We start from the raw sequence: 234,778 nt of genomic DNA, 5'->3' as shown, positions 1-234,778 counted from the left end.
GCCAGGGAAGTGGGCGGAGGTTCGACGCAGTAGCCTCCATGCCCCAGCCTCAGAACAATCATCACACCAAGCACCTCAAAAACTCCCCCAAGCTAAGTGTTATATTACTCAAATTCTTTATTTTGATGATTGAATAACAATTCTTTTTATTTCAGCTAACAAAAAGTGTTAGGAGGGCGTCAAAGGAGAAAAAATGGGTGAAATTCTTGGGGCGGCGGCACCAATAAACCTTTTTTACATGTACTGTATTTTAATGTCACACAAATAACTTTTTCGCTAATAACGGCATTTTTCAGGCACCTATTAGACGTTATTGGCGAGATATAATAACCTTCTAAATTTATTTTTACTCATTTACATGCACACACCATCCTAAATACATATTGTGAAGAAGGTAAAAGAAGTCCATGACGACTCAAACAACGTTGTACCGAGTCACAAGGACGTCAAAAGAATTTTGGGTCTCTAAAGTTTAGCAACGTAGTACCGAAACAAAGTTAAGCAGCCTGACGTTAAGCGAGAACTTACTGTATTGCCAAAGCAATAAATAAAAGCCAAATGAAAATTTAACACAATCGCTATTTGCATACACTTCCTGCTTCACCACAGCAATGCAGACCAGCAGGGACACTACCTCCGTTGACTCCCTAGCAATGCACCTACCCCCCCACACTCAGCTACCTTCTCCCGCTCCGAGCCAGCTAACTCGTGTGCAAAGAAATGTATATTTCCTTTGTGTGTTTCCCCTTATGACAAGTGTTTTTTTTAACCTTTTTCACATTTTGTATGTAGGATGGTGTGTCCATGTAACTGAGTAAAAATAAATGAAGAAAGTTATGTATGTCTACCCAAAAATATGAATTGAAAAACAACCATAAGACCTCACAGCTTGGCCTAATAGCCTGGTGGTGACAGTGACGAGTCTAACTTGGCTACAATGCCGCCAGCAATGTTAACAGACACAAATATGAAAAGAAAGTTATCTGTAAGCCTTTATTTCTGTATTTGGTTTTTGAAGATTTAAAAATAAAGTTGCAGGTATGACATTAACACTGCAGATACCTTGTAGTAATGCTTGTAAAAGTTCAGAAATGGTTACTGCTTAGCTACCTCTGAAGAGTTGGGTGTCTGCCATTTGGATATTAATCATCTCAGGTTATTATCATCAGTACAGTAGCTTTAAATCCAGGTTTTACATTAATAATAATTATTTTTTTAATTAATTAAAAAATAATTGTGTGTTTAAGTAAGCAATAACATATTTTTAATTCTGGAGTTGGGTTAGGTAGAATTTAGCCTATTGGAGACTGCTACTGGGGGGATTCACTAGCCTACGGAAGACCGCAACTTCACATATAGGATGCAGACCGATTTTTAAAGCCATTTTCCAGAATAAAAGAAGTGAGTCTTATATGCCACAAAATATGGTAATATGCTAAATTCTTACAATGTTAATTGTAAGAACAGAAAAAAAGCTGAGTAGCAGACAATTAACACTTCCAAAGAATGAAGACAACTATTAATAAATTAAGGTAATTCAAAAGAGAAAAAAGTCTTAAACTGTTTCTTTTCTTGAGAACATCCAATAATGGTGGGCACACTTGCCAATAACATCAATTGCATTTGACCACACTTTGAAAAATTATATGCAATGGATGTTATTGGCAAGTGTGCTCACCATTATTGCATATTGTCAAGAAATAGTTATGAATTTTTCCTCTTTTGAATTACCCATATGTTCTGTGTAGTATTCTTTGTGTTCCAGCAAAGAGGTAGGTTAACAGTGGTCTCGTTAAAATCATGTTGTGTACCACTTGTAACCTGGGAATCTGATCCTTCCACCTTCACTTGAGACATGGTTGGGTCCAAAGGTATGCAATCTCTTTATTGAGCCATGCTGATGGCAAATGTAAATTTTAACAATCTAAACTTTGGGAATATCTTTGGTAAAATTCATAACTACTTCACCAGTTGTAAAACAACAGTAAATCTCAAGTTTGTTTTCAGGGCACTTTGACAGACAACAGGTTCAATATACAAGTACTTGAAAAAAGAAGTGTTGGGGGTTTTCTTTATATGATCCTTATATCAAATGACTGGTGAAACTGGCTGATGCTCCCTGAAGGAAAGACTTGTTGATACCTGAACCCTATTTTTGAGCTTCACCATCTAGAATTTACTGTGTACTGCCTTGTCTCATGAATATGTATTCCTGAAAAGAAAAACTTTAAAACATAACAACACTAAACAAATAAATTTTCCCATTATCCGAATAAGGGGGTGATAATGACTGGTTGTATGGTGCCTTAGCTCATGTCACAGCCAGACTAAGGGGTATACTACTGTACACTGGTTCTGGTCATCCATCCAGACTGAGTAGATTTTACATATTCTTCATTAATTGATGTTGGGACCTTTTAATATTCTTGGTACTAATGGCTGTAACACATGGAAAACTGATGCTAATCTTCTCAGCATTACCTTGAATAGCTCTTATCTTGGTGTGTGGTAAACCTGGAATGACACCAATGTGAACAACTCTCAACAGCATCAAGCTGCCTAACCCCTTTGCTTAGAGGGGCTGATATGGTCATCAAACACTATATCAGAGGGGGTGAATGCTCCCATCCCTCAGCCTACCATATGGCGGTTAATCTCTTATCAAACAAGTAAAGAGAACAGGCTGGCCACTCAGAAAAGGATACAAGAAAACAGATAAATACAGTAAACTCAATACTCACCCCCAACACAAGAGGAGGAGGAAAGGATATCAGAGAGTCTTAAAATAAGACAAGAGCCTTATCAGAGCAATTTCGCCCTCCCTGCTTTTCCTACCGTCCCTCTGATGAGATGCTTGGTGTAAAGAGACATACCAGCTAAGTCCCTCTGACTGAAGAGATTAAAACCTCAAATTTGGTGGCAAAGGTTATTGTTTTCCAGGATTTATTTGTGCTAGTCACTGTTGGGGTAGACTGACCATAATGCAAAATATCCTGCATATTCTTATGAAGCACAAATGTACATAATATTGCAGCCAAGCTGAAACAGGAATGTTCCTTTGGTCCTTTGCAACATAATGTATTTATGCGGTAGCATGTGACAGCCAACGGCGCTATAACGAAACAAAACGACACCAAATAGATACCTTCTCTAATCCAATGGTGACTTAATAACATAACAATGATAAATTGGGACCCTTGTATTTGTGTTATTTCACTTCAATTGCTTCACAGGTCTGACATTTAATACTGGAAAAACAAATGGGTGAATCAAAGCAGTGACCATGTGCTCCCCTAATTTGGGGGATTTATGAAGAAAGAAAAAATTCATGGATTGGTTTTCACACACACAGTTTATGCTTCTAACATTTATATAACATTTGACTATTTTCTAACCCCTAAAAGAAAGTACAGTATATATGTAAATAAAAAAATAGCACTTACACCATGAAATATCTTGTATCATAAAAGCTTAACCCTTAAACTTTAAAAGCTATTTAACATGAAGTGGTTTAGCCCTTTAGAGGACAAAGTATCCCTTAGGTAATTTATTCTGGCTAATGCCAGACAATTTTATTCAGCTAAGGGAAGCCCCTGCCTGTTTAAGGGTTAAAGTGCTTTGAGATAGCTGTAAGTTCTTAAATACAATATCTGCAAATTTTGAGTCTAATGATCATATTGGTCGAGCTCTCACCACTGTACTGTACAAGTGTTAACCATATCCCGTTAAGGAACAAACTCACAGAATACATTTGTACTTGTAACATTTCCTCTATTTCCAATGGCTATCACTTACCACTAAATTAAGTCCTTTGTGATAACCAAAAGACTATATGAAGAGCACTCCTAAATTTAACTAAAAATACACAGTGACACTTTGGTGAATGGGTTTTGCAACCAAACTAAACACTACCTCCCACAAGAAACACTTGTGGAAAAAAAAAAATCTATCAAGAAATTGCTGATCCAGAAGTACCTAATCCCAACTGTTTTATGTACATATACCCTAAGAAGGATATGTTTCATAATTTCCAATTTGATACCTAATAATTAGTACATATCTGTACTTGCTAAGCTTTTACATATATCTGTCTTGGGGTCTAAATGGCAGACTGCCAGACACAGTAGTAGGAGGCATCATTCCCAAGGGATTAAAAAGGTTCTGTAGTGCTGGTGGAAGGGAGTAAGGATTTGGGTTAAGTCCAGCAGCAGCAACAGCAGCAGCAGCAGCTGCAGCTGCAGCTGAAGAGGTAGGCTGTATATTGAATGTTGGTGAGGTGGCTAATGGGTCTTGTGGATTGGGAGTGAGGAAGTTAGAAGCATTGGTACTGGAAGAGGATATAGTTCCTGCAGTACTTGAGGATGAAGATAGTGCTGATATACTGGTATGTGGGATCGGACTGCTGCTATTAGTACTGATGCTGCTGACTGTGATTGGAGGAGTGCTTCTGGATGTGACATTGATGACTTGCCGTAGTTCAGTGGAACCTGAGGGAAAGGTAGGGGAAGAGGTTGACACTACAGGAGTAAGTGAGATTCCTGCAGGTAAAGGAGATGGCCCCTGATTAGGTCTACGTGGAGGTGGTGATGGGGATGATGCAGGGCTGTCCAAGCAGATCACCTGGGGACTCACTGACCCAGAAGATGGAGGTGAAAAAGCTGCTCCACCACTGCTGCCCCCTGCTGGTGTAAGTAGTCCACCAGTGCCATTAGATGAGGCTGCACATGAGTAAGAAAAATAGTTGTCTAGAGCATACAAATTCAAGTGGACGAGACAACTTAAAAGTTTCTAATTCGTTAATTATAAAAACATGACAAACTGATTTCAGTAGTTTCAAATAGTAAAATACACCATTGCATTTATCTGGAGAAAACTGGCATATATAAAATATTTCCTTATTTATACTGTATTTCATGCACCATAATATCAAATGTAAATACTGTGCAAGCTTCAAAACACTGACACTATAAAAGATTTACCAGTTTAAAAATACAGTACAGTTATTAGTTGAACTTATAATATCTGATAACCATCTAGATAGAATATTAATAATAACTTGAACTACAGACTGAAACCATGCTCCTGTAGTTAATGGTCATGCGAAAAATAAAGAAATTAAATGAAGAATGTACGGGGAGTAAATTCGGAAATCAGATAACAACCAGTTGAGAAAAAGCACTGACATGCAGCAATGCTAGTCTGCAGCTGCCCAATCTCTCATTAATATAATGCATAAAGGTTGATGCTTTTCAAAGTCACACTAATATTTCCTGTGTATATGGTGGACTGAAAAGATACAGTATACACTTAGGATTTTAGCTTTCCTAAAATGTGCATGAGATTGACTGTGAAGGAGAAAGAGATCCATCTATTATGATTCCAATTCCATCACAGGTATAATGGTTTGACGACTGTCTAAAAATATTTATCAGTACTATAAATATGAAACCTGTCTTACAACACCAAACTCTACAACATTTCTTCAATAAATGGCAGCTAATAAAAGCTACAGAAATTACCCTCACTATCCTACTGCCATCTGTTAAAACTCTCTCCCCCATGTCTCAATGCATTACAGTTCCTCTTATCTATCTCTTCATTCTTAAATTTTAACTCCTGGCTAAAATATTAATACAGTATTAATATAATTAAAATAGCTTCTCTAAATGTGAAAATTTAAGGTTTTCTCCCAAATATCAAAAAGGCCACAAAACTTATAGTATATGAATGCCCTTTGAAATGTGTGATCCATTCAATACAGCATTCTAAAAAAAAAAAAAAAACTGATACTAGTATAATTACTTTTCTTATCAATAATTTTACCTATTGTCACTGCATAAAGGGAAACTAAAAACTGCTTGATCGTTTTTACAAAACAGGAAAAGCAATTTATTTCTCTACCACGCTATTCTCTTTATTACTATTATTTTTCATATTCCTATCTGTATCCACATTCAAATCTCCACACACATTTATATATATTTCAAATGAAATACGTAATTTCAATATTTAAAATTTTCAGTGACCTCTTTTTAAAGTTTGAAAAGTAAACAAAAGATCAGTGAAGGATGTATTTCAAGACCTCTCATTGCAAAGCTGCAGAATATGAAACAGAATTTATAAACTGATTTTGTGCTATAGAGAATAAGAAGGAAGCCAATACCTGTATGAGATACCAATGTAACTCAAAGTTTGTGTTTTATGTATTATACAGTATCACCATGCCCCAAATTGTAAAAATTCCTTATTAATAGTTAACTGATCCTGAAATCCTATTTTCTGGCAGAGCTCATATCCAGTTGGCTCTCTATAATACAGACTACTTAATAGGGGTACTAGGCCTCTTGAACACTCCCCATTATGTAAGAACGGGCTGAGCTCTTAACCCATTCTGGGTATCACCGTACTTTCCCTATCACCTTCATCAGCTCCAAAGGGAGAGATCAGGCACAAAGGTTGTCCTCTTAAGGCAGGCCTTCCGAATAGTTCTCATCATGACAACGTTTCTTTATGACCTGAACTAAACAGGAAAAGTAAGAGAACATAGAAAACTGTACCAAATAAAACCAGCCCATGATGAAATTACCCATGTCATGCGCACCATCCTGTGGGACAAGCTAAATAAAACTTGTAGTTTCTTATTCATCCATAATAAATAAGTCACCCAATCAATCTACACCCAGAAGCAAATCCCAAAATTAAAAATCTACATGAATTATCACTGTTTTGCCAATGTGGTAAAGCATAAAAATAGCTGCAGCATAAAACGCAACTGTGGAAATTTCCTAAACGGTAGGATATTTTGATGACCACTTCACTAATACCCCTATACTGTACATGTAACTGCAGACAAGTTGTCTGCAAACAAGTGCAAAAAGATTCACCCACACCCTGGAGGAAGAAAGAAGGAACCCCCCAAAAATTTCAAGTTAATGTGGATATTTTAAAAGGTATAGGACCACTCCCATTGATGGAATGATACTCACAGCCAAGGTCAGATGCATTGATTCACACCAATAATTTACATTATAAAGGCAACCAAGGAACACTGGAAGACAACAGGTCAACATTCCTACACTGCAGAACAAAAACTCAGTGGGGAAAAGGAGAACATTGTCCTTATGTAACTTCCACAAATTGGTTATGCTGAAACACTACCAGTTTCCAAATGAGAAAAATCCAGCTTCACAAATAGAACAAGGACCAGTTTACCAACTGTCCATGATAAACACCTCTCAGAAAGGAGTGAAGTTCACCATGCAAGGTATAACGGTATAACATTTCTCATATGGAAGGCCTACCAACCCTTCACTAGTATCCCTTAGTAAAATTAACCACATCATGTACAGACAGAGTAGTCAGTACATAAGGTCCTTTTCATACAAATTAGATCCACAGTAACTCCTAGTGATTTTGTGAAATTCTCAATGGTTACTTTCTGTTATACAAAAGAACTCTAAGGACCAACCACACCTTCTGATTATAAATAGATTTGTTCAACTACTCAGAAAAATAATTACTTTGAGTCGTCAATGCCTTATGAAACAGCAATGTCCAACTTACAATCTTTCTGAAGTAGCTTAGAAGACCAAGGAAATGTGAAAGTCTACCCTGGGTGGGCAGACCACTACTTAAGTGGTTGTGGGACCAATCGAGGGGGAAATAAGAAGCAAGGTCTACTCTAATTCTCTTCATTGGATAGGATATAGTGTTATGCCAAATGGTAAAGAGAAGTCCTGGAGACCAGCTAAAGGCAGGTAAAGTGTGAGAAAAGTTACAAGCCTGTCCTATGAGGCTCAGGAATTCTACAATGCAAACCCTAACATTAAAGTAAAGTAAACAAATTAATCACACTAAACATAACACATAAAAAGATATACTACCTCAAGAAAATCAACTCCGTTATTCTCACTCACTGTTGGCATTGTCCTTACTGTTACCAAAGGATCTCAGTACTGCTAAACATTCACCAAAACATACAATGCCTCTTTTTAAGAATACTGGATTGTCTGAAACCATTCAGCACCAACAGAATAGAACAAGACTAACCTGCACCAAGTACCACACACTTCATCTCCAATAAATCACTTAATTAGAATTCTAGTTAAAAACAAGAACAATAAGACTTTACATTAGAAAAATAATAAGGTCAATGTTGAAGGTGTACTGAATTGGATAAAAAATTTCAAATCATAAGGTTTATGAGCCACCCGTTAAACCCAATGACAGCAGTTTCTAATAAGGGTGAACAGACGTTGCTACCATTTGTAACATGGTTCCACAGACACAAGACAGTTGCATTGGGTAACTCAGACAACCAACTACAGAAGTTAAAAAATTCACCAACTGAAAATGCACATCACTGACCAATCCAACATACTTCATCTAGCTGCAGACCCTCTGAAGAATTCAGAAATGATTACACAATGAAAATGAAAGTAAAGCATACTCATTTTCCCAATAAAATAAATTGGGAGATTTGACAAATATATTCACTTCCAAACCAGAGCTTGGTTGTCCAATAAGCACCTCAAACTAGTAGTGGACTCATAACTATCCTGCATCCATGAGCTCCTTCATGTCAGAAATGACTATCACTGGGGCAAGACTCATTCTTTGCAAGGCAAAAAACAAACATTATGTGGAGTGACACACAGCAAGATATGAAATTCTATATCACAAGGCATGGGTCCAAAAAGGTTAGCCACCCTACTGTATATGCTATCCTAGACACTGGATGAACAGTAAGGAACACCAAGAAACCTTAAGGAAAATACACAAGACATAATATTGGTCTCACTTTCATGATTATCGTAACATTAAGAACTGTGGTAGTTACTGCCAACAATTCCTAATGTATTGTAATCAGGCAAAACACTCGGCTTTTTGTCATAAAATAAGAATGACAGCGTAAAATCAGCCTGAAGCTAGTACCCTTTTCTATGACATTCAACTAGGAAATAAAACCTGAAATCATAACGATGGACTGTAGCTTTGTAGGAAGAGTGCTGATAATAAAGACACCACTCTAAAAGCCCTCCTGCCTCATGAGGACAACCTTTGCACGTGATCTCCTTCAGTTAGTGCCACTAGATGTGAACATATAAACCCAAGCTAACATATTGGGAGTGATAATGAAAACACTCTGCATCCCCTGTAAGTAGCCTGCATTATAAGTGTTGTCTGACTGAAAGGTTTTGCCTGAATCTGCAGTAAAGTCATTCAGCATCAGTGAATGGTTTTTAACTACATAAATAAAGAAAAAATAAGAAAAAGAAAAGAGCAACATGACTTATAAAATCTTAAAATTTTTACCCCTTGTCCTTATTACACAAAATATTATTTACTTCTTCCTTTATTCTCAATTATACCTCTCTGATACTTGTGTTATGATTCCAAATCTGATCAGTGAATTACCTTTACATATTAGGCAGTCATAGGTACCATTTCATATACTTTACAACTAAAATTCAGTTTCACTCTTGGTTATCTTCACCAAAAGAATATCTGCTACTCATAAGTCAAACATCTGCTACATCAATTTGATTGAATACCATACCCTGTATGGCCACATAAAAAAAAGAAGCTAAAATTCATGTTTTTAAAACCATTTTATATATCACAGATTAGGGCCCTGTACACAATAACATTAAAGACCTTCACAAGACAAGCTACATGAGGAAAAATTGGACACAAAAGTTGTCCCTGTACCAGAAAATCACATTCACCTCTGTAGCACAAACTAGCCCACCAGGTGGTACAAACACCTTGCACTGTGCACTAATGTATGGAGGTTCCTAAACCAGGAGGAATATGTACAACACACTCCACACCACTGTACAGGGTACTTACAAGAGAGGGATTTCCTAAAGACGAGTCGTTTCCCGGGGTCAACTTCCCCTACGCACCAAGAATCGTTTGACTTAGTGCCCTCTGCAAGCGCAAAAGTTTTTTTGTAATTTTACTAACTCCACCAAATCTTGCGTAGTTTGCTAGAGCAGACAGATAAATGAATTTCCATACCATCAACATGCCTTATGTACCTTCAACATTTTTCTCTCTCTCTCTCTTTATAGGGTCAGACAAAGAATGAAAAGCTTAGAATACAGGTACTTGATTTAATCATACATTTATGAGTGAAAAATAATAATTTAAAAGATTGGATATTAATTAACCCAGTTTATGACCCAATCCTCATGTCAAGTCAATAATCATAAAGGAAGGATTGAACCATGAAATTCCATTGGAGGAGACGTGTGACCTCTAAGACACTTCCACTCTAACAAAACCTGCCACAGTCAAGGAGCTCCATATATTCTAGCCAATGGCTACACTTGCCAAGACAGATCACCATGTATAGTTCTTTACCCAATGAACCAGGATTGAAGCAATGTTCTGAACTTACAGCCCTATGGTTGCTTTGAGAGCTAATGAGGCTTTTAATTCAGTGGGTTGTATCCCGAGAAAAATTCACTCTTATCCTGAATCACTATGACTATAAAGAGGGTTGCATGCTTTAAATCCTAAAAATTCCTGCCAGGAAGGTCACTCATCTCATCCTCTCAGCTGAAAAGGGGATTCCATGCTTCAAAAATACCATTTCTTATATCTTGCTTACAGTTCATCATTTTATATACTGTATGTATGTACATGTATGTATGTATGTACCGGTATGTATGTATGTATGCATGTATGTATGTACTGTATGTACACACACACTTGTGAGATCCTATCAGAATAATAAAATACATGTACCATAATAAACAACTGAGGACTTTGTTGTAAGTTGGTTAAAAACCTCACCCATCACAATGCATTAAAGTTAGCTGTGCTTGTGGCTAACCCCACTACTAAGTACTTTATAATGCCACTTCATTAGTTTTCAACTCATAACAAATTATTAATGATATGAAAGAAAGTTTTTGCCCCTTGTCTACAGTATGATGGATGTTACACTTAATAGGGCTATCAAGGAATCTAAACCCTCAAATTGACGTACTTAAACAGTGTGAGGCTAAATCTCCTCAGGCAGCTCCAACAAAATATCATTCCATTTAAAATGATAAAACCAACTGCATAAGTGGACTGACTTTCCTCTGTGATCTGTAGCTGGTGAAGGCAATGGTGACATGTCATGGCCATGAAGCCTGTAGCCTGTCTGAAATTTTCCAGGTGGTGCCAGATCTGAGTACCGTATTTTATCAAATGCCTCCAGCCTCCTAAACGACATTAAGGTAAATTTTTTCTCAACCTAAAACCTCACTCATGTCCAGGCAATGACTGGAAAAACATATCTCTGCAATTCTGTAATTAAATACCCTGATACATGCATTATATTCATGCAGATCAGTGTGTGCCAGTATTATTAAACATTGATCTTCTCACTGAAGATTTTGATACATCTTAATTAGAAATGAAGGTGATGAAATAAATTATGAAAAAATGATCCAGCATGTTTTCCAATACTTAATGTGATAACAGGGAATTTGCATATGAATTTCTTCAAGATGGAACTCACATCATGATTTTTAAGAAGCTTACAGTACTAATGGATTACACGTGCTGTATATCCAAACTGAATATTATTTATGGCCATATTACCCAGAAAGTTAAATACAAGTAGACACTACAGTACTTGAAGCCAAAAAAATGTAGCTAATAATAATAAGTATCTCTGCCATAGCAAACATCAAGATATCCCAATCCACATCTCATATGAACTTCAGAATCCTTGAATTAAAGCATTATTTTTTAATTAGGTTATATTAAGTGCTTAGAGAGATTTATCATGTACAGTATTTTTTATTTTTTTTTTAAACACACACATTACCTATTGCCAAAAAAAGAAGGATGACTATTTTACTATAGTCATTACAAGAGGAATTCCTAAGGAGATTTATACCATGGCCACACCAATGACTCCTCTCATGGTGATATTTCTGCAAGAGCTGGAGCTTGCACTTTCATTGATGTCCAACTAGTATTGCAAATTCTTAGTGCATTGTTAAGTGATGTCTCCATTGGGCCACAAAATGTAAAAATTTGGTTATGATTATGTGTTGGAGGCAACTGGCACAAGACCTGGATATGAAAAACAATTTGAGTAATACAGAAATGTACAATACAGTATATCTGAAAATTTTAATTTTGTTATACATACAGTAATCTCCCCATTAGCTGAAACAATTAATGCAGTGTGTTTTCAGGTTTGAGAGATTTGTGGGTGTTCAGGCAAATTTCCTTATCCCCAGAAAAAATTGCACATCTATGGAATTCTTCAGTGCACTAGTTGCACTAGTGAATGTTTCCACATCTAAACAATAAATCTCACATGAAGCACCACTGCTACAGAGGCTTAACTGCAGTCAGACAGACACAGAGCTGTATTTATTTATGCACACTACTGTACATGTAAAATACATTGTAAAAAAAAAAAAACATTAAAACAGTATATACAGTGCACTGTATTCACCAGCAGATACTGTGATCATAAGCTTGTGATGCAGGCAGGCCAAATGGTGGTACAGTATACAGTAATGATAAAGTATGACCTGCCTTTGTCTTGGACCATCTACTGTAGCAGGTGTTAAGGTCACTCTCCTTTCCCTCCATGACGAAGGGGTTGTACATGCACTGTATACTGTACAGTATATACACCCTCTATATGCCAGCCTACAGTAGGAATACACTGTCCACTCTGCTATGTACAGTACAGTATATAAGGTACTTTCATACTTAATAAATGTACAGTACAGTACAGCATACATACAGTAAACCCTCGATAAACTCAGCATTTGATAACTCGGCATAGATATGGTCTCAGAAAGTATTAGTATAGCTTGGGAAATGCCTAGATATATAAAATTATCTGGTAAAATCTCAGCATATCTGGCCACCTGCATCACCTCCCAAACCTGTGTCACCTACCATACCTCTGTGTCGCCTACCATACCTCTTATGTCATCTACCATACCTCTGTCACCTACCATACCTCTTATGTCATCTACCATGTCTCTGTGTCACCTACCATGCATCTGTCACCTACAGTACAGTACTATGATGCTTCATTCTTTGCCTGTAGTGCTAGTAAGTGTTACTTTTTTACATTTAGAAATTACATGTACACATGTAGGGGTCGATAATTTTTTATTGCTGTATTTTTGTAGGAGGGGGGGAAGTGCCTTGATATGTCGGAATTTGGGATAACTCAGCAAGGCCAGAGCCCCATATGTGCCAAGTTTTTGAGGGTTTACTGTAACTGTAATAACTTTGTATGTCTTAACACTGCTTTAACAGAATTCTTGGCTGATTACAGTAGAGTATATGCTAATGCAGTACAGTAATGTACAACACAGATTGTGAAAACAGCAGTGAGCATGTGAACAAGCTTGTATAATGGCAGCAGACAATGAAATAAGTACTATCATGATGCTAAAGTTTGAGGAGATAGGTTGCAAGATACATCAGCCAGCCATAGGCATCCCATGCAGTCACATGCCAGTAGTGGCCAATCGTAGCTCACGAGCAATCTGACCCTACGAAGCCTGGCATTCGTCCACGTGTTAGAAACATATACAGTCTCTCGGAAATTCATTTGAAAATGTGCATGATGCAATCCTCGAAAATTCGGTTGGAATACCCAGAATGGAGAAATTTGTCAGATTCCGGCTAACAGAGAGATTACCTGTCTGTCTCGATGTTGTGTTGGTGTAACCCACAAAATTATGAGAAGAGAAGGAGCTGTTTATATAATATAGAACTACTTTCTGTACATCATCTATGCGTTACTGTATTTTTTACATATAAATATGGCACAGTAAGGGAGGATGATATGTTGGAAGTTGGTGTGATGTTCTCACTCAAAGCCTATGTGCCATCTTTGCTTAGGATTCTTCTACTCACTAAAGCCAACTTTCATAGACAGGTATCCCCCGCGTTACGGAAGGGTTCCGTTCCCGGAAAATTGACCGTATCGCGAAACCAATTTTCCCATTGACTTCCATTACAAAACTGGAGATGCGTTCCTAAGGAATTTTTTCGGCTCCAAAAAAGTAATTCAAGCACTTTTATTAATGAAAATAAACATTTATAAACACATACAATACAGTACATTAAATAATTTATGATATACCTTCTTAAAACACCAATTTAGGGGTTAATATTGCATAATATTGCATTATACAGCTATGTGTATGTTTATTTGAGTGCCCCGTCATAGGAGACCGTTTTCTCTCACTTCAGGACGCCTGAGTCGTCCGTTTTCTCTTAATCTTAAGAGTGCACCAGAGACTAATATTTTTTAGTAGTGACACAGAATTTGATATTGCAATTGGGGTTGAAATTGTTGAGGCAACTTAGGTATGTCTGATTACAGTTGGAATATTCAAGATCCATTGTGAGTGATGTTTAAAGCTTCAACTGTCTTTATGGTTGGTAAAACTTGTCAAGTCTGTCAGTCTGAATGGCATGTGTGAGGCCTTGTGTTTGTTAAAATTTACCCCAATTTCCGTAAGGGCAGATTTAAGGGCCGTAACGCGAAATTATTGGTCATAATTTACAAATTCCGTAAGAGCAAAATTCCGTAAAGCGGGGGATGCCTGTACTGTACTGTATACCACACTCATCATAAAACACATCAGTTACAAGATGTAATTTCTCATACTAGCAGCTCTGAAATACTTTTTATAACTTTTATAGCATTGTTTAACCAAGTCATCATAACACATCTTTCAGGAAGCACCACAAAGGGTTTAAGAATGTGGGCCTGCCATGCATTACCTGTACCGTACAGGACTTGATTTTCACCCCTATGTGCTTTGATTTTTAATGACGCATTTCAAAATTCTTAACATCCGTACAGTAAAATGCTATACAGGTACTACTTATTAATTTTGAAGTTTAGTGGTAAAAGCAAATGATAATAACACCTAACTGGTATGGTTATCAAGTAAAGATAATGCAATTGATTGTATACCATATATATACTCAACTACAGATTAAGTTTTATGAAAAAAATTTTATGCAAAAAGTAAGGGGTAGAATCCATCTATTAACCTCTTCCCCCAACCTCTTATTACTTTACAAACTTTAACTGACCAAAGCAGATTCACCCAAACCTTTTCAAGTGTCCAACTACAATCTTTATAACTCTTTCTGTTCTAAGGGAGGTATATGCACCTACTGCAAAACACGTACACCTAAAGCTCGACTCACGGATCTTGAATCTTCCCTTTATGATGTCATCTGGCTCAAAATATCCCAACCAACTATGACTAGTTTTCTTTGTTTCCTGTACTGTTCTGCCAACTATTTGGAACTCTTTGACTATCTCACTTCTTGCCATGAGTCGTTGCTATCCACACACCCCAACACCAAGACCCTCTACCTAGGGGATTTCAATGTAGTGTACATCACAGAAAGTGGCTTGGCTCTGCAAGGAATGACCCAGGTGGAGCTGAGGCACTCTCTTCTTCCTTACTTAATGGTCTGGAACAAATAATTAAACACCCTCCACACGTTCCTCATCAACACGATCAACTTGCTAATATTCTTGATCTTTGTTTTACTTCTAACCCCTCACACTATTCATACTAAATTTATGCCACCTTAGGGTCTTCTGATCACAATCTTATTTCTATTAAATCAAACTAGGCAAGACCACCTCCCACACCCCCCTCTAAACCTCAACTATGGCATTATCAGAGGGCAAACTGACAATCCTTGCGAGAATTCTTCACTGACTTTCCTTGGGATGAATGTTGCCTTTCCACTAAAATAAGACAAATAAGCATGTTCCATGATAGATACAAACAAAATGTTTAGTTTTCCTTCCCATGTAATATTCACTCATTTGGTTTTGTTTTATTCTGTTTTAATTGCATCAGATCATATTTTTCAGGGAGAGTAAATGCTTCTGTTTTTGTTGCTGGAAGGCCTCACTGCTCTTCCTTGATTTTTGAGCCACTTCCTCACACTGTTTTCTTCGATTCCTTCTTTAGCAAAAATTTCCTAATACTTTCTTCCTGCTGCAACCTTTTCTGCTTTACCATGCTTCTATACCTACTGCTGGAGTTTCATGTTTCTACACATCATAGGGTCCACTGGGCTGTACTATAATGTCTTCCCTTGAAAAATACTGAACTGCAGATTTATTCAAGTGATACTTAACAACCTGGTATGATTCATGTGTGCCAGTACTTGCATTGGCAGACAAAAACAATACCTCATGAACTACACTGTATTTCCTGGTTTCCCTTGAATCTAGCTAACTCCAGACGATTTTTGTTCCCGCAGTCAGATGTTTATAATAAAAAATCTAAATACTATCAAACCTGACCATAGTGTAAAGTTAGGTATATGATGAAAGAAAATCACTAAATAGGCAAGGTTAATCCATGCAACTATCTAAGGCAAGCATAGGTATTGCCAGTGATAAACAACGAATTTGTGTCCTCACTTCCCCCTCACTAAAAAGAGATTAGTACGGTTGTGGTAATACAGAGTCCAAACGGGTTGTCACGAGATACAAGAACCGTTCGTGTATGGTGTGCTGTCCCTTAAATGAGTTGCAAGTAATTTCCAGTTATGAGTGGTATTATTTTGTAGTAATAATTCAGATTAATATTAAATATTATGATGAACCTAAAAATGCCAAAAATACTTGTACCTATATTTTCATAAATAAAACTTGATCCGAAGGATTAGGCCAAAATACCAAGAAATGTTGGTGAACCCTTTGAATATTTTAAAACATTCGATTAATCTGCCCCCAGAGTCGACACTTCTTTAATGAAAACGAGTTTAATTCCTCCAACCTCTCTTCATAGGATTTGTTACATAATGAGGGTATCATCTTTGTTGCTCTACACTGGACGGTTTCTAATTTCACAATACCCTTGACAATGTGATATTGTGAAATTAGAGGCCATCCAGCTATGATATACATTGATAGCTGCTTAGTTGAGTTATTGAAAGAAATAGTAAACAAATACTGAGTTGCCTATATAACTATGAAATATGGCATGGGTTATAGAATAAATTGTGATCAGCAGAAAGTGTAAAATGATTATAATAACTGAGTTATACTGAAAATGCTTAGCCTCTGGCAGGGGAGGGTGGATCAAGTGGATAGGGGGAGGGGTATATTATAATGCTTAAAATAGTGGCGCTGTAAAAGTCATTGATCTTTGGTCAATGAAATAATAAAGAGTCGAGGAATGGAATGCAAAACAAGCTATACTCAGCCAATGAGAAATAGAGTATGATGTAATGCATGAACATGTAGAGTGCATCCACAATACTCAATATACTGGCTCATCGTCCTCGCGCGGCAGACCCATCGACCCTAGAGTCAATTATTATTATTTATTGTCAAACGATTTATGTGATTAATGTGGGTCGCCTAAAACGATGGAAAAAAACGAAAAACCAGAAAAAAAGGAGAAATCACATCCAAATTGTTAATATGTGAAACAATTTTGGAGAAAATTCAACGTCAAGAAAGCTGTGGACTTCTTGGTGGAGGCATGGGATCAGCTGTCTGTCGCAACGGTTCGTCACGCATGGAGACATGTGTTGCAAGGTATTCCAGGTGGGAGGCAGAGTAAATCTGTGACTGGTGAGGTTCAGACTGTTGCAGTAACAGTGGACCTTGCCAGAGAAGCTTCGCAGAGTGTTACAGCTGCAGGCTTCTCCGATACCACCAACGACGACATCCTGGAGGTGATAAGGGATCCTGATGTGACTGCTGACGAGATGCTAGATGATGACATCAGTGAAGAGGCAGGTGGTGCGTCATCCCAAGAAGAACGCAAGTTATCGCATAGTAATGTAAGGGGTGCCATCGAGTGTGTTGAGAAACTCAAGCTCCTCCTTTCCGACGACCCTGACGATAACCGGTATGAAGTCTTCACTACCCAGCTGTTGCAGACTATGGAGCCCTACATCAAGGTGTATCACGACAACATCAACACCAGCCGTCAGCAAAGCATTACTGAGTTCTTCGCCCGCAACCCACCACAGCCAGCCCAAGCCAGTGATAGTGACAGAGACAGTGATGGTGACTGAGGGATTTGTCAGGGAGGCACTAATAAGTGTGGATGACAGTGATGAAGACTCACCTGGGGGCCAGTAGCCTGCCCTCTGCCACGGAACCAGCCTCCATTCCCGTACGCCGACCCATCTCTTCTACTAACGTAAGTGTTAACCCTAACTTTGTTTTTTCTAACCTAACCTACAGTATATTAGTCTCTTATTGATTGTTCCCTTCTATATTATGTGTGTGTGAATACCATCATAAAGTTAAGATGTTATTTTTACTAAAACGTACGTATTGTGTCAGGAAAAAGTGGAGTTTGGGGATCCCGGTCTCTATTTCAATTAATTCCATATGTTTCTGTACACATACAGGTAAGTGCTTATGAGGTCATTTCATATTACAGTACACTGTACTGGGTAAATGAAAAAAAATGCTTTGAAAAGACCTTATTTCTCTTAAAATATCATATTTTCAAGGGGAACCGACACATTTTTGAGGCACATATAATAGTCCATTAGCTTGTGTTGCAAAAAATGGCTTTAACTGTATTGCCAGGTATACTCTCTGAAACTTTCAAGAAATATTCTTTTAGCATCACTGAGTATGAAACCACTTGTTCCCAAATTTTCTTCAGCCCCTAAGGGCGGCCATCTTGAATTTCAAAATGACCGCCCTCTACTCTGTACTTGTGTATACTGTATACTTTGAAGCAAAGATACACATTTTTAAACCTCATAAGGTATTGTACGGTAATATTGTAATATACTGTATGTCTTTCAGAATTTGATTTCAGAATTGCTAACTGCAGTACTAATTTCATTTTATTAATTTTATCAGAACCATGATGGACACTGAAGAAATAAATGACGAAGAACGAGTGCCACAAGCCTCATGCATTGCTGTGGAACATGATTTCAACATTTGTATGGAAAAAAGGCCAGCTAAATTGAAATCAACTGACTTTAGTATATGTATATGATGTCAGGAGTCAAGGAAAAAAGACAGACTGACAAAATCTCATGATGTCTCTAATGAAAAGTTTCTACAAAGTGTCAATAGGCAAGCAGAACTTGGGAATACAAAATTCATTAGTGTCTCACAGACTGGAAGGACTGACAGGGGCAGATCTGCTGGCAAATGAGGCACAATGGCTAAGAGCAAAATTGAAAGAGATGAACAGCGGTATGAAAACACTTTCAAAAGAGCTGGCCGTCCTTCTGCTGCAACCCGATCAGAAGGTAAAATGTTGATGAGGTCTGGCTGTCGAGTGTTTGATCGCCAACTATGTTTCTTTTGTCAACAAGAGATTAACGAAACCACTTGCGCATGTCAAAGTGAAAATAGTGCAATGTCAATTCAAGATATTGTTGAAAAAAGTACCAACGTTGCATGAAAAGTTCAATTGGCTGATATCACAGCAGAGGGGGATTTTCTTGCCAGAGACATTGTCGATTGCAAAAGTTGCAAAACCAAATATTGGGAAAAGTATGTACAAGAACCCCAAAAAGCAGTACCAGTAGATCGAGTAAAGAAGATCCAGCTTTGATATTAGCTGAGCTCGAGTTCTATGATGAATTGCTAGAGAGGTTTGATGATGGTCAATATCTTACCACAGTTGAAGTTGAAACCTTGTACAAGAATATGATACGAGATCATGATGTTAACAACAAAATGGTAGAACGTAGAACACTGATGAAAAAGACCATGGAAAAAATCCCGAACATTGTTATATCTACAAGCAAGGGTAGATCACCTGGAGTCCTGCATTCCAAGAAAGTAGGCCATGAAGCAGTTGACACAGCTAAGTTACAACAGGATATTGAAGGTGATCTCACTGCAATCTTAAAGTGTGCAAAAATAATCAGGCGAGTGATTGTCAATACTAAAAAAGAAAAGCAGTGGTTCTTTACAGAGACTTTTGATAAGTGTTAGTGAATTCCCAGTGGCATTAGAGCTGAAGACGATGACCATATGGATCTTGCAGGGATCAAAAGCAACTACAACTGGCACACGTGATCAGGACTTGCACAAATCTTGCCTTATAATCTCACAAACAATAATGCAAGAATTGAAAACCACCAGACAAGTGACATAGTATACGGTACACCAAAATCTCAGTCAGCAGCATCAGAGTTTTGGCAACAGTATGAAAGTCCATTTTCAGTGGGCTTGTCTCTGTGAATGTATCATAATCTGCATAGTCAGAGAACCATATCTGTCTTGACTAACATCAGAGGGAAATCAAAGAAGTCTATATAAGAAGAATTCTTGAGGGTGGACGACAGTATTACAAGTTCCAAATCTGCTCTGGGAATTGGAGGTGGACCTTCTGAGGATTGCATGAAGGGATGTGTATTATTTCTCTGTCCTCTCACAAATAATCAGAAACAAATTTATTAAAAAGATGACAGTCTACCCTCAAGTCCGTGCTCTATTACTTTATTAATAGAACACAGACTTAAGGATAGACTCACATTTTTAATCAATTTGTTTGATTATTTGTGAGAGGATTTTCCAATTATTATTTATGTGTGTGTGTGTGTGTGGTGACACACACACACACATACAATACTACAGGTAAAAGAAATAATTGTCCTAAGGGCAAAAACATCAAAAGAAAATACATTTCTTTGTACACATGTAAAAAATTTAAATCTTGTTAACTGCAAAGGTTCCATTTCTAAAAACCCTTGCAATATATAAAAATAATTTTCCCATAAGAACCAGTTTCAAAGAAAGATGTCCAGTACAGTATTCCCAACTGGGAATTTTGGGGTACTCAGACATAAACACTTGTTAATCAATAATAATAATAATAATAATAATAATAATAATAAAAGAATTGAAATGCAAAAATAGTCCATGGAATAAAAAAAAATGGGTAGCGTGTCCATGTGCATCCTCTCCAGACTGCACCGACTCCACCCTGCAACACCACCATCACCACCCAATTACACTTTATTACTTTTTTGAGCATTAATAAATGTAAGAATGCATAAAATATTTAAAGTTGTGGTTATGAGTGATTTAATGAGGCATGTACAATGAAAGACAAAAGTCGTGTCGTGAAATTTGGTGAAAACATATGCCAAACGGCTAAACTTTTGGTGCGCTCTGCCTTGTGGTAAGGGGCTCTCATAATGTTTCATGAGTTATATTTAATCTTCAGATAAAACCGCGACACGACTTTTGTCTTTGATTGTACGTATTTTCCCTTCAATGGCAGTGTGTCAACTGACAAGTTTCCATGCACCTGGAAGGGTCTTGCACATGGTTGGAATTTTTTTTCTAATGATAGGATTGGGAGTATTAAATATGTTGCAATTATATTTTTGGGGATCATAAAAATTTAATTGCAATAAATCAAAACTACGATATGTGAATTTGTGATAAATAAGAACTACAGTGCCCGTAAAAATGTAACTAACTGATGAAGGTTTTGTATACCCCTGTATTAATAATGATTCTACTGTTGCTCAAAATGTTTCTTCTTATTTATGTACAGGATTGGTCTGAGGACTTCAGAAATGCTACATGCAATCCTGATGTCCCGGAATGGTTAGTATGAGCTGCTCTTTGGCATACTGATCTAACTACATTTGGTAACCGAACATCATATTAATTATACCGAAATAAATACACATTACATTATTTATTTTAAACTATATACCAAAAAAATGCATGTTCCAATATCTGTTAAAAGTGGTCTCATAATTTTCAGACAGTGTGTGGACAGATACATTTTTGAGATACTGTACAGTAATATTTTACTGTATGTAAATACTACAGAAAAATAAGGCACTTAATGACTTTCAAATAGATTACATAAAACTCCAATACTATACTGTACTCTCATTTGATATACTGAACGAGTTAAAAAACAGCAATAAATATAAATAAAAGCTCTTAATAATGCTTTAAATAACTGACTTCTTACCTGGAAGGGCGGGGTATCAGCTTCCATTTCAAATAAGTTTGTAAGACAAAGCCATTTCTTCCTTTATGACAATACACCATTCATTACATATTTCTGTTAGCAGCTAGCCATCACCATTGTCAATTATTTATACCAAGCACATATTTTTCAGCAATGTTATCATTAATCAGCTGCATTAATATACAATGTAAAGTTACAAAATGGTAAAGAAAAAAGTGCAATACAAGCTCTCAATTACAAAAAGGAATAAAAAGAAAAGAAAAGGAAAACAGCATGCAAAGCTGAATCCTAAACTAAGGGAGGTGTGGAAGTCTGGGTGGAGTAAGACTTATGGTTAGCTGGATATACTGGAAGGATAGAGACTAATTGCTGCTATTGCTACTACACAAATTTGAGTGAGCATCACAGTGGCTCAACACGTATCTAGAGTAAGCTCATAGCTAGAGAAATCTGCACGTCAAAACAATTAAGACTCAAGCTCGATTTATCGGTGAACATTTTTCATATCACAGGTACTGTACAGTGAAGAAACGAAGGGATCAAATATAATGTCAATGATTTGTTATAAATAACTGTTATACTGTATAGTGTATTGTTAATGCACTTATCCAGTATTTTAATTTATGTAAAATTCATGTCAACTAAATTCTATACAGATAATTCCTGAATGTGTGCAATTCTGTAGCTCAAAATTCATAAATATTCACTAATTAATTTACACCTTTATTTCCAATAATGTTTGGATTCTCTAAATGTTTGTATATAAGGAGGAAAAATTGAGTAGAGTCTACTCCTAGTCATTTTAAATGTGCCCACCTGTCATGTTGCTTGTTAGATAAGAACAGCATCTCTTGCAATGTATGACACATGGCTGAACACTGCCAACCCACTATGCCTCCACAACCACCATCACGAACTCCAAACTTTTACACAATGTATTTAGGTGTTTGTAGTGCAAGTTAATTTATCTAATATTCAATGTACAAGGTCTGTCCAAAAAGAAACCAAACTTTTTAAATAGCGCGCCAACGAGCCGGCGCAGCGTGCTCACAATGGGAGCACTGTGTAGCGGTGACCTTGACCTTTAGTCTAACACTAGCCGCATCACGCCACATCAATTAGTCATCGAGCTACACGTGCTAGAGTGAATGTGTGTTTAGTGCAATTGGCGATTTGTTGCAAGTTGAACAATGAAGGATCTTGAAGAGCAACGTGTTTGCGTGAAATTCTGTTTCAAATTGGGAAAAACTTTTAAGGAGACTTTTCAAATGTTGCAACAGGCTTATGGGGAGGATTGTTTGAGCCGTACGCAATGTCACGTGTGGTACCAGCGTTTCAAAAGGGGAAAAACATCCAACAAAGACGATCCCAAATCTGGATGTCAGAGTCGCTCAAATGTGGAGGTGATGTTGATCGTCTTTTTTGACTGGAAGGGCGTCGTTCATCATGAGTTTGTTCCACGTGGTCAGACAGTCAATAAAGAGTTTTACTTGGAGGTCCTGAAGCATTTGAGGGAGGCAGTGCAAAGGACAAACAAGACCTGGATGCTGCACCATGACAATGCACCTGCTCACGCGTCGCTCCTTATCCGTGACTTTTTGGCGAAGCACGAGACGACTATCGTTCCCCAGCCACCCTGCTCTCCGGATTTGGCCCCTGCGGACTTTTTTTTTTTTCAAAAAGTTGAAATCCACCCTGAAAGGTTGCCAATTTCAAACGATAGAAGGGATAGAAGAAAATTCGCTACGAGACCTGCACACCATCCCTCAAAACGCGTTCCAGGGCGTGTTCCAAAACTGGAAAAAAGCGTTGGGAGCGGTGTATCAACATTGGAGGGGAGTACAGTACTTTGAAGGAGACAAGTCTGATTAAATTGTAAGCAATAAATTAGTTTTTTAAAAAGTTCGGTTTCTTTTTGGACAGACCTCGTACAGCATGCACTTCAAATTCGCTGGGGTAAAGTTCTCAAAACAGCGCGAATCGCCAAAACCGCGAATAACATTTGCTGACCGGGGTGGGGGGGTTACTTTTACCTGTATTGTATATACAGGGTGATTCAACAAAGAGTACATTAAATTGGAGGATGAAATCCTTGGACAATTCTAAACCACAATGTCTCTAAAGTAAAATGTCAGATTCTGCATAGTTTCCATGTTACAAAACATTTAAGATGTTGTATTAATGAGAGTGAATTTGAAGTAAAAACCTTGTAGGTTTTTGTAATCATTTATTCACAGATCTCTACAGTGTGATCCCTCTTTGTTACAACCTAAAGGAAATGTTCAAAGTTGCCCCCTTCTGCCTCAAAGCAGGCCTGTACACGTCGTACCATTGATTGTCCGACAAGTTCCAGAATACCTGGACTATATTTCATCTACTCGCACCTGTCACGAACACATGGGCACATGCAGAATCTGAAATTTTGCCATAGAGACATTGTGGTCTAGAATTATCCAAGTATTTCATCTTATTATTAATTTATATTTTCGTCCACCAGGCCTTGATGTAGATCATAAAATGACCTGTGGCCGGGTGTTTTGTTTTGTTTTCATATTACGCTCAATAGCCCACAAAACATGTAGCTATGTCTTCTTTACTGAGTCTCCCATCTGAGGCGTCCGTTTTCTCATCGCTCCTAAACCAGGGTGCTGTCCATTTTCTCTGACTTCCTGAAATCAACCTCTTTATAAAATGAAATTGAATATGAGCGAGGACACCATTGTTTTGAGTCAACTTAGAGATGTCTGATTACAGTTAAAGCATACAAGATCCTTTGTGAGTGATGTTGAAAGCTTTAACTGTCTTTATTATGAGTAACATTTGTTAAGTGAGCGTCGAGTCTGCCAGTACGAATGGCATCCCATGATATTGTCCCTGGGGATCGACATGAATTTCCAATTGCTACTGAAGTTAGATTATTTTGATGCCCAAACATCAGAGAATCTGATATTTGTAGTTTAGTTAGTGTCAGTTGTCTATTTAAGAAAGTCGATAATCTCCTGAACTATTCTGTCGACCTGTATAATCTCCAACATCTAACGTATCCCCTTGAATAGTTCCTTGTTTGTAGTTTCGCTGACTTTGTAAAACTAATGTTAACAACGAGCGTAATTCCACTTTTTCCTGGCAAGCTCAATCTCTGATTAGATTATATGAATAGACATAGGAAATTCGCCTGACTCGTGGCATTAAGCGTCATAGTTAAATGTACAGCAACTGAGTTGAATGTAATTTCTATCATTGCATGATTAGCCTTTCTAGCATGTGTTCCGCACAGGCCTGAGTTGCCAGTTAGCCCTATATAAACTCGTACGGAAGGAGTAGAGTCACATCTCTGACGCTGCTCCATCATTATCTCGGGTATGTGTACGATTTTCCGCCCGCCATATTAAGTCAGTTTAACTCAGTGAATTTTGTGAATATCAGTGTTCATGTTGTAACAGTGAAAGAATTAATGTAACGTAAATATCGTCTGTCGTTGCTAGACGAAAGATTGTTTGTGATTGAGTTATTATTCACATCTCTGATGCTACTCCATCATTATCTCAGGCACTGTCTATGTTACCACCACTACCAAGGTTCGGTAGCTGCCTATGGGAAAGATGGTCATGGAAAGATGTCTTAAATATGGCAATACTAGAATCTGAGGACAGGAACAACCAGGGAAGACCGTGCTACGATACTACAGCGAGTCTACCATGGGCGTTACTAGCGAGCGAGCATCGGCTCGGCTGTGTGTAGTCAACTACCCGCATCCAGTGGGCTCAGTATTGTCTGGTTCATTGAACCGAGCAGTATTGGTATCTATGATTGGGGATAATTAGCAGAAATATAGTTATCCCATGTTGAGTAGGGAACACATAAATATTGACAATATCCGTAAATATGTTATGTGAGTTGAGTAGATCAACTGAAGGAAAAGTGCCATGTTGTTCATTCCAAAATAACATGCTGTTATAGATAATATCTTAATTTGGGATATTGTCAAGTGTGTTATATAACCATCTGTATTGACAATGAAATAATATAATGCTTGTTTATTGTTGTAACCAAGAATTGAAGATTTAATTTGTTACTTGTAAAAGTAAGTCCAATCTGAGAGTGTCAAATAACCATCTTATTTGTCAAAGAAATAATACAACAGGTGTTTAATGGTGTAATAAGTAAGACTTAAGTGGGCCAGTCTTGTCTGAGTGAACTTAATTAACATCTTATTCACTCCTTATGTTAATAAATATTAAATTAGTAAACTACAAGTATCACCGCTCTATTCCTTCTACCCATTGGTTCCCAGAAAATAACTATTGTAACTCACATGCCTAGAAGCTCGCTAGCACACTAACTAACAGTTCACTAAGATATGTTATATTCTAATAAAAGTCTGGATAGTGGCAGGCTACCGTTGTAAGTATAATAAGTGTTATAAAAAGAATGACATGGTTTCCGAGACTAATCCATGGTTTAGAATATAACTAAAACAGGATATAAGTGAGAGAAAGTAAGGACATGAAATTCGGAAAATACAATAATATATATGAAAAAAGAAATGAAGTAAAGAAAAGAATATTGACTTAGAAAATATAAGCAAAGAAATATAAGATATATACTTATAGAAAGACATAGAATATGAAATTATTAAACTATGTACACCAGAAAAGATTAATATAAAAGATAGATATGAGCAAGAATATAAGTATATGAAATAGTATAAAGAGGAAAAACGGACCCTTACAACATAACAACATCATGTGAAGCCCACAAAGTCCTCACACCTCACCAAGTGCATTGGCAAGTTATTTCCCCAGAACACAATCTGCTAATCAAGTTACATCTTGGTCTTCAATTACTGCTGGGTAAACAGAACTAAAAGCATAAAGTAACATGCCTATAGTTTCACCCTGCACAGGATATGATTCCAACTCCACTTCCGAGATGAGCACACTCAAAATGATATCAACGGCTTCGGCAATATTAGACTCCCTTATGTTGGTGAATATAAGATTTAATAGCATGCTTATCATAATTTGACCCTTAAAAATACTGTATATTAATTCTTCTTATAACAAAGAATGCTGTCTCACAGGTAGCAGTAGACAGTGTAAATACAGGAATCATTTCAATTATAAGTATAAAATTGAGGATTAATCTCTTGCAGTCAATGTCAACTAGAAAGACAATCTAGTATAATATCTGTTAGCTGGAACAATTGGTACAGAGCAATTCCAAAAATGAGAGATTTCCGGGTAACGAGACGACTCTCTCAAAGCTGGAAAAAAATCCCTCATCCGGAAATTTTATGGGTATTGGGAAAAATTTCTTGGAAGTTCCAGGAATTGCTCATTATATCATCTACCAAACCCAGAAATAAATCCCCCATCCCTGGGAATTTTCTCAGAATTTTCCAAAGTAGTGCATTATTTCATCTCTCAAAGGCGGAAAAAATCCCCTATCCTCGGAATTTTCCTGAATTTTGGTGATACTGGAAAATTGTTCTCGGAATTTTCAGAAATGCACCTGATTTTCATCTCTCAAACCTGGAAAAAAAATCCCCCATCCCCTGAATTTTCTGGGTACTGGGAAAATTTTCTATGAATTTTCCAAAAAATATGCCTCTCGGAAATCGTTCCCAAAGCCGTAATTTTCAGAAATTCCAGCTTTGGGAATGATTTTCCGAGAATATTTAAATTCTGGGTATCGAAAAGTTCCAGTTAAGAGGATTCCCGCTCACGAAGATATTACTGTACATATGAGAAGCTCACACTTATAATAACACCATCATCATGAGCATTGTTGGAGGCACTACAGGTTAGAGATTGAGATTAAGCAACCCTATGACATCATGATTTCTGCTTAAAAATTATTTATCCCAGTGGGCAAGTAACAAAATATGTTGGCCTACCCAGCAGCATCTTTCCTCTGCCAAAGGCAGATGTTTCCAGTCCACACCAATTCTTATATAAAAAATATATATCAGCACCTATCCCACTACAAACTACAGTATGCTTTAGTTGCAATGAATTCTCTCTCTCTCTCTCTCTCTCTAACTCCAGGGACAATTATTCATATGCAACATAATGTTTCCTATCTATACAAGCCTCCCCTTGTAAAATTTGGCAAAATTCATTAAAAGATAATGCAAATCTGGGGGGGGGAAATAACACTGCTTATCTGAACTGTTTAAAGAAAATCAGTTGTTATAATATTACCACTGTACTACAATAACTAAGGTATTTAAGTGCATAGGAAGGTTAATAAAACACTATTACATCAACAACAGTAAAAAAAAAAAAAAACCAGACAGAACTCCCTGGGCTGAAAATCAGATATAATTGGTTGTCGACAATTGTTTTCACCAAGTCGATTGTTATAGAATGTAAAGTGTTATGTGTAAGTAAGCACAGAATTTGCCTTATGAAGAGAGAAAACTGTATCCTAGACACTACAAGATAAAAATAAGAATGTAAGAGTATACTGTATTGTGTGTGGAAGATGCGAGTGTATCTGGGAGCAACAGGCGGAGGAGGGGGGCTCCCTTCCTTAAGATTCCTTTAATACGTCATTAAGCAATTTCATTATAATTCTCATATCATTTAAGTTCATTTGGTGTCAGGTTGATAAAATAGTTTAGTAAAATTATAAATTTTTCAGAAAAAAGGATCCCACACTCAACACCATGAGTTGTATGATTACAAAGGGTTAACAGCTGATCAACCTAGCTCCTTCACCATTCATGCTTACCACAACATGTCTTCAGTAAATGAGTACTGAAGTTTCTTCACTTAAATACTATTGTTGTTTACTTATCAGGACTTGGTAAATAATATTGTAGTTTATTAAGCACCTGCATATTCCCTGGTTTATTCATTAATCAGTTGTTCAAGTAGCCTAATTCAGCCATCATGTATCACTCAAAGGTAATAAATAAAGTTGTTAGGAAGTTAACCCCATGTCAAATATGATACAGCATTTTAATGACACTGTTGTAAGTTAATTTGCTGAAAGCTCTCACACAAATGCACCCTGAGTGAATAACTTCCGATACAGCTTATTCTTTTATTTTCAAGTCAAATTACAAATGACATATTTTCTATTTTTTCTATTATTGATAATGTTAAATTAATCATGATGAATCAAACACCATAATAGGCTGATCACACGAGAATATAATACTGAATCAATAACTAAACCTGACAAATGTGGCAACACCTGATCCCCCACCCTCCCCCTCTCCCACAAACCACAGCTGCTTATACAGCGTCTTTGCTCTTGTTTTGGTTAAGCCCACAGCAAATCTTATTAGGACACTGTACAGTATTCAGTGAGCAAGTGTTGTTCATTTCATAAGATTATACGGTATATATATATATATATTTTTTTATTTTACCCATTTCTTAAAATACATACAGTACAGGGGTACTTTACATTATTTTAACCCATTTCTTAAAACCCTGAAGTATCCCCGTTAAAGATACTACATACTCTACATAAAAAGTTCACATAAACGAGTGTAAGTAGTGAGGTGCAGCACACTGATACGATACATATGAAAATAGGACTTGGAATGAGACACATACAGTGCAACACCCACGAACAGACGTTCAACCACATGTATGAACACACAATCCATCTAATCTTATGCTGGATTTCCCAGATTTTAAAACATATTTAAGGCAAATAAAGGGGAAGTCCAGAGCACCTCAAGGAGTGCAAAAAACACCCCCCCCCCCAAAAAACGAGTTCCGGTGAATAGAGGTTCTACTGTACAATATCTACATATATTCCTACTAAAGTAGACTGTGGTTATTTCATGGTTCAATACTTTGCTTTCTTTAATTCACAGCACCTTAAATTACTCACATTTTTCTTTATTGCAGTCAGTTCCCTTATTACACAGTGTAAGCCCAGAAATTTTTTTGGTACTTTCAAATGGACCCATTGCATTCATCAGCTGACAATAAGCAAATGTTTCCCCCACATCTCACTAAGTGGCAACAAGGGCCTTTCACCCAAGGACAGCCATTTTTGCTCGCTTTTCTATGCTTAAATGCCGTGCTGTGTGAACACTTGTTCTGCCTCTCCAAAACTTTCAACTACGTGCAACAGTCGCAAGTTCCTATCACACCTTAAGATGCCTAAGTGTCCCTCAAAAGCTTCTTCTACTACTCCAAGCACTATGAAATTTTGTAAGACTTTCTCCAATGAGAAAAAAATCAAGACACTGGAAGAACTTATGCATTGAGGTGGTCTGGTTAGGCAAAATACCTGTGCAGTAAATGTCATAAAGGAATTTTCTGATGTACTTTTGGGGGTTTCAGTCCATCCCCTATGCTTCCTCCTGAAATACATAGACTGATATGTCGCAATTCACTATTCCATGGCAATTCTTGGTTCCACTCATGGTATAACAAGGGTCTTCTGTATTACCTTACTCTTAACTTCATTTAATTCTTTCTCCAAATCTCTTCACTTTTTTAAATCAATGTACAATAATAAGTTTATTCTCATTCAATTACTGTACATACAAAATGGTCACAAGCCAACTCGGCACTTATAGCAAGCATAATCTGTTTTAATACTATACACACCAAACCAAAACACATGTATTGCAGCAGTTGCAAAGAAATATTAACAGCAAATGAAGGGACAGTCTATGTACTCATCTCCAGAAACCATGCACCATTTAATACAGGATATGAAGTGAAAAAATATATATAAAATATCTGTCTCTTAGCAATGTGGCCCCACACTCACAAAATGTCTACAAATTCGGGTATTGAAAATATAACAGTGATATTCCGTATAGCCACTAGTGTCTACAGTACTTGTCAGTATGGCCACTAAATAACAAAATTTTATTAGTTCCTCAATGGCATTCTTAAAATTCAAATAGTAATACAGGCGTACTAAAGATATTTATATTCATCTGAATAACATATAAATAAGGCTACAGTAAACCCTGAAAGATCCTGACCTGGTAAATCCGGATTTTGGAAGATCCGGACAAAAAATTTGGGGGTTCTGGGCTAAGAAGCCTCCTAGAAGTTTCCCTAAGAAGCATTCCCAAAACAGAGCAAAGAACAATTTAGGCCCGTGGGCGCTGCTTGACCCGTCAGTTGCTTGGACACAGGTGCTCGAGGAGGTGGGAAACATAAACAGAGTTGACCATTGTTGTTTGTGAGAATATTATTTCATTCACTCTAGTAATGATACAATGCTTCTTATTATGTTATCATAGGTAAATGCATGGTATATATACGGTAATTTATTTATCACTACATTAGTACAATACTGTAATTTTGGCGTGTCTTATATCAATTATTATTCACCGGAATATCCGGACAATCGGTTTTTCCGGACAGGTGGTTCCCCCTTTTAGTCCGGATCTTCGAGGGTTCACTGTACACCCACCTCTCGTTTTACGTGGGGGTTACATTCTTGAAAACCACCCCTTAATTAAAAAATGCATAAATTAAACATAATTTTCCCATAGGAATACATGTAAATGGTGCAGGTTAGGGGAACCATCATATACCGTACAGGGTACGAACAGTGCTCTCACTTAAACCAAGCACGCGGCCAACCTCCGACACACGCTCTCCTCTCTGAGGGCAGGTGATCACATTTAATTTCGCATCCATTGCGATTGTTTTTCGTGCCTTTTTAGCTTTAGGCGCCCCAGAGGAGGCAGATGGACGTTTTCCAGACATGCTCAATGGAGAAAACGGCGTTTTATCACTAAAAAGGTACGTGATGCACACACAGTGCAAATGAGAGCACAGAGAAAAAGTAGTGCTGGTGTGAACTGAGAAAGCGATACGCGGGAAGCTTGCTGGACGTTGTCACAGTTGATGTACAGAATACTGTACTTCATTATCATCATTATCTTCTTCATCATTAGTAGTAATAATCGTTATTATTACATTATTATAATTATTATTATTATAAATAAAAATATTAAAATCGTTTATGTTGATATGACTGCAACTTTATAGAAATAACTTACAAGCACCTCACCATGCATCACACGAGACTCCACTGCCAAGTGACCAGGCGAATATGCGCAGCAAATTTGAACTGTCTTGAGCGCGTTATTTCAAAAATAGGTACGCGTAAATTAGCTTTTGGTATTAATTGAACAATCGCATTATTCCAAAAACGCTTATATCAAACGCACGTAAAAAGCGAGTTACCTGTACTATACTTACAAATAAGACTATTATCCAAGCAGTGTCAATGTTATTAAGTACAGTAATCGAATTTTTCATCATAATTGAACAGATTTTGCAGTTTCTGTCCAATATGATTGCTAAATTTCAAAGTACTAGTGATATTCCTGTTAGCAGGAATAATTGGTATAGAGCACTTCCGAGTAATGAGACAACTCTCTCAATCCCGGAAAGATCCCTCATCTCTGTAATTTTTGCTGGTACTGGGAAAAGTTTCTCAGAATTTTCTGCATATTGCACATTATTTCATCCTAAGAATATGCTCCCAACCAACCAACCAACACCCCCCAAAAAAAATCCTGAAATTTCAGAAACTTCGCCTCATTTTCAACCTTGGAAAATTATTCACATACCTAATATTGAGAGAAATTTTCTGGAAAATTCTGAGGATATTTCAATTTCGGGTATTGGAGAGTTCTGGCTAAGAGGGATTGCGGCTAACGGAGATATTACTGTACAGTGGTCCTTCGGTTAACGAATTAGCTCCCATAAGAATCTTCAATTCGGTTAACGATCAAAACTTCGAATAACGAAATCCTTCCGACAAACACGTTTTGTTGTGAGCATCAGCTGATCGGCTAGTCCGCCAATACAGTAATTGATTCTATGTTTACATTCGTTTCCAGTGGAGTAAATATCAAGAAGGCTGTGCTCTTTAATATTTTTGCATTTTTTATATTAAAATTATTATTCATTTTAAAATTTAGATAACATATTGATAGTATATGAGTACAGGGAACTAGTTTTTGTGTGCCCATCAGCCACTTGACTCATCCGCCAAAGCGTCAGTTTAACTTTGTTTACAGTGGAGGAAACATCGTGTTTGTCGCTCTCTTGAATACAGAGTATTTTTACGTTTTTACATTAAAATTATTGGTCATTCTGAAATTTAGTTAGCATACTGATAATATATAGCGCAGTGCAGTGTTAATTTAAATAAAATAATCTGTAATTACAGCTAGTGAACTTAAAATTTTATTTGTGAAATTATCGCATCAAGCATGGGTCCAAAGAAAGGCGATTTCTCCTCCATCCCCACTTCCTTCTCTTCTCCCTTCTCCTCCTCCACCCCCACTTCTAATTCCCAATATCATCATCAACCAGCAACATTCTACATACACACCTCAAAGTAAGTGTACTTCACTGCATTTTTTTTATACTTTGTATGTACTTCTCTGTGAGCTGGAACCAATTACCAAATATCCCATTGAAATAATGGATTCGGTTAAAAAAAATTTCGGTTAACGAACGACTCTGTAGAACGAATTGTGTTCGTTAACCGAGGGACCATTGCATAGTATTATTGGCCTATAAAACTAGGGTCACAGAGTACTTGTATCCATAATATGCATGTCTGACCCTCTGAACCACCCATACGCTTGGGTCTTGTTCTCGCATGAGCCAACCCACTCAGTAACTCTAACTAGCTCAGCTTATTTATCATTTGTTCATGATTGTTTGAGAAAAAATAATTCATTAAAATACTCTAATGTGGCTTAGAAATAAAGAAAATATAATATAAAATTATAAAATAAGAAAAACATTAAGAGCACGAGTGTGTATGTGAGAAGTGAATGTTGTAGAGGCATTGAGGCATTAAGCTGTAACTACGTTGCCAACTCGCCACCCACCCAGCCACTCTCCATCTCTCTATGTGACATCACGACATACACATAGGGCAGAGCAGCAGCAGCTACACATGTCTCTGAGTCAGATTTGTGACTGCCTGGCTGAATTGTGTTGCATCAGCCAGAGGATGGTTTGAGCATTTGCTTGTACATTTATAGTGTTCGTATGGTATACACGTAGGTGTAATATTTGTGTTTGTTTGTATATTGAAGGTGTTTGTATGGTACCGTAGGTTAAATTATTGTCAAAGTATCCTCTCTTTTGCATACTGTGAGAATTTTCAAAGAAAAAGTTAACCCTTAGGCCTGGGTGACATTCCAGAATGTCCGTCCAGTCCAGAGCGCCCCAGGTGACGTTCCTGAACACGCGCCTATTCCCGCCACTGTTTAAATACCTAGCGTGGGTTATCAGGTTCCAGTGTGACTATTTGCCTCTCACATCACACGCTTGACCACAGGGAAGCTTCCTAACTTTGGTTGTTTCATTTTCATTATTTGTCCATTTTATCATGTTGTATCAAAGTAATATTGCTAAAAGTGTAGTTGTATTGTAGGGTAGTATTACTGTAAAACAATGCTATGACTATGTTATAATGTATTTATTTGTGGAATTATTATTATTTTATGCATTACTTGCTTTACCAAACACAAAAACAGCCAGGCAGACTAGTGACCCACTGGTGAGTGTTGCCAAGCACTTTTTTATGAAAAATTATGCAAATAAAATATTCTAAATGAATTATTTATCGCAAATAAGTATTAAGATCAGTAAATACATACATTATTGGCCACCTCTGACACAAAGGCGGGCTAAAAATAGCTGCTAAGTGTGGAGGGACCACGAACGTCAGCTGTCAAAACATCACTGTCTCCTTATCTCCCCCGCCTCCTCCCTCCCTCTGCTCAGTCAGGAAAGTTTCTAGAGGGTCAATATATAGTTCTTCTTACTTAACTTTTATTGTTTTATCATTTTAAAAGGTTAAAAATTATTTTTGGAAAAGTTTATTTTTCTCGAATTACCCCCGGGTAGGGGGGGTACTGCCACCAGCACCCAAACCCAGGGCTTAAGGGTTAAGATAGTGGGTTTACTAAGGTGTGGCATATCAAACTCTGAAGTTGTGCTTCTGTTACCTTAATATAAAATAGGGGTTACACATAATATATACTGTATACAGGGGGACCCAAATACTGTATATGCGAATTCGCGCTTACACGGAGATCCCAGGAATGTTGCCCTTGTGTACTCTGAGACCCTACTGTACTTCATGCCTGCTTGCAATGGTGGAATACATCATTTTTTTAACTCTTTTAAGCCTATTCCCAATTATTGAAGTAGCTGAAATTATGAGCAAAAACATGCAACCACTTTCTCTTCAATTATTTTCATGTATTCTTAGTACTGTAAGAGATATGCTCAGGTATGGTACTCCCTTTCACAACAAGGCTCCATATCTGGTTTATCCGTTGTTTCACACAAGTCAACATCAATCATTACAAGTACAACCTTCGGTAAAAATCACTTGACCCCCATGCTCTCCACTCATTAGAGCATTGTCGCCCATGGACCCGAGGACACCACCCTAGGCTCCCCGTCCCCCACCGGCACCTGGGGCCCATCCACTCCAGTTCTCCACATCAATTGACCACCATGCGGACATGCTAGTGGAGTACGTATCTACGCCAAGAAGGACCTGCCCTACCAACCTCTCGACGTCCCCTTGAAGCCGACACTACCAACATACACGCCATCACAATCACACTAAAAGGTATGTCCCTCAATATTGTCAATGCCTATGGCTTGGCATTTGACATTATAAGGGACCTGCCACGCTTTGCCATAAACAGATAAATTGTTCCGGGAAATTTCCCCCCACACACATCATTCTGTCACTTTATGTAACTTGCTGACAAAACCCATGACCCTTCAGGCTTTTATGCCCTTAATGCATGAGTCATAAAGGCAAGCATGAACTCCACATGCTTCCCAGATGGACACTGTAAACGCTTCTGCGCTTTACCTTGTACAGGATTTAAGGGGGTGCCCAATAAACTAGCCCCCTCCGGGGCAATTTAAATCTAAAATCTTGCTTCCTTCATGTCCATCCCCCCTCCCTTCTAGTGCTTTCTTTACCCTACCCTTCCATCTCCTTCCTAGTTTTTCTCTCTCTCTCTCTCTCTCTTACTATCCACCTTTGGCTCATATTTTTTTTTATTTATTTATTTATTTAATTTTTTTTTTTAACTATTCTTTCACTTTCCATTCTCTCTGTATGTCCATACCATCTGAGCTGACCCCAAACCTGTTTTCTGCTTGACACTTTTCTCACTTCCATAAATCATCACTTTACTTGTACATTTTTCCAATTCATGAGAGATCTGACAGTATGCTAGCAATGTAATAGTTTATGAAGACCCTTCTAATATATGTGCTAATAATGGGGAAGAAAACCTTGATGGATGTCATTTCATGAATTATCTTCAAATATTCAAAGAGTAAGAAATGTTAGAAGGATTTCACTTTTCAATATGCCTCCCACTCTAATTTTATAATACAGACCAACATTTCTGATGCCAATTACAATGCAAGCAAAAATTGTAATGTGAAAATCATATACAGTACTGTTACTGCATGTTCAACCCAATAGGTGTACAGTATAATGTTTCATATCCAAATTCAACTACAACATACTAAAATTAAAAATAATAAACAAAATTAAGAAAATGGAATAACAAGACACAATTGCCTAAATAATCATTTTGATGTGGATGATTCTTCATCTGAATGTCCAATACAACAAATTAATGAGTGGACTGTGTTTTTAAAAGAGTTTACCACAGAGAAAAAAAAAAAAAAAAAAAAGAGCAGCAACAAACAAGCATATTGCAGGGTTCAGCATCAACACTCTGATATTACTTATAACAATAAATAATAAAATCCACAAGAAAACACCTGCAACAATAGAGTGTAAACTGTTTTCTAACACAACTAAACACCTTCACCACAACAACCACTACTGTACAATACATAAACACTTCATCATCACCTACCTGAACCATGTGGAGTACTATTGCCAGCTGACCCAGAAGCAGATGCTGAAGAAACCGGGACAGTAGTTTGGCCATTATTAGGACGTTTGGCAGGAGGTGGTGCCGAGTCATCGTCTTCTTCACTATCAGTAAGTGTAATGATCTCTGGCTCAGCAGATTTTTTCTTATTGTTTACCTCTTCTACAATGGGTGCTGTCAAAATAGGCACAGGTAAATTTTCCCAAATTCCTAAGTCTTATAATGCATCCATCAACCTTACATCACTTCCATTTACACTATGTGGGACATTATTAACCTTTCCACTGTGTATGGGACCCCCCACATCCTTGGGGCTCGCACTTCGAGCAGTACATGGAGATATATGTGTGCGTGCATGTGTGTATGCATGTGTATGCGTGTGCATACCCGGTATGTTACAATTTGAAGGAATACAGTGCTAATCATCTGGGGTGATCCACATGAAGCAACAGTTAGCATTATGGACTCACTAAGTCCAGAAGTAATGCTTGTTAGCTCAACAAAATTGCAGGAGCTGAGGGGGTTAGAATATGAACTTCCTTTTATGATTAACGAGAATTGTTTGTGTTAAGTTTAAAAGTTTTGACACCTAACGTTAGGTAAACCTCACTGCTCCTTAAGTGAACCACCAAATCAAAATTGAATTAAACCTCTGTCCTAGTTTGAGTAGGGGAAAATTTTCATGTTTTACATACAATAAATATTTGTATTTTTTATTTTTTCGGAAGCATCCTTTTCGTAAATTGAGGAATGATTGTAGTCAACCCTAAACAAGGAAAGGATTTAGCTGAATAATTCTCAGAGGTCACACATTGACGTTTGATAACCTATAGGTTATTGAAATCAAACTGTACTTTACGTATTGTAAAATGTACAGGTACTATCAAAATGAAAGAGAACATTAAAATCAGAGGGAATAAAGTGAGGAATGAATACAATATAAAGAAGGGAGTAGCTAAAGATAATAAAAGATGGAGTGCTACAGGCATGTGTAAAGATTTGATGAATAAGGGATAACAAAGAAAATGTAAATGAATGCCTAGAAAGGAGAGTAGGGGAAAAATACCAATAACAGGATAAAGAGGTAGAGAGGAGTACATGGAAAACTGTTCCCCTTGTACTTCCATAAACGGGTATGTTCTGCAAGAACAAAAGGAGGAATGTGGGAGCTGGTGTACTAGGTAGTAGGTAACGACTTTTTGAAGTACATGTATCATATTATGCATCACAATGTATTCACACAAAATTTGGCAGAATTTACATATGGTAGCATTTACACAATTTTTTTTTTTTTTTTTTTTTTAGGTTAAGGTGGGGAAAGGATAGAAGGCATGCTGGGGCTCAAGGCACAGCCAGACATGAGGGATGGAGAAGTCACAACATATAGTCGTGGGGGGAAAGGTTGGAAAAGAAGTTTAATGAGCTAAACAGAGGGGGACGACACCCCTTGTATTACATATTACAGAGTTTGTTGGCTAACTAAGCTAACCTAGGATTTAGAATGAGGTTGCACAATGGTTATTTTAGTAGACAATGACAAGATTGATTTTACAATTACAAGTTTATTAACATCTTATACTGTATTACGTTATGGACTCGATTGTGACTTATTAAATGTGAATTTATATCATCTAAGTTTTAATCTAAGGTGGATCACTGTGGCGGACATAGATGGGTCGTGGGTTGGGTTGTTGTAGTGCGGGCAGACTCCGGAGCCACCAGGCGTGGGGTCTCCCTCCGTTGATGTCTTCCCCGCTTAGGTGGTCTGGGCTGTGAGGGTCGTCCAGGAGCTTGTCCCAAACCTTCTTCCCTAGGCGATGGAACCTGAAGTTGAGGGCCCCTGTTTTATTTCTTAGGTGGAAGGTTTCCACTGTCTCCTGGTAGGGTGGCGCTTGGCCACTGGCTGACCTCAAACACTTGTTTTGGAAGCTCTGTAGTTGTTGTAGTCTAGTCTTCCCGAGTGTGACGAGAGGTATAGATGGGTACTCCAACACACGCCTCACCAGTGCCTTGTACAGGTGAACTTGTATCTTCTCAGGCATCAATTTAAAACATTTTAATTTGGCTGCGGCGACTTTGGCTTTATTTAGTCTGTCCTTCACGTGGGGAATGATGCTCGTCCGAGAAATAATGAGGCCGAGCAACCTGCCTTGTTTAGAGTACTCAATCTCTTCGTCGTCGATCATCAATGGGGCCGGTTTGAATTTGGCTATGGGTATGACCTCAAATTTCGTTTTGTTTGTTTTTATTTTCCATTTATTTTCATACTCCGAGATCTCCTCTATTGCCCGAGCAGTGAGTCGCGTCATCCTTGCTGTGGACCTTCCTGGGCAGGTGACGATCTGTGTTACATCGTCGGCATACATGACGTACTCGTTGCCGACAATTGGGGGTGGCAGGTCAGCCGTGTAGTGTGTGTAAAGGGTTGGTGAGAGACAAGAGCCCTGAGGCACGCCGCTCGATCGTGAGAATTCTTCTCCAAAATGTTCTTGCATCTTGATTTTGGCTCTGCGGTCCATAATGAAGTTACACAGCAGGCGCGTCAGATTTTCGGGTAGCCCCAGTTGTATGATCTTATACTGCAGCCCCGCGTGCCCAACTTTGTCAAACGCTTTGCTGACGTCCCTCAGTACTATATTGCACTGCAGGCGGCCAGTCATGGCATTGGCGATCTGCTCGTAGGCCTGAGCTATGGCGGTGGATGTGCCTTTGTACTGGCGGGGATTATGCACGTCTTCATCCTCCAGATACATCCGCAATCGCTTGTTGACTATTTTTTCGAAGATTTTGGCAGGTACCTCTAGCAGCGATATTGGTCGAAAGTTTTCGACTTTGTTTGGAGGCTTCCCTGCTTTTGGTATGAGGCGAATAACGGCAATTTTGAGCATCTTAGGGAAGTATCCAGAGGCGAAGCAGGCATTGCATATATGAGCAAGCCTCTCTATCATATTGTCGGGGAGTTGAGCCAGGATCTTCTTGTTAATGTGAATTTGACCAGGTGATTTGTTTTTAAACCCCTTTATGACGGCTGACACATCTGCAGGAACTATGCGCTCCGTCAGGTAGCTTCCGTCAACCAGTCTCGTGAAGTCAGCCTGTGGGAGCGGCTGGAGCAGGTGCTGATGGTCCTGCAACTGACCTAAAATGTCCTCCTCAAACTCCCTGTCGAAGCCCTCGTTCTCCTGTTCACTAATGGTAAAGATCTTTCGTAAATATCGTCGATGTAGTTGTTCTTGGTTTTCTTCCTCGAATATTTTTATGTTGTTTTGGTCGAGCAGGTAAGGGACCGTGCAAGAGGTGGAACCCATCAGTCGCTTGATCCCTTTCCAGAATGCAGCAGAATCGCGGTAATTGTTGGCTGCCTCCCACACCAAGGCGGCCCACTTTTGTTCATGTAGACGTTTGCTCTCGTGCTGGATGTCCGTCTGTAGCTCTCGGTACCGGTCTCTCAGCTCCTGCGTCCACCTGCGGATACTGGCTAGCTGTCTCACGTGAGCGTACTGGACACTGAGCTGCCTCAGCTGGTGACTAGTGTGAGGATGGGGAATGGTCCTGTAACTGGTGGTCGGGATGTTGTTGTCCATCTCCGTCTTCACATCCTTATACCATTGTTCGACCGCGTCGTCGATGTCATTGGGGCTGGCTGGCTTCCAGGTTTCTCCCCTGCTTGAGACTGAGAGACTCCTTGAAGGAGGCCCAGTCTGCCCGTTTGAGGTTTGACCTGATGTTGGCGGGGATCATAATGGGATTGGATGAGAGCGTCACGACGACTGGCAGGTGATCGCTGGTACTGATGGGTCCAGCGGTAACGTGCCTGTTCAGGACGGCCTCGTTGTTAGAGAGGATTATGTCGGGTGTTGTGGCACTGGCACGTCTGATCAATGTCGGGAAATCTGGCCCGAGGTGTTGCAGTTTTCCCCTTCTGATGTTGTCATACAGCGCCACACCGACGTTGTTCTCATTACCATGTCCTAGTATGGCGTGGCGCACATTTAAGTCCCCTATGATGTATGTTGGTTTTCTGTGGCGTAAGTAAGGACGTCTGGGAGGTAGGTACATTGTGCCTATGATAACAGGTCCCCTAGTTGTCTCCACCTGCACTCCCAGAACTGAATCCTCGAAGTCTGGCAACACTCTGTGACTCAGCCGTGACCTGATGGCCACAGCAACACCATCGTTCAGCTCACCCGTCATGTTCCTCTGGTATACAGTGTAGCCAAAAATTTTCAGCTTACTTTCGTCCTTTATGCCAGTGCTGTTTAACAGAATGATGTCTGGGTCTAATTGATAGTATAAGTTAGACAGTTCGTTACATCTATTAAGGGACCAGTGTAGGACATTATGTTGGACAATTTTCATCCTGCTAACGACTGCCATTTCGGAGACTGTAGCTTGGGGCGTCGCTTGGAGTGTTTGCTCGGCTTCTGCCATTTCTAGGGGGACGGAACTTCTTAGCAGAACCTTCGGACATCTGCTTGTCAGTCAATGGCGGGCCCTCGAACTTCTCGTCACCCGTGTACAGGAAGGTGTTCAGGTCCTGGGCCTGCGTGTCGTAGTAATCAACTGACGCTGCAGCTCGAGGGTCTTGTTCCTCTGTGGGGTGAGTCGTCATCATCTGGTCGCAGCCATTGACTGTGGTTGCAGTCCGATGGTCACCGTCGCCGCTGGGAGTGCATGTAATGAGATCCCAGGCATTTACGGTGTCTTTGGAGCTGTGATCCCAGGGGGACTGACTGGCCACGTCGGGATTGCGGTTATACTGACTTTTGCCTAAGTCAAGGAGGTCATGGTCTATTTCTGGCGTGGGTTGAGGTCGTCGATAAGTCGTTGAGTGGGTTACTGCCTTAAGGATTTCTTTTGAAGGGACTTTGTCGCTTATTTCAACAGGTGCAATGTTGTTCCTGGTTAGTGTCTCGTTGAGGTGTTTCGAGAATGAACCTGGATGAACCATGTTCATGTGATGGGCATGCAGGTAAGACAAGTATATAGTGGTGGCTTTGGACTCGTCCAGCTGTGGAGAGGAGACACTCCTGATGCTCTCGGCCACTGCGTCCCTCATGGCGCCCAGTGACTCAGTAACTGCCTGTTTTATTGAGTCCTTGATGGTTCTTATCTCTGATTGCAGGACTTCCATGGTCTCGCTGACATTGTTGAGCTTTTGGGAGTCTGCTTGAGTTTCTTTTAGAGCGTCTTTTAGGGTTTGGCTGTAAGCCATGATTGTCGACTGAGTGGTCCTTTCTATGATGTTAGAAATTTCCCTGGTTTCTTTTTGTTTGGTTATTTCGGTCAGTCTCTTCTCTGTTTCTGGAAGTACCTGTTTCCTGACCAGGCAGGTGGCAGGGAAGGTCCTGTGGTCACCCTCGCAGACAACACACTTTTTTATGGTGCTACGGCAGTCTTTGTAGAAGTGCTGATCAGATGAACACTCAGAGCATATGACCCCTTGCATGGGGCAGTTCTTGGTCATGTGGTCATTGTATTTATAGCACTTCATACATTGTTGGATGGGCTTATACTTTTCATATTCTATTTGGTGGGATGAGATGGAAGTGCCATATGCATAGAGCCCCTTCTCCTTCATTCTTTTTGCATCTGTTGTGTCTGCAAAGCAAACCTTGATTATATTATGGGCATACATAGGATACACCTCCACAACCTTGACATTGTTTTGCTTTTGTATTTCATCTCTTATTTCTTCTGCGTTATTTTCCACTACATCTTTGTCTAACTTCTTACATACAAGGGTGAGTTTGGCGCCGTATTCCCGTGGGACAATGACCTCGTAACCGTTGGTTTTCATTTTGTCCATGGCACTAGACTTAAGTAGTTTATCAGCATCTTCATCTGTTTCTGTGAGGATGATGTAACCATCTGTCAGATCCACAAGTCTATTTATCCTCACCCTTAGGTCGCTCAATAGCCTTTTTAACCCTATCCGAGACCCCCTGGGTCGGGGTTCCGGAGATCTTCACTCTCACTTTGGCCATGGTCAGTAACATATATGAATGAATGAATGAAAATTCTACCTAATCTGTCCACCTCAGCTAAACCCCATGGATGCCGCTCCTTCTGTCCGCTTGCTGGGCAAGTAAAGACGGGTCTAGGGGTAGGGTGAACAGACAATCCCCTGGCGGGGGCCTAGCCAAGCCCTAACACCTAGCAGTGACAGGTTATGAAGCACTGTCGAATCCCTAACAGAAAATGTTGCCACCCTTACTGTCTCGACTCAGCAGCCCTCTGAGGGCCCACCTTGAGGCTCTGCCCGCAGGGTTCGCGTCGTTACCAAACAGCAGGGACTCTAGGCGAAAGGATAGGATAGGGAAGAAGCGCAGTGTACAAGAATAATGATATCCATGTACAACTACATGATAAAGCAGTCAGAACGGACCCAACGCGAAAAACAAGGCAGACAGTCGTAACGGTCAGCGATTTGAACTGAGCAGGGAGCGACGCGTAGCACGTCCACTCACTATGAAGGTTGGGTGCGCTCTGATTTACACAATGATAGGTAGTGCTGTTCACACATGGTTCACCCCAAGCATAAGCCTACTTTTTAAACTGATGTCATGGCATCCTGAGATAATATGAAAAAAATTTAATAGCCTTATGTTTCATAAAATTAATTCCATATTGTTAGTACAGTACACACAAATGACTCATTGAAAAATAAATAAATAAATGCACTGATTACAAATTTGTTTTGCTCTTATACCTATGGAAGTTTTCAAATAATTTGGTCTAATATAAATTCTTAATACAATGCTGTTTGCCACCCACCATCATCTTGGTCTCGAGTATCATCATCATCATCACTGTCATCACTTAATGTTTCTACAGCTACTTCAGATTTCCGCTTCTCAACCTCAGGCTCTTTTTGTTCCTTCTTGGGCATGAGAGGTGTCCAACCCCCATCTTTGTGTAATGTCACTTCATTACAGCTAGAATTCTGTTGAAGGACCTCTTGGAAGTACCTGTAGCAGAAATAGATATATAAAAAATATAAATTATTCGTTAAGCATCTATTACAGGAGTAAAAGGAAGATTGATGATTATGTAAAGCAAGCCTGAACTGAAGCTGAGCTAAATGCAAAAACTTTTATCAAAGGAAATAACAAACTAAACATTCACACAAAACAAAAGCAGGAGAGGAAGAGACAGAGTAAGTGATAGAGAGACAATCAGGAAGATAGACAGACACACACTGGTGAGACTGCATCAACTGACACAGCTTTGGCAGAAAAAGTGAAGAGCATTCTTGGCCTACCCCTGACTCCAATCCCCTCCACATTAAGGTTCATGGGTCTCTTGACCATTTGGTCTCATTCATTCTCTCTACATGCCCAAATCATCTCAGCCTGCCTCTATGAAGAGCTTCACTAATCTTCTCAATACCCAGCTGATCATGTCACTCGGGTAACAAAACTCATCGACACAGTCCAGGGATATTTCCTCAACATTGAATTTCTCCAGCCTTACTGTGGGCACATGGTTACTTGCACATATAGAACACTCAGCAACATCCCACAGTCTGCCATATATTCACCTGCAACTCTTGTGTACCCACCTTCTATTCATCATACAATATTGTGTTGTTGCCAACACCCTTCTTACAAACAACACATGGCCAATTCCCACTTTCCACCATAGGTCCCTCACCCAAACCACTGATCAATACTTTTGTTTTATTAACATTCACAATCAGGTCCTTTGACCCTATTCCATCTTTTCATTTCCTAAATATCTCCACTGCCTCTTCTATACTATCTGCACTAAGTCATCAGCATACAACAACTCACAAGGCAGGCCAATCCTAGAGTGCCATGATAATGCCTCCAGCACCATGATAAATAAAAGGGGGTTCTAGACAGACCCATGATGGACCCCTACTCTTACCTGATGACTTTGTGCTGATAGCAGATATAAGTCTGGTTGTCAACAACTGTTTTCACCAAGTTTATTGTTATTTACTGTAAAGTTGTATACGTACTGTATATAAGTAACCACAGAATTTGAATTATGATTGAATATAGGGAAACTATATTCTGTATCAACTGTACAGTACTATCCTCTTCCCACTCCCCCACTGAGCCAGTTACCTCATGTGCAAATAAATGTATATTCCCTTCAGGTGTTTGAACTTAAAACAATTATTTCCTTAACCTTTCCTCACAATATGTATGTAGGTTGGTGTGTGCATGTAACCGAGTAAAAATAAATGAAGAAAGCGTATACTGTATATCTACCCAAAAATACATGTTGAAAAACAATCACATCACCTCGCAGATTGGCTCAGTAGCCTGGTGGTTACAGTGACAAGTCTAACTTGGCTACGATGCTGCAAGTGATGTTAACAGATGCAAATGTGAAATGAAAGTTATCTGTAAATCTTCATTTGTATCAGGTATGCGTAGATTTAAAAATAAATGTTACAGATATTACATTAATAGATACTATATAGGAATGCTTGTGAGAGTTCAGAAATGGTTACTGCTTAGCTACCTCTGATGAGTTGGGTGTCTGCCATACGGAAGGTAATCGTCTCAGGTTATCATCATCAGTACAGAAGTTATAAATCGAGCTTTAATATTGACATTAATTATTTTTTAATAAATAAAAATAATGATAATGTGTTTAAGTAAGCAATAACATATTTTTAATTCTGGAGTTGGGTTAAGTAGAATTTAGCCTACTGGAGACAGCAACAGGGGGATTCATTAACTTACGAAAGACAGCAGCTTCACACATAGGACATAAACCAATTTTTTAGCCATTTTTCAAGCAAAAAAGTGTGCCTTATATGCCGTAAAATCCAGTGGGTTCATTTGGTACCAGGTTGATAAAATATTATTATGAAAGAGTCATCTCTCCTGAAAAAAGAATCCCATACTCAACATCATGAATCGTTTGTTTACAAGGACAAACAGTTGATAGATCTAGCTCCTTCACCACCCATGTTTACCACAATGTCTGTCTTCAGCACTTAGTAAATTAGTATAGTACAGTAAAGCCTCGAATAATAACGTTAATGTATCCTACAATATTGCAGTGTAAGGTGAATTATCGTATCGCGAATCATTAATTCCCATTAAAATAAAGCAATAATAATGAGATGCATTCCCAAGTGTGACCTTTTCATATCTTTTGTGTGGCTTTTTACCCTCATTTCCCCCCAAAACAATACAATTAATGAAAAATGCAAACTATATTCTTTAAATAATGTTTCTGAATGCACCTTATACAATATAAATGAATAATAATATGGTCACACAAGAGGAGATGGGACGCCATTGTTTTCGTTTGTGTTTACAGTCGGGAGTCCGGGAGATAGTTCTACACGAGAAAATTACGAAAATAGGACCCTGGTTGTAGCTGTAGTAAATTTAATGTAAAAAAAATAATATATATGTTTTAAGTCATTTTATTTAATGTTAATGAATGGTACAATAGAAGTAGCTAAACACTAAAGGCAAAGAAAAAAAAAAAGAGATGGATTGGAAATGCCAACATATACGTGCACATTTAAGGATATTCGCGGGGGTTTCAGGAACGTAATTCCCGCGAAAAACACGGGATTACTGTACCCTGGTTTGTTCATTAATCAGTTGTCTCAGTGTACAAGTAGCCAAATTGAGCCATCATGTACCACTCAAAGGTAATAAATAATGTTGTTAGGAAGGTATCTTCATAACAAACACTATACAGTATGTTATAGTAACCTTGTTGTAATCTGGTCTGCTGAAAGCTCTCACAGCTTATCCTTTTATTTTCAAGTTATTTTACAAATTACATATTGCATTTTTTCTCTACTATTGAAGATGTTATATTAATCATGATGAACCATAAGCTATAAGAGGCCGAGCATACAAGAATATACGAAATACAGTACCTGTACTGAATAAAATAAATAAATAAATAAATAAAAAATAAACCTGACGAATGTGGCTTATCGGGGGTTGACGCATTCATCAAGTTCATTGATTCAGTATTTTATTCTCATATGATCGGCCTCTTATGGTTTATGGTACATCATGATTAATATAAAATCCTTAAGTTGCTAGTTAATGTGCTGATTACCGCTGATTCTGTAGGTCAATGGGTCGATCAGAGGCTGTCATATATTGTGCTATTTTCTTTTATTGTTTTTATGTAATTTTCTTCATTTTATACAGTTCTCTTAATTTTATATGGGATATCAAAATACTGTACATTTCTAGGTTGGTTTTAATAAGTTATTAATCTTTTCAAGTATCGTTTGGTGAATATTTTAGGCCTCCAGCCCCTAATCCCTTATTTTGTAATGATTTTCCTTTCCAGAAATGCTCTCAGTCCCGATCTCTTGAAATAACCCTAGGCTACTGTATATCTCATAAAGAGAAAGGAAGATACTGTAACAGTAAACATAATAGCACTAACCCATCAATCACTAAACAATCGTAGACAGCACTCTTGTCACAAACAGGGCACGTCCAGGTGGGTTTTCGTTCATTCATTTGTAAATAAAGTGATGCATCAAAACACTGGAGGTGATCACAGGTACTCGCTCGACATGGTAACATCATTCGCATCTTCCCAAGAGGACACATAAGAGAGCATCGCAAAGATGTTGTGGCTATTTCACAATCTGCATCTTCTTGTAGTTTCTGTTTTACTGCAAGAAAAATAAGAATGAATTCACTTTAAAATATTTTCATTTTACTGTAGTATGATAATTTATGTACTGGTGTGATCTATCAAATGCGAAACAGCATAAAATCATATCCATTTGGTTAATCAGCTATTAGTTACTATAACGCTATGTAATAAACAGAAAAGCATCAACACTTACTGAGTGATCTTGTGAAGTCTGCAATTTTGGCCCCTCTATTTTTTAATCTCTGTAGTAGGTCATCTGAGGATAACTTCTGCACCAAGTAAACAGATATGACATAGCACCGCCCATATTCTGAGGCCCAGGACACCTGCAAACATTCCACATTATTTATTAAATAAATTCAAAATATACTGAAGTACAGAACCCAAAATTCAAGTGTTTATATGCGTAATACAGTATAAAAGCACCTATGGCATCTTTATATAGGTAACAAGAGGTACTTGGGAATCACATTACAAAACTATAGCTCCATTAAGAATCATGGACAAGAGAAACAATACAATACCTGTGAGACCCGGAAATTAAATGACAACCAATATCATTTTCACTTTACTTCAGCACTCAGGGGGTGGATACTTATTAAAAATTTCCCTAAATAATTCAGCCACTGTCTATATTTTACAACAATACTCTAAACTTTAGTATAAAAACACCACATGGTGCTTAAGGGATCACATGAACGACGCTGTCACTAATTTCTTGCAATTAGAAACAAAATGTGACAAAATTACTTTAGTGGGCATACACAATCAGAAAAGTAGAAGGAAGGAAATAAGAAAACAAAGACAAAAGAAAAAGAAAAATACAATCAGGAAAGGGAAATTAAATAAATAAGAAAAAATTTGAAATGACAAAATATGATATACCGTGGGGGTATGCTATAACGAATCTAATTGGTTCTAGAACCTCGTTCTTTATAGCATTCGTTCGTTATAGGATTAATCCGCTCCAGGCCCCCAAATACAACCACTTATCACTGAAAAAATTCTGTGGAAATTGTAAAAAAATACAGGACAGGAGGCAGAGGAGGAGGGGGGGGGAGGAGAGAATTATGGAGAAGAGGTGGAAGGAGAGGAGTCATCCTTCCTAGCCCTCTTTGGTGACTGTTTTACAGGCACTTTATTTATAATTTCTTTCTTAGTTTCAAGGGTTATTAGCTTTCTCACTCGCTTTTGACGATTCATTGTTACAATTGTACACTTGTATAACAAAATAGTTATAAAAATAACACGAATTTCCACATCAAAAGACGAAATTTCAACAAGTTCAGTGGTGCACTGACTACACAATGAACCAATATGGCACCTGACGCTCTTGTTGTGAGCCGCGGTACAACAATATTCATGCGCCAGACGAAATAGTCCTGTATTCATCCGCGTTCGTTGTAGGGGTTGCGTTCGTTATAGCATTCTCAATTTTATAGGTAAAACCGTTCGTTATAGGAATATTCGTAGTAGAATCCGTTCGTTATAGCTTACCCCACTGTACTTTGGGGTGTAATATTTTATACAATCCACTAATTCAAAGCTGGGCCATGCCATAATCCCTGTAAATTTCTTGATTTACAAGAGCAACAAGTAATTTGTACAGTACATTATATTATTGTTACACTTGTGTTTTTAAACACATACACTCCTACTGATGCAGAAATCCACCAGACTAAAAATCTAACAAATTTATGAAAATGAGTATAAAGAAGCCTCTAACACTGCACTGCTCTTTGCATGGGGAAAATTTGCAAAATTCCAGTGAGAAAACAAGGACTGAACAAAAAGAGGCATGGATGGACAAGTGCATACCAATGTTCCTCACATACACTGTGAGGGCATAGAAGTATTGTTCAACTCACCTGTATTCTGTTGGTTACTGTGGGAGATATACGACAGAGTGCAGTTACATTGACTGGGCGAGATGGTCGCTTTGGTTCTACTCCAGGTTTGTTGGTAGGGATTGGGGTCTAGTGGAGAGTAAAACAATCCCGATAAATATATCACAAATAACAGTTGTACAGTATGAACAAAAGTTCACTCCTTCCAAACTGAAACAATACTGATCCCAAATAAAATAAAACAGCACACCCGCACCAAACGACAGTCAGGGTATATCAGTTCGGAGACTCATTCTAGTGACTCAGTCTCATTAAGAGGGATGAAGTTTTGTTTGTTACTATACAATTTACTGTATACAAATACCTTAACCAGAAATATCAATACAGTACACCAGAGCCTCAACATACGCAAATTTAACCATTATGAATTTGATTATGCAAAGGAGCCTCAGAGGTTAATATCTATTGAAATAACATAATAAAGTATACAGTAGTGCTTAATTTAAAAACCTTGGGTGTTCGCCATGATGTGATGGCATGGCACCTTGCCACTTTCAGCGCTGTTGTTGTTATAATGTTATTACTGCGCTTCAAGATAACCAATATTCTTGGAGACAACAAATAACCTAGCCCTACTTTAATCTTCCTGTATCATTTTCCCCATGGAGAATTCCTGTGTCATAAAATAAATTTATCTAAATTTCAGCATACAAGGCCAACTGTAGTCTACCCACTGAGGGAAAATTAAGTGAGTTTATCCTCCATACTGCTATACAGTACTATACTGATGAATGAATTTAAGAAAAGTAAGTCGGGTTTTCACACACCAACTATCTTATATCCTTGTTCTATTCGAAGTAAAGGCTCCTATAAACATAACCTGACCTTACCCAAATTTTTACTTATGTATCTTCTCTGCTTTGATTCTGCCTTTTTCTCTCTGTCCACAAAGGCTACTCACAGGCAGAGTATCCAATATGGTGTATTCTGTAGTACAGTAGAAATGACTGCTAGCTGACATGGCTCATCCAATGTTCTGCCCTTCTCAAAAGAGGCTCAAAATGTCATAGTTTTGTCCTTGTTTTTCTCCATTTTTTTAGGTACTCTATAATTTTTAGTTGAGATATGAATAGATTGGATGTAGCCACATCATAGAAAAGGAAAAAAAAAGGGATCACATTCTTGTTGATACTCTTTCAGTAATTCCTACTTTGGTGAACAATGTAAATAATGCTTTTAGAACAATACACTAATCATCCTTGAGCTGATGAAGGCAACATACTTACTGGCAATGGGCACATTTTTTCATTGATTTTGACAGCAATATTCGGTGGGAAGTTATCTTCTTGTTCACAAGTCGTCTCTAGTAAGCAAAACCTCATCTGTACCTGAAAATAATAATAATTGTATCTGTCTTCATTACCTCTCTATACTGTACTAACCTTTCTTCTTCCTGGATACTGTACATTACAAGATAATGTATGTATTAGTAAAGAGGTGTATTCCACATTAATGTACAGTATATAAAACTCAAATGACTAAATAATACTGTTTTTCATCATTCAACTGGGTGGCCTGGAGGCTTGTGTGTCATGGATTCCCTCAGGGAATAAGGCACCTCAGATATACAGTATACTGAAAGAAGTAGCTACTATTTTTCTTCACCTTTGTAAGCCACTTTCAGCTATATTGCAAGGTGGTTAGATACATTCCCATTTATACTGTAATAATAATAATAATAATAATAATAATAATAATAATAATTAACGGCTTATTGAAACAGTTCTGCAGCCCGAAGGCTGAAAATATCCATTAGACAAAATTGACTTATTACAAAGACATGGGGTGGGTGGGTCGTTTAACAAAAGCTTTCATTACTGAAAGGAGAAGGAACATGAATTGAACAAACAAATTATTATATTTTACAGCTGATGGGTAGGGTGTGACAGTTGCCCCAACTTTGTCTTACAATGCTGTTCAAAATTTTGGTAATGCATATTGACATAAAAAATACTCACGTGCAATTTTTTGAAGATTCATGCATATTTGAGTGAGCACCAGCAATATGAAAAATAGCGATTTTGCTCATACGGCATACGCGCCTATATATGAGATTACACAACCATCATAAGGGATATTAACACAAATCATTTGCCTGTCTTAATTAAAAGCTGTTATCACTAACACAAAAATGTTAATCATTCTTATTCTTTCATGGTACATTAAGGGGTTTTATCATATAGTCACAAGGTATTATTTCTCTAGAGCAAGAAACCATGATTTCTGTTCGGAAACAGATGATCGTTTGCGCTGATTAGGAACGCGGAGTCTGTCATTTTCAACTACTTGAAGGACTTCTTGAAAGCGCTCCTCATCCCTGGCAACATTAAGAAAGTCATGGCAAAGTTTTACACCACACTCTGCAGCCTCATTCACGACCTGAAGCTTGTCCACAACCCGTTTCATGTTCAAGTAGTCGTCATGATCCGCCCATTCACTGGCTTGACTGTGGAGAAACTGATAAGGCATGCCTAAAATGGTGAAGAACCGGCTTGAGTCAGGCCCACTTTCTGGGACAGGGGGAAGATATGGCTTTCCATAGCCCCCATGATTGAGCCCCACTCTCTTAGAAACTTCAGTGCCTTCATGGCAAAGAAGGGCCTTCCTCATCTCCTCTTTTGTCCTTTCTTGTACTTCGGACGAGAACAAAGCCAGTGGGGCCAACTCCTCAGTTAGGTACCAAGTGTGTCTACCGAGTGCCACACGTGCTTTGTCAACTATTGTGGCGTCATATGGGGCAAATTCAGCCAAAGTTTCGACCAAATTCAAGTCATTCAGTGGCGCACTTGCTGGAACGGGGCAAACAATCCACCATGGGACATAAACAGCGACTGTGAATACAGCAAACCGTTCTAACTTGCTGATTTGACCTTTAGTCACAACCTCGGCTTTGGGAAACTGCTCTTTAATCTGACCTGACAAAAGAACAATCTTGAGGGTATAGAGCAGCTTAGCCATCCACCTTGCTTTGTGAAGTGCGCCGGGGTAGACCATTGTGAAGTTCACTGGCTCGGGTCCTTTAGTTACAAGCAGCAGACAAAGCTCTACCAGCTCCTTGTAGTCGCCACGTGTAAATGGTTGGGCTAGAGATTCACGGAAGAAGTCAGCCATCTCCTGCTGGAGCTCCTCAAACACTCCAGGTATTGCGGGGTAGTAGTATTTCTTTTCTTTTTCATTGTACACCAGTTGAGAGAAATGGGTCTTGAACCTAGAAATGCAATTATTGTATTTCGTACTAATCTATAATATTGTTTTAGGGGTAATAAGAATGATATGATCGATCATTTGCTTGGTGTTAGAATATCTTATAAGTCTAATAAAAGAAATTCCACTAAATTTGTTCATTAGATAATAATATTCCTTTTTATTTTGTAAAGCCGACGGTGCTAGCTCAAACATGCACCGATCTCCAAGAAAATTTACAAGGGTGTTTCCTAGATAAATACACAACACTTAAACTTTGAACAGCATTGTAGGACCAGTTTTTTATTGTGAGTGAGTGAGTGAGTGAGTGAGTGAGTGAGTGAGTGAGTGAGTGAGTGAGTGAGTGAGTGAGTGAGTGAGTGTGTGTGTGTGTGTGTGTGTGTGTGTGTGTGTGTGTGTGTGTGTGTGTGAATAATAATTAACGGTTTATTAAAAGAGCATGTCAGCCAGAAGGCTGAAAATATAGTTACATAATTAGGGAATGGGTCACTTGATTGACATAGAATATTACAAGTAACATAAGTGATACAAACATGATATAAAATAACAAGGGCATTTCAACACGGTGATATGCAGAAAAGTAGGATTGACTGGGAGTGAATACACTGGTTGATTACAAGATGTTGATAATTTTTACAATGGGGGAGATTGGGCTGTTCTTATAACGATCAGTTCGTGCTCGTATGGGCTGGATGTGGTTGTGGTGTCGAACAGCAATTCACGGACAAAGGATCTTGGGTGGAAGTAAGACCCGGTGTCGAGGATGGTGCAGAAGCTTCTCACCAAATTTGCAGATGAGGTCGTGGTGATGATCAAAGAGAGCCAAGAGGGTCAGTGTGTTGAGCGCTTCTAGATATGTGGAGTAGGAGAGGGAGAGAATAATCTTGCTTGCTCTCTTTTGCACTTTTTATAGGTGTTTCCATTGTGTGGCATTTAGGGAGGAAGACAAGGCATGGGAGGCATAGGTGAGCTTGGGAAGTATGAATGTTGAGCAAACACTGAGGAGCTCAGGCGCAGGAACTCCGAGGGACTTGAGTTGGCGGAGGAGGTGGAGATGAAAACGGGATGATTTGACTACTGTACCGACGTGTTTTCCAATTTACAGTAAAACTTCAATCAACCGACTTTCGGATTAACCGTCAATCCCGAACTCCTAAAAAAAAAAAAAAAAAAAAAAAAAAAAAAAAATTTTTTTTTTACAGGGATTAGCCCACCCGGGCACAGGTCACTGACCCACATCGGGGCCTGGGGGGGGGGGTAATGTAATAATATTGATAATGATAATAATAATAATAGTAGTAATAAAGAACCATAAATAAATGCAAAAATGAAAAAAATCAAGAGTGAGAAACAATATATGTATGTTGTGTTGTTAATAGTAAGAGAAGCAATTGAGACCCTGCAATTTTGTGTAAATGAGGTAGAAAGTCAGACCAGCAACCTGGGACATGGTCACAATTTTTGTGATGACATGTTCTTTGACCTTTCCATTTTTTATTCATGGTTTCTGTGCTGGTTCATATTTATTTACTAAAGTGGTTAATGTTTTAAAGCAAATTCTATTGAAATATGAATGGCAAATGTACAAAAATAAATAGAGGGAATTAAATGAGGTAGGTTAGGGAAAGGTACTTTGAAAATGTATGTTTTATTTCCGTAGACTTTATGTACTACAGTTGTACCCCGCTTAACGCGGTTTCACTTAACGCGATTTCTCATATACGCGGTGCCTCGCCAGAACCGAACTTTCACTTAACGCGGTTCATCTACTTATATACGCGGGAAGCGGCACGGGCACGATGCGCACAAGGTTGCCCAGTCATCAAAACATTACCGAGTTCTTCACCCACCACAGCCGGCCCAAGTCAGTGATAGTGATAATTATAGTGAGGATATGGACTTATATGGACTTTGAGGGGTTTGACAAAGAGGCCCTGCAAGCCTCTGTGGTGGATAGTGATACAATTGATACAGGTGAGGGCCAATAATCTGCCCTCTGCCTCGGAACCAACCCCCCATCCCCGTGTGCCCAGTCATCTTTTCTACTAATGTAAGTGTTAAAAAACCTAATATTATTGATATTTCTCTTAATTATTAATTGTGTGTGCATACCATCATAAAGTTAAGATAATATTTTTACTACAACATAGTTGTGTGTCGTCAAAAAGTGGAGTTTGGGGGTCGGGCCAGTCTCTATTGGAATTAATCCCATATGTTCTGTTGTTCACTTAACGCGGTTTTCACTTAACATGGTACCCTGTGGGTTCAATTGACCGCATTAAGCGGGGTACAACTGTATTAACTGACCTTTCGGATTATCCATCGGCCCCTTCCCCCCATATGTGGTCGGTTAATCGAGGTTTTACTGTAGTTTGTTATCTATAGTGAAGACGAGGAGTTTAGTGGAGTCCACAACCTGGGGTGTGTTGGGGCCCAAAGTAATGGAGGGAGGTGGGACAAGGTTGGAGGAGAAGTTGATGGACATAAGCATGGTCTTGGTATGGTTGATGGTGATGTGGTTGTTGGTGGCCCAATTTTGTAGACTGTTCAATAAATCCTGCAGGTCGGTGTAGCCGGAAGCGGATTGTTGACACCGATTCCAATGGTGAAGTCGTCAACATATTTCCAACGAGCAGAGGTTTCTCTTAGGGCACCACTGATAAGCATAAGGAAGCAGAGCAGATCAATCTTGGTGCCTTGGGGAATGCCACAAAAGAGCGATTGAATAGTGGAGACAGCCCCTCGGAAGTGTACGGCTTGGCGTCAGTCACGAAGGAAGTTTGTAAGCCATGGCATAAGACTTCTCCGAAACCCGAGGTCAATAGCTTTGTTGATAATTAAATTGTGGATGACTAGGTCAAATGCTTTGGTGAAGTCAATGAAGGTGACAGCCACAGAAGTCTTTCGTTTTTCCAGATGGCAGTATATGTAGTCGAGAAAGCTGACAAGACAGTGAGTGGTGGAGGAAGTTTTCATATTTCCAAATTGTTGAGGATCTATGGAGCCTGCAATATCAGCAAAAGTCCAGTCAAACACAAAACTTTTGCAGATTAAGCTGGGTATTGGGATGATGGCAATGGGTTGTAGCTCATTTAAGGATTGTGGGCTGGTTCACTTGGACACTGGTGACACTTATGTGGTCTTCCAGTCAGCTAGGCATCTTGCTTGGCTGAGGGAAGCATTGATGATGGAGCAAAGGGGTTTAGCTAGTTCCAGGGAGAACTCCTTGTAGAGTTTCATTGGTAAGTTAATGGGGGTGGTGTAGCGCTTTAACTTCAGTTTGTCCCGACGTTTTGCTACTTCAAATTCTTCCACTAAGTCAGTGGGAAAGGGGGCTGGTAGGTAAGCAGGGAGACTGGTTGTGTCAAGCCGTGAGAGCATCTGGCATAGAGTTGTGAAATGGTTGTTTGATTGCTCAGCTGCATCACCATTAGTGAGACGACTAAGGAAGGGGAGGGTGTATCTTACTGTTTAGTCCACAGAGTTCTTTAAGCTTACCATACCACTGAATGATGCTAAACTGCTTCAGGTGTTGCAGCTTGATTAGGTAGTGTGACTTCTTTGCAGTGCGTGCATGCGCGTGTGTGTGTACAACCTCTTTCAATCAAAATTTCATAATTTTGAATATTAATTTTAATAGAATGGTCATTGGGACTTTTAACTCCTCCAGTACATCAGCTCCCCACCTGGTCCACTCCCTAAATAACCCTAACTTTTTAGTGGCAATGAACAACATCCTGAGTGATACAGTTTTCTAATTCCACAAGTAAACAGGGGATTTAAAAGGAGACCTCCCACTTTATAGTTATACCATATTTCATGATAGTGTCATTCCTGAAAACTCTATTATTAACTGAATTGTATTTCTCCACTGATAATAATCAGGGTTGGCACTACCCACTAGGCAAACTTGGTAATTGCCTGGGGCACCAACATATGGGGGTGTCACATATATTGGACAAAAATAGAATTACCTGATCTAAGAAAAATTAAAAAACTTAATAATGAAGTAGGGAATGGATATGACTGATGAAAGTTATGTTATAAAATACCTTTGTTGAGGAAGTGTTTTATTAAAATTATAACATTTTGCTCTAACGATTAAACTCAACGCTTTACTGTGGGGTGGAAGGTCGGAGCAAGATGGGGAAGGGCGAGGTCAACCACAAGACAGCGAGGAATGGAGGACGTAAGGTGGGGAGAGGGTCGCATGGTATTATGACGTGTCATGTGTAAGAGAAAAAACCCTAAAGCCAATTATTTTACAAATGCAATGAATTTAAGAAGTGTAGGATAGTGGAATCAGTTTGTATTAAAAAATAAAAAAATTTTAACTTGAGTGAGAGCATGTTCAAGCTAGATTCTGTGACACCAAGTGTATTGAATATCTGAAGTTTTTGTAGTGTTGAACATGCCAGTCCTTACCTATAACTACAGTGAGGAGGGCAACCAATGTCGCTGAATTTGATTGGATTAAATATGAACCATTCAGACTCCAAAGCAAAGTTCAAAGTAAACATTTATTTTGCAATCTTGGATGTAGCAATACAATTAGTTGAACAAAGATTCACACATACGAGGTGTGATCCAAAAGTTCCTGGACTGGCTTCATAAAATCTTTATTTTTCAAGATTTTACAGTGAAACTTTAGTCACCCTTGAAATATTCTTCAGAGGCCTCATTGCAGTGCTGAATCCCCTCCTTCTACTTCTGAAAGCAGATCTGGAAGTTCTTGTTGGTGAGGCTGGAGAACACCTTCTGCGATGTGTCTTGGATCTCCATTCTGTCCATGATCTTCTTCCCCTTGAGGTTCAACTTGAACTTCTGAAACAGCATGGCATCCCAGTGGCCCCCCACCCTCCATACTCTCCAGATCTGGTCCACTGTGACTTCTGGCTGTTTCCGAAGTTCAAGTTGAACCTCAAGGGGAAGAAGATCATGGACAGAATGGAGATCCAAGACACATCGCAGAAGGTGTTCTCCAGCCTCACCAACAAGAACTTCCAGATCTGCTTTCAGAAGTAGAAGGAGGGGATTCAGCACTGCAATGAGGCCTCTGAAGAATATTTCAAGGGTGACTAAAGTTTCACTGTAAAATCTTGAAAAATAAAGATTTTATGAAGCCAGTCCAGGAACTTTTGGATCACACCTCAAATGTATCAAGTAAGTTCTCTGTTTGGTTTCCTGTATGACATCCACAATATGCAGTCAATGAAATTAAAGGAAGTATTATCATGGAACACTGATTAAAACTAGAAAAATATTTACAACATGGTGATGACAAAGATCTTGATACCGCAGGTTTGTGCAGTAAATTACAATTGCAAGACGGGTTGAGAAGCGTGCATCATCACAAGCCATTTTGAAATTTATATGTACTGTATAAAATATAATAATAATAAAAAAAAAAAAAAAAAAGGCTGATAGTGCCCCAAATGTAATTACTGCTTTACGTATTCTCTTGACATTCCCAGTGTCTATGGTCAGTGGTGAGCGAGGTTTTCCAAACTAAAATTTATAAAAAAGCATTTATGCTCAACATGACACAAGAAAGATTTGTTGGGTTTCCCACTGTGTCCATAGAACATGAAATTGCTGAGAAACTTGGCTTGAGACAACTTGTTTGCACATTTGCTAAATCAAAAGCACAAAATCAGAGATGGAGGTTCAGGAAAACATCCCAATTTTTCTCAATTGACATTATTTTAATAAGAAAAGTTTTACTTGAGAACAATAACCTATGGAACCAAACATCATTCTTAATCAGCAAATAAATTCCACGAGGAGACCAACCGAATATAGAAAAAAGATGTTAACAGCTTAACCTCTATGCCTCGGTTGATGTTCCAGAACGTCCAACTAGGGTGTCCCAGTAGATGTTCCTGAACGCAAGCCTTTTCACGGCATTGTTTAAATGCCCAGCACGGGTTATCAGGTACCAGCGTGACTATTTGCCTGTCACGCCACACGCTCGGCCACAGGAAAGCTTCATGAATGTAAGTAACTACTTTTGTTTGTTTCATTTTCATTGTTTGCCTATTTTATCATGTTGTATCAAAGTAATATTGCTAAAAGTAGTGTACAGTAGTTGTATTGTAGTGTACATGCAGTATTACTGGAAAATAATGCTATGATTATGTTATAAATGTATTTATTTGTGGAGTTATTATTCCGATAATTATTTATATGTATTATTTGCTTTACCAAACACAAAGACAGCCAGACAGCCTGACGACAGACTGTGTGTGTGTGTCGCCGAGCACTTTTTATGAAAAATAATGCAAATAAAATATTCTAAATTAATTATTATTATCAGCAAATACATGCATTATTGGCCATCCCGGACACAAGGCAAGCAGAAAATGGCCGCTAAGTGCGTATTGACCACGAGCGCTCGCCGTCAAAACAACACTGTTTTTTTATCTCCCTCACCACTGCTGCCCCAGGAAAGTTTCTAGAGGGTCAATATATAGTTTCTCTTACTTCTTTTTTATTGTTTTTGGAAAAGTTGATTTTTCTTGAATTACCCCGCATGTGGGGGATACGGCCAGTGGCACTCTAGCCCGGGGCGTAGGGGTTAAAGGCAGGAATGAGCTTCAGAGACCTAAGTCGGAGTCAAGTACAATACTCTGAAAAGGGATTCGTTACAGTGACTATTTAATTTGCATGCTTTTTGAAGCACACTTGGACTGTGTTTGAGGAATTACATTACCTTGGGGTGATCTGAGGGAATCTCATTAGTTACTTTTTGATGAAAGACTCGTACACTCAAAAAAAAATTATTTATAAATAAGTTCATCAATGAAATAAAATCTTTCCCTGGCTTTTAACTCTAAGCAACCATTTAAATCACATTTGCTTCTGATAAGTACTATTCCACAGTATCTGTGCATTCTATATCATCATGGAATTTCTTGACTTAACAAGGCATATAAAAATATCCCAATGAGGCATTACTGTACTCATATACTGCTCCTCTTATTTCTATTGATAACTCTAGATTACAAGAGCAGTATTCTGTACTTGCATGCAATAAAGATTAGTGATAAATTCACTTCTCACCTGAACCGAGTAATCCTGTTTGCCTGGTCGTAGATCTCTTGAATTTGCAATTTTGTTGGCTTGTTGTGGAGTGAGGGAAAATGTGAATGTGGATTCCTGATAGCGCCCTGACCCTTGGGGTGCTGAGGATACAAACAAACACAAATAGTATCTCACAAATAACTACTGTACATCATTATACATAACTTTTAAATGTTCCAACAATATTAAATTCAATGTATATCTTATCTCTCCAGCTAGATAATTAATTAGGATTTCATGATTCATATCATTTGAAGTGACTATAAAGAAAGCTGTAAATAAACATGCAAATAGCCTTTAAAAAAATTACTAAATTAATATAGTATTGCAAAATAATTATGGCCCTTTAAGCCGCTGTATACTCTGAAACTATTTAAACATTAAAAAATGGCAGACGTTGGGGAAAGTGGTTGGTGAAGTGCATAAATGTTGGGTCCTCATCCTTCACCCTGGAAACACATGTGACGGTCAAATAATGATTGAATTTGCAGTCTGACAGTGTGGTTAAAACTCGTTAATCTATGATTTGCCAATATTGCTCTTATTCTCAATAAATTTACACAGATTACAGTGATAAACTTTAAACCAAACAACCACAACGATTAGTGATAATTAGACTTTAAAACAAACAACCGCAACTGCAACTGTGCGGTTGCGATTTCCTGGTAACAACCACCACAGCGCTATGAAATCTGACAATCATGACAGCCTTACTACATAGGTGTTTTAGGGTCAATATGACCTTGACCTCTAATTATCATGTGATGGTGACCTTGAATCATTCCAAAACATACATACATAGTTAGATTAATCAGCCACCCTCAAAACTATAAGAAACAAGCCCAAGATCATATAAATCAGCCCAGTATAGTTCCTGAGATATGGCATTTTATGGTTATGGCTGTGGAACTGAAGCAGCCATTTTGAAATTGCTCAAGATGACTGCCAAAGTGAGGTTACAGTGTGTCCCCACCCAGGAAATGTTTCTATGTGGCAAAAGGTAACTTCATGCCAAATTTCATAATTTCTGCCAGCTCTGAGAGATTTATACATTAATCCACTCCAATTTTCCACAGTAAACCTTTTAAACACTACCTTGAAGACCCATAGGGGGTGCACAATAAAGTAGCCGCTGTAAGCGGCAAAATAAAAAATCAATCCACTTCCCTATGGGAAATTCCCAGTCACCAAAACCTTCTCCCTTTTCTTTCCAAAGGCAAAGGGGCCTGATCAATCCCAAGGTTTGAATTAAAGTTACTGGCAGACTCATCATAAAAAATGTGCCTGAATATTATCCCACAGATCTCCAATAAACATTTTAAGAACCTCCAGCTTGACAGAACAACAAAATGTGGGGGGGGGACAACTCTCATTCAAACTGTGTGCCTAAAGCACCAGATAAGACAATAGTTCCATTTGAACACCACACAGCTAAATTGTCATTTCACTGTTACATACATGAAAGTGAAAGTACTGTAGATCCCATAGGCCTGATAATCCATTAAGGTTTGTGCCTAGATAGCACCTCATGAGGTGGCAGCATGGTCATCATTGCATTTGACTGCCTTCACTTCCCCACAGGTAAAGTTAGGTACACTTTCTCAGTTGGGTAGCCTGGGAGTATCTCAGGCACAAACAAGTGACCATTAGGACACGAGGCAAGTGCTGGTGCAACCATTACATACATAAGAGTTCACAAGGGATGCAAGATATGTAAAGTGAGAGAATGAAGTATATTCCCAAGGTTGTGACAAATACAGCGCAGAACCGTTTAGCCATTTGACACACACGTGTGGAGCCCACAAACAGTTGGCAAGCCTGTGGAACCTTGGAAAGGGCTTGCTAATGGCACTTTCACTGGGACGGGTACTCAGGTTTCATTACAGTATAATTCAGCCAAAGCAGAGAAGATACTTCATTCTTTCACTGTACATCATCCACCTTTACCATACACAATACTGTAGCACAAATTATACTGCCAAGTCCAGCCTAAGTACCATGGAGGTATATACTTAGCTTAAACAAAAACTCTGAACTCAAAAGGAGTTGGTCAACCATATCTTTTCTACATGAGGTAGGCAACAGAAGTGAAGAGTGTTGTTACTATGAACCTTTTTTATGACAATGTCAAATGTAGGGCAATTTGTGCAGTGGAAAATATAAGCTATGCAGTATCATAAGGATGTGAGAGATCTTTAGATTACCTCCAGTCAGCTTGGCCTTGGGGATTTACTGGGATGTGAATATTCATGGGTCACTCTGAACTGGTTATAAATGCAAGACCAACACAGGAATACCACGCAATTTGAAACTCCAATATTTGCAACCCAGCTTATCCAATTGATATTTTAACTCCCCTATTCAATATTTGCAAAGTACAGTCTGCGCGGAATGTTAAGTCGCGATAGGGCCGACGAACTAAGTTCTCGCAAAAATAAGATCATATGTTGTGAAGCCTGTCCTGGGATGCGAGATGTCAAAACGCTTGGTTTGTTGGCAAGTGCTGACATTTGGCATCACGGCTTGTACTCAGTGCGCCTCTGGCAGCTGTGAGGGTAAGATATTTTGTGTGGGTTCCCCCGTCATGTGGCCATGTTTTGTCTAGTTTAAGGTGCATTAACCCGACATAGTGGCCATCAGAGATGTCCAGGAGGGTTACTACAAGAGACGATATTGCAGCAGTGATTGCATTGTACAAAGCGAACCATGTACTGAGAGAAATATCGGCTCAGACTGGCGTGGCATTACGAGTTGTTCAAAATCTTGTCAAACGTTTCCGTGACCTTGGAGAGGACGAGTTACCAGCTCCATTACCTAAGTCTGGTAGGCCTAAATTATTGTCTCCACGGACACTTAAGGTTATTTCTCGACAAGTTCGGTCCAGTCCCTCACTCACAGCACGTGAAGTGAAAGAGAGAAACCCCTGTCTTTTGAGTCACGTCTCCTTACGTTGTGTTCAACAAGCCCTGCATGATGACCTGGAATTTAAGAGCTTTCGTGCCCGCCGTAAACCTCTGTTGACAAAGAGACAGAAGGAAAATAGAGTGAAATTTTGCAAGAAATATGAAGTGTGGGATTTAGAGACATGGAGGAGTGTATTATGGTCGGATGAGGCTACGTTTTCTGTGACTGGGAGTATTGGAGGGAGGGTGTACCGCCTGCCCCACTCAGACGCGCACCTCCCACAGTACACAGTGAAGACTGTTAAGCACCCTGCCTCGCTTATGGTTTGGGCTTCCTTTACGTATTATGGTGTTGGTGAACTAGTAATCCTCCCTAAGAACCAGATGATGAATCAGTACAACTATCTTGAACTGCTCAGTGATTTCTTACCTGAATCATTTGATAAAGCTAAGGCAAGCCTTTTCATGCAGGACGGTGCCCCATGCCACACTGCTAAAAGTGTCATACAGTGGCTCAAAGACTGTGAGGTACCTTTCCTTAATGACTGGCCTGGCAGTAGCCCAGATCTTAACCCAATAGAAAATTTGTGGTCCATTGTTAAGCGTCGTCTGCGCGACGCTGACACATCATCAATCCCGAAGCTAGAGGCAGTCATCAAGGATACCTGGGCTAACTTGCCACCTGACCTCTTGCAAAACCTTGCTGACAATGTTCCTCGAAGGATAAAAGACTGTCTGAAGCGCAGAGGAAACACTACAAAGTATTAATTGAAGTGGTAAGAGTTACTTGACTTTATTTATATAACATAATCGTAAATATCAATATTTTTTCAGCACACGAACTAACATTCCGCGCAGACTGTATACCCTACTTAACTGCAAATGAAAAATTATGATATCCTACAGTAATATTTCAAACTGGGTGTGCTAGCCACAGCTCTCATATTCCGATGTAAGACACCCTTCACCCGAGCATTTTTTTTTTAACCTCGCGTATGAACCTGCATGGTTTAGAAATTAATGAAGTTCATTGGGACCATTCACACGGAGCACGCACATCAAAATTCATGTACAGGAGATACTCACCCCATGCTTGTACCTGTACAGTACTTCCAAACTGTGTGAAAAAATACACCGAACATTCTAGAATTCTTCATATGGCAATGATAAATGCAAGTTTAAATGTTTACACTCATTTACAAATGTCATACACACACTCTCACAGACTCTTTTGTTTTGTTTTTATGTTATTGTAGTTATTTTATTGCATTATATGGTATACCTGTATATTGAAAAATGTGTTGCTATAAAATAAGAAATATGAAGAGTATAAGAGCGTATGTCTGTGGACTTGGCAGGTCGCCAAGTTAAATTGTCCCTGTAGCTACATCCCCCTTAACTCTTGTCCTACCAGGTGGATCTGTGTTATTTTTAAATACACACAATTGTTCATACAGAATGTGCAAAAATTACAAAATAAATCATAAAAGAAATGATTATCATTCGGTCAAAAACCTAAAGAGAATAAAAAAATTTATGTCCACTGGAGTAAGTGTGCAGACTGTGGGAGAGGCAGAGACGGAGCGGGAGGAAGGTGCGGTGTCAGGATCTCGGCCTTCCCCTACTGGGCCCTAATTTTATTTTTCAGCTAGCCAGCCATGACATTAACACCACCATTCCATACCCATGACAGATGGACATTTATTGAGTTATATACTTGAAAGGTATTAGTAAGCCACTAAGCAAGCAGGAATAGAATAATAGCGGTGTTGATACACAACCCTTGCATATATAGTACAGTAGTTGTGTTAGAAGCTCGTTATCTCAATTTTTTCTCTTGGGGGGACCCCGCCCGTGCTTATGGCTTAACTGTGCAAGTGAACCGCCTCTCAAGCATGGTAAAATGATCATCTACTATACCTGTAAATAATAATACTGTAGTAATTGTATACAGAAAGTAATGAGTTTTCTATATGCTTTTGATGATGATAATGAATTACGACATTGTGCATGTAAGACTGATAAATACATTCAATTTGTATTTTGAGAAATTGTACATTAAGGCAAGGCTGGATTTAGGTGGGGGCAGAGTGGGCATTTGTCCACTCCGCCCCCACCACTTAAGTTAAAAATTATTAACAATTATATAAGATAAGCATGCAGTGTTCCTAAAATGTACAGTGTCCATTCTAATATGTCCAATTGTGCAGTGCTCATGGTGATTTTGTGCAGTTAAAAATGTCTAGTCAATAATATTACTCAGATTATTTCAGGATGACTTGTTAAAAAACAAGACACAAAAAAAAGTTACTGTACTGTACATTGAAAATAGTGACTTTCAGGATTAGAACAGAACTAGTTGGCAACACTGGCCACCAGTGTAGTTCGTTCAGTCATTGACAGGTCCGTTACGGTATGGGCAGGTGTCTCACTTCTAAGGTAATTACCTAAAATTGCATTACTGTATTTGAATATTTTGATCAACTCATTGGCGACTTTGCTAGTAAGAAGGTATGGAAAGTGTCTAGCTTTAAGAAACCAACTTGAAGTGTTCTGTTTATGACTGATGTGATTACTGTTTGATACGAACAATTTAGTTTATAAAGTAATTTTATATTTATAAGTGATATCTTCGTTAGCCTGAACAATTGGTACCGAGTATTTCCGGGTAACGAGGCGACTCTCTAAAAACTGGAAAAAATCCCTCATCCCCGGAATTTTCCGGATACAGTAGAACGTCGATTTAACGGTAGATACGTTTCCAGAGAAGTCGCTTTAAATCGAAGTGTTGTTTCAGTGGAATAATTTAGTTTGGTACTTGAGAGAAACACAAAATACTAAAAAACTTTTAACTAATAAATATGAGAAAAATATATGGCAAAATGATATATATGCAGCAAGCACTCCCTGCAGTTGAGTTGAGAGTTGGACAGTACTGTTACTGCACCACTTCCACGCTGCAGTGCTTCCAGCACCTTGTTTTTCTGCTCCAGTGTATTGTCTTGCCTTGATTTCTTGGTCTTTGGGGTAGTTAATGATGTAGTGGCTGGCCTCTTGGACATAGTGGCAATGGTTGATGCACGTGGTAGAAGGAGATAGTGTCACACAATATGTCCGTTCACTAAAGCGTCAGCGCAAGAACTGAGGATGTGGGAGGAGGGCGGGCAGCCTTGTAGTGTGCCCAGAGAGGCGTCTGGTGGAAAACATTAGGCGCAAAACTTAAAATAGTGTTTATTTCCATTAAACGTGCCAGATTTAACTCGCGTAAAATAGGAAAGATTCGCTTTAAATTGATACGTTGTCCTTAATTGTGGGTGTTGCATTAAATCAATAATTTTAAATCGATTCGCATTAAGTTGGCGTTCTACTGTAACAGAAAAATTTTCTTGGAAGCTTCAGAAATTGCACATTACATCACCTTTCAAAGCCAGAAAAAATGCCTCATCCTCAGAATTTACCGGGTAAAGGAAAAAGTTTCTCTAAAGTTCCAGAAATTGCACATCACATCATCTCTGGAACCTGGAAAAATATCCCCCATTTCTGGAATTTTCCGGGTACCGGAAAAAATTTTCTCAGAATTACGCAAAGATACTCCAGATTTTCATCTCTCAAACCTGGAAAAACTCCCCCCATCCCTGGAATTTTCCGGGTACTGGAAAAATTTTCTTAGAATTTTCCAGAAAATTTGCCCCTCAGAAAATCATTCTGGCTATCAGAGTTCCAGTTAAGAGGGACTCTGGCTAATGGAGATATTACTGTACTACTGTACTGTATATACAGTAACCATATGCAAGCTTAAGGGACGCGTCTGGCTGAAAATACAATAAAATGGAAAATTATGAACATACTGTGTTCAGAAAAATTCCTGAGGAAAGCTGTTGCCTATGGCTATCTGCTGACGTATTTTGATTGCATAATTCGTAATACTCATGTAGCTATGCATGATTGCTCTACCCTCCCCCCCCTTCATTTAGAGGGCCCTTCTGTTTACATAGCATAAGCTGTAGAAAAGTATTTATAATAATATTTTGGTGTAAAGTAATACCATTCACTTTGTAAAAATCAGTATCTGGCACTTTTTTCAGCTAGCTAGTCGCAGGAAGAGAGTCTGAGGCTGCTTGTACTCTTCAGTTACCCATGAAAGAAGCGAAAGTGAGGTTCAACCGTATGTTGCTCTCACGCCACCCTCATCAGCCTGTTATCTCAAAACAAGTTTTTCTAACCTTCAAATCCTTAAGGTTAGGCCATTTATGGGCCAATTCTAATAAAACGAAAACTAAGTAGGAGAATAACATATTGTACAAGGCTGAACATATAGATTTTCTTTATATTTGTTTTGTATATTATTTGCCGATTTATTTTTTTAAATATTTGGAGGGAAAAGATTTCATGCACCAAAAACGAAAGTGATAATCAGAAATACCTATATGGCAAGTTCAAGAGGAGTAAATTACCTATACTCCACATGAATTTCAACATAATCTAGCAAGAAGTTATGGAGAAATAGGATTTTGAAAATCGATAAGAATATACGAATTTTTAAATTTATAAGAATATTAGGGAAAAATCAGGTATCAGGGATTAAGCAGAACTGAATTGGGGGCATAGCAACAATGTATCTGGTGTCATTAATTGCTGACAGGATATTGATTGATCAATTATTAATAAATTTCATGCTTCAGCCGGACGCTCTCCTTAACATTTAATACCAAGAAGTGTCCTATTAGCTATGTCAATAAAAGTTGGTATGGAAAGACATTTTGATTGCTGTGAGCCTGTGCAAATATACTTGTAACTGTTGTACTCTATTTTGGTTGTATTCTTGTTGCTGATCTCACATTTACAGGTAGTAGGTAGTAGGCAGCTACCAAACAGGGAGGTACTACCACCTGGGAAGATATTGGGAGCATAATGTGTTGTCTAATGGTAGACCCTGCTACCATATGTCATCACGAAAATTGTGACCAAGTCCCAGGTTGCTGATCTATCTTTCTGCCTCACTTACACACAATTGCAGGGTCTCAACTGTCTCTCTTACTATTGACAACACCACAACTAAAACCTTACTCATTCTTGATCTGTTTTATTCATTCTATTTTATTCTCCTATGTCAGTTGATATTAATACTGAAGCGGGGCCTTCTCGGATGGGTCCCACTGGTCGGGAAGGTTGTGGACCCCAGGGCCGACCTGATCATCATCAAGCTACTGGGGCCTCAACTGACGCCACTACGGTTGCTGGAGGATCGGCTTTTTTCACGCTTCATTTCTCCAACATTCGCGGACTGAGATCCAATTTTTTTTCTGTGGAGCACCATCTATTAACCTCTTCCCCCGATCTCTTACTACTCTCCGAACTTCTACTGACCAAAGCAGCTTCACCCAAACCTTTTCAAGTCTCTAACTACAACCTTTATACCTACTTCCGTTCTAAGGGAGGTGTATGCACCTACTGCAATACACGTACACCTATAGCCCGACTCACGGATCTTGAATCTCCCCTTTATGATGTCATCTGGCTCAAAATATCTCTACCTACTGTGACTATTTTTCTTTGTTTCCTATACTGTTCTCCCAACTCTACCAACTATTTCGAACTCTTTGACTATCTCACTTGTTGCCATGAGTCGTTGCTATCCACACACCCCAACACCGAGATCCTCTACCTAGGGGATTTCAATGTACATCACAGAGAGCAGCTTGGCTCTGCAAGGGATGACCCAGGTGGAGCTGAGGCACTCTCTTTTTCCTTACTTAATGATTTGGAACAAATAATCAAACACCCTACACACGTTCCTGATCGACATGATCAACTTGCTAACATTCTTGATCTTTGTTTTACCTCTAACCCCTCACACTATTCATACTCAATTTTTGCCCCCTTAGGGTCTTCTGATCACAACCTTATTTCTATTAAATCAAACTGGGCACGACCACCTCCCCCACCCCCCTCTAAACGTCAACTATGGCACTATCGGAGGGCAAGCTGGCAATCCTTGCGAGAATTCTTCACCGACTTTCCTTGGGATGAATGTTGCTTTTCCACTCGGGATGCCTCAATATGTGCTGACAGCATTGCTGGGGTTATACAGGGCAGTATGAGTGCATTTATCCCATCTTCTACCAAAACTTTCACATTACAACCATGGTTTGATCGCTCCTGCTCTCTTGCTTGCAGGGTGAGAGATAGGGCATATCGAGCTTTGAAACTATCTCCTTCTCCTATTACCCACACCTCTTTCATTACTTCTAGGAATCGTTGTAAGGCTATTCTTCGTAGGGCCAAGCGGAATTTTATTAAAAGAAAGACTGCTGTCCTGACTAATTCTTCCTCTAGTAAATCTTTCTGGTCCTTAGCTAAAAACATCTGTAACAACTTCTGCACGCCTTCTTTTCCTCCCCTCTTCCGTCCCAATAACTCTATAGCCAACTCTCCCCACAAGAATAACCCGTTATAGTACCTCCTTCTTTCCTCACACAGCCAAACTGTGGAGTGCTTTGCCTTCTTCTGTGTTTCCATGCTCTTACAATCTGTCTCACTTTAAAAAGCTGGTTATTGCAGATTTAATAGCCTACTGTACTGGCAAAGCCAAGCCACTGGCTATATGGTATCATGTTTCTCACTACCACAACTAACAGTGACTTTATAGTCCTATTATCATACAACTGTTGGTATTATCAATAAAATTTACCTAATTTAATACAAAAGGATAAAATTATACATATAGGTGCCTACGGTATAAACATTACAAATACTTATCGGTACTGGGTATGTTCACTAGGAACTGTCCAGTACAGGGATTGTTTACATCCTGTGCACCAGATAAGCTGACATTTCAGAGGTATTGTCTTTGCATTGTCATTACCACAACTATCACTGTGTGGACCTAATGTCCATACAGTGTTATTTCATGTTTATGTTTATTTATTTATGTTATTTCATATTTATTATATTGTCTAATGCATACATAATGTTGTTATACATGTGCATATAACTATATATATATGTATTTTGCACGCTACTGGGACTGGCATGAAAAACTCGAGGATTTTACTTTCTCACGGAGTCCATTTTACCTAACCCCAGCGAGCTTTAAGAGAATACTACTGTATCTACCTCAAATTACAAGTTGAAAAATAACCATAACAACCCCACAACTTGGCCTGGTAGTGAGAAGGCATGAATTTTAACCCCACAAAAATATATTGCTTATATAGTTTGACCCCTACTTTTTGTACAGACGCCTCCAGTATGTCAGTGATCTTACCATCTACAAGAAGTAACTAGCACCCTACAGCATGTGACCCAGGATCTCCAGGTCTGGGCCTCAAAATGCACATATTTACCAGTAAGAAGCCCCGAATCAACCCGGATCTAATGATAGCCAATAGCAACATCCCGGTAGTGAAATGATATAAATTGCCGAGAGTCACCATCACCAACAACCTCTAATGGAAAGACCACATCAATAGTAACCCCACAGGAGCACCCAAGCTTCCTTACATCCTCTTCACCTTTGGAAAATTTAATGTGCCGCCGACCCATCCCGAAATACTGCTGCCCGCTCTTCCATGCTGGGCCCACCCACTACAGCAGGTGAAGCAAATAAAAGGGATTCAATGTCAGGTAATGAAAATAGCAGTGGGTTGGGACACTAGATGCCAAAATGCCTTTGACATATTCAAGTTTACTACATCGAGACAGAGGAGCAAGGGCCTGTGACTGAAGTTTGATTGTGGTCTACTGGAAGCACCATGACATCGTGACCTGCTGCCACTGAAGCAGAAGGTCATGCCAGGGTCATGCAGGGCTCAGATCGCTTTCAAAACTTCTGCTGCAGCCAGAGATGGGGTCAATTCATTTTTGTCAATTCAATTCAATTCCAATTCAGAAGAAAATTTGAATTAATCAATTCCAATTCAATTCAATTCATTCGTAAAAAAGAAGTCTTCAATTCCAATTTAATTCACAAGCTTTTAAATTCCAATTCAATTCAATTCGTTATGGTCGATACAGTCGACACTCATTAATCCGGACCCCTTTAATCCGGATTTCGGATAAATCGGACGAAATCTGAACTGTCCGTATCAAATTTCTGGTTCTGGGATTGTCCCAGTTGCAATTGGGGTTGCAATTTCAAATTCTGTGTCACTACTAAGGAATAACAAAGTCTCTGGTGCACTGCACTCTAAGATTAAGAGAAAACGGACTCAGGCGTCCTGAAGTGAGAGAAAACGGACTCCTATGACAGGGCACTCAAATAAACATACACAAAGCTACATGTTTTGTGGACTACCCACTGTACAGTATCCTTTTCATCACTTTGTAATAAGCCTCGTCATGCCTAGGTGTGTTTCTGATAATTACCATAACATTATATACCCTATATACCCGTGTATAGCACGAGTTCTAAAGACCAAATTTTTGGGCAAAAAGTTGGGGGTCGACCTCTATACGGGTAATAGTTTCGTTAGGTTGAAAAATATTTACCAGTAACTACCAATAAACAATGGAAACGACGCACCAACTCACCACCCGCTGTGAGTGTCGGTACAGTTGCCAGGGCAGATCTCTTGCGTCATCATAGCAAGCCCAAAGTAGCCAAATGCATGGTATGGTATGGTATGCACAGGAGTATGTAAAACATAAAGTATTCATTTTTAAAAGTTTATTTATGGATACATAAATTTTTTTTAATTAAATTTGAAACATCAATCTTTGTTAATTAAATTTGAAACAAAAGAAAAATACGATACCTTATTTATAAATATTTTCATTAAAATATTACATCACAAGTATATTTTACCTTAACTGTGCTTGAATGAATATATTCTCAGAAATAAATATGGAAATGTAATATTTTTGCTGAAATGACGTACGTATTACAGTGGAAAGTGGGATAAAATTGTGACGAAAACAATGACTTTCACTTTCTTTCGTCGTTCAAAAGATTTTACCGTAATCGCTTTTCGAATGGTTTTCAGTTAAAAACTGTTGTATTACAATATTATTCTATCCTAATTGACTTGAATAAATACTACGATACCATATTTCTGAATATTTTAATTAAAATCCATCAAAATCATTTTCCTTGTCATCATCTGCAGCACCAAACAGCTCCTCCCAGTCCTCTCCTTGAACAGCATCGTCATATGGATCAACACCATCATCAGCCATAGGATCATCAATATCTTCATCCTCATTCACGCTCTCATTAGCCTCATAATCCCACAACAAGTCGTCTTCTGTTCCATCAAGAGCATTCGAAATCCCACATTTCTTAAAAGATTTCACCACAATTTCTGGTCTGATTGCATCCCAGGCCTCTACAATCCATTCACATAATGTTGCTAGTGATGGAGCTTGGATGTTGCCTCCCTTTGTGTATGTCTTATCGCCTTCTATCATCCAGTTGTTCCACTTCACTCTTACCGCATCTTTAAATGGTTTGTTTATGGAAACATCCAGTGGTTGGACAAGACTTGTTAATCCACCAGGAATCACAGCTGTATCAGTGTTTTCCTTCCTAATCCCAGCAGTAACACTGTCAACAAGATGTGACCGAAACATATCCCACACAAGAAGACTTTTTTCTTTGCGCAGTCCCCCTGGTCTAAAGTTCAGACTTTTTTAAGCCATATTTGTATGCCGCCTTCATCCATCCATCCTTTCTCGTGCACATGGATGATTAAAAAATGCTGTCTGACTTGCAACACTGTTGGTAGGGTCAGGTGGTTCTAACGGCACCTGCCAGGACCCGGTAATCAAATTTATAACAGTGTCTAACCTCAATTACTGTAGTTTATCTGATGTAGGCAATATGAAGTAAAAAATACCAGTTAAAGTGAGAAATTGGAAGAGAATAAACAAGAAAGATGTCGTTGGGCTATTTTTGGTAGGGCTGAGGGAGAGAGTACCAGCAGTTTGGTCTTTTTTGGCGGGAGAGTCACGCAAATAACCGTAGTACTGGTATTTGTTTGGTGTCTTCTGTATTTTTAAAAATGAATACTTGTAAATTAAAAGTACAGTAACATTGTATTATATACAAACTTGTCATATTTCTGGAAAATAAGAAGCAAGAAAATAAGAATATACCGGTAAACACAATTTCAACGTACGCTAAAATTAAAAGCTGCTTAAGGAGGGCCGATGCAAACACAAAGCCTCCGCGACCAGGGCTCTGCCGTATCAGCCAGACGGTACACGTGTTTTTCGAATCGTTTTCAGTTAAAAAACTGTTACATCACAAGTGAATTAGGATAGAATATTATTGTAATACAACAGTTTTTAACTGAAAACCATTCGAAAGGCGATTACGGTAACATCTTTTCAACGAAAGAAAGCGAAAGTCATTGTTTTTGTCACGATTTTATCCCACTTTCCACTATAATAAGTACATCATTTCAGCAAAAATATTACATTTCCATATTCTCAGAAATAAATAGTAGTTTTGCTGAAACGTGATGTATTTCAATGTAAATTAGGATAAACTACATGAAAACAAAAGACTTTACCAAACCTTCCGATGTTCAAGATATGTTACTAGTTTTTTTATTAGTTTTCGGTTAAAATACTGTTATATTAGTGATATTCTATTCATACTGTGCTTGATATAATACATTCACGGAAATGTAATATTTTTCCTGAAATGACGTACGTATTACAGTGGAAAGTGGGATAAAATTGTGACGAAAACAATGACTTTTGCTTTCTTTCGTTCAAAATATGTTACCGTAATCGCTTTTCGAATGGTTTTCAGTTAAAAAACTATTGTATTACAATAATATTCCCTCCTAATTGACTTGAATAAATACTTGAAAGGAAATATACAATATTTTTGTTGAAACTACCCGCGTTTCAGTGTAAAGTGTCGTAATAATAAATGGTAAACAAGTTTATAGGATGTAGTGTTTCTCTGAAGGTTTTGTTGTTCCTTTACCCTCAAAAATTTGGGTCGACCTATAAACGAGGAATATCATAAATTAACAATTTCTTGGTCAAAAAATCGGGGTCGACCTATATACGAAGGGGGGGTTATAAACGAGTATATACGGTATTTATATATTTAGCGGTTGTACAAACACAAGGCCTCACACATGCCACTCAGACTGACAGACTTGACAAGTTTTACCAACCATAAAGACAGTTGAAGCTTTAAACATCACTCACAATGGATCTTGAATATTCCAACTGTAATCAGACATACCTCAGTTGCCTCAACAATTGCAACCCCAGTTGCAATATCAAATTCTGTGTCATTGCTAAGGAATAACGAAGTCTCTGGTGCAGTGCACTCCAAGATTAAGAAAAAACGGAGGACTCAGGCGTCATGAAATGAGAGAAAACGGACTCCAATGACGGGGCACTCAAATAGACATACACATAGCTGTATAATGCAATATTATGCAATATTAACCCCTAAATCGGTTAATTCGGACAATCGGCTAAAACGGACACCCTTCCCCCCCCTATTAGTCCGTTTTAATGAGGGTCGACTGTACAGTATTTCATTCAATTCAATTCAAATGCTTTTCAATTCAAAATCAATTCTAATCTAATGGAAAGAAATAAAAATTTGAGGTTTCAAATTATCTTCTTTTTTTTTCAAAAATGCTCTACCACACAAACCAATCACATTCTTTACCAACCAAAAGTGCAAATGGTTTAATTCCTTGAATTAGTAAACAAAATATGAATGAGTCCAAGTTACTGAGGATTGCATCTGATCGTCATGAATTGCTCAAATCTGTTATCGCTTAAATTGCACCTCTCTGGCCTGAAGAGCTTGCCAGCAATGGAGAACAGTCGTTCCACAGGAGCCGATGTAGCAGGAATGGCCAGGTACTTTGCTGCAAGTCTGGTGAGGACAGGAAACTCAGGTTGCTTGGCCTTCCGTTAGCTAAGGGGATCACCATCTTCCTATAGACATGGCTGGTTGAGGTAGAGTGAGACCTCAGTTTCTGATGGAGTTGGTCTTGGTGTGAAAGACCGGTTGGCCACAGCAAAGAACTTGTTCCTCTTCATCGGTGGTGGTTCAGCAGGGGAAGTGTCTGTTGTTGTAGAATCAACACTGCGTGCCATATTGTATTTCTCAATCAGAAGGTCACGAATGTCTTGCACTTCATTATCATAGTCATGACACCAGTCCAGCTTGTAACGTGGGTCTAAGGTGGCAGCTAGCTGGAAAGCCTCCATAGACTCAAACTTATTCAGACGAGTCTCTGTTGAGGACTGAAGTACAGAACAAGCTTTCTTTAAACACTTCATGAAAACTAGCTAAAGCAGCCCGAAGACCACGAACACAGTTAACTACCAGACTAGATGTCACCATGTTTTGTACCTAAATCTGATTAGTCACATACTCAAATGGCTCGAGTATATCACAGAACTCCTTGATGGTGTTCAACTCATACTGCTTCAGCTTGCTGGGAGTATCAAGTTTGTCCCACACTTCAGGTGAAACTCGAAGTACTGACCTCATCGCCAACTGGCTATTCCAGCGTGTACATGTGTTAAGCTTATACTGCCAATCACAGACCAACAGGGCAGGGCAGGGCAGGGCAGGCCAGGACGTGTACTAAACACGTATGTTTTACCCACACCATCTCAGTCAAGCCCACTGACAGGAACTGAACTTGTGAATCTTAAATATATCTGAAATATATTTATTAGAAACACATGAAATATACAGGAAATAGTTTCTCAGTTCAATGAAAATTAATACATCACTTGATATATTATTAATATATTTTTTGTGCTAGCTAACTGTATATTTTAGTTTTTATTTGAATATAAGTTAATTATTGCAAAATAAGGAAGACGCATATTACAGTTTACAGGTTGACAACCCTTTATCCGAAATTCCGAAAACCGAAAAGCTCTGAAAACCGAAAGTTTTTTTTTTAACAGGGATTAGCACACCCAGGCATAGATCACTGACCCACATCGGGGCCTTGGGGGCAAAAATGTAAAAGTAATAATAATTATAATAATAATTATTCATAGTAAATAAAAAAATTTAATAAAAATACACCAAAATAAAATAATAATGATAACAATAATAATAATAATAATAATAATAATAATAAAATATATTAATAAAATTAATAATAATAATAATAATAATAATAACAATAATACTGTAATAATACAATAATAATAATAAAGAAATACAAGAATGAAAAAAAAGATCAAAAGTGAGAAACACGACCTAGACCTATGGATTATTATGATTTTAATAATTCTTATTATATTTTAGCCCCCCCCCTCCCCCAGGTCCCAATGTGGGTCAGTGATCTATGCCCGGGTGGGCTAATACACATTTATAAAAAAAAAAAAAAACCCTAACCATTCTGAAAGCCGAAAAATTCCTGTACCTGTAATATATTATTTTATCAATTCACATCAATTCATATCAATTCCAATTCAATTCATAATTGACCCCATGTCTGACCCTCCTGCAGCACCACTCAAGAAATCATGTCCAGTATAGTCTGCATTTACGCGGTCAATTGAATCCGTGGAGGTCCACGTAAAACGAGAAACGTGTAAACGAAATAACAGAACATATGGGATTAATTGAAATAGAGACTGGGCCGACTCCCAAACTCCACTTTTTCCAACACAATACTTACCTTGTAGTAAAAATAACATCATAATTTTATGATGGTATTGATACACACATAATATCTAAATAAAAAACTACAATTCTAAAGGTGTTTAACACTTACATTAGTAGAAGAGATGGGTCGGCACACGTGGATGGCAGCTGGTTCCGAGGAAGAGGGCAGATTAGTTGACCTCTGGTGAATCACTTTCACTACTCGCAGAGGTTTGCAGGGCCTCCCAGACAAACCCCTCAAAGTCCATATCCTCACTGTCACTATCACTGACTTGGGCTGGCTGTGGTTGTGGTGGATTGCAGGCGAAGAAGTCCTTAATACTACATTGACGACTAGCATTGATGTTGTCGAGATAGATCTGGATATACGGCTCCATAACTTTCGACAGATGGTTATTTAGACGCTTCATACCGATGCTTGTCTGGGTCGTTGTCAAGGATGAGCTTAAGTTTCTCCTCCAACTCGATGATTTCCTTCACATTATCATGGCTTGGTCCAGGTAATTCAAGGTTTTTCTGGGGTGGTGGAGGTCCAGCGGAAGCCATTGTGGGGGGAATAGCGGGCACAAGAGAGAACAGTATACGCAGACTGAGAACAATGAGACTGGCCCGGCTAGGTCAGCAACTTCTGGTGGCAGGGCACGTCATGTTACATTAGACCAATCACAGCTAGCGGCGGAGGGAATGAGTGGGTGGCAAGGATGCGTGGCCCAATCACAGTCCGATACGTCATATAACGTCAGCGATAATGTAAGAGCGACCTAATGCGCACCCCTCACCGCGCCGCTTCCCGCATATGGTCAAGAATGGACCACGTGAGTAAAAAATGGCGCGGCGTGTCTGGACCTCTCCAGCCGCTCGCCGCGTAAATGATGAAACTTACTGCGTAATTAAAACATTTCATTCTGGCAAGGCACTGCGTAAATGACCAAATGCGTAAACAAAAACTGCGCAAATCCAGACTATACTGTATTCCATATACAGGGTACACCAATTCCCACATTAATGTCATTTCAGTCAATGTCGTTTCATTATAACGTTGTTGAAAAGAAATTTAAAATATGTATGAAAATGGTTAATGTACGACATATTTTAAAATTTGGAAGGAAGGCGCTCAGCGCCTGATTGTGATAACAGCCAACTGTGTAAGCGATCAGCGTGGGCACCTTATTTGTTTGTTATTGTTTGGTGGTTGGTTGCTGCTCTTTCAACATTCACTTAAAATCTAATAACTGTATAAATTTATTTGAGCCCAAAAACAATGAGTCATGAACATGCATTATGCACGACTACTGGTTGCGGTGACAGAAAGAAGAGAAAAATTTTTACATGAGAAGTTAAATTAGAGGTGATAAAGAGATTTGACAAAGGACAGTGAGCTGTGGACATAGCAAGAGTTGTCGGTTTGCAGTCTACAGCTGTATGAATAATGTGTGGAAATGCAGAAAATATTAAATCGTGTGCCTAAAGTGTTACTCCATTATCTACTACAAAGTTAACTCGAAACAGAAGTGGCATTATGGAAAATAAGGAAAGAATGCTGGACATGTGGATTGAGGATCAACATCAACAAAAATTTCCATGTTCGTTGCACTCCATACAGGCGAAAGCTCTAGGTTTATTTGAAATTCTAAAACAAAACAAAGATGATAGTACTGAAAGTGAAACATTTGTGGCAAGTTATGAGAAAATTTTGACCAGAAATGTACCCAAGGAACAATCCCTACAAGGGATCCCCAGGTTACGAATGGGTTCCGTTCCTGAAGACATTTGTCAGTCGGATTTGTAACGTAGGTCGGAACACATGCTATGTGCTTAGCGTACTTACAAAGCAATGATTAAAATCCCACTATATCATAGCCTAAGTCCTCATATACATCTAAAATCACTTAATTTAAGACAGGTTGCTAATCTGACTTTCTGCTTCATTTACACACAATTGCAGGATTTCATTTGTTTCTCTTACTTCGACAACACAAAATACATATATCGTTTCTCACTATTGATATACAGTGATCCCTCGGTTAACGAGCGCCTCGGTTAGCGAAATTTCGGTTAACGAATTACCTTCCATAAGATTCTTAACTTCGGTTAACGAGCATTCCCTCAATTAACAAATTCCTTACGAGCGCCCCTCAACATGTTTTCGCTTGCACACAGGTGTTTTATAGCAGTAATAAGAAAGCATGGATGACCCTAGCAATGTTTGAGGATTGGTTCCCGAGTTGTTTGATGCCACAAGACAAGGAGTATTGTCTGCAACAAGGGGTTGCCTTCAAGATTCTATTAATTTTAGATAATGCTCCGGGACACCCACCACACCTGGACGACCTGCACCCTGATGTTAAGGTAGTCTACCTTCCACCTAACGCTACGTTCTATCATCCAACCCATGGATCAAGGTGCTATTGCAGCTTTTAAAGCATATTATTAAAGTACAGTATGACCTTCGCTCAGGCTGTTGCCGCCACTGAAGGTGAGAAAACGCTCAGAGAGTTTTGGAAGGACTACATTTTGCAACATACAAATAACATAGCTGCAGCATGGGATGAGGTTACAGGTCAGTGCATGAATGGAATATATAAGAAGGCCCTGAAAAGATATGTGAACAGTTTCAAAGGATTTAATGAAGATGAAGCAATTTCTGAAATAGTGACAAGACAGTGCAGATGGTTAAACAGTGGAGTTAGAAATTGATAATGAAGATGTTGAGCAGTTGGTGGAAAGTGTAGCAGAAAAGCTAAGTAACGAGGATCTTATTGAACTGGGGGCACATAAATTTGCAGAGGAAGAGAGACAAAATGTAAAAGAAGAACCTGCACCCCCCAAAAACTTTTCAGTGAAACAAATGGCAGAGGCATTTGCTACTGTTAATAAGGGGATGCAAATGTTTGAAGAAATGGATCAAAATGTTGAGCATTTTGCAAAAGTTAACAGACTGATCCAAGATGCACTTGCTTGCTACAGGGAGATTTACAATGAAAAGAAAAGGCAAACTGTGCAGTCTAAATTGGACATATTTTTTAAGAAGTCCCCCACTGCTGTCTCCTCACGCCCCACCAGTGTTGCCTCTTCACTCCCTAAAGATGATCCAACACCTTCAACAAGCAAATATGTTAGCCTGTCTGAAGAAAGCAAACTTGATGACTCACCCAGCCCTGTCTCCTCCTCTGCTTCATCCAATTAATGCTTAAATAAAAAGTTATTGAGGCCCCATGTGCATTCAGCTGACTACATTGGAGGTAAGAGCACAGTAACACTTTATTAATTTTTCATTATTGATTACTTTTACTGTACTGTAATTCATTTTAGAATTTCTATGTATTAATTTCGCCTTTTCGACTTTCGACCTGGTCATTGGGACGGAACCCCGTCGTAAGTTGAGGAGAGACTGTATATCATAAAACCATATATTTTTCTCATATTTAGTAGTTAATTAAAGTCTTTTAAGTATTTTATGTTTCTCTCAAGTAACCAACTAATTTATTCCATTGAAGCAACTCTTCGATTTAGTGTGGAATCGATTTAAAGCGACGCCTCCTGGAACGTATCTCGCGTTATATCAACGTTCTACAGTATTTCTAAATTAGTTTATTCATAATGACCGTCTTTGACGATAAAGATATTTAGCTAAATTATATAAAGATACATACATTCATTATTTCAAACAGGAGTACGTAGGAAGTTTATCAGAAATTTTATACACGAATTAACTGTTAAACTCTGGTAGCAAATTCACGCTTTCGGAGGATGCATTTAATATATACAGGTACTTATTTTTATTCACAATAAGGCATACTAAGACAAATTACATATCAGTAAAGCTACATTATACAAAAACTAACATTTTGAAAATCAGAATCACACTGAAATATTACATGGCCCCTGAAAATTGATGGATGAGTGTGACAGACTTGGCCGCTCGAGTGAACAGCCGTCCGCAGAGGCGGGAAATATAACTGTGAACAACTTCATATTTTGGTGTGATTCTGATCTTTTAAAATGTTAATTGTTTTCTGTAGATTTTATAAATGTAGGAATTTTTTGCTCAGTGATACATGTGTTTGGGTACCGGCTGGGAACATATCCCAATGAATCCCATGTTATAATGCTACTTATCTATGTAACTTCACTTAGTGTTGCTGCAAGCAGTAATGAGTAGGATGACCCATAAACAAATATTATGTTAGGCTGTAAGTCATGTCATGTTCATTGGGCGTGCCTGCCTGTATATAGAGCAATGAGTTGGTGAAGATGGAGAGACACGGATGAGGTAGGCGTGTTGGGTGGTAATAAGGGGAGCTTGTTTGTGTATAAACGCCTGACGCAGCAAAGTTGGCCAGCCAGGGCTGGGCATGTGAGGCCGGGCAGGGCACTGCCACTGTAGCTATCCCCATCAGTCAACACCTAACCTGCTTCTCTTGAGACTTTCAACACATAAGTTTAACCTGCACTTAAGTTTATAAAGGTAGACTGTGTACATTGCATCAGTTATCATTGTGACAACATGGAAATATGGCAAATTAATTACTCATTATAAGTGCTAAAATTAGACTAATTATATAGCTATGATTGTTATGTGAATATAGTGTACCAAGAATGAATTGTATTCAACAAATTTGACCGAATTATAACGTTCGAGTTCAATGTGAAGTCTGATTATCCCTTTAACGCTCAGAAGGCGTTTAGAGTCAAATGTGGATGGTCTACAGCGTAGCAGGGAGTTAAGTTTGGTTAGGTTAGCCAGCAGGGAGAAGGCGCTGCCAAGGTAAAACTCAGTGCAGCTCTCCAACACACCCCACTCCCTCGAGGGACACACATACGTGCGTGTGTGTGTGTGTGTGTGTGTGTGCGCCCAGTGTCACGGAGTACAGTGCATCGCCCGTATACTTCTCGTGGCGATAATATTCAAACCATGATAGTGAAGACAATAATCTTGTCTGAGTCAGCTCAATCAATCTCAGTGTAGTGCATATGAGAATGAAAACAAATGTCATTACTGTTGTCTGACGTAAGTGCAGCACACAATTAACAATCATATTTGACTTTAGTAATATCGCTTAGCAAATCACCCAATATCATAGTACGGTTTGTAATGATATCAGGTGCGAGTGCAGAATGGGCTAAGTGATTGCCAGGACGACTGTAACAAAAGCAATAATACAAGGCACACGAATGTGCCTTGATATATGAGTGAGACACTAAGCACACGAACATGCCCTGATAAATGAGTGAGATACAAGGCACACAAACGTGCCCTGATAAATGAGTGAGATACAAGGCACACGAACGTACCCTGATAAATGAGTGAGATACAAGGCACACAAACGTGCCCTGATAAATGAGTGAGATACAAGGCACACTAACGTGCCCTGATAAATGAGTGAGATACAAGGCACACGAACGTACCCTGATAAATGAGTGAGATATAAGGCACACTAAAACGTGCCCTGATAAATGAGTGAGATACAAGGCATATGAATGTGCCCCAGTAAATGAATGAAAGACGAGGCACAAGCATGTGCCCATCAGATGAACCCAAGCCTAGACATAGGGTCAAAGTATTGAGGGCATAAGTAAGTGCCCAATAATCAAACACACTTGGCCAAAAAAACATACAGTGACCCCTCGTTTAACGAACGCCTCGGTTAACGAAATTTCGGTTAACGAACTGCCTTCCATAAGGATCTTCAATTCGGTTAACGAACAAAAATTCGGTTAACGAATTTCTTACGAACCGACTTCAACACGTTTTCGCTTGCACTGACCGGGCAACCAGTTTTAGTATCAGTCCGCCAATACATTAATCGGTTCTAGGGCTTAAATTCCTTACTATTTTAGTAAATATCAAGAAGTTTATACTATTCAATAATTTTTAAAGTTTAATATTCAATTTTTTATTCATTTTAACAATTATTGAACATAATTGAAGGTAAAGTGACAAGTTTAATGTGCGGCATCCAGCCTCTTAACACAGCAAACAGGCGTTAGTCTCTCTCTGTTTTCACTGGAGGTAACATCTTGCTTGAGACTCTCTTCAACTAAACGCTTTCTTTCTGTGTTTCCAAGCAAATTATTGGTCATTTTGAAATATATTTTACATATTGACAATATATAATGCAGTGCAGTGTTGATTTAAAGAAAATAATCTTGAATTACACCAAGAGAGCTAAAATTTTATGGGTGAAATGGCGCCATGGGGTGACTTCTCTTCCACCCCAATGCCTTTCTTCTTCCTTCTCCTCCACCCCCATTCTAAATCCCATCATCATCATCATCCAGGAGCCTTCTACATACACACCTCAAAGTAAGTGAACTTTTCTACCATTTTTGTTGAATTTAGGAAATTTTCGGTGAGCTGGAACCAATTACCCAAAAACCCATTGAAACAATGGTTTCGGTTAACGAACTTTTCGGTTAACGAACGGATTGAGTTCGTTAACCGAGGGGTCACTGTACTCAGATTGGCAACGGCAAACGAGGTGCTACCAAGTGACAGAATGAATGCAATTCAAATTATTTGACTAAGCAAGATGTCGGAGATTGGGTATATCAACGACATGGAAGGAGAGTTGGACCTAGATGAAAGTAAACATTTTGACCTAATGACAATGGATCCGTCCACTGAGGTACAATATCAGGATATCCACGGGAAAGTTACAGTCGGGAATTGGATTATCAACAAGCAGTGGCCAGAGCTGAGGCAAGGTCGAACGAAGTAAACCGAGCCTTGCGAGAGCTTAAGGCTGAGTGGATGAAGATGAAACACACTGGAATAGTGGCAAGTCGAGAGGCATCAGCACTAATGCGAAGTGATAGCTCACAGCCTTCGACAGAGAACTCCAGCAATTGTGAGAAGCAAATAGTACAGGAAGAAACAAGACAGACCTTCAGAATGTTGGTGGTTAAGCTTCACCCAAAATTGAGGAAACGCTGTGTGGATGATGTACAGATACAGTACATCAGAAGTCGACAGGACACAGAAAAGGCTGGTGAAGTGATAAGCGCTATGCTTGGAGGACAAAGCGGTGACGATGGATGACATGGTTCTGCTATGAAGCGAGGACAGTCAAGAAGGAAATAAGAAAAGACCAGAAGGATCATCATCAACCAGACGGCCTGAGGGCAGTGTGGTCATAAGAGCGTGACAAAGTTAAGCATCAAACGGCCCGAGGGCAGTGTAGTCACAAGGGCGTGACAAGGTTAAGCATCAAATGGCCTGAAGGCAGTGTAGTCATAAGAGCATGACAAAGTTAAGTACCACCAGCCTGGGGGCAGCATTGTCACAAGAAAGTGACAAAGTTAAGTATAAAAGGCCTGATCTGGTTTTGAGAGTGAACGCTCAACAGAAGGGGTGTTACCGAAAGCAGTAATGAGAAAGTTGACCCATAATCAAATATTATGTTAGGCTGTAAGTCATGTCATGTTCATTGGGCGTGCCTGCCCGTATATAGAGTAATGAGATGGTGAAGATGGAGAGACACGGAGGAGGTTGGTGTGTTAGGTGGTAATAAGGGGAGCTTGTTTGTGTATAAACGCCTGACGCAGCAAAGTCAGACAGCCAGGGCTGGGCATGTGAGGCCGGGCAGGGCACTGCCACTGTAGCTATCCCCATCAGTCAACACCTAACCTGCTTCTCTTGAGACTTTCAACACATAAGTTTAACCTGTACTTAAGTTTATACAGGTAGACTGTGTACATTGCATCGGTTATCATTGTGACAATATGGAAATATGGCAAATTAATTACTCATTATAAGTGTTAAAATTAGACTAATTACATAGCTATGATTGTTATGTGAATATAGTGTACTAAGAATGAATTGCATTCAACAGGTTTGACCGAATTATAACGTTCGAGTTCAACATTTCCCATCGTTTCCCATCGCTAAATTATGCATCTACCAGCTGAGCAGGAGGGGTTGCACCAACACAGGAATGCTTTGCAATGCAATTTGCGTCGAAAACCCACGAGAAGGTTAACAGTCCATGACACAAACCATCCAAATTTAATTAAAAATGAATAAGCTCAATTTCATGTGAAGTTTGGTCTGCTGTCAAAAATAGCCAAGTGCGAAAATATCAATACAAAACATAAGATTTGTGAGCTATTATCTATCTTTTCTATATCCATACTCTTACAATTTTATTACAGACATATAAGATTCTTGTTGTGTATCACAGCAGTGTTTAGGTCAGTTGAGTTGGTTCACATTTGTAATTCAGTTATACCCCCTGGGCAGTTACATCATCATCAGTAGTGCTAAACCCCTTTAGTGGCACAAATACACAAGATACACATGAAATATGGTATGCAATCAATTATAAAATAGGGAAGGCCTGCTCCTTACCCGTCAAGAATTATGGGACCTGTAAAGAAATAACCACCACCTCTTCATATCTTTTAATGTTATCTTCACATCTCATTTACAAATCCTTCTTTTGCTTTGCAGGGGTCACTGCGCATGGATTCAACTTTGTATGGTTTATTTAAAAATTTAAATAAAATTTGGTTTTCTTTTCAAGTTTTTGTTTAGGGGAGAAGGATTATATACCTGGTGCATGGTCTCTCCTTTATCATTTACTAGAGATATGAGGGGCACTGTATGCTAATACATGTCTTCTTTTTTTTTAACAAATTGCATGATTTGTATATAACAAGAAATTAAAAAGTCTTTATGAATTAATCAATTTCTCTTTTTTTCTTTTACTTGACTGACTTATCTCAATAAAAAACCCTTTTTTTTCAAATTTTTGAGGGGAGACGTTTCCCCACTTGCCCTCTCCCTCTCTATGGTGCAAGAGAGAAATAGAAAAGGAAGAGATATGTATGATGTGCTCCTGCACTTTCCCAGTACCCTTATGTTATTTACAGCATCAAGTAGTCTCTTGCTCACTCATACATTTGCTCATGTGAGGGTTAATATTCCTCCTAAATGAGATGCCCCTTATAAGAAACCCTAGTGATGTAATTCAAGTTTGAATTAATTTAACAACTTGAGAGGAGGGAATTTGATCCTTACTTGCTGTATTATAATATTAACTAGTCACACAGAATGCAACCTAAAGGAATACTAAAAATATTACAAATGTGATGGTCCAGTCAACTCCAGCACCCCCAAGTGCAACTTACTGTAACCTCAAATGTGAGGAACACACTGATTAAGAAAATGGGAGGTACTGACTGTACAGAACTCTGTTCCAGCTACAGCATATCTCAGTGAAGTGCATTATGAGTACTGTACTGGTGAATACAGTACGTACACAAAAGTCTACTTCTGTTCTGAACACAGTGCAAAGCGAGGGAAGGGTATACCACTGTACTGACTTGGCCTATCTAACTTTAATCATAAATGTTCCTCTCAATAAAATAGCTGAAGCAAATAATCTGGTTCCTGCACCAATAACAAAATCAATCTCAATTTTTCCTTTTGGGCTGGGATCTGTTGTCTAAGGGTTGGAGTATTTTGCACATGCCCACTGACGTTTAAAACACATATCACAAATTATTAGTTGATCCAAATACATCAGCTATATATTAAATGGTCAGTTTTTCAAGACAGGAATTCTGAGATCAACTTCAATTACAGTACTGTACTTGTTTTCAGTATCTTTGTATTTTTTGTCCTTTCCATTAATATGGGAAAACAGGCATAAAACCCATATAAATAAAGCTAGCAATAATAATATCCGGGTACTCCTGACTCAGGCATCACATTATCAGACTGAATCCTCATAAACTTATATCAAGAATATGTTGCCCCAACACTTGTTATTGATGAGTTTAATCCAAAATTTGAGACTACAACTCCTCCCCGACTTACGACCACCCGCACTTACGACCTGCCTCAGTCGTACCAAAATTTTGTCAAATAACGTATTTTCGAGTCCCAACGTCAGTACACAAAGAAAATTTTCGTTTGTAATTCACTTTAAAATGGCTGGCAAGCTTAAAAGTGAGAGTTTTGTGGTGCTGAGAAGAAAAAGAGACACCCATTTTAGATTTTCTATGTATTATTTAAGCATTTTCGACTTACGACCTGGATTTGGGTCCCCAACCCCGTCATAAGTCGGGGAGGAGCTGTATAGCATGTTTACATTCAAATTAATCACTCTCTTATAAGAATTCCAGCAATGTAAATTATATTCTCCCAGGGCACTTCTATTACATTTTATAAGCAAAAAACAAAAACTCAATCTAAAGAATATAAATAAACAAATAAATACTTCACTAGACCTTCGGTGCCAACTGCCAAACATGTCATTGTCATCCCCCCTCCCCGATCCTTCCAGCCAGGGTTTGGTGGTTATACAGTAGGCTTTAAGTTTTTATCTTATACAGTGTAGTCTGGATTTACGCAGATTTTGTTTACGCGTTTGGTCATTTATGCGGGAAGCGGAGCGGGCAGGGTGCGTACAAGGTCGCCCAGTCATCAAAACATTTCCGAGTTCTTCACCCGCCACCCACCACAGCCGGCCCAAGTCAGTGATAGTGAGGATATGGACTTTGAGGGGTTTGACAAAGAGGCCCTGCAAGCCTCTGTGGTGGTTAGTGATACAATTGATACAAGTGATACAGGTGAGGGCCAATAATCTGCCCTCTGCCTCGGAACCAACCCCCCATCCCCGTGTGCTCAGCCATCTTTTCTACTAAAGTAAGTGTTAAAAAACTTAATACATGTATTATTGATATTTCTCTTAAATATTAATTGTGTGTGCATACCATCATAAAATTAAGATGTTATTTTTACTACAACGTACGTATTGTGTCGGAAAAAGTGGAGTTTGGGGGTCGGCCCGGTCTTTGTTTCAATTAATCCCATATGTTCTGTTATTTCATTTACGCGTTTCTCATTTTACGTGGTGTATATATTCAGAGGAGGGTGAGATCAGGTATTACCCCACTTTACACTTTTTTTTTTTACGCGTTCCTACGTTTGCGCGGTACCCCGCCAGACCCGGAATGTTCACTTTATGCGGTGCAGCTACTCTTTTACGCGGAGAGCAGCTGGCGGTCATCTCGCGCTGCGCCATTTTTGGATTCAAACCTCCCGCCATGTTGGGTAAGAGGCGCGAGTAGGTTACGCAGTGTATGTCTTTGTTGCGTTATCGGTGACGTCATATGACGCATTGGACTGTGATTGGGCCAAGCATCCTTACCTCCCTCCCCCGCTAGCTGTGATTGGTTTAATGTAATATGACGTGCCCCGCCGCGGGAGCGATGAAGCCCGTTGACCTACCCACGTCAGTTACACCCCTCCCGGCTAAACCGTGTATATCGGTATCTATTGTTCCATAAGAATGGCTGCCACCGGAGCACCACCACCACAAAGAAACCTTGCATTACCTGGACCCAGCCGCCCTAAGCCAAAGAAGATACGACGTGCCCTAAGATACGAAATTAAATACAAGATCATCCAAGAGTTGGAGAAAGGAACAAGACAGGTTGAATTGGCGCGCCAGCATGGTGTGAGCGAATCTACGATCCGGACAATCAAGAAGGATTCAGCCAAAATAAAAGAACACATGAACATCACAAAGTCTACAGGTGCTTCTATGATCAAGTATTGCCACAACAAGGTGCTTCTCAAGACGGAGAAATTACTTGTGAGCTACTTGATTCGTCAGGAAAGACGGAACATGGCAGTCAACACGCGCTCAGTTCAGGAGTACGCACGTGAACTATACGCAGCAGTGTCACGTAAGATGGGAATTGCAGAGCCCAAACCCTTCAATGCTTCCTCTAGGTCAGGGGTCACCAAACTTTTTTCACAGTGGGCCGGATAACTGAAAGAATGACGAGAGCGGGCCGCATAATCATTCTGTTCAATACTTGCAAGCCAGAACGAAAGCCATGGAAACCATGGTAACGCCAGAGCGTAGGCGGAGCTACCACGGCGGGCCTGATGAACTGACGTAGCGTGCCGGATCCGGCCCGCGGGCCGTAGTTTGGTGACCCCTGCTCAAGGTGGTTGCAGAGGTTTAAGAAGAAGAACAAGATTACCAACATTAACATTGGTGGTGAAGAAGCTAGTGCTGACCGTGTTGCGGCTAGGGATTTTCCTCCGTTTTTACGTGAGATTATGGAGGAAGGACAGTACACCGACGACCAGGTGTTCAACATGGACGAATCCGGTCTCTTTTGGAAAAAGCTACCTTCCAAGACCTTTGTTGTCAAGACTGCCAGCAAGTGTCGGGGCCGGAAGTTGCAGAAGGAGCGCATCATCATCCTGTTTACCACCAATGCCTCCGGTACCTGTAAGCTCAAGTTATCGGTGATCCACACAGCCCGCAAGCCGCACGCCTACAAGAACATGGACATGACCAAGCTAAATGTCCACTGGCTGACCGCACGTAAGGCATGGATGTTCTCTACTCTGTCCCTCTCCTTGTTTGATGACTGTTTCATTCCCGAAGTGAAGAAATTCTGTGAGCAACAGAATGTTCCATTCAAGATTTTGTTGCTGCTTGACAAAGCACCAGGACACTCTCCCCTACTGTTGGATCGTCACCCCAAAGTAAAAGTGGTCTTCGTTCCTCCCAACACTACGTCATTAATCCAGCCCATGGACCATGTGAAAGCTGCATTCTCTGCAAAGAAGTTTAAGCTCCTGAACGACTATACCAACACCAAGGACGAGTTGCATAACCTGCGTGACACCGATAGCAAGAGCGAAGAGGACGAGGAACAACAGTTGGCAGAGCAAGAAGTACTTGTGAAACACTTTTGGAGGAAATTCAATGTCAAGAAAGCTGTGGACTTCTTGGTGAAAGCATGGGATCAGCTGTCTGTAGCAACGGTTCGTCACGCATGGAGACATGTGTTGCAAGGTATCCCAGGTGGGAGGCAGAGGCAATCTGTGACTGGTGAGGTTCAGACTGTTGCAGTAGCAGTGGACCTTGCCAGAGAAGCTGCGCAGAGTGTTACAGCTAAAGGCTTGCAGTCACCCTGAATCTGAGTGCTTTGAAATTCTGTATTCAGAGCACATTTGTGAGGGGACAGCATGTACTGTAGTTTTCTAGCTTTTCAATCACCTTTAACTCTTTGTTCACTGATAAGGTTTTAGACTTAACCTTCTCACCACCCTTACGAACACCAGACACTTTCTTAGGGGGCCATGAGTATTGTCTAATTTTTCAGTAATAATGCAAAAATATGTATGCTACATCAGCCTACAACTTAATCACATTACTGGCAATGTCAAATAAGTTTCAAAATAAGGTTCAGCACGTCTAAATGGCAATAAAGCACAATCGACGGAACGATAGAGTAGAAGTGATACTATCACAGGTGACGCTAATTTATGGCCGCGTCCATGACGCGTGTCCCTTTGTTTACCAGCGTGGGTGGATCATGAGGTCTGTCCACCTTCCTCTCTTGAAAATTTGACGCATGGCCGACATGTCATCTAACGACAAATTATGTCCTATTTTATTTTATTATTATTATTATTATTACAGTGACCCCTCGTTTAACGAACGCCTCGGTTAACGAAATTTCGGTTAACGAACTGCCTTCCATAAGGATCTTCAATTCGGTTAACGAACAAAAATTCGGTTAACGAATTTCTTACGAACCGACCTCAACATGTTTTCGCTTGCACTGACCGGGCAACCAGCTTTAGTATCAGTCCGCCAATACATTAATCGGTTCTAGGGCTTAAATTCCTTACTATTTTAGTAAATATCAAGAAGTTTATATTATTCAATAATTTTAAAAGCTTAATATTCAATTTTTTAGTCATTTTAACAATTATTGAACATAATTGAAGGTAAAGAAACTAGTTTCTGGCACGCCATCCAGCCTGTTAACACACCATACAGGCGTCAGTCTTTGTGTCTTTTCAGTGGAGGCAACATATTGCTTGAGACTCTCTTCAACTAAATGCTTTTTTCTGTTTCCAAGCAAATTATTGGTCATTTTGAAATTTATTTTGCATATTGACAATATATAATGCAGTGCAGTGTTGATTTAAAGAAAATAATCTTGAATTACACCAAGAGAACTAAAATTTTATGGGTGAAATGGCGCCATGGGGTGACTTCTCTTCCACCCCAATGCCTTCTCTTCTCCCTTCTCCTCCACCTCCCACTTCAAATGCACATCATCATCATCATCCAGGAACCTTCTACATACACACCTCAAAGTAAGTGAACTTTTCTACCATTTTTGTTGAATTTCGGAAATTTTCGGTGAGCTGGAACCAATTACCCAAAAACCCATTGAAACAATGGTTTCGGTTAACGAACTTTTCAGTTAACGAACGGCCTTCTGGAACGGATTGAGTTCGTTAACCGAGGGGTCACTGTATTTTTTTTTTTTTTAATAATTTTGTCCGGCTTAAGCGGGGTTCGCCTTCGCAGAGTACGCCTTATCGAGGTTTTAATGTATGTGTGTGTGTTACCTTCCACGAGAAGGAAGCGGTGGCCCAACGCAAACTTTGCAATCTACGGAACAAATGGTGGAAAAACAAAGCGTGTGAAATGCAAAAATTTGCAGATCAACACAAGATGCATGAATTTTTCAATTCCACTTATACATTGTATGGCCCAATTACTCATCGCTAGGGTGTGACATAAAAAATACCCACGTGCAATTTTTTGAAGATTCATGCATATTTGAGTGAGCACCAGCAATTTGAAAAATAGAGATTTTGCTCATACGGCATACGCGCCTATATATGAGATTACACAACCATCATAAGGGATATTAACACAAATCATTTGCCTGTCTTAATTAAAAGCTGTTGTCACTAACACAAAAAAGTTAATCATTCTTATTCTCTCATGGTACATTAAGGGGTTTTATCATATATTCACAAGGTATTATTTCTCTAGAGCAAGAAACCATGATTTCTGTTCGGAAACAGATGATCGTTTGCGCTGATTAGGAACGCGGAGTCTGTCATTTTCAACTACTTGAAGGACTTCTTGAAAGCGCTCCTCATCCCTGGCAACATTAATTAAGTCATGGCAAAGTTTTACACCACGCTCTGCAGCCTCATTCACGACCTGAAGCTTGTCCACAACCCATTTCATGTTCAGGTAGTCTTCATGATCCGCCCATTCACTGGCTGGACTGTGGAGAAACTGATAGGGCATACCTAAAATGGTGAAGAACCGGCTTGAGTCAGGCCCAATTAGGTCCACCAGGGCAGTGCCACTTTCTGGGACAGGGGGAAGATATGGCTTTCCATAGCCCCCATGATTGAGCCCCACTCTCTTAGTAACTTCAGTGCCTTCATGGCAAAGAAGGGCCTTCCTCATCTCCTCTTTTGTCCTTTCTTGTACTTCGGACGAGAACAAAGCCAGTGGGGCCAACTCCTCAGTTAGGTACCAAGTGTGTCTACCGAGTGCTACACGTGCTTTGTCAACTATTGTGGCGTCATATGGGGCAAATTCAGCCAAGGTTTCGACCAAATTCAAGTCATTCAGTGGTGCACTTGCTGGAACATAAACAGCGACTGTGAACACAGCAAACCATTCTAACTTGCTGATTTGACTTTTAGTCACAACCTCGGCTTTGGGAAACTGCTCTTTGATCTGGCCTGACAAAAGAACAATCTTGAGGGTATCGAGCAGTTTAGCCATCCACCTTGCTTTGTGAAGTGCGCCGGGGTAGACCATCGTGAAGTTCACTGCCTCAGATCCTTTAGTTACAAGCAGCAGACAAAGCTCTACCAGCTCCTTGTAGTCGCCACATGTAAATGGTTGGGCTAGAGATTCACGGAAGAAGTCAGCCATCTCCTACTGGCGCTCCTCAAACACTCCAGGTATTGCGGAGTAGTAGTATTTCTTTTTTTCATTGTACGCCAGTTGAGAGAAATGGGTCTTGAACCTAGAAATGCAATTACGGGTATTGGAATTATTGTATTTCGTACTAATCTATAATATTGTTTTAGGGGTATTAAGAATGATATGATCGATCATTTGCTTGGTGTTAGAATATCTTATAAGTCTAATAAAAGAAATTCCACTAAATTTGTTCATTAGATAATAATATTCCTTTTTATTTTGTAAAGCCGACGGTGCTAGCTCAAACATGCACCGATCTCCAAGAAAATTTACAAGGGTGTTTCCTAGATAAATACACAACACTGAAACTTTGAACAGCATTGTAGGACCATTTTTTTTTATTTTTGGAGGGCAACGGTCACACCCTACTCATCGTGCAGCCCCCTTTGCTCATCAGACGGTAACTCCCTAATTAAAAATGAAAAAGGCATCTGTCAACGTTGGAAAGAGCACTACCACTGGATGTCCTGACTACCCAGCAGGTCCCTCAACACCCAGAGCTGATCCATCACAGGTATCCTCCATCCTGGGATGAAACAGCTACTGTCATCAAGTAGATGAAAAATTACAAAGCCACAGGGCCTGATGGAATCCCAGCTGAGGTACATAAAGCAGGTGGACCTCTACTTACCAGCCATCTCCACTCTCTCCTGGACAATATATGGGAGAAGGAGGAAATCCCTCAAGATCTTTAAGATACCTCCATCGTCAATATTTATAAGAAAGACCGGTCAGATTGCAGCAACTACCGTTGGATCATGCTACTGTCCGTAGCTAGCAAGAGTTACCAAATCCTCCTAAACAGACTTCTTCCTGGGGCAGAAAACTTCCTCCCAGAATCTCAAAGTGGTTTTAAACTATCAAGTGGCACCACTGAGATGATCTTTTCTGCCCGCCAGATACAAGAAAAGTGCAGACAACAGCGTCATCACTTGTACATGGTCTTCATCAACCTTATTCAGGCCTTCGACTCGGTCAACAGGGAATCCCTCAGGCGGACTCTTAATTCATTTTGGTTGCCCACCAAAATTCATCGCCATTGTGAGGCAACTCCACAATGGCTAGAAGGCAGTGTTCTGGCCAATGAGACCCAGTCTGAGTTCTTCCCCTGTGTACTGACACCAACTCTCTTTTCCATTTTCTTGGCTGCCTTCCTTACTCCTGCCAGTGCCAATTTAACCGGCGGGATGGACATCCAGTACTGGATGAAGGGACTTTTCAACATACAACAACTCCAGGCAGGAACAAAGGTGTCAGCCGCTTTCATCACTGAACTTCAGCATGCGGACGACCTTACCCTCATCACTCACACTGAATGCAACCTACAGGTGATCCTGAAAGCCTACGCAGATGTATATGAACATTTCAACCTTGAGGTGAATGTCCGTATGTTTCTCTTCCTCTCTTCCTGGTTCAGCCACACCTCCACCATCCATCCACATTAACAGTACTACCATCTCAGGTGTGCATCTCAAGCTTTGGGCAGACTCCATACCTGTGTCTTCAGCTGTAGGGAGCTGAAATTAACTACAAAGCTGCATGTATATCGAGCAGTGGTCCTCCCCACCCTGCTGTATGGCAGCGAGACATGAGTCATATACAGGAGGTACCTCAAGGCATTTGAAAACTTTCACCAATGTAGTCTACATTCCATCCTCCGAGTTCGCTGGGAAAACAAGAGAACAAATGTCAGTATTCTTGCTGACACCAACTGTAGGAGCATCGAGGCTACCATTATCCATGAACAACTACATTGGACGACGGTAGACTACCAAAGCAGCTAGTACTTTACAGGCGTCTAACGAATAGTAAACGTAACGCTGGCGGGTAACAGAAAAGGTATAAGGTTAAGACAAACCTGAAAAAGTGCCAAATCAACCCCTCACCTGGGAGACGGTCACTCCACACCATAATGCTTGGAGAAATACCACACGAGGTGTCAATACAGTACTTTCAAGTTAGCTCGAGTGCATACTGAGGCAGACACACACCAGCAGCAGAGACGCTTCCACCGCTCCTCTCACACTAGAAGTAACCCTCCACATGTGCAACATCAGTGGTCGCCCAGCCGGTTCCGCACACACACACACACACGTTATAGTTATTAGTACTCACCACTGGATAACAACAAATAATTGAGTTGCTTTGGAGGGAAGAAAGGGAATTACACCCAATACTACTGCACTGAATGGTCCTAAGACATTACTGTTTGTGGCCTAACTCACGACACACAACAACCATCACTATCTTCACTTTCAGAGGTATCTAATCCCTTACCACTCTTACTATCACTATGACTGTGAGCTAAAGCAGACTCAATTTCTCTGTTGCTCTTCAGCACTTGATATGGACAATGAGGCATGATGAGTCGTGATAACAGGTTTTACCAATATTTAAAATTTGAATCACAAAATTCACTAAACTGAAGGAAATATCACCAAATATTTCCAACAATTAAACATACTACAGCATGCCCTTAAAATTCGCGGATTTTTAATTTGCGGATGACACCCTGGATGTAACCAAGAATGTCTACGGGTAGTTTTAAAGTTGCTGGCATTTTCGCGGCCGGGAAAGGGAGCCAATCGTTCTAGAGATAGTAATTTCTTTTACCTACACTGTATATGAGTGTGGGTGTGTATACACACATGTAAAACACATACAGTGGGGTATGCTATAACGAATCTAATTGGTTCTAGAAGAACCTTGTTCGTTATAGCATTCGTTCGTTATAGGATTAATCCGTTCCAGGCCCCCAAATACAACCACTTAACACTGAAAAATATAATATAAAATTGTAAAAATTGTAAAAAAATGCATAAATATGCATCTAAACCCCTGAAATAAAGAATATCATTAATATTTGTAATAAAAAAACAATAAATTAGAAAAAAAAATTTAAATAATGTTCGTTGTAGGAGTTTCGTTCGTTATAGCATTCTCAAATTTATAGGTAAAACCGTTCGTTATAGGAATATTCGCAGTAGGATCCGTTCGTTATAGCATACCCCACTGTACAAATAAATAATAAAGGAAAAATCCTCCCATAAATAATCAGAAACAAGACAACAAAAATGTATTAACAATGTGAGTCTACCCTCAAAGTCACCTCCGTGTTTTATTTTTTCGGGTCTATTTTCTCCAGTTTCTTATGTAGAACCATCGTCATGGATGTAAACACTAACGAAAACAATGCCGTCTCCTCTTCTCTTGTGTGTTTTAATATTCTACGTATTATTAATGAATTGTATCATTCATTTCGCATATATAAAGATAAATTCAATCAAATACATATTGAGTAATAAACAATAATGAATCTTTTGTACATATTCTTAACAAGATAAATGACTTTGTTTCCTTGAACGCACAGGTATACATTGGCGTTCCACTATCAGTCTCACTTTTTTCTTTAACATCAGTGGTTACTTCTACTGTACATTAAATAACATTAATTAAAACATACACATTTTTTTTACATTAATTTTACTACAGCAACAACCAGGATCTTATTATGGGTGTAAACACTGACAACAGCAATGGCGTCCCATCTCCTCTTGTGTGACCCTATTATCACTGATTTATATTGTATAAGGTGCATTCATAACATTATTAAAAGACGATAGTTTGCATTATTCATTAATTTTATTGTTTTGGGGGGAAAAAAGGGTAAAAGGCCACACAAAAGATATGAAAAGGTCAGACTTTGGAAAGCATCTCATTATTTTGCTTTATTTTAGTCATAATTAATGATTCACGATACAGTGACCCCTCGGTTAACGAACTCAATCCGTTCCAGAAGGTCGTTCGTTAACCGAAACCATTGTTTCAATGGGTTTTTGGGTAATTGGTTCCAGCTCACCGAAAATTTCCTAAATTCAACAAAAATGGTAGAAAAGGTGTGTATGTAGAAGGCTCCTGGATGATGATGATGATGATGATGATGATGATGATGGGAATTAGAATGGGGGTGGAGGAGAAGGAAGAAGAGAAGGCATTGGGGTGGAAGAGAAGTCACCCCATGGCACCATTTCACCCATAAAATTTTAGTTCTCTTGGTGTATTTCAAGATTATTTTCTTTAAATCAACACTGCACTGCATTATATATTGTCAATATGTAAAATATATTTCAAAATGACCACTAATTTGCTTGGAAACACAGAAAAAAGCATTTAGTTGAAGAGAGTCTCAAGCAAGATGTTACCTCCACTGAAAAGAGAGAGAGACTAACGCCTGTTTGTATGTTAACAGGCTGGGTGGCACGCCAGAAACTAGTTTCTTTACCTTCAATTATGTTCAATAATTGTTAAAATGACTAAAAAAGTTAATATTAAACTTTTAAAATTATTGAATAGTATAAACTTCTTGATATTTACTAAAATAGTAAGGAATTTAAGCCCTAGAACCGATTAATGTATTGGCGGACTGATACTAAAGCTGGTTGCCCGGCCAGTGCAAGCGAAAACATGTTGAGGTCGGTTCGTAAGAAATTCGTTAACCGAATTTTTGTTCGTTAACCGAATTGAAGATCCTTATGGAAGGCAGTTCGTTAACCGAAATTTCGTTAACCAAGGCGTTCGTTAAATGAGGGGTCACTGTACGATGATTCACCTAACACTGCAATATTGGAGGACACATTACCATCGTTCTTCAAGGCTTTACTGTACACATTTCCTTGCACACGAGTAAAAATGTACCCCCCCCCCCAGTCAGCAAATGTTATTTGCGAACTTGGCTATTCGCAGCCATTTTGAGAACCTAATCCTCATGAATTTTAAGGGCATGCTGTATGCACAGCCAACAATATTCACACAAACATGCAAACTAAGGGATGGTTGTGTGACAGGATTTAAATGTCTGCACACTGATAACTTTCCTCAATCAAGGTAAAAGACCAGACTGAATGTGAATAAAATCATCCTGCAGGATGGTTGCATCATGGAAAAGTACTATATGGTATTGTTCTCAGTCGGCTCTGATGGTTACCATGTTACTATTTGTTAAAATCCCAATGATTTCTAAAATTTGGTAGATACTGGCTACACTGGAATGATACATCACTAGAAATGATGTGGAGTTAACATTAACAAAAAGAAAGACTAAGATTTGCATTGATAAAAGTACTGTCCTAGGTATACAAAAAGTAGGACTAAATTATGCAAATTGGTACCATAGTAAGCCCACACAAAGAGAAACTGCATGTTCCAACATGCTGACCACTTGGATTGTGTGGGTTGATTTCATACAAATTTCAAATAATTCGTATAATTTGCCAAAAAGTGTTTGAAATTTTCATATCTTTTACCCACTCGAAAAATGTTGAAGTTAGCCGATACTGTACAAGGGGTACTTGAAATTAGCGAGGCTTTAATGTACAGTACTGTACTGACATACAGTATTGGTTTCTGGGTTAAAGCTGGATAGCCTTTGTACAATATAGTATAATAATTTTTACTTATCAACAACAAACATAATCACTTGATTTTTTAAAAACTCACCAAGTGATGATGGTTTCAGCAATTCTCCCTGGATGTCGTAGAATGGCAACTTCTTTAATTTGACATCTGGATTAATCGGGTATGATGAGTTGTGACTATTACTGGTTAATGTGGAATAGCCCACAGCTGTAGATATTCCTGTAGGTGCCACCTGTGATGAACTTGTGGAATATCTGGAACTGTTGTGTGTTGAATTTACCCCACCAATGCTTCCCACACCTCCAGATTGAGTGTAACTTGCAATGGTGTTGAGGCCCATAGGAACTTTCTGGGCTGGATGGATTCCTGTTGGTCCACTGGCTGCTGCTTGTGACCTGTCACCAAACGACATCATCTCTAGTCTAAATAAAGAAAAACACAAGAGACTAAACATTAGCTTGTGTTATTTTCCCAAAGCCAAAGAAATAAAAAAAATATGTCTGAGTCTCCAAACTGGAAAAGGATTGCAACCTGCTAAATATGACAGAAGTTCAAAAATTACTGCTACAATCTGAAAGGACAACTTTCCGATATGCAAGTAACCAACTACATACGTACTGTATCCACTAGTACTCTGTGCACTTATCCTTGTAACTGAATTCATACTCATTCATCATTCATATTACAGCTACTCAAACTAGATGTACAATCTATGGATTACATGTAGGATTGAAGAGTTAATATCCATTTTATGGCCAGGGGGTCAAGATAAGTGACCTGCAAGACATACCACCACTAAACACCTCATTGTAAAGCCTGCCACTGCCAGTGGTCATGTATTTTTTGGTAGAACACATTAACCATGCTGACAACATTCTTGCTGCAAACAGTTCCTCGACAATTTAAATTATGTTTCTAAAACTCTGACATGGTAACTGTTTCAAATGGCCAGTTAGGCATCAATGACAGGAGCCAAAACTCTCAATCAGGTGTACATATTCTGAATCACTTGAATATAAAATGGGTTCACAACAAGACCAACTCAGTTATGCTGACTCATAACATTGCATTAAGGGAAGAGGGAGGGAATCCAGGAGGCTCACCTAATCTCTTAACGATAAAAAAGTGATTTTTCACTTGAATCATTCATTTATGAGGAACCCACAAAAATTTTAATTGTCTTAGAAATCAGAGCAGAACATCTATACGTATATACAAGAGGGCCCTACTTAACTAGTAACTAATTAGCAATAATATGAATTAACAATCTCAGTGTTTCAATATATGAAAATTCAAGTGATAAACTTTTATTCGGTTTAGCAGGAAAATTTAACTGAAAACTGCTCAGGTGTCTGCTTGGACACTCAGCAAGATATTGCCTCCCCGTCAAAAATATCAAGTTGGTATTTCAGTAAACCCAACGAAGAAGTGGCAGAGGAAGAATTTCATTCTGAGGTATTCAGAAAGGTGGCAATGTTGGATTATATTGCCAAGACCAACAATACAAACATGTGCAATGCCTAGTACAGTACTCTAAATTACTAAGTTATGTAAGGAGCATGAAAAAAATTATGCCAAAATACAGAAGTCCTGCACACATTATTTTTAATCTGTAGTGCTGTTACATAAAATATTTGTACATCTGTAGTTGTTTTCTATCAATCGTTAATACTTTCATATCTTGAATAGCATTTATTTTTGTGTAACCCCTTTTATGGTTAAAATGGTTTGTGACATGTGAGAAAGTTTTGACCTGAATGCCTCTCTGGTCACAAAAACTAAAACCAGATCAGAGATTCAGAACTCAGATTTCACACAGTGAGGTACTGGATGCAGCAAGAACATCGTTCATGTGGGAAAGGCACCCTACCACTTTAATACAAGCCCACTGGCAATGGCAGGCTTTAGTGAGAGATGTGTAGTTGTAGTAAATCTCACAGGTCACTCATGTGGACCCATAAGCCATAAAAGTGCATACAGTAGTGTATACTGTTCTCAAAATTTTCATGTCACTCAAAATGTAACTACCTGTATATGAAATTATTGTACTGACCAATAAAGAGGTAGTGTCTGGTGTCATACTCCAAAAATGAATTTACATAGCCAGAATACATATTCTTTTTCTCTCCCACTTTTAATCAAGTTGTCCAAAGGTTAATGTCACAAGGGATCCATGGACTTCTCCAAGTTTTGCATGCACTGAGGTTAAAATTGTTACACACAGCAAAGAAAATTGGGGCACCCAGCAACCACTAAACAAAATTATTAATGGGCCTTATAGTTATGCATCCAGTCAGCCTACAAGTCCCCAGGCTACAGCCATGCCAACAATAATGTAAATAATGCACTGATACAGACAGGTGAAAAGAAAGAAAGAAAGAAAGAAAGAAAGTGAGCAAGTGTTATAAAAGAATCCTCTGAGGCTGCTCCCACCATGTTCTGCATCATTCGATCTAGTACAGTACTGTACTGTACAGCACTCTTAAATTTTTTTGTTCACTAAATATATACATAGAGCTGGACTAAATTGACATACTGTACTGTAATCACACCTTAAGAAAATTATTCAAAGTTATATTGAAGTTAACAGGGATAAAATTTAATCTTAACACTCGCTGTCCCATAACCCAAGTGTGGGCTAAATTAGCTTGCCCAATTAAATTGGATTTTTTACATGATATTTTACAAAATAATGACAGTTGACACTTATAGAAATTTGTTCAGTCATACAAAGTTTTGTATCTTTCTTTTGGTCATAAAATTTGAATTATTCTGAAATTATTTTTACCTTGATTAAATAATTAGATATACAGGGGGTCCCAGACTTATGAACGCCCACCGATACGAACGAGGTCGAACTATAAATTTACAGTATTTTATTTTTCCGGTGACTTATTCTTTACTTTAATTTACTGTATTTTGTCATTTTATTTCTTCTTTTCTCTTAAATTATGTGATTTTAGATGTATATAAGAACTTAGGCTTTGATATATTTGGATTTTAAACACTGTTCGTGCCCGGGAACCCCCTGTACACATTATATAGTCTGTGTTCCATTTTTTTTATCCAGTTTCACCATAATTCTCATTTACTTAAATTTCATTTGGAGTCAATTTAAGAAAATATTATCATAAAATAATCTATTTTCCTGAGGGGAAAAAAGTTATTGCATTGTATTTAATTCCCGGTGCTTTTTTACAAAGCTGACCAACTGACAGTACGCTTCATCAGCCTCCCTCCAAGCAGTGTTGCCAATTCTCTCATTCTGTCATTGCTCAAGAGGGATGGTGCTTACTACAACTGTCTTCAACACTTTGTGTATATGGCAGATTATTTATCAGCAGTAAATAAATAATATTATAGTGTATTTATACATTAATCAGTTATATCTAAATGTAACAAGTAACCATATAATGCCATCATATATCACTCAATGTTAACAACAATTGTTGTTAAGAATGTATCTCTATATCAAATACAATACTGTACAGTACAGTATGTTATAATGACCCCATTGTAAGCTGATGTGCTGAGATTTTAAGGGGTATAACTGTATTGTACATGTTGAAATGTATATACTCCTAATCACATTAATTCTAATGGGGAAAATTCCTCATAATAAAATGTTTCATTATGTCGCTTTTCTTTAGAAAACATCCTCCACGTATAATACCCACCGAGTACTGGGTAGGATTTCTTCTTATCTCCTGTCTGTAAATGTGTTGATTTGTACCAAACCTAACAAGTGGCCTTTTAATTCTCCCACACTTTGCATAAAGACTTCTATGAGTTATAGGCATTTTTTCACATATTTTCAAAAAAGAAAAAATCTTTACTTGGCTTGTTTTTAACTTAAACAAGTTGAGCCAAATCTTAGGTACAATTTTTTTTTTTTTTTTAAGCAATTTCAAATTGTGACACTGAACTCTTGCTAATTCTATATCATTGGAGTTCTTAGCTCAATTGAATCAGTCCAAAATATTGAAATGACTTTTAAGAGAAAAAAAGAATAAGAAATAAAAAATAATTGCAATGTTTAGAATTTTTAAATACTGTAATGTACATATATGCAGTATACCATAGTGGCATAATAAAAACACTTTAAGCCACCTCACATATAGTGTACTGTAAATAGTACAACATAGTACATATGAGCAGTACATATACACAGATATCCCTTGTTATTCATGTGGGATGGGTTCCAAAAATATCACAAATAATAAAATTTGCAAACCCCATAGAACTACCCTTTGAATGTCTAAATAACATTGTAATACAAAATGATCTTCATAACAACACGAAAGACTCAAATAATAAAAAATATATATAAAATAATACAATTCAGTAGCTACAGTAATAAATAATAATCTACCATGTAGATGAATTTACCTAAAATTATGATGATGATAAGTTGGAGGATGCAGTAATGATGATTTAATCTTGGCAAACTGTCTAAATTATCATTACATATTATGGGTGTGTTTGGTGAAACACTAAAAGTTTCCTAAAAAATATAAATGCTTTTCATAATCTAAAATATGCAAGAAAAAAATTCAGATCACACACTCGACTACAAATGTGACGATTTGCATAGAGATAAATGTAGAAAGAGTAGTATACTGTATACAGTACAGCACACGTGAGTACAGTAAGATCTCATATTTTGCGCGATTTCATTTCGCGAGCACTACCTAATTTAACCAAGTCTTATATATGGCGTAAAATATCATGAATTTCGCGAGATCCAGCAAGCTGAATGCTGGCCACCGTCTTGAATGACGTCAGAGCCCTCATACCAGTTACAGTCATTTCTGCTACAACGCGTGTTTTGTCAACGCGAATTGGTTGTAACGCAATAGATGAACAGGGGAATGCCGTTTGTAAAACGCGAACTTTTGCATACAAATGTTGGCTATAGCACGATTCCATCCTCAACGTTTTAAGCGTGGCGCTGGGTTATGCAATGTTTACAGTTCACGTTCGCCATCACATAATTGATTCGTGTTTTTTGAAAGGTACTCTAATATTTTTTTTTTTTTTGCAAATTTAGCTGTTACCCATAAATACTGTATGAAGAGATTAAGTAAAAAGAATGTTTCACAGTGAGGACTAATAATGATTTGCACCAGCGCTCTTTGTTTACATCACGTGATCAGTTAAATCGCGCGGTTTCTGTTGATTGCTCCGTGATTTTAACTTTTTTCTCCAATTTTGTTGTTAGCGATGTATGGAAAGACAAGGTAAGAATAATGTTTCCAAGAAGCGTCCTGATGATCGAATTGCCGGTGGTGAACGTAAAAGAGGTTTAAAAGAACGCGACTATCACGTTGTAGCTCGCACCATCCTAGCAACCGCCCGGGCTGCTATTGTGTGCTTTTTTGGGTGGTGCTATCTCCTGTCGAGTCAAAATAATGGCCTCTACCTCTACTGGGGGTCCTACTGGTGCTGGTGGGGGTGGGACAGACCCACCTAAGCAGCCAAATAAGGAAAAGGAGAAGCGGGACAATCAAAAGGGAGTTAGTTTGCCAAGTACTCGATGCAGGATAAGCAGCGTGTGATCAAGTTACTTGAGGAAGGCCTAAAAACTAGTTTCCAGAAAGCACAATCAGGTCAATAAAGGCAAAATTTGTATCATTTGAAGGTTATATTGGGAAAATCAGAGGTTGATGTAGAGTGGCCAGTCTAAACAGTATTATTATTTTTCCCATTAGTTTGTGCATTTGCATTTGGCGAATTTGAATTTAGCGCAATTTTTCCAGTCTATATTACTCACGAAATACTGTACAAGATCTTACTGTACAATACTGTATCAGGAATCCAAAAATAAATTTTTGGAAGTACGTAATCCAATTTTCCGAAGTACAGTACAGTGCAGAACCGTAAAAAAAAATCAAAATTCTTTCCAAATCGCATCACTTATCCCAGCCTCGGTTGGTCAGCTGATAGCACTCCATCTCCTACAGTGCAAGAATACTCCAGATGTCCTTTTAGGTTTTCTGAGTACTGGCCAGTATCATCTGTAAATTTGTGGATTCTAACCAGGTGTGCTGCCCTTAAATTTTTTTAAACAAATGCAAGCAATGGTACTGAATGTAGCAACATAGTGCAAAATGATAAGGACTTTTTATCCTCTGCATACTGTACACCTGCAAACTGACTCATCCCTCCACTGATTCCTCCTACCCACTCAATTTTTTTAACATAACTCCAAGTTAATTAGTATTATATTGTATGTGAATAAAAAAGAATGAATACTTTTTTTTCATAACACTTAATAGCAATTAAGGAAAAAAAATTTATCTCGGCACTTGGTGGACTTGGAATGTATGGTAGAGTGGGTGATGACTTGCTTACATTGGCCACTGCTCCCGGACAATTGTATTTACAGCATTTGGTGAGTAGCGTAGAGGCAGTCCTCAAGTTCCAAACAGGGTATGTTCCTGAACCCTGTTTGTAAATCAAACTGTTTCTAAGTTGGAATGATGTTAATTTCATACAGTAGTTAAGATTAGGTTAAAGCACAACCCAGCCCATACAAAACAACAATGATACAGGTATCCTTTGTTTAACAATGGGGTTAGATTCCTGAAAAATCCAATTTTAAGCGACATTATCACTAAATGAGGGCAAACAATCGGTTCAAATGGCAGTGAACCAAACATTGAGGACAGTACTGTACTCCCTAATATGTGAGTTTGTAATACACAGTTTCAAAGTTAAACAATTTAGTTATTATCACCAAACTTCTATATAAATGATGTGGTTCTAAGTTAAATACTTTACTGTAGTAGGCAAAGGGTTATCCTAATTCGAACAATTTTAAAATTTCATGTAAAAAATTAACAAAAACTGTGATGACAAACAATAAAATTGAGACATAGCATATCATAAAATAGATTAGCAGATATTTTATGTACCCAAAAAATAAGTTCCTTCCACATTCACTCCATCCTCTGGGCGACGCGACACAGTTCAACTAGGCATTCACCCAGCTGACTAAAGAGACATGTGTGTGGCTGCTGCACTGCGTGTATGCTGTGATGTCACATTGGAGGAGGTAGCACAGCTGGATTTGCGACGCAGTTACAGCCCAGTGACTCCACACATACATTAATTTCATACACACACATACACATCTATGCTCTTCATTTTTCTTATTTAATAATTTCATATTATACTGTATCCTTTATTTCTAGGCCACATTAAAATATTATAATGTTATTCCACAACATTTATAGTTTCATTACATATAGCAAAGACAACATACCATCTCACAGACCATCTCATCCCCAGGTTCCCCCCTTCCCACTGAGTCAAGCTATTGCAAAACTGAATTTTGACCTAGTGTTAAGCGAGAGAGGGTGTCAATATTTTTTTATCGCTAAACCGAATTGACGTTAAGTGAATTAATGCTAAACGAGGGATACCTATATCCCATACACAACAAAAAATGTAATGTAAATAAAGTGATGTTAAACAATATAGAATAATGAAAGTAATGTAAAACATGGGATTTTTAGTTACAGATTTGTGTGATGAATATATTGGGATCCCGTTCGTAAGTGCGGGTGTTCGTAAGTCGGGTGTTCATAACTCAGGGACTGCCTGTATTTAAAGAGGAAATACTAAATATTAATCTTTTATCCTGAGGTAAAACATATCTAAAAATTTTACTGTGCAACTATTTGCATTTACACACGTATTCTTGCACATTCAAAACCATCCATACTTTGTTGTGCCCATTTGTGGTTACCAATCATTTCTGGTTGGAGCAGATAAGTGGGCCCGAGGTCTTACCAAATCAGACATGAGAACTGTCTATTCAAACAAGAGATCCAAGAAATGGAAAACAATTTCTATGGAAGTGAAAGTTGATGTAATTAAACATTATGAAAAAGGCAAAACACCCCCAGTCATTGGTAAAGAGTTGAGCTTCAGTCGGTCAACAGTCGAAACAATTTTGAAAGACAATCAGAAAATCTGAATATGTAAAAGGATCTACACCAATGCACTCAAATATGAAAACAAAAAAGTGGATTGTTAATTGAAATGGAATGACTGTTAGTAATTTGGGTGAAAGATCAAAATCAATGACGGCTGCCTTTAAGTCTAGCCATGATTCAAGAAAAAGCGAGAAGCTTACACGCTTACTTGAAGGCTAAATATGGTGGTGAAAGTGACGGGGAAGATTTTGTTGCTAGTAAGGGCTGGTTTAACCGATTCAAGGTAAAGGCAAATGGTGTTTGGAAAAACACTGCCCACAGTTTGCCCACAATTACAGGGGCTTTGAAAATGATGTTGGGGAAGTGACACATACAGTGGTAGACCTTGGGAATCAACTCCAGCTTGATATTCATCAGGATGATGTCACAGAGTTAATTGAGTCTCATGCTAAAGAATTAAGCAATGGGGACCTGATTGAACTGGAGAAGCAAATTTTGTCAGAAAATGTAGAGGAATCTGAAACTCCAGAAACAAAGGGATTCATTACAAAAGAAATGGCTGATGGTTTCAGGCTTATTGAAGGATTGTTTAAATTTCAACAGCAAGACACCAACACAGCAAGATTCACCACTATTCATAGAGGTATTACTGAACATCTACAATGCTACAGAGAGATTTTTGATGAAAAGAAGAAACTTTCAGTTCAACAACTTGTAATCAATCAGTGTTCACTCACAGCCAATCTTACCCTTTTGCACTATTACTTGTTAAATTGCCCTGTAGTATAACTTTCTCCCCGCCTAGTTATTATATATCATATTTGTATCAATTATGTTAGTTATATATTATTTGTCAATCAAGTTATGCATTCCCCAATTAAGTGACTATATTTTCAGCTTTCTGGCTGCCATACTCTTTCAATTAACTGTTAATTATTATTAACATTATTACTATTACAATTTATAATGGACCTTGGCATTATCAGACACTCTGACCCATTCAGACTATGTTCATATATTACAGATTCAGGTCCATTAAAGTAAAAAATAAGACTCCATGTCCATTACGGAAAAACAATTAAGGACTCAGGTCCATTCATATCCAAACTATCACAAATAATTACAGTAAATTCCAGTTTAACACTACACTGCATAACACTGATTCATTATAGATGTCCTTAGTTCTCTCTTGGAGTTACAGTATTTTTTTACAAGAAAACAACCAAAAACTTTCTGAAAATACAAAGAAGTTACAAGATAAAACACTCAGGACCTTCCGTCAGTTTTTATTGCGGACTCAGACTTTCTGCTTTAACGGCCTGGCCTTCCCCCAATTAGTCCATTATGGTTTACTGTATAAAGAAGTTCAGTATAGAGGTAATAATGTATTCATTTTTCTGCCTTACTATATGTACATTGACATTTGCAATAACGTTTGAGTGCGTCCCACACTAGTGACCGATGATAGGTCATGCTTTACAAAGTAAAATTTTTAGAATTTTATTAAATAAACAGTACAGTATAAGGGTTCCTGGATTATACAAATATACTGTATACAGTAGGGTCGTGATGTTTCGCAAATTGATACACCGCATTTGATTTATCACGTGTAACTACTTTACTCCCATTATTTTTCACTTTCATGGGTCAGTGCAATACATCATGAGTTATACTTTCCCCTGCCATATGTCTCAACACACCATCGAGCACCCGTCTTCTGCCACGCAAGCATCCTCTCAGTTACTCGCTAGCTTCCCTATTGTGTATACGTGTATATCAACGCTCGTGTTTTAGACTTTATCTAAGTGTCGGTGTGTTGTATACACAATTTTACAATGTACTGTACTGTACTGATGATGATAATGTGAGTACTGTATTAACGTCCATAAGGCAGACACCCAACTCTTCAGAGGTAGCTAAGCAGTAACCATTTCTAAACTCTTACAAGCATTACTACATGGTACAGTATCTATTAATGTTATACCTACAACATTTATTTTTAAATCTACAAATACCTGATACAAATGAAGCTTCATAGATACAGGCAACTTTTGTTTCATATTTGCATCTGTGAACATCACTGGTGGTATTGTAGCCAAGTTAGACTCATCACTGTAACCACCAGGTTACTGGGCCAAGCAGTGAGGTGTTATGGTTGTTTTTCAACTCGTGTTTTTGGGTAGAGATACAGTACAGGTACACCACTGATTTTCCGGGAATGGATGGTCCGGCACCTCTTTTAATCCGGCCAAAATTCCCACGACCTCCAGATTAGTTTACTGGGCTGCCACAGATGGCGTTACGTGTTAACCGCGTTCACTTTGTTTGTTTACCCTGAAGTTGCCGGTGGTAGCCCCTTGATTTTGTGTGATTCTTAGCTTATTTTGCACATATTTAACCCCAGTTATGGCTTCAAAGGCAAGTACAAGTATCAGTGGTGGTGTAAAGCGTAAACACCAGTCCATAACGATACAAGATAAGGTTGAACCCTTGAGAAAACTTGACCGTGTTTCAGTGCGACAGGTATGTGATCAGTATGGTATTGGTTCGTCAACTGTGTATGACAGTGGTTCCCAACTTTTTTTGGTTGCAACCCTAAATTTCCCAACAATAGGGTGTCCTGACCCTCAGGCATATAACATATTATATAGCTTGAATGTTAAGCAAAAATTTGTTTATGACTTTATGATAAGTACAGTACTATATTTTTACAATTGTCTGAGGGCCCTCGCGACCCTACTGAGGACACCCCGCAAACCTGATTTGGGTCGAGACCTGAGGTTGGGAACCGCTGGTGTATGATAATGAAGCAAAGAGAAAAAGTAATGAGATTCTTTGCAGAAAGAGATCTTCAGTATTTGTAAAACTCTACAAATTGCCATTCTGGGAGCTGCAATACTGCAACATTCTTTGTAAGTAATTAATAAACCTGCATCATTTATACAGCCTGTATTTCATTTAATCATTTAACTTAAATTTAATATTTGTTTAATTTAAGTTTCTAGCAGCCATGGTGCTTTAAAGATACCGGGAGGTGTATAACTAGTGGGTTCAGAGGTGTATTGCTCAATTCTTATATATGACCTCTGTTAATCCAGCAAAACAGATGGTCCGGCAAGGCTCAGGAACCAAAGGTGCCGGAAAATTGGTGGTGTACCTGTACATAACCCTTAAGCACTGAGTTAGGGTGCTGCTGTCAGTTCCTTCCCCTCGGGATAAATCGATAAAAATCAACTTTTCCAAAAATAAAAAAAGTGGCTGGAATAGGCGGACATTCTGGAACATCACCCGGGACGCACTGGTTGGACGTTCTGGAATGTCACCTGGGGCCTAAGGGATAATTTTCTTCATTTATTTTTACTCCGTTAAATGCACACACCATCCTACATACATATTGTGAAAAAAATATATAAAAATAATTGTCAAAAGGGCAAACACATAAAGGGAATATACATTTCTTTGCACAAGAGTAAGTTGGCTCAGTGGGGAACAGGAGGAGGGCGCAGAGTGTGGGAGGGTGGAGCGTTGATAAGGAGTCGGTGGAGGGAATATCCCTGGTGGTCTGCATCGCTATGGCAAAGCAGGGAGTGTATGCAAATGGCAATTGTGTTAACCTTTCATTTGGCTTTTATTTACTGGTTTGGCAATACAGTATATTTTTGTGTAAATTATTTATTAGCTGTGCATCTAATATGCTGTAAAATATGGTATGTAGTATGCATTGGAAGGAAAAAATATTAATCCTTAGGCCGCGGGTGACATTCCAGAACGTCCGGCTAGCGTGCCACAGGTGATGTTCCAGAATGTCCAACTTGTGTGCCCCAGGCGACGTTCCAGAACGTCCGCCTATTTTTTTTTTATTATTATTTTTGGAAAAATTGATTTTTTTATTCTTGATTTATTCACGTGCAGGTGTGTGTGTGTGTGTGTACTGCTTTAGGGCTAAAGTAACTTATTTTCTGTCATTCGTACAGACTTGTACAAGTTCAGTGTCAGGTGAATAAAATAAAAATTATGAATGGTGTCTAGTGAAAAAGTAAAAAAACAAAGCTAATTCTATTTTGTCGAATTCATACAGACTTCCAGCACAGTTGGAAAGGGTCACCATATATATATATATACATAACCCTGAAAACCGACGTCCCATTAACCGCTGACTCATATGACCAATGATTGTAAGTTTCATTAATACCCCAGAGATCTAACAGTCAGGAAAAGAGCGGACGAGCTGTTTTTAATTTAGCAGGCGGTGGCGTGGTGCAAATTCTTGTCATGAGAGGGCTCTGCATGCTGCTTCCAAATCATTCCCGACTCTCTACACTTGTTTACACTTACGATGTGTCTCCGACTTTGTGTCTTTTCATTATTTCCGACTTCATGTGCTAGACAATCATGCCTAAATGCCCCAGTGATAGTTTCTCTTGCAAGGGGCAGCTTGATGTGATGTATTAAGGTGAAATAAGAGTGGTGAAAATTCCAAAAGCCTCTTGGTCCCACACATTTTGGATTCCTGATACTCAAGTGTAAATGTACTGTACACAATTATTTCTTCCGAAAATGCCCCAAATAATGCATAATGAATACAATAATGACCAGCTAGTGCTTTGCCAAGTATACCCTTTATCAAAAAAATTTAAAGAGCATAACTTTAGGAGGTGAAGTTAGACATTATTAAACTACAGTACGAGAGTGATGATGAAGCAACAATTGATGATCAGTCTTGTAAGGAGAATACAATGCACACACTTCTCATTAAATCATTCATTACCACAACTTACATAATTATTTTATGCATTCTTATAGTTATTACATACTTATTGTTTGAACATCAAAAGATTGGCTAAAATGGGTGAAGATGGATGTACTGGCTAGCTCATGAGGGGTGGTGGGTGGTTAGTTGACAAAGGGGCATGAGATGGCAGTTATGCACATACTTTTCAATTTTATTTCCTATTGTACACTATTTCATACTAATATCTGTTTGTATATCATGTCACATTTCCTACGTTCTAAGTGTGTCTGTACAAAACTTTTTGTTCGGGAGGTATGGCTGTCATTACAACACAAATATGTTTAAGGACAACTGTCTCGAGAAAATATCAAATTTGCCCAAAGCACTGAATTATTAATATCAAATTAGTGAGGCTTCAGTGTAACGTCCATAAACTGCTCCTAAATTAGATCTACAGTGATCCCTCGGTTAACGAGTTACCTTCCATAAGATTCTTAACTTCGGTTAACGAGCAATCCCTCGATTAACAAGTTTTTTACAAGCCGACCTCAATATGTTTTCACTTGCATTTGGCGGTCCACCAGCTGTAGTATTAGTCCGCCAATACAGTAATCGGTTTTAGGGCTTAAATTCCTTACTATTTTAGTAAATATCAAGAAGTTTATACTATTCAATAATTTTAAAAGTTTAATATTAATATTTTTTAGTCATTTTAACAATTATTGAACATAATTGAAGGTAAAGAAACTAGTTTCTGGCATGCCACCCAGCCTGTTACACACAAACAGGCGTTAGTCTCTCTCTCTCTTTTCAATGGAGGTAACATATTGCTTGAGACTCTCTTCAACTAAATGCTTTTTTTCTGTGTTTCCAAGCAAATTATTGGTCATTTTGAAATTTATTTTACATACTGACAATATATAATGCAGTGCAGTGTTGATTTAAAGAAAATAATCTTGAATTACACCAAGAGAACTAAAATTTTATGGGTGAAATGGCGCCATGGGGTGACTTCTCTTCCACCCCAATGCCTTCTCTTCTCCCTTCTCCTCCATCCCCATTCTAATTCCCATCATCATCATCATCATCCAGGAGCCTTCTACATACACACCTCAAAGTAAGTGTGCTTTTCTACATTTTTGTTGAATTTAGGCAATTTTCTGTGAGCTGGAACCAATTACCCAAAAACCCATTGAAACAATGGTTTCGGTTAACGAGTTTTTCGGTTAACGAGCAACATGTTGGAACGGATTGTGCTCGTTAACCGAGGGACCACTGTAATCACAAGATTGGCCATTTCTATTCCATACACATTAAAACAACTTGTAGAAGGGCATCTCACCTACTGATGTGCAATTACAAAATGCACTACTGATATATGGTGAATCCTTGGTCTAATTTAACCGATTCAAGGCAGCTGTTTTGAATTTCAAGTACGTACAGGCAGTTTTGACAACAGGTTTGCGTCCGAAACATGGCATGTCCGCATTGAATGGGAATAAATAGCAATGGCAGTGCACAGTTGTTAAAACTAGGCTAAAGTCTGGGAAATAAATTTATTATTCACCAACAACTATTTCATAAAAACTGAAAAACAGCTGCTTATTCACCTACAGCAAATACATAAGTACCACCACATTCCTTCAAGTATGTCAACAAAAAAATTTAGTTGCCCGAACATGACGCCAGTACGATTTTTTCTTGTCCTTGTCAGCCAAACAACTTTTAAGAGTCAAGCCCCGATAAGGTTTCAGGTCGACACAGAAAACATATCAGTAGTTATAAACAAGTCAGAATTAAATATCTAAAACTCGTAATTTTTTATAAACATTAATGAGACTTTCCATGACTGCTGGAACCTTCCCACATGGGAATATTTCTGCAATACAGTGAACCCTCGAACATTCGGACCCGGTTAATCCAGATTTCTTAAGATTCAGACAAAATTTGGGGGTTCCAAGGGCTAAGAAGACTCCCTAAGAAGCATTCCTGAAACAACAGCAAAGATAACAAAGATCATCTTAGGCCTGTATAACTAAGATGTCAGCACGTGGGACACAGGTGCCCATAGCCGAAAACATAAACAGAGTTGTCAATTGAGGCATTGATTAATGCAAGGGCAAACTCGTCACTCGAGCGAAAATGCGATTTTTATACCATTCATTTCAGAAAATTTCATTCCACTATGACACAAGATGGTATGGCGAGTTCACCTTTGGTTTACTGGCAAAAACTCATTGTATTATATGGTGTAAAACTTCCGGCATCTTTGTGCTGCTTGTGGTAATTTCAGTGTCTGCGAGAGTAAAGCAAAGTCGAACTCGCCAGTGGCCCAGCGACCAATCACAGCCTGCCTTACTTCATGAGCTAATCAGCATGTCGGGAAGAAGTCCGCTACGTTCTATTTTCAGCGTCCCAGAGGAGGAAGATACAGTATATCTGATGATGATCAGATAGACTACTAGCCACCTACCCTACCCCACCCCCCAATACCAAGTTCTTTAGCAAAGCACAATCATCATCTAGAGTATGTTACCATTATTTAATATATTTTACTTTATTACAATACGGTATAAATTTTTTGTTTTGTGTACAGAACTTTATTATTTCATTATTTTCATAAATGTTAATTTCACACCATTTTATTATTTGACATCAATGTGCACCAGAATCATACATCACACTTCACTTATTACAAGGATCATATTCTGCATTAAATCGCCTTTAAATGTGACCTCATTGAACAGAATTTATGAATTTTTGGAGGTTCTATGATGTTTTGAATAAGGGCAAACTTTCCATCTCATTTTCTCAAAACTTGGTTTTGGCACGTTCCCCCCTTGTATTAAACAACACCTCAATTGTTGTTTGTGGGAATATTATTTCATTCACTCTAGTAATGATACAATATTTCTTATTAACTTATCGTAAGTAAATGCATGGTTTATATAATTTGTTTTTCACTGTGCATGTCACCGTTTTCAAATTAAACTACAAGATAGGTATTTCTCCCATATGTACGCCTGGCAACATACGCCTGGATATGGGAGCAGGAAGGTGAGTGAGTGATTGCGTTTGCTGGTTAGTGCGCCAGCTGCTGTTGTAACTCGTCACTCCCCTGCCATATTTCTCTGGATTTACTGTTATTATTAGTGTTTACTGATATAATAGTTATACTCAACACTGTAGCCACCAGGCTTCTGGGCCAAGCTGTGAGGTGTTAGGGTTGTTTTTCAACTCGTATTTTCGGGTTGATATACAGTACGTAACTTTCTTCATTTCTTTTTATTCAGTTACATGCACACACCATCCTACATACATATTGTGAAAAAAGTAAAAGAAATAATTGTCCTAAGGGGAAACACGTAAAGGGAATATACATTTCTTTGCACACGAGTTAGCTGGCTCAGCGAGGGAGCGGGAGGAGAGAGCAGAGAGTAGGGAATCGGCATCCCAGCTGATCTCCATTACTATGGTGAAGCAGGGAGGGTATGCAAATGGTAACTGTGTTAAACTTCATTTACTGATTTGGCCTACAGTATAGTATTTTTTGTTGTAACTTATTTATTGGTATATTTTTTTTTATTCCTCTCATTTCCTGTACTGTACAATGATATCACCATTACAGATGATTTAAATTTTTGAGGTAAGATATTTGGTAAAATATTAATACAGCAGACCCCCACAATTTCAGATCTTGACAAAAACTTATTTTCAATTAAAAGTGAATAAGTAGTTGTTGTATCTATCCATCTACCACTGGATACAGTGAAGGAGTCAAATAATATATTCAAGTTCCTGCCATTTCCCTGTCCTTAGATGTACTAGTATTTACTCCTCCATCCTTATGAAGGCTGGTTCATTAACAATTGTTTACTTTCTCATATCACAACAGGTCACGCCTCACACATTAGCATCCTTCTTTTGAAAAAAAAAAAAAAAAAAGAGAAACGCTTAACTTGTGTCAACATTCACACTCATTTTCTCCTGCACACTTTTTCTTATTAGTTTAAACATGTCAAACTGTAAAAATGCCATTCCATGTAGAGAGTAATTGGATAACCCACAATAGCATCCAAGTCCACCCAACAGAGAGAAAATTCACTGGAAATAACCATGAATGTCTAGTGCTGTAAAAATCTAAGAACATTGTATGTGCATTACAAGAGAAACAAGACAACTTCCATGAAATTATGATAACAATAGAACCAAACTTTTAAGACAATGAAAAGAACATAATACTTTAATACCTATAAGAAAATCTGCCCGCACACATGTTTAACCCTAAGTTTTCACCTGGGGTGTTAGCCCAAGATTGGAACTAGGAGTGAGGCCTTACTGTTATAGGTTTTATGCTTTAAAACACTGTTGTTAAAGGTCATAATCCATTCTTGTGTGATTAAATAATCCAACCATCATTCAACCAAACAATGAACCCCCTGAGGGGTTTTCCTACAGTTCACTGCAAAGCACAAAGTATGAAATAACTAAAGTGAATATTACATCAAGCATCATTTCTGCTTTGCAAGAACACCAGCTGGTTCTACAACCATCACTTGAAAAAAGCCCTTGAAATTAAATTTCAAAGTCAAACCAAATATTTTTATCCCACACAGTTAGTACAGGCCCACACCACAAACTGGTTGAATTCAACAGAATAATTAGCACCAGTAAAGCAGCTTGGAACACAAAGTAACTGTATAGATACATATACTGTACTGTAACTGTGACTTAGCCCAAACACTTTCTCAAGTGCTGCAACTTACAAGGGCAATGCACTTAGCAGTGATCATAAAATACAAAGCAATCTGGCTGATGCTTGTTTTTGCCCAAGGAGTGGGCTGGCTTAATGATTATTACAGCAAATCCATGGTGACAGAAAGTAACAATGGGAGGCAAGGTTGTGCTTGCTACTGTGCTGGCAGGAATAATTTAGAATCTCCTCGTTATCGTCTACATATCTGTCCTTTCTTCCTCAACTAAGGCAACATTTGTTTCCAAATCTCTTTTTTTGGGATGTTGGTTGCAATTTTTACTAGCCATCAGAACTGGAAGTTCGTCTGGGTTATATAAATCCTGTAGCTCGAGGCATAAAATACTCATCTCTTTGAAACCAATGTCAGGCTATAAACTGTAAACAGTATCTAAGTAAAGCGAAAAGAACTAAATTAATAGGAAAACTAAGGATAACCTGGAAGGAGAGAGCTAAAAAAAATTGTGCTTGAGGGGTGTATGAAGTGAAGATGTCCATTAAGTGTTTGGGTTAAAGCTCCCAAGGATTATTGAGCTATAAAGCAGGAAATAGCACATCAGAAATGGATACATTTACAGTAATGCTTCTAGCTCCATGTGTGTTGGAACTTTCTACCAATACAGTACAAAGAAAATTATAAGGTATATGGTAATACCACTCAATAACAAACTGTGCAAAATCAAATACAGTATATATGCAGTACTGTAGTATTTATACCATACCAAAAAAGACACAAGAAATACTACACTAGTAGCTACAAACCTCCGTTCAGAAAATAATATTCTACAAAAAAAAAGCTAAAGTAATGAATGAAAAGCAACAAAATAAGCATGCAGGATCTTTTGTCTGTGGTGTGGAAAGTGAAGATGGCCAGTCTTTCAACTTCACAGACTACATCACTTACTGTATGCTTTTGTATAACTCTTTTATCTTGGCTTGTATGGCAGGATTTCTTAACCTCACTATTTCTATGGCTCGACTCTGCAGTTCATTTTTGCGACCTGTTTTGTTCTTCCCAGCATATCCCAGTAGCATCTGAAGTTCTGAGACCCGAAAGGTCATTACCATTCTCTGAAAGGAAAAAGAGGTTTGTTCAATCAATGTATAATGAGTAATTATAATGCTAATTCACATTGTATTAATACACAGTATAATGTATTTATTAAAATAAATTTATCAGTTATCATCAGCATGTACAGGCAAGAACAGCACACAAAAACAAGACATTTCAAAGCAGACACCATTTGCTGGTTACTAAAGATGAATACTGTAGTACAGTATGCTGTTCAAAAATTTCTAAATCATAAATTCATGAGTGATACAGCCATTTTAATTTTACCAATTGAATTTTCATAAGTTTCAACTAATCCACAATTTACTTAATGGTGCTGCAAGCCTGAAAGCTGGTTTAGCCCTCTCAACACAGTAGCAGACTACTCAAATAAATACAGTAACAAAGGTAAACCAAATATTTACAGAAAACTTTACTTTAACAATTATTTATGCAATCAGCCAGTGCTGGCTTATCCATAGGAGCTGAAAAGCTACAGTTCCCCTTGTCACCCACTGCCAGATGTATGATTCATCTACACATAAGCTGAATCATACATGTTTTGAACTACATTTACATAAAAAAACGGACCAAAATTCAAGCGGCATTTATGGCAACTGCACGTTTCATTTCCACCTGGCACTGGCATAGTACTGTATGGTTAACCTGGAGGCGCAGTACAAGCAGGCCCAATGACTGATATCTTTGGTGTGGAGTTAGGTCATGCACTTTTGGTACTGTGACCTTCACCACATAGCCTAATCCAGGTGTATAATTTTATTCAACTTTATTTTACCCAAAATCATGGAAAACAAAGTGATATACAGTACTTTCAAAGCATTAATTTCTCTCAGTAACATTAAAAGAAAAGAGTGAATTCAAAGCCAGAAGAAGACCAACACCAAATTTATTTATTCAACAGTAAGACAAATTTATGTAATTTTCTAATGCTCTTACACATAACTTGCAGTACCCCGAATATATTTTACCACCAGCCGCCACTACAATCAACCATAGTACAAAATTCCCAAGAAATAATAATTTGGAAATTTTTTCTTTAGCTCCAGTCTTAATAGTACATACAGTACAGGTAAATCTTGAGATACGATATCCCGAGAAGCGATATTCCGCTTTCACGATGGTCATAAATTAAGACCATCTCACTATATACAATCAAAATAACTTGCTTTAACAATATTCATTGGTTGGATTTTTTTTTCTAGTGCAAATTATGGGTTGTATACAGAACAGTACAGTACTCAAATTAATCAGTGTCTTGCAAGGATTCCAGGAATCCAATTTATATGTCAATGTTAAGTCAGTGAAATTTTATAAGGAATAAATATTTAACCCTATGCATGACGCATCTCTACCTTCACTTGTAAGCCTACCCATGCACCCTCACACAACCAACCTGTGCATTACAGCCGTGTTTGGTCCTTTGTCGATTGTAAACCCGCCATCGCATGGCTCCACGATTATCAACCAGCATCGTACATTGTACTTATCAGGGTTTTTAGTTTTTACTTATACTGTATAGTGATAAGGACAGCACTAACATTTAGATTGAACTGTGTTATGGTGATTGTGAAGTCATATTTTCTGTGTTTTTGTGATTGTAAGGTGCCTCGACTCTGCTGTTTTGAAAACGTGAGCAGTGTTGGCCATTATCATTGTTTTTGTTTTCATCATTCACTCTGTTTTTGTGACTGTAAAGTGAGCAGCGTAACTTTGAAAATGTTTGGGAAGGCCCAGGCATCCAAGACAACCGTATCTGTGAGGTGAAGCCTAGTGTTGATTATAGGAATTTTTTGTTGTGGTGCATGTGTTTGAGAACTTGCTGGGAACGTATCTCATTGAACCCCAGGTTATAATGCTTCCTACCTACAATAATTCACCTAGTGATGGGTTTTTCAGGAACCTAACCCCATTGTATCTCAAAGGTTACCTGTAGGTATAAGTGAAACAAAATATAGTGCAACTTTCATCAAATTTTTCTAATGGTATTAATAAATACAGGTGTTGACCATTGTACGATTGATTGATGTGTGATCGACCAGTTTTAAGATGTTAATAATTTAACACCAAATACGTACAGTACCTCTATTTGATGGCCAAAATCAGAGTTACAATGGTCAATACCTGAATGCTTTTCCTGCATAGTCACTGCTATGAAAAAGTGATGTGCAATAACATGCAATATTCTGAGATATGATAACTCCAATCTCAGAATGGCATAACACGTGCGATCCACGTGGTATGCATGGGAGGCTCTGCCCATCCCTGGTGACTGATAGGCTGAACTATGTCACATCGCCAAGAGGATGGTTTGGGTGTGAAAGAAGCTATTATTTGTCCATAAAATATACGGTTCTGTACCAGTACAGTAAATGTAAGGAATAAATGAAAATAATAATAATAATAATAATAATTAATAAAAAACAATATTGCATTGCCATTTGGCAATCGTGTCATTACGGATGGGACACAAGACAGAGAACAGTTGAGAAACCCCACTCCACCTTCCCCTTATCCGCTCTGTGATCCAGCACACATAAGAAATGTTTATTTACTTTCATGTTTTTAACCTTATAATAATTTTTTTGTACACATTCTATATGAAAGATTATGTGCAGTTAACAGATTAAAAAAATTGTCTGTCTACCCTCGCCCTCATGCATGTAAGAAATATTTATTCCGTTTGTTTTTTGCCTCATAATATTTTTATTGACATTCTGTATAAAAGACAATGTGTGCATGTAATGAATTAAAAAAAAATATGTCTACCTGAAATTATGAGTTGAAAATAGCCGCAGAGTGATAACGTTTGCTCTTCAGGGCCTCAAGAACAGAACATATTTTCCCTATAACGGCTTTTCAAAGTCCCCAACCCCATCATAGAACTGTCAACACCTGTACTAATTCTTACTATATAAAAACTAGTGGGAGACATCAAAATAATAATTTGAGCTTACAGGTACTGTATACAGACACCGATTTACAAAAGGGTTCTGTTCCAGAAAAATTTTTGCAAATAAGATTATATTTTACCATACACCCCTATTATAAAAGTCGGATATGTTCCCTAAAAAGAAAAAAAAAATTAAAATGCAATAAAACATGTTTTTAAGGAAACTTTTGGTGTACACAATGATTATAAACATATTAAGTGACATACATGCAGTGGCATACAAGGAAGTTGCTGAAAAACTGCATCACTGGTTTTATGTAGTGCAAGACTGTGAGGCCAAACAAAGACAAATGGTTTTAATTTTATAACATCACCAACAAGTATATACATTTTGAGATGTTTTCCTTTCACTACATTTGATTTTTGAAGAGATTTTTCTGAAGATATTTTAAACTTCTCAATTTTAAATTTTATTCCTTCTATGGACATCAGATCAAACTCTGGAAACCTAAACACATCAACGTTCACAAAATGGAAACACCTTGAGTCAGTGTCTTGCCACTGCCTCACATAATGATACGGTGAGCCATGATAACTAAAACACTACATGTATTGTACTTATTATTTACTTTTTGTTTAGTTAATCACTATTAATACAGTACAGCACCATACGTTCATTTTATTGTCTTTATAAACAAACCTGATTTTTGTAAACTGGATCTTCATAACTTGGAGACTGCCTATTGTACCTCAATTTAAAAGAGTTGCATTCCTGAAAACCCTATCATAAATTTAATAATTATAAATATAATTGAATTTTCCCATTAGTTACTATTATAAATTGAAAGACATTCCTTCAACAAAAGTTACAATACAACTTGAAGATGGTTAACATATTTTTGCCAATTTCAATGTGTCTTATCACCAACTAAACACCTCGGGGTTGCTTACTACTACTAGGGTATTGCTGCAGTTAATTTGATAGGTTGACAGCCCCTTATCCGAAATCCTTGGGGCCAGAAGTTTCGGATTTCAGAATAGTTAGGTCATTTTTTTTTTCGGGTATTCGCCCACCACAATCAAGCTTCTGTAACAACTCCACTTTCTCACTGTTACCCATAGGGGTATCTGAAGCTCTTTTGGGCATTTTCACAGTGAAATTAAACAAAATTACACAAAATACTGTATAAGAGAGCAGCAGACGCAGGTGTGACTAGTAGCAACACTGAGACAGAAGTGACGCCTTACACCCACCACCCCCGCCCGGCATGGGTCAAGCGCCAGTAGCGTCAGGTCTAGGTCGTGTTTCTCACTTTTGATCATTTTTTAATTTTTGTATGGGTATTTTTTTATGGTTCTTTATTATTATCATCATTATTATTATTTTATTATTTTATTTTTAACTGTATTTTTTTATTAAAATTTTTATTTACTATGAATTACAATATTATTATTGTTGTTGTTATTATTATTATTACATTTTCGATTCCCAGGCCCCGATGTGGGTCAGTGACCTGTGCCCAGGTGGGTTTATCCATGTTTAAAAAAAACCACAAGTCGGTGTATGTGATGCTCCCAAAAAACTTTCGGTTTTCGGAATTTTGGATAAGGGGTTGTCAACCTGGGTAGTTACTTTCTTGACAATTTCAAACATGGTAAATCACTTGTAAAATAAAAGAAATTCTTGAAGAGTTCTTTTGAAGCAAGGGACTGGATTCAAAAGAAGAGGTTGGATTGTAAATAATTTAATTATGAGATGTTGTAGTCAGTTAAACTGCTTGGAACATGCATAATAATCATTTTCCTTACTGTTATGGGTAATAAAATGCTTTCAATTGCCCCCCCCCCCAAAAAAAAAAATAATAAAATAAAATTGAACACATGTTACAGGAACACCCCAGCTAATGAACAGGTTTGGGCCTCAAGGAACAGTTTATAAGGCAGTTAAATTCTGGACCACCTCACAAAACACCAATTTTACTAAGATTTTACCTACCTACAGTAAATATACAGTACATTTACTACTGTGACTTTCATAATTACTTTTCTGGCATTTTCTTACAGGAAAGTCCTGTTTTGTCCACATTAAAACACTTGACGAGCATTGCAACTCCATCCTTAATTACTGCAATTAATTTTTCTGGAAATGCACGAGCTGAACTAGCAGTCTCGCCACATACAGTACTTTAATGTTGTGCAATTTAGTCCACCTTTTCAGTCTGTTAAATTATCCACTGCTGGCCCCCAAAAAATCCTCACTAAAACACTGGCCTCTCTTTTCCGTTATGTTATGAATAAGACCTGCCTTTTCATCTACCGTAAAACTTATCGACATTTAGCGTTGATTCTGATCCTCAATCCACACAATGAGCATTTTGTTTTCATTTCCACAAGTGCAGGACTTCTCTAATTATTACAGTGGACCACATTAGGACAGCTCTCTTTGCAGGTTCCAATTGTCAATTGGTTTAGCCCTAAGGAATGGCTAATCTGCATTTTGAGCCTCTCCCTTCTCTGCTCGCTTGATAATGCCCACTTTTTGTTGCATTGCCAGAATCTTATGTTGCTTCTTGACAACAGGCACATCAGAAGGTCCACTTTTACATTACCAGCTATGGTTGGGGCTTAGACAAGACACAAAATAGATGAAAAAATAAAAGATTGAGCGGTGTACTGGCATGAAATATGGCAGCAAACAAGAAAAACTGATGTTACGAATCCACAGCCACACAGAGGATGGTAGTAATCTTCCTCCAGAAATTTTTTCCAAAAATGCACTGAATGCTTTGTTCAGAAATCTGAGAGACCATTTGTATACTAATGGTTAGTTTCTGAGAGCCTTATTCATAAAACTTGTGTGTTGCAACTCTAATGTTCGTTGAACAGGGTGTTCCTAAATTTAAAAGAAATTCTAACAGTTGATAAAAAAATTTAAATTGAACTTTTTTTAAATAATTACCATAAATCGAAAAATGTGAGGAAATTGGCAGAACAGTACGGAAGAGAAACATTTTATGCTGAGCTGAAAAGAGTGGAAACAACCAGTGACAGTGTGAGGGGTTGTGTAGCAAGATGCTGGCTAATATAAAAGGATGTTCTGCTGAGTGCAACCGACAAGATGAATGTCTGAATGAATGGCCCAACCAGGCATGCAATAACATAGTGATGGAAAGGTGAATGGACAGAGTGATATAGGAGTAATAGGAGGCCAAGCACAAGGCCAGAATCATGAACAGGATGCATCCATGAAAATAATGAAAAGTACAGATGCAAGAGGTGAGGTATTCGGAATACCAAGCAAAGTAGTTAGTACAGGGTAGAAACTAAAACATTGTTGGTGAACAGTGTGTGAGAAATGACCATAGTACTGTACAGCAATATGATTAAAACTTTCCAGGACAAAACAATACAGAGGTTCCTTTGTTGAGTATTTCAGTAGCCACTTTCAAATTTTGCCAAAAATAAAACAATGGGACAACCTGCTTGGGGTTTGGCTCAAATAGCTCACCAGAGCAAAGATTTTTTGGTGGTAGCATTTGTGAGAGCATGGTGCAGTGGTGAGTGGCAGGCAGTCTCTCCACCCATTCAGTGTTCATTGCCCAAGGTTGTGAAAGAGACTATTTCTTGACCTTATTAGTAAGGAAGGAAAAGGGAAAACTGCAAAATAAGAAGTGCAAGACACCTCTATTACTCAAAAACTTGAAAAGGTAAAGAAAAAGTATGTTAATTCATTCTTTGAATGAAGACATATAACAGGATTATTTTGACGTTGCAACTAATACCACTGACAGTGATGTTCTAACTATTAAAGACATCGTAAGCGTTGATAGTGTTGGTAGTGGTGGTGATGATGGTGTAAAAATATATAAGGAGAAGGAGGAAGCAGCATTGGCCAGTCTGTCACATGGTTGTACCAGTGAGAAGGATACAGCTCATGCATGTGCTAAAGGCATACCACAGTGCTATCCTTTCTCTGCACCTCATGTTAAGGTCCTTACTGGGACACCTAGAGTGTTAGTGCCAATATCAGAGTCCTCTAGGCTTCATACAGCTGTTCATTACAAGAGATTTACTGAAATACTTTGCCAAGGAAACTAACCTTTATGCTGAACAGTCACTGTAGCATACGAACAGCAATGCCAAAACCAAGTTTTGTGATGAGGTCTATGTTCGTGAGACTGCAAATTACCTGGGACTAAGAATATTGCTGAGAGTTATCAGGGCACCTGCAATATACTCGTATGTATTGATCCACCGGAAGAAAATACCACATCCCAACTTTCAATGAATGCATGAAGTTTAAAAGATAAAAGAATATATCTCACTATTTTCACACCTTCAATATTAAAATACTGTAATTCCTTCCACTAACAGTGACAGACTGATAAAAGTGAAAACAGTAAAAATTATATTGTGAAAAAGTTCAAGAGTACAGTATATTAACAGTACAGTGGCTGCCATTATTAGTGGTAGAGCATGTGGTCTACAAATACTGTACTCATTGATACACTTCAAAGCTGGCTCATATGGGCGGAATTAAAATATGATTGTGACAGGTAGTCCACTCATATGGCAACACTATGGAATTTACTATACAGGTTGACAATCCCTTATCCGAAATCCTTGGGGCCAGAGGCATTTCGGATCTCGTAATTTTTCGGTTTTCAGAATGGTTTTTTTTTTAGCCCACCCGGGCACAAGTCACTGACCCACATTGGGGCCTGGGTGGCGAAAATATAATAAAAATTTTAATAATAATAACAATTCATAGGTCTAGGTCGTTTTTATCACTTTTGATCTTTTTTTCATTCTTGTATTTCTTTGTTATTTTATTATTACAGTATTATTGTTATTATTATTATTATTAATTTTATTATTATATTTTAATATTATTATTATTAGTATTATTGTTATCATTATTATATTATTTTGGTGTATTTTTTATTACAATTTTTATTTACTATGAATAATTATTACTATTACATTTTCGCCCCCAAGGCCCCGATGTGGGTCAGTGATCTATGCCCGGGTGGGCTAATCCCTGCACAGATTTAGGAAGTTAGGTGAGGTTACATAGGTTAGGTAAGGTTAGGTCAAGTTCTAATAGGTTCTGCATTTTGTCGTTTTGATTTTCTTACTTAGTATCGTTCAAACATCTCATGAAAATTTGGTGCAGTTCCATAAAGTCCTTCTGATGTTAACCGTCTCTTCCACCATCACCTAAAATGTGGTATTTAAAGACTGTAAAATGTAACTTTTTCCTAACCAAAATCATGATTTTTTTCTGTTCACCCCTAATGAGAGGCTGCAAAAGACCACTAAACATGTAGAGCTGCTATCAGATAACCACAGCTCTCACCCACTCAAGCATGGCCACAACAAATTGGCCGCGGATATTTGTCAGGTTGTCGTTTTTTTTTTAATAACACCAGTTGTTGTTGATTGAATTGGGCGAAATTTTATGGAAACATTATTTATAGCAATATATTAAATAGATAAATGGAAACGAGAATGCACAAAACCTATTAGAACTTGACCTAACCAACCTAACCCTAATTTAACTTACCAGATAAACCTAACGACGCTGAATGGATTCCGGTTTCCATTTACCTATTTAATAGATTGTAATTAATGTTACCACAAAGTTTCATCTGCTTCTATCTACTCCCTCCGGTGTTACTCTAAAAAAAAAAAAAAAGTAGATATTTTGCCGTGACCAGCTAAGTTCCTACTAAGGCTATTTTACTGTGAGTGCGCTCTAATTGGCTAATCGTCCATTACCGACGAACAACATGAGAACTATGTTTGATCGAGACTCTGGTGGTATTTGGCATTTATTTTGCTGTGCATTGATCGTTGTGTAGCTATAAACAGACCTAACAATATTTCTGTTGTGCATGGAAACTACTGTAGTGTACAGTATAGTCTGCATTTATGCGGCTTTTGTTTACGCGTTTGGTCATTTACGCGGTGCCTTGCCAGAATGAAAATGCTTTAATTATGCGGTAACTTTGGTCATTTACGTGGCGAGCGGCTGGAGAGGTACAGACCGCCGCGCCATTTTTTACCCATGCGGTCCATTCTTGACCATACGCGGGAAGCGGCGCGGTGAGTGGTGCGCATTAGTCCGCTCTTACATTATCGCTGACGTCATATGACGTATCAGACTGTGATTGGGCCACGCATTCCCTCCGCCGCTAGCTGTGATTGGTCTAATGTAACTTGACGTGCCCCGCCACCACCAGAAGTCGCTGACCTAGCCGGGCCAGTCTCATTGTTCTCAGTGTGCGTATACTGTTCTCTCTTGTGCTCGCTATTCCCCTCACAATGGCTTCTGCTGGACCCCCAGCACCCCAGAAAAACCTTGAATTACCTGGACCAAGCCATGATAATGTGAAGGAAATCATCGAGTTGGAGGAGAAACTTAAGCTCATCCTTGACAACGACCCAGACAAGCATCGGTATGAAGCGTCTAATAACCATCTGTCGAAAGTTATGGAGCCATATATCCAGATCTATCTCGACAACATCAATGCTAGTCGTCAACGTAGTATTAAGGACTTCTTCGCCCACAATCCACCACAACCACAGCCAGCCCAAGTCAGTGACAGTGAGGATATGGACTTTGAGGGGTTTGTCTGGGAGGCCCTGCAAACCTCTGCGAGTAGTGAAAGTGATTCACCAAAGGGCAACTAATCTGCCCTCTTCCTCGGAACCAGCCACCATCCACGTGTGCCGACCCATCTCTACTACTAACGTAAGTGTTAAACACCTTTAGATTTGTAGTTATTTATTTAAATATTATGTGTGTATCAATACCATCATAAAATTATGATGTTATTTTTACTACAATGTACGTATTGTGTCGGAAAAAGTGGAGTTTGGGGGTCGGCCCAGTCTCTATTTCAATTAATCCATGTGTTCTGTTATTTCATTTACGCGTTTCTCGTTTTACGTGGTACTCCACGGGTTCAATTGACCGCGTAAATGTAGACTATACTGTACTAAAAAAAAATAGAGGTAAAGATTCGTTTTAGGTCAATCATGGAATTTCATATTTCTATTTATACTGGGAGAATGCAAAAAACAGTATATATATATTCTATTACATTTCAGGTGCAAATTTAAAATTTTTGAGTATTTTAACTGATAAGACCTCCCCAATTACCAACAATAATGGTTGTTCGAAGTGGGCTGTAGAGGGAAAATGTGGAGTAAAACACTAAAAAGTACACCAAAGTAGCCTTTGAAAACCATACCTAACTTGAAAAAAGGTTAAAAATGCAGTAATGTCTAAGAACACCACTAACACGAGAAATAGTTTGATTTTGTTCATTTTTCCACAGATATTTGTATCACTATAAATGAGGTGACATTTAATAGAACCAAATAGAACCTGACAACCAACCAAAAAAACCTACTTAACCTTACCAACTTCCTAGTAAAAGCGCGTTAGAAGGAACTTTTTTTTTTTACGGGGAATAGGCCACCCGGGCACAGGTCAACGAACCATTCTCAACCTCTGTTTTTTTTTGTTTTTTTACCAAATGCTAATACGGTATACAATTATTCTGATCGTGACCGTCCGCAGTTTTTTGTTGAAAATGGGGTTAAAAATATTCAGTTTTCACTGATTTTATTAAAGGATACTGTATTATGTTGGAAAAAATATAAAAATGGCTGAAATCATGGATTAATATTCGTTTAATGGCAGTGGCAAGATTTTTGTATTTGGTTATTCTAGGGTTATTTAAAAAAAAAATAGTTTGGTTTGGTTAGGTTATGTTTCAACAGTGATTTGGAAGGTGAAATTGTTATGAGAATAGGGTTTTTTTTGTGTATTTAGGTGTGTTTTACTCAAATCTGACCTTCATTTCTTGTGCAAAAGAGTGAATTTAAAAAAAATATATATATATATTTTTATTTTTACAAAATTTGCTCGTTTGCCCCCAAAAATGAAGGTCAGATCTGAGTAAAACACACCTAAATAAAAAATAAAAAAATATATTCTCATAGCAAAACGGGGTATTATCTTACTTTAGGAAACAGCTTACCCGAAAATTATAAACTACTGAAACATTTAGATCTCGCTATTCTGAGCATTTTGAACTCCATATACCTGTATACATGGCGGAAATGGATAATAGCGACTCAATTGAATTAATTGATTTTACGTAGTTTTCAGTCTTTGAGATTTATCAGTGCATCACGCATGCGCAATAGACTAACGTCATCCAATCGTGACCAATGATGTATCGATATCATCACGCAAATTTTTTTCGACCAATCACATTTGATTTTTTTCAAAGGAAGTCGCCTGGGTAATTTCATTAACCAGTCTCACAATGGCCGTGGTGGAGGTTGGTTGTCATTTGCGCTCCTACGATTATTTTAGGTTTATTGCTGAGTTTTAGGAGAAAGACGATCATTCTATCCAATTCTTATGTATCCCTGGTCCTTCCACTCTAACTAAGGTATTGTACTTTTGGACATGGCGCACCCCCAAAGTTTTTAACTACTGAAACATTTAGGTTAGCTTAAGCTAGGCCTACCGGGGGTCCGAGAGCAGAGCCCCCGGTATTTTCATTTTCTCCCCCACCCAAAATCCCCGACTTCCCAGGCTCTCCCCCAATATTGTTGGGGCGGGAGGGGGCAAAAATGAGCAATTTCCACCAAAAATTAAGGTCAGATTCATTTAAAACACACCAAAATACAATGGAAAAACATATTGGTCAACCCCTAGGGACTCATATCTTAGAGTAAAATTTTACCCAAAAAGGAGTAACAGCCATTAAATGAATATTTACCTAACCATGTGCTAACCTAACCAAACTTAACCTACTCTATATTTTAACTCTCCTATACAGATGAAATTAAGCATTTACACAAGAAAATTAATGAACTGAAAGCAATCAACATACAAAACTGTCTAAAAAGCCCTCATAATTAGTCCTCACGGTACATTATCTATATCTGCCACATCACAGCTGATGATGCACCTGTAAGAATGCTAACTTAACTCGTCTACATCTAGAAAACTAAGCTTTTTCCCAAGAGAATGAATACAAGTGAAAGTAATCAGCATACAAACCTGTCTAAGAACATCCCTCATAATTACTGAACTGCTGGCGGTCACGAGTCGTATATTGGCCACTAATACTAACATGTTAAGAACACAGGGTCAAAGGATCACAATTCTATATTTCTCTTTGAGATGGGATATTTCTCCGACACAGTCTAATAATGGTACCTAAGAAAAACGGTAATTTTTCATTAACCACCCATCACTTTTTTTCACATGAAAAATTTTTTTTTTCACTAATTTCTTGCTGTTTTAGATAATTCTGACATTTATTTTTGGGGCAAAACACTTTTTTTTTAGTTAGGTTATGTTAGGTTAGGTTGGTTGGTTCCTTTGGTATGAGAACACTAGGTTATTTTTGGTGTTTTACACAAATCGGACCTTAATTTTGGGGACAAATTAGCATTATTTGCAAAAAATTAACATTTTCATTTTAACAGAAAATACTAATTTGCACAAAAATGAAGGGCAGATTTGTGTAAAACACCAAAAATAGTCTATTCTCATACCAAAGGAACCAACCAACCTAACCTAAAAAAAAAGTGATTGGCAAGGATAAATGTCAGAATCATCTAAAACAGCAAGAAAACTAGTGAAAAAATTTATTTTTTATGTGAAAAAAGGTGATGGGTGGTTAACGAAAAACTACCAGAAAAACACATGAAAGTCTACTTTATGCCACATCAGCCTTAACCACTGGGGAGGCTAAACCCTGTACTCCACACACTAAGATAGGTCAAGCTAGTAAACAACTATACACAGGACCGTGAGGATAATTTGTAGTGTTGACTACTAATTTAATACTTGGATAGACACTAATTACAATATGTCTGGAAGTAACTCACAATACATAAATATTCTGTTATCAATTATGAATGGTTTTAGTCATTGCTCTAGACTACAACTAGGAAATGTTCCAACCAACCACGCATAATACATATTGTTCTTCTTTCATTACCTAAACAAAAAAAAGATCCCTCGTGACGACACAGGACCATTACATTTTGTATATAAAGTCGTAAAAGCACAGACAACTGCATCGAAGCATATTACTACTGACACTAAACATTAAAGAATAAGTGTTACCCGCAACTGGTCTTCCGAATCTGCCATGTTTGTTTGGGTTTGTTTTCAAAACCGTAGCAAACAACACGAATATCCACAAGTTCCATTTTCATTCTATATCTATTATTACCAAAATAATTGCACAAAAGTTTAAATTATTCAATTGGTTAATGTTCAATAAACTCTGAATTTCTTAAATTATAATCATTCATACCGAAGAAAGCTTACCTTTTATAACATAGCTCCTACCATAGTGTCATCCGGGTTACCACAAAGCGCGCCTTACAGTTTGTTCCCTACAGAACAATCCAACATCTGTACCATGTCTACGACTTACCCACAAAAAATAGCTGCAATTTAGCATGTAAAATATATTGTAATAAATAATTTAAAATTTTCAGAATTGCTTGTGCACACTTTCAAATATTGTTCACAAAACAAATGGGATATTTACACGGTCCCACGGGAAACTAGAAGGCCTGCGAAAGGTTCCTCATAGGAAAAAGAAAACGCGAAGTTCCCAAGTGCTTTCGTATATATCATATATTCAAGGGTGAATACACATACATAAATCGAGAGGGTCCTGGGGTCCGGACCCCCTTCCCCTTTTCCTTAGAAAATTCCAATGCTTTTTAGGTGCTACTATAGCGCGCGATCTACCGCAATATCCGTAGTCTACCGACCTGACCTGACCTGACTACCAGAACACCAGGACCCTAACCAACCTTATAAAAGGGGGTTAAGGTGTATTTTTTTTTTTACGGGGATTAACCTACCCGGGCACTGGTCACTGACCCAAATCGGGGCCTGGGGTCGGAAAATGTAATAATAATAATAATAATAATAATAATAATAAAGAAATACAAAATTGTGTGTGTGTGCTTGTGTGTTGTGTTGTCAATGGTAAGAGAAACAATTGAGACCTGCAACTGTGTGTAAATGAGGCAGAAAGTCAGATCAGCAACCTGGGACTTGGTCACAATTTTAGTGATGCCATATGGCAGCAGGGTCCACCATTAGACAACACATTATGCTTCCAATATCTTCCCAGACGGTAGTACCTCCCTGTTTGGTAGTTGCCTACTACCTAATACCCTCAAGGTTAGGTTAGGTTTATCATTTACAAAGAATATGATACGAAGTTTATGTCATTAATATTATGCTATTATTCAACATCTTATATGTTTTGTTTGTATGATTATCATTAAAAACTATCTATCACTATTTTGTTTTTTATCATAAAACTCTACAGTATAATAAATAATACTATATGACAATACTAAATTGCAGCCTACAGTATAAATTGTACCAGGTAGACCGCACGCTATAGTGTAAATGTCCCGGTAGACAGCACGATATAATGGCACCCATTATTTATTAATTTATGTTATTTTTTCTGTTTACCATTATTTACTTATTTACTTAGGGCCTCACAGGTCAGAGGGGCCTTTCCAAATTGAAAATTTTAAAAATAAATAAGTAAATAATGGTAAGCATAAAAATAATATGAATAAATAATGCTGTATCCGGTATATGTACTGTAGATATAGATTTAGGTGTGTGTGTGTGTGTACTCCTTCTTCCTCTTCTTTTTCTTTTTGGTGAATACCTTTAAAGTATCAATAAGAAGTCCTGAAATTTATGAGAGTGTTGCACCAAATTTTTCATTCTTAGTTGATTTAGATGTCTCAGAAATAGAGGTTGGTGAAAGTGTAAGGCAGTTAAATAGAGTCTACCCTAATGATGTTGACGACAACCTTGTTGGTGAACTGAAGCACTCATTCTTATGTAAAGAAGAATTGCCCAAATAAAGTTAACTTAAACCACCAAGATCTATATATATCAAGTCATAATCAAATATAAAATTCAGATGACATTCCCAAATGTTGAATCAATATTATGACTTTTTTTTTAGCCTTATGGACTCCACCGTTTATAATAATTATCTTAAACTGTCAAAATAAGAAACCAGAACTTTGAACACAGTTTGGATGACCAGCCTTCGTGTGTGCAGTACAGCCCCAGGATCTGAATTAGAGAATGAGTGCTTTGCCTTCAGTGTTATAGCTAGCAACTACCAACTTTAACCAGCGTGATATATCCTCTTATTTTTAATAATTGTTGATAATGATGACTATAATAGTGTATTTACTATCCTTAGGTGTTGAAAAACAGTAATACCAACAACAATAACATACCAAATTTACTTCTTTGCTGCATTCACCAGTTGGTTCATCGAGGTTTACGTCTGCCATCTCACTTGTTTCTGTTGTTTTTTCCTTCATTTTTTCACATATATCTCCAGTTGCTGCTTCTTCTGGGGAAAGCTCACTGTTGACGTTCCCCTGGAAGATCTCAGGGCCAGATTCCTTAATACCTTCACGAAAATGGCAGCTACATATTCGGGAGTTTAAGGTTGGTTCCTTGACACCTCTCCTGGAATAGATACACCCAAAAATATATGAGAACACCAGCAGAAAATTATCTAGCATTTGTTTCTGATATGATAAAAATATTCTTGTAGTCAGAACTGTGGGTGGTAGTGACCAAATTTCAGTCTAGATGTAGGTCTGTTCTCAAGTGTCGTTCCCGTAGAGAAGGGGTTAAAACATTGACCAACGGAGCCTATAATGTTTAATCTGATTTTAAACATTTTTACTTGGGGATTAGATACCTGTATCTCTTTTTTACGGAAGGACTTTTTTTTACGGGGAATAGCCCACCTGGGCACAGGTCATTAACCCACAACGAGGCCTACGGGGCGAAAAAATACGAGTAAAAAGAAATTAAAAAGATAAAAGAAAAATATTATATTAATCTACACCACGAAGAAGCCGGAGAACCAGCTGTTTGAAGTGAGACAGATTGTATGAGTATGGAAACAGAAGAAGGCAGAGCATTCCACAGTTTGGTTGTGTGAGGAAAGAAGGATATACTATAACGGGTTATCCTATAGTGTGGCCGACATCCACAGAGAAACGGTGGGCACCGCGGGCAAGACGAGTGTTACGAGCCCACGGCTTTGCCGGCGGTACACAGGATGCCAAATCCACCGAACATTGCCCGTTAAAGTACCTGTAAAAGAGAGAGAGTGAAGCAATATTGCGGCGAAGAGAAAGGAGGAGGAGAGTTAATAAGACGAAATGCCTTTGATTCCACCCTATACCTAACAGTTCAAACTGAAAAGTACTCGGTGCACATTGTGGCACCTACAACAGAGTTAAATAAATTAAAATGCACCTATGGTTAGCTGAAAACCTAATTTTTTTTCAGACTGGAGATCCTCTCCTCCCTATAATAACAATAATAATGATGATAATAATAACAATATTAATTCAGTAAAATTGTCGCACAGGTTTACAGTTGGATAAGAATATTTATAAACTATGCAACTATACAGTTCAGCATGAATATAGACAAAACAGAAAGCATAATGTGTTGTCTAATGGTGGACCCTGCTGCCATATGGCATCACAAAAATTGTGACCAAGTCCCAGGTTGCTGATCTGACTTTCTGCCTCATTTACACACAATTGCAGGGTCTGAATTGATTCTCTTACTTTGACAACACAACATACATATATCATTTCTCACTCTTGATATTTTTTATTTATGGCTCTATAGTATTAGTATTTTTATTTATAATTTTTATAATTTTTTATTATTTTCTTTTACTTTAATTATTTATTTGTATATATTTTTATTAAATTTATTACTATTATTATTATCATCATCATAATTATTATTATTATTATTTTATTATACTTTCGCCCAGGCCTTGATGTGGGTCATTAGCAATGACCTGTGCCCGGGTGGGCTAATGCCCGTAAAAAACAAAAAACAAAAAAAAATAAAATAAAATACGGTGCACATAGGCTGCGGGAGTATGCAAGCCTGTGTGCCGAGACAGTGCAAGTAAACAACAATGGTAAACAGGGGTCACTTTGGGGACGGGAAGTGCATGCTTCACATGTGAACTTCACACATATAATTATTTCCTTGTAATCGATATCTCGAATTATTGTAAAACACGCTATTAAAATAAATTTGTTTAGAACCATAGTAATCGATGCTCAGGGAACGTGACGTCACGCGTTACCGGTGATGCTGTCTCATCAAATCTATAAAATCTATAAAATATATAAAACGTATTCTTACCTGATTAAATCGCTCCACCGTGTAATTTGCTTGCAGTTCTTTGGAAACCGGAAAAATTTACAAGTGTGGCTTTCGGAATAATGATTGCAATCCGGGGCATAACACTGAACCATCTTCAATTGAACTCAAATGTGCCCACTTTACAGTGACAAAATGCGATGGTATAATCTTATGCGAATGCCGACAGTCACTGCTCTTTTAAAAAAATATCGGGGAATAATACGACCATTACCCTGACCAGACACTCAAATGCTAGTCGTCTACTCCGGTGGTGGTAACCACGCCATCTGAATCGATTTGTTTAGAACCGAGGACGTCGTTACTATGGGAACATGACGTCAAACTTCTGGCGCTGAATGGCGTGACGCAGAACAGGGTAAAGCTAGGAGTGTCATCTGCATAAAACTCCTTTATCCTCTATTTTGATACAAACCTTTGGCTGAATTTTAAAAAACACTTCACAGATGAATATGTAACCTTTAATGAGCTCAAGTCATTTAACGTTGAATAACATAGTCGTAATGCGCATGACTACGATTTCGCCAAGAGAAAAGTGGCGGGAAAGAATTAAACTGTTATAATAGACAAATTGTAATAATTGCATGTAACTTTGATGATATATTCAATTTGTTATAATTGGAAATGTAAAATAGTTAATTCATCTTTTTATTATGTGTGGTTTTAACATAAGTACAGGGGTATTATATTAGTATATACAAAAACTTTTATATCTTATACTTCTCTAATTGTTGCGTTAATGGACTAGTCTCGTGTAATTTACTATGCTACGCGCTTAAAGACCTAAATGTATGCATGGATGTGTAGTGGATTTCTCCCCTACAAAAGCTGTTTGTCGCTGAGTAGCCGACCCCACCAATTCTCCAGTGTATGCCTCGTGGTCTAGGTCAACCAGCGCCGCCATACATCACGGAGCGGGGGTCAACTACTAAGCCACGCCTACCCCCCGCTATTTAAGACCTGACCTCGTGGTGACCTGTCTCTTTCTGCCTACACCAACCAGCCAGCAACACCTCCTCCTCCTCCTGCCTGGCGGTCCTCGCTCCCGCCGGCGAGCATGGCGACCCACAGGCTGGTCCTCCTCTGAGCATCCTCACCAACCAGCTCTCTCTACATCACGCTTGTAACCATGCTGCCTTCCCAGCACCAAGCTGCATTGTACATCCAATACAACATGTATATAGAGAGCACATTGTGAGTTTCCTTTCTCCATTCCATCCTGAGTGTGAACCAAACATTAAATACCCCACAAGTCTCCCGCGTGCATTCATTTATATATGAGCCTCGGGCAGTTCCGGCCTATGCATACATGCCAGAAAGGCTAATCTCACCAACGACAGAAATTATATTCAACTCGGTCGCTGTACATTCAACTATGAAAATCAGTGTCACGGGTCAGGTGAATTTTTATGTCTATTTTTATAATAGACATAAACCACAGCCGAGGAATTCTTCCTGGGGAGCCGTTAGGTCTTGGAGATTTTGAGTTTGACAGAATCTTTTCAGGAGATTAATGACTTTCTTAAATAGACAACTGACACTAACTAAACTGCAAACATCAGATTCTCTGATGTTTGGGCATCAAAAGAATCTAACTTCAGTGACACTTGGAAACTCATGGTTATCCCCAAGGACGATATAAGGATATGCCACTCGTACTGACAGACTTGACACTCACCTGACAAGTTTTACCAGCAATAAAGACAGTTGAAGCTTTCAACATCACTCACAATGTATCTTGAATGTTCCAACTGTAATCAGACATATCTAAGTTGCCTCAACATATACCACCACAGTTGCAATTTCAAATTCTGTGTCGTTATACTAAGGAATAACGAAGTCTCTAGTGCAATCTAAGTTGAGAGAAAACGGAGGACTCAGGCGTCCTGAAGCGATGAGAAAATGGACTCCTTAGACGGGTGACTCAATAAAGAAGGCATAGCTACATGTTTTGTGGGCTATTGAACGTAATATGAATCGTCTGATTTTACGTTAACTAACATGCACGACCGTGGTCATTACATCACCATGTTAGCTTAGCAATGCCAGTGCTTCGCCTAGTGCGCCAACAAACAGTTGGTACCCAGAGAGATTTTAGACTGTCTGCAGTTGCCTAGTTTAAACCAGCTCTTTTTTGTTTGTTTTTTGTTTTAACCTCTTCACCAGTGATCGGCTCATTAGGTTACGCACTGTTGGCAAATACTGGCCCCTGAATGTATCTGAACCTTGCTTCAGTGCTGGTTAAGTCTGGTCTTGAAAGAGATCACACTCGGTGCCGTCACAACACTGTCTGGCAGGCTGTTCCACGAGTTCATAACTCTCACTCCGAAAAAGTTCGCCCTCACAGTTTTCAGGGGCTTGTGGCTCTTCAACCTTGAGCTGTGACCCCTCGTGGGGTGAGCGTCCGCCAGCACCAGTTAAGGACACTCGACTGAGTAGTGCCCTTTGAGATGTTTATACACCTAAATTAGGTCCCCCCTTGCCCGTCTGTAGTATAAGCTAGGCTGTTCTAATCTCTCTGGGTAGCTGAGGTCCGAAGTGCAGGCCCAGTCTGGTGGTCCTCCTTTGGACTTATTCAATCAACTGACAGTCCCCAGTATAACGGCGGGGGATTTTCTTCTTATCCCTTATATTTTTATTTCATACTTCTTTCTTTGTTGTATTTCCTTCATTTGATCTGTCTAATTATTTTATTTCATAGTTACTTCATAACCTCTGACCTTTGGTAGCATGGCGAGGGTTAGGGCACATGGGTTCTGTAATTCTGGTATCAAATTATTGGACAAGAATAAAGGCAGATACTGAGGGAAAATGATACCCCTAACATACTCTAAACATGGTTTATTAATATGAAATTCAATTTGGTTAAAGATGTCATTAACATACAACTTCAAGGTTCAACTCCTTGGCTTTATCCATCTGCAATTCCAATTAGATACTCGTGCTTCTTACAACATTACTGGTGGTACATTTCATTAACATACAGCTACAAGGATCAACTCCTTGGCTTTACTCATCTGCAATTCCAATTAAATACTTTATCTTCTTACATCATTACTGGTTGTACATTTCAAAGAACACACCACATGACAAAATTACATATGGGGGTCAACTATCAACCCACACCTACCCCCGCCTTATAAGACCTGACATCGCTGTGACCAGCCTCTTTCGACCTACTGCCACCAGCAAGCAACACCACCTCCTCCGCGCCAGCCTGGCGGCTCCCGCCGGCGACCTTGGCGTCCCTCAAGCTGTGTGTCCTCCTCTGGGCACCCTCACCAACCAGCTCTCTCTACTCAACGCTTGTTACCATGCTGCCTACCCAGCAACAAGCTGCATCCCATCCCGAGTGTGAATCAATATCTCATTGCCCTACAAATGGTGACCCCCGGAGATTCGCACTCACACAGGATGGAGGAGAAACTGATCACTCTCCCAGTCTTCAAGCAACATGGAAGACTGGCTTATCCACGCAGAGGCAGCTCTCATTGGCTCTACAATTACTGTCTCTACACCGCAGGTTAGACACCCTAAAGCAGCTCTGCTACTCTAAGCAGACAGCCGCTCCTCTTCCTGCCCCAAGCACCACGTCCTACCGACCCCAACACACCCGTCCTGCCTCAGACGCCACCCCCGGCCCAGCAGCACCCCCCTCCTGACGCGGCCCCTGCTCTTGACGCGGACCCACACACCACTCTTTATCTCCCTCAGGTATCCCCTGCTACAGTCCTGCACCCTGCTGCTGTCGTGGACCCTGCTGCTGTCATGCACCCTGCTGCTGTCATGGACCCTCTTCCTGACGCACAGCTCCTGCTCCTGACCCACACACCCCAGCAGGCGCATCTGAGGACTCTGTACCTGCCGCGAGGGAAGTACAACATTCATCACCTCCAGCCTCCCGTCGCGCCCGGAGGGGAAGGGGAGTATTGTAGTGGATTCCTCCCCTACAAGCGCCGTTTGTCGCTAAGTAGCCGAACCTTCTCGAATTCCCCAGCCTACGCCTCCAGCGCCGCCTGACGGAGCGGGTGTCAACTATCAACCCACGCCTACCCCCGCCTTATAAGACCTGACACTGCTGTGACCAGCCTCTTTCTACCTACTGCCACCAGCAAGCAACACCACCTCCTCTGCGCCAGCCTGGCGGCTCCCGCCGGCGACCTTGGCGTCCCTCAAGCTGCGTGTCCTCCTCTGGGCACCCTCACCAACCAGCTCTCTCTACTCAACGCTTGTTACCATGCTGCCTACCCAGCAACAAGCTGCATTGTACATCCAATACAATATGTATACAGTGAGCACATTGTGAGTTTCCTTTCTCCATCCCATCCTGAGTGTGAACCAATATCTCATAACCCTACACCTTCACTAGAACTGTTGGTAGTACATATGAAGGATGCACTCACAACACCTAACATGTTATTACTGATACTAAAAATTTTTATGGGTTCACTACTCAACATGGGATAATTATATTTCGGTTAATTATCCCCAATCATATATATCAAGAATACTGCGGACCATATAACTGTAAGGAGTGTCCCAGGGTATAACACTGGTGTCTCAACAAATGAAGATCGCTGTTATGGTCGGTTGTAGTCTGACACACGGCGAGAGTCTTGGGTCTAGTTCCCAGGATGCGGACTTGAGCAGTTTAATCCTGCCGAATTAACGACATCGTCCAATACAGCTAACTGTTAGGTAGCTACCGATCCCCGGCAGCCGTTGGGGTATTCAGCTAACACACACACTGGGCCTGTGGGTGGCGGAGTTTCAGACGCTAAACTCTAGACTCGTTGTTGACATGAACATCAACGTTTCAAAGGGACGCTAAGGGAGTAAGAATACTTAAGACACTTCAGTTACGTTACTGTATCACTTGCATATTTAAACTATTAACTACGTCAAAATCACTTAATATGGCGAAGTATAATACGGAGGAGTGGACATACCTGTGGGTGGAGGAGTTTCGGATGCTTGACTGACGCCTGAGAGCGCCCGGGCTCCTCACCCCGCTTTAACTGTAAACAAACATATCTAAGTTGCCTCAAAACAATGGTGCTTGCTCTCACATTCAAATTTGCTTTATAGGGAGGTTGGATTCAGGAAGTCTGTGAAAATGGCCGGCACCTTAAGCCAGGGAAAACGCGTTTCTTCCTAGGGATAACTCACCAGTTATCCACATGTTTTGCGGGCGTGGAGCATAATATGAATCATCAGGTTTCAAACAGACCAGCAGTCATTGTGACCATGACACCAGCATATATCGGGGCGACAATACTCCAGGCGGGGAAGCACCTCGCTAACACAACACGGGGTTGCACTAACAATATGTAATATTTATGTATATATGTAAATTGTAAAATTAAAAAAAAAATAGTGCGACGGGCTGAGCCTTGCATTGAGCAAGAGGAGCGGAACTTGAAAATTTTCCCTAAATGTTAATACTAATAGAAATCATATGGCATTATTATTGTTAATAAACGTCATTAACACATAAAAAATCTGTTCATATATTATTTCCCGCCCTTTTTGCCCCCCACATGTGAACATCATAACGTTTCTTAAAGATTTCAACAGTTACTATAACCCTAAAATTGGATGGAAGATTTTTCCAATGATTCAACAGTGAGTTTGGTGTGTGAAGGATTGTCTTGGATTGTCGAGGCTGCAGACATCGACAGTGTGGTTTGGCGTGAATATTTTAATATCGGTTTTGGTTATGCAATGATGTGAATATGTTTGGGTAAATAATGTTAAATTTGTTTAGATTAGACCGAGTAACTAAAGTAGATATGTAAAATATTTTCTTTCTCAGAATACATCATGGAATACTTGTGCTTACTTTTACTTTCATCCTTTTCACCACAGATCGGCTCGTTAGCCGCTTGGGCGATCGGTCACGTCTCTGATTACTTTTCCATTTCTTTTATCCTCTTCACCAAAAGATCGGCTCGTTAGCCGCTTGGGCGATCGGTCACGAAAAAATCTTGAATTAATTTATTTTTCTATATATTCAAAGGTGAGAATTTCAACAACAAGGGTGTGCTTCAGAAAAACAGAGAATAATATAAAAAAAATCAAAGGATCACCTTGACGCGTGCAGCGGCGACTTGTGTCAACTGCTCCCAACAGATGGCTCTGCTGTCACTGGACACTGGTAAACAACAGTCAGCTGCGAGGCGTAGCAGTGAAAGGTTTCGTGTAGGGCGACGTCTTATTTATAAAGGTTGTTCTCACTGAGAATCTTACATTTAACTATTCAGATAAAATTTTTAAAGTAGATTTTATTTCTGCCAAATTCAGTGATACCGCTTTGACTGTAAAGCCTTGTGATCAATACCAACCATTGTGAGTAAGCGGTCTGTCACGTAGGTGGACGAGGAGTTCAGGTTACAGTATACTGTAAATCTATATAAACGTTGAAAATTATTGTCATTGATCGTCTGTTACATGTTGTCAGTTGCTTTAGTATTTTTGAACTGATCAGTTAATAACCAAATTAATGTTTCATTTCTTGTAATGAGAAAATACCGTGTAATTTCAGTGTGATTGGCGACTATATCGTGATACCCGAACGTGATTATGATTGGGTTGAGAGGTGTCCACCGAGGTTGGGTATGGGTGGGTCAGTTTGTAGGTCAGTCAGGTCGAGGTCAAGGACGTCTACATGCAAACTTCCCGACAGTCGTTGCTGCATTCCCCAACCACAACCGGTAAGTGCTCTATTACCTTTTGGACATAAGTTAAATGTGACTATGCTTGTTAGCTCTTGACAGGTATCCTGTACAGCTGAATCAGATAATAGTGAAGGAAACGTGGCTTGCTTACCGTTTGAAAACTCCCAACATAAAAATAGGTTATTAGAAGTACTGTACGAAATTTTGCACATTTTAGTAAATGGACGGACTATAGATCTTCATTAAAAAGCAAATGCCGCCAGTCCTTTGATCGTGTCACCTTGAGAATTACTGCAATGCTTCAGTGTGTATGTACTGTACAGGAGCTAAAACAACTATCTGTGCATATTTGTGGGAAACAATATGAGATCATGAACGCTAAATTTTAGTTTATGAGGGCTGTCACTAGTCACACGTAAAATTTTGGAGCATATCGACCCCACCTGCACAGGTAGTTTAAGCTACTTACATATCAGAGAGCAAGAGGTGTGACTTTGTCAAATAAGTTTATACTTTGAATTTTGTACAAAAGAGAAACAATTAGTGAAGTTTAAATGGGTTTCACGGGATATTTTTTTAAATGAACTGACATAACTGCCATTGTGTGTATATGCTTTATGTTATCTATTGAACATACTGTATTGATCCAATATGATTTTGTATAACGATTGTACTAAATAGATATACGTATACTGGTATCGGTCTGTGTCTAATAACCGAGAAAAATAAGAAAACTTGTCAATTGATTTTGTTTAAAAAGGCAGTTGAAGCAATAATCTGTCGGTTACGAAAGTTTACAAAAGTACTGTATGCATCACTTCTACAGTGTGAAATTGTGTATATTGGAAAATTCTGAGCTGTGCACAATAGGCCAATAAAATCTATACTTTGTTGTATCTTCCAGGAAACTGCCCCTCCCCACGTGTCCGCTATTTCACCTTCCCCAGACCAACGCCAAAGGAATATTACTTTATATTTTCGGGAAAGAATAATTTTTTGTCGACCACGGAAATTACTCACAAAAATGGGGTTTTCTAGTGTATTTTGTATTGTTTCAAGCGAATCTGACCTTCATTTCCGTCGCAAATAAACCTTTATGGAGATTTGACTCCCCAACTAACAACAAAGTGAGCAGGGCTTTGAAGTAGAGGGAAAATGTAGGGTAAAATACTAAAAAGAGCACCAAAATAGCCAAAAAGCAGCCTGTTAGGCAATTTCGAAGTTACCGGTAACGTACCCTATTCGTCTTTATTTTATAATTTCGCCATTTATCAGCTTATTAGCTGTTCAGGCGGTCTGTCTGTTCTTCATTACTATAGTACCCCATTGTCCAGTGTTAGTCTCTCTTTCTCTCTCGCTCTCTCATACACACTAGGAATCGAGTATGATGATCATCCAGCTATGATGCAATGATATTAGTTATTAAGGATGTCACCTTCGTTGGTGAACTTTGAGGTGACTGGAGAGGCCGATACTGAATCGACAGGGCTGTCCACACATGTTGCACGTATGGAGGCCAACATTTTGTGCTGGAGGGGTTGCTGCATCTTTCCGGTGTTGGTGCTTGTCTGCCTCGGCATGCAGTTGGGCTAATTCGAAAGGATTGACACCTCATGTGTTGCTCCTCTAAGCGTTACTGTGTGGAGTGATCATTTCCCAGGTAAAGGGGTCAATTTGGCACTTTTTCAGGTTTGTCTTCAGACTGTGTTTATATCTTTTTCGTTGTCCGCCAGCGTTACGTTTATCATTTGTTAAGTGACTGTAAAATAGTTGCTTTGGTAGCCTACTGTCGTCCATGTAGTTATTCAAGGATAATGGGGGCCTCGATGCTCCTACAGTTGGTGTCAGCGAGAATGCTGGCATTTGGTCTCTTGTCTTCCCAGCAAACTCAAAGGATAGAACGTAGACTTCATTGGTGAAAGTTTTCAAGTGCCCTGTGGTCTTGTCTGTGGCCCATGTCTCGCTGAAATACAGCAGGGTGGGGACGACCACTGCTGGATACACATGCAGCTTTGCAGATAATTTCAGCTCTCTACAGCTGAAGACACGAGTACGGAGTCTGCCAAAGGCTTGAGATGTACATCTGATCCGATTTTTTTTTACACTGGGATTAGTCCACCCGGGGACACGTCTCTGACCCACATCGGGGCCTGGGGGACGAAAATGTAATAATAATTATTCCGATAAGTAAAATTTATTATAAAAAGTACAAAAATAAAAATAATAAAATAATAATAATAACAATAAAGAACCATAAAGAAAAAAAACGAAAGTGAGAAACAATATATGAATGTTGTGTTGTCAATGATAATTAGAGAAAGAATTGAGACCCTGCAATTGTGTGTAAATGAGGCAGAAAGTCAGATCAGCAACCTGGGACTTGGTCACAATTTTCGTGATGACATATGGCAGCAGGGTCCACCATTAGACAACACATTATGCTTCCAATATCTTCCCAGGCGGTAGTACCTCCCTGTTTGGTAGCTGCCTACAACCTATAATCTACCTACAACCTATTGATGAATCTCTTCATCAATAACTGAGGTGGTGGACAGGTGGGAACTAAGGAACTGGAAGTGGGTAACATTACAAAGAGTAGTCCCGTTAAGCTAGATCAGTGGTTCCCAAACTTTTTCTGATCATTACCCACTTTTCATATATGATCCTTATCCATGGCCCCCCTCTCCCAATTCATATCTCTGGCTGGCTCAGCTGCTGACTGGCTGTTCTAGTGTGGTGGGGCTTGGGATTTTTATGTGTACATAGCCTCAGCTTATGGCCCCCTAAATTTTGCTGGGGGGCCATGGCCCCCAGTTTGGGAACCAGTGAGCTAGATGGATGGTGAAGCTGTGGTTGAACGAGGGGTAGGCTGAAAGAGAATCAGAGTCTTAAGTGAATTCACCACGAGGCCATAATGTGCATACGCATCTGTGTAGGTGTTCAGGATCTCCTGTAGGTCGCGTTCGGTGTGAGCAACGAGTGTGAGGTCGTCTGCATACTGAAATTCAGTGATGGAAGCAGCTGACATCTTTGTTTCTGCCTGGAGTCTTCGTATGTTGAAAACTTCCTTCATCCGGTACTGGATGTCCACCCCGCCGGTTAAATTGGCAGTTTCTTATTGTTCTAGGAATTAAAATGGTTATACACAATAAGCCCGCGTGTGAAAAGAATGCAAATTGATGTGATTCGTTATGAAATATAAAATGTACGTACTTAGAAAAAGTGGCTGCATTGTCACCGCCAGGGCTCGTTGTGGGTCTTAACTGACCATCCCTGCGGTTATACCGGGCGGGAGGAAAACTGAAACAGCACCTGGCATTAGTAGTATTTCCTTTGTAAGTTATAACCCGAGGAACATATGGTATATGTTAGCCAGTTTGATGACACAAGTTTAAAAGTTTGCATATCATCAGTTTTGTGCTGTTGATCTATTTGACTATGGACTGTAAATTTGAGCATTATGCTGCAAATACTACTGAATGGAGGAGTCTTCGCCTCGTACTTGAGAACTATTGATTTTATAACACTCAGACAAATAGTCGTTGTATGCTGAATGAGTGCTCTCATTTGTAAAGTTTAAGTGCTTTTTAGGTTAAGATATAAGATTGATCAAGATTCGAAGATGGGTTGTATTGTATACATGCGTGAGGGTGGGTCCGTGGGATAGTGGCTAGGTGATTGAGGCGCCGGGAGGGGTGGAAGGGTGTCCCGGTCGGCGGTCTGGGGACAATGGTATTTCCGGTCATATAATGCCTTTTGTGTCCGTTTAAAACTTACGATGCTCGAATATGATTGGTTATTGGTTGTATTGGCTTGTTTAAATCTGATTGTCTATAGCTAGAGGCATCACACCATCATTACTTTCCTTGCTTAATATTGTCTGGTTATTTTCTGGTGTAACGCTTCGGCATTTGGTTTTCACTTGATAACTTTTACCTCCGTTTTTGGAAGTATTGTTGACTTAAGATTTTTGTGGCTTAAATGGGGTTAAGTGTTGTATCCTTTGTTCATGTCGGTTTTCATAATATACAGGTAATTTATAGCTTTAACTACTTGTGCTAGGCTTTCCTATAACACACACACACACACATATATATATATATATATATATATATATATATATATATATATATATATATATATATATATATATATAATATGTTAATTTATCGTTTCTCCATTTAAAAACTTAATGCTTTTAATATGGCGTGTCAACGTTTATGCACGTTAGGCCATGTTTAGTTTTTGTCGAAGTTAGTAGTTGTATTGACGGTATTTTTCGCAGCCATTGCAAGTTTGCAACACCTGAAGAGATATCAGGTGAGGCTGGCAGGACGCTGTTTGTACTAGTCCGTGCTTCAGGCACTCAAATACTTGCTGACGCAAGGCGCCTATTGTCTGGCGTCAATAATAATATCATAAGAAGGTCTGGTAGATTGAACGGCGACGGGAGAGGGGTGGGTTGAGGAGGGATAGATTGAGTTGAGCAGTGACGGTAGGGGAGTAGGTTACAGATAGTTGAGTGCCAGGGGTGGTGGATACATTTGGCTGGCATGGAGGAGGGATCATGTTGATAGTGTTAGGGAGAGTGGGAACTACTGTAGTTGTGACTGGGTGAAGGCTGGGGAGGAACGGAGGGTGTGAGCGGTAGAGTGGACGGGGGTCGGTGTAGCAGTGTGAGGGAGGGAGGGTGTTGTGGTGACTGACCAGCATGATCCTCCCACCACAGCCACCTGACATACACTAGACACAGTAGACAGTTAGACACTAGACACCATTCCCGCCGGCGCCACCACACTTCCTCCTCTTTTGTAAATGCACTTTCAGTGTATAGCATCCAGTTTTATTTATTTAACTTGATTTCTAGACTGTGTTCTTGTTACATTACTACTGTACTAATTCGTCTGTATGCAAGTAATTAATGCTTTTGAGTTCCCTGCGTGCACTTCCCTGGAGTAATATTTTTCTCAGTTAAAGTAGGAATTATTATTGATTTGATTAGAATTTTCATCTGGATACTTGTTTTAAACAGAATATAATTATTAGTATATGTATGGTATGTGTTCTCTGTACAGGTTGAACTAGTTGAAATTTTGCGTTCGCCAAGCAAAACAAACAATGCCTGTAACCACCACTCGGGGTTATTTTAAGACCAGCTAGACAAACTTGTTTAGTGTTGTATTGTGAGAAGTGATGTGCTCATATTATAATCTAACCTAACCTGTCACGTACTGTCAATAAATGAGTGATTTAAAAAAAATCTTCATGTGTATTTATAACTTATTTTTTTGTTACTTTAATTGTTTATGGTATTGAAACAATTTGAATTTTTCCTGTTTTTTTTCCTACCACAAAATATGACTTTTCTGTGAACTATTTCTGTTCACCGGGTGGACATCAAGTTTATGGGTGTGACGAGCAGTACACTCGCTAGTACTATTAACTATTAGTGATGAGAATTCCTTGCTTTTTTGGTGTAATTCGAAGTTCGTGAAAGGTAAATGGATGCATCCAGACTATTTGACAAATTACCTACCGTAGGTGGCAAATCTGGTCAAAGTGTGCTTGAACGCAGCCCGCATATGCTCATCTCCAGTAAATAGATTAATCAGGTATTTGAAGAAATTCTTCTGTATTGAGAGTTTCTTAGAGCCTGTCTATAATGGTTCTTTCTTGGTGGTATCGAGATGAAAGTCTCGATCATTCCTCTGGTGCTTGTGTTGGTATTTGAAGGTGGTGATGTAGCCTCCTTACCATTCTTGGTATTATTTCACTTGTTGCCACTAAACGATTCTCTGGAATTTTATAGTGCAATTGGTAATTTTGACAATTTTAAGACACATTACTTCAGTGTCATTTCTGACGCTAATTACGTATAAGCAAGATGTTTAAAAATTTATTTATGTTCATACGTGGCTTTTTTTTTTAAGATTATTTTGTAAGAATGTTACCCCCGCAGACTTTAAGCTTTTTACTGGTCCGCCCACTGCTGTAATAAACCACCAGCATCTTTTGAGTATGTAACTACATCTCCCCCCACTAGCATGGGGGTGGATGCTCGGTAAGAAACTAAAATTTCTTGACTGGTTGGTGGTTAGCCTTGTGGCAAGCCTTCTCTGCTGTGATAGGGGGTTGCATTTTTCTCCTAACTAATTGAGTTCCAGGGCACTCTGATGAGGTAGTGCTGCAGTGAGTTTTCTGCTTTATGTCACAGGTCTTACACGTGTGCTCCTCTGCTGGAACTTGTACACCCATTTCTCATTTGTATAGGTAGCCCAGTCTCAGTCAGTGAAGGATTCTTTCCTCCCATCTTGTCATATCCTATTTTCGACTGGGCAGTTCGTGTTAGTGTGGTCTTCTTTATCTGTTCCTGACTGGGTGGGATGTCCATCTCAGTGTTTCGCTGTCTTTGAGCAGCCTTGGCATTAACATCAGCTTGTTCATTCCCAAATTCCGACATGACTGGGCACCCAGTTAATGATAACTTGCCGATCTTGTAGTTAAGGGGATACTACTTAAAATGAGGCGCTGAACAGTACAACACTGTCTCCAGTTATACTTGCTGTAGATGAAGTCTTATTTCGGGAGGTAGTTGAGCTGATGACGAGCGTTCTGCAAAGTGCTCTGCCAAGCGGTTTGCTACCTGAAGTGGCTGTGGGCGGGCTGGAGCTCTGGGCGGTCTTCCTGTTGCTGTCCTGAGTTTTCTCCAGAGTTCACTCAGGTTGATGTGTATATTAAAGGCTGCACACCACTCGAGCCATTTGACTTTCCTAATTTTCTGAGTGATTTGGCGAGTGTGTTGGACAGCAACTTTCAGGAGTTTCACTCCTTCAGGGGAAGGGTACTTTCAGAGATAATCTTCTGAATGTGTTGAATTTGTGATTTTGTTCTCTGACCTCGTCATTGTAGAACCAGTAGTCTTTGTGATATCTATCAGTCGGGTTTGTTTTCGGAATTGCTTCCTCTGCTGTGTTGTATGGCATCAGTGAGGTCGTGGTTTGGTTGGTTAATGTCTTCTGCTGCTTCGCGATTCAAATACCATTTTTGTAGGTCATCTTGATGTACTTTCCAATTTGCTTTCTTGGTATTCCATCTGGGTGGCGGACGTAGCGGAGGGAGTACCTCCATCCTCGAAGTAGTTGTCGTTGCAAAGTGGTCGCTAGTCAGCTCATCATCTACCTCCCACTGAGCTACTGGAACGAGCTCACTGGAGATGAATGTGAGGTCCGGTCTACTTCCCAGTATGTGTGTTGGCTCCCCAGTATTAAGGGGTGTGATTTCTGGAACTTCTGTCAGCAGTTCCACGATGGTGGGCATTGAGGTCCCCAGCAATGAGCACAAGTTCCTGTGTTGCTAGTGTTAGTAGTTCACTGGCTTCTAGCCGTTTGTGTGGTGATTTATAGATGTTGTATACTACAAGACTGTCATTTGCCAGGTGTATACATCTCCACATTGAACTGCCTCTACTTCTGAGCTGGGGATGGTCGCCCTGACAAGAATCATGCTGCCATGGGAGTTGGGCTCTTTTGTAGCAGAGTACTGTTGATATCCAGGCAGGTGGATTTGTATATCTTTTGACATGAGGGTTTCTTGTAGAATGAAGACATCAATATTGTTGGCTATGGCTGCCTTGTACATCCCACTGTGTTATCTTGAGGTGACGAGGAGGTGGGGCTATTCCATCATTATCTCCTCTTCGCTGGTATTGTAGTTGCTCTCGCCGTTCATGGTTGAGTCGCGCTCCTCGTCCGTTAGGAATGGTGGCTGGTTTTTCGGGCACCTGCTCCAGGGGAGCGGGTGGAATCCCTCTTGTTTTTGGAGGTATTTCAGGAGTTTTTTCTGCTCTGTCCAGGGTATTGTCGCTCTTGTCTGTGATCGTGTGTTTGCTGATGGCCTGTGCTTGCTGTTCTGTTCTTTGTGATCTATTGCTAGGGGCCTGAGGCTTCACGGTTTTGGGTGATCTGCATGACGAGTTCTCCTTCGTGCCTGTTATCTGACTCGGGGGTCGTTTGTTCCAGTTGTAGTTATGGTGTTCTGTGAGTCTGATCTTCCTGCTTCTTCTTTATGAGCTGTATCGTAACCGCATTTAGCATGTTTTCGGTGCTGGTATCTTGTTCCTTTAATATAGTGGAAATGGTCACTATCACAATGGTGATCATCTGTTTTATTTGTTCTTCTGTGAATGCAGCTTGCAGGATGGCAGGCTGGGGTGTATTCTGTCGGGTGATCAACAGAGGGGGTTGTAGTGTCCCGGGCAATATGGTGTTCTCCACCAATACTGGAGTGTTCTGTAATATTTTTGTTGTACGGCTCTGGAGCTGTGGTTGTGGAGTCCACTGATTTATCATGGTTTCCTGCATGGACGGTTTTTGTCCTGATCACTTAAATTTTTTCCTGTAGTCTGGTGGGGGAAGTGTAGGGGAGGATTCCACTGACAGTTGGGGCTGGGTTGACTTTTTTCTGTCACTATTGACCCCCACTCGAATGTGCTCTGAGGTGCTTCCGTTGTGTTTTAGGGTTGAATTTTTGGCATTGCAACCTTCATCTGCTCTCTTCTCTCTGGGCATAATATGCTCCAAGCGTGATGTTTCTTTTGACAATTTGGGCAATTTGTAGTCGTGTCTGCTCCTTCCTTGTGTTTTTGTATTTACATTTCTGTCCTGTGGCCTAGGCTGCAAATGCCACATCTTACTTTTTTGTAGCACTTGGATTGGTGATGTCCGAATTCCTGACACTTGTAGCATCGTAGTGGTTCTGGGACTAAAGGACACAACTTGTATATCCCCCAGCTGCCTAGGTCTAGCTCCTCTGGGGCTGTCCCCTTGATGTTCATTAGCACTCTTCTCGTCTGTGCTTTGTCCTGACTCATAACACAATACTCTGCCTTGGTCACTTTCGGATGTTTCGTGATGGCTACTAGAGGTAGTTCCAGAGGATAGCGTAGTATGACCATTCTGGTTGTTTTCTCCTCGGGGTCTAAAGGTATTAGCTTGATCGTCTTCCCGTTCAGGTTGGTGACCTCGCTGAGGATCTTGGCTGAGTTGTGATCTTGAGGGATGAGTATCAGGTCTCCAACTAAATGTAGCTTTACAATGAACTTTATGTTCTTCTAATATACTATAGGACTAGCCGTGTCTGTCTGTCTGTCTGTCTGTTCTGGGCAGCCGAAACGGCACAATCGTTTTTCATCAAACTTGGTGGAAAAATCGCAAAAAAATCGTAGAGTGGAACAAACCTGGTCCCATGTCGATGGTTTCTTTAGGAAGGCATTAATTAACTATTTTATTTAAGATGGAAAACGATGCAAGTTTACGGACTTGGCGCACCCTAATTAACCATGGCGCACCCTCATTCGCTGTACGCTGTCACAAGCGTTCAAACTTTCACAAGGGCACGGAGGGCCCGCGATCACTTGTGTATTCTAGTTCTGGTGCTACCACTGCCTCGTATGCATAGTTGAATCCGGTGTCAACAAGGTGGATGGTTTTTCCACGAGGTGGATTGCTGGGGACTTATTGCCGATGTCGAAGATGCTATTTTCCTTCCGAGGCCTCTTGTGGCATTTTCCCTCCATCAGTTATGTCTCTCTTGCTAGTCTTTATAAAAGTAAATTGACAGTGAAGGCTCACTACCCTAACTAGCTCCTCGTTGCCATAAGACCAATGCCATAGCCAGCCCCTCCAACGGGGGTCATTGGTTGGTGGCTCTGGTTTTGCAACATGACCCCAAAAAAGGGAGCCTACTCTACCCTATCAGCTAAACTCATCGTTCACACCCCTCTAAGGGGCCCTTTTGTGGTCTGTCCTAACGACAGTTCCTGCAGGGTTCGTTAATACTGGGAGAATCGGTGAAGACATTAAGAAATGTGAGTACAAAAAAACAAGAACAAACAAGACAAGTCAACAGAGACGAGATACACACGTCAGAGAGTGGCGTGGCGTGTGTGGCGACACTTTCTGGCTAGATGCCAATGGTGTTGATCACAGAAACAAGTGGAAACACGTGGGTCAGGATTAGCTGCAATCTGCTTCTTACCTCACAGCTCAGGTGTCCCCATACGTGGCGGTACACACCCAGAAGTCAGAACATCGAATGACATAGCAGTACACACCCGGAACATCGAACGACCGTCGAGTCCCCCGGTTAGGTTAGGTTCAAAACTGTTTTTCCGATGATTTTTTGTGTTTTGAACACTTATTGCTTTGATTTTTATAGCAAATTTCTAGATTCTCAAAAATTATTAACTTGCACATGAAATGTAAGTCGAATTCGTTCGTAACACCAAAAATCACTGGAAAAAAAAAACATAGTTTCAACTCCGGTTCCGAAGGAGTGGCAACAAGTGAAACTTTACCCTATTCTCTGGGTCTAGTTAGTACATTTTGGCTTGTGTGTAATCATTTTCGAGAACGGGTTTAGGAGTGAATCCTGTCGTATATTATTCCTCATATGTTTTATCCCAGGGGATTTTGTATAGAAGGTTTATTCACAGTTTATGCAATAAAAAGATCTTCGTTTTCACCAGCTCAGTTTGTAATTTTCCATAATAGGTTAATGATTGCAGAAAACAGTTCAAATAAGTGAGAGATGATTATTTTGAAATGTCCTTTCAGCTATTATTATCATCTTGAATATTCCTCGGATCTGTCTCGCTATAGCCTGTACTCCAGGTGTTATCAGATCACCTCTAGTGATTCACACTTACTCTGACCATCGAGAAGGAAAGTATCATCTGCTTGAATATGTCTTATGGATTTTCCTTTAATACTACATGTTTGTTTTTCTTTGTTGTGGTACTCCAGGTCACTAAGTATTATTAATTAACTAACGCACTTGGATTTATTTTCTTGACATAAAGGTGGCCATTATTACAAAATTGCAGCATTTTTATCAAGGCACTACGGCTGATATGTTATCTTTTGTGTTTTCAAACTTTTGGCATATGTACTTAGTTCCTTTGCCTTATATGTGAGGAGATGGAAGTCACGTGGACGAATTCATTTCCCCAAACATGTTGAGATGGGTTTTACCTAGCTTAGGGCCTCTTGGGATTCTGCTGGTGCATTATTTTCACCTGCGTCTTACTGGTGGTGTGAGTTGCCATGGTGATGTGACGTAAGTGCCATCAGCTCACACACAAACTACATCCTTGACCACCGAAGGGTCAAGACCTATTCCAGCGCTGCTCCTGCTGAGCAGCTGCCTCCCTTGGCCAATGTTCGGCCCATTCCCCAAGTCCCTCTTCCCGACCCATTGTCACCACCGGGATATCAAAAAAGTGACAATTTCGTTTCGGAAAGAAGTGGGACCAGTGTTGAACAGTGATGAACAGTGTTTATGCCAGTGAATTCAGCACTAGACAGGACCAGTGAGAGCCGTGACCTTACAGTGAGATAAGCACCCCTGGGAACTGACCACCATCTTCTGACCAGGAGGTGCTAATCAGTCCACCATGGGAACAACAGTGGGTCGGCTTCACACCTGACTACGAGATAACAACACCACCCAGCAGGGTGAGGTACTGTGACACCACCCGGTGTCCCCATGACCACGTGAGGTCCTTCATATCAACACCCGAGGACGAATTACTACACCACGTGAACACCACACATCCTGGTGTCTCCATGACTACGTGAAGTCCTTCATATCAACACCCGAGGACGAGTTCCTACACTACGTGAACACCACACCACCCAGTGTCTCCATGACCACGTGAAGGCCTTCATATGAACACCCGAGGACGAGTTACTACACGTGAACACCACACCACCTGGTGTCTCCATGACCAGCCCAGGCCCGGACCATCAACTGTAAACTATAGTAATTTGTATGTTCAATCATTGTTCCTTCTTTCAGTAAAGAAATATTCTGTTAAACGACCCACCCACCCCATGTCTTTGTATGTAATAAGTCATATTTTCCAATGTATATTTTCAGCCTTTGGGCTGTAGAACTTTTTCAATAAACCGTTAGTTATTATTATTATTATTATTATTATTATTATTATTATTATTATTATTATTATACGTGTCTTACATATTCTATTTAACGACAATTTTACAGATCTTAATGAAAGTTCGAAACTGATCGTAATAAACGTAACAGCACGCCACTATAATCAAGTTTTGATAGGATCATCCCCACGGAGTTACCCATAAATTCTACTTATGCTCCATTTATTACATGTACGGTACTAACCATGTAGATTGGGTGTTAAGATTTATGCTATGACGAGTTTCTAGTTTATTATTATTATTATTATTATACTTTAATCCAATATTTCGTCCAGCTGGCTTGGTGTAAGTCCTTCAAAAATCCCGTCCGTTCAGATCGCCGCTGCCCCGCCGCCCACACAGTTACATCATCAATACAGTTAGTCCCACCGCGACTGGGCGGCTGGCTGCTTGGCGTGTCAAGTGGAGCTGGCTGTTTGTTGAGATGCTAAGACTCCTTCACCTTGACTCTTAAAGGAATTTTCAACTGCTCCACCCGATGATTCTTGAACAGGCGACGCCATTTTTTGAATGGGTCGTAGAAAAGATGGTACGTAACCTAACACGGTATTGTGGCTTATTAATCTGGTTGTGGTGGGATTTGTCAATGGACATTTAGCATTAAGGGGAAAGAGACAGAAGAGACATTTTCCAAGCTCAGAGACGATTGCATAGTGGAGATAATTGTAGGCGTGTGCAATGACCACTGGGACGTAGCAGTAGTTCTAATCAGTTGCTTTCATCATTATTCGCAGATATTAATATCAACAGGGTAGTGGTAATTCAGATCACTTTGTGATGACCATCATCTTCCTCTGCAGAAGGTCCATTTGTCCGTCCTTGGAGGTATACACGCTTTATCTCTTAGCCATACTTAAGGTGTTTATAGAGGAGTGGCATGCTCATCGCTCTCTTGAATCCAATTCAGGATGGCATTGGCCTACATCTTTAAATGCCAGCGAAACAGTTATAGAAAAGTAGACTCGGGTGTCCAGCTGAAAGATTACACCCGATGCTGGTTGTCCTATATCTGGTCTTACAATTTTCACGAAACTGTTGTCATGATGACAATTTCCTTCTCATGTTTCTTCTGCTTGTATCATTTATCGATACAAGAATATGCAACTATGACAAAAACCTATACTGCTTCGCAATTTTTTATAATTCCAATTAAATCGTTAACCTGTAAAAGAAAACGAAAGAGGATATGGATGAGCTCTCTCGTGTTACAAGGGTTGTCGTCATTGTTCCAATAACGCAGTTTGTCACACGATACTTGGCAACTGGCAGGCAACACCATCATCCCACAGCCTAAACATCTCACCACTTGAGAAAAATCTGCAAAGGTTACAAATGAGGCGAACTTCATCGTCCTAGCTTTTATCAGTCAAAAAACGTAAGGACACATTCAATGAATCTCCTTCCTCTTGTGCATCAAGCCTTTTCTCGATACGGAGTAAATCATTGTTTGAACTACGAACACACTATCATCATAAAATTTAGCAATACTACATATTATAATACTAGTTCTTCGATAACTGCTAGTAATCAATCTGTCCTCGCTTAAAAAAAATATAAATAAATATAAATTAGCGCCACCCCTTGATTTTGGATACACACTTGAAACAATTATTGTACAGTAGTCCACTAACAAGGCAGAATTCTAAACAGGCCAGAACGGAGATACTCCATCAGACCTATTAGGCCTACATGTTTTGTCTGGTTTTATCTTACAGTAATTTTATACCTGATCCTGTACTTGGCTTGGTAATATAGGGTTGTCCTGAACTGGTATAGTAAATAATGTTTTGAAATACCTGCAGCAAGCTCTAAATTACATTGGGGGTTTGAGTACATAATAAAAATAATTTTCTTAAACGCCTAGTCACTGGGATACACTACCTCGTTGTTCTGACACTTCCACTCCTCTCCAATTTGTCTCCATACACGCAAGTCGTCTGTGTCTTTAAGTAACTTTCCCCCATCTACCCAAGGTTACGTCATCAGTATTTTTTTTTACAGGATTAGCCCACCAGGACACAGGTCAATGACTCACATCAGGGCCTGGGGCGAAAATATTATAATAATAATAATAATAATAATAATAATAATAATAATTATAATAATGCATGGTAATAATAATATTAATTAAAAATTAATAAAAAATTATAAAAAAATATTGAATAAAAACACAATACAGTACTGTATAAAATAATAATAATAAAAGACCATAAATAAATACAAAAAAGGTCAAGTGAGAAACGTTATACAGTATGCATGTTGTGTTGTCAAAGTAAGAGAAACAATAATATTGAAACCCTGCAATTGTGTGTAAATGAGGCAGAAAGACATAAGCAACCTGGGACTTGGTCACAGTTTTCGTGATGCCATATGGCAGCAGAGTCTACCATTAGACAATACATTATGCTTCCAATATCTTCCCAGGCGGTAGTACCTCCCTGTTTGATAGAATCCAGGTAAAAAAGTCACAGAAAAAAGACAGAAAAAGTCACAGAAAAAAGTCACCTCACCTAACCTAACCTACGTGCATCACATAAATTGTGTTGTCAATATGTAAAAGTCATGTATTGTCAGTTAATAACGGTTTTAAAATATTTTTAGTTTTATTACCTTAAATGTGACTTTTTTCCTGTGACTTTTTCCTAGCCAAAATTGTGAATTTTTTTCTGTGACTTTTTTCCCCTGTGACTTTATTACCGGCCACCGTTTGATAGCTGCCCACTACCTACTATACCGTAATAGCAGATCTACTTACTTATGAACATCTCTACAGTTTAACACATCTGTAACATTTTTGTCAAATTATTAATATTAACACTCGGTTCTGAAATATATATTTGTGTTTAATTAGTTAAGAAGAGATGTTGATCGATATTACAAACTTAACCGATTACTTATCTTTTTATACCTGGTTATGTTACCATAAAGATATTGGTGCGTGGTCAGATGGAAGAGTTCCATTGATATACCGAAAACTCGCTTAGAGAATTATTCACCATGCTGGGAGACAGTACAGGTGTCCAACTCGTTTATGAAAAAATTATCTTTACGATAAGTTTTATAAGCAATCAAATTTTTAAGTGTCTATAAATTATTAGTAACCAACAACCCAGATTCCATACATAGAGATGATAATACGTACCGGAAAGCATTGTCATCTGGTGACTCCTCATACGGTATACTTAAATAAAAATTTGTCAACTCAGACAAACTTAAATAGCCTGGCGGTCAAATTTCCAATAACAATTAAATACAGTTTACATCACAGTACGTTAAGTGACAGTGGTGTGACAAGAATCAGTTGTTGCGGCATCTGGCAGAGTGGCAGGTAAGGTGGACCAGCTGGTGCATGACTCACTCGGCAGCGTTAAACATTTTACTGTTCTTGAATAAGCTGTTCCGTAATATGCGCTTGTTTTTGTTTTTATACCGCTTAGGGGATATAATGTCTATTGTATAGAGGAGACTAGTTTTCGTAGCACAGTAATACTTATAACTTGTAGTCTTAGGAATGTTGAAGCGATGTTTGATTTTCCCCCAAAGTTATCAGGTATGGAAGACGATTAGTATGCGGATGGTATGATGGTGCAAAGTATCCGACGGGTACGTTGTCCTGTCATCCCCCCCCCCACCTCTCCCTACATTCACACACAAACAAGCACCCTCCCAGTTCAACAATCATGCTCTGATACTTCCATTTCATAGTAGGGACTAGGGAAGGATACCATTATTTTGTTAATAAATCCACGAAACAGTTTACCCAATCAAGTTTACATTATTTGACATAATAGGTTACATCTTTATTAGACCATCATGACATAGTGCAGTGTGTGTTTTGGTGGTTGAGGTTTGCAACGATACCAGAATCCTCCAAACTGTATTGTCCCTCAGAATGGTAGCCAGAAAACTAAGCATGAATGTGAGGAATGATATGGTTCATAAGAGAATGCTTATCACATTGGCTTGATCCCTACAATGGATGACATGTTGGGAGTAGGACTGACTTATGAGCGACACTGTTAATATAAAAGTGTCACAACAAGAAGTAGGTCACAACACAGATTGTGAAAAAAAATCAAGAGTGAGAAATGATATACCGTACAGTGTCTATGTTGTGTTGTCAAAGTAAGAGAAACAATTGAAACCCTGCAATTTTGTGTAAATGAGGCAGAAGTCAGATCAGCAACCTGTGACTTGATCACAATTTTTGTGATGCCAATATGGCAGCAGGGTCTACTACTGTATTAGACAATATATTATTTCTTCCAATATCTTTCCAGGCGGCAGTACCTCCCTGTTTGATAGCTGCATACTACCTACCAAGGATGTAGCAAGGGTGAATTGAATGTTGGCGATTGTCAGATTACATGAACAGACAGGTGTTGGTGGCACTTAGTTACCGATGTATTTGACCAAATTATCTCATGTTACGCCCTCTTGACCCCCCCCCCCCTTGAGCTGCACACTGATGTATTTCTAGTGCTCTTTGTTAAGACAACAGCCTTATTGTCCTTTTGTTATTGACTCATTGAAACTCAAATTTGTTTACATTTAGTAAATGTTATTTTGGTAATGGTGTGAAGGAACTTTTGATTTTTCTCATTGTCTTGCAAAAAAGGTATTTTAAAATTTATCAGTAAAGAAGAACATGCATGTTAACTTGTATGATGTAGTGGATTGTGGGAGAAGACTGCACATAAATGGGGCAGGTATGAATGAGCAGTGTAACATGCACCAGTGAAGCACTGTACTGTACGGCGACTGACCTGCTGATGAGTTATTTCTTATGGTGTTTATTTTCTTTCTATTTTCATTAGTGAGTACTGATATGATAATCATTTCTTATGCAAATGCTTCGTTTGGTAGATATTTAGGCCCCTGAGGTGCACACTTCTTTGTCTTCTTGGCGGTAAGGTGGTGGTTTTACTTTAAGATTAGGTTAGGTTAAGGTTGGGTTGGGTTAAAAATATTGCACAAACTACGACAATGTTTTCTATAAAACGGTTTTATGCTAAGGTTAGGTTAAGTGAAGGTAAGGTTAAGTTAAGTTAAGGGGCTAATATGGAGGACTTCACAGCCGCTTCCCATCTTTGTAACAGTAAGTTCACCCAAGGCAGGTATTAAGTTATGTTTGATAAGGTTAGATTAAGAATAGGTTAGGAAGTTTTAAGGTAAGGTTAGGGTTAACGTTAGCTTAGGTTAACTTAACTTGAACTTTTAAATACCTGTAAATACTTTTTAACACATTATCCATAACTACGACAGTGTCCACTATAAAACACCACGAAATTGCAGCATTTTAAAATTTGTTTTCTATGAAAAACCAGCGGCAGTGAATTCTTAAATAATACAGTTAAGGTTAAGGTTGATAGGTTTGAGTTGGGTTGGGTTTGATTAGGTTAGGTTAGGTTTGGTTGGGTTAAAAAACTCGCTTGCACAAACTACGAGTGTCCTCTAAAAAACACTGAAAATGAGGAGTTTTTATAATCATTTAATATGCTAAATCGCCATTTTAATTTAGCGACAAAGAACTTTTCCCAACTTTCCAAGCATTTGGGAAATTCCATGGATAAAGCAACCAATGACAGTTAACATAATTACTGTACAGGAGTTAAAAGTTGATTGACTGATCGTCAATCAAAGCAAGACTTGACCACAAGAATTTTGGAAACCAGTTATAGTTAAGGCTAAATAAATATTTTTGATCATATATAATAAGACCCCGTAATTCATCATTCCATAATTTGTAATTCCACTTCAAGTAATATTTTAAACCGTTTATCTTTAGTTAATCATCATATAATGTTAAAAAAATTCTCACTTCACTTAAAACATATAAATGAACAAGCCTTTTGAAAATTTTAATTTAATGGACCAAAAACAAACTACAGGGTACTGTAAAACAAAAAGAATGCATACTGTAAATGTCAGAAAGAATATTAAATGTGAGAAACTTTTAAGATGTACTTTGAATGAAGAATTTATTGCTTTTTTTACAATAAATTGTGAAAATGTCAGAAATTATGTAAAATGTCGACATTTACTTAAAACAAAGCTTTTTGGGAATTATTTTATAGACAAAACGAAAAAAAATATGAACACATCAGAGATTGTTAAACAAACAAATCCAACAGTTCTTTCCCCCCATTTCAAAATACCCCCCTCTACTTTAACATACTGTATCAGGTTTCACATCTAAACTAACACTTTTCCTCTGTGTCTCCTGTTCTACATTTCCAATGTATGCTTATTCAAGATTTATTCTCTAAATATTTTAACCATTCTGTCCATATTATGTAGAAGCATTTTAGGACAAACACCATTGTTGGAGTGGCTGGTGAATGGTGATATACAGTAATTTAATTTATGCGTTAGAATATACTGTAGAGTGAAGTACATTACCAACATTTTGTTTTAAAAAACATTCTGTATTGTGCCCTGTAGTTACCAAGTCACAAGAAGCACATAGAAAAAAATGGAGGAAGAAGGAAAGATACAGTATACTGTACTGTACTGAACAGACGGTACAGTGATATTCACTGGTGATATACATAGTTCACTAACCGGAGGAAAACCTGATAATAAAGTGAAGGAATATTAAGATCAGCACACAGTGGTAAACAAAATATCAGAGTACAGTACAGTAGGCTCTCCCCAATAATGACTTCCACAATAACGTTTTCGACAATAACGGCAAGTTACAATAGATACCCATTTTTGATAATAACGTCTGGATTCTCTAACGGAAATTTTGCGGGAAGCGTCCGAGCGCATCAATGATAGCGCTTGTTTGCCGACATGTTGATAACGTAGTTGTCCGCTCTGCCTCACTCACACACGTTCAGCGTCAGTGAATGAAAGCAAATTAAGAACTAATCCTAGATACACCAATAAAAAAGTGTGGCACCAGGTCATCGTGGCTATTTTTTAAAGATGAATCTTTAGTGGCAGAAACTTGGGTCAGTTTGATGTGCTTTATTCAGTGGTACGGTATTCTAAATGTGTTTGTGTGTGTGTTATACAGTACTGTATTTTGATATATCATGAAATAAATGTCTCTTAACAGGTTACCAGCATGTCAGCACTCTACAGTGGCTTCAGTTAACTTGCCTCCTGCAAAGACTGGACACGCAGCTTCGCAGGACGAGAAGAGAGAGTTTTTGTCATTGTTCCCAGACATTGTCCGTGACTTGGCAGAGGTTGGGACTTACTCTGATATTCCAGATGCCCAGAAGTGGTATGCTAAGGTAAAAATTATAAAAATGACAATATGTTTCTACTTTTTTTGTGTGTCAGTATTTCAGGAAGTGGGTCACACTTTTGGTTTTCAACTACTGAAGATATACTGGGCTAAGTACAAGTACAAGTACAGTACAAACATGTACTGTACTGTATACAGTACAGTAGTACTGTATACAGTACAGTACAGTAGTACTGTATACAGTACAGTACATGTTTGTACTGTATAATTAACTTCATGTTGAAAATAGTATACCTTGCTGTACGGTAGTACCTTTCTCTGAAATTTAAAATGGTATAGCATTTGTGTTCTACCAGTACCTGGTACTATATTGAGACTAATGTTCTTTTTTAATTGTAAACTCACAAAGTTTTTATTAGTGTTTACAATTTTAGGAGAATCTAACACAATGCTGCATGAATCTATCAGATCTTAAATAGTTTTGTTAAGGATTATCAACAAGTAGAATTGAGATTTTTTTTGGGGGGGTGGGGGGGGGCAATTTTGAAGTAGCTACAGGTTTATAATCTGGAATCCAGCAAGCTTGGGACTACTCAGTAGTACTGATATCCAAAATCACAATTCCAGAATTTGGTAAAGTAGTACAATAGATAATAAGCTGTATAGTACAGTATTTATAAAAAGCTCGAGTTGCTGGCCTGCTACAATTCTCCAGCTTTATTGCATTGATATTTACTGTCCACAAAGTAAATTATACTTTGTATTATGTACAGTAATTGTGTAATAAAAGTGTATTTTTTATACAGTACACTATATTGTATCATGCTGGCAAGTGCATTATTCACCAGAATGAATACTGTACTGTACAGGTGGAATGCAAGAGGCCCTAATGTTGCAATGTTTTCTTCAACTGAATTTTTTTGTACTGTTCTACGCCCAGAATTTTTAATCACCCACGTTCCCTCTTCCACGAAGAACCGGCAGGTAAGAGTTGTTCCTTCAAGTGCTAGTTTCAATCGATTGAACCATTTCTTCTCCCTGCAGGACCGTCAAGGGTAGGGTCGGTAAGCCTGTCCATCTTCGCTGATGAATTACGGGTCGTCTTACTTGTGTGGCTGGTATGCCAGAGGTGCGTTTGTTTACAAATGCTGGCATCAAATTCAAGACTGTACACGAAAAATCATCAACATGGAAATTTTTAGTCCTTTTGGGAGTCATGCTCTTGATCACATCAGTGTAGAATAATGTCATCTCCTGTTGGAGTCTAGTTGGCATGCGAATGAATAACTCATCACTGGCAGGCTGGAAGTCAGGTTTGTTGATTAAGGGCCAACCAACTCTTTTTGAAACTTGAATAACTCCATCTCAGGCCCACCAGTAGGTCCCAGGGTGATGGTGAATAATTTGGAAAGGATCACGGGTAGAAATTCACATATGCCCGGTCGCCTGAGGCGACCAAAATATCATAAGGGCGACAAGATTTTACTATTTTGCTGGTCTGGGATCGCCCGATGAGCGAGTGGGCCGATGACAGTGGTAAGACACACTCAATGTGTATAAGAGCTTCATATAGAGAATACACTATTAATGCTAGTTATCTCAATTGTATCACCGGTATTGCAAGCGGAATGGATACCCATTTTCTGTATATAAACACTTTATATGAAAATTAAAATAAAATGTATACACTCAGTGATATAATGTAGTGTGATAAAACTGGACAAATGAGTTGGTGCAATGCCACCTAGAACACCAGGCCGGTTCAGGGATTGTATGACGTCACACACAGATACCACCGCTATTCATGTCGGTGTATGGAAACTGTGCATTGTAATGAATAAACGCAACTATGAGGTTCACGGCACCATCAGCTCGATGAACAGGCTTTGTGTGAAATATAACAGAGTCTAGAACTGCTTTTAGTGTCCTTGTGGCCTAGCCGGTAAGCGTTCCCTAGTCCCACCCAGTAGGTCGAGGGTTCGATTCCTTGCTGGTGAGGTCGTTGATTATATATATATATGTATATAAATATATATATATATATATATATTTATATATATATATATATATATATATATATATATATATATATATATATATATATATATATATATATATATATATTGCTCTCAGTCCTGCACAGAATAAAATGGTAAAGTTCATTTACTTTTGAGGTGTGTATGTAGAAGGCTCCTGGATTACTGTAGTATGGACTGATGACAAGCTGGTTGCTGCTCCTGGTCAGTACAAAAACATGTTGAGGTCGGTTCGTGAAGAAGTCTGTTATGTATTCTTTTTTTTTCAAGAATCAATTGGTCTCTTATGGAAGGCAGTTCAAGAATCGAATTTCATTACAACTGGAAATATATATATATATATATATATTATATATATGTACATTATATATATATATTATATATATACATATACATATATACATACATACATACATACATACATACATATATACACACAGCTAGACCCCGACTTACGACCGCCGCAGTTGTGACCATTTTATTTTTATTTTTTCATTTTTTCCCTTTTTTTTTCTTTTTTTTTTCTTTTTCTTTTTCTTTCAAATGACACACATTTTCTATACCGAAACGTTTCCAGTTAAAGTAGTCTCCATGTATAATTAGAAAATTATGGGGGCCCCATGTGCATTCAGCTGACTACATTAAAGGTAAGTGCTCAGTCACACTGTATCCATTCCTCATTATTTATTACTTTCACTGTACTGTATTTTATTGTAGATTTTTTATTGAAAAAAAAAAATTTTTTTTTTTATCTATGTCGGACTTACGACCTGGATTTGGGTCCCTAACCCTGTCGTAAGTCGGGGTCTAGCTGTATATATGTTTGTGTAATAAATGTATGTAGTAAGTATGTAATCTTTTTCACTCAAATCCTAATGAAACACTACTGAATTAGAATAGCTGGTGTAAACAGTCCAAACACAGTCCCACCACTGATCGTCTCGTGAAGCAAGTTTATAAATTAAAGAAAATAATTGCAGTGTGTTTAATGTATTACAGTATATTATAAATAAATAATAAACAAATAAATCGGTAAATCCATTTCAAGTAAATGAAAAAATTTTACTCGACACCGACATTAGTTTCAGTTAAATAACAGACGCTTAAGTGATGCCACTAGTGTTTACACTACACCAACCGGTAACAGTTGATGCCATTACAGTACTTGAAGTGAGTTGGCCTTATTTTAAATAACCAAGGGTGTGTAAACAGCACTGGTCATTGGGATGGTTGGTAAAGGACTACTGGGTCAGTAAGCTCCCAATGGTAAGTGTCACATTTGGGGTAGTCTTATACAGCGAATAGAGCTCAAAACCTACTTTTTAAATGGAAATTTTTGGGGTCGTCTTATACACCCCGTAACCTTGTAGGCTGAGATATATGGTACGCAGTGTATATTATAATTAGGGATGTTATACAAATGTTCAATATCGTTTGTGAGTGGTCTCACAACCCAAGTACAGTGGTCCCTCGGTTAACGAACACAATTCGATCCAGAGGGTCATCCGTTAACCGAATCCATTGTTTCAATGGGATATTGGGTAATTGGTTCCAGCTCACCAAAAAGTACATATAAAGTAAAAAAAAATGCAGTAAAGTACACTTGCTTTGAGGTGTGTATGTAGAAGGTTCCTGGTTGATGATGATGATGGGAATTAGAAGTGGGGGTGGAGGAGAAGGGAGAAGAGAAGGAAGTGGGGATGGAGGAGAAATCACCTTTCAGGGTACCCATGCTTGATGCCATCATTTCACCAATAAAATTTTAAGTTCACTAGGTGTAATTCAAGATTATTTTATTGAAATCAACACTGCACTGTGCTATATATTATCAATATGTTAACTAAATTTCAGAATGACCAAAAATTTCAATGAAAAATGCAAAAATATTCAAGACACCAACAAAATAGATGTTCACTCCACTGTTTTCAAAGCCCAACTGATGCCTTGTGGCTGAGTCAAGCTGCTGATGGGCGCACAAAAAACTAGTTCCCTGTACTGCATATATTATCAATATGTTAAATAAATGTTAAAATAACTAATAATTTTAATATAAAAAAATGCAAAAATATTAAAGAGCACAACTTTATTGATATTTGCTCCACTGTAAACGAATGTAAAAATAGAACAGATTACTGAATTGGCAGACTAGCCCATCAGCTGATCAGCTGATGCTCACAACAAAACGTGATATTCGTAAGGATTTCATTAATCAAATTTTTGTTCGTTAACCGAATTGAAGATTCTTTTGGAAGGTAATTCGTTAAACGAAATTTCGTTAACCGAACCGTTCGTTAACTGAGGGACCACTGTACATCAAATTTGTGGGCATTAGAAGATATACACTGCTCTAAAAAGATATCTAAGTGAAGGGGAATATGGCTGATGTTATGGCTAAATAAGGAGAAGGTAATGAGGTAGAAGAAGACTAGAACTAAACTCGGGAGAGTCAGGAAAGTATAGGTACAATTGGGGTTGGTGTAACCCAGTGAGTTGTAGAAAGGCATCAGGGTCAATATGAGGGAGTATTGTGTCGACACCATGGGTGAAGGGGTTGTAACACATGCGATCTATTACATCTAAGGGAGCGACACTAGCATCGTCAGTGTAGGAATTTTGGTATTGATTAAGGAAAGTAAAAACTCAGGGTCATTGAGGTGTGAAAAGGGAAGGTCAGAGAAAGTTATATTAGTGGGGGTAACGTACTCACAAGTGCTACAACCAACAGAATTTAGATGACTGGTACTGTTGAGGGTGATTCCCAGTTTGAGTGGCAGGTGCACCTGTCTCTTGGTTCTGAAGGTTGCTGATTTCCTCCACAGAGGGAGGAAAGTGGGATTTTGCCAGAAGTATGGACAATTAGGCTACATGACAGATTCATTCATTACTTTATATTATTTTAAATGGAATGTCTCAAAGTATCCAAAGTTGATGCAGTTCTGAATTTTGGGTAAGTATTCCAGATCATAAACCTGAACTACCCTACATGAGAAGAGAGTCACATATCATGAACATACTCTTACCTGTGAAAAAACAAAGAAAAAATAACAAAAGATACAGTTAGGTCCCACTGAATGAGTATCCAATGATTGAGAATTTGTTGTAGTGAGCTTAGTGTGTGAGAGAGGAAAATACCAGCAGATATGTGTACATCTTTCGGCATTGTTTTACAAATCAAATTGAATCTCCAATATGCATGTAAGGTGGTAGAGGGTTAAGATGGTGAAGCTTGTAATTATTTTAATTTAAAAAATTTAGGTTGTTGTGTTTGAAATATCTTTAAATTTTTCTACAGGTGTTGCAGTATAATGCTGTTGGAGGAAAAATGAACCGAGGTTTAGCAGTGTCATTATCTTTTAAACTTTTAGCATCGCCAGATCTCATAACTCCAGAAAACATACAACGGGCTCATATTCTTGGCTGGTGTATCGAATTGGTGAGTTGTACGTTTCATCTCAACAACAGTTAACTACGTTTTCAATTTGCTTGGTTTTCTCACCCATTTGATTTCCCTTCAGAACAAACAATTTCATGTTCGCTTTAAAAGTTTGTAACCTCCTTTTTCCCAACCTTTCTTCTGCTTTCCTTTTGCATTCTTACATCATTCTTTTTGCTTTTCTTGTAACCTTTCTCCTTTTCATGATGCTTTACTTGCAACTATTGCTCATTTTTTCTTCCTTATTTATCACTGCCCCTATTCTCTTCTTATTTGTTATTTCTATTTTCTCGTACCCACATCCCTGAGCTCCATTTTCTAGGCCTCGCACGAATGTGCATTACAAAATTAGGAAATAACTATACCTTTTGTAGCTATAACAATTATCATTTTGGAGAAGACATTGACAAGGTAAATTGGTAAGCACTGTGTCTAAGTAATAGCAAATTATGGAGTGGGAGGAAAGCCACTTAGTGCAGTATATATAAACTTTTTATAAGATAGAAGACTAAGCAAGAGCTGTGGGGTGAAAGTAGGAGTGAGGTAAGGCTATGTGATGTCTCCATGGTTGTTCACTATACAGAATATTGTACTATTTGGATTGAATGGTGTGGGAAAGGAACTCAAGATTAGATTGGGTGGGAAAGAAACTAGAACTGGATGGTGGTATGTGGCCACTAATAACATATACAGGTTGACAACCCTTTATCCGAAAACCGAAAAGCTCTGAAAACCGAAAGTTTTTTTGTGGAGCAATTTTTTATTTATTTTTTATTTTTATTTTTGTTTTAACAGGGCTTAGCTCACCCAGGCATAGATCACTGAGCCACATCGGGGCCTGGGGAGCAAAAATGTAATGGTAATACTAATTATAATAATAATTATTTATAGTAAATACAAATTTTAATAAAAAATACACCAAAATAAAATAATAATAACAATAATAAGAAACTATAATAATAAAATTATTAATAATAATAATAATAATAATAATACTGTATTAATAAAATAATAATAATAATAATAGAGAAATACAAGAATGAAAAAAAGATAAAAAGTGAGAAACACGACCTAGACCTATGAATTATTATTATTATAATTATAATTATTAATATATTTTTGCCTCCCAGGCCCCAATGTGGGTCAGTGACTTGAGCCTGGGTGGGCTGATAAACACACACACACAGAAAAAAACTAACCATTCTGAAAACCGAAAAATTCCGAAATGCCTCTGGCCCCAAGGATTTCGGATAAGGGATTGTCAACCTGTACCAGTACATACAAGTTACATGTACAGTATTATAGGCACATAATATATCATCTCGACCAAACTTTACAGATTTGATTATCAAATCAAGGGCGGATCCAGACCCCTCCTTTTCAAAAGAAAATTCCAATACTTTTTCTGTAATACAGTAATACTGTACTCAGGCATTTTTATATAGTAAAAAGTAATTACTGTACTATTGACCTCAGAATTTCTCTTAATATCAAGTGCACATAGCTGTGCTCGCTATGTTCCTCTACCCAAAACTTCTTGGACCACACATTTGATATTTATGGATATGCCATGCAAATTATCTGGTTCCTTAGTACAGGGTACTCTGCTGTATATGATATAAATAAAAAATGGAGGGTTAAATCCTTCTCCTTTTGGTGTCTACATTAGACTCAAGTACTGTTAGTTGTTGATTACTATTTCATGTTTATATTTTATTAGAATGTGACCTAAGACACTCATATGGTGATTTATTGTTTCTTCAGCTTCAGAGCTTCTTCCTAGTATCAGATGACATCATTGATGGAAGCAAGATGCGACGTGGAAAGCCTTCATGGTACCGTAATGATAATTTGGGCCTCAGTGCCTTCAATGATGCCATCCTTCTTGAGGCAGGAGTCTATAAGCTTCTACTGAAGCACTTCCAAGATGCCCCTTATTATTTGGATATGCTAGAACTCTTCCATGAGGTTAGTTGCTTAATGTATTTGAAGTGTCTGAGACTTTGTTAATCTTTATAAAAAATATGGTAAAATTGCTCTAGTAGTTTAGAAATTAGTTTATCCTGTGTATTTTGGTGTAATTTAGTCAAATTTAACCTTTATTTCTTTGGGAAAATACCCGTTTTAGAGTCCCCCCCCCCGGATGGAAAACTTTAAAATTAATTTCTGATATTATTCTTTGCTCTCTGGTTGAAATGGGGTTATAAATACTCCAAATAAGGAGATCTAAAGTTTGGGGATGGTTAAAACAGTCGGCCGTGTGCCCCCCCCCCAGGTAATGAAACCTAACATATCTTAATTTAAACTAACCTAATCTAACCTAACTTAATTTAAACTAACCTAACCAATTTAAACTAACCTAACCTAACTTAATTTAAACTAACCTAACTTAATTTAAACTAACCTACCCTAACTTAATTTAAACAAACCTAACCCCTAAATCGGTACAATACCTTAATTAGAAGTCGAGGGGCCAAGGACAGGCTGAGGGTCAGGCTCGCTGATGTCTTGTATGCTGTCAGTGTATGGGTGCGGGTACTTTCCCCTGGAAATAAAGGTCAAATTCGATTAAATCACACCAAAATACACAAGATAAACTAATTTTTAAACTACTAGGGCATATTGCCCGAAACTGCAATACAGTAATACCAAAAATATTGTGCAACATATGGGAAAAACCGTGAAGAGCACTTATTGTAATGTTAAATCATATTCTATTAAATTTTGCATTTAGGGCATAGAGGCTTTTGTTTCATTTTGTGTGTCTTACGTTAATTCTCTGTCTACAAATTTGGTCGTGTAGATTTTGAGTTATTTCTCCTGGGCCAACATCCAACTCTCCTTTAAAGTTGCATGAAAAATTCTGTAAAAGCTGGTAATGTGACTGGTAATCATATTAAACCAAGCTCAGAGAGAATAAGAGAAAATTAGAATAATGCAGTAACAGATATGAATCAACAACATTGTCACTGGAATGAGATTACTAAATAATTTTGCAGTTACATAATTTGGTCATTCCATTTATTGTGTCATACATGTTTTAAGATGTAGGTCAGTCTTACTTGCATTAAATTTTCACAGCCTTGCAGATATGCAGTACAGTACAGTACTGTTGTTTTCCCTCTTAACTACAGATTGTTGGTCAAAGCTTCTTCAAGTAAGAGTTGTTTCTTTGCTTTACAGACACCTGTATAGTCATCTGTAAGACGACAATGTTTACATTTTCCCCAAGCTGGTACAGTACTTCCATGGATTAATGAAACCATAAGATACATCATCTGCAGTTTGACGCTTCTACCAGTATATTTTATATACAATGCATTGTAAACAGCTAACTGATATCAACATTATCATCATTTTATGACTATTTTCTACTTTTGCTTGGGTTACCATAATAACCCAATGGCATGGTATCCTGATTACCATCAGGCAAATTTGATGCCCTTCCTATCACCAACCTACTTTTACAGAGTAGGAACTGGTCATTATATTTAGAACTTTCAAGCAGCCTCTTAACTGACAAGGCAGCGTCACAACTCCCTGAGCATGTCATAGTTTATTATAGCCAAATTTTATTCTGTATATCATTTGTTCACTACAGTGTACTCTAGTCAGACATTCATAGTGCTATAATTTTATTTTTAAAATACATTATATTCTGTTTTCAGATGACATTAAAAACAGCACTTGGACAAGCTTTGGACCTTCTGTCATGCCCAGCAGGACAGAGACCAAACCTGAGCAAATTTAGCATGGAGCGTTATAATGCTATTGTTAAGTACAAGACTGCGTATTACTCATTCTACTTGCCAATTGCCCTGTCAATGTACATGGTTAGTCTCCTATTTTTAATTGTATTTGATCCTGTATAATTATACCAAATTGCTTTAAAATTATTTTATGTTTACATAATTGTTTCATGTTCTAAAATGTTTGGTAATAATCAATGTAAATGAAGATTTTTTCTTAAGTTTAGATTGATTTAATTTTCATTAAAAGAAAAGAAAATGCAATAGTATAGTATAGATATATATATATTTACCTGTATATATCTACAGTGGTATGTATACAGGTAAATTTTATAGCATAGTTATGTAAGTCACAGGTAATTAATGCATTGATGTTTACAGGAAAAAGATGGTCTTTATTATATGTTACAAGTTCAAGAATGTAAACATAGATTTTATAAACAATCTTAATCAATCGGGTGTATGAGTGCAATAAAGTGAATTTGCAAAATTATTTAAGAAATGTAGGAGACTTATTTTTCTTTTACAGATGTTATTTACTGTCTACTAATCACATTTGCCTCCTTATCAGTGGTATACCTGTACAGTACTAGCTCGGTCAGTTTTGAAAATAAGGTGGTACAGGTACTGTACTGGAAACATCCGCATAATATGACACTACAGTACTGTCAGAATTTGGACACATTCAGAAGTCCAGAAAACAAAATATAATCAGAAAATCTAAATTCCAACCAGAAATTACTACACTGAGGACGATGATGTATGCAACATTGCAGAGCTATACTACAGGTAAACCTCTGTGGGAAAAAATTAATAAAATTGAACAACTCCTTCTGGTGGTACCCATCTGCTCCACTATTACAGTGGTCCCTTGGTTAATGAACTCAATTCGTTCCAGAGGGTTGTTCGTTAACCGAAACCATTGTTTCAATGGGATTTTGGGTAATTGGTTCCAGCTCACCGAAAATTACATATTAAGTAAAAAAAAAAATGCAGTAAAGTATACTTACTTTGAGGTGTGTATGTAGAAGGCTCCTGGTTGATGATGGTGATATGAATTTGAAGTGGGAGGAGGAGAAGGAAGTGGGGGTGTAGGAAAAGCATTTTACTGCTTCTTGGAAGGCGAGTCACCTTCCATAAAAATGTAAGGAACCTCTGGACTGACAGATTCTCCAGCAGGAAAATCCTCTCTCCTTTTTGAAGTGGAAGGCTGAGGGATAGCATCTTTCTCCCACTGCCTTTTAGAGAAGAAACTGTCAATTTTTCTTTGTGGGGCATTTCTCCTTGTCATTAACTGGTTTTAGAAGGAGACCACTTTGTCCTGAACATTACACAAAATAGGTTCTGTTGTTTCCACATCAGGGTGCCTTGAAGCCAGTTTCCTGAACATCTCCCAGTGTTGAACAACATGTTTAAGTCTGAAGAATACATATGATCATCACTTTCCCTTTCCTCCTCACCACTGTCAGCCTCTAACATCTCATCCAGTTGCTGCAAGTCTTCAGGAGTATGTTCCTGCTCATGAGACATCACAAGCTCTTCCACATCATCCTCCTCCACTTCGAGGCCCATTGACTGACCAATGGACACAATCTCCTTGTCCAACTTCGCTTCTTCCTCAAATCCTTCAAAATCATGGACTGCTGATGGCCTAAGTGCTTTCCATGCAGAATTGAGAGATCCAATGGAGACTTCTTGCCATGATGACACAATCAATTTTACAGCCTCCAGGATGTTGAATTGTGTCTTTCAGAACTGTGCCAGTGTTAGTTCAGGATCAGTGGAAGTTGCCTAATAACACCTCCTGAACATTTTCTTCATGTACAGCTTCTTGAAGTTGCTGATTACATTTTGGTCCATTGGCTGAATAATTGATGTAGTGTTGGGAGTCAAATCGAACCTCCAAAGTGCTGGCAAGTTCAGGGTCATGACCAGGGGCATTATCCATAAGGAGAAGAACCTTTAAAGGAAGTTTATTGGTGGTTAGGTAGCTCTTCACAGAAGGGCAAAACACCTCAACAGCCTATTCATTAAAGAGCTGTCTTGTTACTCATGCCTTATGGTTGGACTTCCAATAAACTCCAAGTTGTCCTCTTACCACCTTTTGTTGCTTGAACACCATGGGATTTTCAGAGTGGTAGACAAGCATAGGCTTCAGACAGAAATCCCCTGAAACATTGGCACCAAGCAATAGAGTGAGATGGTCCTTCATGGGTTTATGCCCAGGTAAAGAGGCTTCATCCCCGATGACAAATGTCCTTTTGGGCATTTTCTTCCAGAACAGCCCAGTTTCGTCCACATTGAACACTTGCTGTGGAAGATAATTCTTTTCATTCGCCAGTTCCTTAAACTCCACTACAAATTTTGCTGCTCCTTCTTTATCTGCACTGGCAGCCTCACCATGCCTAACAACACTAAAAATGTCACTTCTCAACTTAAATTTTTTGAACCAACCCTTGCTGGCCCTAAACTCTTCAAACTCTCTGCCAGAAGAACTAGGTTGCTCTTCCTTCAAATGTTCGTATATTTCCCTGGCTCTTTCACCAATAAATTCTGTCGAAATTGAATCTCCTTTCATTTGTTTTCCTTAATCCAAATGAGAAGTAACTTCTCTGTTTCTGAAATTCAGGATCTACCTTTAAACACTGGTAGATTTGTCTTTCACTATCACTTCTTTAAACTTGTCTTTCTGCGCAAGAATTGTAGACACAGTTGATGCCGACATGCCATATTTTTTACTAAGCACATTTGTTCTAATGCCTTCTTCATGTTTCTTTATAATTTCTTGTTTCACCTGGATTGAAATCGCCTTTCTAGATTTCTTTGGACCCATGCTGGACTCAATAAAAATTTCACCACTAAATTTTTAAGTTTAATTACTGTAATTAAAGATTATTTTCTTTAAATCAACACTGCACTGCACTAAATATTATCAATGTGTCAAATAAATTTCAGAATTACCAATAATTGTACTGTAAAAATGTAAAAATAGTTTATGTTCAAGAGAGCCACAAGCAAGATGTTACCTCCACTGAACAGACACAAACAGACGCCTTGGTGGGCGAGTCAAGTGGCTGATGGGTGCACCAAAAACTAGTTCCCTGTACTGCAAATATGTTAAATAAGTGTTAAAATGGCTAATAATTTTAATATAAAACTTGGAAAACTATTTAATAGCACAACCTTCTTGATATTTACTCAAATGGGAACGAATTTAAGCCCTAGAACCGATTACTGTATTGTTGGACTAATCTTCCAGCTGGTGAGCAAGCGAAAACATGTTGACATGTTTTAGTAAGAATTTCGTGAACCGAATTTTTGTTCATTAACCGAATTGAATATTCTTATGGAAGGTAATTCGTTAACCGAAATTTCGTTAACCGAGGCCTTCGTTAACCGAGGGATCACTGTATACATAATCAGAACACCTCTAACAGAAATCACTGGCTTTATTACTAAAGTATTCATAATTTTGTTATACATTAGTGAAAAAATCAAGTAGATTCCTAAGAGTTGTCCACTCGCCTAATATGACATACCAAATGTGTGATACTTATCATTGTATCACAATAGTATTTGTTTATATTTAATTTCTATAAATATGCAGTACAGTAAACCCTCAATAACTCGGTACATCTGTGGCTCTGGCCTTGCTGAGTTATCCCAAATTCCGACTTATTGAGGCACTTTTTCCCCCTCCTACGAAAATACAACAATAAAAAGTTATCTTCCCATATATGTGTACACCTAATAAAAAATTATTCAACACCCTTACGGCATGGTACAATGATACATCACATGAGAATTTTTGAAAAAACTCCTGAGGTACGGTGCATGGTTGGTATCTCTGGCCTGCTGAGTTGTGCACCGAGGCATGGCCAATCCACGCTTATGCAAGGTGTCCCCAGTTTCGACGTAGCGTTGTATCCATCGGGCTACGGTGTGCTTGGACACTCCAACCCGCCTAGCAATTTCACCATTGCTGAGGCCCACACCGTGTAGTGCGATGAATGCTGTGCATGTCTTCTCCGAGGTTTTTATCTCCTCTAACATTGCTATGATTCGAAATAAACATTACGATTCCTACTGTTCGCTCCAAAGCTCAACTCAATGCAGGTTGAACCAGTTCCGTTTCCAACATATTCGATACATTTTAGTATTCAGATAACAAACCTCCTGTGATAAAAGTCTCTGCTAACACTAACATTGTTTGTCTCAGATGAATTAAACTACCCAGTCGCCCCCATCCGGTGGACCTACCAATCTTATCATGTTTGGCATACTAAAGAAATATCATACCTCGTTTCGTGACTCATTCCCTGCTTCATAATCATGTCAGTACTGTGCTTAATGTTATATCACCACTTTGATACACAAATATTCTGCGTTCTTTGTGCATGTGGTCTTATATTACTGGACGTTTACATACTTTCCATCATCTACACTTCGTAATGATGTGGGTTTATGTCCTTGCATCTCATAATGTAAGAAATCCATAAATGGCATCCTGATTCATTGGTTGTCATGCACACATTAATTCAGATTGTGGGTTTGATTATTATATTACAGTGGGTAATGCTATGCTTTTTAGAGGCTTTCGTACTATCTGTAACACTTTATGTATTCCCGTTTATTATCCGTTAAATACTACACGTGGCTACAGAAAACATCATATCTCTCTCTCTCTCTCTCTCTCTCTCTCTCTCTCTCTCAAAAAGAGAGAGGGGTACCAACCACACCAGGTAATCACCGCTTCTGTACCAATGATCGTTGCAGGGGTGTATCAGAGCAAAGGGTGCCGAATAATTTTTTAGTGGGAGTACATGTAATTACTAAATGTAAAAGAGGAACACTTACCAGCACTGCAGGCAAAGAATGAAGCATCTTAGTACTGTAGGTGACACAGATGCATTGTAGGTGACACAGGTATGGTAGATGAGAGAGGCATGGTATGTGACACAGGCATGGTAGGTGATGCAGGTGGTGGAAGTGATGGAGGCACTTACATTCAGTATGCTTTACTGTATAGTATTGTACTACTGGGTTCGCTTATATAAAATAAAAATTTTTACATGTACAGTAGGCCCTTCAAATTCGTGGGGATTAGGTGCTCAAAATGGCCACAAATCGCCAAATCCGCGAATAACGTTTGCCGGGGGGGTTACATTTTTACGTGTGTACAAAGAAATATATATTCCCTTTGTCTTCGCCCTTAGGACAATTATTTCTTTTACCTGTATTTTATATATGTGTGTGTAGACACACACATGCAAAACACGTACAAATAAATAATTATGGGAAAATCCTCTCATAAATAATCAGAAACAAATGTAGTATTAAAAAAGTTGAGTCTACCCTCAAGTCTACTCCGTGCTTTGTTATTAATAAAGCACGAAGTAGACTTGAGGGTAGACTCAACATTTTTGATACTACATTTGTTTCTGATTATTTGTGAAAGGATTTTCCCATTACAGTATTATTTATATGTATGTGTTACTGTCACTAAAACAAACGGTTCCCTGTCCCGGCCGTGAAAATGCTGGCAACTTTAAAACTACCTGCTGACATTCTTGGGTTCATCCAGGGTGTCATCCGCTAATAATAGAGGACCTCAAAATAAAAATACGCGATTTATCCGGGCATGCTGTACAAAGCATTTTCACCTAAACACTAGAATACAATACTGTACAGTTTTTTCACTTAAACACTACAAGGTATTTTCACTTAACACTATGAGATGTACAGTACACTGTATAATCACTCACTGTCAGATGACAGCAAGACATGTGGCACTTCTGGGGAAATACTGTGTAGGAAACTGGCACTGCTGGAAGTGGTGTCTGAGGAAGAGTATCCTGATACTGAAGGTATCACTAAGGAGGCTTCACTGTTGGAGGAAGGGCGACTGGTTCTTGGGACCCTTGAGTCAGGTTTAAAGAAGTCAGATATTTTCCCTTGCTTGAAGTGTTGACATTTTATGACATTTGCTCTGATGTGTCTAAGAGTTGAATAGTGTTTCTCTAGGTCAGGCAACCTGCCCACTGCCTCCAAGACCTTGTCCAAGTGAAATCTGAGATCAGATAGCTTAGGCCGTGGACTGGGATCTTCGTCATCGCATTTGTCATCTTGTTCTTCTGTCATTTCTTCAAGACACATCAACTATCTCCTCCTCTGTGTCGTGACGAAATCCTTGTTCTGCGTTGTCTACCTCCAGTCACTCCACAACATTGTCCTCAGACACCCCAATCTTGCAACCTTGGTGTGGCAAGTTAATCAAATCGTCAAAAGTCTGTTCCACGCATTGGTGAGGGTAGTTACACTTAGGCTTTTCCATGCCTCTGCCCAGTTAAACATTGCATTATGGATGTTGTAGGCTTTGTAATTATCCAAAGTGCAAGCTCCCCTCCTGTCAACTTCCATGTCACCCTCGTCCTCCAACACCACAAAGCATTCTCCCTGGTACTTGTACCTGTAGTGTCGCTTGAAGGCCTCTATCACTCCCTGGTCCATTGGCTGTATTACGGAGGTGGTGTTGGGAGGAGGATACAAGACCTTGATACGACCACCATGTCCCACAAGCTCCTCTATGTCAGGATGTGCAGGGGCGCTGTTTAGGAGCAGGATGGCCTTCACATTTTCCCTCGAAATTTCCAGCACTTCCATCTGATACTTGATGACGACAGGTACAAAGTGGCTGTGAAACCAGGTCTGGAAGATGTCATGAGTGAACCAGGCAGTCTTATTCCCCTTATATATCACTGGTAAGGTGTTTATATTTTTAAAGCCCAGGGCTTGTTTGCCTTTCCCAAAAGCATTGGTTTCAGCCAGTGGGTGCTGTCAGCATTGGCACAGACAAGAATCGAGACTTGATCTTTTGCCATCTTCCTGCCAGCTACGTGTGTCTCGTACCTGGAAGCCTAGGTGTTGGATGGTGGAGCCTTCCAAAAAAGCCTGTTTCATCAGCGTTATATATCTGGCTGACCAATAACTGAGCGTCTTCAATAATTTTCACAAGACGCTTCCTGAAGGGCTCAACACTTCCTTCGTCAACACTGGCAGACTCGCCAAAAACTTTCCGGTTAACCAAGCAATGATGGCTTCTAAAATTGAAAAGCCAACCAGCACTTGTGTTGAAGCCTTGTATCTTAAGGTGTTGTGCTAAGCGAGCTGCGGCATTTTGAATGTTCACGCCACGTACGTGACACCTGATGCACGTTCCTGCTTGTACCACTTGTACACAGCTTGATCTAAACCAGTAAATTTTGCTGGCTTAATTATTTTCTGCACTTTTTTGAGATGCCAGCATCCTCTAGAGTTAGAAAGTGCTTCCAAATCTTGTCCCAATTCTTTTTTATAATGTAAAATGTGCTGGACTTGATCCCAAACTTCTCACACACCATACGCATGGATGCGCCAGCTTCCACTCATTCTAACACTTTATTTTTATCATGAAAACTGAGGGACTTAAGCTTCATGCCCTTCCTGTAGATCCTTGAAGGTGCAGATGCCATATTACTGATGTTTGATGAGGGAGAACACAAGCAGAGAACAAAGTGTGGAGAGACAAGCCACGGAAGCGACAATAACGAGCGCCAGACTGACTCACGCTTGGAGAGTGGCCTAGCCTCCTGGCATCCCACGTGACATTACTCTTACCCACGTGCCAGATATGCCGAGATTTTCCCAGATAATTTTATATGTCTTAGCATTTCCCGAGTTATACTATACAGTGATCCCTCGGTTAACGAACGTCTCGGTTAACGAAATTTTGGTTAAAGAATTACCTTCCATAAGATTCTTCACTTCCCGTTAATGAAAAAATTCGGATAACGAATTCCTTACGAATTTTTCCCAACATGTTTCGCCTGTTCACCAGCTGTAGTATTAGTCTTCCAATACAGTAATCGGTTCTAGGGCTTAAATACGTATCCATTTAAGTAAATATAAAGAAGGTTGTACTATTCAATAATTTTAAAAGTTTTATTTTAAAATTTTTAGTCATTTTAACAATTATTGAACATAATTGAAGTACAGGAAACTAGTTTTTAGCGCGCCAAACAGCCACTCAACACACCAAGCTTGGCGTCAGTTTGTGTATCTGTTCAGTGGAGGGAACATCTTGTTTGAGACTCTTCAACATAAACTCTTTTTTCTGTTTTTACAGTCAAATTATTGGTCATTTTGAAATATATTTTACATATTGATAATATATAGCGCAGTGCAGTGTTTATTTAAAGAAAATATTCTTTATTTACAGCAATAAAACTTAAAATTTCAGTGTTGAAATCGAATCCAGCATGGCTCCAAAGAAATCGAGAAAAGTTATTTCAATCCAGGTAAAACAGGAAATAATAAAGAAACATGAACAGAGCATTAGAACAAAGGTGCTTAGTAAAGACTATGGCATGTTGGCATCAACTGTGTCGACAATTCTTGCACAGAAAGACAAGTTCAAGTTCAAGGGAAAAACAAATGAAAGGTGATTCAGTTTCTACAGAATTTATTTGTGACAGGGCCAGGGAGATTTACGAACATTTAAAGGAAGATCAACCTGGTTCTTCTGGCACAGAGTTCGAAGATTTTCGGGCAAGCAAGGACTGGTTTGAAAAATTTAAGAAAATAAATGACATTTTCAGTGTTACTAGGCATGGTGATGCTGCCAGTGCAGATAAAGGAGCAGCAGCAAAGTTTGTAGTGGAGTTTAAGAAACTGGTGGAAGAAGAAAATTATCTTCCACAGCAAGTGTTCAATGTTGACGAAACTGGGCTGTTTTGGAAGAAAATGCCCAAAAGGACATTCACCACCAGAGATGAAGCCTCTTTACCTGGGCATAAACCCATGAAAGACCGTCTCACTCTTTTGCTTGGTGCCAATGCTTCAGGGGATTTCCGACTGAAGCCTATGCTTGTCTACCACTTTGAGAACCCCAGGGTGTTCAAGCAACAAAAAGTGGTAAGAGGACAGCTTGGAGTTTATTGAAAGTCCAACCGTAAGGCATGGGTGACAAGAAAGCTCTTTAATGAATGGGCTGTTGAGGTGTTTTGCCCTTCTGTGAAGAGCTACCTAACCACCAATAAACTCCCTTTAAAGGCTCTTCTCCTTGTGGATAATGCCCCTGGTCATGACCCTGAACTTGCCAGCACTTTCGAGGCTCAATTTGACTTTGTCAAAGTGTTATTTTTGCCCCCCAACACTACATCAATCATGCAGCCAATGGACCAGAATGTGATCAGCAACTTCAAGAAGTTGTACATGAAGAAAATGTTCAGGAGGTGTTATCAGGCAACTTCCACTGATCCTGAACTAACACTGGCACAGTTCTGGAAGACACAATTTAACATCCTGGAGGCTGTAAAATTGAATGTGTCCTCATGGTGAGAAGTCTCCATTTGATCCCTCAATTCTGCATGGAAAGCACTGTGGCCATCAGCAGTCCATGATTTTGAGGGATTTGAGAATGAAGCAGAGTTGGACAAGGAGATTGTGTCCATTGGTCAGTCATTAGGCCTTGAAGTGGAGGAAGTTGATGTGGAAGAGCTTGTGATGTCCCATGAGCAGGAACTTACTCCTGATGACTTGCAGCAACTGGATAAGATGTTAAGAGGCTGACAGTGGTGAGGAGGAAAGGGAAAGTGATGACTATATGTCCACTTCAGATATGAAAGATGTTGTTCACTACTGGGATAAGTTCAGGAAACTGGTTTCAAGGCACCCTGATGGGGAAACAACAGAACCTATTTTGTGTAATATTGAGGACAGAGTGGTCTCCTTCTAAAAAAATCAGTTAATGATGAGGAGAAATGCCCCACAAACAAAGATTGACAGTTTCTTCACTAAAAGGTATCGGGAAAAAGATGCTAGCCCTCAGCCTTCCACTTCAAGAAGGAGAGAGGATGTTCCTGATGGAGAATCTGTCAGTCCAGAGGTTCCTGACATTTTCATGGAAGGTGACTCACCTTCCAAGAAGCAGTAAAATGCTTCTCCTCCACCCCCACTTCCTTCTCTTCTCCCTTCTCCTCCTCCACCTGCCACTTCAAATTCACATCAGCATCATCATCCAGGAGCCTTCTACTTACACACCTCAAAGTAAGTGTACTTTACTGCATTTTTTTTTTTTTACTTTAGGTAATTTTTGGTGAGCTGGAACCAATTAACCGAAAACCCATTGAAACAATGGTTTCGGTAAACGAACAACCTTCTGGAACGAATTGTGTTCGTTAACCGAGGGACCACTGTAATACATTCCAAGACCATATCTGTTCTGAGTTATATGAAATTCTGAGTTATCAAATGCCGAGTAACGAGGGTTTACTGTAATATTAATTACACTTCTGCTATTTGCCGAGGTCCACATTAAACCTACCTGAGCGGTGCTGACAGTGGTTTGACGACTACTGCTCGAATGGACAAATGAGAATTATACTACGAATCCTCAAGGCTTGTCCAACCTTTTAGCAGTGGAGCATATTAGAAACTGGGGCACTAAAATGTTGATACAACCAATGCCAGAAGTTTAGATAAGAAGACTGAAATATTGAGTTTCTCCAATGATGTAGTCAAGACCAAGAATGACACCACTTAAAATTTTGGTGTTTATAAATCCCCTGAAGATTAGCCCCAGATAGTTTTGGGCATGGAAACCACATATAGTATTTAGAAAGACATAACATCCCTAGAAAAGGTGCACTGCAGAATAACTAGAATTATTTCTGAAGTAAAACATCTGTTATCCAAGTACTGTAGACCGAGGGTCTTAGGACTGAGGTTTCTTCACACAAGACTTGATAAGGGGAACCACAGAGACCTTCGAAATCTGGAAAGGCATGAAAGATGTAAACCCAGATCAGTTTTTCAAGATGTCACAGACCACCAACAAAAGAGAACAAATCTGTTGCTTCAAGCTTGCCAAGGTATCATGCAGGATGAATATGAAGATGTACATTTTCATGGAGAGGGTGGTAGACCTATGAAACAATCTAACAGCTAATTCCATGGAATTGAGACTGGTACTAGGCTTCAAAACAGCCCTTGGCAAAGATATAAAGAACAATGGGGAGATGCTATATAGGTCATTCCTCCTTTCAGTCATGGCCAGATTTAACGGGATGCCATTAAATTGGGTAAATTCTTCCTTGCCTATTAAGCTGAGTTAGGTGTCATGGATCCATAGGCTGTAATTGGAGGATTAAAGTATGAAATCCCACTTAAAAGTTGAGGAGACAAGTGAGATGAATGCTTGCTCTTCTCTTCCCTTGAATGAAGTCCTAAATTGAGAAGGAACTTCAGGCTGATGTAGCTTACCAAGTACATTATGGTCTGTTTGGGGAAGAGCTGTAGAGGTGTTGAATCTAACCAGACTATCCTCACTGACCCCCAAAGGCAGCCACATAATATGTAAAAAAAAAAAAAAAAAACTGATGAAAAGGTTGCTCTGTATTTTTACCTGCAGTAATGCATGAATGTCCCTACTGTCAAACAGTAATCACTGTATGGATAGTGCCATGCTATATCTTTCACTCAACAATGATATGTCTCACAAATTTTATGCTCATCACCTTAGCCATAAAATGGAATTAAATACTTTAGTTCTCCCATTCAGAGAATTGGTAGTGAAGAAGGAAGGAGGATGGTTGGAGTGATTAAGTCCCTACTGTGAAATGTAGGTGTAAAGTGAATCAATAAGATAGTAGAATGTATTTTCATTGGATTGGTGGAGAAGATAATTATTGGTGCAGATAAAGATAAGAGATGAATGAGTTAGTGAAAAGACTTGTGGTCTAAAATTATGTCATTGGACTTCACATCTCTCAGAAGAATGACATGTAATCATGCACAGAGTAGTTCAATTGAGTATGAAAGTGAAAGAATAAATAAAGACGAGCTTTTATGACACATTAGTTTAGTTAGCAAACTGAATCATCGTTGAGGGTTAAAGCAGTTCTATAAGAATGTGAGCTCATTAGTCATTCAACAAAATATTATATGCAAAGTTATAAGTAAATGTTCCATTCCACTCAGCTGGTAATGGAGCAGGGCTGATAAAGAATGATTTTCTCCCTAGTGTGTTGCCAATCACTGCGAGTAATAAGTACATATACAGTAGTAGTAGGAAAACCAATATTAGATAACAAATACTGTAACCTAATTACTCAAGAGTAAATAATTTTATACCTATACTTACATGCCTTTATATATATATATATATATATATATATATATATATATATATATATATATATATATATATATATATATATATATATATATATATATATATATATATTTATATATTTATATTGTACCTCTCTAGTCCAGTATAATTTGTGTCAGTGTGAGATATACTGTATTTTGACTACATTGGATTTCAAGCACCATATTGAAAATAATAAACACTGAGAATTTCATCCTTTGGCAACACACTATCCATGAGAATTTTCAGTAATATATTACTTGTTGTGCAGTGATGTTTGCTTTGTGCACTATAGTTGTAGACAACTCAGTGCAGCATTTCACTTGGTTACAGAATATTTCAATCTGTTTTGAGATATTCAGGATTAGTTTTCTTCCATAGTAGTGTTGTAGTACAGTATTGATATGGCTATGTGGATTACTGTTCTTTTATATTTCATTTCATTTGTATATGTATGATTTACCATATGTTGCATTTATTACAAATATTTTGTGAGCAATATTTTTATAGTTTATTATTTAAAGTGTAAAAAGTAGTGGAGCAAAGAAATCATGAGGTGAACATGTATTTTGTCTAATTACAGGCGGGGATAAGAAATACAGATAACGTGAGAGTGGTAAGCTAAACAATACAAGGGACTACCCTTGAAATTACTAAAGTTTGAAACTTCTTTTGCTAATACTTAAAATCACTCCCTATCCTTCACTATGGAGTGTACTACTCATTCTTATATGGCACATTTCTTTTTGTTTTGATTGTAAAGACATTATTAATTGCAATTTTATTACTGTACTAAATACTGTATGATGATGATATATATATATATATATATATATATATATATATATATATATATATATATATATATATATATATATATATATATATATATATATATATATATATATATATATATATATATATATATATATATATATATATATATATATATATATATATATATATATATATATATTTCATTAGCCTATAAAGCGCTCGGACTTCTACATATAATCAACAACCTCACCCCGCCAGGACTCGAACCCACAATCTTATGTGTGCGACCGGGGAACTTTACCTCTAGACCACTAGGACACTAAAAGCAGTCCTAGACTTTGTTAAATTTCACACAAAGCCTGTTCATCGAGCTTATGATATATAATACGGTATATAATAAATAATATATATAAAATAAAGAATATATATAACATATATATATAAAAAATATAATACTGTATGTATAAAATATATATATATATATATATATATATATATATATATATATATATATATATATATATATATATATATATATATATATATATATATATATATATATATATATATATATATATATACAGGTTGTACCTCTCTAGTCCGGCAACCTCGGGACCTGACCGGTGCCGGACCATGGAAATTGCAGGACCATGGAAATTCACCCTTTTCCTGGATAGATAGTGACTTGTGCTTATGCCTGGAAGCACTAGCACCACTTTCTCTGCGTCATGGTCTCTTTGAAGACATATTGAAGGGTTAAATGTCGATATGACTTCTCAAATTTAGCGAGTTTTTTTTAATTCTTAACGTATTTTTATTGGAGCACAATAAATAAATAAAATAAAAGGTACGACAGGAAACTTGAATTTAATGATTTGACAGCTCTTAGCGATGCAGGCAGCATTTTCATCAGTATAAACAAATTCATTTTCTCTTTATATAAAGGAATTCATTATTGTTACTGAATGTCTTTTTTGTGAATTAATGTTTATGTGTGCAAAATGAGCAATACAATTCATTAATAATACGTAGAATATTAAAACACACAAGGAAATGACACAGCATTGTATTCGTTGATTACAAAACCAGTGACTGACTGGTTCTACATGTAAAACTGAAGAAAATAAGACCTTGGTTGTAGCTGTAGTAAAATTAATATGGTTGTTTTAAGTAATGTTATTTAATGTAATAAATGGAACAATAGAAGAAGCTAACGATAATGGTAAAGAAAAAAGAGAGATCGCATATGTAAGTGTGCATGCGCACACGTGAAAACATATCATCATTACTTTACATAAGAATATGAAAGCAACACTTATTTACTGTTCATATATATTTTAATTAATGTTTCTGAATTTGTTTTTATTGAATTAATGTACGTGTGTGCAAAATTAACAATACAATTTATTAATAATACGTGGAATATTAGAGGAGACGAGACGGCTGCCGGCATTGCTTATGTTAAAGCTTACGAAACCAGTGACTGATTGGTTCTACATATAAAACTGAAGAAAATAAGACCCTGATTTTAGCTGTAGTAAAATTAATGTAAAAAAATTAATATGGTTGTTTGAAGTACCTGTAATGTTATTTAATGTTAATAAATGGAACAATATAAGTAGCTAACCATTAATGGTAAAAAAAGCGAGACTGCGCGTATGTAAGTGCGCACATGTGAAAACATATCATCATTACTCTACATAAGAATATGAAAGCAACACTTATTTACTGCTCATATATATTGAAGGGTTAAATGTTGTACTCTGTATAGAAAAGCAGAGAGAGAGAGAGAGATAGCAGCTGAACTGCCGGATGTAAACAAACCTTAATTTCCCGCGGCTTTTTTTTTTTCTTTTAAGGGGATTAGCCCACCGGGGAATAGGTCACTGACCCACATTAGGGCCTGAGGGGCAAAAATTTAATACTCCTGTAATAATAATAATAATTCAGATAGGACCAAAAAAACTAAAATGGTTCAGGACCAGAATGCCGGACTAGAAATTTACAACCTGTATATATATAAATGCATATATATACCAAATATATATATATATATATATATATATATATATATATATATATATATATATATATATATATATATATATATATATATATATATATATATATATATATATATATATATATACTCTGTACAGTTTATGTATATAACAGTTTATACACAAATTGATGATATGATAATTATGAAGAAAGTCCTCCTTCACTAATTTTGAGTTAATTTTGTGTGTGTGGTTCACTTGGCTTTTGATGTGTAGTAAATTTTGTTTATAGTTTGGGGAGATTCTAAAGCACATAAGCCTGTTTATGTAGCAGAAGCTTGAATTTTAGTATCTTTCCTAGTATTTGTCTCTTTAAATTGCATTAATTTGAATACAATATAGCAACAGCATTAGTTTGTGATTACTGTACTGTACATTCTCACTTTTTGTGGATGCCATAATCTCCAAGCTGCCATTATAGTGAAGGTCGCATTATGATTTTATCTTGCTTTAGCACTGAAACCCAAGAATTTACAATATATTTCTCACTTCCCAGTACAGTACTGTACTGAGGTTCTGAAATAATGCATACACATTTGTATTTTACAGTCATATTAATTATCCATGTTTACATGATTCACATAATTGCTCTCAGAAAGCTCTCTTAGCTTTTTATTAATATATATATATATATATATATATATATATATATATATATATATATATATATATATATATATATATATATATATATATATATATATATATATATATATATATTATTTTTTTTTCTAATAATTGTTTAAGTAAGCTTGTGTCATTATCCAGAGATGTTTATGCATGACTTATGGGTCTTACACTGATTGGTTCCAAAATTGTTACAGTTGCACCTTCATGAATCAAATGTTCACTATGTCTTTACCTGGATCAGGGCATCCTTCATTTTCTCCACAAAAGCTCATCTTTTTTCTCTCCATTCTTGGAAATGTGTCATTTTGAAGAGGTTGTACTTCTTTGACAGTATTGTACTGTATTAAACAAACTTTCTCTTTCTGATTTTGATTTTCATTAAGCATTGTTCCAAGTTTATTAACATTTAACATTATCCTTGATAGGAAATTAATAATTTTCTACTAATATTGATTATTTAGATTGCAGTATTTTAGAATACAAAAAGAATCACTTGCAGTTTATTATTTAATTCGGATAAAACATACCGTGTACCTTCTTCTTAATGTTATTTACTTAGGCTCATTTGTAGACTGTATTTATTTTTGTCATCACATTATAGTTCTATAGTACTGTACGTACTGTATTTATATTTGTTTGTCCCTTTCATCTATCCTGCTACTTGTAGCCATGTTTAGAATGTCCATATTTATTTTTCTTACCAAGCACTTCATTTCTTCTGCCTCTATATATCTTTTTTTTTACCTGTTCACTGTCAACATATCATTCTGCACTAGACTGTCTTTCCATTGTAGAAATATGTTGCAAGTATTGTTCATTTAGCTAATTCTGTTCACAGGACTGTTTGTACTTTTTCGTTACTTGTTTGCATATTCTGTGCACGCTGTTTTCCTGCTGATTGAGTTTAATTTATACTGGACACAATGTTATGCAGTCATTGTTTATGGGTTTGGTATTAACTGTTTGCAGTTATATGTTGTGCAGTAGTAGTTACAGTGTTGTTTGTATTGAATTTGTAAATGATATTTGATATTTACCTAATATAAGTATTTACCTCTTTGAACAGTCAGTATGGTACTGAATAGTTTTTTATGACCCACAGGTCAATTGCCAAGTGACCTGTGAGATTCCCATGCAATGGAACACCCTTTAGCAGAGTATACTTTGTTCCTGGGTTATCTGCATTGTAGAGACAGGCCCACTTCCTTTTGAATTAGTGTAAATTGCCAAAAAATAACTATTACTCATCCAGTCAAATCAGGAATAATGAAGCAATCTCCAACCTTAGCTTGATAGTTGCTATGAAAACCACAGAGCCATAAAGTATACCGAGATGAATCCTGCAGTCATGTTCCCTTGTCTTGAAATCCATAGCCACAAATGATTTTTGTACTTCAAACCTCACATTTTCCTTGCCTGCGCCATACTGTGTTGCGAGCACTCTGCTGCACTCATTGTGGATCTTTTCAAGGATAAGTGGCTCGCTGACATTTGAAGGAACCGCCTGGCTGGATGTGAATAACAATTATACAACAATCTACATTGATACAGTATGACAGGGCACCTGTTGCTAAAATGCATGCATAGCAGGCACTACCAGAGGATGTTCTAGTGGGGGAATCTCACAGGTAATTTGTCTTTTCCCTTTATCCGTAAAATGTGATTTTACACCACCCCTATATTTTGTTCTTCCCTTTAATTGTATAGGTTTTTGAGGTTGTAACTGTACAGTATTGTATTGTTTATCTTTGAGATGAGCTTCCATCATATTTACTTTTATACAAACAATTCAGGATTTTGTATAGACTTATGCCATCTGGATTTTGTTAATCTTACTCAAAATTCAAAGCTAAATTTGACTTCAAATTTCGATTTGTATTACTCTATTTTACAAAGGTGTTTTAAACAAATGTTAATATATTTGTTATGATTCTTATAAGTTTATTTATAGACTCAAGTTGGTCCAAGGAGATATGTATTTTACCCATCAAGTTTGTGGGCTAGAAACCTGACTTACCTCCTTCACTAATTGGTGATTATCTTCCGTCACAACTGTTGTCTTTGTAAAGAAGGACTAGAGGCAGCATTTGCAGCTAAAGGTTGAAAGATGACAAGTCTTGCTACTGCAGTAGACCAGCAAAACCTTCTCTTCCATTGTTCACCATTGGCCATATTGAATTTCCAGCAGACATCTTCCTGACAGCTTCAGAACTGTGTACTGTACTGCATTACCTTTATAAATATTAGTACTAGGGACACAACTCCTGCATTATTAGTACTTTAGTTTAATAAAAAGCTGTTGATTTTAGGCTACTTAAGGTTGCAAGAGTTGATTTACTTGTGCTAAAAATCCAGTAGCCAGTTCAATTGGCAGTCAGTTAGTGATAGAAACCTTACCCACTTTGTGTTAATTGGAACCCCCCAATCTCATAGTATAAGGGATTCAGCCTATCCCTAGGGTTATTTTTTTTTATTTTTTTTATTAACTAGAGGGGTTACCTGACTGCTTTTTTGGGGAGGGGGGGGTGAAAAAATCCAGTTTGATACTGAATGTAGATACCTTAGTAAGTATGGAATAGTATTGCAGGAAGCCCTTTTGCTGGTGTTGTTTAGAGAGCTGACTGGAGTTCTCTTTATGTGGTAACAGACTTGCACATAATTTTTGCTACTTTGAGGAATTTATATATTTTTTCTAACCTGTTTTTGCTGTTTCTGGTTGTTCAGAAATAGTTAGAATAGAGGGAGACCTTTCTTATGCCTATAGAATTTCATGATATGAGGTCTTAGACTTTTCTATTTGTAGATTCTTTTGTCACCCTTGGACATTAACCAAATACTTGAGGTTGCTGTTCAGTGTTTCATTTCCAGTAGATTGACAGCCAATGCTGGAAGGGAAGACACACTGGGCTACTGTGGTGCTAAGACTCACTAGTTCTTAATCCTTACTGTATTAGCAACTCACTTCTAAGCGCCCTTTCTAGCACGAGACCCTGCACCAGGTGGCTCTCATTTTTGCACATGAGGGATTATCCATTACACCTTATCCCCCAAGGCAACTGGGAACTGATCTGATGATTACATATTCCCATCCATTGCATTCACTGGTCTCAAAAGAGGGAGATTAGGTGCAAAGGCTGCCCTTTGGAGACAAAAGGTCTAATACAGCTAATGCCATTTTAGTCTGTATTCACCTGTTGCCAGCTGTAGACTGCTTTCTTGTCAAATTCCAGGACCAATCCACCATTGGCATTCAGTCTCCAACTCATCACTACAGAGCTAAGTCATCTCCAAGCTCTTCCCTATTACAGTACTGTTGAACTAAGTGTCTGCCCATTTCATGTGATCTGATTCTGAAATAACTTCCATTGTGCTTGATAGTCTCAAGAGACCTTTAGTATTAGATTGGAATGTTCAGAAATTCCTCTTATTTCAGTTACAGTACTGTATGAGAAATTTATTTTTGGGGGAAAGTTTATACTCATAATGATTTGTGATTCAGCCATTTGGTTCAGAGTTCAGACTACAGGATTTTCTACTGGTATGTATATACTTGTCATACTATTTTGGAAATCTTATAATGTCATAAGGCCTTTTTATTTGACTATGAGAGAATGTTAGACACCAATTCTAGAGGCAAAACTGAATTGACCAGGGTTCAAGGTGGTCTATATTTATCATGTGAGGTTGTGATGCATTCATAAGTTTGGAACTCCTGGGAACAGTTGTGCTTGTTTCCTCCACTCACCTGACTACAGGGTATTCTAGGGAATTTTCGTTCTCACACTTACGTGTAGAATTCTTTGTCACACCAACTGTTAATGAGTGACTAATGTTTAAATTCATCTCCTTCCCAAGTTTTATTCTTTTCATGTCCTTGTTCATCTATTTATATAAGTGCAGGGTTTTTTTTTTTAGGCTCTGACCTGCACCGGACTGGCTCTGATGTCCTGTTTATTAGTCCTAATTAGACTGATCTGTGATGTCCTCTGTTGTCCAGGGCAACTTTTTGGATGCCAGTGGATCAGTTTTCCAAAAGGTTCTAGGGTAGAATTTTACAGTCTGAAAAGAAAAGCGGGTCAGTATTTTTCTGTACCTAACCCTACCAGCTGCACAGTTAAGGGAACTCTTCAGTTGGGCACATGCCTGCCTAGTCTGGAACTTCAGTAATACCTCCTCCTCCCACATTTCTAGTTGATTTTATTTAATAAGGTTTGGCTGGTGGAGAGCATTTCTCTAGAAATGGTGGATTGTTTTAAACCCAATTTTCTTGCTGAGTCTGTAGATCTGATACCCAAATTCTGATTTACAAATTCTTAGACCTTTTAGAATCAGGGATGTGATGGGGGAGAGGTTAGTGATCTGCTTTGGAAGGTAAAGTGAGGTGGGCATACCCTTCTTTCTAAACATATACAGTACAGTACAGTGGAAAAACAGGATTAGTCCTCCATGTTTAAGGGGAATGGCAGTGGTTATAATGGAAGGCAGAATTACTAATCATTTAATTAGATGCTAACTATCAGTGTCAAAGGTAAGTCAAATTTCCAACCCCTAGACTTGGTCGATACTAAACATGAGTCATTCTCCTGACTTGTTTATAATATGGGATTTCTGGAATTAGTCCATATGTTATAATTGTTAGATTTTCATTTTGTGATAAAAATTATAATATTTGTCTTTCACCATCTTATTTTTATGATTTAAGCTCTTTAATTGTACTGTAATTTTATTAATAATTTGACAAAACTTTCAAAACTGCCATTGAAAGTAAGATAAAAACGAAAATAGTTCAGTGTATATTTAAGTAGTCAAACTGATACAGTATTGATATTATTAATCATCACCTTTGTCTCAGGCTGGTATTACTGACAAAGAGCTGCATCGCCAGGCACGCACTATTCTCGTGGAGATGGGACAGTTCTTCCAAGTGAGTTAAAAAATCTTATGGTGACTTTGAATTATCAAGTACTGTAATGTGTGTTTTAGCCTTCCATTTTTAGTTGAGTAATTTATTTGGTTGTGAATTAAAATTCTTGGTTTTTTCATTTAATTTTATATAGAACTTATGTTTTTTCATATTGGGATACAATAATACAGTACAGTGGTCCCTCGGTTAACGAACGCAATTCATTCCAGAAGGTCGTTCGTTAACCAAAAATTTTGTTAACCGAAACCATTGTTTCAATGGGATTTTGGGTAATTGGTTCCAGCTCACCGAAAATTACATACAAGGTAAAAAAAAAAATGCAGTAAACTACACTTACCTTGAGGTGTGTATGTTGAAGGCTCCTGGTTGATGATGATGATGATGATGGGAATTAGAAGTGGGGGTGGAGGAGAAGGAAGAAGAGAAGGAAGTGGGGGTGAAAGAGAAAGCACCCCATGCTTGATGCCGTCATTTCGCCCATAAAATTTTAAGTTCACTAGGTGTAATTCAAGATCATTTTCTTTATTTCAACACTGCACTGCACTATATATTGTCAATATGTTAGATAAATTTCAGAATGACCAATAATTGCACTGTAAAAATATAAAAATACTTTGTGTTCAAGAGACCCACAAACAAGATGTTTCCTCCACTGAACAGAGACACCAACTGAGGCCTTGGTGGGTGAGTGAAGTGGCTGATGGGTGCACCAAAAACTAGTTACCTGTACTGCAATTATGTTAAATAAGTGTTAAAATGACCTAAAATTTTAATATAAAACTTGGACAATTATTGATTAGTACAACCTTCTTGATATTTACTCAAATGGGAACGAATGTAAGCCCTAGAACCGATTTCTGTATTGGCGGACTAATCTTCCAGCTGGTGAGCAAGCCAAAGCATGTCGAAACATTTTCGTAAAAATTTCGTTAACCGAATTTTTGTTCGTTAATCGAGTTGAAGATTCTTATGGAAGGTAATTCGTTAACCGAGGGACCACTGTATCTTGAGTATCTTTATGCCTTCTAGGAAGTTTGTTTTGAATAATCTTTAACATTAGTTTTATGAGGAAGCACTTCCACCCTTCATAACTTGCCATTTCATACTCTAAACACTTCATATAACTTGCCATTTCATATTGTAAGCAAAGCCAAATTACATCGAAAGTCTCATACTGTCTTCTCACCCTCCTCATCCTTCAAAGATTTGTAGATGAGCTTTGCTTTTGTCAATATCAAAACAGATTTTAAAGGTGTGCCCCTTGTCCTGATTTTTTACCTGTATTGCTAGCATTTTCTCCATCCTCTCCATGCATAAACTTCTTGTATGATTTCAAAGCAGACACTTCAATTTTATCATCGCTATTCACGAATTTCAATTCAGTGAATGACTTCCAGTTATGAATACAGCTCTAATGTGATGATTTTCCTTTGTCATTTAGCTGCTCCATCATTATTATCACTTTACCTCTTTGCTGAATAAAATCATCTGGTGTTCAATTAATAAACTATAAAATTGGTGCCCCGTAGTAAAGAGGTTAATACCCTTTGCACAAACTTGCTAGTATAGATTTACTCAATATATATTTATAGTATAAGTTACTATCAGAAAGTTAAACACTTGAAAATAGCACAAAATAATAGCAATACCACAATAATAGCAATACCACTGCGACATTTGCAAACAAACATTCTATTACCATCAATACTGTATGCTCAAAACTAAAAAAATCCTTCTTACAATAATTTAGTGTACACAGTTATTATTTTTACCAAGCATCTCTCTCAATAAATTGTTTTCATTATTTCCTGTGTCATAAGCTTTACACCGATATACACAATGAGATTCAGTTACCGGTTATAGAGGAAATTTTTAAATTCCTTGATACTGTATATATTTTTTATTCTATTGTGTCCAGTAAGGTCCTTTCTTTTGCACTGGACTTTTCAGGCATCATCTGAGCTTTTATGATCTTTTGAGCCACTTCTAAATTCTCTAAGTTATATATGAATGTTATAATCAAGTCTGACTATTAGTTGTGAAAACTCTTACCAGGCTGTTTACCAGATATGGTGAACTTAAATTTTTGCTTCACACTTGCAGGCAAATGTGAAAAAGGAGAGAGTCCAGAGACAAGCAATGTGGTTTATGGGTGGCTGATTGGCTGTGCTGATTTAAACAAAGATGGATGCAGACATGATCTTTCTCAAGCTTCGATTAATATTTTATGTTTATCCCAGGCCTATTACTGTACTGTATTACAGAAATTTGGAAAATCTTAAATCTGCTTCTTTTCCATTCCCAAGCTTGCCAGATAATTGATATAGGTACTACTGTACCAGTAATGCCACTTTGTGAGTGGATGAATCATCACTGACATAATCCCATCACCCTCCCTTCTGAATTAGGTTATCTTAATGTAACTAAGATAGTTTTTGTATTTTTCCAGGTCCAGGATGATTATTTAGATTGTTTTGGTGATTCAAGTGTGACAGGCAAGATAGGAACAGACATTGGTGAAGGGAAATGCACATGGCTATCAGTGGTGGCTTTACAACGGGCGTCTCCTTCTCAACGTCGCCTCATGGAGGAACATTATGGCAGACCAGAGCAGGAGAGTGTGGACAAAGTAAAGGACCTATACATGGTAGGTACATAATGATTGACCATGAAAGCTAATATCCTTGTAAATAATGTTATTAGTAAATTTTACATGCTCCACTATATATCCCTCATGTATGTGGATGTACTATTTGTCAAAGAAAACCAGTGTCATAAGTGCCTTTGTATGTTACATCATTAGACAGGCAGGTGCTACTTGGTACCTGCATAAAGGCCCTGCACACATGTAGTAAAGAGTGATACTCTTGTATGCTGATTGTGTTCTTGATCTTGTGTCCATAATGGCATGTAAAAAGTTGTGAAGCCAAACAGCATGCCTGGTTCACTTGGCTAAGGATAAGTGCTTTGGTAGGTGGGAAAGGGGTGGAATGATGGTGTTAATGATAATGTCAGGTTATCATTAAAACCTAGATCTTCTGTGCTGAGCTCCTCAGAGTGGCTCTTCAAGACCTCAGCCATATTCCCCTCGTCAACCTCCTTGGAGATGCTGGTAATGTTGCTCTATACAGCTACAACATTGGTGAAGCCGCCAAAGTCATGCTCGCACTCAGGCTTCACTTTCCTCCACATGCTGTTTATGCAGCTCTGTGTGACCTCCTTCTACAAGTTGTTGCTGGTGTGTATGGCATGCTTGATGTTGTAGCTATTCCAGAATTCTTTGATAATCGACTTTCCTTCTCCATCTATCGCCTCAAACAGCTGCGTCATCAACTGCCTTAAGTAATAGGCTTTGAAGGTTGCGATGATGAGTGAGGTGGTGTCTTTCCACTCATTTATCGTAGGTGGGTGCGAAGGCGCATTGTGGATGATCAGGTGCTTGGAGAGGTAGCTAACCACATAACTCTGGACAACAGGTCACTGTTGTGACCCAGGCCTTCTTGATGGAGTGCCAGATGACTGGGAGGTGATCCTCAATAAACCCCTTAAGAGCTCTAGAGGTCTCCAAGTGGTACTCCAGCATCGGAGTCAACTTAAGGTTGCCCTCAGCATTGCCTCCAAGCAGCAACTTAAGGCAGTCCTAGGCTACCTTGAAGCCTGGTGCAGTCTTCTCCCTGATAAGGAAAGTCCTCAAAGGTGTCCTTTTCCAAAACAGGCCCATCTTGTCAAGAACCTGCTAACCTAACTTTAGCCTTTGGGAGTGCTGAGAAGGCATTAGCACTCACGACGTCAGCACTGGCCGCCTCACCAGTCAGATGAAGGTTGTGCAGATTGGTATGCCTCTTGAACTGCTGAAGCTACCCAGCACTTGCCTTGAAGGGGCTTCAGTGGCACTGCTCTCACTGCTTTCTGCCTTCAGCTTTGTCCAGATATTGCTGGCCTTGTGCCATGATCTCTCTGGAGAGAGGCAAGTGGCATCAAGTTTTGTCATGAATCCAGTCTTGGAGTAGCCTCCCCATCCTATCCATGACAGGCTCACACTTTTTTAATGATCTAGAAGCAGAGACTGGATCACGTTTTGCGCCGCGACCTTTGCTTCCGGTGCCTTCTTGTTGATGGTAGACACTGTAGACTAGATCAGGCTAAGTGCTCTGGCAATGGAGCACACTCCTTCACCTTTCTCATGCTACTTCACAATGTCAAGCTTCACCTTGAGAGACGCAGTTTTCCTGGGCGCCTTAGCCTTTCCAGACACAGGAGCCTCAACAGTGTGCTTCCAAGGCATTTTCAAAGTTACACTGCTCACTTCGTGGTCACAAAAACAGAGTGAAAGCATTTCTCTCACAAAAACAGAGTAAAAATGCTTCACAGTCACAAAAACAGAGTACAATCTGAACGCTAGTGATGTCCTCTCACTGTAAGAAAAAACACTGTTGACAACGTAATAACATTGATAGCGGCTGACGCTGCTCACGTTGTGTTCACAAAAACCATAGCAAAAAATCACTTCACAGTCACCAAAACAAAGTACAATCTGAATGTTAGTGATGTCCTCACTGCAGTATAATGGAAAAAATCCACCAATGATAAATAAGAACAACGATACTGAATGATAATCGTTGAGTTACACGATCACGGGCATACAAGAGATGTGTTCCATATACCACATGTCAGTGAGTTTGGCCTTATGCTAGCCATTATTAATGCAATTTTTTATAATATAAATAATTAAGTGATCTTGAAACATCACCATCGTTAAAGCGAAATATTGTAAATCTTGACATCGTAAATCAAGGTTTACCTTTACTGTATATATTTAAGAGCACTTTATTTGTTTTTTTAACTCTGTACTATGCTTATTTAGTTTTTAGCATTGTGATTTTATTTTTCTATGTTTCATAATTTGTATATTACACCTGGGACAACTTTTATCATGTGCTTTGTTATACTATTAAGAAGAAACCTTGCTAATGAAAACATCTTAATCAGGAATTAGGTCTGCCAGCAACTTACCGGGCATATGAAGACTCTACATCCTCCATGATACGTATCCATATCCAACAAATTTCCCGAGGTTTAAACCACAACGTCTTCTTCAAATTTCTTGACAAGATTCACAAAAGATCAAGTTAGAATGAAACGATGAAGTACTTCAGTCCAGATAATTTCTCTTGATAAACAAATTTTCCAGCACCCTCAGCAGTTGAGCCACCAAGGTGCTGCTATAAACGGAGAGGAATTTGTCACAGATTTCAGTGTAATAGTATAGCATTTGGTAGTAATTATTTATTTATACAGCTAGCATATATATTAATTAATCAAAATAATATAATTTATCTCTGATGCTTTAAAGTTTCTCATATACCCATTTGATATGGATGTTGACCTCAATTTTCTCTATTGAAATATATGTGGCTTTCCAAACCAGACATAAGTACCTGTATTGGCTATTGAAGGCATATCGACCATGATACTGTATTTACACTTCTCTTATTGTATGCTAGTACAGTAGAATGTCGATTTAAAGCGATTCAATTTAAAATTATCGATTTAAAGCGACACCCACAATTGGAGACAATGTTTTAATTTAAAGCGAATCTTTCCTATTTTGCGCAAGTCAATCTGGCGCATCATATTTAAAATTTAGCGCCTAATGTTTCTCTGGACACGCTACACTGTTCTAAGGGCAAAGCTGTACTGTACATGTACTCAAAATAATGTACTATGAGAACTAAAATTTTTGTCTAGTGCAAACTATACGTAGCATCTTTATATTAAAATTAATCACTATCTTATAAGAATTCCGGCAATGTAAATTATATTCTCCCCTATCACTTCTGTGACATTTTATAAGCAAAAAACATAAACTCAAGCTAAAGGACATAAATAAACAAATAAATACTTCACTAGACCTTCGGTGCCAACTGTCAAACATGTCACTGTCACTTCCCTCCCCTCCCCCCCCATCTTCCCAGCCAGGGTTTGGTGTTTTAGGCTTAAAGTTATTATCTTATGTAATGTCAGACTAAAGTTAGGAGAAAATAATTTGTGTTGCTGGAATTCTTGCAAGACAGTGAATAATTTGAATATAAAAGTCATATATTTTGCACAAGAGATAAATTTTTTTGCTCTTTGTAATAAAATTCTTAAATTAGAACTTAAATTTGTATGTCTAGTGCGAGCTATTGCATGTTTATATTCAAATTAATCACCATCTTATAAGAATTCCAGCAATGTTAATTATATTCTCCCATGTCAGTTCAGTGACATTTTATAAGAGAAAAACTTAGTCACTCTTAAGGACAGATAAATAAACAAGCACTAGACCTTGGCATCAACTGTCAAACATATCACCTCCCCACCTTCCCAGCCAGTAAACAGACCATTTTGCTTCCCTTTATTTTAGCTGTGTTGATTTATGAGTGTTTGTTTTAACATAATTCTACAAAAAACAATGTTTTGTTTATTCTAAGAGATGGGCTGAGGTGCATCTGGGTAGACTCTCAGTCTTTTTAGTAATTTGTGTTTCTCTCAAGTACCAAACTAAATTATTCCATTGAAACACTTCAATTTAGTCCGAATTTGGTTTAAAGCGACCTCTCTTGGAACCTATCTCGAGTTATGTCGATGTTCTACTGTATAGTTTACTTATACTGTACTGTATTGTTTTCCTATGTATTCCTGGAGTGAAATGAAGTGTTACATAACTATGATTTAATGTTAAGATTATATAATTAAGTTAGTTATTTACTCATTGTGTATTAATTGCCTTGTCCAGGGACATGCTTATGAGAGATACTGTATTATTGTTTACATTTACGAAAACAATTGTAAGGCTACAGGCAATCCAAAAAGTATCGAGATCTTATTTGTCCTAATGAATATCAAGCATCGGACGAAGATTAAACCAACTGGTTCATGAATGCATCTGAGGTTATTGCTTTTCTTCTACTGTATTTCATTGGACCCTGGGGTTTCGATACTTATTGGCTTAGCTGTACACTACACTACAGATATTTTGCATGTATGCGCAATAAAGGTTGTGAAATTTTGCTTTGTTTTCATTTCATATTAATGTGAATTTTTTCCTCAATTGTTTTTCTTCAATATTGTATATTTGTTGGCAATAGAGTAAAAAAAACTAAAACAATTTATATCCCCCAAATTCGAAATCATACATAATTTGTAATGTTTGGCTGTTACAAAATATAAATTACAAATTTCACATTTTGTAAAATTTTGAAATATGAGACATATTGAAATACTGTATTACGATATACTGTATTTATTAAATTTTTTGTAATATTTGGTAAAATTTTGGATTATCAAAAACATTTTCGAATATATATGATGCACATGTTGCCATGGACTGCAACTGCTAGTCGCTCGCCTCAGTGTAAACACGTACTATATATGTCACATGTGTCAGTCATGGTCAGTTGACATTGGTCAGTCGACATTGGTCAGTCTTGAAGTGTACATTGACGGTCTACCGCGCAAGCTTTTTCGCACTTTTTTCCCATCATTGCCCAGTGTTTGAGCCATTATATCTGATAGCCCTGGACCAAGCACCTAAATCTGGTACTGTACTGATAAACATGTGAATTTTGATTGGGGGAGATAACGTAAAAGTTCTGTTGTTTCTTTTTATTCCCCTCGGGAGGTGTCCCTCATATTTTGTAAAATCTTATAATTCATAAGGGCTGGAGGCTCTATTATTTCGAATAATGGGTTTTTTAATGTATTAGTTCTATATATGACAGGAAAATCTTCCCAAATACCCCTATACTTACTTTTTATAAGTAAAAAATTAATATACTGTAGTCTTAATTAATATTCTGTATTCATGATGAACTCTACTATATAAATTGCTTTAAGAATCTTAAGATACCTGTAATCCAAAATGACACCCATTTATTTGTCTTTTTGTAGCCATGTAGATTATTGACTTTTATTTAGTGTGTTGTTACTACAGGATTTACATGTACCTGTACCTAAATAGTTAGGCACATTAAATTTTAGTTCAGAGAGAAAAAGTATTTTTGGCCAAAAATCCTTTAAGGCTTTAGACTTACAATTTTTGTCATTTCGGCCAAAAAATGGATTTTGTTCAAAATTTCAGTATAGGTACTCCTGAATGTGCTGCTTAAGGATCTGTTAACCAAAATTAGATATCTTGATTATAACTTGTTCAAATGGCTTTTAGAAAATGTGCAAATGATTTTTAGAATATTTTAATTACTTTTGCACTGCTAATTACTCGCCACTCATGGGTTTTCGAGGTCATTTCTTGGTGCTTGTGTATTATACTGGATGTACTTAAATAGTTAGGCACATTAAATTTTAGTTCAGAGAGAAAAAGTATTTTTGGCCAAAAATCCTTTAAGGCTTTAGACTTACAATTTTTGTCATTTCGGCCAAAAAATGGATTTTGTTCAAAATTTCAGTATAGGTACTCCTGAATGTGCTGCTTAAGGATCTGTTAACCAAAATTTGATATCTTGATTATAACTTGTTCAAATGGTTTTTAGAAAATGTTCAAATGATTTTTAGAATATTTTAATTAATTTTGCAATGCTAATTACTCGCCACTTATGGGTTTTCGAGGTCATTTCTTGGTGCTTGTGTATTATTCTGGATGTACTTAAATAGTTAGGCACATTAAATTTTAGGTCAGAGAGAAAAAGTATTTGTGGCCAAAAATCTCTTAAGGCTTTAGACTTACAATTTTTGTCATTTTCGGCCAAAAATGGATTTTGTTCAAAATTTCAGTATAGGTACTCCTGAATGTGCTGCTTAAGGATCTGTTAACCAAAATTTGATATCTTGATTATAACTTGTTCAAATGGCTTTTAGAAAATGTTCAAATGATTTTTAGAATATTTTAATTACTTTTGCAATGCTAATTACTCGCCACTTATGGGTTTTCGAGGTCATTTCTTGGTGCTTGTGTATTATTCTGGATGTACTTATATAGTTAGGCACATTAAATTTTAGTTCAGAGAGAAAAAGTATTTTTGGCCAAAAATCCTTTAAGGCTTTAGACTTACAATTTTTGTCATTTCGTCCAAAAAATGGATTTTGTTCAAAATTTCAGTATAGGCACTCCTGAATGTGCTGCTTAAGGATCTGTTAACCAAAATTTGATATCTTGATTATAACTTGCTCAAATGGCTTTTAGAAAATGTGCAAATGATTTTTAGAATATTTTAATTACTTTTGCAATGCTAATTACTCGCCACTTATGGGTTTTCGAGGTCATTTCTTGGTGCTTGTGTATTATTCTGGATGTACTTAAATAGTTAGGCACATTAAATTTTAGTTCAGAGAGAAAAAGTGAGTGAGGAGGAGAAATGGCAGGTTATTCGGCAGGCAAAAAACTTAGCAAGGAGCGAGGCATTTCGGGATGTATTCATTCATCCAGACTGCACGGTAATGCAGAGGGAACAGCACAAGAAGCTCCTGCAGGACTTGAAGCAGAAGAGGGAGGAGTCAAGGAAGAACAGGGACAGGTGTACATGGGTTATACTTGGGGGGAGGGTAGTGGAAACAAGTGTGCCGACACAGGGCCAGGGGGCAGCAGTGCACCCTCCACCCGCTCTAACCCTCACCCGGGAGGCGGCACCAGCTCCGCCTACTGGACAGGAGGAGGCGGATTCCTATGGCGAACTTTTACCGCCTGTTTCAAAATGTTATGGGTGAAACGCCTAGTTACAATATGTCTCAAGTAACCTGCATTTGTAATTGGGGAGCGTCTAAGTGCCTCCAGGATTCGTCTGTCATCAGCTGGGATGGTCTTTCTGGGCCCACCACACTTAGTTGATCTCGAAGATTCCCTGATACTACTTCCCATCTCTTGCAGTGGCACCAAAGTCGGACTATGGGCTTTGCCAGCGATAAGAAAGATGGCTGTCCCATGCCAATATTTCTTCCCCTTAGACATAACTTTTCCTCTTGAGGGTTCATACTAGAGCTACTTATGGCCCGGGAACCTGGGAATAAGTGGGCCCAGATTCCACCTCCGATCTTGATAATAACTCGGTCGTTATGTTGGACATTATGTTGTAGCTAATTAGTAAGCTATCAAAAGTCTACTTGCCCGCTAAATGGTTCAAACCCATTTGTTGGCAAGTGCGTTTTTGATATTTTATTTTGATGAATGCCAGGCGACATTATTATTACTAGCACCAGACGATTTTATTTAGCTCAGGAAGGGCCTCTGCTCCCTAAAGAGATACTAATTCCTTTAAGGTTTATCTGTATTTCATATATCGTACAATGTATAACGAAAAAAAAAAAATAGGCACATAAGATGCTTATATAGTGGGTTACAAATAACATGACACGATTTATGTAGACCTGTTTGTTATTTATAACAATCACCAGTTTTACACGGATAGGAAAATCATAAACATTCACAGTACAGTAAAAATTAAACACAAACACTTCACATCTGGGGGAGCAGGTGATTTTATTCCAAGGAAACCTATCAGCTATGAGATCCCCAATAGATAAGCCATTTAATGAAGTTAAATGGGTGGGTGGGGTGGGGGCAGGGGGGCTAGCAATATGGGATGAAGACCCAATTGAACACATGCCTATGCTAAGCCTCCCCCATATATCCTTATACGTATCCATATTTCCATAATACATTATTCCTTTCACTGTTGCATTGCTTTGCATTTTTGTAATACAGTACATATCATGCTTGAATGAACCCCCACATATGATTCCTGAGGGTTTTGATACCCTGTACATTGTCTGATTTACCAAGGACATGTGTGAAGAAGCTGTCTGGTGAATAATAATCAAGAATTACAAAAAATTTTATCGTATACGTTTTAAAGCCATATCACCCATATAGGTATTTTTTCTTATAATATATATATATATATATATATATATATATATATATATATATATATATATATATATATATATATATAACCACACAGGAAAAGGGAAGCACTGTCATAATTGGCAAGCGAAAATTCATCTAGGAACCTTTGCCACCAATTACTGTATCTTCATCCTTATACAACTACTACACATTCATTCATAAGTTTACTCTAGTATTGTAACGGTGCCACATGTGAACTGAAGTCACCACAAGGGGTAAAGGAACTCATTGAGCCATATGTACATGGTGTATTTACTTTCAATGATTATATTATTTTGCAACCGTTGTATCCTGGAATTCGCACGGAGGCTGAATACACGCAACAAGGTCCAGCCGGTTCTGGCCATCATCATCAGATTCACGTTTTATGTCAACCAACTTTTTACCAGATTGATCGAGTTTTGTTTTCACTGTCTTAACACAATTTTCCTTGGTCATATCAACAACTTTGGTGAGTTTGTTATCAGTTTCTTGTTTTAAAGGTATGCATTCTAAATTAAAATTTTTTTCTTCCAATTGTTCCCTTAATCTAATTACTCTGTCTTCCTCCTTTACCTTGTGATTTTCTATTTTCTTACATTGATCAGTGGCTGTGTTATTTACCTGATCATGGTCACTGATTTTGTTCGCATCAGCAGCAATGTCCTCTTCTTTAACTTCTGTTACCGGCACTTTCTTTTGGTCTTCGTTCTCCTTCTTTGGGGTTATATCAGATTTTTTGTCATTTTCTGCATTGACTTTTCTTTCCCCATCAGTGGTGTTGACAACCTTAGCAACCTCTGTTTGCAGAGGTTTTTTACTTGCAATTGAATTGTCATTTTCTTTTATTTTAGAATTAACCTTTGGTGCTGGTGCCTTAACTTTGTGCTCAGCATTATTCCTGTGAAGCTTGTTAGATCTCTGCTTCCTTTCAGTTTCAGGATTTTCTTGTATGCATATAATATCTTGCTTTTGTTCAGAACTCCCAAAGGGTGGATCGGAAAGCATGACAACAGTTTCAGCTGGGCTGCCTCTGCCTCCACTTCCAGTGATGGAGGAAGAAGCTGTTGGAGAGGAAGCATCCCTAGTCTCCCTACGAAGTGTTGAGGGCGACCTGCTGAAGGACACGTTCTGGTCCTCGATTGCATGAGAGAGAAAACGTGTGACTCGCTCCTGGTAATCCATAGAAAGGTGGGATGGGCGCTCATCTAGCCCAGTTGACCACGGTGTTCCAAGACCACCACCGAGTGATTTGTTTCCGAGCAGTTCTGGGTGAGTCTGAAACGAATAAATAAATAGTGGTGAGTAAACTAACAGTCTAGAATTCTCTAGGTCTAGATAACTGGTTCATGATAAGGAGCAACTTCAGGAAAAAAATTACATTGAAGAAAATTTCTCACCCCTCGAATATCAAAATGGGACAGGAGGAATTGCAACATCCTACTTTTGTTTTCTCAATTTTTTGGTAAGAGTATATTGGATGCTTACTAGTGAACTTTACATATGAACTGTTAATAACAATATAAAACCCTAACCGACCTACTTAATCTAACTTAAAATAATTCACCTCTTATACAAGGACAGGTATGTTTGGATGGTTTGATTGGCAGGCTTATCTTATGTTAGTGTATATTTGTCCGGTCACGGATCCTTACTTCCGCTGTTTGTCCGTCTTAGTTTGGTTCATATTAGGAACGATAAAATTCGCATGTATTAGTATCTGGTACTTGGGAACAATCAACATTCTAGGCTCACTGAATGTAAACAAAGTCTACTGAATATTCAACAAATGAAAAATACCTGTGGCCATTGCGATTCCAATTTTATTGTTGATTCTTATGGATCTGGGTAGTTTACTTATATTTCTTTAACCTATCTTTCAGCAGTTGTGCGTACGTAATTTCATGGTAATATAGATCTTGGTTTTAGTTGTCAATAGTTACTCTCTTCCCGGCCGTAACCATAGTTCATGTACAGTATCTCTCGTGATAATTCATAAATTGATAAGAAAGCACCGCTTACCCACAAAACGTCTACAGCCACAGTTGCAATGTACTGTATGTACTCGAGTAAGTTCGCGTTTTCTAGGAAGCATCCATTTTATATATATATATATATATATATATATATATATATATATATATATATATATATATATATATATATATATATATATATATATATATATATATATATATATATATATATATATATATATATACAGTGGGGTATGCTATAACGAATCTAATTGGTTCTAGAACCTTGTTCGTTATAGCATTCGTTCGTTATAGGATTAATCCGTTCCAGGCCCCCAAATACAACCACTTAACACTGAAAAATATAATATAAAATTGTAAAAATTGTAAAAAAGTGCATAAATATGCATCTAAACCCCTGAAATAAAGAATATCATTAATACTTGTAATAAAAAAACAATAAATTAGTAAAAAAGAAAAAAAAAAATTTTTTTAATAATGTTCGTTGTAGGAGTTTCGTTCGTTATAGCATTCTCAATTTTATAGGTAAAACCGTTCATTATAGGAATATTCGTAGTAATTGTGTATATATATATATATATATACACACACACATAGTACTCGATTTACACGTCAATTGAACCCACGGGCACTCGGAAAGTGAAAACCGCGGAAAGTGAATAACAGAACATATGGGATTAATTCCAATAGAGACGGCTGGACCCCCAAACTCCACTCCTTTCCGACACAATACCTATGTTGTAGTAAAAATAACATCTTAATTTTATGATGGTATGCTCAACAATTAATATTTAAGAGAAATACAGTCCCCAGGTTAATGTCCATTCAAATAATGGACTCAACCCCCCTCTTCCCAGCTCACTGGCTCCTACCTCTATGAGAAATGTTTGGGTGAAAACACTAGATTTTAATGTTTAGTAATAAATAATACCTCAGACTAAAGTTAGGATAATATAATTGACATTTCTGGATTCCTTGCAGGTCAGGGAATATTTTGAATGTAAACTTCATATATTTTGCACAAAAGATAAAATATTTGCTTTGTGTAAACCAAATTATTACATTTGATCTAAAACTTGTATGTCTAATGCAAAATCTATGATGTTTATATTCAAAATGATCATCATATTGTAAGAATTCCAGCAATGTAAATTATATTCTGGCCGAGTAATTTGTATGAATTTTATGAGCTAAAACAAATATCTTCAGTTAATAAAAAAAATAAATAATCTTCATGACTATCTGTCAATCAAAGTACCCCACCTTGCCTCCTCTCCCTCCTCACACTCGCCAGCTGGGTCGGTTGGTCCCGTCCCAACCCCACCCCCCACCTTCCCTCCCTACCAGAGAAATGTTTGGGAGAAAACAGTATCTTTACATTTTTAGTAATAAATAATAACTCGGACTAAAGTTAGGATAATATAATTGACATTTCTGGATTCCTTGCAGGTCAGGGAATATTTTGAATGCAAACTTCATATATTTTGCACAAACGATAAAATATTTGCTTTGTGTAAACCAAATTATTACATTAGATCTAAAATTTGTATGTCTAATGCAAAATCCATGATGTTTATATTCAAAATGACCATCATATTGTAAGAATTCCAGCAATGTAAATTATAATCTGGCCGGGTAATTTGTATGAATTTTATGAGCTAAATAAAAAATTATACTTCACCCGCGTATATGAGTAGATGCACCATCAGAAAGTGAAAGTCCGGTTCTGGCGAGGTACCGTGTAAATGAGAAATCGCGGAAAGTGAAACCGCGTAAAGCTGGGTATATATATATATATATATATATATATATATATATATATATATATATATATATATATATATATATATATATATATATATATATATATATATATATATATATCCATCCATCCATCCGTCGGGACTTACGACCGCCGCAGTTGTGTCTTTTTTTTTCCCAAATGACGCTTGCATTTTCTATACCGAAACGTTTCCAATTAATGTAGTCTCCATGTATAATTAGAAAATTATGGGGGCCCCATGTGCATTCAGCGGACTACATTAAAGGTAAGTGCTCAGTCACACCGTATGCATTCCTCATTATTTATTACTTTTACTGTACTGTATCCATTCCTCAGTATTTATTATTTTTACTGTACAAGTACTGTATTTCATTGTAGATTTTTTATTTAGAAAAAAAATTGAATTTTTTTTTTTTTATCTGTCGGACTTACGACCATTCGGACTTACGACCTGGATTTGGGTCCCTAACCCCGTCGTAAGTCGGGGAGCACCTTATTCAATGCAAATCGCTCCCTGTAGCGATTGAAAACACAAACGGACTGCAAACACGTGAATGGAATCCTATCTTAACGCTAACCGTGTACATTTCAATGTGATCTATTTTTGGCGCTAACGCATTCGCTAATGCGTGAATGGAATCCTAGCTTAAGTAGGATCCTTGACAGGACAAATAAACAATTCGTTGTTTATTTACATTAATTTATTGATTGCTGTTGGGTTCCTTTTAAGGTATGAAACACTGTTCCCGACAAAGATTGATAAACTAATAATAGGAAAATGCTGCAAATCGTTGTTATTTGTTAGTATATTATTAATTTAAAGAAATTATAATATATTATACAAAAATGCTCAAAAGCTGCTGTCGGTTTTACACGTGTATGGAACGAAAGCCTTAATGTCTATTATGAAACTTTCGTCTTAAGAGCTCGCGTAAACAGCTGGGAAGAACGGCAGTGCAGAGGTGTGCTGCACGTTGAACGTAAGTGTTCAAGACGGGAAAAAAATGGAAAAACAGAAGTAGGAGAGTTGCAGTTCTTCCAACTTATTTTTTGATATTCGAGAGGTAAGAACCAAGTTTTCTTGTAAATTTCTAGACTATTACCATCATTATCTTAAGAAATAGTTAAGAGCTACAGGTAGAAGTAGTGGTGTATTCTGGTCCTGCATTAATAGGTATAAGTAAATGTGCAACATACCGGGGCTATCGGCGTAAAAAAAAAAAAAAAAAAAAAAAAAAATTAAACAAAACTATAAATTTGCAGCTGAACTTATTATGTGAAACAATAAAGACAACAGTCACCATCGATGAGAGAACTGTATGCGTCTACCAAACGAGTTACTCGAGTATGTGGTCTACCAAACTGGAGTTGTGTCTACCGGGATATTTACACTGGAGTATCTTAACCTAACCTAAGTTAGGTTAGGTTAAGATAGATTAAGTTAGGTTAATAGACCAAGTACAGCTCGATAGACCGCATACTATAGTAGCACCGAACTATACGTACAATCACTCACTTGAAGATGCGAAACACTATAATTACCACATAAAAACACATTACTCTTATGAAAAAAATATAGCACCACTCACCTGTAAAATCATGACCATGAGTCTATGACTCACCTGAAGCAGTTGGTAGAGGGCAGCAAGGGGCACCTGCTGGCCATGACGAGGCAAGGAGGCCACGCTGCGTAAGTCGTCAGAGTGGGAGTCTCGATTAGCAGCACTGAACTCTGGGGCGTGAACACCGCGCCACCCAATTTTTGCGGACCAGAGCGCCAGCACCAGCTCCAGGGTGAACCCCACCAGCTGGTTGGCGCTCACACTTAGTGTCAACCGATGTTCTTTGTCTAGGTCATATGGCTGAAACCTGTACAATGCAAATGAGTAAGAAATCTCTTGTTAGGTAAATATTTACTTTTCTAATATGTTACAATAAAAACAACCGTACGTAATTTGGTGAGGTAGTAATAATGCTAATTAGCTCTTATCCATGATGATAAACACGTAATTTATGTTACAGGGAGTTTTGGTGCTACTGTAGCGTGCGGTTTACAAGATATTTAAGTTGGTTAGGTTATGTCAGGTCAGGTTAAGTTAGGTTAGACTACAAGTAAACTCAAGTTATCTTTGTAGACCGCGTGCTATAGTAGCACCAATAAAAAAAACTTGTACTAATACAATTACCGAGTTTTTACGCGTCATCATTGTCACCTAGTTAAAAAAAACAAAAACATTCATTACTCATTACGATATCTTCAAATTAAATCGTCAACTTCTTAACAGCGACCAGTTTTGTTAAATAGACTTTGTGAACAAGGATCTGCCCGACCAAGCACCAACCAGTTACGCTAACCCTTATGGCCATCCCGGAAACTTTTTTCTCTCAACCTGTTGTGACGAATCGGTATCCACATCCTAGGTTGTATTGCACATTTAAACTTCTTAAGTTTTATATTGACCGAGCCAGTTAAGGCTTGAAATTGAACACAGTGTTTATCATGGGTGGGGATGACAGGAACCTTATGCCATTGAGCTATGCAAAGGTAGATATTACTTTTATCATCTTCACCACTGATCGGCTCTTTAGCCGCTCGGACGATTGGTCACGTCTCTGTCACGCACTGTTGGCAAGTACTGGGCATGCACTGGCTCCTGAGTGTATCTGAACCTGTTCCAGTACAGGTTGACAACCCTTTATCCGAAATTCCGAAAACCGAAAAGCTCTGAAAACCGAAAGTTTTTTGTGGAGCATTTTTTTTTCTTCAGGGATTAGCCCACCCAGGCATAGATCACTGACCCACATCAGGGCCTGGGGGGCGAAAATGTAATAGTAATACTAATTATTATAATAATAATAACTATAATAATAATAATTATTCATAGTAAATAAACATTTTAATTAAAAAATACGCCAAAATAAAATAATAATGATAACAATAATACTGTAGTAATAAAATAATAATAATGATAATAATAATAATAATAATAATAACAAAGAAATACAAGAATGAAAAAAAGATAAAAGTGAGAAACACGACCTAGACCTATGAATCATTATTATTACCTGTATTATTATTATTATTATTATTATTATTATTATTATTATTATTATTATTATATTTTCGCCCCCCAGGCCCCAATGTGGGTCAGTGACTTGTGCCCGGATGGGCTAAAAAAAAAAAAAAAAACTAACCATTCTGAAAACTGAAAATTCCGAAATGCTCTTGGTCCCAAGGATTTCGGATAAGGGATTGTCAACCTGTACTTGTCAAGTCTGGTCTTAAAAAAGCTCTCTCGGTGCCGTCACAACACACTTTGGCAGATCGTTCCAAGAATTAACAACTCTCAATTCTTAGTGAGTGGAGTTTAATGTTTATGTTAACTGGGCCAGTTAAGGCTTGAAATTGAACAATGTTTATTAGGGGTGGAGAGACAGGAACCTTTTGACACTGAGCTACGCAAAGGTAGATTTTGTATGTAAATTCTCAGTAGGACGAATGGGTATTTCATTCATAATCGAGAATTCAGTTGTTTTAGAACTGGTTGATATATATATATATATATATATATATATATATATATATATATATATATATATATAATAAATCTTGTGATGCTACAGTGGACTATTATATCAATAGCCTCGTAACATCTCTTGTGGATAGTGAACACATTCTGGATAGTTGCCAGTGAGGAGAAAGTTGTGGCTTATGGTTTCTTTCGTCAGCTCATCCAGCACAATATTCTGTGCCCTAGCATATCGGAATAAAACACTGAAATAATTAGAAACAAGTGTTACTTAGCAGCCATCAGTAAAATGAAACATTTAATTTTTTGTCTGATGAGCGATATTCGTTTAAGTGGCTATGTAGTGCATTTCCCTTAAATTAAAATCGTGTTCAAAGAATAGGCCGAACTATACATAAAGTAGGTAGTACAGTAGTGTAATCTATCTGTATAACAGCTTTTCGACTGTCGTGAATATCACCGGGATGTGATAAATTAGTTCAAAAGATCATCGCACTTGTAAACCCAGGTAAACATGTAGTTTTCTGAAGGGTGAATGACTGAACAGTTATTTGGATATCACAAAATGCATTGCTGTCTCGATTTTGGAGGAACGAAAATCAGTAGTATACTGTACAGTACAGTTTCAATGAGAGATAGCCCCACCCTCGTGGCAGGATACCTATCGAAGTGTTCCAACAATATCGATAAGCGCACCCGTTAATTTATTATTGAGTACACAAAGGCTAATGTATAAGAAGGGAACCCATACCTCTACTCTAGGGGTAATCTGACCTGTTATCAGTGGCGGCTCGTGCATAGGGCTGCAGAGCTGCAGTCCCCCCAGACACTCACTGCCAGGCGTATGATTCCTTTAGAGAGACAACTGAATAATACACTACCAACAAATATATCATTTTATATGTTATTTAATTATTTTCAATACGTTGCTAAGTGAATTTTCATTAAAATCAGACCAAAATTTAAGTTACTTTCATAGTTGCTGTCAATGCTGTACGATTCATGTCTGTTGTTAATTGGCGCCGCCGCCGCCGCACTTGAAGCAGCTCAGTCTCGTACAACGTGTGGACGGTGTGGTTAAATCGTGCTTTCTTTAATTACCCTTTGACGATGGAAAATCGAGTGAAGTATTTGCAAAACATCAACTTTTCCCAGCTGACATTAAATGAAAAGACTGAAATCAAAGCAAGAGGAAGACCTACACCAGTTTTATCCATTCAACAGAACAGTACAAGCAGGAACAAAGAATATACACGCCAGTTTAACATGAGTGTTTATCAGAAATGACAGACTGTCTGCTTTAGCAGTGATATCCATTGAAAATAAAATGATAACAGAAATAAAGGATTTTAATGAAATAGTAATAAACAATTTTGCTACATCGAAGAGCAGACACGCCGACTTTATTTTCAATTAATACTGGTCCATCACCACCAACACTACTACCATGCCCTGGGAATTCGTGGACATCAACTACAACTCATACCTGAGGTAGGTCAAATTTGTGTATCCTACTGTTGTGTGAGGCTTGCAGTCCCTCCATTTTATTTTTCACGAGCCGCCACTGCCTGTTATATTTATTTATCTAATTCTAAATAATTTAAGAGCTGAACTTTCCTTTCTTTCACATGGAGTAGCATTGACTTTGTCATAAATAAACTTCTTATTGATGTCGGACGGTCTAGACCAGTGGTTCTCAACCTGGGGGCCATGGCCCCCAAGGGAGCCACGGCGAGCTGTTATAAATTGTAGTTTTCCAAATAATGTTGGGAATCTGAATTTAACAAAACTTGTATTACTTATTTTGACTTGGCAGAAGAGAATTTTTTTTGTCATTTTGTTTAATTGTAACGACAATACAATTTTAATATTTACATACTCTGGTGTTATTTTTTTTTTTTTTTTACGTATTATTTAAGATTTCACAGGTCCAGTCCCTGTCTGTGTGACAGGCGCTGGACCGAGCTGCTGAACTGACTTGTTCAGTACGTGTCCGTGTGTCATCCCTTTGCAAGTGGTGATAGGACCGAATGGGGGGGGGGTTGGGAGAAAAATGAAGGAGGCCACGAGGATGTTGAAAATTCCTCAAGGGGGAATGGAGTGAAAAAGGTGAGAACCACTGGTCAAGACACTCTTGAGCAGTGTTTCCCAACTTTTTCAACACTGGGTCACAGTTCCCAGCACTTCCTAGATTATTTGGTAGTATTTCAAGTTTGTCATCTGAGAAATGACACTATTATGGGTATACAAGTATATTACAGTTATAATTACAGTCACACTACGCTCACAGTCAGTATAGCGAATGAAGCACATCAACTGAACCCTGTTTGTAAGATCCGTGGATTCGTCAAATTGCAATCCATAGCAGGGACTTTTATTGATCTTTTCTGCTTGCTGTACAAGCAGGTTTTCAGCAATCATAAGCGTCCGTCGTTCAATTGTTGTGGCTGAAGGGGGACCTCATTCAGCTTCGTAGCAAGACTGTCACCAAGCACTTCTTCCGAAAGGAAGTTTATTGCTGGTACGATGATTTCTTCACCTTCTGTGAAAGGTTTCTTTTTGGTAGCGAGCAGGTACGTTGAAAGATGCAGTGAAGAGATTGGTATCTGACGTCGCCTTGTAGTGCTCTTCAAACCTTTGCGAAGACTGACCCTTCTTGTGGAACAAGTTTTCAATATACTGTACAGTAAGTCTGCAGCTTACTTTGAAGATTAGAATTTCTCTCCAGGTGACGGCGAAGCTTGCTTGGCACCAAGCATTATTTTGGCATCATTTGGGGGCATAGCAGGCAGGATGCTGTTGGGTGCTCCTCTTTTTTCCTTGTCAGTCAGATGAAATCCATACTTGACGTAAGCTGCACTCCATTTCCTCTTCGCTGATGTAAATTTAGCTTTTTTCTTCGGCGAGTCTGCAGTGCTGTCAATCGCATGAAAACGTTTTAAGTGGGTCACAGCTGCTCCTGGGTCACAGCGCGTGGTCGCAGTAGTTCAGCAGGTCACAGGGTTGGGGAACACTGGTAGAGCATTACATCTCAATCTAGTCCAACGATCGATGTGATCACATACGAAACGAATTAGCTGACCGTTGAACTTGACCCCATTAAAATATTAAAAATAATTAGTTATAAACATTTCACTTTACAGTATTATTAAAACACATAACGTGACTAAATTACACAAATTCGTTCAATGGAATGGATAATATAAACCAAAAATTATCGAACGTAAAGTGCCCTTTTGTACTAACACCGGACAAGGGTAATTATAACAAAGAACAGACCAATTGCTGTTAGGTGGTGTAACATTAAATATATTAATATAAACAAAATATCTTACATCACACACACTTCATAAGAGAAATAGTAAATTTGCATTGTCACACCGTTCTCTGTTAGAAAGTAAAAAATAAATTTTTCTAGTGTATTTGTGTGTTTAGGCCGAATATGACCTTCATTTCTGGCGGAAATTAGCCGGATTTTTTTTATCAATTTTTTTTCGTTGGACGTTTTCCGAAAAAAAAATCATGGCAAAATACACCAATAAACACCGGAAAAAAAACCCTAACCTAACTGACTCTCACCATATGATGGAATCACCAATTTCTTACCTTAACGGCCTGGTTTTTCTTCGTCGTTGGATTCTGAGGTTCTTACACAACGCCACATACTGTATGTTGGTCTTTGCGATATTTAAATTCAGTCTTGCTCTTAGTATACTTTACTGAGGTTGGAAGAACACCATGCGATCGAAAAAATGCTATAGTTTCTTCGTTTTTTTCCCCCCCAAACTCGCAATCAACTCCATATAATTTAAGTGACACCCATCGCAGACTTCCATGGTCGGAACTGAACTTGAATTTCGAAATATGAGAGACCCAAAATAAAACTCAAATATGATTGGGCCAAATATACCGCAAATTAAACCCAAAATCATTTTAATTGGTTGCAAAACAAAAACGCTTTTGAGTGGCCGCGTGACGTGTACGGGAACGCATGTGCGTGATGATTTATGAAGGAGACACGCAGTGTTGGAGGTGAGGCAGGCGATAATAGAGGAAGATTAATGGAAGAAAATAGAGAAAATTTTGGATATGCTATCTCCGTTATTACACATTTCCGCCGGTAATGTAATAGATGAAAATTTTCTTATAATTAGACGTCTTATTCGAATATGATAATAGATTAGTGGTAGGAATGAACGGTGTGTAAACGCAATAATACCAGAGAAATAATCAGCTATGTATGAACAACTGCCACTGTGGGTTAGATAGGTACAGTATACAGGTAATAGCTGCGTGGTCTGCTGACTGACGGAGATAGCTCACTGAAGCAGACCCAAGGGTAGACAGGGGCAGTTGATATGTGGGAATTATTCATTCAGATTATTTCTGAATGCCTTGTTAATATAGAAACTTAGATTGTTTAAACAAGGGAGTATGTTGAGTTTCCTTATGAACTGAGGTAGAATAGGGGAGGGTTTTTTTTTTATTTATTTATTGGGCACTCCCCTACAATCCTTGTGTAAGGTGAAGCGCAGAAGCGTTTACAGCGTCCAACAGGGAAGCATGCTAAGTTCATGCTTGCCTTATGTCTCATGCGTTAAGGGCGTAGAAGCCTGAAGAGTCAAGGGCGTAGAAGCCTGAAGAGTCAAGGGCGTAGAAGCCTGAAGAGACAATTGTTTATATCATCAAGTTATTGGAAGCTCCAACAACTTTCCCTGAATACGAATTCGCAACTTTCGAATAGGGGAGTAATAATTTGAAAAATTTTCAATTGTAATTGAAAAACTTTCCTTGGGAAGATAATCTATAAAAAGCCGTTATGTACTTAATCTTCAAATCAAGAGGGTTATATTTAGGACACTTACGATGTAGGCTCTAGTGATAAAATTTTAATACCATTAATATCAAGTAGAATAATTAAGTAATTTATAAGTTATCCAACACTAGTGAAACTGGCATGAAAATAGAGCATATCCAAAAGAACAAGCTTTCAAATTTATATCTCCCACCCCCCCCCCGGCGTGACATTAAAATGAACAAAGCCCTGATTGGGTTGGTAAGATTACCAGATTCTCATTTTCAAAATACTAGACATGGTACCATTTTTTAGATAAAAAAAGTTGATCGTTATTTTAAGAATAGATAATAACATTTAAATGAAACTTAAATATTATAAATAGACATTCTTATTTTTTTTCAAGTTATATTTTTGGTACTGGGCTAACTTTCGCAGATTCTCGACCAGAAGAATTTTGTCAACAAAGGTACTTTTTAACGAAGAAACAGTATTGTTTACAGTAAATATACATGTTACCCAAACAAAGTATACCCTTATATCTCTTATCGAAATGTTTATTTAAAGTATCAAGCACAGTTACAACAGTAGCCATTCAATTTCTATATAAAATTTTGCTGGTCATCTGTGGCCCACTGTAAGGCTAGTTTCACACATAGCTGACACGACACGACGAGACAAAAACACCAACTGTCATGTCTGGCTGCACTTTTTCGGGGCCAGTAAAATTTGATATTCCAAAGTGTGAACTTGTGAAGATGGCTAAGTGTGATGCGGAGAAGTTGATCTCACTCGTGCAAGAGAGGAGTGCAATTTATGACTTCACTGAAGATTACAGCAATCGAGGAATTGTGGATAAGCTTTGAGAGGAAATTTTAAAATGATCTGAATATCACCGGTAAGTAATATGTTTTATTAGCTATATACAGTAGCAAGGTGCCGTATATAAGCACACTCGCTAACAATAGTCCTGTCGCCTCACCTGCCACTTCATGAACCTAGAGATTCAGAGACTTGTGAAACCCGAAACAGGTCTCGGAATCTCAGGGTTCATGAAGGGGCAGGTGAGGCGACAGGACTTTTGCTGGCGAATGTATACATTTGCCGTGGGGCAACTGCCCCTTCTTAGCTGGACTTTTCGACGACTACTGATTGACCATGATCTGTGGCATTGCGTCGCACCAGCGTGAATTCAACCGTCAGGCACGACGTTTTGTCTTGTCGTGGCCAGACTGTCGTGTCGTGACAGCTCCGTGTGAAACAAGCTTTAAGTCAAATACTCTGGGCTTTGTTTCATGCTCAGTACACCTCTAATATTCAAACTATACATTGTACAAAGCTCACCGCTGCTGTTACTAACTATCAGAGATAAATAAAATAACACATTGTTTTGTAAAGTGAGACAAGAATTTTGAAGGAAAATTGAACAAAAGTTTTTAATTTTCAAAGTTATACTGCTCTTGTATGAGGCGTTTGAATGAAACTGGAGCGGTTACAGTGGCAAGCCTAGATTTCTCTTTTCTTCAGATCAATGTATCAGGGCCACTCAAATACGGGACAATTATGCGTCCCGACACCTTTCCGGGATAATCCCTTATATAACGGACGTCCATAACCTTACGCGTTTGTATTTTCTTACTTACCAATTTCTGCAAACTTTAATTTTTTTATGAACCATCTCCAAATGAAGGTGCTACAAAATATGCAAATTATGTTAGAGTTGGAAGAAAAATTGCTTTATTGTGAAAACTACATTGGAAGCTCTTTTCAGTTGGGCACAAAAAGTAAATGCTTTATGAAATCCTAAAATTTATTCAATCTTTTGGGATTAAATTGAGCTACTATCCTATCCTATCAGCCCTCCGAACTGAATAAAATCGTTGGCGCTAAACAAATAAGATATTTAAAATGGTGTCCCCGCAGTGAGGGGGTTAAGAGATTATTCGCCGTGCACCGTTAACACTATCCCTGCGAAAAACAAAGTACATATTTTTAGCGAGTACTAACCATGGGTTGTTCTCTGCCTGGTCTAGGAGGTGAAAATAGTGTTGCTTGCGGTTAACAATGGCGTAGATGGTGAGGATGATGGCCAGAACGTTGATAACGACGCTCACCACTGACGACACCAGGAAAGTCTTGATGGTGAAGTTCTTGTACCATAGGCGGTGGGCAACCAGGCCAGACATCCCACAGAAGGTGGTAGACAGTCCAGCCCACACGCCTGCTCCTGACCAACATGTCTCTGGCTCGACCCAAGATCCTGCCGGACACAAACCAAGGTAAGAGAGGACAAGAATGGACGAGTTGACGGTTCTGGGCAAACACAAGAAATACGCTCTGCCACGTTCGTAGAGTGATACGGTATATATAATCTGTAATAAAAGTTTAAAGTTCAGCTATAATAGTATAGATAATTTTATTTCTCTGGAAACAGGACCGTTCAAGTAAATTTTAAGGGAGTTTTTTTTATGGTCAAGTCATGGACATTTCGTAAGTGAAGAACTGTGCTGTGAAGAGCAGCTTCAAACATTGGTTGGATGGATATATGAGCGATAGGGGTTGGGTGTAAATGTGACTGCCCAGTATGGCCCACTGCAGTGTCCTCCATTCTTATGGTCTTTTGGACATAAAAAACTCCCATGTTCACACCAGCTCAGCTGTCATGTACTCTTACCTGGTCGACATTCTCTTTTTTTTCAGTGCATTTACAGAGCATATCGGTACTAGATGGAGATACGAGTAAATTTAGAAGTGATGACATTGTCTGGACTTCGTTTTGATAATGCCTGATGCTAGCTAAACATGACAACATAGTGTTGTTATTGTTTTGATGATTCACTAATGAACCACTGGGATATATCATCATTTATATCAATAAATGGGTGAAATTTTACTATAACTACCTTAAGTGTTTTGATGTTTAGATTCGAAATAGGATATATTGGGTAAATTTTAAGTTTTGGTCATCCCTGTACCTAGACATGCAGACTGTTTTTTCTGATGGTTTTCGCTGTGTTATGAACGATTTTTGACCTTCATTTCTATCGGAAATCACTAGTTTTGAGTTACTACCCCTCCCCCCACCTTACCGATGTATGTTAAGCTAACCTTGTAACTCATCACACCCTGTATTTTCTTATGCGATATACAGACAAATTTGCGGCAGAAATCCTGTAGAGATAATGTGTCTTATTGTTTAAAGTGCTTAATCCCATAGTTAGAATCTTAAGGTTCCCCAAATGACCAAAACCTAAATAACACCAATATTGTTTGGAATGTTTATACTATTAAATTTGTTGTATGGGCAGCTAATATCCATTGAATTAGTTAATGTACTTAGTAATATTTATATATTCAAAATAAATTACTGTGTTGCACAATAAAGCACAATTAATTATCCAATAATATTTATTTACTGAGCCAATCAGCCGAGAAGATTGGACAACTACAGCTGGCTGCCTCCTGCTGGGAAGTTCGCCCCAACCAGTGACGTCACAACCATTCACAGCTTTTCGCAGTCACGTGACTTTTTAGCAACTTTAACTCTTATTTTTGACACTTTTTGGCCCAATTTATTAAAAAAAATATCATTACCATAGTGAAATTAAGCTTTTTCTTTTCCCATTGACCTGTCATTTTACGAACCACATGAAGGCCTCGGGGGCGAAAATATAATAATAATAATAATAATAATTAATTAATAAAAATAGATAAAAATTATAAAACAATAAAAATAATAATAATAACCATAAATAAATACAAAAACGAAAATAAATAAATCAAGAGTGAAAAACAGTATACATATGTTGTGTTGTCAATAGTAAGAGAAACAATTGAAACCCTGCAGAAAGTCAGATTAGCAACCTGGGACTTGGTCACAGTTTTTGTGATGCCATATGGCAGCAGGGTCCACCATTAGACTACACATTATGCTTCCAATATGTTCCCAGGCAGAAGTACCTCCCTGTTTGATAGCTGCGATACATGATCATTTTCGTGGCCACTTGATATTATTAACGTTGCAGTTCTAGGTTTTGACAACTAATATGGTTACTGAAAAATAGGTAACGTTAACCACAGACAATAGGCAAAATTCCTTTATTTGTCTTATATAACACGAATCTGAGTCCTTGAGATGTATTGCCTGATCAACTTCCAGCTGGATTGATACGCAGAAGCCTTAATTGCAAAGCTGACATACATCACTACTCTATCAGCTGGCGCTGTCAGCATCTCCATCAGGATACATGCTCATGCTACGATTACTGTACATCGCTTTATATTACTCATATTTATGGTTGATAATATTTGCAACTCACGTTCGACTGACAACACAACCCTGTAGTTAGCGCCGGCTTCCCTTTGTCAAAGCAGAAATTAATTATAAAGAAAAAAATCGGAGTCAGGATCAACGCCCACTAAGACGAGTTCCGGAGATGACAAGGCTCTGTAAAACAAGCCTAAATTCACCAGGAATTTGTTCCAGCAGAGTAAAGACGATGAGTGTTCGTCCATGCTCGTGGGACGCGGCCGTGTTTCAGATCATTCACACCATCACCTTGAAGTAGTTGGTGAATATTTTTTTTAGCAATGATGGTAAGAATGATCATGACCACAAGAACATTAAACATGTACTGTATGTATCGGTCATTGATTATATTTTTTTCCTCGAAATGCCGAATTTATCTATACATATGAATCATTGGATATGATCCTACTGGGCAAATTAACACATCGGATATACTGTACTGTAAACAGTGACAATGCGCGTGATCAACTTGAAGCCTTATACACCATAGTAAAGCTAATGACCATTGACAAAACACATACCCAGCAGTTGTCTAAAAATTCAAGCCTTGAAATATTTGCAGATGCAGCACGTACACCGCAACCTCGATTCTCCTTCGAAAAGGTTGGTGAGTTAGGGGCAACTGAAGAAACACCGACGTTTTCTCCACACTATCCAACATTCTCCCGATCTAATTTTACGGTGCTAGTCTTCAGCTACTAACGGGATTTTCTAAAATACTTGACAATGAGGAACTCTGTAATCATCTCAGATTGATGTGCACTTCAGCTTCAGAGCGAGAGACTTAACTCTTCTTCATAGTTGTGTGAGACGATCAGTCCGGCACATTCCCACCCATTAGTTAACAGGCGCAGCCAACATTGAGGAGAAGCGGAGAAAAATTTGATAATATTCATGCACGTTTTAGCGCTCACGTCTGTAAGCCGTTAATCTCTATAACGGTGAGCGCTGCTCCCAAAGCTTAGCGTTATAACCCAATAATTTCTTGATACACCAATGTTAAGTGTGAATTATTGAGTAGAGTCTGTAATTTGCAAAGTTTGTGAAACTGTAGGTCACTGGGGGAGTTTGTGCTTCATAACATGGTGATCTAAAACTCATGGGAGAATGGGGTATTTTTAATATTTTTGCCTGTTCTAATGATTCTTCCAGTATATACGAACTCTAACAACTTACTACATAATATTAGGAAGAAACTCGTTAAAACATACTCCAGCGTCATAGATATTGGGTGGTATTGGGATAAAATATAGATGTGCAGACAGTAAAGCTTATAATTATTAGTTCGTGAAACTAAACTGAAATAAATTACACTACGTACGTCACATTAAATGCATAAAAGATCGATCAAGTTTAGTCCAAGTTACTAGACAGAGGAAAAAAAAAAGGAGCTGTGATGGACACTTAAGGTGTTTATTGTAAGGCGTTTTAAGATGCACGGAATAGCTAACGCGTTAGCTTTCCCGGACTGCCATTAAAAAATACGTCATTGTACCGTGTCGTGGGAATAACTGTTACTTTTTACTTCTATCCTCTTTACCACTGATCGGCCCGTTAGCTGCTTGGGCGATCGGTCACGTCTCTGTTACGCACTGTTGGCAAGTACTGGGCATGCACCGGCTCCTGAATGTACCTGAACCTGCTCCAGTGTTGGTCAAGTCTTGTCTTGAAAGAGCTCACACTCGGTGCCGTCACAACACTTTCTGGTAAATTGTTCCAAGAGTTCACAACTCTCACTCCGAAAAAGTTTGCCCTCACAGTTTTCTGGACTGCGGCTTCTTCAATCTTGAGCTGTGACCCCTTGTGGGGCGAGCGTCCGCCAGCTCCAAGTAAGGACACTCGACTGAGTAGTGCCCCTTGAGATGCTTATACACCTCAATTAGGTCACCCCTTGCCCGTCTGTAGTATAAGCTAGGCAAGTTCAGGCGCTCCAATCTCTCAGGGTAGATGCGGTGTCGAAGTGCAGGCACCAGTCTGGTGGCCCCCCTTTGAACATTTTCAACCAACTGACAGTCCCTAGCATATCTCGGGGACCAGACGGGGTGACAGTACCCCAGATGAGGAAGCACTTCACTCTTGAAGATCGTTACGTGGTACGGACCGTCTAGATATCTGAACGACCTTCTTATAAGACCCAATAATTTATTTGTCTAATTTACCTTCTTCTCGCAATGGCCCGAGAACTTCAGCTCATTGTCAAAATACACACCTTGTTTCTTCATTCCGTTGGGACATATAATACCCCTCCTTACCGTTGGTACGCCCCAGGTGCATCCTCTTACATTTCGTGACATTGAATCTCAGCAGCCATTTCTTAGACCATTCCTAGTGCCCACAGAGGTCCTTCTGTTATTTGGACACAATACGGAAATAAATAGTAAAGAAAATATATAGAAAATGTTGGAAAGAAAGAAAAAAAAAGGAAAAAAAGGCCAATCAGTCAACAATAAATAAGAATAAAAAAAAATCGGACCCCCTGTAAAGGTAATTTCTTGCGGACTCTGAAACCACCTATCCAAAGACCACCCGTCTCTCGTGGCTAGGTGTTCGCGTATTTATACACGAAATACGACGAATTTCAGGTTCGTTTAAGTCTTAATTTTTGCACTTACAGAACTGTAATCAACTTGCTCACCCTTATTTAAAGTATCTTATGAGTAATGATATTAAGGTTTCAATCATATATGATTAATTATAAATATTGTTACACCAAAGTCACCAACGGCTAATGAAATAGGACAACACCCACTTATAAAAGGGCGGAGCCAAAACAGGTTTGTACTAGGCGCGATCATTTTCAATTCTTTCACGCCGAACCCTTTGTTTTGAGTCCTATCCAATATACTACCGTATATAGAATTGTTTTTATTATTACATCACATATTTTTATTGCCTTACATGCCCCCAACTCTTCAATATTAATCAAAATATTCTCAATAAGCGGCCATGATCTGCGTTTACCCACTTGAGAAACTCACTGATTGGTTGTTAGCTATTCGGGCGTTGCTGCCCTTTGCAAACGCTAACGCCTGATCGAGGCGTTAACTCTTCCCTCTGAAGGTGTCAGCGCACAACTCAGCAGCAGCGTCTGTGCAGACAGAATAGCTAACGCGTTAGCTATTCCGTTAGCTATTCCGTGCATCTAAAACACCTTACCAGGGCCGAATTCAGGAGTGGGCAAAGTGGGCAGCTGCCCAGGGGCCTCCACAATCTGGGGGTCTCCACATATTACAATATTTTATTTATTTGTTTATTCATTTGGATTATTTTTATTTTCATTATTTAAAATTCATGTTTGTCTATTCCATCACGTAAAACTATGTTCAGCAAAAAGCGTGATAGAAATTAGGCTAGCTACTCCTTGAAATTCATGAATACCTGGTTTTCCTATGCCGTACATTTTTAATGAATGCTATTGTTTGTGTTGCTAATAATATATTTAGACTCCCACAAACATATATTGATTAAAAATGAACTACATGGAATAACGAAATTGAGATTAAAAAAACAAATAAAATATTTTTTTCATTATCACTTCCATTACAAATGCCATCAGAGCGCTGTGTTTGTTGACAGTCGGTCGGAGGGGGTTGGGTCGTGTAGTACCTGCACATCGGTTGTCATGTGTCTGTCGATTAAATGAGGGGGGGCCTCCACAAAGAGGCTGCCCATGGACCTCCACAGGTCTAAATCCGGCACTGCACCTTACAATAAACGCCTTTAGTGAGAAGTCTAGTGAGTTACGTTACTTGTTTTCCACACTCGTGTCTTATAATGGGTTTACTGACGACAGATTTACTGATTATATACTGAATGTTAGTGAGACAGATATTTATTGATGAACAAAGGAGAAATCTTAAATGGTGAAGGTTTGCAATGTGAAAAGAGAGACACTGGACTAAAGTGAGGTACAGTGGTAAAGTTTTGGTTAAGAGGCAGTGGAAATTCTGCACACTTGGCGCTGATCTACACTTGTTTGTTTTTTTCTGCGTGTGTGCGCGCGCGCGTGCGTTACTTGAGTTTTTCTGCGTATACGGAAGACGCAGATTGGTAGTGGTTGCACTGCAGTGGTGTATTGGTAATTACAGTCCTGTAACATCTGATTCGTGTATCTGTGACTTGGGTCTCTTATTTGTGATAGAAAAATTTTCAGAGTCGAAACTTATTATAAACACTTGATGTAGTTTTCAAGAATTCTCTGAAAGTTCTCTGTTTTGTCTTGTTGCACAGTTAAACGACTGTAACATCAAAGTATGAAGCCGAACTTAACCTTGTCCATGGCTATCTTAGCCTGGCATTGCTAAGTTTGTTTCTTTTACCGTTGTCTATCATAAAAAAGTGTGCTAGTCCCTTGTGATAGTATCAGGTTTAGAATAATCCAGTTTAAGCAGTGTTGAAAATGGTGAAGTGTGTGTGTGTGTGTGTGTGTGTGTGTGTGTGTGTGTGCACAGGGTGGTGTAATGCGTCTAGTGTGGCAGCATTATGTCAGTATTAAGGTGCAGGCATTGCTTGCTCCCTCTTGCTTTCAGCTACCGCCGCTGGCTAGCCCTCCTGTCGAACAGGGAAGTAACTTGCACATGTCTTCCCCTGCCAGTACACAGCCTCTTCACCATCAAGACTCCTGCTGTGCCTCCTCATGGCAACACACGGTAACTGGGTGCCTCGTGAGCCCAGGCTAGACCAGCAGGGGATCTCGGAGTAGCAGTGGGCCCCAGAGGGAAGGCGCATATAGCTCCTCTAGTATGTGGACACGTCCTGACGCCTACCAACCCCCCGCTGCCTTGCGGATTAACCTTGGTTAAATCCCGAACGAAAAATCTGTGGTGGAACCCCGCATCAGGCAGACATGCTTACAGAGCTCCAACAAGACCCCAACGGCAGTATAGGCGGAAGAGGTGACCACCATGGGAACCCAACGACTACACCGGCGGATGAAGGCAATGCATGATGGACAGGCTACTCAGGCGAAACCCAACAAATTGGGCCATCGACAGTCCATTGCAACTCTCCCTCTCCCCAGTCGTTGCAACACTTGCACCACTGGATCTGGAAAAGGGAGAACCAAGATGTGTGGTTGCAGCCTGCGTCCCTGCCTCTCCACATAAATCAACTCACGTGCAGCCATAATCCAGCACATCATACCTCTCATCATCATCAAATCCCCTATACCCCCAAAAGTCCTATGGCGACAGACGAGTGGCGACGGGGACAGGCAGAGATGACTGCCAGGAGTCTAGTCACAACTCTGCACATGGATGGCAAAGATAAGATGGTCGTTTATGCACTGGGATCTAGGCAGCAGTGCAATCCAGTCCTGTCTGTGCGACAGAGCAGCCATTTCGAAGGAGCCACTCTGCCCACCCCACTATGAGAACAAATAATATACTAACCACGCCATAGTCGCTCAATGCAAAACATATTGAGGTGCGCATGGAGGAGAACCAGTGAAGGAATTTGGCAGTTATCAAACAGGGAGGTACTACCGCCTGGGAAAATATTGGAAGCATAAGTCAGGTTGTTGAACTGACTTTCTCTCTCATTTACACACAATTGCAGGGTTTCAATTGTTTCTCTTACTTTGATAACAGAGCATACATGTATCTTTTCTCACTACTGATCCTTTTTTATGGTCCTTTATTATTATTATTATTATTATTATTATTATTATTATTATTATTTTTATTATTATATTTTTATTTAATATTAAAAAATATATACTTTTGTATTAATTATTATTCACCAATATTATTATTATTATTATTATTATTATTTATTATTATTATTACACACACATACACAATGGTGACATTAATATCATCCTCACAGTAATAATCAATTAAGTGGTGGTACTCACCGAGGACTCCCAGGAGGAAGAGGATGGCCCCAAGGACGAGGTGGGTATATCCAAGGCCACGCACCAGCGAAGCCGAGTACTTGACCTCGGAGGGCAAGAGAGAGTCCGGGGGTGCCGGGAGGGCGAGAGGGGGCTTGGCGCCGCTAGACACCTGGATCACGAACACCTGGTTGTGCTGCATCCTGTCCGGGAGGGGGGGGTGAAGGAGAAGTAGGAGGGAAAGGGAGCGGAAGAAGGATTAGGTAAAAAAAACGGAAGACGAGGTAAAAGCCGGAGAAAAGAGGACTAAATTGAGAATGAAAGATAACAAAATTTAGGGATTTTATATGACGAAGTAATGAAGTAAGACGAGAATACCACTCGTGAATGGAAAGTAATGGTGTAGTCCGATTAGATCGTTAAAGCATTACTCACTTATTTTATATCATGAACATTTGTATCGGAAAGTGAGGAATGAACGGAGTTGGAGAAGAGGTCAAGCAGGATGTAAGAGAACAGGAAGAAAGGAGAGCGAAGATAGAGACAGCAGGAAGCAGCAGAGGACACCGTGAATAGTTGTAACGGATGCGTGAAGGTCTTGAGGAGAGATGAGTGAGCGGCCTCGAAGCTGAACTCTGCGAAAGGCTGAGGAGTGGAAGGGAGAGTCCTGGCAGTTGATGGTAAGAAGTGATCAAGGTGCGAGTCAATGTAAGAGTTGTTTAAGGCACATGGTGAAGCCAGGGTTTGTTGGATGCGGGTAGGCGAGTAGCAGGACCAGTGCACAGCGGTAGTGACAAGTAAATGAAAGCACGAAGGGTAAATGTAAGTGAAGATGGACGAGTGGGTAAGTAGTTTTACTAAAGGGAAAGTAAATGGAATTGATAAGATCAGTGAAAGGTGAAGGGGTGATGATAGTAGTAAGTAGATGAGACAGGAATAAATAAACAAATGATGGAATACGTAGAATAATTCAAGGACAAATAGATACGCGAAGGAAGAAAGGATGAGGGGGAGGGCAAGTAAAGGGAGGATGTGTGTTGTCACAGTTGGTGGAGCGACGCTCCCTTAGGACGCCACACTGCTTGGCTTGAGTGGCAGTTCTTGCTCGGTCACATGGTCTCTGTACGTTTCCTGTTTCGTGTCTTTTTCAGGCTTTTAGCTCAATATAGAAGGCGCTCATGTATCTCGTCTTATCATCCATCACAGGAAAAAACAGTTATAAGCATTTCCATAATCTGTAAGAGCGTTCGAAATCATTTAGTATTTTGTTTGTCATATTGAATATGTGGGTCTCTAAATGGCAAATAGTTTAAATCTATCGAGTCCTCTAGTAATGTAACAGGATATACTGTATACGAAAAAAAAAAAAACTTTGGAATAGAAATAATATTACCCTGTAAGAAAATGGCTACAAACGTTCTATAGGTAATACAGATTGTAAACAAAGTACATCACTACATAAATACAATACATTTTTTTTAAACAAATGTGATAAAACCAGTCTAGAAATTTGAGCCTGATAGTGATTGGTGGCATGAGTGAGGCAGCAGGGCCGACCCCAGGCCAGGGACTACACCTAGCCAACGCCGTCATACCGTTACCACCCCGAATGCCTACCACTTGTTTTCTCATAGTTTCTCTTTCAAGTCCATTGAGAAGGTAATTGTCTATAAAAGGTGTTCTGAAAGTTGATGTACTTAAGAAATAGTTAAGCAATCCCTCCTCTACCCCCCCCCCTTCTTCACAAAAATAGTCAACACTCGCAGAAAGGAAGGAATTTCACAGTAGCATTGATTTGTTGATCTAGATCAACATTACATTTTAGTAATGGCACGCTTCCTGTCAGTCGCACTTAATCACGAGTATGTTGTGTCAGGTGTTTTTTTTAAGTCACACCAATGCATATTCCACGTCAGTCACACACTTCACGTGATTGTCATACATACACTCCACGTCAATCACACACACCCTATAACAATCATGCACTTCACGTCAGTCACACATACGGCAGGGACACACCTCACGTCAGTCACACATACGTCAGGCACACACTTCACGTCAGTCACACTCACATCACGCCAGGCACACGTTCTATAAAAGTCACACACACACAATGTTTACCGCACCTGCGCGATTTGTATTATATTTTTCACCTGGCGTTTTTTCCCATAACATTCCCGTCAGTATACACTTTACATCCTCATTGTTCAACGTATTTGTGAGTAACGTGATCACGAACCACCTTGGAAGTCACACAATGGTTCGTCTTTATCTCGTAGTTCAAATAATTTTACGCCGGAAACACTTGAACAAAAATCGGATAGTCACTAACAATGTTTGCTGCCTTGTAAAACGCTACTAGACTGCCGGGTATTTGAAATAGTGCATGCTAGCAGTTGCCAGGAGTTACCCGGGCCACGATGCACCTTGAAATATCTTGCCCAAAGTTACAGGTAATCTACTTCCTTAAAACGATGTAACTTAGATAATTAAGCGTCACAATATTTTTTTAACTAAAATGTAACGTGGTGTTATAGTACCGTGGGGGTTTGTTTGTGAGCATTCTCATTTGTTTGCAGGGATTTAGAAAACGAGAAGATTATTGCTGGAATTGTGGCAACACCCATAATGTTGGAACTTCCGGCGTGATGGTGGACGGACACCGACGACGGGTAAGCAGGTGAGGGTGGACCCAGCAGCTTGACTCCCGACCGTGGCTCAAGGTCACGCGGGTGAAGAGGCATTGAGTGGGCATCGATAAAGGCAGAAGACATCTTGGTTGGTTGGTTGGTATTTTATTGGTGATTTACTCGAAAAAACAAACAAACAAATTTCCAACTTTTTCCGTTAAGATTGTTGAGTGGGGAGGGGGTATCTAAAAACGAGTGATTTCCGGCAGAAATGAATATCAAATTCGTTCGAAACTCATCAAATACCATAGGAAAAACATATTTCTAATATTAAAAGAAAGACCGGTGCCAGATGTAAACTGATCATGGCGACACTTGTGACTGAGGAAATCTACGAGCATTGAAAAATTTATATCTCGGTTATCCTTAATTTCCGACTGATATATCATAGAAGAAAAAGTCTTAGAATTGTTTACACATTACGAAATGCATATTGATAACAGTGAGAGAAAGACCGGTGCATGACTAAAATTTCACCGTATGTTTTTATGACCTATTGACTGTTAAGCTTGGCCTGCTTACCGAGACTGTGTGGCCCAGTCATATCATCTTGGAGTAAACAGTCAACAGTTGAGAGATGCAGTGTTCTTTTGTTGTAGGTCATCCCACCCAGAACACACCTGGGTATTGCTGGATCTCATCTATCCGATAAGTGAGATAACGAAAAAAAAATCGTTTTGTTTCCGTATCGAATAGTTAGATGTTCTGTATCTTCTAAGACTAAAAACGTCGTCCTTAGCGAATCGTTTTGTTCTAAGAAAGCAATACATATAAATGTTAGTATATAGACATATTCTAGAACTTATTAAGGATTTTGGTGAGAAGCGTAGAGTTAGTCTGCTAAATCTCATTTTCTTTGTCACTAATGTGCAGGGCCGGATTCAGGAGTGGGCAAAGTGGGCAGCTGCCCAAGGGCCTCCGCAATCTGGGGGCCTCCACATATTACAATATTTTATTTATTTGTTTATTCACTTGGATTATTTTTATTTTCATTCTTTAAAATTCCTGTTTATCTAGTCCATCACGTAAAACTATGTTCAGCAAGAAGCGTGATAGAAATTAGGCTAGCTACTCCTTGAAATTCATGAATACCTGGTTTTCCTATGAACCGTATATTTTTAATGAATGCTATTGTTTGTGTTGCTAATAATATATTTAGACTCCCACAAACATATATTGATTAAAAATGAACTACATGGAATAACGAAATTGAGATTAAAAACACAAATGAAATATTTTTTTTTCATTATCACTTCCATTACGAATGCCATCAGGGCGCTGTGTTCTAATTTCCTCAATATAACTGCATATGGCTTCAAAATTCCCCAAAGAAGTGTTCAAATTTCAAAATTTTCCCGGGGGGCTTACAGCGCTCCCTGGAACTCCCAGATGTTTAGGAACTCCCAGATGTTTAGGCTCGCTTCACTCGCCACCCCACCCTCTTGGGTAGTTATAATGAGGGGGGCCTCCACAAAGAGGCTGCCCATGGGCCTCCACAGGTCTAAATCCAGCACTGCTAATATGACATTTTTATATCCAATTCCGTTAACTAAACACACTTCCATCTTTCAGACGTTGATCTCATTGATTGGCTAATCATCATTTCTCTCCGTGAAGTCATATCCGCTGTTAGGGCTCACGTACCTTATTATCTATTTGACTCCATTACCTCGTCAGTGAACTTCATCATCGCCAACTTTCTCGGAATCGTTTATTTGCTTATTAATTGTACCAAGACGAAAATTCTAAACAGTAATCGGAGTGTGCGATTTCTCGTTTTCTATTCTTTGTATCGCTTCGCTCAAGGTGTGAATGAGACTACTGACCCCTTGCTTCCCGCACGACTTACGCTCGTTTGTGGGATTGGCAGGTAACTTTGGAGGTACAGATTTTATTAAATAAAATCGCCACACAAGTTTATAATAATTCGGCATGTATGTTATAAGGGCAATACAGGTATACACTATACGTAAACAAAAAGTCAATTTGGCCAAAGATGACCAACAAACCCATCATTTTGACCATGATTTTGTGGTGACGTGTATCATTTTCCAATCTCGCTGGGTGTTAGTTCATAAAATTCCAGCGTTTGAGACATCAATGATTTCACAATATTAGTAGCCAAATTTGTATTCCAGTATTTTTTAGTGTATATAGTACAGTAGATTAAGTGTAGAATATCCTCCTTTTATATGTGTTCATCTTTTTATGCTGGCAGTACACTGCGTACTTATGGAGTTGGCACGTGCGCATGTGGTTAGGGCAGCATCGAAGTGTCTTGTATGTGGTGTTACAAGACGTAGGCCATGGTTGTGTTCCCCGTTCCTCGCTGGTGATTGAGGCTGTGCGAGTCTCTCGTGGTAGCGGTATAAAGGGCTGGTTGGTGGCCGCGACGCTCTCATTTCTGTCACCCGGGTGTTGTATCCATTGTATCTTCAGGAAATGTATGGAAGTGTATATTTCCCTCTCGCGTGAACAAATCCAAACATTACACAATTAGCGGGCATTATGTGACAGAGGACACCAGTTTACACAGGAGTGGCTGCAGCCAACTGAGGGGGCGGTCTCTCGACCTCTACCCAGTGACGTCATGCGCGAACTGGGTCGCATTTTGGGTCAGGTGTGGGATGACCTCTTCTATAGACCTCACTCATCTTGAATGTTAAACCTGAACTTTCAAACTTACAGTCCAGTATAAGTTTTTCATTAGATGTCTGATATAAAGAAAACATTGAAGAGGAAAGCAAAAATCTAGATGGCTCTTAACAAGACGTACCCAATCACATATCGTAACTTGTAAACGCAATATAGGGAGCGGTGTTGTGGGGTAGTTTTGTGTTGCAGTGGTCAGGGTGGGGACCAGGCCACCCATACTTATCCAAAATACTCTGAGTGTTACAATGTTTACTGTTTGTGGTTCACTCCTAAAATTTTGGAGAACACAATATATACTAAACAGAGATTTTAAAAAATATTCTAGTTAACTGATGTTTTTCATCATCATAGCTACTTTATGGTGGTCCAACAAGGTACAGTTGTTGATTTTTCGATTTCACCCCGCTATCTTTAGTGGCCGGAGATGAACGGGAAAAAATCAGTTTTTGCTCGGAAAAAGTCACACTTTATATAAAAACCATTGACAAGTAAAATGATAAAACTAAACGCATTTTAGGTTATTATTTTAGGTTGGATTGGGTTAGGTTACCGAAAGTTGCGATTTTTCGAAATGTGCAAAATGAAATCCAAACTAAACTGTGACAATTTTCCTACATTCTTGGCTAGAGAAGTACAATTATTGTTGACACCCATGACGATGTTGTTGTGTGGTGCTTGGGCCGTAATTTTAAGTGTTCCTCCAGCGATAAACATTTTTGACAGGTCCTTCATCCCAAAGGGCAAGGAAGTTCTATATCGAATTCAGGATCACAGGGCCAGAGGTGAAGATCTTTATTGTATGTCAGGCTAAATAAATTTCCTCGAATTTCTTGCCTATTTAATCTTACATAGATGAGGGCCTTGGCAGCAGGGGTTGGTAGATAGAGCGATGTGTCTGACTGACCACACCTGTCTGACCATGTACTCATAACACTCCACTCATGTCTGGCCGTATGTGAGCGACCACGCATGACTGACTACAGTATGTTGCTACCTACTGTATATCTAGACACTTGTGGTCGGTCAGTCAGTTTGACTAGCTAGAGCTGTCACTTCACAGCTTCCTAGCTGCATCTGTAAAGTGTCTGTCATGACATGTCCTTCAAAGTTTGTCTGTCCACAAAGATCTTTCCGCGCCCGTCTGACCACGACCCTAAATTTTAAAACTACTAATTTCGAATGTTTTCATAAGTTCTCCTGAGTACTGTAACCCGCGATTTCTGTCATCACCATTCTTCACGAGCTCGCTCACTATGAAGACTTTCAAGCAACATTTCACCGAGTTTAAATGTTCAACTGGGTGTATGGACCTGCATAACCACGAGACAACAATTTACCACGAATATTAAATACTGTAATAATAATAATAATAATAATAATAATAATAATAATGATAATATATAGTAGTAAGATTGATGACGATGATAATACATGATTAATTTATTATAGTTGACTACAGTCCTGCCTACTAATAACTCTTGGATGACACAATGAGCTCCTGATTTAGAGAGGCAACCTCTCCAGCACCGATAAATACAAAAAATTCAGACCTCTATTGTTGGTTGTTACCAAAATTTTTTGAGTGATGTATTTCGGCGCCGGATTTAGGCCCCGTGCAGGTCGTACCTGTAGGGGTCCTGAGCCCCCACACTATTTACTTTTAGTACAGTAACGCCTTCAAGCAATTTTTTTTCTAGGGATTAAATACTATGATTACCCTAAAGTATAAGTAAAGCGCCCGAAAAAACAAAACAGATTGCTCTAGGCTTACAATATGGAAAATTTGTTTGCTTTAAATCTCTTGATTAAGCAACGGTGAATCCTAGCTTATACACTCTTCCCCCTCAAGGTTACCAACTTCATACAACAACGGAAAAACTAACTAGCCAGTGACATAATAAATATAAGAAGTTAGCTTTTTACATTTTCTTTTATATATTTAAAGTTGAGTGCCTTGAAAATGTGGGGCCATATTCGGCCATACACCCTCAATCCGGTACTGGTATATATCCTCAGCCTAAAATTTGGAGAAGCAATAGATTTTACAGTAATGAAGATTGATATGCAAATTTCATACTTAAACTTTTTTTTATTCCTGAGTGCGGAAGGGTGTAGCGGCCTAGTGGATACAGAGCTCGCCTCCTGTCCTAAGGGTCGTTGGTTTGATCTTGGGCCGTACAGCTGTACTGTACTGTACATGGGTATCTGGCTTTATATTTAGGAAAGGGATGGTCGAATTCAGTACACAGCCAACAGTATACTAGACGAGTACCGGCTGACAACAATAACACCCTACAGATCTGGTATCGTACTAAAGGAGGTGGGCAGTAATATAACTTGTTTCTTGGCATCAATAGACGACGGTGAAGTTGGAGAAAGACAGACTTTCTACATGGGTTATAAACGGGTCACGGTGGTGGACGTGAGTTAGTGAAGGGGGGGGGGGGTCCTAGGGCAAGGGCCGGGGGCTGGCAGGCGCGGCGCCGCTGTGACAAGTTAGACACTCACCACACTGTACCAGTAATCAGTAAACATCATGAGTTTTACTTGAGCCTCAAGGTCTTACAGCTCAGTGGTTCTTTTACTTCTTGTTCTTGGACACTTCTGGAACAGTGGCAGTTGATGTTTCTTTTAGATAACTTATGTCTTGCGTCCGTCGAAGATGTGACATAATTATTATCTCAGGGGTCTGTCTGCTCGTCAACAATTTGGTTTGCGAACCGTAGCAAACATTTGACTATTTTTTACCACTGAGCACCACTTTGACTGGGCACCTTGATCCTAAGGTCAGGGAGATACTTGCCGACTTTGGGGTGACTGTGTTAAAGGTCTGTTATTGTTACTGAGAACAAGAATTTAAGCTCCGAACCGTAACATGAATTTCGATTCATCAGTGAGCATATATTGTTTAGGCACATTACGCCTGAGAGGAAGAAAGGCCTCTTTGGCTCTCAAGTTACTGTTTCAGAGGTCAGAATCATCAATTAAAACTAGAATTTTGGTTTGCTAATAGTAACATGAGTGTCCATGGGTTTCGAGACAAAACGGCCCAAACCAGAACGGTCCCATCCTGTGACCAAAATGACCTAACTAAAACAGCCCCACCCTGTGACCAAAAGTATAACCAAAATAAAGTTATATGATGATAATGGAACCATAGCTAGAACTAACCTAACCTAACCTAACCTAAACTGAGCATGATAGCAGCCATGTTGACAGTCTGAGTTGGCCGGGTAACTAACCAGAAGTGGCAACTGTCAAATGTAAACGCTGTAAACATTGGACCAGAGGGTGGGGCCGTTTTGGTTACAGTGAGGCCGTTCTGGTTTGGGCCATTTTCTCCTACTACCGTGTCCATGAACCCTTGGAAAACGAAATTCTTTTTTGTTTAAGGTTACTGAGGTCAAAAGTTAACATCTTAAGAATTCTAGTATCTATTTCTACACTAGGTTTCATACAACGACAAAATATGATACACAATTGAATAGAATTTCACTTCATGCCTGATAACATCACTTTCCAGGGTTCCGTTCATCATGATACTTCAATATTATTTTAATCTTGGGAAAGGAAGGGTCCTATTTTCTGGTCACAAGTCAAGGGTACTTTTGTTATGTTGTCACACCATAACTCTACTCCCAAGCACAAGTCCATAATGAAGGTGTATTATGTAGTTGTTGGCACTCGTCATCCTACGTATAAATATGTAATGTCAAAATCTGAAATTATTACATACACACGTATACTCTCATCCTCAGCACTACAGGTTTTGTACACAGCGTCGTTATTGCTCTAGATATCCTCAGGGTGTTGTATTTATCAATGTTCTTCACGACTCTGCTGGTAGGCAACACTATTACACCTACAAAAAATGCTAAAAACAGTTTGCAGATAAATATTTTACTTCCATCTGTAAACATTACCCAAAAGAAATTTAAACTGAACTACACTATCTCTGTTTATATAACTGATTAATTCGAAGAAGAATAAATTAAATTTGGATTCTTAAAAGGTAACAATGGTACTATATTTAAAGATAGGAAAAACTAGCCCCTCAGTTATCAGGTTGAATTAGTACCGTGAAGGTCGGTACTCGCTCTGAAGTTTAACAATCAGGTTTTACCAGTGTCAGTGACCACCACGAGACGACCTGATGTGACCTGGGAGTCATCCATACTGTTCCTGGTTGGGGGGGGGGTGTGGCCACTCGCCTTGGTGCACCAGACACATCACCCCACCAGTATCTGGACCAGAACTATCAGCAAGATCAAGTTAATGGGAGGTAAACATTTGTTGTGTGGTCAGGTGCGTAGTGTCTGCCGCCGCTATTGCCTGGAGAAGACAGGACTTAGGATGTATTATTCAGTTTTATTTAATTGACGAAAGGAATATTATATGACGTATGTGATAAAGCTCGAAAATTATATAAATAACGTTTTTACTTTGTAACTTTGCATAAGAAACTTACTAGTTTTGAAGTTATCAGTTGCTTAGTAAGTAAATCGAAGTTATAATTTCGATGTCTCTTGAGTCATTTGTCTCAATACAGGACAACACTTATTTTAGAAGACACGAATACAGTATTAAGACTTTAAAAAGGTATCAAACGTTAATCCATTCTTACGATGTTTTCACAATACATAATGTACAAAGTTTCTTGCCGACAAAGAAAGTTGTACAAAACATTGCATTAATTTTCAGTTTACTCTCCGCATCCTCGTCTTCTCGCACTTGAGGAGGGCAAGGTACGTTGTATATTGTAAACAGCTGTTTAGTCCTTGAAGGAAGGTACACTAAATTTTCGAACACCTTGTATTTGACGTGGAAAGCTGGCCCTCGAAACTTAATCTGCCTAAAGTTCATCACAGGTATCTTTCAGCAGCCGCACTAGATAGATACATTAATAGATATACTGTATATCCAGTAAAATCGTTATAGAAGTTCATTTTGATTAAGTAGCACAAAAACTGTACACGTATACAATGTACGTAGACTAACACTTGAGCACATCCACCATTGTTACTTCATCACTCAGTGGACAAAAACTTGTCATGAAGACTAGGTTTATGGCCAGGAGTTTATAATCACAATTTTATATACGTACCAGCATGATGTACAGAGGCTGCCTGAGTGTGAGGAGGGGGGTGGGTGACCACCTGCACAATGAACCACTGAGAAGGATCATAGGTAACTTAACTTTACGCAACAGTCTTAACTGAACGGAGTATCAGGGCGTAAGAAAAATAATTTTTCGTTAAAATCAAGACGGAGGACATAAAATACTTACTTTAGTTTTTTCTTACAAGGATACACCGCGGCCAGTGGTTCTCTCCCCGTCCTCCTTCTGCAGCAGTTAGTGACGTATGAAGGAAAAACACAAGTGTGGAAAATAACTTGAGAGGTTATTTGTATCATTATCAACAATTCCCTTGAGCTTAGTTTTGTACTTGTTCGAGATTAATAGTCTTGTGAGGTTACTGTAATAAAAAGCAAGGACGATGTTGACAGTTTTTGAAGACAACATTCCTTGTAACCTAACCCAACTTGATCATTTAACTAAGAGGGTAAAAGTCTCATAAAACAGACGATCGTCCACGTGGGATGACACTTTATTTTAGAGTATTTGTCAAACGTGGATGTGCGACGACCACTAGTGACCACTTCCATACTAACGACCACTAGTGATCACTTTCATAATAACGACCACTTGTGACCACTTCCGTATTAACGGCCATTAGTGACCACTTCCATACTAACGACCACTAAGGACCACTTCCATAATAACAACCACTATTGATGACTCCCTGGTCGCTGTTTAGGGATCCCCAATCCCTATAACTTCGACTAACGACCCCTGTACTGGCAACCCGAACAAGAGCGACCACCAATACTTTCGACATTCATTATGCACCATAACAAATGACCTCTGTGACTCTCCAAGACAACAAGAAAGTGAGAGTGTATCTCTGGCCTGCGGGCGTGGGGGTGGTCGTGCGGCTGTGGGTGTGCAGGCGGGCGCGCGTCTGGCCTGCGGTCACTCCTCCAGTGGCCCCGTTTTCTGTTCGTTGGATGAACAATTTGGCGGGAAAACTCTTGTGGTCACAACGATCAACTGGTAAAAATTCCTGGAGGGGACTTGAGTGTCACTTTCACTTGCTATTTTCCGTGCTGTGTAACAACGCTGGAAAGCTATTTAGTGAGTGAAACTGCCTTCAAGATTACTACGTCCTGAGCAAATAAATTTGGACTTGTGTGGCAATCAATCTTGGGCACTGCCTTATAGTTTCCAACGTAGAGTGGATAACTTGTCTTTATGTCGTCGTAGTGTATGTGTGTCACGTGATATGTGCTTTAAGAGTAGATTACGGTGACCTCGACCAACTTGTTCTCGGCTTGTAAGTGGCCAGTTAACTTCCCCGTGTAACTGACCACCCCATTCACCCAACCTCGCCCTGGGCATGTTTCACAATGGTATTATTTTCAACTGTGAAATTACAAAGAATCATCTTCACTGCGGAAGACAATATTACCTTGAATCCCTTCAATAACACAAATGTTGCTTTGTTGTGGGACTACTATTACTACATTCGGCTACCTTATTAGTAACATTATTATTAAACTATTATTGTCTTCCTCAAAGGTGGGGGACATTTTTTTTTCTTCTGTTTTTTCGTTCTATATCTCATTCAGCCTGCAAATGTTTAACATTTAATCGTCACAAACTTCTGTGTGAGTAAGTAAATAAGAAAGTTAATCTTGTAGATTATACAGTATGTGCGAGATGATTCCGTTCTCTTCTAATGCATTACCGAGCTTTAATAACTAAAATTCTTTACGTGTGTAATATTGCTGATTACTAAATACACTAGTTGTCAACAATTAAAAACTAAATCAGGTGAAAACGTGTGTCAAAACTCTTACCCGTCTATCATTGGCCGCCTGGGTCAACACACATTCCAGGAGGTGGTATGTGATCATCATTACTCACTGGCTGAGGTCGCTACCCTATAATTTACACCTCTATAATCCACGCCTCCAGTCCGCATTGACCTTTTGATATAATTTCCGAAGGCTTCACTGAATCACCCTCAACCTTACTACCATGTTACATTAAGGTTCGACTTTGTTTGGCTGACTTGTCCGGATTTTTCGATGCATGTGTGTAGACTGACGAGATGAGGCAGTCTCAGGCTATATAGACAGTGTCATTGCCTCCTCCCGTCATCAGCGAATGGGGGGGGGGGGAGGTGTATGGAAGAAACAACAGGTCGTAGTTCACATGATTAAGCTCGGGAAACACAGGTAAAATGTGTGGTGTAATTACTCGCACGTTAGGAGTAATATATATAATTTTTTTAATCCTGTTTTACATTCTATTATTCTTCAGTTTTACTGAATTTTTTTACTAATGTATTTTTCTTGTGGTAATTCGAATTTCTAGAGCGGAAGG

At 38.5% G+C, this 234,778-nt stretch overlaps 3 protein-coding genes across 18 annotated transcripts in view; 1 reads left to right on the top strand and 2 right to left on the bottom strand.

Moving 5' to 3' along the window:
- Positions 1–1,720: 1,720 nt before the first annotated feature.
- Positions 1,721–129,065, bottom strand: LOC121872985 (E3 SUMO-protein ligase PIAS1-like). Of its 6 annotated transcripts, none has more exons than XM_042376178.1 (13): positions 129,012–129,065; positions 115,786–115,952; positions 104,978–105,058; positions 97,535–97,875; positions 59,700–59,821; positions 50,660–50,761; positions 49,395–49,502; positions 47,720–47,852; positions 47,308–47,542; positions 43,672–43,865; positions 36,877–37,068; positions 9,853–9,933; positions 1,721–4,718 (listed from the first exon to the last, which is right to left on the bottom strand). In XM_042376178.1, exons 1-13 carry the CDS (start codon positions 129,036–129,038, stop codon positions 4,078–4,080), a joined length of 2,424 nt encoding a protein of 807 aa, XP_042232112.1. In that variant the 5' UTR covers positions 129,039–129,065; the 3' UTR covers positions 1,721–4,077. The 6 variants fall into 6 exon arrangements, with proteins under 6 accessions (XP_042232112.1, XP_042232113.1, XP_042232114.1 ...); XM_042376179.1 differs by having other exon boundaries at positions 50,660–50,755; XM_042376180.1 differs by having other exon boundaries at positions 128,884–129,021.
- A 10,212-nt stretch (positions 129,066–139,277) lies between these two features.
- On the top strand, positions 139,278–194,476 carry LOC121872984 (farnesyl pyrophosphate synthase-like). 8 transcript variants are annotated; one of them, XM_042376172.1, is made up of 10 exons: positions 139,278–139,392; positions 139,711–139,879; positions 158,924–159,104; positions 164,387–164,527; positions 166,292–166,495; positions 168,196–168,360; positions 181,050–181,082; positions 188,786–188,857; positions 191,307–191,504; positions 193,847–194,473. In XM_042376172.1, exons 2-10 carry the CDS (start codon positions 139,749–139,751, stop codon positions 193,988–193,990), a joined length of 1,269 nt encoding a protein of 422 aa, XP_042232106.1. In that variant the 5' UTR covers positions 139,278–139,392; positions 139,711–139,748; the 3' UTR covers positions 193,991–194,473. The 8 variants fall into 8 exon arrangements, with proteins under 8 accessions (XP_042232106.1, XP_042232107.1, XP_042232108.1 ...); XM_042376173.1 differs by lacking the exon at positions 139,278–139,392 and adding an exon at positions 139,516–139,534 and having other exon boundaries at positions 193,847–194,474; XM_042376174.1 differs by lacking the exon at positions 139,278–139,392 and adding an exon at positions 139,551–139,568 and having other exon boundaries at positions 193,847–194,474.
- A 4,622-nt stretch (positions 194,477–199,098) lies between these two features.
- Positions 199,099–234,778, bottom strand: part of LOC121872983 — a 36,498-nt gene continuing 818 nt past the window's right edge. For 3 of the 4 annotated variants that reach the window (XM_042376165.1, XM_042376167.1, XM_042376166.1), the window contains 4 exons: positions 222,005–223,218; positions 213,849–214,101; positions 205,139–205,385; positions 199,099–201,014 (listed from right to left, as the gene is read on the bottom strand). In XM_042376165.1, coding sequence (XP_042232099.1) covers positions 200,028–201,014; positions 205,139–205,385; positions 213,849–214,101; positions 222,005–222,185 — 1,668 coding nt within the window. In that variant the 5' untranslated portion in view covers positions 222,186–223,218 and the 3' untranslated portion in view covers positions 199,099–200,027. Of the gene's footprint in view, positions 201,015–205,138; positions 205,386–213,848; positions 214,102–222,004; positions 223,219–224,315; positions 224,339–234,778 lie in introns of those variants that run through there. The other variant, XM_042376168.1, reaches the window with a different exon arrangement.

Source organism: Homarus americanus, unplaced genomic scaffold (genome assembly GCF_018991925.1).
Source record: "Homarus americanus isolate GMGI-L3 unplaced genomic scaffold, GMGI_Hamer_2.0 scaffold11022, whole genome shotgun sequence".
In the NCBI taxonomy this organism is placed as follows: domain Eukaryota; kingdom Metazoa; phylum Arthropoda; class Malacostraca; order Decapoda; family Nephropidae; genus Homarus; species Homarus americanus.
This window is presented reverse-complemented; position numbering and strand designations above follow the sequence as displayed.

What these genes read in the sequence shown, in the direction of transcription:
- LOC121872985 (XM_042376178.1), bottom strand. Translation starts at nt 129,038, where the DNA reads ATGGCAGATTCGGAAGACCAGTTGCGG. An exon ending in ATTCGGAAGACCAGTTGCGG is followed by an intron (nt 115,953 to 129,011) that starts GTAACACTTATT and finishes TTTTCCTTTCAG; the next exon opens with AGAATGGTAATGACCTTTCG. An exon ending in AGACTTCACAAGATCACTCA is followed by an intron (nt 47,543 to 47,719) that starts GTAAGTGTTGAT and finishes TTTTTCTTGCAG; the next exon opens with TAAAACAGAAACTACAAGAA.
- LOC121872984 (XM_042376170.1), top strand. Translation starts at nt 154,986, where the DNA reads ATGATAATACGTACCGGAAAGCATTGTCATCTGGTGACTCCTCATACG. An exon ending in TTGCCCTGTCAATGTACATG is followed by an intron (nt 168,361 to 181,049) that starts GTTAGTCTCCTA and finishes GTCTAATTACAG; the next exon opens with GCGGGGATAAGAAATACAGA. An exon ending in AGATGGGACAGTTCTTCCAA is followed by an intron (nt 188,858 to 191,306) that starts GTGAGTTAAAAA and finishes GTATTTTTCCAG; the next exon opens with GTCCAGGATGATTATTTAGA.